This window comes from Eumetopias jubatus, unplaced genomic scaffold (assembly GCF_037043125.1).
Source record: "Eumetopias jubatus isolate StellerSeaLion01/CBP00866 unplaced genomic scaffold, mEumJub1_p1.0 scaffold_16, whole genome shotgun sequence".
Lineage (NCBI taxonomy): Eukaryota > Metazoa > Chordata > Mammalia > Carnivora > Otariidae > Eumetopias > Eumetopias jubatus.
The window spans coordinates 80,456,328-80,734,959 of NW_028274822.1; the positions used below are offsets into that span (position 1 = coordinate 80,456,328).

Here is a 278,632-nt window from a genome sequence, read left to right on the forward strand (position 1 = left end):
AAGATCCTAACTAGAATATCAGCTCCTTAAAAGCTGAGACAGGATCTGTTTGTCCATTGCTAGGTCTTTAGCACTCAAAACCATGCCTGGGATATAGTAGCTGCTCTATAATGAATCAATGAAATACTATGTAGCTATTAAATATTACATGGAGAAAATTTAAATCACATGAAGATATAACCTAGCAAGAGAAAACCAGAACACATCAATGTACAGTATAATGCCAATACTTTTTTTTAAGTACATATGCAGAGCTCTCTAGAGAGAGCCAGATTATGGGTTAGAATATACAGATATAAACCAAACCACTAATTTTCTACAGTGAATGTTAGCCTAGCCCGGATTCCCCCAGAAAGCAGAGCCTGAGACCTGGGCTTGCAGGTAGCTAGTGTATCAGGGATTATGGAGAACAGGAGTGGGGTACCAAGAGAGGAGTGAACAGGGTAGGAGGGAGAGCTAATCCAAAGACCATTTTGAGTTGGTCCATGCTGTGGGCAACTTACACTCCATCCCACAGAGACCTTCCAAGCAGCCTTGAAGACGACACCGAAGGATTGTCCTCCCAAGAGTTCAGAAATGGAAGAAAGGAGACTTTATTTGCTCACCCATCCTCCATTAGAGAAAGGTTAAGGAAAGAGTTTGTCCATCGTCTCCTCCTTCCAAGCTGAGTTTAGGGAAATGAGTTATCCACGTCCCACACCAGGGAAGCAGAGATGCCCTGGGGCAAAAAGCAAGACCTACTCCATGCAGCTAACAGGAAGGACTGTCCAGTTACCCATGCACAAAGCTAATTACTACAGCAATGGCGATGTAAAGGGGGGGTAGAGGATGGGATGTGGGGCGTAAGTCCAGTAAGTATTCCTTTTGTAAGAAAACAATGAGCAGTTTTCCTCAGAACATTTAGCTTACATTCTGCTTCATACTAGATATTTTCCAAATGGGATTCCAAGGCTCAGTTAAATTTATCTACTGGTGAGTCAAAAATCCAAATACGGCCCGATAGCTCTGCAGTTTATGGAACATCCAATATTTAAGACAAAACCATTTTTTTAAAACACCTAATTAAGATGTTAAAAAAAAAAAAACATTGTTTTCTCTGGTCCCTTTAAAAGGATTTTTACAGGGGCAATGCAGGCAGGCTAATGCGGCCATTTGTTACCCAGAGAAAGTGGAGGGGGGCAAAAAAAAAGGAAAAAGAAAAAAAAAATACCAAGAGGAAGGAAGATACTGTTCTCTTTTCAGTATTGCCGGCCATTCACTGACAATATTTATGTTGATTTTCTCTCTCCAATAGGAAATTCCTGAGCCTCCCATTTCCTCAAATGAAAAATTAAAAGAAATACCTTCAGCGACGTGGATGGAACTGGAGGGCGTTATGCTGAGTGAAATGTCAATCAGAGAAAGACATGTGTCACATGACCTCACTGATATGAGGAATTCTTCATCTCAAGAAACAAACTGAGGGTTGGAGTGGGGGGGGTGGGAAGGATGGGGTGGCTGGGTGATAGACATTGGGGAGGGTACGTGCTATGGTGAGCGCTGTGAATTGTGCAAGACTGTTGAATCACAGATCTGTACCTCTGAAACAAATAATGCAATATATGTTAAAAAAAAAAAGATAGCAGGAGGGGAAGAATGAAGGGGGGGAAATCGGAGGGGGGCGACAAACCATGAGAGACGATGGACTCTGAAAAACAAACTGAGGGTTCTAGAGGAGAGGGGGGTAGGGGGATGGGTTAGCCTGGTGATGGGTATTAAAGAGGGCACGTTCTGCGTGGAGCACTGGGTGTTATGCACAAACAATGAATCATGGAACATTACATCAAAAACTAATGATTTAATGTATGGTGATTAACATAATAAAAAAATTTAAAGAAAATACCTTCCCTTCAGAGTGACTGTAAGGCTGATAGAGGTTTATAAAGCTAGCGCCTGTAAGGCACACAGTAGGCATTCAGTAAATGCTGGCTAGGATCCATACTAATAAGTCTTGGCCTGCAGAGATTACATCCAAAATGTGCTCCATAAGTCTGGTGTTCCACGAGACCTACCTTTATTCTGTATCATGTGTTCCTTGCAAATTCAAGCCATTAAAATTCTTTGGTTACAAGTCTTGCTAGTTTAAGCAAGAAGCAATTGAACTCAGAATGGGTCACAAAGTTAAAACGAAAGATAACCAGATCCTCAGAATGCCCAGAATCAGATCAGATCCAGGGATTTCATTACAGGAAGTCATGAGCCATGTTTTGGGTGACGTCACCACCTGTCTTCCATCTTCTAAGGCTCAAATTCCCAGAGCAGAGCTTCTCAGTGTGGCCCCCTGGCCAGCATCACCTGGGAACCTGTTAGGAACGCAAATCCTCAGCCCAGACCACGGAGTCAAACTCTGGGGCTGCAACCCCAACAATGTGTGTTTTAACAATCCCTCTAGATGCTTCTGATACACAATCTAGTTTGAGAACCAGTACCCCCAGAGAATCATCAGGATGGCCTGGTTCCTTGAAGAGTGGGGGCTTATAATGGGCTCAGTTTCCAGGACTACATGAAAATGCGGAGGCAAAGTTCCCCAAAAGAGAAGAGGCAGGGAGAAATACTGGCACAAACTAAGACATCTACAAGGCTATCACAGGAGGGAGACTCTGGAAAGTCAGCCTTCAGGTAACCCATGCCATCAGAGTTTTCTACTGCCCACTGTGGGATGTGTTGTGTACCTCCCTCAAAACCCAAGTTCAGGTCTGCCAGAGCCCAGGATGCTGGAAGATGGCCACCATCTTCCCCTAAGTACCTCCTGTCTCATTTGCCCTCCTCAGGCTAGTCACTAGACTACCAAGGTGCAAGGACTTCCTTACCTCAGGGTCAGGTAAGTCTCAGAAAAGTAGAGAGGGCCGGGGACAAAAGCAGAGATTATTAGTTTGTTCTCAGGTACAAGAAGATGTACCAAGTTCCTAAGGCTGCCGTGACAAGGGGCTTAAAACAACACACAATTATTCTCTTACAGTTCTAGAGGCCAGCAGTCCAAAAGCAGTTTCGCTGGGCAGAAACCAAGGAGTCGGCAGAATTGTGTTTCCTCCAGAAGAGACTGTGTCGCTGCTTTTTCCAGGTTCATAGAGCTGTGTTCCCGGGCGTGTGGTTCTAGCCTTCACGTTCCAAGCCAGCAGCATAGAATTTTACTTCAGTCACTGACTACCTTCCATCCCTGGGTTCAAGTCTGCCTCTGCTTCCCTCTTATAAGGAAACCTGTGGTTACATAAGTCACACCTGGATAACCCAGGATCCTCTCCTCAAGAGCCTTAATTCAGACACATCTGCAAAAGCTTTTTCACCATTTAAAGTAACATTCACAGGTTTCAGGGATTAGGATCTGGCTATCTTTGGGGGCCATCATTCAGCCTACTGCAGAAAGCCTTCAGTGACCACAGACTCAAAAAAAGTCACCTATAGGTGACTCAGGAAACAAAATGAGGCACATGAGGGGCGCCTGGGTGGCTCAGTCGTTAAGCGTCTGCCTTTGGCTCAGGTCATGATCCCAGGGTCCTGGAATCAAGTCCTGCATCAGGCTCCCTGCTCCGTAGGGAGTCTGCTTCTCCCTCTCCCTCTGCTCGTGTGCTCTCTCTCTCCTCCGTCAAATAAATAATAAAATCTTAAAAAAAAAAAAAAATGAGGCACATGAGCCAGGTGTATACTATCCCAGGCTGGAGGGTGGATGACCATCTAGACAATACTCTGCTCCACCCACCTGCTGCATCTCAATCCAGATCATCTGAAAATAAATATCTTGATTTTTAATTATTAGCAACAAATTCCACCTTTTTAAAGACTACAGATTTTTGTTAAAAGTGTAACTTGCATTCGGTAGGCCTCAAACCCAGCAGTAGTTCATTCTTGAACAATCCATGAGGTAGGACAAAACTTCCTTCAGCTTACATTAAGATACCTCCTGAGCTCTTGTGAATGGGATGGGAGAATCATACCTCGTTTGGGATCATTAATGTGTGAGGAACACCAGGAGATTAACATCAAAAGTAATACAAGGAAATGATTATGATTTTAAAGTACATTGTTTAGACACATCAACAAAAACATCAGAATGATATGTAGCCATTTTGAATATCAACATGACCCTGATGTATCACTCTGGGTATTATTGCCCTTTACTGTTATTTTATGCCTTCATAATCGATAAAATATAAAAATCTGTGGGGGGAAAATAAAACCTTGGTCTTTAAAAAAAGAAAAGCTATCTGTAGCAAGAAACAATTTGCTTGTTCTTGAGAACTCCCCCATCAGTAATTTCTTTTCTAAAAAAATGCTACACACGGGGCGCCTGGGTGGCTCAGCTGTTAAGCATCTGCCTTTGGCTCGCATCATGATCCCAGGGTCCTGGGATGGAGCCCCACATTGGGCTCCCTGCTCAGCGAGGAGTCTGCTCCTCCCTCATCCTCTGCTGCTTCCGCCTGCTTGTGCTCTCTCGATCTCCCTCTGTCGGATAAATGAATAACATCTTTTAAAAAACCTTTTTTTTTTTAATAAAATAAAAAATGCTGCACAGACAGGATTCAATGTCAGCTGTCAGCTGCAGACTTAGTCGTTCAAAAGAAAGTTGTCCCATATGGACGCCACTCCCCTTCTCTCCCTCTCTCTCATCTCAATCTCCTCCTGCTTTTATTGAAGCCCCCTCCAATCGGCCCCTTTAATCTCCCCAGCCTGGTTCCAAAGCCCCTCCCTTTGAAACTTTACCTTCTCTCAGAGAAGAAGCAGCTTCTGTCCTTGGGTCCCTTTTATTTCATGTTGGTCCACAGGATGGGTGTTCTCACTCCAGCTCAGACTCTGAGACTCCAAGAGCCGATTTCCTCGCCTGTCCGTTTAAAAAGCAACACGCAATGAGAAGCACGAGTTTTTCCTGGAGCCGCCATTCTCTGGGTGCACATAGAGAGATTCTTCTTCTTTTTTTTTTTTTAATATTTTATTTGTAAGTAATCTCTATACCCAACATGGAGCTTGAACCCACAACCTCGAGACTAAGAGTCACATGCTCCACCGACTGAACCAGTCAGGGGCCCCAAGATATTATTGTTCTTAGCTTGACTTTGACCCTGACTCCTCCAAGAAGTTCCCTTATGTTATTATATTTTTTTTGAGATTTTATTTAGAGAGAGAGTATGTGTGCAAGTGGGGTGAGGGGCAGAGAGAGAGGGAGAAAATCTCCAGCGGACTCCGTGCTGATTGTAGATCCCAATGTGGGGCTTGATCCCATGACCCTAAGATCATTACCTAAGCCGAAATCAAGAGTCAGATGCTTAACTAAGCCACCCAGCTGCCCCTATTTTTTGTAAGCTTTATTTATTTCAGTACTCTCTACACCCAGTGTGGGGCTTGAACTCATAACCCCGAGATCAAGAGTCACATGCTCTTCCAACTGAGCCAGCCAGGCACCTCCCTAACATTTTTTTAAATTCCAAATAATTTCTCCCAACTTGTCTCTTTGCAACTCCAACCAAGTTTTTCCTATCTCAGCAAACTACACCACTGCCTGGATGCTTTAGCCAGGAACCCGGATTTCACATCCACAAATCCTGACAAGTCTACCTCCACAATATATCTTCAGTCCGTCTGCTTCTCTCCATCTCCCCCACCATCCTAGTCCAAGTAAGAGACATCAGATAAAATACAGGATGCCCAGTTAAATGGAAATATCAGAGAGACAATGAATTTTTTTCCTAAGTATGCCTGTGCAAAATCTGAATTTGAGATAAGCAAAGAATAACTTTTTATTATGAATATGTCCTGTGCAATATTTTGGGGGGCATACTTATATTAAAAATAATCCTTTGCTTATCTGAAATCAGAATTGAACTAGGTGACTGCATTTTTATTCACTAAATCTGGCAGCCCCAAGTCCAAGGCAATGACATTGCACCTGGACCACTGCAGTTACTCCTAACTGGTCTCCCCACTTCCATTCTTGCTCCTGGCAATGAATCACACAGCTACCAGAGGACTTCTGTAAAAGTGAATCAAATCAGGACACCCCATTTAAAAAACCTTGAGGTGCCTCCATGTTCTTGAAATAACAAGATCATTTTTGAAAACAGCTTTATTGAGATACTATTCACATACTATACATTTACCCATTTGACATGTACAATTCAATGGCTTTTAGAATATTCACAGGTGTTTATAACCAACACTACATTGTATTTTTTTAAGATTTTTATTTTTAAGTCACCTCTACACCCAACGTGGGGCTCAAACTCACAACCCAGAGATCAAGAGTCACATGCTCTTCCAACCGAGCCAGCCAGGTGCCCCCATTACTGTATTTTATAACATTTTCACCATCCCAGAGAGAAACCCCACTTGCTTTGGCCATAATCCCTAATCCTTTCCTAGATAAGCATAATTCCATTTTCTGTATCGATTTCTCTATTCTGGACATTTCATATAAATGGACTCATATGATATGAGGTCCTTTGTGACTGGCTTCTTTCACTCAGCATCATGTTTTGGATGTTCATCCATGTTGTAGCATCTATTAGCACTCTGTTCCTTTTTATAGTGGAATAATATTTCATTGCATGTATAGACCACATTTTGTTTATCCATTCATCCATTGATGGACATTTGGATTGTTTCCACCCTTTGGTGATTGTGAATATGCTGCTGTGAACACTCATTACAGGTTTTTGTGCAGACACATGTTTTCATTTCTCTGGGTTATACACTTGAACTGTTGGGTTAAACCATTTATTTTTATTTTTTAAGTTTTAATATATTTGTTCATTTTAAGAAATCTCTACACCCAATCTGGGGCTCAAATTCATGACTCCAATCAAGAGTCGCATACTCCTCTGACTGAGCCAGCCAGGAGCCCTTGTTGGGTTAAGTCATTTAAAATCATGTTTAATCATTTGAGAAACTGCCATATGGTTTTTTCCAAAGTGGCTGCACCACTTTACATCCCAGCTAGCAGTGCATGAGGGTTTGCTGTGTATCTTGCACCTTCCCATTCAAACCTGTCTGTGGTCTGAAGAAGGTAAACATTTTCTACCCCCAGGGTCTTTGCACATACTCTGTCTTCCCAAATACTCTTGCCACATCACTCCCCAATGAAGCTGACCCCCTTTACCCTTCAGCTCTTAGCTTAATTGTGACCTCCCTAAGTGCCTCGTCTAAGTAACACGTCCACACACAATTTTCTCTAGCTCTGAAATTGACCCTTCCTTAATGGGTAAATTGTTTGATTATATGCTTGTGTGTCTCTCCCATTAGAATGTAGGCTCCCTGACAGAGGGAACCATGTCTAGCATGTTCACAGGGGCTAGGGGCTGTGTTTTCAGCCCCTAGCACAGAGCCTGTTTCTTAGAATGTGCTCAGTAATTGTTGTTTTCAGCCCCTAGCACAGAGCCTGGTTCTTAGAATGTGCTCAGTAATTGTTGGTTCATTGACTGACTGACTGACTGAATGAATAAACAAATGGATCCATGAATGATGGAGCTAAGAGAGGGCAGAAGGTGTTTCTGAGGTTTGTGACAACACATAGTAGACGCTCAATAAATATTTGTTACTGATGAGGCTATAAGTAATACATATATGCACAACTACACACGTGCACGTGCACACACACACACACAGACACAGAGTAGCAGAGAGAAAGATAAAGATAAGTTCACTCCTATAAGAAGGACGTGAGAGATGTCATTTTAAGTCTCATAAATCTCAACCCAAGCGCTCATACGGGAGATAGGAGGAGTTGCCTGGTCCAATCTGCTAAAGAGTTTCCTCTCCTTTTTGTTTTAATAGAAAAATCACTCTGAGCACTTTGGAACTCTAATTACAGGTGACACACAAATGGAAAGAAAAATAGGAAATCAAACATTTGAGCCAATAAGTTACGATTTATATGGGCACTTAGCAGCAAAGTGCCCTAAGCCACTTAGGATTTCCTCAAAGCACTTTGCAGATGGACATCTCAGGAGCTGTCGTGGAGATGAAGTCAGGAATGTCTGTAATGTGCCTGAGTTCTTTGGAGATGTGTCACTGTTGTGAATCTTAATGTCTATCTTCACAAGATTTCTCCAAGGTCAATGCCATGTAAAACCTTCAGATTGCAATCTGACTCTAGCCTACCTCTGCAGCCTGATCTCCAGACGCTTTCCTCCTTCAATCTCTAAACTCTAATCATCTCAAACTCTTCAGCTTCCCCCTCCATGGTGCTCTCTCTTGCCAGAAATTTTCATCTCCTCTTGCCCAAAGCTGCCTAACTCCTGCCAGGTTTCGTTTGAAAGGACACTTGCTCCAAGAAACCTTCCTTTCCTTCTTCTCCAGACCGAGTTAGGTTCTATATTACTTACGCTTTTTAGGTTGACTTTCACTTCTGCCTGTAAGGAGCTTGGCAGGCTCCACTCTGTCCTAACAACAAGTAAAAAACTGAGCGGAAGAATCATCAACTGTTCTTGGATCTGTAGCAGAGGTGAGGACACAGAGAAAAGCACTGCCCCCAAGAGTGGAAACAGGTGCATACAGGGAGTCTCAGCTTACCAAAGCTGACTCACAAGTGGAAACCAATGCCAGGGTAGGAACTGACAAATTGCTGGAGGCTCGAGGCAGACAAGTCCGAGCGTTAAAAGCTCCAGAGGGACCTCGTCACAGAGGGGGCCAACACTTTTTGAAGTTTTTCCTCCAGGAGCTTGATCAAATTCTCACAATAAATATGGGGGAGGGGAGTCTTCTCTTCCAGCAGGGAGAGGAGAAAAGAGCCAATTTTTTTTTTAATTTTATTTATTTGACAGAGAGAGACACAGCGAGAGAGGGAACACAAGCAGGGGGAGTGGGAGAGGGAGAAGCAGGCTTCCTGCTAAAGGGACTCGATCCCAGGACTCTGGGATCGTAACCTGAGCCGAAGGCCAACGCTTAACGACTGAGCCACCCAGGCGCCCAAGAGCCATTTTGAAATACACTAGAGCACTCTGTTCTTCTTAACAAGACTTGCCCTCAGGAGAAACGAGTTAACCAGAGCCTGACCTGCCTTAGTATTATCAGAGCCTAACTGATCTGGGGGAAGGGAAATACTCAGATCCAATTAGCTTCAGCCTTCCACATGGGAGAAGGAATTCCAACCCATCTCAGCCATCCTGTCCCACCTAAGGGGAGAGAAAAAAAACTGAGAACCACATGAAATTCACATTAGAGAGGTACAGGCTCACCTAAAGACAGACCCAATCATAGGACTATGGAATGCTTCTACTTCCCCACACCTCACACCATATTACTAAAGATTTTTTACAACAGATCTTTAACCTGATACGGTATGTCAAGCTATCAAGAAGAAATTATAAAGCATACTAATTGGAAAACACACACACACACACACACACACACACACACAATTTGAAGAGATGGAACAAGCATCAGAACCAGATACAGCAGATATGTTGGAATCATCTGACCAGGCATTTAAAACAATGATGAATATGCTAAAAAGCTCTCATGCATAAAGTGGACAGCATGCAAGAACAGATGGGCAATGTAAGCAGAGAGATGAAACTCCTAAGAAAGAACCAAAGAGAAAAGCTAGAGCTCAAAAACTGTAACAGAAATGAAAAATGTCTTTGATGGGCTTATTAGTAGACTGGGCACAGCTAAGGAAAGAACCTCTGAGATTGGGGCTATCTCAACAGAAACCCCCAAAATGTAAAAGGAAAGAAAACAGAGACTGGAAAAGCACAGAAGAGAATATCCAAATACTGTGGGACAACTGCAAAATGTGTAACATATGCATAACGGGAACCCCAGGGAGGAATCAAAAGACTAAGGAACAGAAGAAATATTTGAAACGATCCCTGAGAATGGTCCCCCAAATTAACGTCTGGCACCAAATCACAGATCCCAGAAGCTCAGAGAATTCTAAGCAGGAAAAAATACCCCCAAATCTATCCCTAGAGGTATCACTGTCAAACTACAGAAAAGAAAAAAAAGAAAGAAAAATCCTGAAAAAAGCCAGAGGAAGGGAAAGTACCTTATGAGTATCATAGATAAAAATTACATCTGACTTCTCAGAAGCCATGCAAACAAGAAGGAAGCAGAGTGGAATATGGAGTGTATTGGGAGAAAAAAATCTGTCAACCTAGAATTCTGTACCCTACAAAATTATCCTTCCAAAGTGAAGGAGAAATAAAGACTTTCTCAGGCAAACAAAACTTATGAGATTTTGTGCCAGTAAACTTGCATTTCAAGAAATGTTAAAAGTTCTTTAGAGAGCAGGAAAATGATACAGGTCAGAAACTGAGAAAAAAGGAAGCACATCAAAGAAGGAGTAAGTGAAGGTAAAATAAAAACTTCTATTTTTCTTATTCTTTTTTTTTTTTTTAAGTAGGCTCCATGCCCAGCATGGAGCCCAGTGCAGAGCTTGAACTCATGACCCTAAGATCAAGACCTGAGCTGAGATCAAGAGTTGGATGCTTAACCAACTAAGCCACCTAGGTGCCCCATTTTTCTTGTTCTTTTTTTTTTAAGATTTTATTTATTTATTTGAGAGAGAGAGAGAGAGAGAGAGCATGTGGGGGGAGTGGCAGAGGGGGAGGGAGAGGGACAAGCAGACTCCATGCTGAGTGTGGAGCCCAATGTGGGGCTCAATCCCATGACCCCAAGACCATGACCTGAGCCAAAACCAAGAGTCAGACGCTTAACTGACTGAGCCACCTGGGTGCCCCTTTCTTATCCTTAATTGATCTAAGAGAAAACAGTTTGTTCAAAATGCTAACAGCAACATTGTGTCCAATTATGTATGCTTATGTATATATCTTATGTATATACGCCTATGTATGCTTATATATAAGTGAAATGAATGACAGCAATGATGGGAGGGAGGAATTAGGGTTAGTTTGTTATTATCAGGTACCCATACCATCCATGAAGTGTATACAGTTATTTGAAAGTGGGCTTGGGAAGTTGCAAATGTATACTGAAAACTCTAAGGTAAGCACTAAAAAAAGGTTTTATTTTATTTTTTTTAAAGATTTTATTTATTTATTTTGACAGAGAGAGAGACAGCAAGAGAGAGAACACAAGCGGGGTGGGGGTGGGAAAGGGAGAAGCAGGCTTCCCGCGGAGCAGGGAGCCCGATGTGGGGCTCAATCCCAGGACCCTAGGATCATGACCTGAGCCGAAGGCAGATGCTTAATGACTAAGCCACCCATGCACCCCTAAAAAAAGGTTTTAAGTAAGTGTAACTAACTGATATACTAAGAAAAGAGATAAAATGGAAACATACAAATCAACTAGTGAAAACCACAAAAGGCAGAAAGAGTGAAAGACAAAACTAGGAACAAAGAACAAGGGCAACCAATAGAAACTAGTAACAAATACAGTAGCTCTTAATCCAACTATATCAGTAATTGCTTTGAACATTAATGGTCCAAATGTACCAATTAAAAGACAGAAACTGGGGCACCTGGGTGGCTCAGTTGGTTAAGCGTCTGCCTTTGGCTCAGGTAATGATCCCAGGGTCCTGGGATCGAGCCCCGCATCAGGCTCTCTGCTCAGCAGGGAGCCTGCTTCTCCCTCTCCCTCTGCCTGCCGCTCTCCCTGCTTGTGCTTTCTCTCTGTCAAATAAATAAATAAATGAAATCTTAAAAAAAAAAAAGACAAATTGTCAGAGTGGATTAAAAAAACAAGACCCAATGATAGCTTATCTATAAGAAGCCCACTTTAAATAAAGAAACACATTTAGGTTAAAAGTAAATCTTTTTCTCCAAACATAAATGGAGAAAAATGTACCATGTTAGCACCATTATAAAGCAGGAGTATTTCAGACAGAGCAGACTTCAGTGCCAAAAAAGGTATCAGGGATACAGAGGGCATTACATAATGATAAAGGGATCAATTCTCCAAGACGGTAACAATCCTTAACTTGTATATGCCTTGTATTTGAAAGCCTCAACTATGTGGCAAAAATCAATAGAATTGTAAGGAGAAATAGATGAATCCACTATCATAGTTGGAGACTTCAATACCCCTCTATTAGAAATGGACAGATCCAGCAGGCATAAAATCAGTAAGGAGATAGCTGAACTCAACAACACCATCAATCAACCGGACGTAAATGACATTTATAGACAACTTCATCCAACAACAGCAGAATACACATCCTTCTTAACCTCACGTGGAACATACACCAAGAGAGACCACACTCTGGGCTATAAAACACACCTTTAAAATTTTTAAAGAATAGAAATCATACAATGTCTGTTTTCAGACTATAGTGGAATTAAAATTAAGTGTAATTAAAATGAAATCAATATCAGAAAGATAATTGGAAAATCCCCAAATAATGAAGATTAAACATAGTTCTAAATGACACATGAAGAAGTCTCAAGAAAAAATTTTAAAATATTTTGAGGTAAATAAAAACACAACTTATCAAAATTTGTGGGATGCAGGGAAAACAGTGCTTAGAGGAAAATTAATAGCATTAAATGCATATATTAGAAAGGAAGAAAGATATAAATCCACAATCTAAGCTTCCACCTTAGGAAACTAGAAAAAGAAGAGCAAATTAAATTCAGAGTAAGCAGAAGAAAAGAAATAATAAGAATTAGAACGGAAATCAATGAAATTGAAAACAGAATCAACAGACAAAATCAATGATAACAAAAGCTGATGCTTTGGAAAGATCAATAAAATTGATAAGCCTCTAGCCAGACAAACTAAGAAAAAAGAGAGGATATAAATTACTAATATGAAAAATGAAAGAGGGGATATCATTATAGATCTCATGGACATTTATTTTTTTTATTTTTTAAAAGGAGAAATCCTCTTTTAAGATTTTATTTATTTATTTGAGAAAGAGAGAGAAAGAAAGAGAGTACCAGAAGAGGGGAGAGGGAGAAGCAGGCTCCCCACTGAGCAGGGAGCCCTACATGGGGCTTGATCCCTGCGATCATGACCTGAGCCAAGGCAGACACCTAACTGACTGAGCCACCCAGGCACCCAGGTCTCATGGACATTTAAAGGAATACTATGAACAACTCTATGCCCACAAATTTGGTAATATATGAGATGGACCAAGTCCTTGATAGGTACTATCTGCCAAAACTCACACAAGAAGAAATAGATTATCTGAATAGGCCTGTGTCTATGAAAGAAATTGAATAAATAATTAATAAACTTTCAGAACAGAAAGCACTGGGTTCACTAGTAAATTCTACCATACCTTTGAGGAATAAATTATACCAATTCTCTCCAATCTATTTCAGGGGATAGAAGCAGAGGGAATTCTTTGTAACTCTTTCTATGAAGGCAGCATTACCCTAATGCCAAAACCAAAGTCATCACCAGAAAAGAAAAACCACAGACTAATGTCTCTCATGAACATAGAGAAAAAAGTCCTCAACAAAATGTTAGCAAATCAAATCCAACAATGTATAAAAAGAATTGTAACACCATGACTGTGATATTGTGATTTATTAGAAAAATGTATATTTTGTCATTCAGATGATCAAAATATATTTCTAATATATATATTTGGTTTTCCTCCATGGCTCCTGCCTCACAGCTCCCAAAACCCTTGGAATTTCCTAAGTGTTGAGAGTGATACTCAACATATTTTTGAAATACATGCATATTGAGTATTCCATAGTATGAATATATCACATTTCATTTACCCACTCTCCTTTTGTGGGATATTTATTTTTGCTTCCAAATTTTGCTTATTTCAAACAATGCAGCAATGAGCATCTTTGAGCACCACTAGGAGACTTTCTCTAGTACAGAAGATACCATCATTTCCTCCTCCTTCCTTGCCAATAAAGTCCTGATTTTGCTTGAATATTTTGTGCCCAGCCACAAGGAATAAATCATAATTTGTCAAAGGCAAAGTTGGCAAAATTTTTCTGTAAAGGCAAAACAATAAGTATTCTAGATTCACAAGTCATACAGTTTCTGTCACACGTGCTCAATTCCCATTAGAAGGTAAAACCAGACACAGATGATATATAAATGGATGAGTGTTTTCCAATAAAACTTTATTTACAAAAAAAAAGACATACAAATGGCAAATAAACATATGTAAAAATGGGCAACATCATTTGCCATTAGGCAAAAGCAAATTTAAACCACAATGAGGTATCACTACATACCTATCAGAATGGCTAAGATAAAAAATAGTGACAACACCAAATGCTGGAGAGGATGCAGAGAAACTGACATCACTCATCCACTGCTGGTGGGAATGTAAAATGGCACAGCCATTCCGGAAACAGTTTGGTAGGTTCTTAGAAAAGTAGACATACAACTATCATATGACCCAATAATTGCATTCCTGGGCATTTATCCCAGAAAAACTAAAACTTATGTTCACACAAGATACATGAATGTTCATAGCAGTTTTATTTCTCCTGCCCCAAACTGGAAACAATCCGGATGTTCTTTGATGAGTGAATGATTTAACCAATTATGGTCCATCCATACCATGTACTCAGTATCTTTACAGCAGTGATGGATACATGAACCTACACAGGTGATTAAATTGTACAGAACCTAACACAGGCACACATATACAAACACAAGTACAAGTGGGTAAATCTGAATAAGCTTGGCGGATTATATCAATGTCAATATCCTGGCTATGGTATTATCCTAGAGTTTTGCCATATATTACTATTGGGGGACACTGGGCAAAGTATAGAAGGGATCTCTCTGTATTATTTCTATAATTGCATGTGAATCTATAATTATTCAATACAAATTTCATTAAAAAACAACAACAACAACAGATGGGGCACCTGGGTGGCTCAGTTGGTTAAGTGGCTGACTCTTGATTTTGGCTCGGGTCATGATCTCAGTGTCCTGGGATTAAGCCCTGAGTCTGGCTCCTTTCTTAGCAGGGAGTCCGCTTCAGGATTCTCTCTCCGTCTGCCCTCCCACCCCCCCGGCTTGTGCGCACTCTCTCTCTAAAATAAATAAATATATATTTTTAAAAAATTACTAAAAACAAACAAACAAACAGATGGAAGGCTGAATTTGACCTGCAGGCCATAGTCTGCCAACCCCGGTCTAAGGCAATAGTGGTGAGGAAGAGACCTTCAGCTACCATATGTTCTTTCCTTTCCTTTTAGTAACAGAACTCTCATATATATTAGCAAGGCACATTGCTGCCTAGCTAAAAGACTACATTTCCCAGCATCCCATGTAGCTAGGTGTGGCCATGTGACTAAGTTATTCTGGCCAGTAAAATGTAGGTGAAGGTGTTAAATGGTAATTCTGGGAATGTAGAAGTGTGGTGGGAATTCAAGGGACCGTGTTGGATCATGAGACGGTGTGCTATGCCTCCAAAGGCTCTAGAGAGGAATCTTTCCTTGCTTCTCTCCTGGCTTCTGGTGGTTTCCAGCATTCCTTGGTGTTCCTTGGTTTGTGCCAGCATAACTCCAGTCTCTGCCTCCATCTTTATATAGCCATTTCCCCTCTATGTCTGTACAAATTTCCATCTTATAAGAAAACCAGTCATTGGATTAAGTTCCCCGCCTCCAATTCCATATGACCTCATTTTAACTTGTTTACATTTGCAAAGACCCTCTCTTCCATTAAGGTCAAATTCATAGCTTTCAGATGGAGATGAACTTGTGAGAACTTGTGAAGACACTATTCAGCCCAGTACACATGTGATATCTGGAGCTGTGGCAGCCATCTTGTTGCCATGAGATAAATAACCCTGAGGACTAAAATCAACATACTAAGGATGGAGGAGAAGAAGCATAGGCATAGCCTGATTCTTAATGAAAATTTGCACTACAAACCCAACCCTGAGCTTGCCCTTCTCTGGATCAGGGGTTGACACACTTTTTTCTATACAGGGCCAGATGGTAATATTTTAAACTTCGTGGGCCATATAATTTCTGCTGCAACTATTTAACTCTACTGTTGTAGCACAAAAGCAGCCAGAAATAATGCATAAATGAATGAGCATGACTGTGCTTCAGTAAAATTATTACAGAAACAGGCAGTGGGCCGACTGTCCCACATACCATAGTTTGCCAACCCCTGCTCTGGACTTGTCGTCAAGCAAATAATAAAAATCCTTGTGATTTAAGACCCTACTAGTTGGATTTTCTGTTATTCGTACCAAACACGTACTAACTGATATATCTAGGGCAGGGTTTCTCACACTCGGCACTACTGACCTTTGGGGACAGATAATTATTTGTTGTCTGAGAATCATAGAATGGTAAGCAGCATCCCTAGCCTCTACCCATTAGATGCTCGTAGCACCCTTCAGTTTTGATAACCAAAAAACGTCTCCAGACAGTGCCAAATGTCTCCTGGGGAGCAAAATTGTTCCTGGTTGAGAAGCACTCATCTAGAAATAGCTGGAAATGGAATCACCTGGTCATAGGGCGTGTGCATGCTCAGCGCTTCCAGGTTTGCCGAATTGTTCTCCAGCATTTACCCTCATTTACCCTCTCAACACTATAATTTCAAGTCTAGCGATTCACTTGTTTAAACTAAGCTCAGTTGCCTTCAATAAAGTGATGATTGCCTGAGCAAAGGACAATATGTCTGAATTTTCACAGCAGGAGTGCGGCTTTAATCAACCCTATCTCTTGTGACTCCAGTAATCAAGGCATTAGGTTTTATTTAAGAGAGGTTTATCCTTTACACTTAAACTATTGATGAGACTATAATTATGGGCTGGTTAATTTTTTTCTCCCCTGCTGTGGACATTCATCTGCTGTTCCCTCTTTACTTACAATACAAAGATCCTTAAGGGAGAGGTATCAAATGAATAATTAGGAGATCCCTGGAGAAGGGGTTACCCCATCTTTTCAGGTATCAGAGGGTGAGAAAAGATAAATGTGAGAGATGAGAGCTGTCCTGCTCTGGGTCTATTGCATGGAGGGAACTTTCCTGGGAATTACTGTGATGTAATTGAATATTGGACTCAACTGAAATCTGAATCCTCTTGTTTCCCCAGTGGGCTTGGGTCAGGGTCCCAGTTCTGTTTCTTAAGTGGATGCTTGATAATCCCAATAGAATAACAAGGACCATAACTAATACTTATTGAGTGCCAAACACTTTGCTGAACACTTGATAATTCTCTTTTAATTCTCACAGCAACTCAATGAGGTAGACACCACGATCATTATTTCTATTTTACAGATGGGAAAGTGGAGGCTCAGGTGAAAAATACGCCCAAAGCACCTAACTATTGCATGGTAGGGCTAGGGTTCAAACTCGATCTCTCTGGTTCTGAGTGTCAAACCACTCTGCTATAACTCTGACTTCAATTCAAGAACTCTGTTGTTCACCAAACCGACTCCTGGCATCAAATCCAGCCCTGGCATTAATACATGGCTTCAGGAAACACAGCTGTTTGGAGGAGGCAGCAGCTGTTCATTCATTTACCACTTCACCAAGCCACACAAATTAAAACACCATAAGGTAAGTCTCACTCAGTCTCAAACACCAGGATAGGTAATTATTGCTTTAATTAAAGAAAAAATATCCCTCCCCCTTCTGCTCAAAACATTTGAGTATTGATTTCTGTAGGAGGTAAGGGAATGATTTGGGGCAGGAAATTTTTGTATGTTCTTGATGATAATTCTATATTGTGTATGTTTGGAAAGAGAGAAAGACAAATCAGGATGCTTACCATTCATTCATTCATTCACTCATTTTTCAAATTTCTCTTTCATCGAATATTTACTGAACACCTGTTATGTGCTAAGCCCAGTTGTTCAGCACTGGGACACTATAGGAAACCTTCACGGATGAGAAAAATCTGTCTTATTTCTTTATGAGAGAGAGGCTTCACATTCTTGCATCTGGTAGGGAAAGTTTTCTCTGAATAAAAGTACCAGCTGGATTTCATGAACTATTTCTAAAATCTGTCCTCCCTTAAAGGTTTCCAAGAGGACATGGGAAGAGGAAGAAGGGAACGTGTCAACAGTCCTAGAACCCAGTGCTTCTCAAGAACGCAGGAAAAGGGACGCCTGGTTAAGCGTCTGCCTTCGGCTCAGGTCATGATCTCAGGGTCCTGGGATTGAGCCCCATGTCAGGCTCCCTGCTCAGCGGGGAGCCTGCTTCTCCCTCTTTTCCCCTGCTTATGCTCTCACTATCCCTCTCTCTCTCAAATAAATAAAGTCTAGTAAAAAAAAAAAAATCCAGAAAAAGGTACAAAGCACATACCCAGTAGTCAAAACGGCCATGTCTGGTAAGTATCTGCTTCTAACTTCCCTTTTAGGACATTCTCTCCCCCTGCATTGCCTCTCTATTCATCTGCTGCCATAACAAAGTGCCACAACACTGGGTGGCTTAAACAACAGAAATTTATTTTCTCAGTTAATAAAACTCTCAAGGAGTTGGCAGGGTTGGTTTCTCTTGAGGTGTCTCTTCTTCGCTTGCAAAAAGCTGCCTCCTTGCATGCCTGGTGTCTCTCCCTCTTTTCATGAGCCCACCAGTCATACTGGATTAGGGCCCCACCCTTATGACCTAATGTAACCTTAATTACCTCTTTATTTTATTTTTTTAAAGATTTTTATTTATTTATTTGACAGAGAGAGAGAGCAAGAGCAGGAACACAAGCAGGGGGAGTGGGGGAGGAAGAAGCAGGCTTCCCGCCGAGCAGGGAGCCTGATGGGGGGCTTGGTCCCAGGACCCTGGGATCATGACCTGAGCCGAAGGCAGACGCTTAACGACTGAGCCACCCAGGCGCCCCTTAATTACCTCTTTAAAGGCCTTGTCTCCTAATACAGTCATTATGAAGTCCTGGGGGTTAGGGCTTCCACATAGGAATTTTGGGGAGACACAGTTTATGTGGTCTCTTATGTGGAGAGAGGTAACAGCCTCTCTCCCTCTTCCCAAGCGCCCAGGGGTGACATAATGCTAATGAGCACAAGCCCTGGGGCCAAACAGCTATGTGACCTTGGATAAGTTCTTTAAATACTCTGCCTCCATTTGTTCATCCATAATATCGGACTAATAATAGTACCTGTCCTATTACATAAGGTTGTTAGGAGGGTTAACTGAGATAATATGTCTAAGGACTTAGAACAGTGCCCAGCATACAAAGTAAGCACTATACAAGCGTTTATTAAGTTGAACATTAAAAGTAAAAACTCATTTAACTGGAGTGTGAGGAGGGTGTTATGTTACTGTCCCAAAGAATTTGCTTTTTCTGGACAACACTAATGTCAGTGACAGAACGGCCAATTCACAACAGCGAAATCATATATAATTGAGGGTGCAGGCCCTCCAACATTCTCCAAAGCAGACCGTTTAGCGACTACATGATCTACTTTAAAACATTAATAACATTATTAAAATATTAAAAACATTTATTAAATTTTAACAATGGGCTGAACACTGTACTGAGGGCTTTACCAGTATGATCTTATTTAATTCTTGTAAGGTAGGTACTAGTTCCACTTTACAGATAAGGAAGTGGAGGTTCCAAAAAGTCTCATCTCAAGGCCAAGTTCCCCAGTTAGTGAATGGTGGGGATAGCGCCAAAAAACTCCAGTTAAGAGCAGATTAGGGACTGTCAGATGCAGAGTATGGGGGGGTAGGTCTTCTCTTTCCTCCAACTTCCCATCACCCTTCTCTTTTCCCTCTGCTGAGTGACACATCCCCACGGCCAAGGCTGCACTCCCTTTGCTACAGAAAACATCCAAGCGGCTGGGACCCAACCCAGCGCCACCTTGTGAGCCTAGCATTTCAAGGGGCAGGCTTCCAAACAGGGTAATAATCGTCCCATTAAAATTAATGTCCATGAAGTGAGCCGTTAAAAGCGTGCAGATTAAAAATGGGGGGAGGGAATTGTTCAATTTAAATCCAAAGGGCTTTTCAAAGAGACACTGTATCTTCATTCTTGGAACGCTACACCAGGCAATGGATCAGGTCCCCTCTGCAAAGACTAGGGGGGATTAAGGAGGTGCGTCCCAGGAGAATGAGGAAGTGGTTCTGGCCAAAAGCAAAGGGAACCAAGGTTTATCCAGGGCCCGCTGCATGCCAGGTGCTTGGCATACATTTCTCTCATTTAATTTCTGCCCCAATCCTGGGAGGGAGGTATTATTATTCCCAGATTACAGGGGGCAGTATAAAACCGTGGTTAAGCGTTTATAGTCTGCAGCATGCTGCCTTAATTTAGATCCAGTTTCCCTCTTCACTAACTCTGTGAACTTGGGCAAGAGGCCTTACTTCCCCGTGCCTCAGTTTCTTCATCTGTAAAACAGGATAGTAATAGCACCGCCCACCCCACCCCCCCAAGTGTTGGGGGATTTACTTAAGGCAGCCAGGCAGGGACCAGAGCCCAGTAACCTGCATAGAGGTCACTCAGAAGGTAAGTGATGACCCTTCCAAAGGATAGGAGAACAGGCTGGGTGAGGGCAGGGCCCACCAAGATCACACTGCAGAGCTGGGATCTGACACCTGACCATGCCAGGGGAGGCCAAGGGGAAATCTCTCCTAATGACAAATGCAAACCCAAACGATGTTCATAGTCTTGAGAATGTTTTCCAAGAGACCAAAGGACTCGGGCCTTGGCAGCCCTCTGCCCGGCGGAAGAAGACAAAGTTTCCTCATCAGGTCCCGGACAGCTGGCTTGGAGCCACCTCTGGCTCCTCCAGTTTTCTGAATCCCAAAGTTATCTGAATCCCGTTAAATTTAAGATCAGAGAAGGGTTATCTCCCCCCAAATCTTGAGTGCCCCTCACCCATCTGTATCTTCACTAAGCAGGGACAACTGCGGCCTTTGGAGTCTAAAGTCCCCCGAGCCCCTCCCCCTCGTTGGTCCCTCAGGGTCTCCACTGCGCATTAATCGGGATCGCCGCTAGAAACTGTAACCCGGCAGGAAAACAATATTCACAAGGAAGCAGACAAAAATAAGTTACCTTCCAGAAAGCCCCTTGCGAGGGTCTTTCGGGTGCGCGCCTCTGCGCCTCTCCGGGGCTAGGGACCGACCCCCTCTAACCCCCCCGCCCCGATCAAGCGTTCTAGAGGCTTTGGGGGCGCGTTAGGGTTTGACGGGGAAGCCCGAGCGGGGTGGGGGCGTGTGTCGGATGTATTCAGGTCCGAAGCCTATAGGTGCCGAGTCAGACCTGAAAGTGGGCAAGTTGGGTTGAATCTGGCTCTCTCAGGAGATTTTCAATCAACCCACCTCCCCCAAACAAAACAATAGCCTCGGAATATTTTTTGAATAACGCAGCCGAATTCGCTATCAGCTTCATCCAAAACGGCAAACAAGCCTGCTTCCCTCGCCAAATCGGAAGCGGAGCTGAATTCAGGAAAAGGAGAAGGAGAAGGCCTTCCCTCGCGCTCTCCGCCTCCGCGGGGGTCCCACGCGACCCTCCAAGCCCGGGACCTCGGCGGCGGGGGCCTGGTCGCGTCCCAGCGCGCCGCGCTCCTCCCCTCCCAAACGCGCGCCCTCTCGCTGCCGGCGCCGCTAGGGTTAAAAGTTACCTCTCGGTTTCTTCTGCCTGCAGCCCCCCCCCCGGGGGCCGGATGATGTAACCCCCCTCCCCGCGCCCTCCCCGCCCCCCTCCACCATGTGACACTTTAATTAATAATAGCGCCGTCAGCACAACAAACGCACAACACAAGGAGAAACTTGGTGTCCAGGGGAGGCCCCCGGCGGCTGGAGCGCGGCGGAGGCAGGCGCAGAGGCCGGAGGGAGCGGAGGCGAGGGGCGGCCCGAGCGCGGGGAGGGAGCGAGGCGAGCGGTCATGTGCCCGTGCCCCCTGCACCGCGGCCGCGGCCCCCCGGCCGTGTGCGCCTGCAGCGCGGGCCGCCTGGGTCTGCGCTCGTCCGCCGCACAGCTCACGGCCGCTCGGCTCAAGGCGCTCGGCGACGAGCTGCACCAGCGCACCATGTGGCGGCGCCGCGCGCGGAGCCGGAGGGCGCCGGCGCCCGGCGCGCTCCCCACCTACTGGCCCTGGCTGTGCGCGGCCGCGCAGGTGGCGGCGCTGGCGGCCTGGCTGCTCGGCAGGCGGAACTTGTAGGAACGCGGGGCTTCTTGGTGGGGCCGGAGCCGAGACCCAGCCGGAGAGAGCAACAGGTACGCGCGCGAGCGCCAGGGCGCGGTGGCTGGGGACTGGTCACGCCGGGCAGGCTGGGAGCGCCGGAGCGACCGACAAGTATGCTTTCTTCCCTTCCCATCTCTTTCTTCCCCTGCTCCCTCCTCTCGCCAGCCTCCTCCCCTCCAGTTGCCATCTCTCCTTCCAAGTGTCAGGTCCGCTGTTCCTGTCCTCTTCTTGGGGCATCTTACCACTCTCTCCAGTGGGATGGCTTTGGGCGGGGGGGGGGTACTTTAGCCTCCTCAATCCCCACCAGCGCCTCGAGTAAACACAGTTTACAAGCAGTGCAAGTAAAAAGTGTGTTTGCAGTGAGGACGTAGTTACACGGCCACGCCGAAGAATTTTAATCTATCTCGGGTTCAAGGCAAGTCCCCCGCCCTCTTCCAAGCCGGCTGCCGTCCTAAGTCGCCAGTCTCCGAACCCTCTTCTCCCTAAGTGGCACTTCCCTCGTTTCTGTTCCCCGTTCTCCCGGAGCGCCTCCAGGTTTCCGGTGGAGCTGTCTTTCCCCCTACGGCCCCGCGCACTTCGCAGTTTTCCTCCGCTTTGCCAACTTCTTCGCTCTTTCGGCAACGACGTGTCCCGTTTAAGGAGCTTGGCCTCCTCTTCACCCGGTTAGAGCTGAGATGGAGAAGAAGGTGCCCCCAAAGTGGGCTGGGATCGGAGGCTGTTAGGGAAACCCCAAGGGGAAGTCTTCATGAAAGAGCATTTATTGAGCTCCTTCTGGGTGCTAGGCCGTAAATGCTTAGGGAGGGAATGTTTGAAAGCTTGCGGTATGCCAGGCACGGCGTGCTGGTGGGCGTGGGGAGTGAGTATTGAGCGCCCACAGCGTTTGGTACCAGTGGGAGAAAGGTACTGAGCATTTTCTGTGCACTAGGCCCTTGGGGTTGGAGAATTATTGAGCACCAGCTGTGCGCCTAGGGGAGCAAACGTGTTAAGGGATTGTCTTCTTAGATCTGGAACAGAGCAGAGCTGCAGAGAATGGGGAAGGGGAGAAAATCAGCCTGAGCCCACCACAGGTGGATCTAGGGCTGGAAGGTGAAGGTCGAAGGTGCGAAAGCCAGCGGCCCCGGGATGCCACGACCCACAGATGCCGAGCGCTCGGCCTCGGCCGAGCCCTGCAGTGCGCCGACACCCTGAGAAGCTGGCGCGGCGCCCACGGGGAGAGGCGGCAGCCGGAGCGTGGGGGGTGGCAGCGCCCGGGGAGCTGCGGGGGTGCGCAGGGTGTGAGCCGGGAGCGCGGGCGACAGATGTCGCGTGGGCCGGCGCAGCCCGGGCGCTGGCGAAGAGAGGTGCGTGCTTCGGGGCGCTCTCTGCCCGGCTCCCGGAGGTCCCATCCGCTACTCCCCCTCCGGGGAGAGGGGCTGTCCTCGGCCGGAAGGGGCCGGGCTGGGGCTGCTGAATCCCAGGGGCAGCAACAACATTTTGGACGGGGCGGAGGGAGGGGTGGGCAGAAAAAGGGAGTCGAGCGAGGGACGCGAAGCCCAAAACCTGGAATTTAGGGAAAGGGGGAAAGAAAGTGGAAGGAGAGGGAAAGAAAAAGCGGGCGGCGAGACCAGGAAAGGAAGATGGGGGAGCTGGAGAATAAGAGAAACTGCTTGGAGAACAAGTTGCAAAAGACAGTGGGAATGTGAATTAGAAGCAGGATGCACGCGAGAGGAACCCAGTAGGAGGGCCAGGACTCGGCTTCCTGCGGTCTTGGGATCCAGGCGAGGCTGGGAGAGCGCTCTCTTCCCAGGACCGGGCGGTGCGGGATGCTGGGCGCCCGCCCCGGGGTGGGGGCGCACAGACCGGGCGTGCGTCAGGGCTGGGGGGGGGGGTGCTCCGGGGCGGCGGGGAGGAGGCTGCCGGCCGGGAGGGGGCGGGAGACCTCGGCTAGGTCTCGCGGGGAGGACCGAGGGCGCCCCTCCGCGCGCGGGGCGGCTGGAGGAGCGGGGAGATGGGGGAACCCACGCGGCAGGGGAGGGGTCCCGCAGCAGTTTCGCTGGTGTGGGTTCGGCGTAGGGTTTATGACCCCCTCCTCACTTGCCTCTGCCCCAGAGCTCCTGGCTGCTTCTCAACTCCAGGCCACCCCTGGGTTCTGCTTCCTCCTGCCGAGTCCCGCCTGGCGTCCCCTGCAGCCACACCCTCCAGAGTTCTCCTTCCTCGGGTGCCCTAACCCCGGAACGCCCGGCTCGACTTTTCTGCAGCGCCGCGCCTCGCTCCCACGGGGACACCGGTGGAATTGTGCACCACCCGATTCCTGCGCTCCTGTCTGGGGCTTCGCCGGCCTTGGGCTCCTAGCCTCCGTGCCTATCCCAGAAACTATCCCGGTGCCTGCAGCTCTGGCCTTGCGTGTGCGTTTGACTTAATTGGGGGAAACCCATCTTTTCCCCGCCTCTCCGGTAAGTTAGGGAGAAAGGAAAGAAAATCCACTGGAGAGAGACAGTTTGTTGAGTTCCGTGTGTGGTCCTCTCCACTTTTGCTACCCTAGAGGAGAAGTGGGAATGCTTGTAGGATACCTTAAGTATTTCGGGGAGGCCTGAGTCAGCCCTATAGAGCAGGCAGTTCTCTTAGGCGGCAAGGGTGAACTTGTTTTCAGACTCCCCTGTGAGCCAGCAATGCTTCTCTCAGAAGTCATCATTAAATAACACACACACACACACACACACACACACACACACACACACACACGAGACTCAGTTTTCCCCATATTTAAAATGGGGACAATAATAGTACTTCATGACAAAGTTGTCATGAAGGGTGAAATGAATTCTTCTTGTTGTCAAGAGGGTCAAATGAATTCACATCCAGAGAGTTCTAGAACAGTGCCAGACGCATAAGAAGTAGATATAAATGTGAGCTATTATCCGTATGATTGTGCATTTTATAGCTTCCTTCCCCAAAGCAGACAACATTCTGCCATTGTTAGGGGGCAATTCCCCACCATCCCTACATGCCCTCTTGTGGAATCAGGGCAAGCCTGGCCAGGGTAGTACAGTGGTAAAGAGCATGGGTTTAGGAATCAGATGGGACTGGATTTAAGTTCCAACCCAGTAACTTGCAGGAAGTGTGACTGTGGGTAAGAACCATAACCTTTCTGAGCCTAAACTGGAGCTGTACCTCTTCTAGGATTGTCGGAAGGCTGATAGGAGAGCTTCCATTTAAAGTGCCCAGTGCAGTGCCTGGCACTTAGCTCACTCATCAGAGGCTGTTGCCTAATGGGTAATGCCATTCTTATTATTTCAAAGGGGAAACTGAGGCAGAGAGGGTTCACTTGAGTCCCAGAGGACTGGTGGCAACATCAGAAATGGGAATGGAGTTTCTGTCTTTGAGCACACAGACCCCCCCCAGATGATTTGGGGGTGCAGGGGAGGAGAAGACACGGGACAGCAAGCAGAGGGGGCGATGAGCTGTGAATTCCTGCACTAGAGAGATTCCCTTTCTGCAAGAGCCTTAGGGGAGGCTCCTTGGAGGCTGAGAAGGCCAAGAGGAAGATGGGTGTGGTTTAAGCAATTGCTGCGCAGCAAAGATGCAGGAGGGGGAAAGAGGGAACCAGAGAGCGGGAGCCAGGGAACCGGAGAGAGGAAGAGAGGGAACCCAGGATGCTTTCTGGTGAGCACTGGCTAGCTGGGGTGGGGAGGGAGGGAGAACTGTGCCTTGGGAGAGGCAGGGAGGGAGAGAGAACACAGCCAGGGAATCTGGCTGGGAAAAGGGGCCACTGGTGGGCAGAATCTTGCCTTGGGGCTAAGAAGGAGAGGAAGAGAACTCCGCAGGCCCAGGAAGCCACATGGTCAGCAACAAGGAAGACAGCGGGCCAGCAGCAACCTGCTTTAATGAATTAATGCCGGCCTGGCCTGCCAGCCAGACATGCTAACTGGTTCTTAGCAGGTACTTTGGGGACTAAGTGGTTAAACCTGGAGGCGCATCCCTCCAGCCTCCCACCCAGCCTACTGCACCCCTGCCAGGATTACTTCCAGAGCCTGAAAGCTTCAACCGGGGGGAGGGAGCAATCCAAAAGGAAGGAGACAGCTGTTGGGGAGGTACCCCCCGGGAAGGGGCCAGATGTGCAGGACCTTGGCAGGCTGCCCACCACATGGTCCCTGTCTGGAGTCACCCACTTGCCTAGTGAGAAGCCAGGGCACAAGTGACTGAGCTATCAATGTAAAAACAGCTGCACCCAGGGATAATTAAATACACCCCCAGATGTGGGCTGGGTGGATTTGGCAACCTCTGGCTTTTGACAGGCGGCTTTTCAGACCTATCCTGGGGGGATGGGAGGGGGGAGTGGGGGCTTCCGTTTCCCCTCTGGTCATCACCAGTGTTATGTGTGATAGGATTTCATGGGAACAACGGGACGCCCCGCCGCACGTGACTTGCTTGTCACATAGTAGGTACGCAGTAACTATGTAATGAATAAATGCATTAGTCAGCAACTATACAAGACAGGTATTCCCAAATTCAGTTTCTTTCACTTATTCAGCTATTCATTATTGAGTACCCACTGGATGAAGGGCACTGTGGTCACAGGAAGGACCATGACATAGAAGGCCCTGCCCTTGTGGACATTTTAGTGGGAAAAGACTGATGATAAATTAATACAGATCGTTCTGGTTACTGTTGCTCTAGGACTAGTTACTCCAAAGCTTATCTGATTATGCTTATACGTTCTGTGGGTTAGGGATTCGGATATGGCATAGCAAGGGTGACCTGTCTCTGCTCCAGGCTGGGTGGGGGCCAGACTCATGGCGGGCATGGGGAGGAGGTAGTGGGGGATCTTCATTTCACCTCTGTGGCCTAGGCTTTTCCCCAGCATGGCAGCCTCATGGTGGTTAGACTCTGACCTGGTGACTCAGAGCCCCAAGAGCAATTTTGCTTTTCTGACCTGGCTTCAAAAGTCAGTTAGGTTAGAAGTAAGTCACAAGCCGGCACATATTCAAGGGGAGTGGAATTGGACACCGCCCCCCCCGGGGCAGTGGCAAGGTTCTAGAACAGCACGTGGGACAGGAGGTAACGTGGCCATTTTGGGATCACACCATCTAACACAGAGATAATTTCAGAAAGTGCCAAGGACTCAGAAGGTATTACAGGAAGGTAATGTAACAGAGAAACCAGGGGACTCCTCACCTGTAGTGGTTAGGGATGGTTGCTTTCAGGAGGAGCCAGGGAGCTGGTGACTTGAATGACGAGAAGGAGCAGGCCACGTGAAGAAGGCCTGCAAGGAAGGTGTTCTGGGTGAGACGATAGCAAGTCCAGTGGCCTGGGAGGTGAGACTTCGCTCGGTGTGTCTGAGGAGGAAAGAAACCCGAGCAGTGTGGCTAAAGCCACATGAACTTGGGAAGGAAGAAGTCTGAGACGTAGGGAGTGGCTAGATGAGGCCGTGGCAGGGAGGCCGAGTTTGGTTCCAAGTTCAATCGGAAGAAGGGGGTGAGAAAACCAAGCTCAGAGAGGCTTTCCTCAGTAATGAGATTCACAAGCGCAGATAGTGCATGAGCAGGTGCTTTGCAAGGGGAAAGGGAGAATTAGATGTGACACAGTAAAGAGGACTGACTCTGTTCCATTGCCATGCACTTGCATGATGCGTTGAGCACTGGCTACGAGCCAGGTGCTGGGAGGCAGGAATATAGGGATGAACAAGTCCCAGGTCCTGGCTCAGAGGCTCCTAGACTTTGGGAGCCGGAGAGCCTGGCTCTTACTCTCACCCCAGCCTCTCAGTGGAAATAAATGAGTTCACCTCCTGCCAGGGTCTGCCAGATCCTGATTCCTATACCAGTTCACAGATGCCCAGCCCTCAGTACCCTCAGAATGTTGTGGATACTGGCTGGATTTCATCATGTAAGAAATGTCACCATTCGACTCAGCCTGATCTCCCTGTCTCTTAGCCTGCCCGGCTATTGGGTGCGGGATCTCTGTTTTAACCCATGTCAGTGAGATGCATCCTTTTATTCCTGCTGGATGCCCAGGGAAGGAGAAATCTCCTTTACCCTCCCGTGTAGAGAAAATTGGCTGTCCCCACAAAGTGTTGCCATCATTGGACCTTTGCTCCGAAGACCACAGACTCGGGCAAGAAGGAATTAAATTGCTTTGGGAAACTTTATGTAACACCCCCCTTTTTAAAATAGCTTTTTCTTGGTTGCAAAAAATATTACAGGTTCTTTATTAAACATTTGGAAAGTGCTGAATAAACGACAATCTCTGTCGATTGTTTTTATCTTACTACTCACTGTTAACATTTTGATAGGCTTCTTTCCATTTTCAAAAATGCACCCAAGGGGACTTTAACAAATGGAATCACTCGCTCTAGATATTTATTCTCTGTAACCTGACTTCTCCATTATAGCAAAGACATTTCTCCACGCCTCGTAATATTTCCTACGACACACTTATTCTATCATAGAGCGTATCTACGACACACTCGCTATTTCATTATTTGACTGTTCCTCCATTTACCTTCCCAATCCACTACTGTTGGACATTGAGATTGTTTCCATCACGATGATGAGCTTCCTTGCGTATAACTCTTTGGGCACATCATGGATAATTTTCTGGGTTTTTTTTTAAAAATCTTTTATTTATTTATTGGGGGTCACGAGTGGGGGGGGTAGATGGAGAAGCAGGCTTCCCGCTGAGCAGGGAGCTGGATACGGGGCTCGATCCCAGTACCCTGGGATCATGACCTGAGCTGAAGGCAGACATTTAACCCAGGTGCCCCCCCATGGATGATTTTCTGAAAAGTGCCTCCAAGTGGAACTTTGCTATCAAAGGATAAACATTCTTTCGTTGTAACGGTTGTCTAAAGGGTATAAAATCTTGTAAAGGTTCAGAAGGCCTTTCTAGACAAACATTGCCATTCATTCCCATGTCTCAGTCATGTCACTGGCTTCTTGAGTTGGCTGTTATCATCCTCAGCTAAATCTGTGGAATGTTCTTTGTGGAACACACCTCTAACTATTGCTGCAGGGTCTGAGAATGCAGAGGACTCCTTGCATGCCCATCCCAATGTTGAGGAAGAGCTCCAGGTCAGAGCAATGTTACTAAGGGTTTGGAGAAGCTTCCCTGCCTGCCTGGCTCTGCCTATCACCATGGCACAGTCAGGTACCATGTACATCTGATCTTCTTCAGTCTAGCACATGGCATATAATAAATCCTGAAGGACGCTAACATACTGATGATGGGGAAACTTAGCTTTTGGTGGGGGGAGGTCTTCAGAGAGTGGGAATGTGTCACGGGCAATGGGATGGATTTAAGAAGAGGCACCACTTTCAAAGACGGCCCAGATTTAAAATGTTTTAGGTGGCACACCGTGGCGCCTAAGTCTTGACTTTGAAAATTTAACCACCGGTAGCTGTTTATTGTAGTCACCCAGATTTATGCGGAGGCAGGACAGCTTGGTGGAAAGCGACGTGAACTCTGGAGCAGGCTGCTTTTTGGGTCAGGTCCAGATCTGCCATCTACCAACTGTCCCTTTACCTTCTGGGCAGTATGGGGCACTTTACTGAGAGTCAGAAAATGGTTGAAAATGAGATTAACTGGGAGTGCGGGGTATGTGATAATCCTACTTGGGATAAAATTCAGTCTGTGGGCCTGTAATCGTAATATGGTGGGAACTCCTAGGGGACTTTTTTTTAAAGTCTTTTGTTTAGAGCAGTGCTGAGTTTTGCGTCCCCCACTCTGTGGCTCACCAGCAGCCTGCTTAGGCCCCTGTGCCAGGTCTGGGAGGATGTCTAGAATTGGACTTCCCAACCTGGGCAACACCGGCCTCCAGGTCCCGAGAGGGTGCCAGTCTTGTACACTTTGCCCATCACTGTATCCCAGCCCGGGCACGGTGGCTAGTGCAGAGAGGGCATCCGGTAACTCTCGAATGAATGAATGAATGAACGAGTGAGTGAGTGAGTGAATAGATAAATGAATGAATTTGGGGGAGACCTCAAGGAATTTGGGAACCCCCAAAATTACACATAAAATTGGTTGATTTCATACTCCTAAGTTTCTCCCTACTTGAGAGAGAAACCAAAGCTGTGATCCAATCCTCAAGAGATCTATGACCCAAAAGGTCACCATTCTAGAAATATAGCCAGAGCTCGACAGGACTTTAGAGACCACCTAATCCAACTCCCTCACTTTCCAGACAGGGAAACTGAGGCACAGAGATAGCTGCTGAGGGTTTAGATGAGGTGGCCTTCAATGCCATCTGACTCTGTCTAAGGGTGCCCCAGTGTCTGGGCAAGGGTTCCAACCTGGGGGTCTCCCGGCTGAACCTGGCCTGCAGTTGGGTTTTGTTCGACTCCCATGGCTTTTCCCCCCAGCACTGAAAAATCAGGCACTTTCTTGTAGAAGCTTGTATTTCCAGTTTTTCTTGAACAAATGGAAAGATCTGACGAGATGGAGTCTGTATCCCCGTGTGGTAGCAAAGGCTTGGATGAGGATCAGAAGGCCCTTTAGATGGGACACAGACTCTCCGCTTACCCGACCTCTTCTGGGCACACTTCACTGGGTCCATGCATACATTTAAATTTGCAACCCCTGCTTTAGGGGACCACTTTGTCAGACATCCCTTTATGCATACACACACCCACACACATACACTATTTTAAATAAGTGAGATCATCTGTTCATGTTGTTCTGTAATCTGCTTTTTCTCCACTAAAAATAGATTGCTGATCTCTTCCCATGTCAACAAAGAAAGGTTTCATCATCCTTTTTAATGGCTGCATGGTGTTCCATTGTTGGATGAACCGTGATTCACTTATTTGGTCACCTCTCCAGGGACATTTATGCTGTTTCTCATTTGCTGATAGTATGAACGAGGTGTATTCTGGTTTGGACAACTTTGCAAAGAAAAAAAAAGAAGTTCCTAGCAGTGAAGTTATTGGGTCAAAGAATACGCATGTTATAACATGGAGTACACCCGCCAAGACTACTTTAGAAAGGGTCTGCCCATTTGATTTGGTGTCAGTTCTCTGCTGCCTTGCTCTCTCCCAACCCTCAGCTCTACCCTTCTGGAAGTCCAGTTAGTGTGCATGCGAGGTCGACCTGCTATAATTTCATAGTGGTCAGAAGCTCTCAGTTCTCTGTTCTCTCCTCACAGACTTTCCATCATCAATAACCACTCCCTGAGGCACTGATGACCACTCACTGAGGCACTGATAACTATTCACTAATAGCTGGGTACTGGGTACAGGGGGCCACCATCCCTTCTAGTAGCTGCCAAATGGCCTTTTCTTCTCTCACATGCCTCAGATCTTTTTCTTTTCTTTTCTTTTTTAAAGATTTATTTATTGGGGCTTCTGGGTGGCTCAGTCAGTTAAGTGTCTGCCTTCAACTCAGGTCATGATCTCAGGGTCCTGGGATCTCGCCCCACATTAGGCTCCCTGCTCAGCAGGGAGTCTGCTTCTCCCTCTCCCTCTGTCCCTCCCCCCTGCTCATGCTCTTGCTCACTCTCTCTCTCTCAAATGAATGAATTAAAAAAAATCTTTAAGAAGATTTATTTATTTGAGAGAGAGAGCGAGCGAGAGCATGGGCGACACGGGGCTCAATCCCATGACCCTGAGCTCATGACCTGAGCTGAGACCAGCCGTCGGATGCCCCAAGAACTGACCCACCCAGGTGCCCCAGCCTTCTGCTTTTTTGATCCCCTTACTCACCTTCTTAGCACCCACCTTCCTAGGTGGGCAGCATGAACTATAAGAATGGAGATTGAAGACACAGACCAGAGCAGTGTTCCCTCTGGGAGGATTCTGCATGGAGACCTTCGTCCCCATGATTCTTAGGTGCTAGGACCGACTGCTGGTCCCATCTGAACTCCACGGTCAAAATCACCCTGAAACCAAAGATGGAGAGTGGGGAAGTTGCCACCACTATTCACTTGCTCACATATCCACTGTCACCCAGCAGGCTAAAACGAGCACCTACCCTATGCAGGGCATTGTGATGGGCTCTGGGGGCATAAGGAAGAGGGCGAGAGACACGGTGTCTGTAAATGGGAGGCTTAGAGCTGGAGTGAAGGGGGCTTTCCTTTTATTTCTATATCCTTCTCTGCTGTTTGAATTTGTAACTGAACACTTGCACAAATAGCAAGAGCAAAAAAGGTATTTTTAAAAATTAAATATTGAGACCTTTTAGGGGACCCAAGAGTCCTCATCTCAGACACAGGAAGAAGCGAGTGAGCCTCTGGCTTGATCTGCTGCTGCAGTGGGGCTCGCCATTCACAGCTTCCTACCTTTGCGCCCACAACAGGGTGATAGCACGGTGGCCCAGGGAGGCAGGACCCTGAGGTTCCACGTTCTCCCCTCTGCCCGCCTGCCCCCGCCACACTGTGGGTGCAAAGTGGAAATAGGGACATTTTTCTTAAAAGGCAAAGTTTCACGAATCTCTTCAGCTGTGAGCTTTGGTTGTGAGTCAGCATTTGAGAGAGTTTTTTTTATGAGCCAAGTTTGAGGAAAAACATCCCAGGGGCAGGACAGTGGCTCAGAGGGGGTGGTGGATTTTGTTTTTTAAAAAATACAGCTGACCCTTGAACAACATGGGTTTGAGCTGCATGGGTCCACCTATATGCAGATTTAAAAAGAAAGAAATACAGTACAGTACTGTCAATATATTTTCTCTTCCGTGCAATTTTCTTAATTACATTATCTTTTCTCTAGCTTACTTTGTTGTAAGAATACAGTACATAATACATATAACATACAAAATATGTGTTAATTTGACTGTTTATGCTATGAGCAAGGCTTCCCATCAACAGTAGGCTATTCATAGTTAAGTTTTGGGAGAGTCAAAATTTATACGGGGGGATTTTCGGTTGCGTGCGGCATCAGCGCTTCTAACCTCTACGTTGTGCAAGAGTTAACTGTAGTTGTATTTATTTGTTTGTTTGTTTGTTTATTTTAATTTTTTTTTGAGAGAGAGACAGCACAAGCAAGCAGGGGGTGAGCAGAGGGAGAGGGAGAATCTTAAGCAGGCTCCACACTCAGCACGGAGCCCAACACAGAGCTCCATCTCACGACCCTGAGATCACGACCTGAGCTGAAATCAAGAGTCAGAGGCTTAACCGAACGAGCCACCCAGGCGCCCCTGTGCTCTTACCCATTACACTATTTTGCACATCTGTACACCTCTTTATATGGATATATAGATAAAATCTGTATGTGTGTATAGACACACAGACACACACATACACATATTCATTAAAGGAGAAAAGATCTGGGATCATGCTATTTGGCCATCTGCTCTTTTCAGTTAAGAATCATAGCACACTTAGGGGCGCCTGGGTGGCTCAGTCGGTTAAACGTCCGACTCTTGGTTTTGGCTCAGGTCACGAGCTCGGGGTTGTGGGATCGAACCCTTCATCAGGCTCTCTGCTCAGCGTGGAGTCTGCTTCAGATTCTCTCTCCCTCCCTCGCTCTTTCGCTCTCTCTTCTTCAAATAAATAAATAGATAGGTAAATAAATAAAATCTTTAAAAAAAAAGAATCAGGGCGCCTGGGTGGCTCAGTTGGTTAGGCGACTGTCTTCGGCTCAGGTCATGATCCTGGAGTCCCGGGATCAAGTCCCGCATCGGGGTCCCTGCTCGGTGGGAAGCCTGCTTCTCCCTCTGACCCTCCCCCCTCTCATGTGCTCTCTCTCTCTCTCTCTCTCTCTCTCTCAATTAAATAAATAAAATCTTTAAAAAAAATCATAGCACACTTAGAGCTACCTCTTTCTAATACACAGGTAGCTTAATTTGTTAATCCAGTCTCCTACTGATGGACATACAGGATGTTTCCAAACTGCTGCTATTACAACTAAAGCTGGAGGGAACACACTTGAGCATATTTAGGTGACTACTTCTATGGGCAAGCTTGCTAGCCTCCTGTGTCCCGTTTAAGATCCCTAGAAGCGTATGCGCAAGCACCCTCTCCGACTGTGGGCTGTGGTCACATGGCCTCCACTGGCCGCACAGAGGCGTGCTTCTGATGTCCATCTGTCACTAGGGACACCACCCTGCAACCAAGACATAAACAGGCAAGGGCACTTGTCCATGTAGCTGCGCTGGGAAGCCCTTAGAAAGACTCGTTATGTGCTTAATGATTTGCAGGTAGGAAAAGTGAAAATCCTTTGCCGGTCCTGCCTAGTTTTGCAAGAACATGCCATTCCTCCCACGGATGGAGCTGATCCGTGCCGTTAAAATAGAGTTCTCTTACCTCTCCTGATATCATCATCATCTTCCCTTCATCACCAACAATCAACTGACGTAGCTACGCAGCCTCACTCCGCATAAGTTTGGGAGGCATCACGGTCCCGATTGAGCTGTATGGGTCACTGCCCTTGTGCTTTGCACTGGCCCTTTCCCCACTTGAATGATCCTTGCTTCTTCCAGTTACGGAAAAAAATATGAATGCATCTCTTAAAGGCCCGGTTCGAATCTTGGTTCTTCTCTGAAGCTTTCCTAGTGAGCGCGGCCACATCTCGACTTCTGGCCTGTCCGTACCCCTGTGGTTAATGGTCTTCCGCAGTTCTGGCCTCTGGCACGTCATGTCTCCCCGAGGGAGGCTGGAGGCACATTGAGGGCAGGCACTGGGGCCTTATCAATAGCACACAGAACAATGCTGGGCACAAAGTCAACATGCTCAGTAGCACGTAGATGTGGCTTCTTTCTCTCTCTCTCCATCCTTCCTTTTTTGTGCATGCTGACAGCAGCATAATCAGCTCGGGCTAGTGCTGCAGGGTTCCACTGACTTTTCGAACATCAGTGTGACTAGGAGCCAACAAGGTGAGTTTTTTAGGGGTTACAAAAGCTGATTTTTGTAAATGAAATGGAGTGTGTTTATCAGCTGAGTTGGTGGAGGACTGATTCAGTATCCCGTGAAAACACAGGGCGGCAACACAATTATGCAGAAGTCGTGCTCTGCTCTGCTCTCACAGGACAGAAGGGGAATGGGGGCTTAGGTGCTGACAGAGATCTTTTGCCTCTGCCGAGCAGGTGAGAGCAAAAGGCCCGAGGTCACTGATACAGATCCTGGCGAGTGTCAGCTAATGTAGATTGTGGGGTCCATGAGATTAGTACTCACTCCATTCGTGCATCATATGTATTGATTCAGGGGTGCAAGTAAGAGGCAGAGAGGACCCCCAAGCTGAGTAATCAGAAAAGAATTTAGCAAAGGCTCGGTGACAGAATGTGGACAGGGTTTAGGAAACCAAGGAGGAATAACACAGTACCACTGGGCTGGCCACAGAGGAGGGCCAGTCCACCCCGGCCGGAAGGGTTAAGGCGACTAGGGAGGAACCCGAGCCTGGAGGGGGGCCCGGAGGGCAACCAGAGAGTCGAGCCCAGCAGGCGCTGTGGCCAGTCTGTGGCCTGGCAGGACGCGAGCCGGGGGAATACGGACCCTGGTCTCGTACCCCATCAGCACCTTCCGTTGACTGGACCCAACAGGAAAACCTCCTGGCTCAGTTCATCCTGCACCATATCCCAGATTCTTTCCAACTCAGAAAGCGATCTCTCTCCCACTTTGTGCCCTACACCGCTTGATTTGTGCGGCTCACATGGCACATCACCCACCAGGTGGTGGTAGTCCTCTGCAAACTTCCAGCCGCTGCTCAGTCTCCAGCCTCATCCCTGGCCGGCCCCACCGCCCAGGCTTCGCTGGAGCCTCGTCCAGCTCCTTGGCCTGGTTGGCGTATTGCATCTCTGTTCTTTCCCTTGTCCCGCCTCCTTCCTTCCTCCCTGCCACTCCCCCATCCCCTTCCTCTGCTCCCTCTTCCTCCTCCTTCTGACACGATTCACCTGCCAGAAAACCCATCCTTTCGAAGTGCACAACTCAGTGTTTTCTTACTGTATTTCCAGAGTTGTGCCAGCCATCCCCACAGTTGATTTTAGAGCGTTTTCATTTACCCCACAGAAGCCCTGTGCCCATGAGCGGTGACTCCCTAACTCCTCCGCGCCCCCAGCCATGGACAACCACTGATCCACTTCTGTCTCTCAAGACTTGTCTCTTGTGGGCATGTCACCTATGTGGAGTCAAACACTATGTGATCTTTTGTGTCTGGCTTCTTTTATTTAGCAAAATGACTTCAGGGCTCATCCCGATTTTAGTGTGTCAGCCTCCTTTTCCTGGCTGAGTAATACTTTTATATGGCAATAACCCGTTTTATTGATCAGTCGATGACATTGGGGTCGTTTCCGATGTTTGGCTATTATGGATAATGCTGCTCTGAACACTGATGCACAGGTTTTTGTATGAATATATGGGTTTTTTTTTAAAGATTTTATTTATTTGAGAGAGAGCGAGAGAGAGCACAAGCGGTGGGGGGAGGGGGAGAGGGAGAGCTGACGTGGCACTTGATCCCAGGACCCTGAGATCATGACCTGGGCTGAAGGCAGATGTTTAACTGACTGAGCCACCCAGGCGCCCCTGAATATATGTTTTTTAAATAATGTTTTGAAAGATTTTATTTATTTATTTGAGAGAGACAGAGAGCATGAACAGGGGGAGGGGCAAAGGGAGAAGCAGACTCCCCGCTGAGCAAGGATTCCCCCATGTGGGGCTTCATCCCAGGACTCCAGGATCATGACCTGAGCCGAAGGCAGAAGATCAACCAACTGAGCCACCCAGGTGCCCTGAATATGTTTTTTTTACATAATGTTTTTGAAAGATTTTATTTATTTGAGAGAGAGACAGAGAGAGAGCACTAGTGGGAAGAAGGGCAGCGGGAGAGGGAGAAGCAGGCTCCCCGCGGAGCAGGGAGCCCGATGTGGGGCTCGATCCCAGGACCCCGAGATCATGACCTGAGCTGAAGGCAGACGCCCAACTGACCCGACTCAGTCCGCCACCCCTGTTTGAATATGTGTTTTCCGATTCTTGGGTGTATGTGCCGGTTTTTCTGCCCTTCCTGGAATGCCTCATCTTATCCTGGCTCATTCCCCAGCATCCCTCAGTCCTCCGCGGGAGTCTGCCTCTTTCTCTCAAGAGCTCTGATGCCCCCTTTCCCTCATGGGCTCCCGTGGTTCATGTTTATCCAGACTGCTCTTCACATGACAATGTCATTGATACCAAGTTCTCATCTCTTTCTGTTGGCTTCTGAGCCCCTTAAAGGGCAAGAGCTATGTCATTGGATTTGTAACACCTATAGCATGGTTCTTGTTATGTTCGGCAGTGAACGAATGAACGAGAGCAGAGACTGTCTTACAAGCCTGCCTTGGATATGGATCTGTGAAATGAATAGATGAAGGTCCTGTTCCTGATTTGGAGGAGCAAAGAGGCAGGGTGGTTCTACATTCTCTTTTTTAATCACAGAAGATGCTTACGTCTGAAAACAGAAATGGGGGTGTGTGAGTACCAGTGTTTGTTTAGGGAAGGCTGCTGTGTGGACAGGGCTTTGGCTGGGGTGGGGGTGGGGGTGGGCACTAAATCTAGCTTCTGGGGACCCTTTCCTCCAAACCGGAGCTCTGTATCTAGCAGCTCTCTCCCATCCCCCTCCACCTCCCGAACACGTTCGACATTCGGGGCTGGCTGTGCACAGGCTCAAGGCACTGACGTCATCCCCAGCAGCTGTCTGCACGTGCCTACTGACCGAAATACCAATCTTTATTTCTGCAGGTTGGTGAAAACCCTGTGTCCTTGGAGAAAGCTGGTTCCTGTTTTCCTGAGGGGGAGCCCAGAGCTTGAAAGGCCACAGTTGGCACTTCGAGAAGGAAGTGGAGAGGAGCCTGGAGCAACAGTAGCAACGCGGAAAAGGGACTGGGGAAGCCCTTTGCATATCCAGCTGCAGAAACAGACGCCCCAATGCTATTTACATACAGCTCTATATATAAAAAAAGAAAATATGAATATTACTACTCAGTGCATGTCTTGTCGAGGACACAGTCCCCTCCCTTTTCTGCACCTTCCCATGTGAACTTTGATACTTCCGTGTCTGGGGCACCGGAAGAGAGATGCCTACTGTGTACCTAGAAAATCTGCAAAGACTGGTGGGAATTAGCCCCAGAGTCGACCAACCACCTGGGGAGGGATGCTGGCGGAGTAAGCGGTGAAACTGCAAAAGGCAAAATAGAAGGGAAAAAAAAGCGAGGAGAAAGAGGGGCCAGCTCTGTAGGGGCAGTCTGGGATTTCTCCATTTCTAAGAGTCTTGATAAGTCCTAGTCTCTCTGTACCTGTGTAGGTAGATAGCCAGTCCCACTGTCACATCAAGACAAATGGGATTTTTTTTTTTCCTACCAGTCTGGTGTCTCTGGTGCTTCACTTAAATTTTGCTGGTGCTGTGTTCTTGCCGGTGCTGCCATGGCGTTCTGTTGCCAGACTGCAAGGCCAGGGGACAAGAGAGATTTCTATTTTGCTGTTTCAAATTCCCTTTTAAAGGGACAAGTTGCAAAAGTGCCACTTGAGAGTCTCTGCTCTTTCTCTATGGGGATGAAAAATCCAGAGGTGTTTCGGAGCAAACCTTGGGGTCTGGGAGGGGGGAAGGGAAGGGGGAGGGAATTGAGTGCTTGCTGGTTACTGAGGTGGAAAGCTGACCTCATATGTGACTTGTCCTCTAACCCCCCCCCCCCCCCCGCGAAAGTATCCTGGGAGTTCAGCGCACCGCCTCCCTCACTCCCCAAGGGGATTTCAGGGCTTAGGTTTTATGGATTAAAGAGCCAAGAAATGGCTACATTCTGGTCAAGGGTGATTTATAAGCAAGAGGCACTGGGGGAGGGAGCAGGTCATTTAAATGAAATGCACCAGCATCTCACTGACTGACAGAGGGTCTGATCCCCCCCCCTCAGGATGAGCTACTATTTTCAGAAGTTTCTAGAAGGGCTAAAAAAAAGATGTGTGCTGGACTGAGACTTGGCTGCAAAGACTCTTCAGGGAGCAATGATTATTTTTTGCTTTTATTTTTTAAAAAATGCAAAAAAAAAAAAACAACCCTCCCCAGGTATTATTCCTCTGTGCTGGGTCTCACAGTGCCGTGTGCAAAGCTGAGATGGTGGGGCGCCAGGCTATTGGGTCAGACTGTCATTCTGCAAGGCTGGATCTGCAGGTTACCACCCAGTCCCTATGGACAGGGGGTCCACTGGGCTGATTAGCAGACACCCTTGCCGTTCTAAGAAGCTAGCAGAGGGATCAGCCGTTGTTGAAGTTGACATGGGGCTGAATTATTCCCCACAGGCTTTGTTGAAAATTACCAGGTCCTTTAGAATGCAGGACCTTTTAGTGCTGTTGCAAGCTGGGAGCTGTCTTTCTTTTATCCATGCCTTATGTTTTCCTAAATAGACCTTTAAAGACAAATGTAACCCAAAGCTGCTGAAGGTGAGGGCAGTCCCCCACCCCCACCCCCAGACAGCTTGTTGATGGAGAACTTGCTTCCTTTCATTCCGGGGGCCCTCCCTACAGTTATGTTTGCAGGGGATGGGTGTGTAGGCAGGGTCTGCAGAGGGCAGCAGGTGATATCCCCACCAAGCCGCAAACTTAGAGAAGGCAAATTAATTCGAATGATAACGAAACACAGTCCCTGCCTCTGTATCGTCACTTTCTGAGCCAGACACTAGGGTCTTTCCAGCTCAGCCCATTTTCTGGGGAGGGGGTTTTCATTACTATAATGGTATGTGATCACAGCTCTCTGGTGCCTCAAGGCTGCACCTTCAACACTGCAGTGGGACCCGGCTGACCATCTAGACACAGGGAAGAGGAGGGAGGTCAGAGAATCCCTTTCTCAGCCCCGACTTGCCTACTAGCTTCTGACATTTCCACGGGAGGATCCAAACTCCAAATGCCGGGGTTGGCGTTTGGGGCAGTTTTGATTTCAATGAAGCCACACCGCTGAGAACTGGGCACCCTTGACCTCCTGATGGAGCTTTACAGCCAAGTCCCTTGTATATATTCTCTTGTATTAATAGAAACCGTGTATTTATCTAATCCCGGCTTTTTCTTGCACATCATTAATTTGAGTGCACTTCTCGACTGCCCCGATTTTTGACAAGGGGTTGTTTTTAATGCTTGTTTTTATATGAGATTTGACTTCTTGATGGACATTTGTATTAGGAAATTGAAGCATGATATATATGTATATATTGTCTCCACTGTCTCTGAGGCTGCATTACTTGGATTGCATGAGATAGTGGGGTGGTGTGGTGGTTTTTTTTTTTTTTTTAATATTTCCACAGTGTGCAAAGTGCTGGCACCATCCCTCCCTCTCTCCCCCGCTTTTCTCCGGCTGCCAAGGAGTCATTGATTTTGATTAGCTTCACTGCAGAGCGTCTGTGAAGAGAGGGAGAGGGAGGGAGGCTTTGAAATAAATTTTAAAAAAGACCTCATATCGGGTTTCAGCAGATAGCAGCAGAGTGTGTGTGTGTGTGTGTGTGTGTGTGTGTGCGCGCGCGCCCCCGCGCGCGCCCGCGCGCGTGCGCACATGTGCATGTCCGTGCAAAGCAGAGGGAGGCCTCTGAGATCATTGTTTAGGTAGCTTGCTGCATAATGAGGCAATGAGCAAACAGAAGGGCCTCCTTCCTGATGGTGCTGGTTGCTCTCAAAGGGTGGGGGTCCAGGAGCCACAGGGATTGGAGCCTCCTGGGATTTCAGCATTCCCATTCCAAATTAGACCCATTCCCTTCTGGAAGCTTCTCTCCCCATCCCCCATAAGCAAGTAAGATCTCTTTACCCCATTTGAAATTTGGGGTTCCATTTCACAATCTTTCTGGCACAGATGTAGCTGGAGTAACAGGTTTCTGGGGCGGGGTGGGGGAGGCCCCTTTCCCTCTCTGGCTGCTGTCCATGGTCCTGGGCCATGAGCATCTCCTAGAACCCAGTTCCCATTTTGTTTTCCTCTCTTTCTTTGGGCTACTGGAGACTTCTTTTCGACACTTGTTCCAGTGGTCTCATTTAAGAAATTCTTTTCTATTTTGATGAAAAAAAATGGTGATTTAAACAATATTGTCACAGAACAATGTGACTTTGGTTTCACAATTTATGTAGCTGATCTCGTACTATTATCATGTTTTTGAGAGTGACAAAATATCACTTCCCCTAGTTGGGAAATTGGGGGAGTCCACCTCTGATCCTGCACAAGTATCTTTTGGGGACACTGGTTTGCCCACTGTGGACTTTTTGAGTGTCCACCTGGTATCAGAAGCTGCAGTGATCAGAACGCAGGTATTTTTCTTCTATGTTGATACCAATTTCTTTTCTGAATCTTTCCTTAAGTCAGCCTGAGCCAATCAGAGAGTCAGAAGCTGCTTGGCGGCTGAGGGGGGACAGGCTAGACACCCTGGCCTAGTCCCATAGTGATGGAGGATGTTGATGTCAAAAGTGTCATTTTAAAGCTTAAACCAAAAGTTTTTAAAAAATATTAATTTATTCATTCAATACCTATTTATTGAGCACCTACAATGTGCCAGGTTGTAGAATCCCATCTGGGAAGAAACTTACATATGGAGCATGGAGGGGCAGCCCTGCTTGGAACCAGATGATGCTAATTGTCCCTTTCTGGTCTGGTTCACGGTCTTTAACAGATTTGTCAGGTCATCCTTGTGACCCCAAGCCTTGATGGCAGATTGTTCTCTAGTACTTATATTTACTGAGCACCACACTGTCATGAAGGCGATTCAAAAGCCTGTGATCTCAACTCTCTCCCAGCACGAAAAGACTGGTTCTTGCTGCTTCACATGGTAATGAAAGCCACCATCTACAGCGGGCTCACCAGCCCTGTGCTGAGTGTTTTACACGTTTCCCCTCCATTATTCCTCATACCCATTCTGGAATACAGTAGGTATTATTCCCATTTTACAGTTGGGGAAGCTGAGACTCAGAAGTTTTGCAACTTAGCCTAAGGCTACACACACAGAGTGAAGTGGCTGAGGCAAGATTTGAACTCAGGTCTGTGTGACCCACCCCCAAACTCGTGAGCTAACTGCCCTGCCACACTGGATTCCCTCCTGAGCTGCTCCAGGGCATTGCTAGTTCAAGGGCAAGCGCAGCCTGGGGCCCAGCAGGGAGCAAGGGAGCCTGACTTACATCCACTGTAAGGAGTGTTGCATTTGGGGACACTCCAGGACAGGCTGGATGGTTTAGTTGGGGATCCTATGTATTTGTTCCCTGCCGTTTGTGTCCTTAATTTCCACAAGGTCCCTGGGAGAAGCATCTACTTTGTAAACAGGGCCTGTTCAACTTACTTCCTAGGACATGGGAAGCTTTTCTTACCTCTTAACCTGCTCCCCCCCCACCTGAACCCTTAAGTCTTTTGCACTATAAGTGCCCAGGAGCCTATGTGTGTATGTGGCAGGGATGGTTGTGGGGGTGTTTGGAACCTCAGTGAGGCCTCTGGCTCAGCCAGAGAGGCAATAAGCTTGGGGACATTGTGTTCTGGGTTCTAACCTTGCTGGTTTGTTCTGCTCTTTTGTAAGAGGAATTTCATACCTTGGAGACGCTTTGTACATATTTGTAATGACTTTATTAAAAAACTGGTTGTGTGCTTCCAGCCAAAGGCCTTTGTGTTTTCATTTCCTTTTGAAAGGTTGGTCCCCAAAGATCATGGGAGGATCTGGCTGTGCACCCCAACCTTCCCTGGGACAGAAGGCCACACACTCAACTCCCTTCTCTGTCTTATTTCTGAGAACTCCCCAAGGGGAGGATTGGCCTGAATAGTACCCTTGGGTTGGCCAAGAGGTTGAGGGAACTTGCCTGACAGTTCAAGATCAGTACACAGAACCATCACTTATGCATGGTGCCATGCAGATAAGCCAATGGCCGTGCAGACCTAGGTCTCCAACCATGGGTACATGGGTCTCTCTTTCACCTACATTCACCTGGTCTAAGATGCTCTGAGAGATCAAGTAAGTTGGAGTCTTCCTAAGAATGGTGGGCTGAGGACAGGTTGTTTTTCTAGATAATAGATGCTTTCTTTTGCCTTGGGGACCCACCCCTTCCCCACTCTCAGTCCATGTGACTTAGAGGCATTGACCCTATCCTAACCCAGCTCTCTCCCCACTGCCAGGGTTCAACACCTGATGCAGGCCTGACCAGCAGGGCTTCAAGTCCCAAAGGCTAAAGGGACTGGTTTGGGGCCAAACTAACAAGTCTACCTCAGGACTCGTGCTGGAGCTTTGGGGAAGCAGAAGCTCTTTGCTGGGGTTGGTAAGCTGGTAGAACATGAGTATAGAGCTTTTGGAGGACCTCTTACTGCCACATGGGATGTGACCGCCTGGAAATGAAACTGTCTCAGAGGAAAACAGAATTGAGGGGTGGAAAGACAGGATTCTAATATCGCCAGAGCCCCTGAATCCAGCTATACTCGAGGCCCACATTGTTACATGAGCCAAATAAAGTCTTTCTCTTACTTAAGCCACGTTGAGTTGGTTTTCAAATAATTGCAACCAAAAAGTTCTGTCCAACAGTGTTTCTGTGACTGGTTTCATAACAATGTCCCGAGAAGCATGAGTTGTCACCTAATGCTATTAATTGACATTTTAAAATACCCATCATAATCTGGCACCCAGGCAAACCCGTCTTGAATCACTGGCATGTACATTCTGGGTCTGTCGTCTGGTTAACCACTGTGGTGGGCCCTGCGGGTCGCCTGCCCAGATCCCTTCTGAGCCCTTCTACTAGTTCTGCATCCCCATCCCGCTCCTTCGTGTGTTTTGTGGCACCTGGCACCATCAGAGACTCGGGGCCTCCTCAACCACCAACCCATATTCCAAGGATTCATAGTGTGTGAGTAAAAAAAACCCCAGGGTGGGACAAACTCTGAAATGCAGCTGATGTTCTAGAGCTCAGAGGGGCCATGCGGAGCCGGGACTTCTCTGAAAGTCACCCTCTGGTTTGGTTTCTTCTCGGAGCACTTCCTTAATAAAGCATGTGCAACTCAATGGATCAGCTTGGGGGGGAAACCAAGAGCAGACAACCACCCACTGCATGAAGTGCTTCTCAGCTTTTCTCCTCCAACAGTCCCACCCGGCTTCAAGAGGCAAACAGACTCAAGACCATGAACCCAAGTTTCATCGACAGATGATATTTATTGGCAGAAGGGAACTTAAGGGAACATTAAAAACGCCGAAGACAGCTCTGTTCAGCCCAGAGCAAAACTACTAAGAGATTCCAGGACTCACTTTACATGTCCTCTTTCCAACCCAAAGTCTTAGGCGCTTGGTGCCTCCAGGCATCTCTCACATTCTCCTCTTATGAAGGTAATGAGCCTGTTCCATCCAGGTCCAAAGCTTGCCTTTTTATTCTCACATTTATTATGCCCAAGATCTTTTACACTAAGAGGGCCATTTTGAAGAGTTTCAGGAACTTGAGACAGTGAATCATAAAATAAGAGCAGGATACTCCAACACAATATGCGATCCAATCCTGCTTATAACAAAGGAGTTGCAGAGCCAGGATGGGCAATGGAGAATGTTCTTCTTTCCCAGTGACAACCCTTGGCTGCTTTTACCCTCGTGGTGGGGAACCTATGCAGCCTAATGTTTGGGAGACTCTCCACTGGCCGCTGTTTCTCCTTGGGGCAGAAGTTCCTCCCATCCAAAAGAAAACCTCCAGATGGAACTTTCCCCCAGAGGGCAGGGAATGAATAAGTAAAATCCTGAATGAAATCATCCCACCTGCCCCCAAGTATCCCCCACTTGTGACACTGTTTATAACGCCAGAGGCATGGCTCATTATTTGAAGATTGTTAGAGATGTGTGGGTTTCTTTTCTCTCTTTTTTTGGTGGCATGAGTAAAACTGGCAAAACCACAGGTGCCTTCCCCACTACTCTACATTGTTAGTGTCCCTGGCTCCAGCAGATAATACACAAGGTTTCATCATCCTGGAGATGGCTGTGGGGAGGTGAAGTGACTTCCCAAAGTCATGCAGAGTTTGGAATCAGAATTCCGCTCTGTCACAAGCTAGCATGTTAATAAATCTTCTCCAGCTCCGATTTCTTGTGTCTCTTTGATGGCATCTGCAGGCAGGGTGATCTTTCTGATAAAAACCAGCCAAAGAAGCTCCTGTTGCTTCCCTTTGGTTCTTCCTCAAGGCAGGGGGACCAGAACAGCCGCATCCACCCGGCCCCATTTCCCTCCGCTTCCCCTTCCGACTTGATTATCCAGGCAAGTGGGATTGTAACATCGTAGCCATTGCCATAGTAACAGAGCTTGAAAGATGCCACGCTGCCCTGGAAGAGATGTCTTGCTGGGTACCAGGAAAGAGCCAGGGATGTCAGGCAAAGGAAAAGGCCCTGGCTTGATAGCACATGGGGGCAAACGTCCTGAAACTACTAGGGATGGGGTGGGCTTGTTATTACTGGCCGAGAGCAAGGTGGCAGCCAGTCTCCCACCATTTCTGCTGGGGCTTTGTTGTTAATCTGCTCACGAGCCACAAGACTGATTTCTGTGTAAAGCCACTGGCACCAGCCCATTGTGCAGGGGTTGACAGTGAGTGAACAGAGTGGGGAGAGGGTTAGGGGCAGGCAAGATTCCAGAAGCTTCTAAGTGATCACCTGTCCCATCTTGTCCCACATTCAAAGCAGGGAGGGTCTCACAGGTGGAGAAGCTGTTCTGTTATAGAGATCAGCAGCTCTGCTATAGAGATTACAGACACCCTGACTGCTACTGCATTCTATGCCACCACCCTGGCTTGTGGAAAAACCCGTAATGTGGATCGTTCATTTTGCTCTCAGGGCCACCAGGGGAGAAGGTGATGGCCACAGGCACTGTAGACAAGCTGAGACCCAAGTGAGGGACAGGAGAAGAGCAGAAGGAGGAGGACAGAAATGAAGACAGGTGTGGTGACCCAGTGATATCGGCATCGGGACCAAAGCTGGCCATTCCTGATACCCAAATGCGATTGAGCATCCCAGCCAGAACCCAGCAAAATTGCAATTTTAAAGACCAACTCTTTCCACGAATTGAGCCACAGCTCGATTTCCAGAGCCAGCGCTCCCTGTTGGCATCCTCAGTGGGGCCCAAACCAAATGTGCTATGCACCTGGGCCACGGATGGGCATCAGAATCACCTCTCGTGCGCCTAAAAAGCCATGTCTGCTGGGCCCCACGCCCGCAGTGTCTGAGCAGCGGGTGAGCATGGTGGTTGAGAGGGTGGGCTCTGAAGCCAGACAGAGGGTCCACCCCTGCTAGCTGGGTGACCCTGGGGAAGTTACCACATGGAGCTCTGTACCTCAGTTTCCTCCTCTGTAAAACAGAGGAAACAACAGGACCTCCACCCCAGGGCTGTTGAGAGGATTACAAGAGGTCATCCAAGCAGGATGCTTAGCTGGCACGATGGGCTTGGTACACTCAACTATTGCAAGGACAAGGTGGGGCCCGGCACTTGTATTTGGGAAATGCTCCACAGTGATTCTAACCTGCAGACCTGCACCGCCTGGGGAGAGGCAGTGATGTCCAGGCCCTTTCCGGGGCGCAGCATCAGGTCACCAAGAGTTAAAATAACACCAGGCAGGACCTGTCTATCACCGGTCCCTTCCCTTGGAGGGGGCAGGAGACCCACGCGGGAGGAGGCCAGATCTGAGTCAGGAGGCTTGTAGGGGAAGAACGGCCGCACCAGGGACGCACACACTGTGCCACAGAACGGAAGAGGAAGGTGAAGGTCGGGAGGAGAGGACAGGGGCCTGGCTTAGGGAAGGAGGTGGAGAAAGGCAGGAGGCACGATCGTAAATGATTGAGGCCTGTGTTCCAGGAAGTCCGCAGAGCCGGACCCAATCACGTGGGCCATCCATCGGCTCCCACAGTGTGCCTGGGAGCTGGGATTCCTCGTCCCTCAGCCCTAATACACCTGGAAGTGTGCCGAAGTGGCCCCGTCCTTCCAGCAGCGCAGGGTATCCACGGCAACTGAGCGGCAGAGCGGGCAGGTGCGCTCCCGGTCCAGCCAGAGGCAGAGGCACTCTTCGCAGAACACGTGCTGTAGGGACAGCAAGCAGGACGATTGGGGACACTGCAGCGAGTGTCTCCTATGTGCCGGCCTCAGTCCCAGGAGCTGGGGACACAGCAGTGAACAAAACAGACGGCCCCTGCCCTCGTGGAGCTTTCACTCTACTTGGGGAGATGACTGGCCCCATGAATCTCCAAAATGTAGAGTACATCAGTGATAAGTGCTGAGAAGAAAAGCCTGGGGGAAGGGGCTGGGGAGTGCTTGGGAGGGCTGCTGTGTTCAGCAAGGGGTACCAGAAGGACTTTCACTGAAATACTGACATTTGGGTGAAGACTGAGCCTTGAGGATCTCTGGGAAAGACTGCTACAGGCAGAGGGAATGGCTTGTGCAAAGGTCCTGAGGCAGGAGTATGTCTGCTGTGCAGCTGAGCCTGGGGCTGGAGGGTGGGAGGTGGGGGATGAGGTCAGAGAAGCTATGGAGGGATACAGATTGCATAGGGCTCTGTGAGCAACAGGAGGCCTTTGGCTTTTATTCAGAAAGAAGTGGGGAGCCTTGGTAGGGCTTTGAGCAGAGGAGTGACCTGAAGAGGATTTGCATTTTAAAAAGATGCCTTTAGTTGATGGGTTGAGCTCTGTTGAGAACAGAGCTCAGGAGTTAAGAGAAAGGCAGGGAGACTGGAAATATCAATGAGTTCTACTACTTTCTGGCCATATCACTTGGACAAGTGACTCAGCCTCCCAATGCCTCAGTTTCCTCATCTGTAAAATGGGAGACGGTCAGGAGGAAGTGGAGGGAATCCCCCCTTTTTCTAAGTAAGCTCAATGCCCAACGTGGGGCTTAAACTCAGGACCTCAAGATCAAGAGTCACATGCTCTACTGACTGAGTCAGCCAGGGGCCCCCAAAATGCTGCTAAGAGTACTCCACTCATAACAAGATTGCTTCACATTAAAAGTGCTTCGACATAACAGTCAAAGGCAGTGTACAATTCTCAGTTGGAGCCTGGATGGGGGGAAAACCCTAGCTGTGCAGGATATTTTGAAGACAGGTGGAGAAATCTGGATATATACCATATATTAGATAATATTTTACATCAATTTTAAATTTCCTGGGTGTGATGGTGGAATTGCAGTATGGGAGAGAACGTCCTTGTTCTTCAAAGGCGAACACTGTAATATTTTCGGATGAAGAATCAAAATGTCACCAACTTATTCTGAACCGGCAAGGGGGGAAGACAGTTACATCAAGAAAAGGCAAATGGAAAATGTTAATGATTAGTGAATCCAGATGACAGGTAAAAGGGTGTTCATTCTACTATCCTTTTGCTCTGTGGCTTTGAAATTTTTCAAAATAAAACCGATAATTTAAAATGGTAATATGAAAATCCCAATACAATGTTTCTTAAAAAGTTTGAAAAATTAAAAAGGCACTTAGAACAATGCCTGGTCAATAGTAAGTGTGTTGTCAATGTTGGCTATTATACAGTAGGAGTTATTATTACATTATATCTATTTATTGTTTATTATCTGTTCCTCCGTGCCAGGCTGTAAGCTTCTTGTAAACCCACTCCTAGCACGGTGTGCAGTAGGTGCCTAACTGTAAACAGTGTTCTAAAGGAGAACTCCATGATGCTCTATGCAACAGGGGACCAGTCTGATGCAGGGGGTAGTCCAGGAAGGCTTCCTGGAGGGGGGCACGCTCGTGTTAAGGCCTGAAGGATGTTCAGCAGTTGAATGGGTGAAGGGAGGGGATAGGACAGAGCATTCCAGGCAGACGGGAGCAGCTGTGCCAGGCTCCTGAGGTGGGAACAGCACTGAGGCACTCAAGGATGGCCAATGTGGCTACAGCAGGAGAGCATGGGGAGTGGGCGGCAGGAGGTGAGCAGGCCACACAGAACCTTGAAGGCTGTGCCTGGACTCTCACCGTGGTCTGGAGGGCAGGACCCAGTGGTCAGCAGGACCAGCAGCTTCTTGGACTCCCACCCAGGTCACTCAAGGCCCTGCATAATGGTGCCCTCTGTGACGTCCCCCACCCTCCATGCCTCACTGTTTCCTGCAAGTCTAAGTGCTGACTGTCCCTTCCCCTTCCAGGTTCCTCCTGGGGAGGGTGTCTCTCGCGGCATCACATGCACGCCTCTGGAATGATCCGTAAACTCATCTGTCTTGTTCACTGCATTAAGGGCTTCGGGAGGGCAGGGACCACCCTCCCAACACGGTTCTGAGCACGTGGCAGATGCTCAGGAAGTGTCTGCTCAACGAATGAATGAGACTTAACCTTGTTCCCCGGGAAAAGGAGGTAGTTACGGAGAAGAAAGCAACACAAGCCCTGATCACGGGAAACTCAATACCTGAGTCAGGTGAACGGGAAATGAGCCAGCTTTTCATTCCTTCCTTCAAAAAAACATTCCCTGAGGCTTTCGCACGTCTCACTCAGTGGTTCTCAAATGTTTTGGTCCCAAGACCCCTTTACAGTCTTAAAAAATCACTGATGATCTCAAAGAGCTTTTGTATATGTGGGTCAAATCTGCCTATATTTCCTGTATTAGAAATTGAAACCAAGACTACACAAGCACACGAAAATGAAACCAGGGGGTACCTGGGCCACACTTTGAGAACCACTCTTCTAACTGCTCATTTACCATTTGCCCTGTCATTTGGGTGGTAAACTTCATGAGGGCAGCGACTGCGGTTGTGTTCCCATAGCCCAGCCCCGAGCCTGCACAGAGTAGGGACTCTGTAGATGTAGCTGACAAAGGAATGCCTTCCTGGGTAGGTCAGGTGGGAGATTTTGGAGATACCAGCATGGTTAAGACCTGGCCTCTCCCTTCTGGCCAGAAGGGGCCCCTTGTGGGCTGGGAAGTGTAGGATCGGGTGGGTTTATGGTCAGTGGGGAAGGCAGGTGGCACCGGGTCATTAATGGTTCCCTGGCTGTGCATCCTGGAGCACGGAGGCGGGTGAGGAGCCCCTGGGGTCAGATGGGCCACCCTCCCCTCCCCCTGAATTCCATCCAGACTCCCCGAGTCTTGCTCAAAGATTCGGAGCAGGTGGGTAAAGTGAGGGCTAGGGACAAGAGCCCCCACAAGCACAGAAGCTAAACCCCCATGCGAGGGAGGAGGCTCTGGATGAGGGGCAGCTCCCAGCCCAGCATTTGGTGTTCGGTGTGAGCTGAGAAACAAGGAAGCAGCCAGGCCAGGTCTGGGCGGATTGTTCAGGTGAAGAGTACAGGTAATGATCATGGGCCCTCTCCCTCATTGAGCACAAATGCTGTGCTAGGCACCACTCACGTCCTTTACATCCAGTCTCACGACAGCTCCCAGACCAGCGAGACTCGGAGAGGGAGACCCACCAGTGCAAGGGCACACAGCTGCTAAGCAGTGAGGCTGGAATTCAACTTCAGGGACGCGGTAGGCTGACTTTGATTATGACTCCCAGCGATCTCCTCCTCCTGGGATTCAAATCCTGTGTGGCCCTTCCCCTCCCCCTGAGTGCGGCTATGCTTAGTGACTTGCTTCAAGCCAATGGAATACAGTAAAGAGGATGGGATGTCACTTCTGAGATTAGGTTACAGCAGATGGGGCCTTCCCTCTTGCTCACACTCTTTCTTGGGCTTCTCACATGTTCGTTCTGATGAAGTCAGTGTGACAAGGAAGCCGGGGTAGCTTTTGGCCACACCAGCCAGTGAGGAACAGAGGCCCTTGGTCCTACAGCCCACAAGGAACTGAATCCTGCCACCCACACATGACTGAGCTTGGAGGCAGATCCTTCCCCATGGTACCCTGGCTGGTGTCCTGACTGCAGCCTGGGAGAGACTCTGAAGCAGGGGACCCAGCTGTGCTGGGTTGCTGGACTGCTGACTCATGCAAACTATGAGATGATAAATGCTAGTTGCTTTCAGCCACGGAGTGTTGGGGTCATTTGTTAGGCAGCAATGGGTAACTGATACAAGAGGTGTCTGCCTCCATAGCAAATACTCTAACCCATCACATTCTATTTATACTGGTCACACATGGAGATGTTTATAGCACTCGATTGTGAAAATGACATTACTGAAAGTGGGGCTACTATCAGATAAGGGACACACACACACACACACACACACACACACACACACAGCCCTAACCACAGATCCTCTTGAATCACATACACCCAGCCAGCTTTGTCTAGATTTAGAATTAAACACTTACACTGAGTATTGGCATAACACGCTATGCTTTTCAGAACCCACGCACAGAATACACGTCATCTCATTCGACTGTATCGAAGAGCCTGCAAGCCGCTCAGGGCAAGCATTTTCGTTCCTGGGTGACAGAGGACATGGGGGGTCAGTGCCGTAAAGAAACATGTTGCTAGGAGTTGCAAAGTTAGTGCTGGGATGCTGTGGGTGCTCAGAAAGCACCTGACGCGTAAATGCATGGATGGAGGAGTCAGCAGAGGTGCTGAGTGTGATCCCAGCTCGGCTGTTCGTTTATTCCCTGGAGGTGATGCACACAGGCTGAGCTCCGCAGGGCACAGCATGCTCCTAGGAATTTCCGGGCAAAGGGCTCTAATCTTTTAATGCAGCCTTGAGGACATCTCAGAGCAAGAGGCCACATCCTGGGGGAAAGGTCCTGGCCTCTGGAATCCAGGGCTCTGGGTTGGAATCTGGTTTTGCTGCTGAGGAGCAGGGGGGCCTCAGGCAAGTCTGTCCTTTCTCCTTGCCAAGCCCACCTCTGTCTCTGTAATAGAGGGTCACTGTTTGCCCACAAGGTGTCTGGAAGGATGGAAACAGCACAAAATCAACAGGAGTCATCATTCTCCTGCCCTCTTTCCTTTACATTATCAATATTCAAAACAAAACAAACTCATAGTGACCAAGAGCCAATTGCACTCTGACTTTTCTCTTTGGAAAGAAATCTTTTAAATAAGCCAAGTTTCTGACTCTGTGTTCAAAGTGCCCTTTCCTTGATGCCCCATCGCCTGGCAGGAGGCATGCCAGAGATACGTGGGGAGTGACTAGCTGGGCAAATGCATCTGTCTGAGTGGAGAGCTCTCTAACCTCTGGGCACGCCCAGGGTCTGCCTGACCAGCTTCCATTGACAGTCTGTTTCCCAGGCTCAGATGGGGGGGGGCAGGGAGGGAGGTGGGTCATGTGCGTATGACACACTGTGCTTAATTTGATGTCCCTTTGAAGGAGAGATAGGACGTTCTTTTAGCCTGGTGGGCTCTTCATCTATCCACTCATTCATCTGTCTTGTTCATCTATCCAACCATCTATCCATCTACCCATTCATTCATCTACCCATCATTCCCCCCATCTACCCATTCATTCATCTACCCATCCATTCCCCCCATCTACCCATTCATTCATCTACCCATCCATTCTCCCCATGTACCCATTCATTCATCTGCCCAACCATTCCCCCATGTACCCATTCATTCATCTACCCAACCATTCCCCCCATCTACCCACCTACTCACCCACCCAGGTGTCCAACAATTTTTCCATTCATTCAGTCACCCACACACTATACCTCTATCCATGCACCTTGGTACTCATCTATCCACCTGTTCGCCTGGCTACCATCCATCTCCATCCCAACCATCCATCCATCCATCCATCCATCCATCCATCCGTTCGATATTTACTGGGTCAGTACGATTCTCATGCTAACAAGATAGACACAGTCAGTCACCACTCTCAAGTTTGCCAATGCTTTGGCAAAGAGGAGACAGACCTTACACAACCAGTTGCCTGATTAAGTAGATGACAACTGGGGTAACTGCTATGAAGGAAAAACACAAGGATCACTGAGGCCATACCGCTGGGAGCACCAGCTAGTCCCGGGAAGTGGAGTCAGGGAAGACGCTGAGGAAGAAACACTTGGCTCATTCATTCATTCAAAGGGCTCAGGAATGAACGAGGCCCTGTTGCCTCCGGAAGTTGTCTCTGGCAGTCCAGGCCCAGCTCCCGGCAGCAGAGCGAGCCTGGCTTGGCCAGGACTGTGGGCTCCGACCACCGCCGTATGTGGCCGGTGCTCCTAGATCTGGGACAACCCTCCCAGGAATTTGAATCCAGCTTTGGGAAGACGTTGTGACACCAGGAGAGGAATGGGAGAGAAGCAGACACACAAAGGCTGGGAGAGATTGCCAGAAAGGAAGAAGCAAGATTTTCACCTTGACATCATGTTCAAGTAATCGCTGCCACGGAGAAGGCTATATAGATGGCTCTGAACCATATAAAAAGATGCTCAAGTGTGCTCATAATTAGGGAAATGGAAATTCAAACTGCACCGAGATCACGTTTGTCACCTGTCAGGTTGGCCAGGCTCAGAAAAGGTTGGAACGCGCAGTGTGTTGGTAAGCGAGGGGAGCAAGAGGTCGGGTTGCACTCCGCACTGGGAGCGTAAACGGATATACGCTTTATGAAGGGCAATTTAGCAATATCTGTCAAAACTGGATACCCTCTGACCTTGTAATTCCACCACTAGGAATTTATCCTACCAAGAGCTTGCACATGTGTGAAATGGAATGCGTGCCAATAAGAGCCGATAGGGATTGAACCCTGACCACGTGCCAGGCATAGCACTAAATGCTTCACTGACATCAACTCATTTAGTTCACTCGATGGGCCCAGGTAGGTGCTGTAGATCTCCCCACTTCTGACCTCTCAGGACAGCCACCCTTGTAATTAGAGAAAATTATAAGCTACTAAATGCCCATCCATAGGGGAATGATAAAACCAACGGTGGTCCATCCCCAAAGGGGGACAACATGCAAAGAAGGGGCAAAGACGAAAGATGCAGAACACAGCTTGGGGAGAATATGCTACAACAGAGGTCTTTCTGAAAAATGACATGTGTACGTGTGTGTGTGTGTGTGTGTGTGTGTGTGTGTTTGTGTGTGTACATATAGTGTTTTAATTCTATAAAGCATCTCTCTGAAGATATAAAGGAAACCAGGGAGCTGGGGGGAGGGTAGGAGGCCAGTCACTGTTTTCCTCTCTGTATCTTTAAAAAAATAAACTTTTAATTTTGGAATAATTTTAGACTTACATAAATGTTGCAAAGCTAGTGCAGAGAATCCTCAGTTAGCCCCCTAAGTTTCAATTCCCCCAATATCATCAGCTTGTTTTACTTGCCTTACTTTTACATCAAAGCCAAAACCCCACTGAGTCATGACTAACTACCGAACCCCCAAAACTATCTGGATTACCTCAAACCAGTTTTCCTACTCATGTCCTTTCTCGGTTCCAGGCTCCAACCCAGGTCCCACGCTGCACAAACCCCCCATGACTCCCAACTCATGAGATCCTCAGTTCGAATTTTGAGTCATGCAAACATATTCTCAATTTAAAAATAAATAAGATGCAAAAAAAAAAAAGGAACTTCCTAGCATTCCCCCAAACAGCAAAAAAAAAAAAAAAAAAAAAAAAAAAAAATTTGCTGATGCCAAAAAAGGACCTCCCCTCCTGCCCTCTGACCCCCAGGAGTAGGGGGTGGTGGTTGCCGAACAGGGGAGCATCCGTGCTCCCATTCTTACCAGTGTTCAGGCTGTGCCTCCTGCAAAAAGCCTTCCCAGCCTGGAAGTCATCGCTCTCTGTCCTGGTCCCCCAGGATCCTGCATGAATCTCTCTTACACAGCACTTATGACTGCCTGCCTTGTTTCATAGTTATTTATGTATGTGTCTGTCTCCCCAAGGAGGCCGTGGGCTGCTAGAGCAGGGAACAGGGTCTGTGTGCCCTCTGTCTCCCCTCCCCGGTATCTGATAGGATGCTTTGCCTCATATACATCTGCTGAACTGACATCTTAGCCCCTGATGTCAGGAGGAGGAGTACGTTTAGGGAGCTAAAAGAGAGTAACCAGTACTTACTGCTATGGGTTGGTGGCCCACAATTAATAACGAAAACAAACGGTAATAGTAATTACAGTGATGATAAGAATTTTAACAAGAGCCATTTTTATGGATGACTAATTCCAATTTAGCTCTTTCATCGATGATCTCATTTAATCATAATCATAGCTCTATGAGGTAGGTATTATGATGTCCATTTTATACACGAGAAAAACCAAGGCTCAGGGAGAGGGAGTGATCCACCCTTGCAGGGTCCAGAGTGCTGCTGGGATTCCCACGCAGACTATTCTGACTACACCATACTGAATTTTTCATTTTTGACGCTTGACTGATAAATCCAGGGCTCAGAGAGGGGAAGGAACCTGCCCAGGACCACCCACCTAGGAAGAGGCAGAGCTGAGATCTGAACCCCAGGTCTGATCTGACTCCAGTCTTGACCACGCTGTTCCCAAAGACCCATCCCAGAGCCCCGAGGTTTGGTCAGGGGAGAGGCGCATGGGATTTCTGCTCGGGACACGGCCCCAGAGGTCCCCCAGCCTCCGTCCCCTGATGGCTCTGCCCAGCCCTGCTCACCTGGCACATGAGGATCAGAGGCTCCCGGAACTCAGCCTGGCAGATGGCACAGATATCGCCGGCTTCCGTGCACTGTTGCCCAGTGGCCCGGACGCCGTAATTCTGTTTGAGGGAGGGGAGAGAGATAAGGCCAGCTGTGGACCCTCACCGGAGCAATGCCCTCAGGAGTGCTGTGAGAGCCCTTTCCAGCACCTGGTTCTTTTGCCTTCAGTGGGCGCCATTTGAAATCTGCTCACCTGAGAGGTGCAGAGAAGCTTCAGAGCTTTCCTAACTCCGCCCACACGACCACAGATGTCGAATGACTGAAAAGAGAGGGGAGTGATGGCTGAAAAGTCTCCCAGGGTTGTTTAGGATCTCTCTCACCACTCCCGATCAACCCCCACCGATCCCTCGTCTTTGACGACGAATGTTTTTAGGACACTCTATCCCATTCGGAGCTCCTCATTCCCCTCAGTTTTGCTTCGCATTTGTCTTGCTGTCTTATGTCGATAGGCTCCCTTGCTAGCTGGCCCAGGATAGCAAATACATGACATACATCCTGCCTCTTCCCCGTGCCAAGCCCAGCACAGGCATTGCTAATTGATCACAGCACTCTGCTTCTGAGCCCAGCCAGCACCCCAGTGAGGTACTGCCAGTCGATCAGAATCAGCAGGCAAGAGAAGCCCCAGTGGTTTACAGGGCATGGATGGCCCGGCTAGTCCTGCTGGGAGAAAGGGAAGGGAAGAACACATTCCCCCAGGATTCTCTAGAGCCAGAAACAGAGAAGGGAGAAGAAAGAGGAGAATGTGTTTATGGTTAGGGGGGAAAACCCCGATTTGCACCCAGGAATGGAAACAAGTGTCAGGGGGCAGTGTCGTCTATGGGTAAGAGCTCTGGGCCCTGGAAGCAGGCTGCCCAGGTTTGACACCCGCTCTGTTGTCTTCAGCCCAGTGACGCTGGGCAAATTGCTTCTCTCTGAGCCCCCATCTCCTCGCCCATAAATACAGGAGTAATAATGGAAATATGTGAAGGGAGAGTATCTGGTGAGCTTTATGGGCAAGAAATTAGGGTGGATTTAACTGCAAAAAGGAATGAAGTATTGATATATGCCACCATGTGGATGAACTTTGGAAACATGATGCTAAGTGAAAGAAGCCGGCCACAGAAGACCACATAGTGGAGGATTCCATTTATGTGAAATGTCCACAATAGGCAAGTCCATAGAGACAGCAGACTGGTGGTTGCCAGTGGCTGGGGGAGGGTAGTGGGCGGGAATGGGGAGGGACGGCTTGATGGGTACAGGGTTTCTTTTTGGGGTGATGAAAATGTCTTAGAACTAGATGGTGGGGGTGGTACAGCCCTGTGTACCTGCTCAATGCAACGGAGCTGCACACCGTAAGATGGTTAGTGGTTCATTTTGTGTTGTGTGCATTTTACCTCCCTTAAAAAAAAAAAAAAAAAAAAAAAGGTTCCAAGCTCCCCATTTACCCCCAAGGCCCAGCAAATGAGTGGACCTTCCTCAGGCCAGCCCCCCAGCCCCCAGCCCACCTCACCTTGCAGAGGCTGTAGAGAACAATCAGGACCCCTCCTAGGAAGTAGCTGTTGGAGGAGTCATCTCCCATAATGTATTTATACCACAGCTGGATGGGGACAAGCGATCGGAACAGCTGGCTCAACTCCTCGATGACCAGATAGAACTTTCCCTGCAACCACACAGAGAGCATCAATTATTATTAGCTGTAAAGGACCCGAAGGACCCAGCCGGGGGTCCCCCAGCCTGGGCAGTAATGACGTTCCAGGTCACAGGCAGGCCATTAATCAGCTTTGGAAAGCACTCAGACCTGCTCCTAATGGGTTTGCGATATGGCCGGGGAGACGTGGCCCCTGCCCGCCGCCCTCACCCACTGCCCACCAGCGCCGAGGAGCAAAGCTCTGAGGATCACATTTCAGGGAGGGAGAAACTGGACACTTCTGTTGGAGGGTTGGAGTGTGGGTCACTCCTTGGTGCCTGTTGTGGCATTGGGGGCACCGTCCCTGGCCCCACACACAGATTGCTCTTGTCTCGAGGGCTGACCCAGGCGTCACGGGGGGCCGGCCTCTGGGGCATGGGCTGGATGGCCAACAGGAAGCAAGTAAGGGCAGGCCTAAAGGTGGAGGGGGATATGCGTTCTCCTTCCCACCTCCACCACCTACAGTCTGCAAGGAGGCAGGGGACATCTGGGCAAAGGAGATGCATTTGGGATTCAGATGGGGCTGGGTTTGAAGCTTGCATTGCTGCAAGCTCATGGGCCCCAGCTTCCTCATCTACAGAATGGGAACCACAACTCCTATCTTATAGGTTGCTCTGAAGATTCACAGAGAGCATCTAGCACTGTGCCTGGCATGGAGCAGTACTCAACCAATTCTATTTCCCTTCCTCCCTTTGCCCTTGGACAAGTCACTCCAGCTTTCTGTGGCCTGAGCTATAAAATGAGATGAAAATAACCCCACTCTGTTATGTCTGATAAATTTAAACATGTACCTACTTATGACCCAGCATCTCCACTTCTATGTATGGACCCCAGAGAAATGAAAATATGTCTGTTTATATGCAAATGATCATATAGCAATTCTATTCATAATACCTCCAAGCTGGAAACAGCCCAAAAGTCTATCAGTGGAAGAATGGATAAACAAATTGTTGTATATTTATACAATAGGATACCACTCGGCAATAAAAATGGACCAGATGACAGATATACACAACAACGTGGGTGAGTCTCACACGCATTATGTCCAATCGAAGGAGACGGTTATAAGAGAATATATATTGTACAAATCTCATTTATATGAAATCCTGGAATACGTTAACCTGTTGTGAGAGAAATCAGATCAGTGGTTGCCTGGGGTGAGGAGGACTGACTATAAGGGGCATCAAGGAATTTTGGGGAGTGATAGAGGTATTTTATAATGTGATTGGGATGGTAGTTACACAAATGTATATATCTGCCAAAACTCATTGAAATAGGGGCGCCTGGGTGGCTCAGTCGGTTAAGCGTCTGCCTTTGGCTCAGGTCATGATCCCAGGGTCCTGGGATTGAGACCCGCATCAGGCTCCTTGCTCAGCAGGGAGCCTGCTTCTCCCTCTGCCTCTGCCTGCCGTTCCCCCTGCTTGTGCTCTCTCTCTCTCTCTCTCTCTCTGACAAATGAATAAATAAAATCTTTAATAAAAAAACTCATTGAAATATACACTTCAAATCTGCATTTTTGGTATTTAAATTACACCTCAATAAAGCTGATTCAAACAAACAAACAAACAAACAGAGAGAGAAGCAACCATCCCTGCCTCAGGCACCGCATAGCCTTAAAAATGTGAATAGCATTTGCTCCAGCAATTCTATTTTTAGGAATTCATCCAAACAAAATAATCCAGGATATGTGCTGAGATGTGTAGGAATGGTCACTGCAGTATTCTCTGTAACAGTACAAACAGACACAAGTAAATAAATGTACAACAAGAGGGTCTGGTTATGGTGGAGATCTATAATGGAAAGCCGTACAGCCATTCAGACATTATTCTGAAAAACAGCAACTTGACTGTGAAGAAACCCAGCACATATCATGTTAACCAAGTGATCAAGGTTTACACCCCCAGCAGTAAGTTGTATGGACAGCCTGGACCCCCTGACGTGATGGACTGAGAGGAACATAGTTATCACCTCCGTGGTTATTCTGGTCAACAATGTATACAACCTGAACTGAGCCATGAACTAATAAGAGACACATCCAAATGGAGGGTCATTCTGCAAAAGAAATGTCCAGCACTCTTCAAAAGTGTCAAGGTCACAAAAGACAAAGTCAAGATCAAGGAACTGTCAGGTCGGAGAGGATTAAGGAGATATGACAGATGAAGGCAATGTGGGATCTTGGATTCGATAATCTCTGGACTATGAAAGAGACGTTAGTGGGACAACTGGCAAAATCTGGTAAGGTCCGTAGTTTTCGCTAATAGTAATGGCAATGATGTTAATTTCTTGGCTTTGTTAATTGTACTGTGGTCATACTAGATGTTAACATTAGGGGGACCTGGGGGGACGGTATGTGGCGCGACTCTGTACTATTTTTGCAACTTTTTTTTAAAGATTTTTTTAAAATTTATTTATTTGACAGAGAGAGACACAGTGAGAGAGGGAACACAAGCAGGGGGAGTGGGAGAGGGAGAAGCAGGCCTCCCGCGGAGCAGGGAGCCCGATGCGGGGCTCGATCCCAGGACCCTGGGATCATGACCTGAGCCGAAGGCAGACGCTTAACCAACTGAGCCACCCAGGCTCCCCTTGCAACTTTTCTTTAAATCTAAAATTTCAAAATGGAAAGGTAAAAAAACCATCCTGGTGAAGGATATCTATTGACTCAAGGAAATACTCAAATCATAGTTCTGAGTGGAAATGTGCCCCATAAACACAGAAATATTTATTTTTTTGTGTGTTTTCCTGCCTTTTCCATTATTTTCTCTCTCTTTTTTTTTTTTTTTGTACTGAGCATATATTTACATTCGAGGGGAAAAAAGGTTATAAAAACACGTTGCCTATCCATTGAATGGGTGATGACTGGGATGAGAATAGAGACTTCCTGTCTACCCTGCTATATTCCATCTTGATAGGCCTAGGAAGGGGGCCCCTTGAAGCAGATGTGCCCACATCTGCTAAGGACCAAGGAGGGGCATCCAGTTGTCCACTCACCCCAATGCCTGACCTTTGTGGCGATTTGGCTGCGCCCCTGTTGTAAGGGCCCTCTATCCCCTCCAGACTCCCACCAGTCCCTGACCTGGCCCCTGGACATATCCCCCAGAGGGGAATGCTGGTTCCCTCTGCAGCCTGTGGGAAGGTGGAGGTGACTGGGGAGCAGAGATGTGGGGGGATGGCCGCCATGCTTGTTTTATAAGCCAATGGTGTGGTGGGAGCAGGAACAATGGTATAGCAGCTCAGCAGATGGCTAAGGCTGCTCAAGCTCTGTCCATGTCCTGACAGCAGGCCCCGGGCTCTGCTGAATACCCATGTTGTGAGCTTCGTTTTCCTGCACCACCTCAGTCTCAGAGGCCCCATGCTCTCAACTGCCCTCACCCAGGGTCGCTCAACTATTGAATGTTCCATCTCATTCTGCGCCAATAGCCCAGTCTCTCCCAACGTCCAACCTAACTTGCTTTTGTCGCTCCTCCTTGAATTCAGTGAACCTCCGGAGAACGCTCCTTTCCTTTCTTCCTCACCTCCTTCTCTCTCATCCATGCATCCATCGATGTGTCCATCCTTCTTTCCCTCCTATTCATTGATGTCCCTCCCGCCACCTGCCATTACTGGACAGCCACTACTTACCAGACACAGCACGAGGCTCTGGTGATACTAACACGATTAAGACCTCGTCCCTGTTCTCAGGGAGCTCACTACCTAATGAGTAAGAGAGACACTAGACAAATTATTTTAATATAGTGTGGTACAACTTGGCTAGAGCTGAGCACTAGGGGGCCCCAGAGCTGAGGTATGGGGTGGGAGTGGAGCGGAGAAGTGATTAGGTAAATCCTTCTAAGACCTAAGAGAAGGTATCATCCAAGCTGATCTTGAAACGCTTGCTACTCAAAGTGTGGTCCCTGGACCATCTGCCTCAGCACTGTTGAGGAGCTTGTTAGAAACGCAGAATCTCACACCTCACCCTGGACCTGCGGAAACAGAACCTATAATTTAACCAGTTTCCCAGGTGATCTGGGTACATATTCAAGTTTGAGAAGCACTGTTTTAGTGGATAAGTGAGAAGCAGAATGATGAAGGAAATGTGGGGAGGATGAGGAAGAACAGGTGTTCTAGAAGCTCAAAAGTGACAGAATAGACAGTGGCCCCATGCCATCTTGGTAGGCAGCCTCCTACTCCGTCTGCCTGGCCTCAAGGTGGGGGAGGACATGACCACCTCATGAAAGGTCCTATGTCCCTGTGTCTCTGGAAACCCCTGTTGGCTGGCATCTGGCTAACTATGGGGACAGACCCTGCTGTCCCCTCTCAGGCAAATCTTTTTTTTTTTTTTAAAGATTTTATTTATTTATTTCAGAGAGAGAGCGAGCAAGCGAGAGAGCACAAGCAGGGGGAGCGGCAGAGGGAGAAGGAGAAGCAGGCTCCCCACTGAGCAGGGAGCCCAATGCCAGCTCGATCCCAGGACCCTGAGATCATGACCTGAGCCGAAGGCAGACGCTTAACCGACTGAGCCACCCAGGCGCCCTGTCTCTCAGGCAAATCTTGCCCAACCAGCCTGGCTTGGCTGTTAGGGGTGCAGCCTCAGGAGCCAGACAGCCTGGGGTCAGATCCTGTCAACCACCCCCTTCTTACCACTGCTTTTATTCAGCCTTGGTCACTGTCTTTGGATCCCCAATTGTCAGGTTCCATTAGCTGTGGGCGAGTTCCCTGGTCCAGGCCCCAAGCTTCCTACTTGCCCACAAGCGGGTCTAGATCAAGGGTTGGCAACGTTTTTTGGCAAAAGGCTAGATCGTGAATACTTTGGCTTTGTGGGTCATACAGTTTCTGTCACAACTATTCCCCTCTGCTTTTATAGCACAAAATCAGCTATAGGCAACAGGTAAACACACAGGCATGGCTAAAGTTCCCAGAAAACTTTATTTACAAAAACAGGTATCAGGGTATATTTGATTTGTGGCCTATGGCTTGCCAACCCCGGTCTAAAACGTCAGAACCTGGAGAAGTCAAACCATGGTGGGAACTCCAACACATCCCTAGAAGTACCAGCTTCTTGGCCCTTCCTTCAGTTTCTTCAGTATACAGACCAAGCTCTTCCTCTGCAGATGGAACACCGTCCCCTGCTCTCTGGAGAGTGAGCTAATACCTATTCACTGTCCAGGCATCAGCTAACTGTCACGTGCTCTGGAAAGACTTCCCCAAGTCCTTAGTTACATCCGGCGCTCCTGTCATACCCACTGAATCACTCCTTCAGAGCATTTCTCACAATAGCTACAGAATTATTTCAGTGTCTGTCTCCCCCACCAGACGGTGAGCCCTGTAAGCGCAAAGACGATTTGGATCCCGGTCGGTCATGTTGCCAGCATCTAGCAGAGAGGAGATGCTCGTCTCGTGACTGGGGACCTTTCTGAGGCTAGAGATTCCACCCTCATTCCTCACGTCAGCTTCTCAAGTTCGCTGATGGAGAAGGAGAGCTGGAAGAGGTAACTTCTCTTTAGAAGCTAGCAGCAATGTCACAGACAATGAAATAAAGGGAGTGTCTGCGTGGCACCATGCTAAAGGTAGCAATTAGCTGCTGGGGGGGGGGGCACTTGAAGAAGGAGATACAACCCCCAGGGAAAACTGGGCATATCCCAGTGAAACCATCTCTCTCTAATTAAGCTGCTTTGTAATTCCAGGTTTCTTAAGCATGTTATTTCTGACGACCACCAAATGGAATGTGTGGTTTCTCTGGGGTGTTGGGGAGCAAGGAGAAGCTATCAGATTGTGAGCCGTCTGTCCCCCACCCCCCCCCACAGGACTGGGGCACGCAGAGTTCTCCGCTGGGATTCTGATAAAGGGGGTGGGAGCGGCAGAGACGGGAAGGCGGGGTCCGTGCCGACTTCCTACTGCTAGGATAAAGGGGGGGGACGGGGACACGCAAAGTGAAATGGGAAACAAGGAAACAGCAGAGGGCTGACGCTGGGAGGGGGTGGTAAATGAAGGCGAATGGGCTGCTGAGAAGCAGGAGAAATGAACAGAGGAGGAGAATTTTTGAGAATGCACCTATGTGGGAAAGAGAATTTGAAGAACTCTGGGGGTGAGGAGGGAGGGGACAGACATCTTCGGATAGTGTTAGCAGCGTAATATATAAAGAACAGGTAGACAGGGATGAAAGATCTTTTACAATTCATAATATTTATGCAGCTTTGCCTGTTTATGGATCTCTTTCGTGCACACTTTCTCACGTAGAGCAGCAGGACAGCAGAGCAGGTAAGGGAATGGGTTTTGGGACTCCAAGGTCAGCTCTGTACCTACTAAATTGGTTGATTTTAGACAATAATTTAATGGCTCTGAGCCTCAGTTTCTTCATCTGTAAATGGGGTTGAACACACACACACACACATACACAGTGGTATGCTGCCAAACCAGGTTTCTGGAAAACAAACAAATAAGGCCCTGATTTGTGTGTTTGTCAATTTCTGTGGCATAAATACTCCCACAAGGCCCATTTCAAGCTGCCAAGAGTTTAACACCTGCTTGCAAGTTTCTTGAAAACTTAACCATCGGCTCTCGCAAGCCAGGGCAACCTGCCTCCAACACACCATGGGGATTGTGTGAGGATCAAATGAGCAAATGAACCTAAGACCCAGTTACCCAGGGAGGCCTCTGTATGTGACAGGAGCTAGCAAGGAATCTCAGGATCATCTGAGGAGATGGGCAATATTAATGCCAAATTCCTCTGGAAATGAGAAATGTCAGGTTCAAGAGAACTAAGGGACATCAGAATGAGACTGAAGAGCCCAGGCCCTGTGATACGTGGCAACCTCCACGGCCTTCCTCTTTGCTTGCCCTTCCTCTTCCAGCCACGGCTTGTGAGAAGCCCAACTACAAGGAGAGACCACGTGAAGAGGTCCTATAAAGAAGGAGAGGCTCTGGGGCGCCTGGGTGGCTCAGTTAGTTAAGCACCTACCTTTGGTTTGGGTCATGATTCCAGGGTCCAGGGATGGAGCCCTGCATCGGGCTCCCTGCTCAGCAGGGAGTCTGCTTCTCCCTCTGCCCCTCCCCTGCTCATGCTTGCGTGCTCTCTCTCTTCTCTCTCTCTGAAAGAGGTAGATAAAATATTTACAAGAAGGAGAGGCTCTGAGACTACAGGTAGGAGAAAGCAGCAAGGCACCCAGCCAACAGTGAGAATGCCGGTCTGGGATACAGGAGCCTGGGCACATCATTGCAGCTGCTGCAGCTGCTGCATCACACCTGTGAGTGAACAGGCCATCTCGGAGGGTCCGGCCCCAGCAGACACCACGTGGAGACCAGCTGTCCCTGGCGTGCCTTGACAGAACTCCCGACCCATGGAATCCTAAGTGATAATATCATGGTAGTTGCTTTGAGCCAAACAATACAAAACAAAACACAACCAAAAAAACCAAAAGCATTCATCTAAGCATACTTAGTGGGTGCTGTGGATTGAATCAAATCCCCCCCAAAATTCCTATGTAGAAGCCTAACCCCCATGGGATGGTATGAGGAGGTGGGGCCTTGGGAGGTGATTAGGTTATGAGGCTGGAGCCCTCAGGAATGGGATTGGTGCCCTTATGAGAAGAGACACGCTCGTTCCCTCTCTTTCTCTCTCTCTCCACCGCCCCCTCCCCCCCCCCCCATGTGGGGACACAACAAGAACATAGCCATCAGCAAGCCAGGAGGAGGGTTCTCACCAGGAACCAAATCAGCCTTGATTTTGGACTTCCAGCCTCCAGAGCTGTAAGAGATAAATGCGGTATTTTATTAGAGCAGGCTGAGTGGCCTGACACAGCTGTCAAGTAGCCGGCCTGGGTTTTGGATGCAGGTCTTCTGTTCTATTGACTGGACAGCTCTGCCACTTTCTAGCTGTATACCTCTGGCGAGGTACTTCCTTTCCGTGTGCTCAAACCCCTGAGATCATCTTGAATGTCCTCTCTCCGATAACCAATATCCAATCCATCTACGAATCCTACTGGAAACAGCTCTTTTGCCTCTGCTTGTCCTTCTGTACTCATCCTTCTGTGGTTTTTTTTCTTCACCCGGTATCTAAAATGAGCTTTTCAAAATATAAGGGAGATCAAATCAACCCTGAGCTTGTACCTGTGAAAATCTGTCTCACTCGGAGTGACATTTGAAACCCTTGCCACCTCTTCCAGATCCTGTAAGATCTGCCCCCTGCCCACACGTGTGATGGGACTGATGGGGGACAGCCAAGCGCAGTCCTACCTTAGGGCCTTTGCACTTGCTCTTCCCTCTCCCTGGAGCCCCCTCCTTCCTGAGATCTGTCATTTGGCTCCCTCACTTCCCTTGCATCTTGGCACAAATGTCACCTCATCGAGAAGGATCACAGAACGATGTACATAAAGCAACACCCCTGCGCTCCCTCCCCACCTCTCCCTGCCACTCTCCACCCTCTGTATTCTGCTTGCTTTTCTTTTCTTTTTTAAAAGATTTTATTTATTTATTTGAGAGAGAGAGAGTGAGAGAGACAGAGAGAGAGAGACAGAGAGAGAGAGAGCACGAGCGGGGTGAAGGGCAGAGGGAGAAGCAGACTCCCCGAGGAGCAGGGAGCCCGATGTGGGACTCGATCCCAGGACCCTAGGATCATGACCTGAGCCGAAGGCAGACGCCTAACTAACTGAGCCACACAGGCATCCCTCTTTTCTTTTTTAAAGATTTTATTTATTTATTTGAGGGAGAGACAGTGAGTGACAGAGAAAGAGCACAAGAGGGGGGAGGGGCAGAGGGAGAAGCAGACTCGCCACTGAGCGGGGAGCCCGATGTGGGGGACTTGATCCTGGGACTCTGGGATCATGATCTGAGCCGAAGGCAGTTGCTTCACCGACTGAGCTACCTGGGCGCCCCTGTATTCTGCTTTCATTTTCTTTATTACACTCGCCCTCTGACAGAGTCTATATTTATGAGAATGTTATCCTCTGAAATACAGGCTCTGTGTCTTTCTGGTACCACTGTTTCTGTCCACAGAAGCCAGAACGGTGCTTGGCATCAAACAGGATGCTCAATACACCGCCCCCCGCTGAATGAAGAAGTGGGCCTCGGTGTCCTCATCTATAAATTGGAGGTACTAATAACATCCCTCCAAGGGTTGTGATGTTCGTAACAACAAATATATACATTGAGGGCTTTTTACTTGCCAGGCGCTGTTCTAAGCACTTTGCCTTAATTCATTTAGTTCTTATGACAACCTAGGAGATAGGAGCTATCATTACCCCTATTTTATAGAAGAGTAATCTGGGGCACAGAGAGGTTAGGTCACTTGCTCAAGGTCACACAGCTGGTAGGTGGCAGAGAGAAAATTTGAACCCAGACAGGCTGGCTCCAGAGGCCAGTTTAAAAATCCTTCCTGGTCAGAAAAATAAGTCACATGTGGAAAGAGCTTAAAACAAGGTGTGATGGGTCACCATATAAAAATGTTGGCTATTATTATTGTTCTTGCGACTGCCTGTTAGCTAAAGGAAGCTCATTTTGGAGTAAAGAGCTAAAGGGAGATGTCACAGCCACTCTGGGAGGGTGCCGGCTGTCCCAGCCTGGCCAAGTTTCCTGGGTAAATCTGGGAAGGCAATGTTTGCCAGCACTTCTTAAAAGCTGGCTAAGGGCTGGTTAGCACTCCAGGACTGTGCCAAAAAGCCAGACACACTGCAATGAGGAGAAAGACAGCTGTGCCTCCTCCTAGGATATTCCTTGGAGAACACAAACCTGATTATTGAGGACCCCCCGCTTATAACACTCCATGGCTCCCCACTGCCCTGAAGACAAAGCCTAAACAGCTTACCCAGCCTTCTCCATGTGGCCCCGTCTACACTGGAGCCATATGGCCACCTCGCATGGGCATGAGGCTCCCGCTCACTTCTGCACAAGCTGGACTTTTCCTTCCCCATCTTACTTTGCCACTCCTTCCCTGAGCTTCCATGGATCACCTCCCCCAAATCTATTCTGCTTTGAGGGTGACCTTGTGACCCTGATTGTGCCTACTGTCTAGGATTCCCATGAGCTTCCAAGTAAATCAGTTTCTCAGAGTGTGGTCCGGGACCCTGAGGGGGTCCCCAGGACACTTCTGGGGGCTCTGTGAAGTCGAAACTATTTTCATACTAATACTAACACATTATTTGACATCTTTGCTCTCTACCAAGTGTACAACAGAGTTTTTCCCAAGGCTCATGACATGTGATTTGCAACAAATGAGAAAATGCAGTGATCTTCTCTTGAGCCAGGTGTTAAAGAAATCTATTTAAAAAAATAAAGAAAATGCCTTTCTTCTCAGTAATTAAAAAATAAATACAATTATGTTTCATTAAGATGTTATTAATGTTAATGTATAATTGGCTGATTATTTTTAATTAATTAGTATTATACAAAGGTCAGGTTTTTTTTAGAGTTTTATTTATTTAAGTAATTTCTACACCCCACATGGGGCTTGAACTCCTGACCCCAAGATCAAGAGTCACATGCTCCTCTGAGTCAGCCAGGTGCCCCCCAAAAGGTCAGAGTTTTCATTTCTATAACAGTGAATGTGGATAGCTGTAACTCATGTAAAGAGAAGCTCCTTGGATCCTCAATACTTTTGAAAAGTGTGAAGAGGACCTGAATCTAAAACATTTGAGAACCTCTGAGAAGCACCTGGCATGGAGTAAGTGGTCAGTAACTATTATGTGTGCTTCTTGGACTAGGCTGTGAGCTTCAGGAGTGCAGAGGATCATATCCCGCTCACCATCTTTCCCCTATGCCTAGTCAGGGTGGGTCCCTAGTTGCTGGCTATTACCCTATCCTGTCCTCACCTTCTTTTCAGTCCTACAGTCCTCAGCTTTGTAACTGGATGCACAACTATCTTGGACAAAGACTGTTTCTTCCAGGTTCCCTTGCATCTAGATGCCACTTTGGTCACTAAGATATAGGATAAGTGTCATGTGACAACTTCAGAGAACCTTTCACTTTATTCTTCCCCCTTTCCTCCATCCTGCTGTCTGGAACTTGGACATGATGGCTTGTGTTCTGGTTGCTATCTTGGACCATGAGGAGAAGTCCCACACCCTAGGATTACTGAAGCAGTGAGCTGGAAGGTGTCACATTACTAGGCTTGGGTTGCTCACCTTGGGTTTTGCATGGGAAAGAAATACACTCTTTTTACATTTAGGCCACTATTGTTTTGGGTTCTTTGCTGTTATTCGCTTATTCCAATTCTAACTAATCCTGAGGGCCTGGCATCCATTAGTGATCCACAAATGTTTGTTGAATGAATGAATGAATCAGTGAATGGGTGGGCTAAATGATCATGGTTCAAACAGCTAGGTTTTTCACAGGAGTGGCTCATAGAGAGCCCTAATGCTGAAGGTGCTAGAAACTGAGGGTCTGCGTATAAAGAGAGGGAGGAAGGGGTTGTCCAATGACTGCTAGTCGGAGCACATGTGGGACACACATGCAGTGCAGAAGGAAGGAAAGAAGGATTGTGACATTGGGTACAAGTCCCAGTTCTGCCTCTTCCAAGCTGGTAAGGCCCTGGAGTCTGAGCGAGTACAGTGGTGAAGAGCACGGATGCTAGAGTCTGATGACTGGGATTTGAATTTGGACCGTCTCTGACCAACTGACCTAGGGTAAGTCGCTTCATCCCTCCCTGCTTCAGTTTTCTCATTGGTAAAATGGGGATAAAGGTAACGCCTACCTCCTAGGGTGGCGGGGAGGATAAATGAGCTAATGCAAAGAAAGCGTTGAGTCCAGTGCGTGGCTCATGGAAGTACCATGGCCCCTGCTAGCAGTCTGGCAAGCATAAAATATCTTCCAGACAAAATGAATTAAGCCTCATCAAGCAGGATGGCGGTGGACTAGGAAGGCAGGATGGAAAAGAACTGATTTTCATATGTTAGCCACGTATAATGTGAAATGGTATTAAAAGTGCCAAGTTTGAAGTCAGGTAGCTGGGGGTGCATCCTTTGTAGCTGTGTGGCTTCGGGCAAGTACTTCTCCCTCTCTGGGCCTCGATGTTGTTTTGTGTGATGGCAGTATTGACCCAGCTCTGACACCCTGGACTTCTAAGCACTGTTACAAGAACTGCTGGTATAAGAGTCTGTACTACAGCATCACTTTCGGCTGTAAGTGACAGAAAGCCTACTTGAAGTAGGTTATAGAAAGATTGTGATGTACTGGGTCACGAAACTGTTGAAGGCAGGGGTGGCTCTGGTTCCAGTACAGCTGGGTCCAGGAGCGCAAACAATGTGGCCAAAGATCTCTATTTCTCTAGTTCTTTCCATCTCTCCTCTTTCCCATCTCTCGGTTCAGGCTGTCTCTGTTACTCTTGTGTGTAAGCTTCATTCAATCCCGCCAAGGCCAGGCCCTCTCCAGGTGGCAATCATGATGATGATTATAATTATTACTATTTCTTAGCTCTTATTATGTGCTAGGCACCACGCCGCGCACAACACTTTGCGGGAGGTGCTATTAATGCTCCCACTTTACAGATGAGGAAACCGAGGCACAGAGAGCATTAGGTAACCAGACCCATGTGATGTGGGTAAAGTGCTGGATTCACCTATATCTGGTGGGAAAGATGACTACTGCCAGCCCCAAGCCAACAGTCTTAACGCTTCAACTCCAACATGAAGAGAGAGACCTGTTTCTCCCTGGACCCATTCACCATATGAATGGCAAGCCTCCATTCTCGGAACCAAGCTTAGAGGCCAAAAGAGGCCGTCGGCTTCTATGATTGGTTGGGCCTGATCACATGGTCAGGGGTGGGCGGAGTGCCGTGACTGACAGCCTCATCAGAACCACAGTGAAAGGGCGACGGGGCTCCCCCAACAGAAAGAGGGTGTCAGGAAAAGGAGGCCGGAAAGCTAGCATAGGGCCACAGAGAGTCTTCCTTGCAAAGCCCCTCCTTTCCCGTGGGGGGAAATAAGCAGGACTTGGGTCCACCCCCGCAAACCCCCCCCCCACCCCGGGCCGCAGGGGCCCGGGGGTGGGGGGAGAGCAAAGGGCCCCTCATCCTCCCCTACGGTTTTCCCATATTTGCTTTGCTCGCTCTGGACTGCTCCTTAGCTTCTGATCGCGACCAGGACGGGTCACACTTCCTGCTCCAAAATGGGCTGGCTGGGCAGGCGTAAGGGGCTGAAAACAAAGACTTGTTTCCTTGGGAAGGCAGCCTGCAGGTCTGTTATGATTGCAGGCTGCACGGGGACCGCAAAGCCCTTCAGAACAAAATGAGGAACAGCGACCTCTGAGGTGCTGTGCCATCGGCCGAGGGGCAGGCGCTCCCAATCTGTCTTCTTCATCTTGAGAAGGCCGCGGGTGGGGACGAGCTTGGAAACACTTCAGAACAGCGTGGCGAGGAGTGGTAGGAGGAAGAAGTGTTGAGGGGACTGGGGACTGAAGGAAACCTAGAGGTCATGAAAGAGGGGAAAGGTGAAGAAAGTGATCTCCTTATTACCAAGCACTTACCATGGGCCCGGAATTGCACATCCACTGCTCCCCTGGTGGCTAGTTATGATCCGTTCCCGTTTCTCCGATGAGAAAACGCAACAGAGGCATGGGAGGAAGGAATAGATTGTGGGAGACCAAGTTACTGGAAGAATTACACGAGGGAAGAGAGAAGAAACCAGCAATTTTATCACAGTTGGGTGATAAAATTTCTCTTTGGAACACTTAGCATGCTGCCCCCAAGGCTCTCTACTCTAAGAACTCAAAGAGATGGACCTTGTTATCATGAGCCACAGTTAATAGGTGAGGAAACACGGGCTCAGAGAGGCAAAGGAGACTGTCCAAGTGCTAGACAGGGGTAGAGCCAGGGTTCAAATCCAGTCTGACTTCCCATCTGGTGCTCTGAGCCACTGTGATGCAGACCGGTGCATCTGCATCTCACAAAGTGAGATGTGGGGAGAGAGAAAAGATACAAGATGTGTGTGTGTTTGGGGGGGGAGAACTGAAGAGGGATGATGAACGTCACAATGATGGGTGCCCTTGGCAGGGGTACTGACCAGAAGGAGGAATGAAGGAAACTTCTGGGTGCTGGAAATGTTTTATACCTATGCTGCTCAATACAGTAGCCACTTGTCACATGTGGCTACTGAGCATTTTAAATGTGGCTAAATCCGAATTGAGATGTATTGAAAGTATAAAATACACAGGGTTTTCCAAGTCTTACAAAAAAGGTAAAAGAGCTCATTAAAATTTTTGTACTGATAACCTGTTGAAATAATACTTTGGACATACTGGGATAAATAAAATATATTATTAGAATGAATGTCACCTGCTCCTTCTTACTTGTTTAACGTGACTACTAGGAAATGTGAAGTTATCTATGTGACTTGCATCACATTCCTACTGAAGAGCGCTGAGATCTTGAAACATATGGACATACATATACATATTTTACATATAGATACATGCATATGCAAAAATTCATCGAGCCTCTACACTTATAATTAGATCATTTTACAGTATGTAAGTTGTACCTCAATACAAAAAAAAAAAGAAAAAAGCAAAGAGACGGTAGAGGCAGAATGGGTTGAGGCAGAGAGCGCGGCAGGTGGGGGGCGGGGCCGCCGGGGGCGGGGCCAGAGGCCGCTCGTTACCCGGCAACGGGCGCTGTTGGTGACGTCACCGGCCGGCGGCAAGCATTAATCCACCTCCCGGCGGCGCGGGCCCGCCGGGCCGCCTGCCTCCTCCTCCCGGGGGCCCGGATGAGATCACCGCGGCGGGCGGCCGGCTGTCCCCGCGCTCCCAACAAATCGACTCCTCGGCGAGCGCCGGCATCTCATGATCTCATGGCCCCCCGGGACGGCGCCGGCCGATGAGGTCACAGCCCCGCGCCCCTGGCCGCCCCGCTCTGCGCGCCGCCGGCTCCGGGTCGGGGCTTCCGTGCGCCTTGCGCCGGTACCGACTCCCGAGCCGGCTGCTCCGTGACCTCTGCGGACAAAGGAGGTCGCTGTTTGCGAAGGGCAAAGCTGCCGTTTTCATTCTTCCACGCGCCTTCGCCACCCCTAAGGTCACGTACCAACCAGCAGGGAGTGACCGCACCAGCTCCCCTGGCCTTGGGGTCGGGAGCGGTGCCAGGCGACTCGCCTGCGTGATTTCACAGCTGCCCAGTGAAGGAAGTTCTCTTCTGTGTTCTGTCTTGCGCGGGAACTGAGGCTCAGAGGGATAAGGAACCTGCCCCAAGTTTCCCCAGCTTAGGAACGCGCAGAGCAAGGACTTGAACTGAGATGGTGTGAATTAGCCCTTTGCCTCTCCCTTTCTCTGCACCTTTGTCCCAGTTCCTGCCCTGGTGGGGACGGTGTAATGGCCACGCTTGCTGGGTGCCCACGACGTACTTGGACACTTTATATTAAAGGTCACTATTCCACATGACAAACCCACCTGAGAAGTATTATAAGGGCTAGTTTGCTGATGGGAAGAGGAAGCTGACAGAGGTGAAATGACTGGCTGCAGAGCTGGGATGTGATTCAGTAGCACAGCCTTCGTATCACTCTTCACCACTTTCTCCAGAAAAAGGAAGACTTCCTGTTGACAGTGGACAATATACCTTCTCTCCTCTCTCCCACCCCCAGGGTCAGCCATCAAACGCACAGGAGCCAACGAGACCCTTAGAAAGCTTGACAACTCGCCAGCAGCAGGTTTTTCATCACTTACTAACTGCTCACTAACAGCTCCTCACCAGACCTTAGCAACATACATTGCCATGGCTGACAGGAAGGAAGGCAAATGACACAGAGCCCCTGTGTTGAGCCAGACATTGAGTCAGATGCTATTACCAAGGGCAGAGCTGTGAGTGGGTAATTTCCAGCTCCATTTTGCAGATGACAAAACCGAATTTACTTTAACCAAAGTCGGATGGCAAGGAAGTACAAGTTTCAGTCCAATACCATTTGTGCAGAGAAAGCCCTTCCCATTTCCCTAAATGGGTCTCCCATGAATTCTGTTTTATTTTCTGCCTGGTGCTTATCACATTTTGAAGTTTCACGTTTGCATGCTTATTTGTTTAATGGTGATCTCCCCAACCAAACAAAAGCAGGGACCCTGTTTCATTCACGGCATTCCTATATCTACACAGTGCCTGTCACACAGTAGTTACTTAATATTCCTGGCGTGAACTCAAAGAATTGGTGGCTCAAGCTGGTAGGCAGTGCTGATTTTCAAGCCCAGGTCTGTTTGAGGATAAAGCCTGGGCTTGTGTTCTTTCTAGGCAGTCCAAGGTTCTTGGTACAAGTACTTTACTCACTGTAAAGTTCCTCTGGTGCTTACTCAGAGCCTATTACAGTATTGACAAACTTGATGTTCAGGTCTCCCAACCAGCAGCATCCCTGCTTGGTAAGAGGAGAGAATAGAGGAGGAATTCATAGGAAATTAAGTATGGAAGGCAGTAGGGTTATACATAATAGCTCAGCAAGAAAGACAAAAAACCAGACGTACGGACAATGAGGGAAGGGTAACTGCAAGACTCTGTGGTTTCTTATGAGCAAAGGGAGGGAGGGAGATGGATGGAACCCAGGATGTGTGCACAGGGAGTTTCTAAGGTGCTTTTAATTTTCTAATTTTTTTTAAAGATTTTATTTATTTATTTGACAGAGAAAGACACAGCAAGAGAGGGAACACAAGCAGGGGGAGTGGGAGAGGGAGAAGCAGGCTTCCCATAGAGCAGGGAGCCCAATGCAGGGCTCAATCCCAGGACCCTGGGACCATGACCTGAGCCGAAGGAAGACGCTTAACGACTGAGCCACCCAGGCGCCCTAATTTTCTAATTTTTAAACATGATTATTTGTTATTATTTTTTGTACCTTGTATGTGTTATTTTTTTAAAAAGCCACAAGCAGAAAATTTGCCCACTCTTTAAACCAACTATAACAATCTCATGAGCCAGGAGCCAAATTAGTACCCTCAATTTGTAGATGGGGAAACTGAGGGTCAGTTTCAGAGAAGTTCATCATTTTGCCTAAGATCACAGAGCTAATAAGTGGTACATGTGGGATCTGAATCTAAGTCTGTCTGATGTCAGCGTGGATGCCCTTATTTATCCACCATCACATCCTGCCTCCTGATAACTGGACACTTGATATTAAAGACCAGAGCTGGTCAAAATGTGTCACCTTCTCCCTCACACCCCCAATTTCCTACAAAGGTCCTCTCTCTGCTCTTCTGGCTTCAATGCCCAGGATGAGGAGGAGGCCAGAAAGCATGCCAAAGGCTGGGATAGGTCTCTGGTGCTGTGGCCCCAGGGGCCAACTGACAGAGTCCTTGGGGCCTGGCTGTGGCCCCACAGGAGTCACCAGACTGGGAGGAGAGCTCTGCCCCTCAAGAGCAGCAGGCAAGCACCCAATTTCATTGGCTGTGGTTCCCTTGATTTAAGAGCTTCAGCCCCATGAACAGGAAGGGCTCAGGCCACGTGTCCCAGCAACGTGCCCATCAGGAGCCTCCTTACAAACAGGGCCTTGCTCCCTGGGACCCAAGAGAGGCCCAATTATAAGGTGTTGATGATTAAGCCTGAAATGGCCTGGGACCCTGTTAGCTGCAGAAAGGCGGTCTCTTCCCTTTGTCCCGGTCCCAGGTGGATGAATGTGCTTCTCTGTCCCCACGTCAGCTACAGTCTTAGGCACAAACACTCTGGGCTGCAACTGACCAAGGCTGTTGGCCTCCTAAAACACTGGGGGTCAGGTGGAAGGGAGACAGTCAGAGATAGGCAGAAGGTGCCTCCTTCCTGGTGGTCTAGAGCCCACGACTTGTTGACTTGGAACTAGATGGACATGGGCCCCAATTGCAGGTCTGTCCTTATGCTGGGAGGTGACTTTGCCCAAAGGTGACATCACCTCTCTAGGCCTCAGTTTCCTTATCTGCAAAGTATGTGTGTGTGTGTGTGTGGGGGGGGGGGTGACAGGCTTAATAGTGGCCCCCCAAAGATGTCCACATCTTAATCCATGGATCCTGTGATGGTATCTTGCAAGGCAAAAGGAATTTTGTGTCTGTGCAGATGTGATTAAGGATTTTGAGATGGGGAGATTATTCTGGATTATTTGGGGGTGGGGGACAATGTAATCACAAAGGTCCTTGTCAGAAGGAAGGAGGGTCAGAGTGAAGAGAGCAGAGGTTGGACAGATGTGCTTTGAAGCTAGAGGAAGGCTGTCAAAGCCAAGGAATGTGGGCAGCCTCTACAAGCTGGAAAAGGCAAAGAAACCGATTCTTCCCTAGAGCCTCCAAAAGGAACCTCCCTGCCGACACTTGGACTTTAGCCCCAGGAGACTGCTTTTGGATTTGTAACCTCTAGAACTGTAAGATAATAAATTTGTTGGGGCACCTGGGTGGCTCAGTCGGTTAAGCTTCTGCCTTCAGTTCAGGTCATGACCTCAGGGTCCTGGGACTGAGCCCCCTGCCGGGCTCTGGGCTCAGCGTGGAGTTTGCTTCTCCCTCTCCCTCCACACCCCCGCCCTCCCTGCAACTGCTACGGCCACACTCACTTGCTGTTCCTTGAGCTTGCCAAGCATGCTTCAACCCCAGGGCCTTTGCACATGCTATTTCCTCTTGCCTGGAATACTCTTCTCCAGATGTATGCATGGCACACTCCCTTGCTTCTTTCAAGTCTTTGCATGAATGTCAACTTCTCAGTGAGGTCTTTCCCGGCACCCAATTTAAAAGAGCAGCGCCCGCCACCACATTCCATTTTATTTTTCTCCACCTCACATACTGCTTATTTACCTCAGCATCTTGTTTATGTAAGGACCTTGAAAGCAGATATTGTATCTCATTCACTGCTGAGTCCCTAGAACCTAGTACAGGCCTGGCACAGAGTAGGTGGTCAAAAAAAAAAAATACTGTTTGAATGAATGAATAGATGGATGGAAAGAGAATAGGACCGTGCTTGGCATGGAGTATGCGCACTGTGATTGGCTTCTGCAAGGCCGCAATAACAACATCATCATCATTTCCTCCTAGAGAATGATTGGGAGGGAGGGGTGGAGTCACGCCCTCCAGGACCCCCTCTCCTCCGCCTACTTTGTTTCTTCACTAAATAACAAATGGTGGCCACTACTTACTGAGCCGCAGTGATTGGAATGCTTCATTCAAAGACATGATCTTGTTTCATCTTCATATTGGTATGATTACTACCCCTATTTTACAGATGACAAAACTGAGGCTTAGAGCCTCATCCAAGGTCCCAGGGCTCATAAGTGGAGCGGCTGAGATGGAAGCTGCTTGTCTGACTCCTAGCAGACCCTCTCCACCGAGGGCAGAGCCTGCTTCAGAGAAAAAGTGCTTTGGCCACACTCCCAGTGAATTACCTAGCTCAACCTCTGTGTTTTGAGTGCCTACCACGTACTATGCATGAGGCTAGGGATAAAATGAAACATATGAGAGACCTGGCTTCTGCTCTCACCAGGCATGGAGGTTTCTTTTGGGGGGTGGGGGAGAAGACAAGCCAGCAATCAGGGCATCATATGATGCGTGCAAGACCGAAGTAACCCAAGTACTGCAGGGGCACACGGGCGAGTCCCCACGTGTGGGCCCACGTGGGGCCAGGTGAGGTCCAGGCTTCCCAGGGGAGGTGAGACGTAAACACCGACGGGTGAGCAATCAGAGGTCAGCCAGATGGGGCTGGGGTCAGGAGGACGGGGTTCCCAGCAAGAGGGGACAGGCCCTGCAAGGGCCTGGAGGTGACAGAACAAGAGGGGGACGGAGGGAGGAGGGACCGAGAGAACTTCCAGACGGGCGAGTGACGGATGGGATGGGCAGGCCGCAAAGAGACAAGGGCCCGGCAGGCGGTGCAAAAGATTCCCTCTGAGCAGCTGCAGGATTTCGGACGAAGTGCTGAAGGCTGAGGATGATGGTTTCCTCCTCTTAAAAGAGGAACAGCCCCAGACACGGAAGGCTGGCTGCAGGGAACCCCTGCCTCACCCCGTGCAGGGACAAGGGTGTTTCAGGAATGCCAAGGCCCAGGGGCCGGCGGCAGGCCAGTCAAGGCCAAGCCCAGGCCCACGAGGGAACAGAGAGCGCGCTCCTATTCTCCTGCACCGCCTCGCTGCCCCTGCACGCCTCTGCTGTCACCACTCTGCAGGTGTTTATGGAGGGCCGTGATGTGCCGGCGGCCCGGAATGTGCACACAGCCGGGAAGCAGTCTCTGGGCTCCAGGGGTCCTCTCACTCTCTGCTCTGCCCTTGTGCCTTGGCGTGTGTCTCTCCCCTTACCTCTCCGTCAGCCCCCTGAAGGCAGGAAAGGTCGTGTCCTCACAGCCAAGAGTTAGCAGGTGCTGAAAACCCTCTGCTGAGCCTTCCTAATACACGACCTTGTATGCTCCTCACTGGGCTTCCCCTTGAGGCGGGTAATATTATCTACTAGTTCTATACACAGATGTGGCTACGGAAGCTTGAAGCTGTGACCTTGTCCTCAGTGAGTAAAGTCAAATTCAAACCCAGATGGCTCCAAGATCCTGTCCAGGGCTGGGCACAAACAGGTAACTAGGAAGTATAAGCCTTCCTTCCTTCTTTGGGCCATTCTGATCTTGGCACTTCTGGGCCCTGAGGAGAAGAGCCAGAGGTCTGCCAAGTGTTAGTGGGTTCTCAGCCTCTGGGCAACAGGACTGGTTTGTACCTCCAATCTCCAACTTGTAGTGGAGTCCTGACCCAGGAGGGTCATGAGGGAGAACACACAGAAAGAAAAACATATACACACATGGAGCATCTACTACATGTCAGAAATTGCTGAAGGCACATTCCACCTGTTTTATTTAAAATTTATTTCCTAGGGGCACCTGGGTGGCTCAGTTGGTTAAGTGTCTGCCTTTGGATCAGGTCATGATCCCTGGAATCATGCCCCACATCGGACTCCCTGCTCAGTGGGGAGCCTGCTTTTCCCTCTCCTGCTCCCCCTGCTTGTGCTGTGTCAAATAAATAAAATCTTTAAAAAAATAAAAAATAAAATATAATTTATTTTCTAGCTCACCTCACATCTCCCCTGAAGCCCTGAGAGGTAAGCAGCATTATCTCCTTTTTCACAGATGAGGAAACTGAGGCACAGAGCAGGCAGGCGACTGGCCGGAGGCACCACACATGGGAATGGTAGAACCAGGGTTCAAATTCGGATCCGCCTGCCTCCAGAGCTCAAGCACTTCCCAATGGATTCTGGGACCTTTTTTGGACAAGCTGAGGGTTGAGAAATGTAAGCAAGCGGTGGGCTCCCTTGGGCCAAATCTCAGTTCCAAGCCCCTTCTTTCTCCCCAGGGAAGGAGGAGCAGCTGGAGGGAAAGTGAGGCAGGACAGCCCCACCCACAACCTGTAGCCCACAGCACAACGCCAGGCCTTCCACCTGGAGGAAGGGCGTGAAGTGGACACCTCGGAGGCCACCTCAGGGAGCCTGGCTGCCTCCCTAATCATTTAGCTGGAGAAGAGCAAAATAATCACCACTTAGCCGGCTAATTAACCCCCACAGCAACCCAGAGTAGGGGTTGCCACCGCACACCCATAATGTCGCTTGGAAAGGCAAGGCAGGGACCTGGGCCTTGCCTTGTGTACTTACACCAGCCATTTGCACGCCCCCATCTGTTCATTTGAGAGTCACTGCACACCTCCCACGTGTCACTGGTTCTAAGCATGAGAGTGGGCAGACGTCCTCCCTGCCTTCCTGGCGCTTAGAGTCCGGTGGGGAGGAGAGGTTCAACAGTTACCGGGAAAAATGCACACGCCAAACTGTTTCCTACTTCCCTGCCACGGCTCTGGCTGTCCCCTCTCCCTGGCACGTCCTTTGGGCTTGGCTTTGCCTGGTTAACTCCCACCCCTCTTAAAAACTCAGTGCTGAGGTCACCCTATGTAGGGAGACTTTGCCGGGGGCTGGTTTGGGTGCGCCTTCTCTGTTTTCCAAGAGGGCCCTGTAGTCACTGCTTCCCTGGCTACTGACTCATCAGACTGGGAGGTCTGAGCTTGAGAGCCCTGGGGCTGTGATAGCCCCCCATACCTAGCACTAGGTCGATGTCCAAAACGTATCTGTAGAATGAATATAGGAGACGATCAATCATGTGACCTGGAACCAGTAACTTGTGGGCCTTGGTTTCCCTGTCTCTATGACAAGAAGGTCTTTCTGATTTCTAGTCTGTGAACAACAGGGCAGGGGTGTAACCCAACCTCTGAGGGGATGGAGGGGTCTCTGGAATGTCCAAATCGGGCATTAATCCTCATAATGGACCCCTACTAAAGTCACAAGCAGGCCAAAGCCTTGTGAATCCCTCCAGTGTCTGCCAAAGGGGCTGGCTGTATCCATCCAAGTTCTCTGTACCTGCAAGGAGCTGAAGCTGTCTCTGGCCCATCTCAGCAAAAAGGGACTTTCGGGGGCTTCTGGCTTCTCTCAGGCTTCAGAGGAGCCCTGGACCAGCTGGCCACCTCACGGCCCACGTGGAAGGACCTCTCCTCCTGACCGCCAACTTTCATATCCACAGAATCACCTGGGGCTCTGGTTAGGGCGCAGACTGCCCCAGGTGCTGCATGAAGGCACCCAACTTCTATGTTCCTCAGTTCCTGGGACAGGGCACCAGCTGAGCCCTGCTTGGACCAGGTGCCCGTGTAGGATTTTCAGCGACGGGCGGGGGGACAGGGGCACCACGAACAGCCACAGTCCTGGCCCCCATTCCTGTGCATCCACTTCTTCCCGGAGCGGGGTGGGCCTGGGGATGGGGCGGCTACACTAAGCGGGGCTGACTGCAGCTGGGGCAGAGCTGGGCGGGCTCTCTGCACAGTGACCATCTGAGCTGGTGAAAGGTATCATCTTTCAACCTGAAAAGTGATTTCCAGAGGCCCAGTGCAGGGTGCTGGGGGGGCAGTGCGGGGAGTGGAGAGGACAGGAGAGTTTAAATAGCAGCTGTGTTCCTAATTACCCCAGGAGGAGGCCTGGCCGCCCCTCCTCCGTGCTGAGTGTTTGCCATTAAAAACAAACAGTATCATTTGGTTCAATATAAAATGAATTAAAGGAAATTCAACTGTGGGGGCCATGTGGCAAGCCTTGTCCTCCATTGTCTGAAGCCGTTTTTCATCTTCCCCAGCGAGGAACAACAGCTTGGGGGGTGTGGAGCAGAGCAGGACTAGATAAATAAATAAATACCCCCCACCACCACCTTCAGGCACGAGGGGTTTGGGAAATCTCAGGTGCCTACCCTGTCCCTCCTGTGTCCCCTGGTGGCAGAATGTAGACTTTGAGAGTCTCCCAGGGAACAGAGTGAAGGAAAAATACAAAGCAAAACAAGAACAACAACAGAAAATGAGGTGCAGGCCCCTGAGACCGAGCAGGGGCAGGGTGGCAAAGGGAGGAGATTATGGACCAGAGGTGGCTAGAGATGGGGGGGGTGTGGTCTCTGGATTGCTGGGGAGCAATTCCCACCAGCCCTCAGCCTCACAGAATATTTGCTGTACCATCTACATTGGGGGAACTGAGTCAGGAGGGTGGGGGGTAGTGAGAGATGAGCAGAGAGGAATGTCTGATGCTTAAAGAGTGGGAGTTCTGGAATGAGACTGCCGAGTTCAGATCCCAGCCCTGCCACTTAACCAGCTGTGTGACTCTTGGCAAGTCACTTACCCTCTCTGTGCCTCAGGCTCCTCATCTGCAAATGGGGGATTAGAGGAGTATCAACTTCAGAGGGTTGTTGTGAGGATCAGTTCATTTTTATGGAACTTTTTTTTTCTGTTTGTTTGTTTGTTTATGGAGCTCTTAAAATAGTACTGGGCAAATGAGTGACTTAATATTATACATTATGATATTTGTTATATTCTGATTGTTGGTCCTTGGGGCATCTCCCTTGGCATCTGGGAGACCTCACCTCAAGTCGTAGCTCTGCCACAGACTTGCTGTGTGACCCTGAGTAACTGAACACACCTTGCTGAACCTCATCTGCAACCCAGGGATTCTCATGCCGGGACACAGACTGCTGGCGCCTCCCCATATCCATTCTCCTCCTCTTCCTTCAGAATCAGAAGCTGATTTTTTGTTTTGGTCCCTCGGCCCCCAGCTAAGAAGAAGATGCTCCCAGCTCCCCAGGCAGTGACCATAACTGAGATGTCAGCAAAAGTGAATGAGCGATTTCTGGGAAATCACCCACAGAGGGACAGGGACACTAATGACTACCGATGCAAAAATCCTAAGTAAAATAGTGGCACGCAGAATCCAGGTGCATTATCAGAGGAGACTACGTCAGGAGGAGGTGGGGTTCATTCCAACAATGCAGTGCTCAAGAGGAAACCTGGTAACGCAGTTTTTCACTGTAACAGATCTTAAGAGGAAAATCAAGTGATTTTTGATCAAGTTCAATGACCAGCTTTTATTTTAAAAATTTCAATAAATTGGACTAGATGGATACTTCCTTGATGGGATAAAACATTGGTCTCAGCCCCCAAATAGGCATCTCGTCCAATGGGGGACTGCGATGGTTAGTTTCATGCTTTGATTTAGGCTCTAGCATCCAGTTATGCAACCAGACACTAATCTAGGGTTGCTGCCAGAGGTACTGTGTAAATGTGATTAGCATCTACAATCAGCTGACTTTAAGTAAGTAATCTGGGTGGGCCCCATCCAATCAGCTGAGAGGCCACAGAGCTCTGCAGCTGCCAGAATGTTCCATTTTCTTTACAAGGAAGAACTGAAGTGAAAGCCTAGGCTTCATCTCATGTTCCGACATTGATTGGTCGGGACTGTCTGGGGTGCTGCATTGAGATGAACCTGGGTGAAGCAGGGCCATGTTCGATTAGTGATGCCTGACACAGGCCAGTACATGGGAGCTTTGACTGTCTGCTATCTCAGCCTTCAGCACTTCAGGGATGAATAGGCACCTGAGCTACAAACTTCAAGCAGAGCAAAGAAAGAACAAATCCTAGGAATGAGTGTGATCCTAAGAAGCCTTAGGATACAACTAAAAATTAGCCTGGCAATTTCAAATAGTCAAGTCCATCTAATGACATTTAGCCAAATTCACTTCTGTTGGTTTCCAGCAGAACCTCTCGCCATATTTCACCCCTTGGGGTCTTCTATTCTCCGAAGTGTCTGCTGTAGACTACTGAGTTCCCCCTTAGACATAGCTTTCTTACAAAGGCCAAACTACACGGAATTAGGAATGTAAATAGAGTCAAACTCCTGATCAGAGTTAGCTAACTTTTTCTTAAAGGGCCAGACTTTATTTTATTTTTTTTAAAAGATTTTATTTATTTATTCATGAGAGAGAGAGTGAGCGAGTGAGAGAGAGAGAGAGAGAGAGAGGCAGAGGGAGAAGCAGGCTCCCAAGGAGCAGGGAGCCCGATGTGGGACTCGATCCCAGGACCCTGGGATCACGACCTGAGCCAAAGGCAGACGCTTAACCATCTGACCCACCCAGGCGCCCCAAATGGCCAGACTTTAAATAGTTTAGGTTTTGCAGGTCATGCAGACTCTGCTTCCACTATTCAACTCTGCCTTTGTAGCATAAAAGGGGCCACAGACAACACTTCAATGCATAAGCATGACTATGTTCTAGTAAAACTTTACCAAAATAAGCATTGGGTCCACAGGTTGGTCCACAGGTTTGCCAATCCCCGAACTAGATTTTGCAGCATGTTGTGCTCCTCAGTAAAAAGGTTCCATGGTTAACAAATTGGGGAAATGTTAAAGTGAAATGAATCTCTGGACTGTAGGACTTCTCAGAGCCTTTACTATGTTAATGTGTAAGCAGGGCCGGAGGGTGAGAGGGTGGATAAAACTCAGAGCATTTCTCAAAGTTATCTGACCATGGAACACCTTTTTATAAAATGCCCATTAACATCTCCCTAAGGCCCCCGAATCACAGTTTAGTAAATGGTATTTTGTTCTATCTGCGTTTGGCTAGATTCTGACTTTCTTGCTCACTTTAAGCTGTAACCCGATAACTGCTAATGCTCTCTACCTCCTTTAAAATAGCAATAACTGGGGCACCTGGGTGGCTCAGTTGGTTAAGCGTCCAACTCTTGGTTTCGGCTCAGCTCCTGATCTCATGGGTGGTGAGATCAAGCCCTGTAGTGGGCTCCATGCTCAGTGCAGAGTCTGCTTGAGGTCCTCTCCCTCTGCCCCTCCCCCTACTCACGTGCACTCACTTTCACTCTCTCTAAAATAAAAAAATAAAATAAAGTAACAAGAATTAACTAACCAGCCAGCACTTGACCTGTGTTATTTTCATTAATTCTCACAACAGGGTTATGAGGTAACCTGATATTCCCATTCTAAAGATGGGGAACACTGAGGCTCAGTGAAGTGAACCAAGGTTCCAGAGGCAGAAGGGGCTGGAGGAAGAATCTGAACCTAAGTTTATTTTCAGATTCCACAGTGTCTCTAGGAAAAGACAATTTCTTGCTTGTCTCTCCTGCTCTAGAATCTTCTTGGCAATGCCAGAGATGGAAGTTTCTTTTAAGCATAAAATCATAGTAAACATTAGGTAATTCTAATATTGCTAACAATTAGCATCTTGGTTGCTGGCTTTCTGTTCTGTTCCAGTGAAGCCAGATGATGAAAGATGGATCAGTATCTTCAATTAACAGCTGCAGGCAGACAGAGCACCTGCTGGGCCCACACCCTGACCCTGCTTACCAGCCAGGTGACTTTCTTGGGTGACCTGACCCTTTGTTTCCTCACCTGTAAGATGGGAATAAGAACAGTGCCCTTCTCATAGTATTGTTTATAGGTCCAAATGAAGTGACACAAATAAAGCACTTCGCACAGCGTATACATAAACAAGAAGAAATGCTGGGAAATGTTCTTCTTGTTACGTCTCAAATGCTGGGTTTGGGTCTTAGCTTTGCTACCTCCAAGTACACTGACCCTTGACAACTTGCTTAGCTTCCCTAAACCTCAGTTTTGTTTTGTTTTTTTAAATTTTTATTTTTAAAGATTCAATTATTTTAGAGAGAGATGGAGCACATGAGCAGGGGGAGTGACAGAGGGAGAGGGAGAGAATCCCAAGCAGACTCCCCCTGAGAGCAGAGTCCAGGGCTCCATCTAACCACCCTGAGACCATGATCTGAGCTGAAATCAAGAGTCGGCTGCTTAATCGACTAAGCCACCCAGGCGGCCCCCTACACCTGTTTTATCTGTAAAATGGGTTTAGGCAAACCTGACCATCCCCTTCCTAGGGTTACCGTCTGTAAGGATTTGTTTGAAGAGGTGGGCTCTAACAGTGAATGGGACAGACAGGTATCTGCCCCTCAGAATTTATGGTTTGGAGGAGAAGACAACGGCCTGGATAATTACCAAGTAGTACCATATGTGCTGGGACGAGAAGCTGCGGGAAAATGAATGAGGGAAACTATCATTGTCTTTAGGGGATGGCCCGGGGGTAGTGGGGAGGGAGTAACATTTAGGTTGAGTCCTGGGGAACCACAGAATCAATGGGTGAAAGAGGACTAAGCAATTCACAACTGTCCAAGGTTGTGAATTAGAGGAATCTCTTTGAAAATCCTCAATAAATCTAAACCGTTTCCACAATACAAAAATCCAAGGGACCCTCCTCACCCCCCAAAAAAGCTAACTTTTATATATTGCATGCCACGAGATATGCAACCAAATCCTTACAACATCCTTTGAGGTAGCGTGTTGTGCATCCCCCCAAATTTCCCACCTTGACCCTCAGAACTGTACTAGGATGAGTTATCTCACCTGGAGTCTGTTATATTACCAGAGGAAAGGGATTTTGCAGATGTAATTAAGGTTACCAATCAGTTAATCAGTTAACTGTGAGTTTATCAAAAGGGAGACTATCTGGGTGGGTCTAATCCAATCACATGAGCCCTTTAAAGGGGGAGAAGTCCGGAAGATATAAGCAGGAGAAGGATTCCACATGCCATTTCTAGCTTGAAGAGGGAGGAGGCCACAGGAAAGGACAGACAGTGGTTTCTGGGAGCTCAGAGTGACCCCTGGCTGACACCCAGCAAAACGGGGTCTTCAGTCCTATGACCAGACAGAAATGAATTCTGCCAACAACCTGAATAAGCCTGGACGTAGATTCTCTTCCAGAACCTCCAGATAGGAGCCCAGTCTGACCAACACTTTGATTCTGACCTTGTGAGACCCTATACAGAGAACACGGTCAAGTCCATCCAGCTTCTGGACAGCTACAAAACTGTGAACTAATAAATGGGTATTTTTTCTTTTAAGCTGCTACATTGGTAGTAATTTGCTAGGCATGAATTGAAAACTAATAGCAGTAGGTCCTATTATGATTTCATCTTATAGATGAGGAAAGGAGAGCGGGCAGAGGCGAAGGTACAGGGTCACACAGCTGGTAAGTGACAGAGGGTTTCCCAAACAGGAATTGAATGCAGGCAGTCTGGCTTTTAACCATCAGGCTGTGTTCTCTCTATGTATTTGCCTGGAACAATCTCTAATGGAGTGAGTTGGAAGCTGCATGTAGAACATTACTGTTCGATTATATAAAGATGAGTAGGATGAAGATACGCATGTGCCTGAATATGGATCCGAGAGCCATGAAAAGATCCAGGGACGGTGATTACCTCCTCGGAGGCCAAACAGGTGCCTGGGGGCAAGGGAGGGAAGGAGATTTTTCACCATACGCTGTTTTTGGCATTTTTAACTTCTGAATCCTGTGACTCTGTAACCTCTTTAAAAAAAATCAAGTTTATGTGTTAATAAAAAAAAAAATCAAGCATCCTCAGCAAGAGGGAGGGGGAAAGGTGGGACACAGCATGAATGCAGAAGCACTCTCAAGAGAGGACGGAAGTGTAGGGAACCTGGCGCCCGGGTGTATCCGTTTCCTAGGGCTGCCACCGCCAAGTGGCACGGCCTGGGTGGCTCCAACAACGCACGTGTATTTTCTCCCAGTTCTGGAGGCCAGAAGTCTGAGCCCGAGCTGTCAGCAGGGGTTTCTTCTGAGGCCTCTCTCCTTGGCTCGCAGATGCCTGTCTTCTCCCCGGGTCCTCACACAGTTGTGTGTGTGTGTGTGTGTGTGTGTGTGTGTGTGTGTGTGTGTGTGTGTGTGTGTGTGTGTACAAATTTCCTCTTTTATAAGGACACCAGTCCTCACACAGTTGTGTGTGTGTGTGTGTGTGTGTGTGTGTGTGTGTGTGTGTGTACAAATTTCCTCTTTTATAAGGACACCAGTCGGATTATGAGCAACTCTATGCCCGCAAATTAGATAACCTGGAAGAAATGGGTGCATTGCTAGAGATGCATCAACTACCAAAACTGAACCAGGAAGAAAGAGAAAACCTGAACAGACCTATAGCCACTAAGGAAATTGAAGCAGTCATCAAAATTCTCCCAAGAAACAAAAGCCCAGGGCCAGATGGCTTCCCAGGGGAATTCTATCAGACATTTCAAGCAGAATTAATACCTATTCTCCTGAAACTGTTCCAAAAAATAGAAATGGAAGGAAAACTTCCAAACTCATTTTATGAGGCCAGCATTACCTTGATCCCAAAACCAGACAAAGACCCCATCAAAAAGGAGAATTACAGACCAATATCCTTGATGAACATGGATGCAAAAGTTCTCACCAAAATACTAGCCAATAGGATCCAACAGTACATTAAAAGGATTGTTCACCACGACCAAGTGGGATTTATCCCTGGGCTGCAAGGATGGTTCACCATCCGCAAATCAATCAATGTGACACAATACATTAACAAAAGAAAGAACAAGAACCATAGGATCCTCTCAATAGATGCAGAAAAAGCATTTGACAAAGTACAGCATCCTTCCTTGATCAAAACTCTTCAGAGTATAGGCTTAGAGGGTACATACCTCAATATCATAAAAGCCATCTATGAAAAACCTACAGTGAATATCATTCGCAATGGGGAAAAGCTGAGAGCTCTTCCCCTAAGGTCAGGAACGCGGCAGGGATGTCCACTCTCACCACTGCTATTCAACATAGTATTAGAAGTCCTAGCCACAGCAATCAGACAACAAAAAGAAATCAAAGGCATCCAAATCGGCAAAGAGGAAGTCAAACTCTCACGCTTTGCAGATGATATGATACGGTATGTGGAAAACCCAAAAGACTCCACCCCAAAACTGCTAGAACTCATACAGGAATTCAGTCAAGTAGCAGGATATAAAATCAATGCACAGAAATCAGTGGCATTCCTATACACCAACAACAAGACAGAAGAGAGACAAATCAAGGAGTCGGTCCCATTTACAATTGCACCCAAAACCATAAGATACCTAGGAATAAATTTAACCAAAGAGGCAAAGGATCTGTACTCAGAAAACTATAAAATACTCAGGAAAGAAATTGAAGAAGACACAAAGAAATGGAAAAACGTTCCATGCTCATGGATTGGGAGAACCAACATTGTGAAGATGTCAATGCTACCTAGAGCAATCTACACATTCAGTGCAATCCCCATCAAAATACCATCCACTTTTTTCAAAGAAATGGAACAAATAATCCTAAAATTTGTATGGAACCAGAAGAGACCCCGAATAGCCAGAGGAATCTTGAAAAAGAAAAGCAAAGCTGGCGGCATCACAATTCCAGACTTCCAGCTCTATTACAAAGCTGTCATCATCAAGACAGCATGGTACTGGCACAAAAACAGACACATAGATCAATGGAACAGAATCGAGAGCCCAGAAATGGACCCTCAACTCTATGGTCAACTCATCTTTGACAAAGCAGGAAAGAATGTCCAATGGCAAAAAGACAGTCTCTTCAACAAATGGTGTTGGGAAAATTGGACAGCCACCTGCAGAAGAATGAAACTGGACCATTTCCTTACACCACACACAAAAATAGACTCCAAATGGTTGAAAGACCTAAACGTGAGACAGGAGCCCATCAAAATCCTAAAGGAGAACACAGGTAGCAACCTCTTCGACCTCAGCCGCAGCAACTTCTTCCTAGAAACATCGCCAAAGGCAAGGGAAGCCAGGGCAAAAATGAACTCTTGGGATTTCATCAAGATAAAAAGCTTTTGCCCAGCAAAAGAAACAGTCCACAAAACCAAAAGACAACCGACAGAATGGGAGAAAATATTTGCAAATGACATATCAGATAAAGGGCTAGTATCCAAAATCTATAAAGAACTTATCAAACTCAACACCCAAAGAACAAATAATCCAATCAAGAAATGGGCAGAAGACATGAACAGACATTTTTCCAAAGAAGACATCCAAATGGCCAACAGGCACATGAAAAAGTGCTCCACATCGCTCGGCATCAGGGAAATCCAAATCAAAACCTCCATGAGATACCACCTCACACCCGTCAGAATGGCTAAAATTAACAAGTCAGGAAACGACAGATGTTGGCGGGGATTGGAGAAAGGGGAACGCTCCTACACTGTTGGTGGGAATGCAAGCTGGTGCAGCCACTCTGGAAAACAGTATGGAGGTTCCTCAAACAGTTGAAAATAGAGCTACCCTACGATCCAGCAATTGCACTACTGGGTATTTACCACAAAGATACAAATGTAGGGATCCGAAGGGGTACGTGCACCCCAATGTTTATAGCAGCAGTGTCCACAATAGCCAAACTGTGGAAAGAGCCAAGATGTCCATCGACAGATGAATGGATAAAGAAGATGTGGTATATATACACAATGGAATATTATGCAGCCATCAAAAGGAATGAGATCTTGCCATTTGCAATGACGTGGATGGAACTGGAGGGTGTTATGCTGAGTGAAATAAGTCAATCAGAGAAAGACATGTATCATATGACCTCACTGATATGAGGAATTCTTAACCTCAGGGAACAAACTGAGGGTTGCTGGAGTGCTGGGGGGTGGGAGGGATGGGGTGGCTGGGTGATAGACATTGGGGAGGGTATGTGCTACGGTGAGCGCTGTGAATTGTGCAAGACTGTTGAATCACAGATCTGTACTTCTGAAACAAATAATGCAACACATGTTAAGAAAAAAGAAAAAGAAGAAGATAGCAGGAGGGGAAGAATGAAGGGGAGTAAGTCAGAGGGGGAGACGAACCATGAGAGACGATGGACTCTGAAAAACAAACTGAGGGTTCTAGAGGGGAGGAGGGTAGGGGGATGGGTTAGCCTGGTGATGGGTATTAAAGAGGGCACATTCTGCATGGAGCACTGGGTGTTATGCACAAACAATGAATCATGGAACACTACATCAGAAACTAATGATGTAATATATGGTGATTAACATAACAATAAAAAAATAAAAAAAAATAAGGACACCAGTTGGATCAGGGCTCCACCTCGTGACTTCACTTCAACATAACTGCCTGCTTCAAGGATCTTTCTGCAAGCACAGTCACGTTCTGAGGTACCAGGGGTTAGGACTTCAGCATATGAAGTTGGGGGGTGGGGGGACACAATTCAGCCTATTACAGTAGGGAAGCTGACTCCGGGCCTTAAAACAAACATTTAACGTAGGGTTTCTCAACCCCGGCACTGCGGACACTTTGGACTGGATTGTTCTTGGTGGTGGGGGGCTGTCCTGTACACTGCAGGATGCTTGGCAGCATCCTGGCCTCTGTCTACCCACTAAAACCCAAGAGCAATCCCCTCAACCCTGTTGTGACAACCAACAATATCTCCAGGAAATTGCCAGAGGTCCCCCTCACAGCTGCGAACCACTGGTTTAACCCCTTCTAGCACCCCCTGTACAGTAATCTGGGGTAAATGCATCTGGCCCTGGGAGAAATTCTGCACTTTTATGTAAGAATGAGGTTGCATAAGAACCAGAGCCTAGGCCTAGGCCACCCAGGCCTGCCCTGGCATAGACAGATGTCTGCTCAGGAGGGCAGGGCAGAGAGGGGAGTGCTTGACCTCCAGAAGGGGAGGGAGACTCACTCGATGGGAAACCACTCTGAGAGCAAAAGGGCTGGGTTCAGGGCCCAGAAAATGGAGGGATTTTAATAGCACGAAAAGCCTCATGAATCCTCGCAGCTCTCACATCAGAGAAAACCGCCTTTCTTAGCTTTTGTCCGCCCTCCCTCTCCTCCCCCCTACTTGGAGGCGAGCCAATGAGGCTGACATCTCGTGGAGTCTCACCCAATAGGAAGTTCAGGTTAAGATGATTTTGGAATCGGGAAAGGCCTTCGTCTTTCCTAGTCTTACAGAAAAGACAGAAAGTTGGTCAAATGCTGGGTTCTTTGGAGAAAACAGCTGAGGGAAGCCTCTCCTTGTTTTCAGATGCGGCTGATCCTAGAAACTACCCGGCAAGCTAGGTACCTGGCCTCCTTACCTTCTGAGAACCTCAAGAGGCTGAGAACTTCAAGATGACCACTTTAGGGATGAGAAAGCTGAGGGCTCCTAAGAGTGAGGTCACTTGCTCAAGGTCGCCTAGGGAATATGTCAAGGAGCCAGGGTTTGAATGTGGTTTTGCTCGAGGCCAGTGTTTTCTGTTCCGTGGAGCTGCGTCCACTTACTAGAGCTGGGCAGCTCTAAGGCAAATGCCAGCTTTTATGTCTTCCCCATCTGAGAAATGGGCAGAATGGCAGCTGGCTGCTACCTGTACCATTGGGAGGTGGAATAAACCCTGTCCTCAGAATCTTCCAGAACGTGCTGTCCAATGAGCGTTCTACGATGATGGAAATGTTCCATGTCTGCACTGCCCTAAATGGCAGCCACTAGCCACGGCTGGCTACGGAGCACTGGCCAGGGCAATTGGGGAATTGAATTTTAAATTTACCTGATTTAAATTTAAATAGCCACATGTGGTGGTGCCCTGCTGGCTCAGTCTGTGGGGCTTGCAGCTCTTGATCTTGGGGTTTGTAAGTTTGAGCCCCGCATTGGGTGTAGAGATTCCTTAAAAACAAAATCTTTATAAAAAAAAAAAAATAGCCACATGTGGCTTGTGGCTGTCATACTGACCAGCGCAGCTCCAGAATTTTGGATGAAGAGTAATTCATTTTAATAAAGAGAAGGAGCAGTACGTACAAGCCAGATTTTTAGTTATTTCTAACTTAATAGGACTTAGAGTGTATGATATGCCTGTTTCTGGAACAAGATTTTCGCCCTTTTAACTAGGTCTAGATTAGGTTAATATAAAGTCAGGTTTCATAATATTACTTTTATATTCTCAGGGTCTAGGATTGCCCATGTCAGCCAACAGGCCCTGAATAATGCCAGGGGGATTGGGGAGGGAAAGAAGTGGCCAAGAACTCCATGTTCCCAAAGAAGGAAATAAAATGGGGGTGTGATAATGCAGGCTGAGGACAAGCACTTTCAACAGGGTGGCCAGGGAAGTGACACGGTCTCAGAGTAAGCGACACAGGAGCAAGACTTGAATGATGGGAAGGAGACAGCCATGAGGACACAGGGGCGAAAGCTGCCCCAGGCAGAGGGGACAGTAAGTGCAAAGGGCCTGAGAAGGAAGGCGCTGGGTGCATCGGGGAGACCTTGAGGCCACTGGCGGCTAGTCCAGAGGGAGCGAGGGAGATAGTCACAGATGACGAGGTCAGGTAGCTGGGTAAGGGCCAGAAGAGGCAAAGCTAAGATATATGGGTCATATAAGTTATCTGGATTTATGACGACAAGGGGCTGCTCTAGATATCCAGCCAGGGTCATGGTTTAGGGTTGAGGTTGCCGGCCAGTGGCTGCCATCCTTAACCCCATCCCCATCTCGGAGGGCCAATGAACGCGGCTCTCCTGGGAGGCCCAGGTGTGAGAAGCTTCCCAACAGGCCCCCCGGTGTCTGGAGGCACCTGGGGACGGGTGGCTCACCGAGCCTCACACATCAGGGACCACAGAGCCATCAAGCAAATCCAAATGCCAAAAGCCCTTCCAGTACCACGATTATCATATTAAAAACCAACCCACCCTCTCAGTGGATGGCATGGAGGCGCAGGACAGAGCATCTGTGCTGTGAGCCATTAGGGGTCCCTGACAGATGTGCTCTTTCCCCTCCTCCCCACCCCCAGCTGCAAATGAAGACCGTCCTTTTCTTCTGCCCAGACAAGGATTGATGAGGATTCGGAAGAGCACTCAGACAGGCAAGGAAAGGCTGTGAACCTTTTCCAAGCCTGCAATTTATCTTGAGGAGACTATTCACATCACTTTTTACAGGCTGGATTATGCTCTGACCTGGCACATTAATCTCACCGAATAAAATAATAATAATCAGAAAAAGGGAGCTGGACAGTTGCCAGGGAGGCATTAATAATTGTCGCCCACACTTCGGTGGCACAGGGAAAGGGTGTTGGGTCCCATCCCCACCCCCTGGCCCCCAGAAGTGCCTGTCTGAAGTATAAGGAAGTGAAGGAGCCATGGTCTGAACTTGGAATACTGCATAGATGGTGTATGGGGATGCTTCTCCTTAATCAACTCTGAGCAATTTCCCAAACCACCATCACCCCAGGGAGCTTACATAGGAGGGAATATGGCCCTAGTAACTCAGAGCAGGGGTTTGGGGGAGACTCCCCAAGTTCGAATCCCTGCTCAGCCACTTACAAGCTGTGTGGCCTTGGGCTACCTCCTTAACCTCTCACTTAGCTCGTTTTCTCCTCTGGAAAACATGGATAAAAACAATACCTGTTGGGAATGTAAAATGGTATAGCTGCTGTGGAAAAGAGTATGGCGGTTCCTCAAAAAGTCAAAGAATTATCCCATGACCCAGCAATTCCACCCCTAGGTATGTACCCAGAAAAAATGTGTTCAAACAGATACTTGTAAAAACAAAACAAAAAAACAAATTAAAACGAAAGATACTTGTACACAAATGGTTGAAAGAGCACTATTCACAATAGCCAAAAAGTGTCCATCAAACCCAAATGTACATCAACGGGGGAGTGGATAAACAAATGGTGATCTACCCATACAACAGAATATGATTCAGCCATAGAAGGAATGAGGTCCTGATACCTGTACAACGTGGATGAAGCCTGAAGACATTACGTATAGGGACAGAAGCCAGGCACGGGGTCACACAACAGATGATTCCACTTATATGAAACATCCAGAATAGGTAAATCCACAGAGATGGGAAGCAGATTAGTAGCAGTTGCCAGAGGCTGGGGGGCGTGTGAGGGGGGAGTGACTGAGTGAAGTAGGGAAGGCTCCATTTGGGATGACGAGGTCCTGGAACTAGACAGAGGTGACAGGTGCCCACAACTGTGAATATACGGAATGCCACTGAACTGTAGACTTGACAATGATTACTGGTTAATTTCATAGTCTGTGAATAGGACTTCGATAAAAAACACAAAAAACAACAGCACTTGCCTGGTAAGACAGATGTGGGAAGGAAATGCATGCCTGGCCCATTCAGAGCACTGACTCCACATAAGCTGGTCCTACTGCTATGTGTTAAGTATGAGGTCTGCAATCTTCGGCATGTGATTTAACCCCGTTTCTGCTCCGTGACAAGAGATATCAACATCTATCGTCCCAGGATGAAGACTGAGTGAGACTATGTCTTCCGTAGACTACAAAGTCCATGAGTACGGGGTTTTTGTCTACTTTGTTCATTTGTTCAAAAATCTTCCCATCTTATTTCTGTCCGGAGATAATCAACCAAAAGGCACAGGGCGGGGACCACGTGAAACTCCAGTTTCTCCTCCATGTCGCTCACCCATCTGTTTACAGAGCCCTACTCTGCGTGACACCGCCACGCTAGGTCTTACAAACTGGGGGACAAAACGGACGTTCTGTATGTGGGAAGACAGAAGTGAACCTAATAATCACACAAACAGGTAATCCCAAAGTGTCACAGTGCTATGAAGGAGCAGGTTCAGGGATCTAGAAGGGACTTTTGAGTAGAGGCCCCAAGGACAAGCATTTGGGGCCACCCCCTGGCCACAGCAGCCCAGGCTGGGGAGGAGCTCAGACTGAAGTCAGTGTAGATGCACCCGCAGCCCTTGCTCTTAAACTACGCAATTTGAGAAGTTGTTATACCCATACCCCTGTGAAAACATCACTGCAGTCAAGACAGTGAACATATCTCTCACCGCCAGGAATTGCAAGCCCTGATCTGCTTTCTGTCACCTTCCATTTTCTAGACTTTTTGTAAATGGAATCGTTATGGTTTCTTTCACTTAGGATAATTGTTAACTATTTTAAGATTCATTTATGTTGTCTGTATCAATTCAGTTGACGCTTGAATGACGTGGGCATTAGGAGCGCTGACCTTTATGCCGTCAAAAATCTGCATAGAACTTTTGACTCCCCGAAAACTTTACAAACAGCCTACTGTTGAACAGAAGGCTTGCCAGTAACATAAAGTCAATTAACACACATTTTGTATATGTATTCTACACTGCATTCTTACAACAAACTAAGCTAGAGAAAAGAAAATGTTAAGAAAATCATAAGGAGGGGGGGCACCTGGGTGGCTCAGTCGGTTAAGCGGCTGCCTTCAGCTCAGGTCATGATCCCAGGGTCCTGGGATCGAGGCCCACCTAGGGCTCTCGGCTCAGGGGGGAGCCTTCTTCTCCTTCTCCCTCCGCCTGCCACTCTCCTGCTTATGTGTTCCCTCTCTCTCTGTCAAATAAATAAATAAAATCTTAAAAATTTAAAAAAATCGTAAGGAAGAGAAAATACATTGACAATTCTGTGCTGTTATTTATTGGAAAAACATCATGTATAAGTGGACCCGGGCAGCTCAAACCTGTGTTGCTCAAGGGTCAACTATAGTTCATCCCTTTACATTGCTGAGTTGTATTCTGTTGCATGCAGATACCAAAATTTATAGCTCTGTTCACCTATTCATGGAAATTTGGGTGATTTCCAGTTTATGGATATTACAAATAAAGCTGTATGAACATTCACACAAGAGTCTTCACATGGACATGAGTTATCACTCCTCCTGGGTGGACGCCTGCGGGTGGGAGGACTGGATCCCATGGCTGGCATATGCTTCACCTTTTAAAAAACCGCCAAACTGGCTTCCAAAGTGGAAGATACCAGTTACATTCCCACCGGAAGCATGTGAGTTCTGCGTCTCCTGCAGCTCTGCCCACACAGGGTATGTGGTGTGGTCTGGCCTTTCCATGTTCGCCACCATCACCCACGTGTGTGGCATCTCACTGCGGTTTTCATTCCTAAAGATTAACAATGCTGAGCATTTTTTCAGGAATCTATTTGCTATCGGTAGATCTTCTTTGGCAAAGGGTGTTTAAATCTTTTGGCCGTTTATTAATGAAAAAAGAGTTTAATACATCTGCTCTTTACAAAGGTGTGGGCAGGGTTTAGGGAAGGCAACCAGGGATGGAGAAGCTTCCTCAGGCCGCGAGCTGTTATCCCCCTAGCTTGGATTACTCGTCATTACTCTCCCTTGACAGGAAGCTGTCTGTGGGGGGCTGCCCACGGTGGGACCTGTGAGTTTAGAACCATTTCCCACATCTGTGAAAGGGCATGGTAGTAATAACAGTACCTACTTCATGGAGTTGTGCAGATTCAGTGAGCTTATGCGTATAAAGCACTCAGAACAGCCCTGACCTGAAAGATGTCCCCATCCTGATCCCCCAATGCTGTGAATGTTCCCTTCCATGGCAAAGAGCACTGTGGATCTTGGGATGAGGAGATTATCCTGGATTCCCCGGGTGGGTTCAATGTCATCACAAGGGTCCTCATGAGATGGAGGCAGAAGTTCCAGGGTTAAAGAGGTGATGATAGAGGCAGAAGTCAGAGAGAGAACAGAGAGAAGGACTCAACCTGCCGTTACTGATTGAAGATGGAGGAAGAACACAGCCCTGCCAACACCGTGGCGTTGACCCAGTGAAACCCATTTTGGAATTCTGACCTCCAGAACCATAAGACAACACATTTATGTGGTAGTTTGTTACAGCTGCCATAGACTCATATACTAGAGGAAGGAATACCTCTCTCCTCTCTTCCCATTGGCTGAACCCAGCTGGAAGCCGGGGGCCGCAGGACCCCATTTGTATAGTTCACCCAGGTCAGCCTGGGTGGGAAAGGACACTGTGGACCGTGTCTCTGGAAGTGCCAGAGGAAGACATCCAGCACAAGTATTATCCCCATTTTACAGATGGGGAAACGGAGGCACGAGAGGGTAGGTAAGCCATCCAAGGTCACACAGCTAGGAAGGGGTATAGCTGGGACCTGAATGTCAACGTGCCCAATGCTAAAGCTGACATGTCTAACCATCGGGCCACGCTCCTTCCCAATGTCAAATCCCTGCTGCCGACCTGGTACTCGGCGTGAGCTCAGCGGGCGAAGGGTAATGGTGATAGTGGTCTCGGAGGGGCATGTGGGGAGGCATCTCAAGACTTCCTGAGATCTGTTGTTTCCCTTTGGTCTTTCTTCTCCGTGTCTCTTTCTTCTTCTTTTTTTTTTTTTTTAAAGATTTTATTTATTTGACAGAGAGAGACACAGCGAGAGAGGGAACACGAGCAGGGGGAGAGGGAGAGGGAGAAGCAGGCTTCCCGCGGAGCATGGAGCCCGATGTGCGGCTCGATCCCAGGACCCCGGGATCATGACCTGAGCTGAAGGCAGATGCCCAATGACTGAGCCACCCAGGCACCCCTCCGTGTCTCTTTTCTGTCCTTATGCCATTTTAGACTCCCTGGCACTGCCCCTGGGCATCAGACCTGTGCCTTCACCTAAGGAAACCACAGTAACCTAGGATTTGGGCTCAACTGAATAAATCACGTGGTGGGGGAGTGAAGGTGAGACGTGGGGGGTGGGGGACAAAATCGGACCCAGACCGCCCTGATGTGAAATAATAAAAAACTATCTCTACTGGTCTCTGCCTCCGGTCGCTGAACGTGAGTTCCTAAATCCCTTGGAATTTCCTGGAGTATCTTTGGTTCTAATGAGGTGACTCCTGGTGGGCTCCTGGATGGGGGCTGGTCACCAGAAAAACCAAGCCCTGATCAGAAGCTTAGGACTTTCAGCCCTATCCCCCTTATTCTGGAGAGGGGAGAGGGGCTGGAAATGCAGTTAATGATCGATCATGCCTATGTGATACAGCCTCCATAAAAATCCCAATAGTGCTGGGTTCTGAGAACTTTGGGGTTGGTGAACACGTCCACATGCGGGGAGGGTGCTGTACCCCAACTCCATGGGGACAGAAGCTCCTGTGCCCAGGACCCTTCCAGACCTCACCTTATGTGCCTCTTCACGTGGCTAATCCTCAGTATCCTTTATCATAGCCTTTACGATATGATAAGCAGGTAAATGAAGGTTAAGTGTTCCCCTGAGTTCTGTGAGCTATTCTAGCAAATGACTGAACCCAGCTGGTGTCGGAGCATTGCCTGATGTGTGGGAAGCCCACACATGTGGTGTCAGAAGTATTGAGTGTGTGAGTAAAGAAGCGACACAGCAGTGTTTTCCCGATGCACTTGGCCAATGGCTTTGGGCACTCAAGATGGATGGCCAGTTCCAACCTGCTTTCCTGCCAGCCAAGGCCTGTGATGAATTCTGGGCTGTCTGAAGTTGAAAAGATGGACTGCTCTTACAGAATGGAAAGCAGGAGTCTTCAGAAATTCTTGAGTGCATCTCCCTCTGTCCAGATTCCCTGCTTCGAGTGTTTTTGCAGAGGCACTGGCATTAATTAACCCCTAAAGATGATGTCTTTTCCCAACTCTGCTCAGTCCTCTGAATTACAACAGCTATCTACCCCAACACCTACCAGCAGGCCTTTCCTGCAGGCAAAGCACCCCTGCCACCACACCCCATCCTGTGTCCACGGCAGACATCCCTAATCGATCATGGAGTTTGTTTCTTCTGAGCCCCAGTACCCTTCCCTTTAAAAAACAATGCTCCTAAAGTCACAAAGAGTTGAAACCTATGAAAGCCACCCTTCCCTGGGAGAAGCAGGACTCAGGGCATGGCAACGTGCTTTTCTTCTTTCTCAGGTGACATTTAGATGAAAATTGCATGAAGGGCAGTCGCGAACAATGAAACTCAGAAGTGCCCTTGCGGAGTAGAGGATGGTGGTGATAACAAAGAACATGCTCAGACTCGGGGAACTGTAAGAGGTGGGTGACATATGGTGGCATCAGCTCTGCCCACACCTACTCTTAAGGTGCCCTGAATACCCTGCATGATCGGCGTGACTGGGGCTACCTGTGGCCACAGCCAGTGCCTACCTTGGACTTGACAGCCAGGATGATCTTGGGCAGGGCCAAGACAAGGCACTTGAGGGCAATGGTGACATACTTCAGCACAAAATCAGCGATGCCCACAATCCACAGCAGGTCGAAAAAGTCCAGCGTCTCCAGGTTGGGCTTCAGGAATATGAGGCTGGGGGAGAAGGGGAGATGGTTCAGAGAGTCCAGACGCTCACTTAGGATCCCTGGTCCTTCTGGGAGCCTTGTAAGGTATTACCTGTAGACAGAGCCCTGAACTGGGGATCAGACATCTGTGTCCTCTTTCTGAATCTGCTACTAACTTGCTGTGTGACTTCAGGTGGGTGTCTTAACCTCTCTGAGCCTCAGTTCCCCTGAGGGCTATGCAAGGAGATTGGCCAGGAGCCTCATTAGTTAAGGTGTCTTCCAGTTTTATGAGTCCACAATAGGCTTCCATAGAGGCAGCAAAAGGGAGGGAGGCAAGTAGGCTGGCCAACACTATATAGGGAGGAGGGAAACTGATGTGCAGACACCTCTGTTTACTGTATCTCATTGTCCTGCACAGTGAGCATTGCTTATTCCCACTTTATAACTGAAGCACTGAAGCTTGGAGAGGTGAAGTAAGTGGCCCAAGGTCACATGGCATGATAAGCATATGGGCATTAATATCAGAAAGACCTGAATTTGAATCCAGTTTTCTCCATTTATTGGACCCTGGGCAAATAGTGTTATCTCGTAAGCCTCAGGGTTTTCCTCTGCAAAATGGGAGTCATTCCCTCCTTCATAGTGTTATTGGTGGGATTCGACTGAGATAACAGACGTACTACAGACCCTGCCATGCAGCAGGGATAGTAACAGCAACCCTACGAGGCAGGCACTATTACGGCCCCATTTTGCAGATGAGGAAACAGAGGCACAGAAAGATAAAGTACATGCCTAAGGTCCTACAAATACTAAGGGGCAGAGGTGGATTCTGACCTGGGCATCCTGGCTGTACTTAGTGCTTTCCGTCTTTATCCCATAGCAGTGCTATTCGGAGTATGTAAACCCATTCCACCCATCTGTGACCAGGTAAGTTGACCTCACATTCAATTTTTGCACTTACCTTGTTAAACACAGACAACAAGCCATTCTTCAACTGGCATTGGTCCATGGACCACACTTTGAGTAGCACTGCTCTCTACCATCTCTGAGAGTAATGATGTTAGTCATAATAACATAATAGCTAGGATATCTTGGCTGTTTACATCATTGCTGGCCTATCCTACAGATTTTACATGTCTTAACTCATTTCATTTTCCCAAAGACTCTATGAAGCAGGTGCTATGATTCTTCCCATCTGAGCTGGAGAAACTAGAGCACCAGGGGGTATAGTCACCTGGCCATGGCTCTTGGTTGGAATGAGAGCCAGGATAGGAACCAGCATCCAAACTGTGCTGGTCCACTCGCTTTTCCTCCTGCTGATTCAAGGCTCTGAGCAAAGGTCATACCAAGTCCTTTCTGTCCCCCATAAAGCAAGGAACAGTGCACACAGCCCAGCGTGGATGCTTCCTGAATGCTTCTCACATATTCTGCTGGGCTGGCAGGAAGTAGCACAAACCGGGCTCTCTTCTGATAGCATCCAAGGAATGAACTGGTCTATTTTTTTACTTTTATTTTAAAAAATTTATTTCTATTTATAATAAAGATCCTCAAAGAGTTAAGAGTAGGGCAAAATCAATAAAGACAATCTATTTTGGCAACCTCTCCTGATACCTTCCGTGTCCTTTCACATGCTAGTCTTGTCTCTGGAGGATGCCTCGCCTCCAGGTTGGAGTGGCCATCCACATTATAACTCAGGGAGAGGCCGGCAGCTCTGAGCACCCTCTGCTTCGGCTCCCATCCTACCCTGGGACCCCGGGCTGCTTGGCTCTGCTTCTCTATTACGCTTCTGTGATGGCAATACAATGAAGATCTGACTTCCACTTTTATCTCAAAGACACCAGCTGGTGTTAGATTCACCTGTCTGGGTGGTAGTTCACCGTCTTAGGGTTGTTTTTTATTTTTTCCTTTTTTTGTTTTTGGAGGAGGTGCAGGGCCAAAGTGTTTTTGCAGATTGATTGCTAAGTCCACTTCCTTCTTCTCTCTTTTTTTTTAAGATTTTATTTATTTATTTTAGAGAGAGCACAAGCATGAGCATGCATGCATGGGGCGGGGGGAAGGGCAGACAGAGAAGAGAATCTTAAGCAGACTCCATGCCCAGCGCAGAGCCCGACATGGGGCTTGATTCCAGGACCCTGAGGTCATGATCTGAGCAGAAACCAAGAGTCGGACGCTTAACGAACAGCACTACCCAGGCGCCCAAGTCCACTTATTTCTAACGTTCACTATGAACTTTAATGGACTGATGTATTTTATCGTCAGTTTCACCCCTCTTGAGGCACCACCACCAACACCTACGGTAATTCATCATGAAAGAATAGTATCAATCATAATAGGATTATGACATATCAGTGTTTCAGTTTACCCAGTACTTTTCATGTATTATAACATCTGGCCTTCCAAATAATTAGCCTGTCAGGTGGATAAGGCAAGAATAACCTGGTCCTGGTTTCACAACGAGGAAACTGGCGTAAGGAGTTTCCATTATTTGCCAAAGGGCACAAAGCTGGTAAGTGGAAGGATGCTGGTCATCAGATTTCAAATCCTAGGAAGATTCAATCTCACTGTCAAAGACTGCCTACCAGGACTAAGACTCATTAGGAAAAGCTTCATGAAGCCGCAGTTGCCCCACCCGTGAAATGGGGGGAGCAATACCCTGCTGGGTCACCGGGAGAGTAATAGGAGATAGTGGCTACGGGGTTCACTTACAAACACACTCTAGACCACTGACATTATTATGGAAGGGGGCTCAACTCTGTTGCTTTTCTCCTAAGCTTCTCTCTCTCTTTCTGTGCTGCCAGTTTGACTCAGCCCTGGTTCAACGGGGGCACAGAGGTCTGAGCCTATGAATGTGATCATGCCCAGAGAATGGCATGAGCTGGAAATTCATCCAAGTTTCTGGGAAATGCTACCTCCTCCACCCTCCGTCCACCAGGACCTTGATATTCTGGGCCAGTGTGTGTGATGTGTCTTGATGCCTTAGAACTAACTCCCCAAATGGGCTTTTATGGAGTGGTCCCAAAAAGTGGAGAAACTGCCCATTCCTCAAGGTCCATTTTTAAAAGAGACATCCATGATTTGGAAGCTTGGCTGGAGTTTCAGCCTAGTCCTCCAGGCCCTCACCAGCCAACCCTCAATCACCTGCCCACTATGTGGTTACTGGCAAATGTAAATCACACATGTGGCTTGCGGTGTGTTTCTATTAGAGAACTCTTGCTCCAGCATGCATATATACAAGAGGGTGGAATCGAAAATTTACATGACACAGAGCCACTGCATCATTCTCAAGTGAAGCAGCTGTGTGTCCCAAGCCCAGCAAAGTACCCTCCGCTTTCCCACCAGGGGTCAGACCTCCCCCCTTGCTCACCTGTTGTACAGCTGTTGGGAACTGAATGTATAGAGCACATATAGGGTGTTCCCCGCCAGAAAGGCCAAGATCCACAAAATGACCAGCACCGACCTCTTCTCCTAGAGACAAAGCAAGAGACTTGTAGGGATGCTGCAATGCCAGAGGTGCACATTGCAAAACATTCCAGAATGTTCTCTGACAAGTGGCCACCTCTCCCTTTCTCAGAGGTTTGGAAGAAGCAGGGCTGAGGGTGACGGGAAGGGCACCGGCATCTTCCCACCCCACTGGGACCCAAGCGGTGGCCCCAGAGAAGGTGACAGAAATGTGGAACCTGGTATGTGAAAAAGCAGGAAGGCTCTACGGGTAGCAAGGATTCTGGAGCCAGGCGGCCTGGGTTCAAATCCTTGATCTGTAGCCGCAGGGCTGAGCAAGTTACTGAAACGCTCTGCGTTTCCCTCTCCTCATCTGTAAAATGGGTACATACTGTGACTCCATTACAGAGTTGTGAGAACTGATGTACATGCAGTCAATGTTGGTTCACATTTCCTGTAAGGACTGGACGCACAGAGCAGGGAAGCAGCTCTTGCTCAAGGCCATGTGTGTTAAGCCTCAGTGCCCTCATTTGAAAATGGGAGTTTTGCTAAGGATGAAGGAAAATTCATAAATGTAAACTCTCAGCCTGGTTTCGGCTCATGTTTCGGACTCACTAAATGGCAGGATCTAGGATCCAGATTTTCCAACACAGCAGTCGATTCAAATCCACAGCTTGACAAATTCTGCTCTCCCTTTTTCTAGCCTGGACCGCGGGGCCACTATCCTGGCCTGACCGTTCAACCCAGGGCCATGGTTATAGTGTTCAATTCAAGCTCACACACATGGCCAGCAAAGTCTTTCCCCAAACCATCCCTATTTCCTTCTCCAGCCTCATTTCTGCTTAGTCCCCAGGAAGCCAAGCTGGAAAACCTTCTTGGTTTCCTGTTTCCCAGCAGCTTCTCAGCCTGAGAGCCATCCCAAGGAATTTCTAGAGGAGGCGCGGGGCAGGGTGTGCTCCTGCCTATGTAGTCTGGGAGACACACACAGACCCCTGTGCTGCTGATTCCCAAAAGCTCATCTTTTCCTGGATCAGGGCAGCTGCATTGCTGGAATAAGATGAGGTCATAACCTTCTCAGTGTAACCTTGCCTGTGGTTTTGGTAAATACTCCACTGTCTCTAGACATAGCTCAGTGCCCTGTGCATGGTTACAGAGCACATTTCCATAGAGTAGACAAAATAAATGCATCTCCATCCACCCATTATTCCAGGAGTGGTCAAGGTTAATGACCCTAGAAACCACCTCCAACCAACCAACTGCTCTTATCACTGCGAATAATCTACTCAGCAGCCCTTCTTACTCCAATAAATAATGGATTCCAGTTTAATCCCCCTGTAAATCCAAACCAGAGGTGGAATACAGGGAGAAATAGCAATGCCCTGAGAAGCCAAACTCTGAAGGACAAAAGGGGAGAGTTCTCCAGCAGTAAGTTGATATTTCTAAACTTACTAAGGGTCATGCAGAATCTCTTTCACAGAAAATGTGTATGGACAGACAATACATCAGCTGTGTCTTCATAGGATTCAAGGATCCCTACCTAGAACACCTATCCACGGATATAGGCATCTTCTGACCCCTAAAATTTAAGCCAAGGCAATATTTAGATGTTCTGCATTTGAGAGCGAGCCCCCAAAAGTATCCACTATGGTGTTGATCAACCTGCTGTTCTAATAACAGCAGAAAGGAGTTTGCATAAAGAAGATGAGACCAAGGGTCAAGAAGAACCTCTGGTCCATGCCCAGCTCTGAATCTCAACGTGCTCATCTGTCAAATGGAGACTGAGCCGCCTTCTGTGCCTCACAGAGGCCCAGATGCTTTTAAGAAAGCCCCAGAGAACGATGGAGAGAAGGACCAGAGAGGATGGTGGTTGTTAGGCGATCACATGCACAGTGGAAGGCATAGGCTTATTAAAAGTAGCTCAATTAAATGCTTCCTATACGCCAGGCCCTGTGCTAAACGCCTCCTTAAGCACTGTCTCATCTGACCCCCTCTATGCGTGTATGAAGTTGGTACGAATGGTTCATTTTTCAGGGCAGCACTGGGGACTGAGATCACCAAGGTAACCTATCCCAGGGCCTGTGTGCAGGTGGCTGGAGGGGCTGTGTTCACCCCCCGTTGAAATCAAATACTTACCTGTGCAGAGCTTCACCGCCCGACACCACCACTTTCATGGACTGTGTGACCTCATACACAAGGCACTCAGTGTCTCTGAGCCACCGTTTCCTTATTGGGAAAATGAGCTAAGAATGATTCTGCCTCCCTCCAGGGCGGGTGGGACAAATCTGCAAGATGAACTGTGCCATCGACCCAGCTCTGTGCGTGGCGTGGTTAGCACCGCACGGAGGTTACACGGGAACTCAGGATGACGACGGTGAAGCTGGTGAACCAGCAGCGCCAGTGGGCTGGCCTCAACCGTGAGAGTGGCCGGGCAGATAAGGGTGCTGTGGGCATGTGGGGGAGACGCTGCAGTCGGGAGGGTGTGGGAGAAGGATGGCACATCCGGGGATCTCTGTCCAGGAGAGGCAGGCCTCCCAGAGACGTCCCCATCCTAATCCCTGTCACCTGTGGCTGTGTTAGCGGAATTTATTTATTTGTTTATTTTTAAAGATTTTATTTATTTATGCATGAGAGACAGAGAGAGAGAGAGAGAGGCAGAGGGAGAAGCAGGCTCCCCGCGGAGCAGGGAGCCCGATGCGGGGCTCGATCCCAGGACCCTGGGATCATGACCTGAGCCGAAGGCAGACGCTTAACCGACTGAGCCACCCGGGCGCCCCTATGTTAGCAGAATTTAGATGGCTACTCAGCTAACCTTGAGATGGGGAGACGCCTGGATTTTCTAGCTGGGCCTGATGTAATCGCAAGAGTCCCTAAAAACAGAAGAGGGCACGGAGGGGAGCATTCCCAAGGAGATGTGACTACAGACAGACAGGTGGGCATTGAGGCGCGGCATTGAGGGCTCAGAGGAGGTGGAAAAGGGGCCACGAGCCAAAGAATGTGGGTGACCTCTAGAACCTGGGAAAGGCAAGGCAAGGGGATCTCCTCTGAAGCCTCCCGAAAGAACAGTCGCATTAACAGCCGATCTTCACCTGGAGAGATCCACTTCAGACTCCTGATCCACAGAACTATCAGGGAGTAAATCTGTACTGTTTTAAGCCACTGAGTTTGTGGTCACGCACGACAGGCGCCTAGGAGACCAACTCGCCGGGTGACTCACCTTCAGAGAGACCTGTTCTCGCAGCGTGGAGTTGGCATAGGCAAAGGTGCTAGCCATCCCGATGCACACAGCAATGCCTGTGGGACAGAAGAGGTCCGCCACAGTCCTCTCAGGCTCCTTGGGCCTGGCCCGAGCTTACGAGGCACCATGAGCAACATTAAAAAGTCACTACCCTCTATTCCTTTACGCCAACCGAGCAGCAGGGGAAGTTTCTGCAGGACAAACGACAACCCCCACTGGATAGAGGACGACACAGGCTCAGAGAAGGTGAGTGACTTGTCCTAGGTCACACAGCTGGCCGAGCAGGATCGCATCCCAGGTCTGACTCGGAATCCCATACTCTTAAGCACTGGGCACCATGAAGGCCTCTACAACCCTGCCCTGGCCCTTGGGATGAAGGGGCCCCAACCCGGCAGGTGAAGCTCCAAGCTGCCACACCCGCGAACCCCCAGACTCACCGAGCTTGTGCTGGAAGCACACTTTGGCCAGGAGGATCAGGATGAAGGGCAGGCCTTTCTGGAGCCAGCAGACCACGGCCTTCAGCTCAGACAGGGCAGGGGCGGGTGTCCCCGGCTGCTCGTCACCCCCCTCGTCCGAGTGGGTGCGGTGGTCCCCACCCACGTGCTGCAGCAGTGAGCTCCCGCGGTGGCCGCTGTGGTGGAAGTGGTGGTGGGGCTGGCGGTGGTGGTAGGCGCCCCCCTCGCCCCGGCCCCCGCCCTCCTCCCTGGACGCAGGCATCTGGATGAACACGTCCCCGCCTCCGGCCGATGCCCCCAGCACCAGGCTGGACGGGAACGGGGTGGCGGGCAGGCTGCCCGCTGGGAGGCCGGGGAGACCAGAGAAGAGCGCAGGTGGGGAGGCCGACTCTGCCTTCAGACTCTCAAAGACACCGCCTTCATCCACGCTCGCCTCAGAGCTGAGCGCTTGGCTGCGATTTCTAGGCCAGGAGGGAAAAGAGAGCCCCACCAAGTCAGGGCTGGGAGAGAAAGACGGAGGATGGGGGGCAAATAACAGTACCAATATTGTTGCAGGCCGAATTGTTTTCCCCCCTCTCCCCATTCCTTTGTTGAAGCCCTAACCCCCGGACCTCAAAAAGTGACTGCACTTGAAGACGGGGTCTTTGCAGTGGGTGATTAAGTTAAAATGACGCCACTAGGGTGGGTCCTAATCCAATATGACTAGTGTCTTTATAAGAGGAGATTAGGACATGGACACACACAGAAGGCCAGTGAGGACACAGGGAAGGGAGGAGGCCATCCACAAACCAAGGAGAAAGGTTTCAGAAGAAACCGACCCTGCCCACACCTTGATCTTGGACTTCCAGCCTCCAGAATAGTAACCCAATAAACCGCTAACATTTAAGCCACCCAGCGTGCGGTATCTTGTCACAGAAGCCCTGGCAAACTGAGACAGATAGTACCAGCAATAGGGTCATAATCTTCATGGAAAATTTACCGTGTGCCAGATAGTTTTCTAAGTGCTTCCTGTTGATTAAATCATGATACCCTCCTATCAACCCTGTGAGTTAGGTACCAATATTACCCCCATCTTACAGATCAAGAAACTGAGCACACAGAAAGTAACACGTCCCGAGTCACATAGCCAGGAAGGGACAGGGCAGGAGAGATTCAACTAACTCCAGAGCCTGTTTTCTTCACTACTGAAAAGCCAGCACAGATTCTATGATTCTAGAATAACCTCAGGAACCCAGGGACCCCTGGCCCTGTAATTTTCAATGACTCCTAGTTTCCAAGAGGGCCCACCCTTGGTCACAGCTGGTATTTGGAGGTAATATCAAGTAATATCAAGAAGACTCAACAGAAGAGCCCACGTTCAAACCCCAGCTCCACGCTTCCTAGGGGCCTTGGCAATCCGGCACTCACTTTTCTCACCTGAAGATGGTAGAAACACCATTCATATATAGAATTCCTGTGGGATCGAATTTACAACAGCCTTTTCGGTGTACCCAGCACAGAGCAGGTGCTCAATACATGGGATCCCTCTGGAGAGACCTCCAGGGCCAACTGCCTTCTCTAGTTCCGAGCACAGCTTCCTGTACTGGCACCTGGCAAAGGATTCTGTGGCTCTCTGAGAGCCATTGCTGGAGGTGCAGAGAGCCCAGAGTTACCCCTTCAAGACTGGAGAGCCCTGAACCGGGGATACTCTGTCATGAGCACCATGCCCAGGAGGTCTGGAGGTCGTCTCTCTTGGGCTTGCCTTCTTTTCAAATGAGAGCATGATGTGGAAACTCATTCTGCCCAACAGAGACAAGTAGAGCTGGTTTGCTAGATGTGCAGGTGTCAGGGTGAGGAGCAAAGAGCCTCTCTCCCCTCGCTTGCCCCCAAGGCACCTCCCAGACCCCTGTGGTACTTAAAGTATGTCACGACCTTACTGAATGTGAGAGCTGAGTTCCAGTCATCCTCTGTGGACCCCACAACCCGGGGCATGCAGTAGGTACTCAGTAAACGTGTGCTAGCTTTCATCGAGGCACATCATCCTAGACTTTGTATAATCTACTGTCCATTTGGGAGACCAGGATGCATTTTAAAAAAACACATATTTGACTATTTCACTGTCCCACTAAAAGGGCTTCCCATTCTAAACTCCCTCCTGCAGGTTCAGATAACCACTATCCATAGGGATGAATATCATTCCCATTTTACGGATAAAGAAACTGAGGCTCAGAGAGACAAAACTGTCAGATGCCCTGGACGCTCTGGCTCCAAACTCCAATGTCACCATGTGCCTTGTTCTCACTGCCCAAGGGCTTCCTACTGCAGGGCCTTTGCAGAGACACCGGGATGTCTTCCCACCTCCTGCCCATCCCACCTGGGTCACCTATGCTCATCCATCAGATTGCAGGTAAAATCTCTCTTCCTTGGTGGTGTCCTTCCTACCTCCCAGACAATGACAGTGTCCTTGTTTCTTGTTTTCACTATACCCTAACCCACTGCATGGGAGTGATCCCAAGTGTCATTTCACTGCCTACCTCTGGCTCTCAACTGTGGCGGCACATTATAAGCACTCAGGGGAGCTTCTGAAAAATACAGGTGCCTAAGACCTAGTGTTAACCAACTGAATCAAAATCTTTGGTGGTGGGCCTTGACATCTCCAGTTCGTGAGAGCCCTCCAGGTGATTCTAATGTTCAGTCAGCACCGAGAACAGCACTTCAGGCTGGGCCCTGCTCCAAGAGGTCAAAGATCATGACTGTTTATTCCTACTGTCTCTCTCCTGCCCAGCACAATGCACCAGGCACACACAGCATGGTCAATAAATACTGTTTGAAAGAATGAATGAAAGAGCATACTAAAAGCTCTGAGAAGGCCTGCAACTGAAGAAAAAACTAATTTTGTTGAAACTTAAGTGTTTCCCAACCTTATTTGACCATGGGATTCCTTTATTCTGTGGAAAACCTATTACCATCTTAGAGGACACTTGTAAAACCCAGCAGGGGACATGCTGGCCTGGAGAAATCTCAGGGTTGGCTTCTCTAGCTCCATAAACTTGACCTGGGAGGAAATGATCACAAACCTGGTGCAAGGGAGGGAACTTGGAGATGGCTACCCACTCTCCCACCCCATGGCCTATCCCTGCTGGCTCCCCAAACCCAGGAGATGTATGGTCTTACTCCCTTGGGCTTGGGATAACAATAAAAATAATATTAATAACAACAACAACAACAGCAGACACCATGGCTATGACCCTCAGGGGGCCGTGAGCTTTTTCTGCACTTCAAGAAACTGAGCTCAGAAAGCAGGAGTTCTGGCAGGTGCCCACGCTGACCCACAGAGGGGCCAGCCTCTCTCCACCATTGGGCCCTAGAAAGCCCTCCTGGCCCCCTGAGCTCACCAGCATGGAGTTTACTGGGCTCAGGGGGCCTCTAGAACAACCAGGGGAAGACTCAACCCACCAAGGGGCTTTTTATAGCTTGCCTCCCTTCCCCGGGCCCCTCCTCAGTATCCAGCTGAGATTTCAGCCTAAATGGGAAAGAATATTCCTTGGAGGACTGAGACTGTGTTTCCGACTTAACCATTTCAGGGCTAGAATGTGAGGCAGCCCAGGAGGAGAAGTGGATCCACCCAGATAGGATGTAATCATAACGCGGTGCCACAAAGCATGGACTATAGGGGGGCAGGAGTGATGGGCTGGGGCCTGAATCTCAGCCTGCTGCTTCCTGGCTGTGTGACTTCAAGTAACTTACTTTCCTTCTCTGAGCTCATTTTCCTCAACTGTGAAAATAGTGGTAAAAATAGTCCCGACCTCATCAGGCTAATGTGAGGGTGGCGCAGGGTAAGCACACCATACACGGTGGCCATTATTTTCCCGCTGCGGTCTCTGCCCCCAAAGACCTCACAGTTCACTCAAGGGCAGACAGCGATTCCGTCTTCAGAGGCTAGAGAAGCTCCAAGAGGCATGCTTATTATATGCCAGATGCTGTTTGTGCATTTTCACGCTCATTCGCTCATTCATCAACAACCCTGAGTTTTATTATCTGGCTTTTATTGCGGGGTGGGGGGGGCGAGAAACTGAGATCCAGGGGTGGAGTCGCTCACCAAAGGCACCACAGGTGGGAAATGGCTAAGCTGGGATTTTGGCTAAGGGTCATCTGACTTAAGGCCAGTGCTCTTCCTTGTAGAACAGGCAGGGCTGATGCAAAACTCAGTCTTAATGGGACTGGTAGACACACTGTGACCTTGTCGTCAACCTTGGGCTCACAGGGGACCCGGCATGGGATGTGAAGGCAGAGCTCAGCTGCCTGCTCCTGGGATGTATGTGCAGCACAGGTGGAGAGTGTCACAACGTGAGAACACATCTCCATGGTGTGGACTCTCTTGGACTTCACTAGACAATAATGCTAGCTCATGAGTGTTTTCTGAGATTTTTTCTTTTTTTTTTTTTAAAGATTTTATTTATTTATTTGACAGAGAGAGAAAGAGAGAGCACAAGTAGGCAGAATGGCAGGCAGATGGAGAGGGAGAAACAGGCTCTCCGCTGAGCAGGGAGCTGGATGTGGGGCTCGATACCCAGACCCCAGGATCATGACCTGAGCCAAAGGCAGTCGCTTAACGGACTGAGCCACCCAGGCGCCCCTGAGATTTTTTTTCTATTTGTCTATTTGGCACCTGCTAATAAAAGCTGTGGCCTGTGCTTACTCCTTGCTTCTTTCTGCCTCCCAACTGACACTGGTGCTTCCCCCTGTGGCCCTTTCTGGGAAGGCATGCCCCACTCTCTTGGGAAATGTAAGGAACCAGAATCTTTTCCCAGGGCCGTTAGCCTCTCTATATCCTCACTCACTCACCTCTGTAAGTTAAAATCTGTGGGAACGATCATTGATGCAATGAGTCAAGTGGATCGCCTGTCCCACGGGCTTTGGGGATTACCCTAAAAGCAAGAGCAAGCTGCTGTATTGAGAAGTATATGCCATCACTGGGCAAAGCAGTTTCCAACTAGATCTCCTTTGCTTATCTCACAAGTAACCCCGAAAGGCAGGTATTATTCAATCGAGATTTGGATTGCCCCAGACCATCTGAAGCCCAGAGCCTCCAGACGGAACGAAACCAGAAGTCCTACCTACCTTTCAGGTGGACCGTTATCCGTGTTACTGCTGTGGCGTCTCTGCATTTTCCTTAAGACCTGAAAGTTAACACATGGCATGAGCTAGAGTTTCTCAACATTCCCATTGCAGGTCGGATTGCCAAAGCAACTGTAAACAGGTATTATTACTCCTACCTCACATCCCTAGAGTTCTCTGACATTCTGCAGACCCTGCTTGCATCCGTTAGGTCATCCAAGTCTTAATTCAACATTCAATCCCTGGGAGGAAAGTGTTATCACCCCATTTTGCAGATGAGGATGTTGAGACCCAGAAGCGGAGGAAGAAGTCCTTATGTGAGAGGCAGCACTGAAATGTGGAGCAAGGAGGTGCTGGAGGATGGGAGAACGAGACATAGCTTCGGAACTGATGCTGCTCCTAATGTGCTGTTAGGAGCACCCTTGGACAAATCAGCAACCTCTCTGTGGCCTCAGATTCCCCATCTGTTAAATTGGGGGGTTGGTGGTGTGGTGTGACTGAAACCCAAAGCTACCTTCCACCCCTCACATTAAATACGGTGATAATAAGGATGTGAATTCTCATGGAGACACATCACCTGGTTCACTGTGAGGAGCCACATGGACTTCAGAACTCCATGTCGATGACGCCTGAGGTGGGCCTTCAGGGCTCTGATGGGGTTGTGACCGCTAGAGTCCAGAGAAAGCAGGCCTCTCCCTCCACCTCCTCCAGAAGGATGCACAGGTCACCAGAGCTTACCAGACTCCAAACCCTGGAGGGAACAGAACATTTAAGGGAACAGTCTGTGGGATGGCTTGAACCTGAGAATGTCTTAGGGCATCACGGGTAGCTCTAAGCATATGGTTCTGTCTGCTCCCTATCTCTGGTTAGCCTCTCACTGATCCCTCTTTAGGACTCCTAAGGATGTTATATTAACAAATTTTATCCTGTTGTCAAACTGAGTCCTGATTGGGGAATACAGAAAATATGTGTGAGGCCCTCTAATGGCTTTCCATTGCAACCAGAATAGAATCCAAACTCTGTTCATGGCCTACAGGTTCTTCCTGATGCAGCTTCACCTGTTTCCAATCTCATTTCCCTCTACTCTTCCTTTAACCCCTCCCCACCAGCCACACTGGCCTTTGTTTCTCAAACAGGCTGGCCTGTCCCTGCCTCAGGGCCTTTGTACTTGCCGTTCTCTGTTCCTTCAATGCTTTTCCTTCTGTCTAGCTCCCTCAGGTCAAAGGTCACCTCCTCCCAGAAGCCTTCTCCTCTCATCCTCCTGACTCACCATATGTTGCCCTGTTTTATCTTCTTTAATAGAACTTATTCACTTATATGTTTGCTTATTTATGATCTGTCCCCCATTAGAATGCAAATGCCACAAAAGCAGGGATCCTATGTCTGGCTCACCCCTGTACCTCAGCATCCAGAACTGCCTAGCACAGACTTGCATTCAACAAATAAATACTCAAATGTTTATTCAATATTTATTATGGATTTCAGTTACCTTTTTGTATATCCCTTTCTCCCTCCCTGACTTTTCACCCTAGAAAAATAAAAGCCATAGACTTTCCATGAATAGGTTTAGCCTTTTTTTATTTTTTTTTTTGTATCAGGACCAAAGATGGTATCTTTTAGTCGAGGACATCATAATCAGTTGTTGAATGACCACCTTCTTCAAAGGACAGCATTGGTGTTACTAGGACCACTGATTAGAGACAGTTCACTGGCTAACCCTCTCTTCTCTTTTGGAAAATCAGCTAAGAAACAGGTCAGTAGCACTATCTTCACATATGAAGAAAAGCTCGTTATGTAAATATTTTTCAAGAACATGCAATGTCACCTTAATGGCCCCTCCCAGTGATTCCCCATCACTTGCAAATCCTTGGGGAAAATAAAATACAGCATCCCCAAAATACAAATCCCGAATTTGACACAGCCTCCTAAATCACATGCCCAAGATTCTACTTTCAGATGCTCATTTTCAGGGGGCTTCAGATGCACTCTTGGAAGCAGGCCGTACATAATTATTCCAATATTGAATTCTGGAATAAAATTTTGCACGTGGAACGCATCTGAATGACTGAATGAAACGCCTCTTAACCCTCTGCTCCATTCATTGTACTACATCCCTCTGAAGAATTACCCTGAGATTTTTCAGTGCATGCTTTGTTTTAAGTTGCGCCCCCAGGCCGTTACAGGAATGCACCGAAATGCACGCGAGAGCATCTCCTGCGTTCCACGCACTGGAAGCCCGCAGGTGCACTTGAGGAACAAAGCCTCGAGCATATCTCCTTCCTGCAACCAACGTTCAGCACAAAACGCCCTAGTTCTGCAAGGACAGGAAACGACATGGACTGTCCCCGGAGGAAAAAAACGCATTCTCTTTTTACCTGCCCAGACAATTCAGCAATCACAGCAGCATCATTCACGTCCTTCCAAGCCAATCACTCTCGAGGCCGGGGGAGCACGTGACTTCCGAGTGCTTCCGGCCTCTCGTGGGGTTCTCTCTTAGGCCGCATTGGCCCGGCGCTAAGACCCCGGCGCTGCTACTCCTGCTGTGCGCACGCGATTGCCCGCCCCTTTTCGAGATTCAGCCAATAGGAGGCCGCCGCTTCTCAGGGACCAATGGGGAGGAGCCGAGCGAGGCCGGTGGGCGACGCGAGCGGAGCGGAGGCGGGGCGTGGAGCGGGGTCACGTGGGGCGGCGCAGGGTGGCTGCCGGGAGCTGGCTGGGCCCGAGGCCGTGGGGCCGGCGGCCGACGCGAGGAATGGGGCTGCCGGCCGCGTAGGGGCCATGCCGCCCGGGCCCCGGGCCTTCCCTGCTCCGCGCCCCGGCCGCCGCGCCCCGCGTCCGCCCCGGCATGGTGAACCTAGCGGCCATGGTGTGGCGCCGGCTCCTCCGGAAGAGGTGGGTGCTCGCTCTGGTCTTCGGGCTGTCGCTCGTCTACTTCCTCAGCAGCACCTTCAAGCAGGTCAGTGGTTGCCCGCCGCCCTCCCGCCTTAGCTCTCCCGGCCGCCTGGCTTCCCCCTGGGGTGGGGGGAGCCACCCGTGCAGCTGCGCTGCCAGTGTGTCCGAGGGTCCGGTGCGCCGGACCGAGGACGGGCGAAGGGACCTGCTCGTTTCGTTGGCGCCGGGGCGGGAAGGCGCTGCTAGGCCAGGGGCACAGGTGGAACTGGAACCCAGGTCTGTGGGCCCCTGACTGTGGTTATTACCCTTACTGCTGTCTGTGTGCCTTCTTCCTGCCGGGTCCAGGGCTGAAAGGGGGCGTGTGTTTCTTGCTTCTTCCTCCCCGCAGTCCTGGGGGACGGGTGTCCCCAGATTGCAGCGGGGGAAACAGACTCGGAGAGGCGGAGGTGGTAAGTAGCCAAGCTGCGAGGCCAGCGCTGGCGTACCTGGCCTGCGTTTCCTTTGGGGGCTCAGTGGTCCACCTGGGAGACTCAGGGTACCATGAGGTACCCTTTCTGTGCATAACTTGTTTGGATGGAATTTCCTTCTCACCTCCCCATCCCCTTCGTTTTTCTTCTGTGTGATAATTTCTGGGAGAAAATGGCAGGGTGGTTTGGTGGGAAATGCGACCAAAGCATTGGACGTTTATGAGTCCAGTTTGAGCGTTTGGGTTTTTAGAACGGTTGAGAGCATACCTAGGAGTGTATCAGGTACAATACTGGTTTATGCTGTTCCTCTGATGTCTGATTGCTCTGATGCTCTCAAGGGTCAAGCTCGTAAATAAAATATATTAATGAATGTAAAATAAACTGTGTGGTCACCCTAGTTTAATAGAATCGGTGGGGGAGCTGCGTAAAGGGAGCATAGGGAACTGTATCCCACCTCTTACCTTAGGCAAACAGAGAGGGTGTAGTAGTGTTGTGAGCCTCTTTATTGACTGGGATGTGTTGGTGACATTCAAGAACTAAGTGCTTCTGGAACTTGTGTTTTCTGCAACCTCACAGCCACCTTGTGGTCACGTGCTTTTCCTTCTCTGTCTGGCAGACCTCTGAGTGTTACAGTGAGTCAGGACTCAAATCTCAACATTCTTCCCTACCTGACCCAGGTAATCTCTGGGACCATTGTTTAATTCCAGCTCTATGCTCTTAATACCCAAATTTGTTTGGGTATTTTCTGGATAGAAAATACTATCCAGAAAACTCCCCAATTCTTCTATGTGGTTGGTTACTTGCCATCTTTTGAATGTGTCATAGGCTTCTCATTCTTGGCCAAAACAGAACTCTTTTTTTTTTTTTTCTCCTAAAGATTTATTTATTTATTTGACAGAGAGAATGAGATAGAGAGAGCATGAGAGGGGGGAGGGTCAGAGGGAGAAGCAGACTCCCTGCTGAGCAGGGAGTCTGATGCGGGACTCCATCCCAGGACTCCAGGATCATGACCTGAGCCGAAGGCAGTCGCTTAACCAACTGAGCCACCCAGGCGCCCCAAAACAGAACTCTTGATTCTCCACCATCAACACTTCCTCTTCAGTCTTCCCAGGCTCACTAAGTGGCATTACTGTTCACCAGGTAGTCAAGCCACAGATACTTCCTTCTTTTTCTCACTCCCCACATCCAAAACATTGCCCCTGCCTCCACAGTGTATCCTAATTTTGTTTCTTTCTCCTGATTGTCACTGGTGCCACTCTAGGTCAAGCTACCGTGTCTGGACTGCTGCAGTAAGTAGCCCACCAGCAGGGCTTTGCTTCCTTTCTTTTCTTTTCTTTTTTTTTTCTTTAAGATTTATTTCATTTGAGAGGGGGAGAGAGAGAGGAGGAACAGAGGGAGAGAGAGAATCTGAAGCTGACTCCGTGCCGAGCATGGAGCCCAAGGCAGAGTTCGATCCCATGACCCTGAGATCATGACCTGAGCCGATACCAAGAGTCTGATGCTCAACCAGCTGAGCTACCCAGGTGCCCCAGGTCTCTGCTTCCTTTCTTATCCAACAGTCTCTTCTCTACCTATCAGTAATAGGGGTGATAATCTGGAAGAAAAAAAAAAATCACAGTTCTCCCCTAAGTATAATTTCTTTGGCTTTCTGTTGCACTCAGATAAAACTCCAGAATCCATTCCAGGATCATTGCATGGTGAGTCTTTTTTGTCCCTTCAGGCCAGGCTAACTGTTAACTGCCTCAGGCCACACTGGGTGATACAATCTAAATTAAGGTTCCTTGCCCATAGACCTGTTTCATTTTCTTTGTAGTAGGAATCACTAACTGAACATTTCTTGTTCATAAACTTGTTTATCTGTCTTTCCTCTCTCTCCCTTCTAGACGGTAATTTTCTTGAGAACAGGAACCTTGTCTGTATTATTCATAGAATCTCACCCCCTTGAATACTGCCAGGCACTTAATGGACACTCAAGTATGGTTTGAACAAACACGTGAGTCGTGAGTCTTTTTAATTGGGATGACTTTTCTTCTCCAGCTACTTTTTTATGTCAGATGCTGTCTACTCTGTGACCTTCCCTACGACCATCTTTTAAGTACTATCATGCACCTTGTGTATTTATTTTTAAATTACAGTGTGTCTTTTTTAGAAACCGGTGATCTATGATCATGAGGGTAGGGATGATTGTGATTCGCCTAAAACTGTTGGCAAATTTCTCTGGGTCTGATCCTTCACACAGCCCAGTAAACACTAAGAAACACTTCAGCTGTAACCTATCCCTGCCCATCAACTCCTGGCAGCCACTAGTTAGCTTCCTGTCTCTGTGGATTTGCTGTTTTGGGCATTTCATATAAAGGAATCCTACAACATCATGTACTCTTCTTCTTCGTTCAGTTCTTTGTAGCATATAGTAGTGCTTCATTTTTTTTTTTTTAAGATTTTATTCATTTATTTGAGAGAGGAAGTGTGTGTGTGTGTGTGTGTGTGTGTAAGAGAGCACAAGTGGTGGAGAGGGAGAAGCAGGCTGCCCATTGAGCAGGGAGCCCGATGCAGGGCTCAGTCCCAGGACCCTGGGATCATGACCTGAGCTGAAGGCAGACGCTTAACGACTGGGCCACCCAGGCGCCCTGTAGTAGTACTTCATTTTTATGTGTGGGTAATATTCCATTGTATCCAACTGCTGCATTTTGTTATCTTTTCATCAGTTGGTGGATGCTTGGCTTGTTTTCATTTTCTGGTTATTATAAAGTTGCTGTGAACATTGGTGTACAAGGTTTTATTTGGAAATACGTTTTCATTTCTCTTGGGTATGGTCCTAGGGGTGGAATTGATGGGTCACACGGTTTAACTTTTTGAGGAACTGCCAGACTGTTTTACAAAGTGCCTGCACCATTTGTAATGAACTTTTAAGAAACTACACTTGTCAAGTTTTGATGTAGTACCAAAGAAGATTATCCGTAATTATTTGAAAAAGCCATTAAAATATTCCTTCCATTTCCAAATACACATCTTTGTGAGGTAGATTTTCTTCACATGCTTCAACCGAAACAACGTATTGCAACAGATTAGCCGCAGAGGGAGATAGGAGAATCCTGCTGTCTTCCATTCAGACAGACTTTATCTGCAGAATTGTAAAAGCATTTTCTCACCAAGTTTATTTTTTTGTTTTGAAGAACGTTTTTTTCACAGACAAAAAAAAAAAAACCCTGTTAATATATAATAGGTTCGTTTTTATTTTTAGTTGAATAGATAATTTGAAGTAAATATTTTAAGAATTTATTTTTTAATTTTCCAGTATGATCCTCATAAACCCACATTGGAGATTCTCTGTATAAGGAAGATAAAGGGTCTTTGGGAGCCACAACTTGGAGCCCATTCTGGCTGATGCTGTGCTCTGTGCATTTGAGTTTGCCCCTCTTGCTCTGCTCCCTGCCGCAGTTCTGGTCGTCCGCCACCCCTGAGCTGTGCGACTTGAGGCCGGTTTGCCTCGTTTTGCCTGCCCTCAGTTTCTTTCTCTGTGAGACGGAGATGTGGTACGGAATATATGGGGCTGGGATGTGTGTGTTGGGATTGCATTGAGAAGAGGCGGTGAAAAGTTGTAAAGCTCAGTATGGTCATGGGACCATACTGCTTCTTGTGCTTCAGCAAATGAAACTCTGAACTCCTGGAACAGATGGAGCTGTTGGCCTGGAAGCGAGCTGTTCATCCTCTGTTGCTTTGAATTCCTCTTTTCTTTCATTTTCATGTTAATTACTGCTTTGGGGGATAGTTTAAATTGTAGAGATGGGAGTGCAGGAGAAATTAATGACAATGGTGGGGATGCCATTGGGAAAGAGGATTGGGTTCCAAGTGACTTGGGCACATTTACCCAACAAATGTTTAGTGAACCCCAGCTGTGCTCTAGGTGCGGTCTGCTAGGTGGTGGAATACAAGGGGTGGGGGCAAAGCAGATAAGGTCTCACTCCAAGGGCCCGTATTCTGCCAGGGAATTAAGGGGGCAGAAATGGCAAGTGACCAAAATCATTTCAGATGTTGATTTACCATAGGAAGGAAACAAAACAAGATGTGGCGACAGAGCAGCAAGGTGGACCTAATCCTGGGGGCATTCGAGCTGAGACGGAAGAAATCCCAGTCTTGGAGTCAGAGGGTCCTTCGAGGTCCTCTCATGTAAATAAATGTTCTCATGTTCAAGTGGAGCAGTTCTTGAAAGTCTTGGCATAACTCCTTGAAAGTATATTAATATCTTTAGCTTTCAAGGGGCGCCTGGGTGGCTCAGTCGTTGGGCGTCTGCCTTCGGCTCGGGTCATGATCCCAGGGTCCTGAGATCGAGTCCCACATCGGGCTCCCTGCTCGTCGGGAAGCCTGCTTCTCCCTCTCCCACTCCCCGTGCTTGTGTTCCCTCTCTCGCTGTCTCTGTCTGTTACAAAATAAATAAAAAAATCTTTAAAAAAAAAATAGCTTTCAAGTAACTATGTAAATTACAGTAGACTAAGCGTATAAGTTAGATACTTCTGAAGTGTAGCAAATCGTAAGAGAGTTGCTAATCGATTTTTGTTGTTTTTGTTACCGATCACCAAGGTATGTATATTTTTCAGAAAGTTTGTCAAGTACTGCCCCGGGGTAGAGGAGAACAGTGACCCCTAATTTCACCGACCATGGGACATTTATCTCATTTGACCCTTATGGTAACTCCTGAAAAATAGGGTGGTTATTGAAGTACTCCCTTTTAAAATCAGGCTAAGTAACATATATTAGTAATAAAAACATTAGGTCCTTATAATTTTTGAAGAAAGGTCTCCTGTTTTTTGCTTGTTTTTGTTTGTATGGCATGTGTACGTCTGTTGTGGTTGATTGCAGTGATTTCTGTGCACACTTCTTTATTGACTGCTCTGGGGGCACTTTGAGAATAGAGAGCCTGACTGCCTTTGTCTGTATATCCTTAATGCATTGTAAGGACTTGATACCTTTGTGGGGGGGAACACACATGCGTGCGCATACACACATATGCATGCACGTGTATATATAAAAAGCCTAGAATTGAGACAACGTAATAGGGTAGGTCAGTTTGGAAAGGGTTTAAAACTATGGAAGGAATCCCCTCAGTGCCCCTTCACTACACCATTGGCAAGACTGGACCGTCAGAAAAGCGAATATGTGCTAGTTCATTACATTTGCCACTATGTCTTGCACTATCCTTTGTACAATCTTTTTTGATTGTACAGCTCTTACCCAATCCTTTTGGCAGGGTCTTGGATATTCATGTTTGAAAACTTGAAAAAAAGTTCAAGTGCTAGAAGAATTGCCTTCCTGTTGACCGGGAGCATAGTTATGTGGAAGAGGTCCTTCCGGGATGCACTTGTCTGTGAACTCTTGTTTTCTTTTGGGAAGAATAACAGGATAGCTTGAGAGTAGTGTTAGGAGAACTTTTAACCTTGTTGTGAGATCCAGTGTACTTTGACCAGCCAGTCTTTATGGCTATTAATTTATCTAGGGCAGCATTTGAAGCTCAGTTTCGTTTGAACTTAGCTTGATTATGCACTTAACTGATACAGTCCCAGCAGAGCAGAGGAGTATGAATTTACAGGTAGTTAAGCAGTGTGCACCTAAGTGATTTTTCCCATATTCCCAAGGCTTCTGCACTTAGCCCCTCTTCTTGCACCAACCAAGGAATACAGCTGTTGTTTTTGTATAACCCATCCTGTTTCTACCAGTGCCAGTTCTTGCCTATAAATGAAACAAAAGGGAAGGGCAGAATAGAAAATAAAGTCATTAAGTATAACTGTTTTACACTTAATAAAGAACACACTCCAGTACTGGTGCAGTGGTGGTGAAATTGTTACGTAATTGTTACGTAAATGCTGGTAACACTACAAATGGCATATGTAACTTTGGGGAAGTTATTTGGCACTATATAGCAGGGACTATTTCTAATAATTATTACTATGAATCATTCAAGAGAATAAACAGACCTGTTTTTATTGCAGTGCTGTCTATGATAACAAAAACATGGGATGGGTCAAATGTTCTGTGGAGGGTGGTTTAATGAATTATGGCACATCAACATGATAGATTATTATACAGCCTTGAAAATGTTGTTATCAAGATAAGGTGGGTACTTATATGGTTTACCATCCAATTAGTGTCAAGAGCTGAATGCAGGGCATCCTAATTTGTAGTCTAAATGCTGGGGTCGAAGGTTAGAAGTTAATATATAAAAATTGATAAAGCTTTAATTAAGCAATGGGACTGTGGGCAATTTTTGTCTTTAATGTTGGTAATCATGCTTTTTTTTAAATAAAATTTTTATTTTGGGAGAATTACAGATTTAGAGAAAAGTTTCGAGGGTAGTACAGAGTTCGCGTAGATCCCTCAGTGTCTTCTCTTGTTAATGGTAATCATGTTTTTGTTATTTTAAATTAAAAATGAAAATATTCCAAAGATGACAAAAGATGTTGCTAATCCCCTCTATCCCTTCCATGTTAATAGTCTGTAGCATATCTTTCCATATTTTTATCTCAGTTCTTACAAACCTATATGTGTATGTTATAATTGTTATAATGTGTGATGTCACGTGCACATTCTTTTGTAACTTGCTTTTTTCACTTAATATATTGTAGACATCTAATGTCTAACACAGTGACTGTGTGTTAAAATCATTCAGGTGCTTTAACAATATTGATTCCCAGGTCCCATCCACAGAGATTTTTACTCAGTCTGAAGTTGGGCTCAGAAATCAGAATCTGTTTTAAAGTCCTAGGTAATTTAATGTGCAAGCCAGGTTTGAGAACTACTCGAGATAAATATGTATCATTCACATCTGGGATTTTTGTAATACCAATAGCTATACCAGTGTTGTTCAGTCATTTCTCTCTTGGGTTTCTAGGTTTGTCCTACCATATAAACAGTGCTGTAGTAAACATCCTGGTACATCCTTACACATTGGTACTTTCTATAGCAAAAGGTCAAAAGTGTGTTTGCTGTGTCAAAGTGGATATGTATATCTTAAATATTAGTAGATCTTCCCAAGTTGCTTTCCTAAAGAAATCTCAGTAACTATGAAGATCTGTTTCATTGTTGTAAAGTATATATCCTTTGCACTCAAACTTTAAGGTTAGTCCCTTTTGCTGGTGACACGTGACACGTCCTTCTTAATGGTAAAAGCCACAAAATCTATTAAAAAGGTAGAATGTTTAAAGTATATAAAAAGGCTTTGGGAGGGAGTCTTGTATAATTGTTTTGTTTTCCAACAGCAGGTTGAAGGATTCACAAGACAGCTGTTGCATGCTTGTCTTGTTTTGTGGTACTTAGGCACCTTCCCCTTAGTTCCTTTAATAGTATAGGAAAAGCAGTTTTGAAAGCTTGGCTGCAGCTTGGAGTCTAGGAGAAAAGGCATAAGTGCTTGCCTCTAGAGCAGCATGGCCTTTGCATGTGTAGGTAAAGGGCTGGCTGGAAGGATGTCTTATGAAAAGAAAGGTATGTTGTAAGAGTTAACATAATCACTGTCTTTTCATAGGAGAAATTTGCAAGTTGACATGCTTCTTTTTTCCCCTAAAACCAACCTCCCACTTCAGTATTCCCCCTAAGTTTACCACTGAAGTACTCATGATGGCAAATGAAAGGGACCTTGTGCTCCAGATAAGTCTAGGTATTGTCTGAAAGGACAATGGCGCAATTCCTTTGAAGTTTCCTCTTCTATTTTAAAGCTGTATTCAAATTTTACATTATATTTGGCAATGTGTTTGTTTCATTGTAAAAAAAAATTTTTTTTAAGGTTTTATTTATTTATTTGACAGAAGTGAGAGACAGTGAGAGAGGGAATACAAGGAGGGGGAGTGGGAGAGGGAGAAGCAGACTTCCCGCGGAGCAGGGAGCCCGATGCGGGGCTCGATCCCAGGACCCTGGGATCATGACCTGAGCTAAAGGCAGATGCTTAATGACAGAGCCACCCAGGTGCCCCTATTATAAAAAAATTTTTAAATGATTTACTATCAGAAAGAAAAATTTTAAAACTTTTTCCCCCGCCCAAGTTTTGCAATAAATTAACACTTTCATACACATTTACAACAGGCATGTAATCCAGAGGCCATTAATATAAGTATGCCAGTTTTGAAGCATAGCCTTAATTTATTATTTTCCTACAGGTTTATTTTGCATCTTATATTATGGCTTTGGCTCAGACTTGGCTTATGTGACGGATCCTGTCCTGCAAGCTTTCTTACATTGTTTCTGTCCTATTACATAGTTTCTATGAGAAGTTGGCGGGAAGGCAAGAAATGATACTTTAACCTTCCCATTGGTGGTCTCTTTATAGGAGGAAAGGGCAGTGAGAGATCGGAATCTCCTCCAGGTTCAAGACCACGACCAGCCCATTCCGTGGAAAGTGCAGTTTCACCTGGGGAACAGCAGTCGGCCTGGCAACCAGTGCCGGAACTCCATTCAAGGGAAGCACCTCATCACGGATGAGCTAGGTAGGGCTGGCTCCCCTCTGCAGCCAGTGAAGGGCTACGGTGTGAGTCTGTTGCTGTGGTTTTATACGGTGCCATTTCCAGCATTTCTCACATCTCTGTCTTTCATACCTTACTTGTCATTCTAGGTTCCCCTCACTGTCAAGAGAAGTTTGGTCTGATAATTCTGTCTCCAAAGCTCCTTGTGCCTGTAATGCACGGTTTCAGCATTTTGATCATGTGCCAGCCTCTAGGCTACTTCCTACCCATCTCTTCCTGGCCCCCGATGTTCAGATCTTGCCCATGTTGTCTTCTCCTCTTAGTGGTAAAGTCTACAGGGTAGCCAGTGTTCCTCCTTGGTGACCTGCATAATATCTACACGGTTCTGGCACTTAGGAAATGTGTTTGTTGACTGACTGACTAGGTGATCTCACATGAATGATAAACACATTCATTTTTCTTCTTGTTATATGTTGACTTATTTTTTTAAAGATTTTATTTATTTGAGAGAGAGAGCATAAGCAGAGGGAGGGGGAGAGTGAGAAGCAGACGCCTCACTGAGCAGAGAGCCCGATGTGGGGTTCGATCCCAGGACCTTGGGATCATGACCTGATCCGAAGGGAGATGCTTAACTGACTGAGCCACCCAGGTGCCCTATTTACTTATTTTAGAGAGAGAGCACATGTACATGCATGAGCAGAGGTAGAGGGAGAGAAGCAGACTCCCCACTGGGCTTGATCCCATGACCCTGAGATCATGACCTGAGCCAAAATCAAGAGTTGGACGCTTAACTGACTGAACCACCCAGGTGCCTGAATGATAAACACATTCAAAATGTGTTACTTACAGTGAAAATGGCAGCCTGTCTGTCTGGGAGCTTTCTCCCAGAGTTTTGTTGCCTCCTTTAGTCTGTAAGAAAGGTGATTCCTGTGCTGTTGAGGTGATTGGATTAGCTGATTGAGGTCTCACCACTTGAAGGCTGGCCCTGTCTTCCCGAAGAGGGACTCCCACTAATGCACAGTTGAGCTCTTAATTATGTGCTGGGCACGGGGCTAAAACCTCTCCTTGAGTATCTTGCTGGTTTGTGTAATGGTCTTACAGCGTAGGCATTGCTCTGGTCACTTTATAGGTGAAGGCAGGCACCAAGAGGCTAAAGAACTCGCCTACAATGGCAAGGATTCTTTTATAAACCATGATCAGGATACCATTATCACACCAAAAGAGTAACACTTTCCCTTAATGTCCACTATCCAAACAGTTTTCAGAGTTACTGGATAGTTTTGCAGATTGTTTTTACTTTTTTTAGTTGGTGATTTGCAAATAATCCGGTTGGTTTGTTTGCAGGAGCAGGAGTAAATTTTGCTCTATTTCAAAGAGTCTCAGCACGAATGGATTGTAAGTGTGGTAGTACTGGAATCGACACAGGGCAGCCTTGAATTAGAATATTCATCTATACACGGTGACTGAACAAAATGCGACATCCTGTCGTTGAAATGAAGCAAGAGTGCATTTATTGTCCTTTCCAAAAAAAAGTTTCCATTCCCAGCAAAAAAACAAAAACAGCTTTCCCCAAAAGATCTCAGAAGCATCAGATCAGATGAGATTACTTGGAATTGAGAGAAGGGATCAGAGGAAAAACGCCCACCTAAGGTAGAAGAACTGGAAAATTTTGCACAAGAATGTGCTTACAAGCCAGCAGCGATGCCGGTGTCAAACTCTGTCTTTAAGATTGTGTTGAAAAAGCAAATAATATTGCAAATAGCCTCTTGTCTTTTGTTTAAAGATTTTATTTATTTGACAGAGAGAGAGACAGCGAGAGAGAGGGAACACAAGCAGGGGAAGTGGGAGAGGGAGAAGCAGGCTTCCCGCTGAGCAGGGAGCCCGATGTGGGGCTCGATCCCAGGACCCTGGAACCATGACCTGAGCCGAAGGCAGACGCTTAACTGACTGAGCCACCCAGGGGCCCCTTGTTTTGCTTTTTAAACAAAGTTTGGCAAAGGAAATTTACTTCCATGAGATGAAATAGCTGGTCAGCGGGCAGACCTAGGGCCAGGACTGAACTTGGGAGTTCCGTCCTTTTTTTCTTAGAGACTGTTGTGTTTCTATGACACCCAGTGAGAAAACATGAAATCTTATGCTTTGACTTTAATAGTTAATAATTAGGTTACGAGTGATAGTCATTTTGTTTTGCTGTAGCTAACACAAGAATAATTTTCCTCTGATTAATTCAAGTGAGACAAAGACTCTCAGACTTCTTAAAAAGTTCCAAGAATCGATTAATAAAAATCGCAGATCCATAGTTTGTATTGTACCTCCATGACCGTGAGAAGAAACAATTTCATAAAGAAAACTTGCAGGAATTTATACTTTTTAGCAAGCAGATGGTACCACGAATATTGCCAGGGTAGCACTTATTAAATAAGGCAACCAATTAGAATGACAAATTTTTTCAAGGTTAGAAGTTAATATCCCAGTCAGTCGTGACGCACCCTGAGGTTGTGATCTTACTGGACTCCTTGTTGGAAACAACATTGGCATGAGTAGATTTACGATGCAGAAGAAGAAATCTTGAGCTCTCTTTCAATTGGAAATCAGAAAGCGTTGTGGTTTCAAGGCTAAATACTGGCAGTTAGCACTGGGGAGTGAAAGGTGGGGGAGGGGGAGCGAAACGTGGCCAGTGCGGCCCAGGCCTACTGTAGGCCTACAATTCGGAAGAGAGAAAGGGGCAGAAAGATAATTTCAACAAGTAGAGTTTAGACTACGTTATATTTTACGTCTTCCCTACAGAGAGGTGATAAGATTGCAGTGTAGTTATCATTTTTGACCAAATTTTGAAAAACATGCTGGGTTTTTGTTGGTTTATTTATAATCCTTGTGAAGAAAATGAGTAAGAATAGTTAACAAAGAATCCCAGAAACATATAGCATTTGAGGCGTCGTCTCTTAATTTAGAAGACAGAATGTAGTTAAAAACAACAACACAAAGCACCCAGTTCTTAGGTAACTGGGGTCTGGTTCTTTCCAGGCCCCAGTTTTCCAGGTGTTAAGTGAGGGCCCTCTGCGTCTCTTCTATTATTTTACTGGTGTCTCCTGCTTTTGCACAGACTTTGTTTTCCAGAGTAGTTTCTGAAAACGACCTTATACTTCACTAAGTCTCATTCTCTGAGGATTAAGGAGCTGGGGCATTTGGAATGGAATGATGCTGGCAACAACTGCTCTGCACCTGTGGGCCGGGGTAGGGACCTGTGGGCCCGTTTGTGCACCTGGGAGTTTCCCATGAGCCATGTGGTGTCCCTTGTGCACTTATTCTTACATTTTTCTGTCCCACTCCCAGAAGATTGTAGAGAAATGTCTGTTTAGCAGCTCTGAACAATAAATTAGTTTTTACAAGGAGAGTCTTTCCTTTAAGTTGAGTACAGGTTTGACTGGGTTGGAGGCAGTGTGTTTACAGATGATGGGAGTGGAGCAAATGAGGATTTTTCTCCTTTGGGTATTAGAGAGCTTGCATTCCTGGATTCTGAGGGGTAGTTGAATCCTGGCCTGTATACTTAAAACAGCTTAAATCAATTTATGAAGGTTCAGTGTGGCTACTTTTTGAAAAATCCTCCAAATCACTTAAAGAAATGCAAGCATTTAAAAGATACTGTAAAGATTGGGGGGTTGGTTGGTTGGTTTTTAAATCTAGCTGGCTCTCACTTTCAGGAATGAATGCCTTGGTTTGTTTCTATTTTTCTTTCATTTTTTGAAAACAATGCATTTTTCTTCAGTCACAGATGAAAGAGTGGCTTGCATTGGTTAGGCATGACTTGGCATGGGGATTAAATCAAACACGTGTCGGCAGACCAGAAGGCGATTTTAGGTAAATGAGAACATGTAGCCTGCTCCCCGCCCGGGAGCCCGCGGTGCCTGTCCACGGCGACCCGCAGAGAGCAAGCCCTGGCCGCGCTATGCCGGCCTCCTGGCCCTCTGGTGCTTGGCGTGCTCCACACGCCACGTCCTGGCTGTGCGTGTGCTGTGCGGGCAGTACTTGGATGGCTGCTTTGCGCTCGCCCTGGTAGAGAGGTGGGAGGCCTGCCGGCTTTCTCCTCAGGTGAGTCTCTGACTTCCAGGCTACATTTGTGAAAGGAAGGACTTGCTGGTGAACGGCTGCTGTAACGTCAACGTCCCCGGCACCAAGCAGTACCGCTGTGACGGCTGCTTGCCCCACGGCTGCTGCGGCGCCTACGAGTACTGCGTGTCCTGCTGCCTGCAGCCCAGCAAGGTACGGACGGCGGCTGCCGACTCCAGGCCCCTTCTCTGTGCCCTTACTGGATGCTGAGCATCGGAGTCTCTGTGCACGAGTCTCTGGAAGGGAGGGCTGAGATGGGGACTGTGTAGATGGCAGAAACTGCTGCTGTGAAGCAGTGCCCATGAGGAAGGGAGTCGTTCCCATTGATTGGGGTGGCTCATTTGCAGGAGGGGCCCCTGGGTCCCCCATCAGCGCTCTCGCGGATTGGGTATCAGGCTCTTGCTCATTTGAGCTTGCTCGCTCCCTCTCTCTACCCCCCTCTTCCACATCAGCAGTCTCTTAGTTTAGGAGAAATATCCAAGGTTACCTTGTGCTGCTGAGTCTGGAATTTATTATAGGTACTAACTTTTGTTTCCATAGCAACTTCTCCTGGAGCGCTTCCTCAACCGGGCAGCCGTGGCGTTCCAGAACCTCTTCATGGCCGTCGAAGATCACTTTGAATTGTGTCTGGCCAAGTGCAGGACCTCATCCCAGGTCAGAAAGCTGTGATGCCGCTAGCTGGGGGATGGGGGGGGTAGGAGTCAGGGTCGAGAATAAACTCAAAAATAGCAGTGGGGGCCTCTCGGTGGGGTAATAAGGGAGAAGGGATTTAAGCGGCGCGGTGTTGAGCTTTGTTTGGTGGAATGATAGTATTTAGAATGTCAACGTGAGATTTGTACATGCTAGGGAAGTAAAATATTTATATGAAATCAAGGTTTAATCAGCTTGCATCTCCCCTCTCTGATTGGCATGTCCGCACTTCCAAGTGGAAGCTTACAATTATTTCTGAGTCTGGGTGGAGTCCTGAATGTCCAGTTCCTGAGAGCATTTCTCTCCCCCGCGTCTCTGACTGAAATGTGACTACAGCTTTCCAGCAACCACTTGTTTGGAGGAAGTAGTCATTTGTTCTGGGACAGTTGTGGTTTATTTTAGGATTCAAGGGGATGGGGCAGGTGGGCATTTAAAAATACACGAATAAATCTGTGGGTGGTGAAGCTCCCAGTACTCACTAGCATGCTGTCTGTAAATGCTCTGTTCTTCGGGCGCTCGGCGCGCTGCCCCTCGCCCTACAGGCGTTCGCATGCCTGTGCCTTTGCATCACTGCACCCTCGCTCTCCGCTTTTGTGGTCGGGTGGTTGTCAGGGCTCTCGATGTAAGATCGCCAGCCATGTGTGGTGTCCGAGCTCGCTTCTCCTGGCTTCTGTTCGTTGTGTCTACGAGACTATACTGGTTTCGTCTGAGATAGCAGACTCGTTTGTCATTCTTTGTGACTCTTGTACCCTTTGCCAGGTTTCTGTAGACTGCCTTTTGATTTTATGCCGCTTTGTGAGTCTCTCGTCTGCTCTTAGAGCATTCAGGATCACTGGGTAAATATTTCAGGGATTATAATGAGCATTTGAAAACATGAAGAAATTCCTGATGGTCTTGTTTTCCTGGAAGAGCTTTCTACTTGAATGGGCTTTAAAGGAAATGTGGAGGAAGGCTGAACACATGACTCATTTTGATTCAGATTCTCTCTCATTCTGAGAAATTCTAGAAAAGGCGGAATATTTTCTTTCCTTAACTGATAAAACCCAGACCCTATTTCCAATCTTGAGGGAAGATGCTAACCTTTTTGACTTGATCTTTAAAAAGAGAGAGTTCCCAGTTGCCAGTTTGTCTTGATTGCGGTATCCCAAAAAATTTGCTGCGTGTCTATAAATTAGATTAATACTTATGATTTAGATGTTAATCATTGGTCTTGGGCTAATTAATGAACTCCAGACTAGCCAAAAACTCATGTTGCCTGTATGAAAACAAATTGGTGAAAAATTAGCCATCAGGGATGATTGTGTTAAATCCACTTTCCATTTATTTAGCCAAATGAGGCTTGTGTGGTATTGTGGGATTTGGCTCGTGTACCAGACCTTGAGGTACATAAAACTTCAGGAAAGCGCCTGGACGTGGCATCTCCTTTGTCTCTGCCAGGGTTCAGTACCAGGAACTGAATTTCCTTGGAGCACAGAAGTCAGGAGCAAAACACCTGCTGGATCTTAATCTAACTTAACATCATCTGTGAAAAAATAGTTGAGTTGCTAGGTTGTTTTAAAAAACAAACAAAACTCACTGTTGACGGAGGAAGAAACGTGCATGTGGTGATGTTCTGTCCATTTTCATGCTTTTCATTGGCCTTCTGTATTGAGCATGCACCTTTGTTTCAGAGCAGTGCCTGGATTCTTTTGGTGGCATTTGGAGATGGCCTCATGTAGGCTTCTGCAGGGAGTCCCTGCCCACAGTCCCGCTCTGGCCTCCACTGTCCCATAAGGGAGGTGTGTGAGACTCTGCTCTCTCTCATGGCACTCTTATCTTCCCTTTTGCCAACAGAGCGTGCAGCACGAGAACACCTATAGGGACCCCATAGCCAAGTACTGCTATGGAGAGAGCCCTCCCGAGCTCTTCCCCGCGTGATGGGCACAGAAGGCAGACCAGGCGCCACCGGAGAGCTTGTGGCCTGAAGCCACCCTCCAGCGTTCTCTAGTCCCCTTGGAAGAAGAGAGGCATCGCGCGGGAGCCTCGGCTTTGACCACTTCTTGTGTTGTAGTCTGTGGCCTCGCTCTCCACTGGGCTTTACCCTGTGAAACTGTTCTGTAAAGCAGCTTGGAAACACCAGCGGGTCACATTCAAGAACAAACTACAGGCGAGTTTGTGGAGGTGTTGGCGCTCTGGGGCACCTCTCCGGTGGCAGACTCATCGAACCCTTCCCTGTAAAGTTATTTATTGGATTTCTCTGGAGTAGTGGGAAAATGGTAATGTTTTATATAGGAAGATGCCTTGCCTTGATAGTTGAATATATTCAAGGAAATTGTTGTTGTTCTTGTTTTCTTGTATTCTTGAGTTTTATGAGTTAAGTCATCCCTTCACCCGGATAAAACATTTGGCCTTTCTGAATGTGCGTGTTCTCTCAAGGTAGTTATTTGGGTTTTGTTTTGACAGCACCTTCAGGAGTGGGCCCTGGACACTGTATCCTGACATCTAAAATTGTCAACAACTCAGAGCTACTCTTCCCCGTACCGGCTTCCCTGCAGGGGGCACCAGGCGCCCTCAGCTTTTCTCGTAGTATTTGAATATGCTTTCATACCTGCGTGTGAGCACTGTTTGAACCAGAAATTCCAACTCACTGTTCTGGAGGATTTTGTTCTCATTTCCCATGCCACTGTTGATATGATTGCAGTCTGCTCAGCCGTGGTACGCTGGGAGCCTCAGGAACGTCACCAGCAGCCTCCTCTCCTCTCCTGTCATGGAAAACTGGTGTTAAGGGGATTCCTAAGTGGAGATACATCTAGCAACTGGCTGTAAGCAGTCATCCTTCATCGTTTCCAGCTTCAGGACATGTAACAGGTTCAGACCTTCAGTTTCCTTATGATCTGCAAAGAAGAAGAAAACCCAAGTTTCTGTCAAGGTTCTGTGAGAGTTACCCATTCCCTCAGTGGGGCGAGTCCGTGAAGGCTTGGCGTGCTGGTTGCTGGTCCACGTGCTCGAGGTGCTCCCCACTGGCTTTCTAGTATGACACTGAATCTCGCAGGCTCAGCGTCGAGAGTATTTGGTCCTCCTGTCAAGACATCCTGGCCCTCAAATTGTATGGCTCTTTGCTCTAGTAAGGGAGACGTGGGCGCACAGCTCTTTCCTGGAGCGAGCCCCTCACTAGCCCCCAGGATTGGGCAGGGTCTTTTTCATTTTTTGATTGTTGAAGCTGTTGACCTTGGAGTGGGGCAGTAGTTTTATAATCCACTTTTGACATGTTTTTCAGAAGGGCTTTTTCTTTGGACCATGTTTGCCTTCCAGTATGTTTCTGCATTATGTAGCAATAATTCCCCTTAACTTTCTCCTGTTACTTCTTCAATTTCTTTTCCCAAAGTGGTTTGTCCCCCTCAATAAGCTTTCTCCAAGGGATAACTGGCAATTGTTTTTAATGTCCCCCCCCCCCAAAATCTATTTAGTTTGCATTGGACTTTTTGGATTCTATGTGCATTCACGGTGCTAAATCAAACTTTGTATGTGAAAGAAATGTGCATGTCTGGATGTTTTACCATCTCATTCTTTTTGGTAACTCAGTCTGGTGTATGTCTGTTTCATGTGGGTTGTCACTGGTGTCAGCCTCTCCTTGGAGCTCATTTGAACTTTTGAACGATGTAACAGATTTAATGTGAAAATGGCTTTATATCAAAGACTAATGCCTGTCTCTTTACTTCGTACTTGAATTACTGACGAGCACGTTCTGCACTTTTCAGGGCTTTCACAAACAGCTCACTTGTATTACCACCTTGTAGATGAGGTGGTAGTGAGAGGTAGAGTGACTTCCCAGGGCCCCCACTGAGATGTAACAACAGAACCAAAGCAAGAACTTCATCTCTGGCTTCAGGTCCACTGTCCTTCCCACCGCCTCTCACCAGCCCCGCTGCTGACCCAGCCGTCATCATCCCCCCAAGAACGTGGAGATTTCGGTTGTCCAGGCCAAAAGAGAGGAGAGGTGGCATCAGTAGCCAAATTGGGTTGATAATTCAAAGGTCATTTTCATTTGGCTCTGGAATATGTGTTTGTGGGTTTTTTTGTTTCTGTTTTTGTTTATTTACTTAAGTCAATTTAGAGGCGTGTTCACGTTTTGGAAACTCACAGTGCTGCAGACTACATAATGAAGCCACTGACGGACCTGGACCATCGCTCGGCCTCCCCACCCTTCCAACCCAGAACCCCTCCCTGCTCTGCACTCTCCGGGTTGTTTCTGGTTTCCTCAACTGAGCGTTTCTAGAATTAGGGACCTCATCTTGGTTTTGCGTGCCCAGAGTTTAGCAAAGTGTGTGACACATACTGGGCTTTTAGGGAAAGATCAAAGAAGGGACGAAAAAAAAAGGTTGACAAATACGGAGTTTTTGGGGCTAAAGGTAAGAGGGTAATTCAAAGTATTTCCACCAATTCTCAATCTTAATTTCCTTGCTCGTTGCTGGAGTGATAAAGATCTGTCCTAACAGGAAAGAAACAGCAGAGTATGCAAGAGGTACTGAGGCGGGCAGGTACACAGGAGGGGGGACCTGCCTCTTTTGGCCTGGGACTTGGGGTGGCCCTAGGCCCGGTGATGCAGGGCTGGCATGGAAGGGCAAGCTTGGCAGTGCTTGGAAAGTGGGGGATAGAATTTTAGAGCAGGGTTTTCAGCTGTCAGCATGCTCCTGAAAGCTGACCTGGGGCCTCTGGGAAGTGCCTCAGTTGGTGTGGCTACCAAGGAGCTGTGGGGACGGGTAGCAGTCTGCAAGATTCCAAGCAAAACTTTTCCCATCATTGACATTTGCAGATAAATTGTAAATATGCAGAGGTGTTGCTTATTTGGTCTTGGTTATTCCCTCGAAGGCAGCAGAGAATTCTGCTTCGCGGTGAGTAACTACAGTCTTCTCTTCTGCGTCCCAGGCATCCCGTGGCTTGTGAGGCGTCCTCAGGAGTGAAGCCCCGTGCTCAGCACCGAGTCCGCTGTCTGCAGCCCGGGGGTGGGGGTGTCGGGCAGTGACAACACGGGGGTCAGTGGACCCCTTACTCGGAAGGATGGCAAATACAGAACTCAGTATTATTTTTATGACTTTTTTAAAGAACTCACGCTAAAGATGAAAATTTTCAGATAATTCAGGAATATGTAAAGATGAAAGTAATAATAACCTAAAATCCCACAACCCAGAGATCAGCCCCCATATTTTTTCTCTTCCCTCATGACTTTCCAGGCAGAAAGGAGAGCACTTTTTCCTCTTGAAAACAATCCTGTAATGGACATCCTTCTAAGTTACATATAGGCCTATAATAATTTTAATGACCATATGGTATCAATTTCATGGATTACAATAATGTTATTAATCCCCTGCTGAGGACACTTTGCTTATTACCATTTTTTTTTTTTTGCTACTACAAACAATGCATTCGTGATACGCTTTTATATGCATGGTTGTATATTTATCTAATAACTGTTTCCACCAATTTTTTGCTCTCACCTAAAGAGTGTGGGAGTGTCTTTTTTGCCCTGCCCCTGAGAACCTGCACACCATCTTTGTCAACTCTGCTGATGGATCTCAGTGTTTTAATTTGTATTTATTTAATTGCTGCTGAGGTGAACTCTTCCATGTTCTGATTGGCCATTTATTTATCATCCAAATATCCCTGACCTTGGCCAACCTAGCTCCCTTTTTCTTGGCATTTTTGAATAAAAGGAAGCCCTGTGTTACCCCAAAGCAAGTAGCAACTTTTCTAGTTGACCTAGGGCATCAAAAGGGGCCAGTTTTGTCCTGAGAGGACCTTCAGCAATGTCTGGAGATGTTTTTGTCAAAACTGGGGGAGGGTGGTGCATCTAGTGGGCTGAGGCCAGGGATGCTGCTAAACATCCTTCTGTGCACAGGGTGGCCCCCACGACAGGATGACCTGGCTCCAGATGTCAGCAGGGCCTAGGTGGAGGCCCGAGCCTCGGGTCACATTTCCCCCCTTTGGTTGAACAGAAGAGCTGCCAGGAGCTGTGAGCTGACTTTATTATTTCCCTGCCCTTGCTTTCAGCCGCGCTGAGTGCTGCTGATTCAATTACCCTGGAATCCCTGGGGACCCGCTACTTCCTCGCAGGTCTCTCCCAGCTCAGTGCTGCCTCCAGGAATGACATTATTACTCTGCCACGCTGTCCTTAGCACACTAACGTGATCCCAGAGCAGACGCCCTCCTGGCTGCAGAATGACCTGGAAGTTTACCCACAGCCCCCTCCCTACCATGACAGATTTGCTCTCCTGGTCCACCCCCCGCCCCCAACAGCTCTTTGCATGGAGTTACTCTTGGGGAGAGGGAGATGGGAAATGCTGCTATCAAAAGGTGCCACAGAAGTATATAATAATAATTTTTATTTTTTTTAAGATTTTATTCATCTGACGGCACAAGCAGGTGGAGCGGCAGGCAGAGGGAGAGGGAGAAGCAGGCTCCCCACTGAGCAGGGAGCCCGATGTGGGACTTGATCCCAGGACCCTGGGATCATGACCTGAGCCGAAGGCTGATGCTTGACCGACTGAGCCACCCAGGCGTCCCTATAATAATAATTTTTTAAAAAAGGAGAGAAGCCAGTGGATTATGAGAGTTCTTTCCTACACGAGTGCTTTCCTGACTTCGGCTTGTCTCCCTGCGCTACCGTCCAGGCCCTTCTGTGTGGATTTGTCTCGCATAGGGTGTTACCAGGCTGTGGGTGCAGTTTTGGGTGCTGCTATCCCTGCTCTTGCTCAGTCACACATCTGCCGCCAGGTTCCTCGTGCAGTCTGCTTCCACAGACATGGAGAGAAACCGGGGCACAGGCAGTGTCCTAGGAGGGGGACAGCGCCTGGCCTGGTGGGATCACTTATCTTGTATGTACAACTCAGTTCACGTCTGATGGTGGATCTGAACTGCTGGGCATTCTAAAAATGAGAGGACAGCCTTTAATATGATAATAAACAAAACTGGCTGGTTACAGCCAAGAGACAAAGCAAGGAATTAAATATTTGAACAGGGGTCCAGTTTTCTTGTTTTTCAGAACTGCACTGCTGTGGACTCAGAGGGACCAGAACGTACAACTGCTAGAAATGCATTGTTTATAAGTGGGCACTTTCAAAGTTGTTGGTAGGATAAATAGTCCCTTGGTCTTTGGACTTACTTTATTTATTTTTATTTAAGTTCAATTAGCCAACATATATTTGGCTATAGTTGGCTAACCATTAGTTTCGTGTTCAGTAATTCATCAGTTGTGTATAACACCCAGTGCTCATCACATCATGTGCCCTCTTTAATGCTCATCACCCAGTCACCCCCTTCCCCCCCCCACCTCCGGACTTCTTTAATTCCTTCACTTTTTATGCAAGGTGGAGTAGGCTAGCTCTGGCCAGCTTGCATCCAGGTTTCACAAAGTCAGAAGTGGTGTTAGCTAAATGAGAAAAGGTAGTGTTGACTCTCAGTGAAATTCTAGATTTCAGGCTATGTTGGCCACACCTCCCTATTACTAAGGGTGTGTGTGTGTGTGTGTGTGAGAGAGCAGAACAACAGCAGTATGAGGTAGGTGAGGAGCCTCCTAATTAACAAGAGCACAGGCATGCGTGACTTTGAGTAAAGTCACCTCTTCTCGCTTTGGTCTCCTCGTTTGTCAAAGGAGGGTGCTTGCTAAGGTCTCTGGCAGATTTGGAAAGTCTGATCTCTGTGACCAGCCAGAGATGCTGGTGTGTGTTAAAGCGAGACTAGACCTTGTGCCTCCAAGCAGCGCAGTCCTGGGCTCTGACCCTCACAGGGTGAGCAGACACCAGCCATCGGAAGCCCTTTCCTCAAACCAGGGCTTTCCCTTTCTCTCTCGAAGATTTCAACTGGGGCTAACCATTTTCTGCCTCTTCCTGTTCAGATTTTAAATAGACACTGTATTCCTCTCTTCGGGGACCAACTTATCATGGATTGCTGCTCCACACCTGTGAAAGCAGCTGTTGTGTTTTCCATCATAAAAACAGCTGTCTTTTGGCAGGGATGCACAGGGCTGTGCTACGTAGTCTTACCTTAATATGCTACTAAATTATTCAGGTGTCCTTAACCTGAGACACCCCCAGCATCCTGGAATTCCTGAGAAGGGCTTCTGCAGTCACTCCCCAGGAAAAGGTTTTCCTTTCATTTCTTTTGTGATTACAAGGCAGAAGCCTTAAAATGTAGGAAACTGCGTTTTAAAATGTAGGAAATTACAAAGAAATTGTGCCAAATCAGTCAGACTCCTAGGCCCCAAAGAGAACCATATCAGTTTTGATGTGAATTTTGCCTATTATTTTGTACATCAACGTGTATTTTATGTTAGTATGCAAATCAAGTAGAGTCCTATAGATACTATTTTAAAATAAACAATCCCTGTTGGATTGATTTAACCCAATTATAGCTAACTAACTTATAGAGCAGGAAAGTGCACAATTTGCTCGTATCACCCGGCCTCTGAAATAAAGCCAGGTGAGAGGCGAAACCCCTTTCATAGTGGCATTTCTGCATCCCCTGTCCCTGTCCGATTTCCCCGTGGTGGGGAAAGCAGTCTTTCTGTTCTTCACAGATACATTCTAGGTAGTCCATCTTGGCCAGACTCAGCCTGCATGAAGCATGCTGGGGACAAAGCCTGTCACGGCCAACTTCTTTCTTTTTTTGTTGTTGCTAAGCCCCAGTGCGGGGCTCAAACTCATGACCCTGAGATCAAGACCTGAGCCGAGATCAAGAGTTGGACACTTACCTGACTGAGCCCCCAGGCGCCCCGGACTGCCGCTTTCTGGAGAGCTGAGAGGATGGGAGGGAGCCCGCTCCAGGTCTCCTAAGCATGTCATTCATACAGAAATGAAGGGGAAAGTATATTAAAGGTGTGGGAAGGACGCCTGGATCGTCTTACTGGATGTCTGGTGTGGAGGAAGGATGATCTGAGCTCAGGGCAGCCCACGTGCTCCCCGAAGCCGACTCTGACAAGTGTCTGGCAGCATGATGGTTTCTGAGGGCCTGAGGGACCTCCATTTTTAAAGATATTCTCATGTGCTCCGTGGGGCCCGCTGGCGGGCACTGTTTGGAGCTGGGATCTGCTGTGTTCTCTCTTCAGAGGCTCAGAAGCCTGGAGTCCCCCTCACGTGCTGAACTCCTGGGAGGTCTTTCACCTGGACAGCATTTCGTGGCATTCCTGTAGAAGCTCAGTGCCTGACATGCACACCCATCCTGTGCTTTGCCTGCGGCCTGCTCAGTGCCAACGTGGAAGCCCGAGATAAATAGTCTTGCAGCAGCTTAGCAGTCGACTGGGCTCATTTATTTGACACAAATAAGCTCATTGACCTGATTTAGCGCAGGGAGGAACTGTGGAGTTGAGTCAGAAGTGATCTCAAAGCCCTGTCTCTTGTCCGCAGCTTTCACAGACCCCCAAGGACAGCTGCCTAGTTAAACGGATGCTCAATGCTCGTGGGCGCCATTTCAAGGGCAGAGGGGGAGAGAGGATGGAGAGGTGGAAGGAAGAGGGGCGGAGGGGAGAGGAGAATGAGGTGGTGGTGGCACAGACACCAACAATTGCTCTCTGTGCCACTTGGTGGCACCAACTCCATAGGTTTTCTGTCTCCGCACACTCCTCGTCAAGCGACTGTAGGGCCCGTGCCCGCATGGACTCCCTCTCCTAAAACAATGAAGCTCTTTCTGTCGACGGAGAACCATCTGCCGCCGAGGACACATTGGGGCTCCTTCCGGGGTCCTGTCCATTTTATGCACAGGGCCCCGGGCAAGCAGCCTCTGGTCTGCCACTGGTGCCCATGCTACCCCGTTCGTGGAGGGGAGAAGGAGATGGGTCTCTTAATCATTCTTTCGCAGCCGCAGCCAGCACTTGGGAAGTGCTCAGAGTGTGCTGTTCTGCCCCCCCACCCCCATCTTCTGAGGCAGGTATTCTTTCTTGTCTCCATTTTGTAGAGGAAGTCTCTGAGGCACAGTTAAGTTTTGCTCGAAGCTACACCGTGAGATGCTGGAGCCACATGCCAACTTCAGATCTCTGGAAGGTGCATGCAGGCCCAGTGGGCAGCACGTGACCTTGGCACATTGTGATAACAGCAACCCTCTTCTAGTCATTTCTGGTGCTAAAGGCCTCTTATTTAATCCTAACAACTGCTCCTGTGCAGTAGGTAGGCAGGCCTGTTTACTCCCATTTTAAGGAAATGAACCCAAAGATTAAATACTGTGCATAGCGGCATGCTGTCCTGATTGTTTAAACCAAGATAGTGATTGAACCCAGATCTTTCTTGCTCTTGACTTGACGTAGACTTTCAGCCCCTGTGAAATAGTAAATGCTGCACTGGGTCTGAGCACTAAAGTGGGGGGCAGGTGCTGGGGGAGGACTGCTTTGCATTTGCTCTGAAATGTGCACTTTGGCCTCAGGATTGGATCATCCTTGATTTAAGCAAAAAACGTTTAACCTTTTCTCTGCTGGTCCTTGCAAGGAAGGGTGTTTGAAGACTGTATTGGAAGGAGAACGTACCCTTCCAGCACTAGTGAGAGGGCTGGGTCTTAATATCCACTGATCAGAGCCCTTGTATTGGGCTGAATTGTGTCCCCCCCCCATAATTCATACGCAGAAGTCCCTCAGAGGATCACATATATATTTGGAGAGAAAGCCTTCAAAGAGGTGATTAAGTGAAAATGCGGCCATTAAGGTGGGTTCTAATCTAATAGGACTGGTGTCCTTATAAAAAGAGAAAGAGACCAGTGGTGCAGGAACGTGGCCATCTGCCAGCCAAGGAGAGAGAGACTGTAGGAGAAACCAAGCCCTACCCACACCTTGCTCTCGGACTTCTGGCCTCCAGAGCCATGAGAGAATACATTTCTGTTGTTTGAGCCCCCCCTTCCCCGGCCCCGGCCCAGTCTGTGGTGCTTTGTTTCAGCGGCCCCGAGCTGCCGATCTAGCCCTTGAGGGAAGTGAGTGCTCCGTTAACAGGCAGAACCAAAGGGCAGCTTGGGGCAGGGGAAGACCCGGCTGCACTCTGGAGTTCTGGCTCTGCATGTCTCCTCCCTTCTGGGTCTAGATACCCCTCTGGGAGAAGGGGGCACACGGCATCATGCACAAGGATCCTTCCAGCCCTGGTGTTGTGGCATGCTAGTTGGTGGTCTCCAGGACCTGCAGAGTGTTGGCTGAAACCAACAGTGTTGAACCAGAGGGAGATTTTTGCCCCCTAGGGGACATTGCCAACTGTCTGGAGACCTTTCTGATACTCACAAGTGTGTATATGGAGGCACTCCTGACATGCAGTAGAGAGGCCAGGGAGGCTGGTGCCCAGCACAGCCCCCTCCACAAAGACTTAGCTGGCCCCCAGTGTCACCAGTGCCAGGAGAGAAAGCCTGGGTCAAACTTGTCACCCCTTGAATGGTGCTGACACCCGATTGCCAGTCCCAGCCATCCATCCTGCAGATATTTACTTAGCGCCTGCTGGGTGCTGGGGAGACCACAGAACTGCAAGATGGCCTTCTGACATGTAAAATTGAGTGGGTCCTGAGCCTCTGGTTTGCTGACTGTAGTACCTGAGCATCCTTAGGGATTGATTGACCCTTAGGATGAAGTGTCACTTTGGGTTTTTAAAGAAAATCTTTGATGCTTGAACCACGCAGGCACCATTTATTTATTCTTACTTCATTCTTCATTCACAGATCTACACTTGTATAACTTGTTTATTTTCTAAAAGGATTTGAGAAAATACGTGTTTATATACAATTCTGGTAAATAGAATAGAAAGTGGACATGCAGTTGAACAACACAGTTGATGAGTTTCCTGGCAGCAAGGGCAAAAACAGAAATCCCTCATGTTAATTCAAAGCATTAATGGCATAAAGGCAAAGCATTTCCTCAATGCAAAGTCTAAAACGAGATTTTTGTAGGGCTTTAGACAGAGGATACTGACTGATAGATATATTGAGTAGGAAGCATACCAAAACCAGGCATTTTTGGATGTTGGGTAGAATGATGAATTAGAAATGGTCTCTGCTTTCAGATAATATAGTCTATTGTGAGAGACGGGCAGTTAGGTCACTATCTGCCATTTGGGATCATAAATGTGAGGATAGAGGAAGTGCTGCTCTGTGGGTAAGGCGGGCAGGGCGGCCTTACAGAGTAAAATGCCGTGTTTATAAATACGTCCATTTCTTTCTAATTTTGGTAATTTTTTCTTTTTAGAGAGAGCATGAGCGGGGAGGGGAAGGGGGGGAGGGGATGGGCTGGGGGAGAGGGGAGAGAATCTTGCAATGGAGCCCAACCAGGGGTTCGATCTCACAACCCTGAAATCATGAGCTGAGCCAAAAACAAGAGTCAGACGGTTAACTATCTGAGTCACCCAGGCGCCCCAAATTTATGTGATTTTTTCTGATTATAAAGTAATACACTGCATTATAGAAAATTAGGGCAGTATAAAAGAGAATAAAAGCTTTCATAATTCTTCCATCTATAGGTAACCGCTATTCTTTGGTGTGTATCTGTTTTCATACACACACACTTAATATGTTTAACAAAAAAGGAAATTGGGATGCTATTATATTTTACTATCTTGTAGCCAAATGAATGGCACTTGAATGGGGCTTTGAAGTATGAGTTGGAGATGACCAAGTAGAGAAAGTGGTGTGCGTGCCAGGCTGACTGTGGGGTTAGGCAGCCAGGCTCCAGGGGGATGGGTGAAACCCCACATTTCATTTCACAACTCCAGGGGGCGTCATTCCCATGGTAACAAAGAATGTTGTCCCCCGCCCCTGGGTTGTCAACCCAGCAGCCTTGGGTTTGTTTTTTTTCACTTACCAGTGTAATGGGAGTGGTTTTCTTTGTTAATCTACTACTTCATTGTTTTTTTGTAACAATTTCATCAGGATATAATTTACTTACCATACAATTCACCCCTTTAAAATGTACAATTCAATGATTTAGTACATTCACAGAGTTATGCATCCATCACAATTAATTTTAGACATTTTTGTCACCCCAGAGAAACCCCATACCCCTTAGTAGTCACCCCCCATTCTTTATCCCTCCCAACCTCTGGCAACAATTTGCCTGCTTTCTGTCTATGGATTGACCCATTCTAGAGGTTCCACATAAACAGAATCATGCGTATGCGGTCTTTTGTAACTAGCTGCTTTTGCTCAGCATATTTCCAGAATTTACCCATGCTGTAGCATGTGTCAGCTTCATTCAGTAATTGTTATTGCTGGGATTTGACTTCTCCACATCCTCCCCAGCACTTGGTATTGTTCATCCTATTGTTTGTAGCTGTCCGGTGGTTATAAAATGGTACCCCACTGTGGTTCTGACTGGCGCACCCCTGACGGCCAGTGATTGTCATCTTTGGAGAGATGTCTGTGCTCATCCTCCCATCTTTAAACTGGGTTGTCTTTTTATTGTTGAGTTGGTAGCGTTCTTTATATAGTTTTGACGTTAATTCCCTTATCAGATACATGACTTGCAAATATTTGTCCTGTTCTGTGGCTTGTCATTTCACTTTCTTGATGGTGTTCTTTGAAGCATAAAAGTTTAACTTTTGTTGCTTGTGCTTTTGGTGTCATATCTAACACCAGTTGATTTTTAATGCATGATCATACTCCTTGGAATGGGTGTAACATAATGGGATGATAGTTTGATTCTCACCTGCATAAAGTCATGTGTTTTAAATGCCCCCTCCCCCCACTGATGTCTGTACTCTGGATGGCTGCAGTTAGACCACAGACCACATTTTGTCCCATCCTGTAACCTTTATAGACACTTCATTGCTCCATATGCTGTTTTTCTCCCCCACGAATGTGTCTGGCTGCACTCAGACCTCTGCAGAGTCGTTGGCAAGGAGCACAAGTCTCCAAGGAGCGCGGCCTCAGGTGTCCCCTGTCCTGAGGTCATTGCTAAAGGTTGCACTAAGGCACCCTTGCAGGACCACGTCGCCATCTGCTGGTAGAAATGGGCAAGTGAGATGCCGGAACCGGGAAGATGGCTCAACCACAGGTGGTCAAGGACCTCGGGCTAATTCTTTTCTCGATAGCCTACCTACTCCTGTTGCTTTGAAGGTCTTCCCGCCTTGGGAGGTAGTGTTTAAATATTAAATCCCTTACTTAAACGGAATCTGTTTTTCTGTTCTTGTTCCGTGGGCGTTGCCTGGTGCGTGGAAAACGTCAAATAGGAAGCAATACTGTTCCTCGGGTGAGGAGAGGGAGATGAATAGGAACCATTTTTGTACCATATGGGTAATGTTAATCTTTGTGTTCGTTGAGTCTCCGACGTTCCAGAATCCTCTCAGTGGTGTCGTGATACCTGCTTCTGCCAGCTCTCCCTGATCTGTTGCCCCCACTTTGCCGAGTAGAACAGTGAGGCCCTGTAAAGATAAAGAACTGACCTTTGTTTTCTAGAACAGCATGGGCGACAACCTCATTTTTTAAAATGAATGATAAAGGGGTGCCTGCGTGGCTCAGTTGGTTAAGTGTCCGACTCTTGATTTCGGCTCAGGTCATGATCTCAGGGCCATGAGATCGAGCACCACATCAGGCTCCACGCTGAGCATGGAGCCTGCTTGCCTGTTTAAGATTCTCTCTCCCTCTGCCCGCCCCCAAAATAAATAAATAAAAGATAAATAAATAAAATGAATTGTGCAACAGCCAGGGTGTGAAATCATTAGTACCTAGTATAACGTCGTATACTCTGTTTTACTAAGTGTTTATTGAATGAGTGGAATAAAAAAGTTTCCGCATCCCAACTCCTGACCATTTTTCACCACACCAAGCTGCTTCTGTCCTAAATGCTGCAGTTATTTCAATAAATATATATAATGGTGTTCACTGAGAGGACACATGTTTATCATTTGTCTTTCAGCCTTTAGTAAGGGGAGAATAAAAATGTGATTTGTAAAAAAAAGTGCAGAGAAACCGGTACGCACATATTCATATCAGCACTATTCACAACAGCCAAGAAGTGGCAACAACCCGAACAGTCGTCAGTAGATGAATGGATAAACAGAATACAGTCTAGCCCACACTGGAATACTATTCAGCCCCCAAAAGGAATGAAGCTCCCACACACACTACAACACGGATGAACCTCGAGAACATGATGCTAAGGGAAAGAAGCCAGCCACAAAAAGGACACATATTGTATGATTCCATTTATATGACATGCCCAGAGGAAGCCAATCTGTAGAGACAGAAGGCATGGTTAATGGTTGCCAGGGGCTGGAGGGAAGGGGGAAGATGAGGAGTGACTGCTAAGGGTTTTGGGGTTTCTTTGGGGTGATGAAAATACTCTCAAGTTGCTTGTGGGAATGGTTGCACGACTCTGAATACACTCAGAATACCACTTGAAATGGGTTTGCATTTGATAACATACTATATCCCAATAAAGCGTTTCAATAAAGCTGTTTTTAAAATGTGCACAATAAAGCTTAACACAGGGCTTAGCCTGAGGAGGTTAGGGGATTGTTTGTACTGGGGATCCTCACAGAGGAAGAGGAATCCAGTACAGAGAGCTGGGCTCACCAGGTAGACCCAGGCTCAAACCCCAGTCCTGCCCCTGTCTAGTAGCATCATTTTGTGCTAATACTTAGTCACTTTGAAGCTTGGTTTCCTTCTTTGCAAAAGAGACATGATAATACCCTCCTCACTTTTTTTGGGGGGGGGGTACGGATTATATTGATCATGTATATAAAGTTTCTTGCAAACACCATGTTCAACAAATACTAATTTCCATCCAACCCTGAGCTGCTATGATTCTGTGGTTTTCAGGCTCGTGAAACGGCATTCTACTAAGTCCTCTTGCCTTTGGAAGCTTCTAGTGGGCAGTGTAGCTGAGTATTTCAAAATGTGAAATGAGGGGTTTGGACTGAACTGAAAGCTCGGTTCATTGCAGGAATCCATGGTTTCCTCATTTAGGTGCCCTTTCTACGTTATGTGTCCACCAGAGTCCATTCTGTTCTACCCGGCAAGATCCTGATCCTGCAAAGGATGATCTGTGGGTTTGTGGGCCATGTGCCTCATCCTCTACCGTACTTTGAAATGATGGGGCACTTCTGCTCACTACAGGTTGTCCCCAACCCCGCCTTCACCAACTCATTCTGTAGGGGATCGATTTGCAGAGTGGTCTCCTAACAGGGGTGATGCTGCGAGTGTGGCAAGCTTCAGAATTTTTCCGACACCCTCTTGAAACAACTTTGTCCTGGATGAATAAGGACCCTTCAGGCTACTCCACATAAACGGTGTGTTGGATAGAGGCAAATGTGCCACCAAGGCAGGGAGAAAAACATAAGAGGGCATCTAGAAACGTCTCTGCCATCCCCAAAGCAACAAGTCACAGTGGTCCTGCCCCCAGACACCTCAGGACCCAGACGAAGTTGATTCTGGCGGTGATTACCGCGCTCCTTGCATTTAGAAGAGGCCTCCCCCAGTGGGCGATGCCTGATAGAGGGGAATGGATTCTCAGCATGGCATTTTCAAACTGGGTGGTCAGGACTGGGGAAGGAGAAAGGTTTAGGACAAATTGCAGAGGGAGGACTCATCCTGCTGTTCTTACAAAAATGAAATAAAAAGGGAGAGTCTACTGGGTTTTGACATTTCCAAATTCTCACTTCTACAATGGGGAGTAAATTCAGATTCCCTTTTTAAAAAAATAAAAAGCCTTCATTCGGGGTTTAATGCTAATAAGTATAATGAGGCTATGGGAGAGGCAGCTGCCAAGCTAAGAACCAGGAATGGGGAAGTGGGATTCAGACTCAGCCTCTACATCTCCTCTTCCACGTGATCCCTCAGACCATGATGCAGTGGCGTTAGGCCTGATGTGACTTAAAATGAAGGTAGTCTGCACTTTTTCTCGGGCTCTCACCCACCTTTTGCCGACAACATGCACATGTCACGGCTGAACACTGCCCTTGAGTCTGCTGTGGAAGTATGGAGAAGGTTTTCTTCCCCATGTGTGTTTGCTGGTTCTTGTGGGTTTTGTTTTTTTTTTTTTAAGATTTTATTTATTTATTTGACAGAGAGAGACACAGCGAGAGCAGGAACACAAGCAGGGGGAGTGGGAGAGGGATAAGCAGGCTTCCCGCTGAGCGGGGAGCCCGATGTGGGGCTTGATCCCAGGACCCTGGGATCATGACCTGAGCCGAAGGCAGACGCTTAACGACTGAGCCACCCAGGCGCCCAACCCTGGTTCTTGTGTTTTGGCCTAGAGTGCTGAGTCATGGAAATCTCGTCGATGGCATAGACACCTGGAGATGGATGGATGCCCCACCATGGTTGGAAGATTATGGTTTGGCAGATGTGAAGAGATGATGAAGTACAGTGGTCAGCAAACTTCTGTAAACAACCAGATAGTAAATATTTTCAGCTTTGAAGGTTGTATGGTCTCTGTCGTAACTGCTTAAACTCTGCTGTTGCAGCAGGTAGTATGTACACCGATGAGCGTGGCTATGTTACAATAAAACTTTATTTACAGAGACAGGTCGAGGGCCTGATTCAGCCTGTAGGCCAGAGGTGCCGACCTCTGGCTTAGTGGACCACCTTAATTGCTCCGACTCCTTTCTTAGTGTTGTCCCTTATTTTAGAGACAAGGTTCTAGAAAAGCTGGACTGTTTTCCTCAGTGCTCCCAGAAATGTTAAAATCATGAAAGGCCACCTTCAGAGAGAAGGACGTCGACTGAGTGGAAACAACAGGAATTTGGAGTTTTAAACCTACAGCAGATGCTGAGAAATGAAGATTCTACTGTCTTCCCATTGTCCCTCAACGGAAGGCTGGGTGTTTTAATTAGCTAATGTTGGCAAATTGCTTTGAAGAAAATTGTAAAATGTTTCGTGCTACAAGTGCCAAGAATCCTAATTAGCTTTCCTTAAAGATACCACCTGGAAGTGTGATATTTTGTTGCTCGAGGTCCAAGGCAGCAAGAATAACCTGCAGATCAAAAACCGGTTTTTAAGCAAACATAACTGAATATAAATGGATCTTTGCATCGACGTCACATTTTCTTCCTTCTGCCTAATCTGGTTCCTAGCAGCTGGGATATTAAACCCCGTAAATGGAGGGGTGTGTGTGTGTGTGTGTGTGTGTGTGTGTGTGTGTGTGTGTGTGTTTTCCAAGAGAGCTCGGTGGCGACGGGGACATGAAACACATTAACGCATCCATGTGTTGCTGCCAACGTTGCCTTTTGGATTTTTGGCTTGTGCCCCAGAGGTCCTGCCCTGGCATGTCAAGGTTACAGATGGGAGGTGGCTGGCAGTCACTCAGTCATAAAGCAGGGCTGGCTCTCAGGTACCCCAGTCCAGGAGAGATGTGTGCATGCTCTGCCGCTCTCAACAGCTGGGTAATGAATGTGCTTCCAACATCCCTGTTTCGTGTGGTGGCAGCGGCCACAGCAGCGGCATCTGATCTGTGTCACCATCAGAAGTAAGTGAGATATAGTTAATATGGACCTTAGCCACCGACGTGCATTGATTTGGAATCTCCAGGCTCTGATGAAGTCCCTGCTAAACTGGTCGGCCGGCCTGGGTGAGAGGAGGTGGCAGGGGGTGTGGGAGGGCGTTAGGGTTAGGGCAGGGGTCCTCAGCCTCAGCACTGTTGACTTTTGGGCCCAGATGAGTCTGTGAGCATGTGTTGTGGGGCAGGGGGCTGTCCGGTGCCTTGTAGGATGCTGACGTCTACCCACCAGATGCCAGTAGCAGCCTTTATTCCCAGTGGTGATGACCAAAAACTGTCTCCAGATGTGGCCTAATGTCCCCCAAGGGGACAGTCACTCCTCATTGAGAAGCATTGGGTTAAGGGGAGGGCTAGGAGTCCTCTATTTTTCAGGGAGACCCTTGGAGCAGAGACCCAATAGAAAGTGGGCCCCAGGCATCACTCCTAACTCTTCCCTGTGTCTCACACCCTCGTCTCATCCACTAGCAAACCCTGCCTTGACCCCGTGTTGTGAACTGACCGCTTCTTGCCATGCATCCTCTCCTGCTCTCGTTCAACCCCCACATCTCATCTAGACACACTGCATGTCTAACCTCCCAGTGGCCCCCTGCTCCCCGTTGCCCCCCACAGACCGTTCTCCACCCAGCGGCCAGAGGGAGCCATGGGAAGGGTCAGTGAGAGACCTCCCAGTCCCGCTGGGAAGCCCTGGCTCCATGGCACTTCTGTGGAAATCCTCCTCCTCCCTGGCGGTGTGCCCCACATGCGTACGCCTCTCCCACCTCTGCACCTGGCCTTCACTCCCCAGTCTCCGCTCAGATATCCCTCTCCAGAGGCCTGCCCTGACCCCAGCTTGAAGAGCCCACCTCTGTCTTCTCTGGCCCAGGGGTCCTCAGCGTCGGCACTAGTGACATTTGGGGCAGGACGACTCTTTATGGTGGGGGGCTCTGCTGAGCCTTATAGGATGCGGAGTGGCATCCCCCGGCTCTCCCCACCCACCCGATTGCAACAAGGAAAAATGTCTCCAGACATTGCCAGTGTCCCCTGAGGGGCAACATCGCCCTGGCTGAGAACCACTGCCCTCCTCCTTCTGTTTTATTTTTCGTCACAGGACTCTCTGATAGGACTTCCAGTCTGTTTGTCTTCTTCACGGGAAGTCAAGCTTTGTGAAGAAAGCAGACACTGAGATTTGTCCCCTGCTGTCCTTCCAGGGCACAGAATAGAGCTTGGTGCAGAGTAGGTGCTTAATAAATGTGTCAAATGCTATGAAATTCGTACTTCTAAACAATCAGTGGGGCAATGGGGTCATGGATTTGGGGCAGAACTGGGCCTACAGAGTGTGTTTTACTGGTCCTAGACATCGAAATTCTGCACCCTGGATGCCTGAAAAGTCCTTAAAGCACAGAGAAGCCTTCAGGAAAGCTAGGCTAGGGGTCTTGGGAAAGGGCAGCCCCAGGGCCCCTCCCCGAAGTGCTTACCAGGCAGGTGGGAGGCAAAGGCGGGACCCGCGGACCTGCGGGTGCCCAGGTGAGCTGGCGGAGCACACTTGGGGAGACACAAGGCTCTGTTAAGAGGGAACTGCCCCTGGCCTGCAAGCATTTGCAGACTGAAGGATTCGGGTGGTCTGGAGATCCAGAGAACATTCTAACGTCCATTTGCGGGTGCGTTGGGGATTTCCTTTGTGGCTGCAGGTAGTACCTAGAGCTGGATCGATGAAGATCGGGTCCCCCCTTCATTCCCCTCTCCCACATCACTAAGACATCTGAAGGGACAGCTGGGACATAGTGTGCTGAGCCCCAGGAACACAGGTGCGCCCCAGGGCTGGGGGCTGGGCCCACTTGCCCAGCCCGTTCTCTCCCCTCTGCACCATGCTGCCCTAGTAGCTCCTGGCGTTTGCATGTTACCTCCCCACCCTTGCTCCCCAGCCGAGCAAGGTGGAGTACTATAAAGTGTCATGATCCAGAGAAATCGGACTTTAGGGTCCTCCCCACGTTGTATGACTTTGGGCAGAGTGACTTTTCTAAAACTCAGTTTGCTGATCTGTACAATGGGGATAATACCTAGCTCTCTGGTTTGTCGTGAGGATTCGATAAGGTGAATGGCGCTCCTCACCGGGCCTGGCCAATGTCCGTGTCCGTGAGGGGTTGCCCTTATTATCCCCTCCTTATCCAGGTTTGCATTTGGCCTGTTCAGCCCCTGGCCCGGCTCACCTGCCTCCTCCCTTTTGCTCCTGCGGCGGCATCAGGCGTCCCAACTATCACCCCCTCTCCCTCCCTTCCCAGCATGCGCATCTCATCACTGTGATTACACCGTATTAGCCACCGTGATTGTTCCATGCCTTGGCACCTCATTACTGAAATAAAGTTAGCATTAATGGGAGTCCTGCAGCTAATCCCTCTGCTCACCTCTCCTGAAAATGCATTCCGGTGATTAGCAGGAGAGACACATGCATATATTCATTTTTAAAACTGTTCCCTCCTCCCCCTCTCCCTGCGTGTCTACTCAGAGTCACTGCAGAGATGGAGGCCAGGGGGCCTTTTAGCTGCCAACAGGCAGAGGAGGTGGTGAAATCGTCCTGAACTGGGGCAGGGCCGGGCTTTGGGAGCAGCCAACTTTCCCCCCTAGCAAAAGGAACATATCTGTTTCCTTTGGGTGGGTGCAGTTAAAAACAAAACCAACCCACAAAACAAAAGGCCAGGGAGTGAGGCAGAGCGGCAGTGGCCGGGGGCGGGGTGGGGGGGGGGAGGTGGTTTCCCAGCCTCGGCGCCTTCCAGCTCTGAGACCTTGGTAAAATTGCTTTAACCTTCCTGATGAGCAGTTTCCTCCACTGGTGAAGGATTATGTCGGATAAGCACCGCCGCCTCCAGTGCCTTGGCGGTTCACTCCCTTCCCCTGGACTAGGGAGCCAGAGGTCAGGTGTGTCCCCCGGGCTCCTCCCAGTACCCAGTGCTGGGACAGCCTGTTTCCTTTTCCACTCAGGAGCCGCCAGTGCCGTCGTCCCACGCCAGGCACCGTGAAGGCTAATTGCTCAGAGGTGTAGTGTCATTCATAAGGATTCAGGTGAAACACTCCACCGGCCCCCCTGGGGAGTCGGCACACCTGCAGACAATCAGATGATCCTTCCCCAGAGGGCTCAAGGGCCGGCTCCCAGGTCCACTTGGGTAACCAGCAGCACGCCTTCCGTGCGTCCCCTCTGTCCTGATGACACCGGGGGTTGGGGGGGGGCATGACCCTCGTGCAGCTACTTCTCGGCAGCCAAGAAAAGGGAGCAGAACAGCAGAGGGAGGTGTGGGGCCGTAATGAGATTCACAGGCGCCCTTACTCACCCTGCGTGTCAAGGAGACATTTTCAAAAAGGTTTGACACAGCATCCTCGCAGAGCCCTTTGCCAAAATGCAAGGTGGAGGCCCCTGGAGTACTTTAAGCCGGCTTCTGTTAACAGAGCAGTCCGTATGCATATTATAATCACACCGCTCCAATTCCCCGTTAAGCAGCTGTTCCCACAAAGAGGGACAATAGCCCAGCCCCACCCCTTTGAGAGCTGATTTCAGTCCTGTCTTTGCCGGTGCCAGTTCTTTGATCAGTTTTCACGTAGGATCGGAGGGCGTGTTACAAAGTGCTTTGGGCTGGCTGCCAACAGGCACCTCACTGGAGCATGACAACAGCCCGGCAGTGTCAGTGTCGGGAGCGAGACCGCGCGCACAGGATGCCTTTTAAAAAATAATTATATTTGAATTTTAAAGGCAGTCTTCATATATGTTCATAGAGTCATTTATATGGAAAACTATGCCGGTTCCTCTACCCTTTTAATATTTGATGTTACGTCAGCTTTCTCCACGGCTGGGATAAGCGTTCTGTGGCACCGTGGGGAGTTTTCGGACTCCTGAGTTAGGAAGGAGCCCGGAGAGGGCCAGTTCCTGTCATTTCTGTCTCCTTTCTCAGCCCCCCCCGCCCCCCCGCACCTCAGCCACATGCTCTGCTCTAAACTGACTGGAGGGGACTTGAGGGGGCAAAGGGGCAGAGGGGCAGAGGCGTCCAAAATTAATTCAGTGTAGTGGTGGTGGTGTGTTTTTATTTTAATTTTTATTTTTTATTGTGGTAAAGCGTACTTAACATAAAATTTACCATTTTAGCCATTTTTAGACATACAATGGCATTCAGCCCATTCACGACAATATGCAGCCATCACTACTCTCCATCTCCAGAACTTTTCATCTTCCCAAACTGACACCTGACCCCGTGAAACACTGACTACCTGCTGCGCCCTCCCCCGGCCCCCGGGCACTCACCCTTCCACTTTCTGCTTCTGTGGACTTGATGACTCCGGGTACCTCATACAGTTGGAATCATACAGTATTTGTCCTTCAGTGTGTGATTTCGTTCACTTGGCATAATGTCCTCAAGATTCATCCACGCTGGAACCTGTGTCAGAACATCCTTCCTTTGTAAGGCTGAATAGTATTCCATTGTGTGTACACCACCGACCTCTGGGTTGTCTGCTGTGCATTGAATCTTACAGGTTGCCCGTCAACCCTGTTAGGTGTTGACCTACCTGCAGACATCTAGTTTAGTTCTCACCAGTGCCATCTGATGGTTGAGGAAAGGAAGCCTGGCGAGATGAGGAACCTCACGTGGCCTAACGTACTGTTAATTAGTGGGATTAGTGAGACTGGGTTTTAGGGCTGTCTGACTCTAAAAAACAATTGCTTTCAAATGTTGGTGAGTTCCAGGATTGCTCAGGGAATCTGTTAAAACTGAAGATTCCCGGGTCCTGTCTTGAGGTGTTTTGGGTCAGAAGGTCTGGAGTGGGATTCAGGAATTTGTATCTTAACAAGCACCCTACTCTGAAGAGGTTATCCGAGAACCAGGGCTTGCTCGGTATGTTCTAAAACCTCAGGTTTTGACTACTATCCTATTCAGCCTCGTTCCTAAGGGAATTGGAGACAGCTTCCCCCCAAAACATTTCATGATAAGAGAAACGGGAGTTTTCCAGATAAAGGGGAGTTGGGAGAGACGTAAGCATGGATCCATAAAGGGTTCCTACACAGAACGTGTGTGAGGGCATGCAGTTTGGGCTGCATGTTCGGCTCTGAGCTTCTTAGCAGCCAAAGAAAAGAGTGAAATAGGATTAGCCACAGCTGGAGCCACCTCATAATAGAAAACATGGCACCAGAAGCACAGCTGTTGTGTGCATTTTGGTCTGAGGGCTCCTCACTGAGAAGACCCCGTGCAGCAATGGAGAGGAGCCACAGACACCCCTGAGTCCATACAATAAGGACCATCACGCGGCTATTGCTTGAGGGTGAGCCAAGGAGCGATACCAACAAGCAGTTCAGTAAAGACAGACCTGGAGGGGCACCTGGCTGGCTCATTCAGTGGAGCGTGCAACTCTTGATCTCGGAGTTGGGAGTTCGAGCCCCACATTGGGCATCGAGATTACTTAAACCCAACAGACATGGAGAAAATCCTGCCGTTTCAAGCCTGCTTTTCTGCGGGGGTGTAAGACAGTTCTGTGTGTTCTGAAACGGGTCCTCTGGCTCCTCATCAGCTTGCTGGCCAGCCTCAGCGGCTCCCTTCTGTCTGGTTCCTGTCCTGAGCCTGCGGGCCTCCCTGCCCGGAAGAGAGGAGCCCAGCGGGGGCCTCTGCCTTAATGACTAGGATGCTTGTCTTTAAAGTTTGCAAAGCCTTCGGCCTCCAACCAGTGGCCACTTTGGCCCTTCTTCCTTTGGCATGCAAGAAAAGCTGCTGTCTGGTTGAGTGAGTTCTGCTATAAATCAAAGTGTCACCACTTAGCCAGTAGAAGTGATTTAATTAATCCGCTGTGTTGTCCCCTGAGCATCACTCCACCTGACTGCTAATCAACTTCCATCAGCAGGAGGAAAATACAGGCCCCCTTTTTCTGAACCACATTGCATGAGATGAAGGAGGAGAAGGAGGGGGAGAAAAAGTTAATTGCAGCAGGGGAGCTCAAACTGTCGCAAGAAAAAAGTCTCTTGTCTGGTGTCTGCCTCTTTATATGCCGCTGTCCTTGTCTCGGGTGAGCTGCAGGAGAGGACCGCGCTTTAGTGCTATTAATATAGACATTATCTATTGTCCATATCTGTTTATCAGAAATAATATCTTGCCTGGAAACCCATGACAGATACTGCAAAGAGGAACCGTTCTTTTGTCGTGCACCCAGTATTTAGACCTTTAAAACACACACTGCACACAAAGCCTTCACTGATAATCAGATAAGACTGAAAGTTTATGTATCTATCTCTCGGGCATGGGAATGTTTTTTTGACAAATGACCACCCCAGTTTCTGTCACGTGCAGGCGACGTAAAGGCAAGCCCTTGCTCTGCAATGTAATTAGGCAGATCTCGTTAATGCCATCGTGCTTGGAAGGTGAAACAGGCTATGGTCATGAGAATTCCAAGCCTGGGATATTCGAGGGCTTCTTTAAGAGCCTCAGATTTCCTTGAAATCTCTTCATGAATGGTAGCTAGCATGGCTCCATTTTACAGATAGGAGAAAGTCAGGCAAACAAGGGTCAGGGAAATCTCCAGAAAGATGCAGTGTTCAGAGTGTTCCGAAGGTGGGATCCATCCCATGTTGGGGGGAGAGGAGTGTGCCCAAGATTCTGTTTTAAAGCATGGGCTTATCTGGAATTGGATTCCTTTCTGATTACTGAGCACTTATTCTATAAAAAGAAATTTATAGAAAGTCTCTTTAGCAGGATGAAGACCAGAAAATCTTTTATCTGATCCAAAAAATGACATCTTGCATCAATTATACATAAACTTTGGTTTTTCCCCACCAGAGAAAGCCGCCCCCCCCACCCGCCCCAAGCAAACATGGAGTGCCTGCCCTGCTTATGTGGGTGAGTCATCCTGTCTTTAAAGAGGAGTGGGGGCAGTGTGTGCTTGCCCAGAACACTGTGTTGCTGCACAGATGTGCTTGGGATCAGAGCTTCTGCTGCACTGAAGTGGATGGATGTATATTTTTAAAGGAAAGAGGGCCCTGAGATCTAATTCTGCTGACTCTGAGAACCCAGGGCATATAAGGACTTCCCTGGCACACCCACACGTGGCCTCTTTATGTGTGCTGCTGGGCCAGGGCCACCCCCAGAATTCTGCGTGGGCGACGGGGTGAATGACAGAGTGCCTCTCCATTATTATGAAGTTGAAATCTGATTCACACGGATATCTAGGGCAGCCTGAGAGGGAAAGAGCTGTCCAGAGACACGCGCGCGTGCGCGCGTGTGTGTGTGAGACACGCACGCGTGTGTGTGTGTGGGTATGTGTGGTCCGTCCAGCTCTCCCACCGCCTCCTTCCTCCTGCCTTTGGATGTGGCTTCTCTAGGAACAGCTTTCCTGTGGCCTGAGGAAGCTAGGAAGCTTTCCTCCTCGCACTGCCTGGGCAGAGGAGCGAGTGAGCAGGAGAAGAGTACTCCCTTCTTGCAGAGGGTGAAGCCCTGGCCTGCCTTCTGCTGGGGGTAGTGTTGAACGGGCTGGGGTTTGGGGCCCCCACAGAGCTGGCTGGAATTCTGACTGCCGCGGCCTGCATGTCTGTGTGTGTGTCCCGCTCTGGACTCAGTTTCCTCATCTGCAGAATGGGAACACCCGACTCGCAGCATGGATGTCGGGATGAAATGAGATCATAGATGCAAAAGCTGGAGCACAGCACTAGGCACATAGGGAGCTAAGTAAATGCAGCTTCCTTCTTGTCCAATGCTTTCCCTTTCCTCCTTCCTCCCCCCCACCCCCATTCTTCCACCGTTTGACAACAGAGACCTAGATCCAGCCATGCCTGCCTCCCTCCCCAACCCCCAGGCTCAGGGCCCTGGGACCCCTCCCTCCCCAGCCGCTGGGCCATTGCAGACACAGCGAAGCGAAGCACTGCTCCCGCGTGGATCTCTTTCAAGGGTTTCCCCCCACGGTCATCAAACCGCACTTCAGGCTGACGCCAGGCATGTGGGGGCCAGCCAGGGAGCCCTTTATCGTTGGTTTGTTTATTTTTATACACAATTTGGAAACATCTGTTCTGACATTTTCCGGGGTCGAAGACAGGAAGAGAACAAGGTTGATATTTCTCAGGTGCTGGTGTCTTCGTGCATCGGTAATTGGAAAGCAAAAGGGTTCCTGTTGCCTCTCCATTTCATCGTAAACATTTCATTTGAAAGAGAAGGCAGCGTTATTGTGCCCAGGGGTTACATTGTATGCAAACAGGTTCACATTAAAGGGAAGTCTCCTAAGTGAGAAATGGCATAGCATTATGAAACCCATGGCAAAGGTCTGTGTGACTTTCTTTTAGACAAAAGACCAGCCACTGGGAGCTGGGAGTCCACTGCAGCGCTCATCTCCTTCCTTGAATTGGAAACATATTTTCTTTTTCTCAGTTAAGCCCCTTCTCTACACGAACATGATAAAGTTCATGCCCAGAGGTTCACTGAGGGTAGGCGAGCAAGTGTATTGGTTCAGAACCATTTACTGAGCACCTACTCTGTCCAGATCTGCACTAAGTGATGATGAAGACACCACCCAAGCCCTCCTGTAGCATAATTATAATACAAAGTGGTGTGTGCCACCAGGGGCGAGTGAATTAAGACTCTGGGAATGCAAAGAGGGAGTGAGAAAAGCCTTCAGGAGATGTGTGCCAGGCAGAAAAGGAGGAAGGAGATTAAGGGCTGGAAGGAAGAGCTTCTACCTAAACCAAAAGAGGTGACATAAAAGTTGCTGGAACCATCAAACAGCATCATTGGATAACTATATGCCATATTATGTGCAGCACAGTATGCTCACTGCTCTAACGTACATCATCTTACTGATTCCTCCAGCGTCCTGCAAAGACTCAGTGGTATCATCCTTGCTCTTCAGGTGGTGTTGGGAGAGATTGCATTGCTTGGCCAAGGTCAAGGCTAACGAGTGGCGAACTGAGATTTCCCACCAGGTCTGCCTGTCTCCTCCCCATCCCCCACACGTTCCCCCAGCGGCACACTGCTTGGTATGACCCCGACGTACAGGATGAAGCTGCAGAGGGTGAGGGGACGGACTGCAAAGGACTTTGCATGCGGTGTTACGGAGTTTGGACCTTTTTCCTGTAGGCAGTGGGAAACTAGCAGAGGTTTTTAAGTGGATATTGATTCCATTACGGATGGGAGATGGATCGGAGAAATACCCAGCGCCGGACTGCAGCCCAGAACCACGGCTGCTTATCCGATTCAAGTGCTGCCCACCCCTCTTCTGGCCCAGCAGCTGGTGGCTGCTCGAGTCTCGCACGGGAGCTGGGAAGGAAGCCTTTTTCTTTTCCTTGTCTTTTTTAGCTCAGATAAGCTTTTTCTGTTTTTGCTATAAAGCTCACGTAGGCATATAAGCGTAAAAAAAAATTAAGTGGCATGAAAAAAGGAATGAAAGTAGAAGTCTTCTAACTCCTCACTCCCAGATGTAACCACTGTAACCATTTCTTGTACAGCTTTCCTGAAATTTTGTGTTTTTTATGTCTATATAAAATGGTTCAACATTTGGAAGGGCTTTTCTCTCTCCCACTGCTGCCCCCAGCCTGTCTGTGTTGCAAAGTCACCATTTCCTTGTGTTTAGGCAGAGATAGTTGATGCACATGCAGACGGATACTGGAACGTGTTATTTCCCTTTTTCCTTGAAGAACAAAAGCATGCTATCAACACCGTTCCACTTCTTGCTCTTTTACGTCATGAAAATTTTTAAAAGCCCAATGTTTAGATAGTGGTTACCAGGTATGACTTCTTCTAAGTGCTTTCTGGGCTTTGTTCCGTTGGATGTTATGACAGGGACACTGTTACGGTCTCCATTCTCTGGGGAGGAAACTGAGGCACAAAGAGATTGAGTAACTTACTGAAGGTCATTCAGTTAGTGAGTTATCCCTGACCTTGGGCTGGAACTGGAATAAGGCAGGAGAGGAGATGCCACCGGTAGTCAGAGCTAGTCTGATGATGTTCTGGGTATTGCTTGGTTTTGTTTGTTTGTTGTTTTGTTTTGTTTGCACTCACTGGACATCTTTCCAGATCAGCACATAGAGACTTCTTTCTTCTTTCATGTGGCTGGAGAATACTTAATTTTAGTTGCTTCATCATTTGCCTATTGGTGGTTATTTGGTTGTGTCTTATCTTCTACAAATGCTACTGCAGGTGAAGCATCCTCATATGTACATTGTGGAGTGCTTGAGCAAACGTCTCTGTAGAATAAATGATTAGAAGTGGACTTGCTAGTCCGCGGGTATGCATCCTTTAACATTTCACTAGATACTGCTAAATTGGACTCCAAATCACTGCACCAGTTTGCCCTCCCCAAGAATGCATGAAAGTGCTGATCCCACATCCTCACCCATCCTGGGCATCATCAACCTGTTTAATCTTTGCCAATCTGACTGCTGAAAAACTGGCTCGTTTTAATTCACATGCATTATAAGCGCATTTTTTTCATGTGTTTATTGGCCACTTATATTTCTTTTATGAACTGGTTTTTGTGTCCTTTGTACATTTTGTGTTTTGGCTTTGTGTTTTTTATAGAGACACATAAGAGCTCTTTGAATACTAAAGAAATGTGTTACAAATATTTTTTAGGTTTATTGTTTGCATTTGTAATTTTTGCACCATATAGGAGATTTTAATTTCTGTGTAGTTAGATATATTAATCTTTTCTTTATGGCTTTGGGTTTTGTGTTTTGCGTTTTCCTCTCCATGATTATATATATATTTAATGACCAATTTTTTTTCTCCCTAGCCTGTTACGGCTTTAATTTTTAAATTGAACATTAATCTGTTTAGAATTTATTTTTGTGTAAGGAGTGATAGAGGGGTCCAGCTTAAATTTTTGGCTTTGAGGGGAACCTGTTTAGACTCTTTGGTGCCCAGGCTTCACGGGGCTGGGGCAGCCACTTAGCAGGAGGCTGGGCACTGGTAGGGAGTGCTCTCAAAGGGAGGGCCAGGGCTGCAGCTGACTAGGGCCTTGGCTGCCAGGGGCTGCCAGGACCCAGAGCAGCCAGCCTGGGGCACCTGGAGACATGGGGGTGAGCCAAGCACAGAGTCCCTATCACTAGAGGGAGAGAGGCATATTTGACTTGTCTCCATATTGCAGTGCTTCTCCTGGGCCCCAGCAGCTTGCTAACTGGCCTGTTGTACGGAATGAACTCTTTCTGCCCCCCACTGTGCTGCTGCTTGGGTGCATGTGACTCTGGGACCTTGAGCTCATTCCTTCACCTTTCTGAGCCACACCGTCCCCATCTGTGATCACAATACCTACCTCCATGAGCTGTTTCAAGAGGTTTCTAGAATAAATGGAAAGGTGGGTGCTCTGCAGGTGGAAAGTTGAAACTATCAGCCCACCTCTTTACTACTATTATTATGTCTTAGATGTGTCCAGCCTATAATGAATTTAAGTTGTAAGAATTACAGTTGATTTCCTTGTGGGACACAGTTTTGTTTTTTGTTTTTGTTTTTATTTTTAACTTGTAGTGAGAAAAGGAAGCTTTCTAAACATTTTTTTCTGGGTAGGTTCTTGTATCCCCCTAAAATGTTCTCTGCTATCCTCAGATCTTGGACACTTGGAAAAATAAAAGATGGGCTTGGAATGGGAAGGTCTCTGTTGGGTAGCATCAGGTGCCTACGTAAAACAGACTGGGGAATTCACTTCTGGCTCATTTGGAATAAAGTCCTGGGCACTCAGGCTTTATTTGATCCTGGGTGAGACTTGGGTCTCTTTCATGCCTCAGTTTCTCCCACTAGGTTACAGAAGAGACCTTACATCAAAGACAAATCAGTCTAGAATGGCATGTAAACTAGTGATTGAGAGGATGGTTTCCAGAATCTGACCACCTGACTTCAGATCCCAGCTCCGCCATTTACTGGGTGACTTTGGGCAACTTACATACCTTGCTTGTCACTTCGTGGGGTAGGTGAAAACCTAAGGACCTAAGTACCTGAGTACCTAGGAGCTTAGAACAGAGCCAGGTACACAGCAAGTGCTTAATAAAAGTACCTGTTATCATCTTCAAAGATTTCATTGGAATTGACAGCCTATCATATATTGAGGCGTCTTTGGGCAATAGTCCCATAGTAGGTGCTGTAGGGACCAGGGTGGGGGGCGTGGCGGTTGGCTATTAAAGAAGTTACAAGGATGGTCCTCACAGAAATGAAGATCCACTCTGAGAGGAGAGAGGCTGCAAACGCACGTGGGAAGATTGTAGGCCAAGTACTGCAAACACCAGCACCTGTAGGGAGAGGATAGACCGGCATCATTCAGGAGAGATGCACAATATGTCTGTGAGTAGTAGGTATATGGTTGTGCATATTAAAACATAAAGAATACTTTCTTCTCCACAAAGAAATATGCTTTCTCCATTTGTCCCGAAACTTGCTCAGCTAGATTTTCTCACATTTGGTAGAGGCCTGGCTACAGAGAACTGGTTCTCTATCATTGAAAAAACACCAGATGTGAATGATAACTGACCGCCAAGCCTTAGAACCAGGGGGATGAGAGGGGGCCGTGGGGTCTTGGCAACTGGGAGAGGGTGGCCCCATCTCAAAGGGCAACTACTCATGGGGCTCGAGCTCCTACATCCTCAAGATTTTTATCCTTTTTGATTTTTCAAAAGTTTTTATTATTATTAAAGATTTTTATCCTTTTTTTTTTTTTTAATGCTGACTAAAATAATGGGAAGATAATATGCTGGCCCATCACAGCATGCCTGTGGGAATGGATTTGACCTCTAGGTCCCAGGTTTAAAACCTCTGCATGTGGCCTGTCCCATTAGGGTGCATATATGCAAATTAACACACACTGCAGAGTTGTCACATGAAAAAGACTGCCTAGCTCCGCATTTCCTTTGTCCAAATCGTTAAAGTATTGTCTCTTCATGAAGTCCCCTGTTCCAACCCATAGGCTACCACGATCCCTCCACATAAAACTGCCTTTTTGGAAAAGATAAGATTGAAAGTAAAGTATATTTTCATACACTCTAATGTCCAAAGAAAGATACACAGGGTTTGAAGTCATGGGCGAATCAGTACAGTTGCAATTTTAGATGTTACCTGATTGCGTGCACCCATGTTCCCACCAGCACTATTCACAATAGCCCAAAGGTGGAAACTACCCAAACGTCCACCCATGATGAATGGATAAGCAAATTGTGGCGTGTCCGTACAACAGAATATTTAGCAATGAGAATGATGTGGCACTGAGCAATGCTCCAACATGGATGGACCTTGAACATATTATGCTAAGTGAGAGCAGCCAGCTCCAAAAGACCACATTGTGTGGTTCTATTTATATGAAATATATAGAAGAAGCAAAGCCATAGAGACAGGAGATTAGCGGTTTCCAGGGGATGGAGGAAAAGGGAACTTGGGTTTAACTGCTATTGGTATGGGGTTTCTTTTAGGGGAGACAAAAATAGTTCTAAAATAAGATTGTGGTGATGGTTGCACAACCCTGTGAATATACCAAAAACCATTGAATTCTATGGCATGTGAAGAATAGCTCAAGAAGCCATTTAAAGAAAAAGATTATATGATTCATTCTTTTGGTGACCTTTGCCACATACAGGGACAGTGTCACTGTTATCCTCAAATACAAAGGACGGCGATAATAATTATGACCTATGAAAAGCATTGGCAGTTGGTTGCCATAGGCAAATATAACTGCAGTTCAGATATTGGGTCACTGGAGACCATTATTATGTTATTTACTAATATTGTGTTCCAAATCCATATCGAGCACTATAAACAGTCAGGTTAATTTTAGGTCTGTGAGGACAGGGGAATTTTAAGAATGCCGGTGCCTCTTCCCATAATCTGCCCAGTTCCTGTGAGGGGAAGCCGGGGCCGCTGTGCCACCAGGCTCGAGTCACATGTGAACCCAGAGGATCTTGGCATGCAGCCACTGGTCCATCCTGTTTGCTACCAGTTGGGGGCTGTGTGTGTTTGTGTGTGGGGGGGGTAAGTTTTCTCTTTGGCTGTCCATCAGGCCTCGCCTTCACCCTTTTCACCCTCCAACCCCATCCCTCCCAGAGCACTGCAACCCAGCCGTGGGGGTGAACTGAAAGCTTCCGCCATCTCTCTGAGTGCAAGTGAAGGAGGGCAGCCAGGGAGCAAGACAAGCCCCGCTCCTGACAACAGGAGCTTCCTCTTAGTGGCCTCCCGTTGTCCTCTCGCTCGCTGGCTGTTCGAGTTTTCCCTCCGTGGAGGGTGTCCTGTGGAGAAAGGCACCGATCCCCATCCCTCTTGCCAGCTTCCCTCCCTGGGAGCATAGAGTCAAAATCATTGCCACCCCTCCCCGCCCCCCAGCACCTTGCCCAGCACTTCAGACGGCACTTGGCCCGTTCCCCGAGTTCATATGTTTTTGTTCCCCCTTCTCTGAACTCTGAGGTCAGCGCCCCTTCCTACAGCTTACTGCCCACTCCGTTGTTTCACTCCGGACTGTCACTTAGCACGCTTCCTGCCTGAGTAGGACAAGACCTTCTAATGAAAGTCCCTCTTCACTCCGGGGGCCCTTGACCATTAATGGCCTCTGGAAGCAGATATTGTCTGACTTCCGGGAGTCTGAAGTGCTTGACCTGCACATAATTACAAAATGACCTACCAGACAAGGAAATGTTTGTTTATGCCCCGTCCCTGCCGCTCCTCCCACGCTGCTCCCCAAGGGGAGAAGTTTGGCACTGTCGCTTCCCCCATGTCCACTGCGAGTCTTCCCTCTCGCTTCCCATCCTGTCCCCTCCCCCCGGACCTGCAAGCCAGCCCAGTGGTTAAGAGCACATGCAGTGAATGTTCTTGCTTAGAACATGGCCGAGCCATGCAGGTGGACTGCCTCCACTCAGCCACACCTGCAGTGGTATCTACTGAGCAAGTGTGACGAGCCAGGCGCTGTGTTACAATGCTGGCTGGAGACCTATCTGATGCGATCCTTGCTCTCATGGAGCTTGTAGTTTAGAGGACACGTACTTAATGACAACTGCGGCAAGTGCTTTGATGGAAGAGTTCGGGGCACAAGGAAAGCATTTGATGGGGAGACCTGGCTAGTGCTGCTGGGAGGTTGAGAGGACTAGGGGCCAGTTATTCATTGCCTCGGTGGGCCCTTTTCTCATTAAAAAAATTACCTTTTACAACTGCGTTAGTATATAAGTCCAGGTTAGATTCATCATTACATAGTCATTATTATAGTCACTTCTTCTGATTTTCAAAGAAATTGAACATTTTATTTCATGGCTCCGAAAGGTTATTGTGGACCCTAACACACAGTACCTGCTGTGTGTAATGGAGAAATTGGCCCTGGAAAAGGCATCCCTAAAGAGGAGACAACTGAGTTGAGATCTGAAAAATAAAAAGGAGTTATTTCAGTGAAGTTATTTCAATGAAGTCTAGACAACGGACATAACACATGCAAAGGCCCTGTGGTAGAAGGAACTAATACTTAAAGAGCATCAGTGAGGTGTAGTTCAGAGAACAAGGAGATGCATGGATAAAGTGAAGCTAGAGAGAAAGCCAGACCATATGGGCCACGAAGAATCATAACCTTTACTCCAGAGCAGTGGGAAATCATTGGTAGGTTTCAAGTAGTGGGTGTCAAATGACTCCTGAGGATATCAATAGGAACAGAGTTGCATTCTATAGGACTGGGTTTCCAAAGCCTCCTGGAAGAAGCCTCCCAATGCTTGCAAGTAAAGGACACACTCTCCAGCCAGCCTGCTGTCCCCAACCCCCACACGAATGCAAATAATAATCACACAGCCCAGAATCACACAGCTCAAAGGGAACATTTGGCCTCAGTCTGCAACCCCAAGACCCACAGATTCCGGGAAGAAACTAATAAAACATCAACCTTGAATTTCACCCCGACTCCACCCTCTTTCCTCTACAAGTGTACGTACCCCCGAGCTGCACTCATGGTTCACATCATTGTTGGCTGCTGTTTAATTTGAGGGGTGAGGAAGTGATGGGGGGGCCAGAAAGCTATTTTAGGGAGCCTCAGTTCCTAAAGCATGCTGAGGAATTCATCCTTCCGAATGCCTGCGGTCACACCTGACTCCTGGGGCAGATTCTTTCCTTTTGGCACAGCGGAACTTGGCAGGGGCTACGGCATCTTCTAATTTGTTGTCCTGTTTGGCTTGTTTAACCCCACCCCACCCTTGTTCCTGTTTTGTTCGGTTTCCTTCCTCTCTTATGATGGGATTATTCTGCTTATCGTGGGAGAAAAAGGTGCAGTGTTTCAATCTGTCACGGTGGTTGGGTCCCCAAGGTAGCACATGTTGTGACAACGGGCATAGGAGGAGGTGACCAGTCTTTTCTGTCCCCTTTCTACACTCCGTACACCTGGGTCTGGGTGCCATTTTCATTTTCTGACAAAATCCATTAGCCTTGTTGGGAGATAGTTGATAATTAGTGGATCAACTAGATATAAACTCCTGTAGGCTCTGGCCCATGTCCTGTGTTTATTTGCTCTGTATCCCCACAGCACCCGGGATAAAATAGCATTGGAGGGTCATGTATTGGTTGATTGGACAAATCCAATATTCCATAGGTGAAATATTTCTTGGTTCCCATCCTCCCTCTGCTGCCTCAGGCCCTCGCCATCTGTTTCTTGGGCCTTTGTAATAATTTCTCATTTCACCTTCCCACCAATTTCCTAGACTTTTCAAACATTTGAGCCTATAACTTCCACTGTTTTGACTTAAGTCAGTTTGGTGGGGCTTCTAACATTCAGATTTTCCTGGCCTACATGAGGTTGAAGGTGCAGCCCATTCTCCCCCATCTTCGTATCATCAATATCCTTAACAAGGCCTGGCTCTTAATATACATTTAACAGTGTGTGTTGAGTGAAAGAATGAGTGAAAGAATGAAAAGGGAGAACCTCCGTACCTCTGCCAGCCTCCAGCTCTCTCTAACCCCTGCCGGGATGAATTCACGCCAAATTCTTCTGGCTCATCATTTACCTGGAGTTACTGCAAAATCTTCCTCAAAGGAGGGATCCAGGAGAGTTGTAACATTAAATGAGTCTGAGGAATGATATATACTCTTTCCATGTTTTGAGAGTGACCATGTACTTTGGCATTTAAAAGACATCCTGTGTTTAGAAACCTCTTTAGTTCTCTTTAATATGGAATTTCCCGAACTCATCTGACCATGGAACCCTGTTTCTCAGGGGATCTTCCAGAACTAGCCTTCCAGGCCTTGCGAGCTTAATATGTACGCCTTGTATCCTTATTTATAAAATATAATAGCATGCTGCCTGGTGCCTCAGTAGAGGCACCTAGCCTCTGAAGGTCTGTGTAGATCATCTCTAAGAACAAATGGTCAGTCCACAAAAACATGCATCAGTAGTGCAGACATGCACAGAAGTGGATATCTCTTTGAAGTCCTGATTTCAGTTTCTTTGGATATATACCCAGAAGTAGGATTGCTGGATCATATGGTAGCTCTGTTTTTAATTTTGTGAGGAATCCCCACACTGGCTTTTCATTTTCATAATGGCTGCACCATTTTACATTCCCACCAACAGTGTGCGAGGGTTCTGCATTCTTGCCAACACCTGTTCTTTTCTGTTCTTCTGATAACGCCATCCTAATGGGTGTGAGATGACACCTCACTGTAGTTTTGATTTGCATTTCTCTTATGATTAGTGATGTTGGGCATGTTTTGATATGCTTTTTGGCCATCTGTATGTCTTTTTCGGAGAATTTTCTATTCAAGTCTTTTCCCCATTTTGAAATCTGGTTATTTGGGTTATTTGGTTGTTGAGCTGTAGGAGTTCCTTGTATATTCTGGATATTAACCCCTTACCAGATACATGATTTGCAAATATTTTCTCCCATTCTGTAGGTTGGCTTTTCACTTTCTCAATTGTTTCCCTTGATACACCGAAGTTTTTAAGTTTGATGTAGTCCCACTTACCTATTTTTGCTTTTGTTGCTTTGGTGTCATATCCAGGAAATCACTAACAAATCCAATGTCTGGAAGCTTTTCCCTTGTGTTTTCTTCCAGGAGTTTTCTAGTTTTGGGGCTTACATTTAGGTCTTTAATCCATGCTAAGTTAATTTTTGTATATGGTGTGAGGTAGGGGTTCAACTTCATTCTTTTGCATGTAGCTGTCCAGTTTCTCCAGCATCACTTGTTGAAGAGACTGTCCTTACCCCATTCTGTAGGTAATTACTGATTTTTATACCAAAGCTGAAATACACAAGGGTAGCAGTGGTAGTAGTTAGAGGGCATCTGTCAGCATTATCTGGGCCCTAGTGATGTCTTTCAACTAACTCTCCTCCCCAGATCTGGTTTGTTTGGGAATAGGAAACATGGGGACTGGCCAGGTGAATGTTGGAAAAGCTCCTACGTGATCTAATATGTACTCCTCTTATTCTGGTTAAAAACCTAGAACCAACAGAGAAAAGAAATCATCTAATTGGTTAGAATGGTCACTCTGCAATGTAGAGACACCTTGCCCACAGGTGTCTTCTTTCCAAATATTGGACTCTGTTCTTACTGGGTTTTCTTAAAGCAGGGCACACCTGTGAGCCGTCGGAGGTTTGCAGATCCAGCTGCCCAGGTCCTGATGAGGAGGTGTCGGCTGCCCCATACCTGGACAGGCAGGGAAGCATCCCGAAATTCTGCCTACAGTCCACACACACATCTAGATGGCCATCTCGGGGGAGAGGGGAGGAGGAGCAGCTAGAGGGAGGTGGGGAAGGAAGGACAGACAGCCCTTCGGCGTGGAAGGCGGCAAGCACAGATGTTTGCGGCGGCAAATGGCAAACTGCAGCAGAGCCGTCCGCAGCAGCCCTGGCCAGCGAGGGGAAGGGAGAGGGAGAGGAAGGCTGGCCAGGCTTCTCTGGAGCTGCAGTCTTGAACAGGAGCAGCCGCCTCTGTGTACGTGGTGTGCACATCTGCCCCTCCCTTCCCAAGTATTGATCCAGCAGCAACGGTATATAGGCCTCTTGGAGAGCCAGGTCTAGCTGCAGGCTTACGAGTGCTCTTAAACAATTGTTGCCTTGGGATTGTGCTGCCGCATTTCTGAATACCCACTCGACCTGCGCCTGCCAGGCTTTCACTGTGGCCACTAAGTGGAGGGAAGCAGCCCAGGGCATCCAGCATTTCCTCTTGGAAAAGACTACTCCGCAGGCTGCTTAGCCCTTCAGAACCGCAAACCAAGGCCCCTATCAGATCAGGTGGACGAAGAAAGAGGCCCAGAAATGCGGCCTGAGCAGCCTGGGTGTAATGGAGGTTCTTTTCTTACTGTCAGTGAAGGCATTACTCCCTGGCAGGCAAAAGAGTGGTGGAGTGAGGGGTGGAGGGGCAGGGAGTTGGGGGGGGGGTGCGGCTGGAGCAAGGGGAGGGCAGACACCACCACCACCCTCATGTGCTCATGGCCGGGCATCTCTTTTCCCATGAGCTCTGCCGTACCTCGGAATCCTCCTCAGCCCGACCCTTTGGGAGGCTACCCCCGGCTGGTTGGGGTGGACCCTGGAGAGGGAGAGCTGCTTTATAGAGTGCCAGTCCTGGCGCTGCCTCAGTGGCCTGTGTCTCTGGAGGGGTCCCATTGCCCTTGGCGTCTTAGTTGTCCCAGCTGGAAGAAACAGAAAAGCCACTCCACACTGGGCTGAACCTTGAAGAGGTGGGTTGGGAAGCCACAGGGGCACCCAGGGGCTGGAGCCCAAGTCTAATGTTCACTGCTCCCGAGTTCTTTCCCAGCCTTAGTGTGGAACCTGGGAACTGGGGGGAGTCATCTACACTACGTTGAAAGGGAAGGTGCAGGGTGGGTGGACGGGCATGCACCCAATGTCACGAGTGACCAGAGAATCAGAGCAGTGACAATAAAAGCCAGCCCCTGATTTGAGCACTCAACAGTGTTAAATCCTTCAGCCCTCCCCACCGCCCTATGACATAACTGCTAGAATCCTTCCTCTTGGACACGACGAAGCAGACTCAGCCAGGCTGAGTAACTCGTCCGCACAGCTGCCCTACTACTACTACCACACTGTTACTGGTGCTGTTGCTGCTACAGGACCAGGATCAGAGCCCCAGCATCCTGGGTTCAAAGTCCATGCCTCTAACTACTGTGTCTTGCTACAAGACAAACAGGAAAACAAACCCATTTTTTTTTTTATCCGCCAGACTGACAGTGGGTTTGATACTGTCGAGCCCTGGTGAGGCTGCACCTAATTGCCCCCAGAAGCTGGGGGCATTTTCCTCTTGTCTGTGTTTGTTTTGTAGTGCAGAGTACAGTTCCATGGTGCTTGGGCTCATTAACTCATTGAAGAGAGAAGAGTGAAGAGGGTCAGGGAAGAGAACCAAACATAAAGACAGACAGAGGGTTCTCAGAAGCCAGAACCGCCTCGAACATGACCTCTGGGCTCCCAAAACCCAGCCGGCTTCAGGCCTTTGGGGAGCTTGTTCTTTTTTCCAGCACGCAGGACTCGCGTGTTCCAGGCGCTGTGTCGGGCTCTTTGCCCTTTCCACGCAAGCCCAGGGTGTGCCCTAACGCGCCGTCCCCACTGCCGTCCCCAGTCTGGGTGCCTCTGTGGCACTGAGGTCATGGCCGCAGCCAGGGAGGAGCCGGTTCACCCATCGGCTCTGATCTGTGATGGGCTGTTCCCCCAGAGCAGCTGCTGCAACAACATTTACTTTGTACAGCGGCCAAGAGAGAGGGAGAGAGGGAGAGCAAGAGCGAGCGAGCACGAGCCTACCCCATTCCAAACCGTTTCTGACAAAATCTGGCACTCCTGGTTCTAATCAAAATGCTGAACTTTGGAACAAATTAACATTCCACAGCCCTCGCAGGGAAGGAGAAATTCAGCCGAGACACACTTCAGTTCACAACCACAACAAAAATAGCTTCTCCCGGGGAAGACACACTCTGCTAACAAGGTCACTTTTGTTTTGCTTCCCCTGCCATCTGGCTGAGTGGCACCAGGGGCTGGGTTTGGTACCGGCTCATTCTGCCGAGAGTGGCTGGGAGCCGGGTGGCACTGCAGACGGCTTCTCAGCCTCCTGGCAAAGGGAGCCGGCACAAAGTTACCTTCAGACGTCCCCCAGCAAGCACGCAGATGGAGCCCCGCTTTCACCCAGCCCGACTCTGCTCTGAGCTCCGAGTGTGCAGAAGGTGTGACACCAGCAGACAGCAACAAGCAGGTGGGAATCCGAGGAGAGCGAAAAACACGACAGGATGGGAAAGCTATCTTCGTCTCGAAAAACATTCCAGAACCCGATGTAATGCTCGCTCCGGAGAGTTGGAAGTCTCAGTTCCAGAAGGCGAACAAAGAAGCATGATTTTGTTTTTGGTTTTGGTTCTTTCTTTCTTTCTTTTTCTTTCTTTCTTTCTTTCTTTGTTTCTGTCTCTCTCTCTCTCTCTTTCTTTCTTTCTTTTTCTTTTTTTCCTCTTTCCTTGTACTTCCAAGACTCCACCTCTTTCAGTTCTCCATCGGGGGTGTTGCATAACCTTCCTTGACTCAGTTTCCTCATCTGTAGGGTGGAAATCCCCTACATAAACCCCGGGCAGTGGTTAGGAGTGTGGGAAGAGGTGGTGACGGTAATTGCCTGGGGGGGGCAGTGCTGGCTGGGGCTCTCAGAGAACTGGGGTGCACTCAGGCCTTTGTGACCCAGGAGGACGCTCATGGGGTGGGCCGAGTAAGACCCCTCAACAGTGCTCTGCAGAATTTCACACGACGTAAACAGTCTGCCCACAGTGACTCTGTAAGGTGTTGACCTGGCACCTGAGCACAGCATTCAGATGACAAAGACACTGCTGCTTCTACTCTACCAGTGATTTCCAGTCTTTTAAACTAGGAGATTGTGAATCTGCACAAGGGGTTCATGACCCGCTGAAGCCACGTACCTCCTAGGAGGAGGCCAGGGGTCCCCGTTCATTAGTAAAGTATACCTGCTGGGAAAACCAACCAACAAACAAAGCTTCTAGTTAGTAAAACAGAGAAGGAATCCTTAAAATGACCAAAAACCTCCCTACTCTTAAACCAAGGAAAATAAGTTCATTAGGGCATCTTCTTCAGACATCCCCCCCCCCCGCCCCAAAGAAAGATACATAAGGCAACTTCGCTTTCCAGGTGAGTTGAATCCGGGGTGGGAGGTGCGGTGAGGATGGTGAAGGGCCCTGGGTCACCACAGTGTGTCGCCGCTACTCCCGGGGAGTCGAGCAAGGGGAACCCAGGGTCCCACTGTTGCACAGAGTTCCTGGACCAGAACTGAGCTCTGACATCTGACAAAGGATTAAAAGTTTGGGAAGAGCACTGAAGCCATTTGCAAGTGTTCATTGGCATTAGGAGTGAGCCCCTCCTGTGCTGCTGGTACACAAGGGGTTGGTCATCACCCCCACTCCAGTTGCACGGGGAAGCCTTTGCACATCAGGGACAGGCTGCTGCTCCCCTCCGGCTCAGGACCCGTTCATCTGCTCCCTTCTTTTAGCCTGCCTCTGCCCTCCTGCCTTGGTGGCCCCCCAGATTTCGGGTGAACTTTGTTTACTCAGAGGTTCCCCGGAAACCTCCTGCTCTTTCACGTCTGTGGAACTTATTGAGTATTAATTTTATGCCAGGCAGTATGCTCGGCTCTTGAGATAAAGCAAAGAAGAAAAGAGATGAGGCTCTTGCCCTCAGAGGGCTTTTGGCCTAGTGGGGAGCTAGACATTTAACTCAAACAGTGGGATGGGGTGGAATTGGGCCAGAGACTGACTTTCTAGATCAAGGAATACAGGCCACTGGAACATCTTGAAACACAAAAGAACTCCGGTGCCTCCAGAATTTTCTACCCCAAAGACACATACCAATATCTTATCTCGAAGCTAAGTTTAAAAAGGCACTTAACATGACTTTGAGGAAATGAGAGTGTTCTAAATCAAAGACTGCATGAGGGAGTTGCTGATGGAGATTGGGGCCGGTGGCCAAAGCCTCTACAAGGCCCTCCTGGACCCTGCCCCTGGGAGGACTTGGACCCCACCACAAAGGAAAGGTAGGGACCTCGTGCACTTGGAGGTTACGGGTCAGGGGAGAGCGAGCAGCACGCCATGAGAGGGGGCAGGAGAGGCCCAATCCAGAGAACAGAATTTCTGAAGCAGAACTCATGGATGTCACCCATAGTGGGATTATCTCAGGGACTTGTTGCCAATGCAGAAGCCTGGGTCCATCTCAGACTTCCAGAATCAGCATCTCTGGACCAGGAGCTTGGAATCTGCCTTATGGCAAGCACCCAGGGGAATATTTTATGCAAGGGGCTTCACAGTCAAGCTTTCCGGATTTTATCCTGAATGCAAGGGAGACCGTTGAAGGTCTTGGAAAAAGAAACGATGCAGTCCATTTTAAAAACATTGCCCTGCCTCTTGGGTGGCAGCTGAGTGGAGTGGGACATGCGGGGAGGTGGACAGATCATGTGCATGACCAGGCCTGAAGTCTGTCTACTTTGCCTCCCCTCATCCTTTTGCTTCCTTGCCAGTAGCCCTGGATAGACTGGCTCCTGACTTTGGTAACCAGTCCCGGGCACTGGCCACATTCTCCCTGGTCATCTAGGTCCTCGTGCCGTGGCTGCCTGGACCCCAGCGTGGCGGGCGGATTGACCCTGGCCCTCGGATTGTCCACTGCTCCTTTAACGTGTCACACAGTTGCTCACTGTCGCCGTAGCAGTGGGTTGCCCAGGGCAGACTCTCGCCTCACCTGTCCAGGATGGTTTAGATAGCATCAGGCCCAAGAATGGGGAGGCCCTTTCAGTGATTCTCCTGGTTCTCTCTGGCCCTGTGAATCTGTAACATGAGCTTAAGTGGTAGGGAATCAGTCAGTGAAACTGTCACCTCTCAATAGGTCACACTCCTCACACCAATCCAGGTGACCCCACCAGGGCTCCTGGTTTGAAGACAGACTGATGAGGCTCCAAGGATCTCAACTCATCCCAGTCGGAGGCTGTGCCAAGTGGCTCTTGATTCAGGCTGATGCTTACCAAAACCAGCCTTCTTCTCTCAGGTAAATGACACATTTTTCACTCTCACTGCGTTTTCAAAGAGAGGCTGACAGAGGGAACGTTGTGAATCACAATCAGAGTTTCCTGCCGCAGAGCACACGAGATGAGAATTGATCTCAAACCTTTTACTGTCATCATTTACTGAGTGCTGGAAAGACATACACATAAGTCAGCAGAGAAAAAACTCAGAATCCCGGTCTCTGGCTGCCTGTCAGCAAAACGCCCAGATAATGTCGCCTGCTGAAACAGAGAGCAGGATCAAGCCGCAACCCAGCCAAGCCTCCTTAGGCTTGAGAAATACCACGGAGATCTTTACCTCTGCCTTCCTTATTCCTTTAATCAATGTTATTGAGGTATAATTTACCCACAAGAAACAATATCCATTTCTAGTGTACTGATCGATGTTTTGACAAATGTCTACACCCAGATAACCATCACCTCAATCAGAGCGTAGACTGTTTCTGCCTCCGGAATCCCTCCCAGCTTCTCTGAGGTCAGTCCCCCTTTCACCTCTGGCCTCAGGCAACCACTGATGTACTTTGTGTCCCTGTAGTTTTACAATTTTTATGATTTCATATAATAGACTCAGACAGTATGTCCTCTTGTGTCTGGCTGCTTGCACTCATTTTTGAGATTCAGCCACATCGCTGTAAATATCAGTAGCTTGTTTCCTTTTATTGTGCATAGTTCCCCACAATTTGTTTATCTTTTCACCTGTTGTTGGACATTTGGGCTGGGTCCAGGTTTTGGATATTATGAATAAAGCTATTCTTGTAAACACTTGTAAAGTCTTTGTGTGGATATAATGGTTTCATTTCTCTGGGGCAAATACTTAAAAGCAGCTGTTTTGTATGGTAGGTATATATTTACTTTCTAAGGAACTGCCAGGCCTTTTCCCAAAGTAGATGCACCATATTTACCTTCCCACCAGCAGTGGTAAAAGTTCTAGTGGCCCTCACATCCTAGCCAACACTTGGTAGGGCCAGTCTTTTAATTTGTTTACTAATTTTTTAAAGACTTTATTTATTTATTTGAGAGAGAGAGGGAGAGAGAAAGAGCACAAGCAGGGGGAGGGGCAGAGGGAGAGGGAGACAAGCAGACTCCACACTGTGTGGGGAGCCCAGCGGTGGGGCTGGATCCCAGGACCCTGAGATCATGAGCTGAACCGAAATCAAGAGTTGGGAGGCTTAACTGACTGAGCCAGCCAGGAGTCCCAGGTTGTTGTTGTTTAAAGATTCTATCCATTTATTTGACAGAGAGAGACACAGCGAGAGAGGGAACACAAGCAGGGGGAGTGGGAGAGGGAGAAGCAGGCTTCCCGCGGAGCAGGGAGCCCGATGCGGGGCTTGATCCCAGGACTCTGGGATCATGACCCGAGCCGAAGGCAGACGCTTAACGACTGAGCCACCCAGGTGCCCCCAGGTTGTTTTATGAGTAAGTTGTAAGGGTTTTTTTTTATAGATTCTGGCTACAAGTCCTTTGTCAAATATGTGTATTTTCTTTCAGTCTGTTGCTTTTTTTTCCTCCCATTTTCTTAACTATGTCTTTAACACAACAAAATTTTTACTTTTGATAAATTCTGATTTATCAGTTTTTTATGGTCTGTGTTTCTTGTGTCTTACCTTAGAAATCTTTGCCTACTCCAAGTTCGTGAAGATTTTCTTCTGTGTTTTATTACTATGTTATATTTTTAGCTTTTACATTTATGTCTATGATCTATTTCTGGTTAATCTTCGTATATGTTATGTAGTAAGGTTTGATGTTTATTTTTGCCATATAGGAATTTGTCCCATCGTCATTTGTTGCAAAACTTTTTTGTCCTTACCAAATTACATTGGTACCTTTGTCAAAAATCCATCAGCCATATACCTGTGGGTATATCTCTGAACTCTCTGTGCTGTTCCATTGATCTGTATCTAGCTTTTCAATCAATGCCCCATGATCAGGTAAGTCCTCCAGCTTTGTTCTTCTCTTTAAAAAATTGCTTTGTCTATTTTAGAGCATTTGCTTTTCCACATACATTTTAGGATGAGCTTGTTTCTCTGTAGATACTCTCTTGGAATTTCGGTTGGGGTCATGTTGAATCTATTGACCTATTTGGGGAGAATCAACAACATAATAATTTGATTCTTCCCATCCATGAACATGGTACATTGTCCCATTTATTTTAGTCTTTTAAAATTTCTTTCAGCAGTATTTTGTAGTTTTCATTATCTAGGTTTTATACACACTTTGAAAAACTTATTTCATGTTTTTTTGGTATTGTAAATGGAATTGTATTTTTTATTTGCTTCCAGTAGTTCATCGCCTCCTACCTGCTTCTGCTCTTCGTCGTTCTTCTTTTTCAGTTATTGCTTCCTTCCTGGTTGTAAGCTGACATTAAAGTCTTAACTACATCTTCTTATCAGTGACACTACTCATAGCCAGGGTTTAAAAATATCTTAGTTGATGGTTTGGTCAAAAATTGGCATTGGTGCTATCCTACATATTGCCTCTTATTTCAGAATTTATGGTTACTCTGGGCATAATTCTCACCTCATGAAACCATCTTCTATCACTTTCCTCTTCTTTCACAGATCCCACAATCACACCTCCTCCACAGAGCCTTCAAGAAAGATGTGACAGGTTGTCTGATATCTTTTCAACATTGAATCTTTCTGTACTCACCACTGCATTGATTGAAACAATTATCCAATTGATTGTTCAAAATGAAGGGACTTTACGTTATTTAACTCTTGTATGCCTATATTCATTTCCTAGGGCTGCTGTAACAAGGTACCACAAACTGGATGGCTTGAAACAACAGAAGTTTATTTCCTCACAGTTCTGGAGGCTAGCGATCTAAAATCAAGGTGTTGGCAGGGCCATGTTCCCTCTGACACCTGTAGGGAGAATCCTTCCTTGCTCATCCCGCTTCTGGTGGTTCTTAGCAATTTTTGGCATTCCTTGGCTTGTAACCTCATACCTCAATTTCTGCTTTCATAATCATGTGGCATTCACATGTTGTGTGTCTGTGTTTCTTCTCTTCTTGTCAAGACACCAGTCATATTGGATTAAGGGCCCACATACTCCAGTATGACCTCATCTTAACTAACTACATCTGCGGTGACCCTCTTTCCAAATAAGGAGATCTCCAGTATTGGAGATTAGGACTTCAACATATCTTTGGGGGGCGGGGGGAAGCACAATTCAAAACATAACAACGTCTTAGCTCTTTCTTTGTCTCAAATATTCTTCCTCATTTTTTTCCTTTTAAAGAGTTACCTGGAGGATCCAGTTCAAAATTCACCTTCTCAGTTATTTTTCCTGAATATCCCAGAAGAAATGAATTGCTTCTTTTCCTGTCTTTATAGAATCTTTTTATTTCTTTTAGGCGGTCTGTCACACTGTGTACAACCTGAGAGCAGAAGTCATTTTATTCATCTGGGAATAAAGCTGAGAGTCCCAGAATCCCATATAAACTCTCTCTATGGTATAACCATTCCCACCATGGGTGTTTTCAGGCACATATTCAAACAATCTCTAATCTGTAGACTTGTAGATTAATGAAAAAGATGAGGCAGCTTTGGGAATTCTGTGTTATTTAATTTTCTATTTTAAGCATTTTTATCATTAGGAAATACTCTGGATAACATTTGGGGGTCCTATCTAAATCTCTTCTTATGTAAAATTACTTTTTCTGGTTGGCTGTCTTATGTTTAAAATATAAGATAAAAATAGTCTTTTAATGTAAATATGGTATCACTGAGTTTCTCAGCCTTGGCACTATTGATATTCTGGGCTAGATTATTCTTTGTTGTAGGGGGGCTGTCCTGTGTATTGTAGGATGTCGAGCAGCATCCCGATTTCTATCCAATAGATGCCAGAGGCAACTGTGACAAGCAAAAGTGTCACATTGCCAAGTGTCCCCTGGGGGACAGAGTCACCCCCACAATCACGGTGGAGAGCCACCATAGACTCTCCTAAGGCAATTGAAAAATCTTAATGTAAAAGTTGTAAAAATGCAAATTTCTCTTTAGTTCGCTTTCTTGTTAACACTCTCCTTGGCTTGTGAGGCCGCTCTGTACCAGGACCACTGGCTCAGTGAGTAGATTGCACGGCTCGGCTTTTCCTTGCTCCTGCCTTGGTACATCTGGAGCCTGTGGGTGGCCTCATTCATGCAGAGGGAAAAATTAATGCCCCTGCTTATCATAAAGACTCAAGGACTCAACAAGGGAGAGAAACCAAGCCAGCGCTCAGGCATGCAGAGCCGTGTTAACTTCATTCTTGACGCCCCAGAATCTTCCAAAGCCCTTGCTGAGTTCTTCCCAGAGTCATTGAACTAGAAGGAATAAGATTGTGGTTTTAGAAGAAAGACCAAAAACCAGGGGTGGAAATCATCCGGAGGAAATTTAAAAACAGTATGTGGAAGGGAGGGCTGGGGAGAGCTGAGGCCGTGGCCGGGAGCTCTCCAGAACCAGAGCTACTTCCTGCCGTGGCTTCCAAATGTGGTCAGAGGGGAAGCCGCCCTCATGGGGCTGGCAGACCAGGCCCGGACCCTTGTCAGTGTGAGTTCAGGCCTGTGGCTAGAGGAAGGTGGAAGGCAGGACCGACTGTTTGGAAGTGGCCGTGAATCTGCCTACTTTCCACACAAACACTTACCTTAAAGTTTCAGCTTGAGAGCTGCTGTAGGTAGGAGGGGAGGAGGGGGTGCAGTTCAAAGGTCCCCCTCTTTTGATTGTCTCCATGGAATTGGGAGCAAGTCGCATCAGAGTGGAGACCCTGCCTTGGGCTTTGGGGTCCGCTCTGTGATGTAAACCCTTCTGGTTGTTGTACCAATAATGTGCTGAACCAGGAAGCTGTTCCTCTCATCCTTTTTAGAAAATGAGGTAAATGTCACATAATATAAAGTTAACCATTTTAGAGTATATAATGCACTTGTATTTACTGTACTTACAGTGTTACGTAACATCACCTAATCAATCTTAGAACATTTTCACCACCCCCGGAGAAACCCCGTACCCGCTGTGCGGTCACTCCCCATTCTCCCCTCCCCCAGCTCCTGGCAACCAGAGTCTCTATGGATTTGCTTATTTTGGACATTTCATATAAATGGAATGATGCTATATGTGACTTTTTGTGCCTGGCTTTTTTATGCTTGGTGTATGTTTCGGAGGGTCATCTATGTTGGTAGCAGGTATCCATACTTTGTTCCTTTTTATGACTGAATAATATTCTGTTGTAGAGAGATGACATTTGGGTTACTTCTTCTGCCTTTTGGCTATCTTGAAGAATGCTTCTAACAACATTTGTATTTCTCATACTTAAAAAAATTGTAGAACATACATGTATAAAAATATGCCATCATAACCATTTAAAAGTGTATAATTCAGTGGCAATAATTCCATCCATAATGGTGTGCCACCATCACCACAGCCTGCTTCCACATCTTTTCCATCACCCCCAAAGAAAATCCCATACCCATTAAGCAACAAGTCCCTAAGCCCCTGACCCTAGCCTCTGGTCATCTCTAATGTACTCTCTGACTATGAAATTGGCCTATGCGGGAGAATTCATGCAAGTGCAATCATACCGTATATGTTCATGGGTCTGGCTTCTTTCACTGAGCATCACATCTTCAGGGTCCCTCCAGGTTGAGGCAGGTGTCAGTCCTTCATTCCTTCTTATGTTTGGATAATATCCCATTGTAAGGAGGCATCCCATTTTGTTTATGCATTTATCTATCGATGGACATGTGGGTTGCTTCCAGCTTTGGGCTGTTGCGCCCAGAACTGCTGTGAACGTTCATGTCTCTTACAGGTGGTTGAGGAGTGTCTGTAGCCTTCAGCATAATGTCCTAACTCCTCAGCATGACACTCCTCATGAGGGCTTCTGTTCCCCCATCCCTGGGGCATAACCGCCTTATGGCCTGGCCACGCAGAACGCCTTATAATTGCTGGAATTAGACCCCCTATCCTTCCACCCCGGTGTCTTTGCCTAGGTACATCCTCAGCTTCGAACACTTTTTTCTGTCCCTTCTCTGCCTGCCTACCTCTTACGTGTCCTTTAAGACTAGGATGAAGTGTCACCGTTGCCAGGCAGACTTCCCTAGCATGGCACCATGCTTTTTGACCCAGCCACTGGTTGGCTTAGGCAGCGTAGCAAGGTAGGGGGTGCAGGTAGAACGAGAGAAAAGGAAGGCGCCCGGGAGCCCAGGCGCTGGTGAGCTGGTGGGGCCAGGCAGCATTGTGAGTGGCGTCAGGATGCCAGGGACAGTATTACTTAGGGGTGCTTTCTGGCTTAGCAGGACAGGTGCTCCGAATGCGTTCCAGGGCTTCCTATTGTGTTCCTGAAGCTCTTTCTGCCTCTCTCTGTCACAGCCCTTATCACATCTCTGTGTCATGGTCCATTAATCCGACTGTCTCCTCCAGTCGACACAGAGCTCCTAGAGAGGGGGACCCTGGATGACCATCTTCGTATCCCCAGCACCCAGCCAGTAAGATGAACCCCAGTGAGCAAGGAGGCTGGATTCTAGGAGGTTTGAAATGAAACACCGTTCTTATTAGTATCACTCATTAAATCACTAGGATTCATTTACATTAAAATACATTCTGGATTTACCTTCTGGTAAATTACCAAGAAATGGTAATTCTGGATTACCAAGAAATGAAAATTCCTGCAAAATAGGTACACTTCTTGAGGAAACCAGGCCTAGTCTTATTTACCGAGTCATTAGACTCTTTTTTTATAAAATCTTTTTTTTTTAAGATTTTATTTATTTAGTTGACAGAGAGACACAGCAAGAGAGGGAACACAAGCAGGGTGAGTGGGGGAAGAAGCAGGCTTCCCACAGAGCAGGGAGCCTGATGTGGCGCTCGATCCCAGGACTCTGGGATCATGACCTGGGCCAAAGGCAGACGCTTAACGACTGAGCCACCCAGGCGCCCCTAGACTCTTGGGGAAAAAAAAAAATCTCTATTGAGACATAACTTACCCATGTAAAGTATGCAGGTCAGTGGTTTTTAGAATATTCATGAAGTTGTGCCACCATCACCAAAAGAGCCAAATATCTATTAGCAGTCACTTCCTGTTCTTGTCCCCCACCTGGTCCTGCCCCTGACAGCCACTAGTCTGCTTTCTTACACTGAGTCTTAAATACTCTGAGCACTAGACACCCTCCCTCCCCTCCGCATGTCAGGTTTGAACATCTGTGTTAGTGAGAAGGTTTTTCCAGGCAGAGAAGGAGCGAGAGGGGGGGATGGCAGAGGAAGGAAGGAAGGAAGGGAGGGAGGGAGAGATGGACCCGGTGGGGCAAAGAGGCAGCAGTTAAATATGAAATTGGGATCGCCTGGCACAGAAGATTCTTAGAAGAAAAGAAAGTAGGAGATGCAGAGAAGTAAAGAGCAGGCCCAAACATTCCTTTGGGAAAGTTTGCTGGGTTCTTTTCTGTCAAAAGAAACACTGATGTCATGGAAATGAGGTAGCTGGGAACACTGTCGGGGGAATGTTCCCGTTGGTTACATGAACTGCTGACAAGCAGCGGCAGGAATCTTGCTGGGTGATAGGCCTCCTGTCGTCCCCTGACGTTCTAAAGGGAAGTCAGGAACGCTGTCCCTTTGGCCATCGCCCGTTGCTACGTGAGGCGAGTGAGTGGTCTGTCTGCCTGTCGGATTCCAAGTCCCCTAATTTAATAGGCTCTTCAGCGTGCACAGGTGTCCGCTAGGTAAAAATAATGTATTTAAATGCAGATTTCTGTCTTTTTCCACTATGTTCAATTTAAAAAAAAAAGGAAAAGAAAAAAGCAAGTCCATTTGGAGGACTTTTTTCCCTCTTGTGGATGAAGCAGAGTAGTAAGATTTGTGCAGTAGGCAGAATAATGACACCCCAAAATGTCACACCCTAATCGACGGAACCTGTGGATATGTTGATGGGATTATCCAGGTGGGCTCAATGTCATCACAAACATCCTCATAAGAGGAGGGCAGGAGGATTGGAGAAGATGTGACCACAGAAGTGAGGCTGGAGTGACAGAAGACCAAGAGCCAAGGAATATGGGGGGCTTCTAGAAGCCGGAAAAGACAAGGAAGTAGATTCTCCCCTAGAGCCTCCAGAAGGAGCGCAGCCCTGCCCACCCGCCCATTGTCGGCTTTTGACCTCCACAACTGTGAGATAATAAATTTGTGTTGTTTTAGGCCAACCTGTTTGTGGTCATCTGCTACAGTAGCCCTAGGAAACTCATCCAGATTTCCCCCTAAAGTCTGAGTTTTACTCTGAGACGGTGGCTTTTCCCCGTTGTAAAAATAGCTCGCAGTTACTGAGTGGTAATGATGTGCCGGGACCTCTACCAGACCTGGGGCAGACATCACCTCATGTAATTCTCCTGGCGGTTGGAGTCGAGAGGCACTATCACCACCCTCAGTGTGTGTGTGTGTGTGTGTGTGTGTGTGTGTGTGTGTGTGTGTGTGTGTGTGTGTGGTATGTTTGTGTGCATGTGTGGTGCGTACGTGTGGGTCCTGTCCACATTACTTTCTCTCCTCTGTGAGGATCAGATCTCCCTCTGCCTTCCTCTTCTCCATACACATGATCATATTTAGGGCCTGCCCGGATAATCCAGGATGATCTTCCCATCTCAAGATTTTTAACATAATCACATTTTTTTACCGATGTAAGGTAATAGGCAGAGATTGCACGAATTAGGAAGTAGATACGTCTGTTCAGAGGACCGTCTTTCAGCAGGCCATGAGGGGGTAGGCACCCTATCTACCTTTCCCTCCCACGTCAAGCCTAAGAGCCAGCTCTCATATCTGCACTTTCATAGGTGAGGAAGCAGGGGCTCAGAGAAGTTTACTACCTTGCCTGTGTTTCTCACACAGCTGCTAGGTGGGACGGGCTCTTTCCACTACCCCCCAAGAATGTTCGTGGAGAAATACGGGGTGTTGTGCCCTACCACCATATATGATTTCAGAGAGCTCTCTTAGCTTCTTGGATACTTCAGTGTTTTCATCTGCAAAATGAGAATCATAATACACCCTTCCTGATCTAGGTCTGAAGAAATTAGACAATTTTTGTGAACATTCTTTGAAAAGTACTGTGTTATATAGATGCAGAGAGTTATTATTATCTGGAGCAGGTTCATAAAAAAGTCTTCATGTATGAGAAAAGAGATGACTTGGCTGAGCATTGTGAAGGAAATGCCAAAATATTTATAGAAATCATCACCCTGGCTTGGAGTGCTGAGTCTTCACTTAAGATAGTGAATCAAGTTCTGATGTAGAGACATTTAAAAATCTTCCCTGTTTGAAGAATTATACCTGGAAGCCACTTCCCAAAGGAGGGTGGCAAGAGAGGCTGAATTCTCTCCAGTTGAGAGGGGGAAGGAAGGTGAGCTGTACGCTTGACGACACTTACACTTCTCTCCACGCTTCTGGGTGCGCATAACCGGGATGTTAGAATTTGATTGCAATCACACCATGTGCTGTTTTTGTCTGTTACATTTCTGCGGTTTCTGTCACCAGGGTAATAGAGAAAGGATGGTGGGAGAAGAGAATGAGCGGGTAGGGGCGGGGGAGGTTGCATGGGTAAGCAGTAAAATGACACCAGGAAGAAAAAAGTCAGGCTCTCATGAAGAACGTTTAGTAAGAACCTAGATGTCTTGATCAAAATTGATTTTTGATCTTTCAGAAAGACCTCCACTCTGCATTCATGCTGTATTCATCATTCTAGATCCCACAGGGAAAACATGTCCACTCAGAATAGACCACATCCAGTGCCATGGCAGACATCACCAGTCAATCATAGCAACCCTGAGCTCCAGGCAGCCCCTCCCCGTCCGTGCACCCCATCTATCACCTCTGCTCTCAATGATAAGCCTAGGACACAAATTTTACTGCTTTCATTAACGTACTTCAGAAGACTTCCTGACCTGCTGTGTACCCAAGCTCAAAACTCTACCCATTTGCTATTTTAGTAATTCCTGGTTTCTTGGCGACCCAACGGTCCCAGCGACTGACCGCTCATTGTGTGCCAAGTACTCCACATTTAATCCTCACGAATGTTAGTTTTCTCAGTAACTGAAGCTCATCTGAACAGGACACCCATCAGAGGAAGGGTTCTGTGGCTTGCAGAGCGTTGGAAGACACTGCTCTGGAGACGAGCGAGACATTGCACCAGTGTATATTGTTAGATGGTTGGGGAATGCAAAAGAAGTTATTTACCCTCAAAAAACTTATACTCATGGTGTGGCAGGATGAGCACACATGATCCAGTGAAGGAAGAAAACCAAACCACATGTGTGCGTCTGAACCTTTTTACAAGAAAAAGCTGGGGGGTGGAATAAAACACAGTGAATGGATGTATTTGAAAAAAAAAATTGTGAGCTCTTTGTCACTTCTGTTTTTATTTTTAAAATTTTTTATTGAAACCTCACTCACGTAACATAAAATGCATCCTTTTAAAGTGTACATTTCATTAGTTTTTAGGATTTCTGCTATGTTTTGCAAACATTACCACCATCTAATCCCAGAACATTTCCGTCACCCCAGAAGTAGCCCCATACCTATTAGCCATTAGTCTCTATTTCCCCCTTCCCCAACACCTGGCAACCACTGATCTGTTTTCTGCCTCCATGGATTTGCCTATTTGGGACATTTCATATAAATGGATTCATTTATACGAATGAATTATATGGCCTTTGGCATCTGGCTTCTTTCACTTGGCATAGTGTTTGCAAGGTTCATCCACACTGTAGCATGTGTCAGCACTTCTCACCTTTTTACGGTTGAATAATATTCCATTGTGTGGGTTTGTCACATTTTATTTACTCATTCACCCACTGATGGATGTTTGGGTTGTTTCCGTTTTCTGGCTCTTACGAATAATGCTGCTAAGAGCATTCATGTCCAAGCTTTCGTGTTTTAAATTCTCTTGGATATATATGTAGGAATAAAATTACTGGGTCATATGGTAACTCTATGTTTAACCTTTTAAGGACCCAACAGACCGTTTCCAAAGTGGCTGCACCATTTTACATTCCCATCAACAGTGTATAAGGATTTCAATTTCCCTACATCCTCACCAACCCTTGATACTGTCCTTTACTTTAATAGCCATCCTAATGGGTATGAAGTGAACTCTCATTGTGATTTTGACTCACATTTCCGCCCCTTCTGTTTTTCATCTTAATTCTGATGGTCAACCATCAACTGAGATGAAAAGCATGACTTATTAGTAAGCATGACTTACTAGTTCACGGTTCTTTAGGTTGGAGGACCAGCACAGTGGAGCTGGGTTCTCTGCTCAGGGTATCACCAGGCTGAAATTGAAGTGTCCTCTGAGTTGTCATCTGGATGCTGTGGGTGAAATTCTGTTTCCAAGATCATTCTTGTTGGTGGTAGAAATCAGTGTCTTCAAGTGGCTATTAGAACCGAGGGGAGCACTCTCAGCTCCAGGAGGCTGCCCACATTCCTGGCCCCAAGGCCCCCCTCCATCTTCAAGCCAGCAGTGACATATCGAATCTTATTCTTTGAATTGCTGACTTTTCTGTCTCTGATGTGTGGATGCAATGTCACAGGGCTCATGTGATTAGGTGAGGCCCATCTGGATAATCTCTGTCTCTTCAGGTCATCTGATTTGGGACCTTAATTCCTCCTGCAGAATCTTTTCTTAGCAGTACCTAGATTTATGTTTGATTGTGTACCTGGGAAAGGTGTGTGGGCTGCAAGAGCCAGGACTCTCAGATGGGTGGGGGACATCTTAGAATTCTGCTTCTCGTAAGGCTTTTGACACAAACATTAGAATATGTCTTTTGCTGAGATGGATTCAAAATGTTTTAATGCACCAGCCATGCACAAAGTTCCAGCTTTATGGCTAACGTTGGCCAACAACTGTTGAAAGCACGACAGTATTCTGCAAATTCATTGACACTGTTCATATTGACTCTTGTCACTGATCATTGAATTGACGGCTCCTGTTGGTTTCAGGAGCTCTTAGCCCGTGGACCAGGACCTTGCTGAACCTTGACAAAGTGATAAATTGTACTTTTATGTTCTCGTTTGATTCTGTGGTTCTTTTGAAAGGAATACCCTTCTGATGTGCCCAATAAAATCCTCTTTGATGTGCCAAATATGGACAATTGAACTTTTAAGGAATTTGAAGCACAGAAAGTGAGCGTCTGCCCATATTGACGCAAGCATAGTCTTTTGTTTGTTCCTTATGGTGGACGTTAGGTTTAGGAAATGCCCCTTATTCTTGGCAATGTCCTTTTCCTCCTCAGTGTAATTGTCTGGCTCTCATGTTCTGAAACAGGAATAAATTGCCCCTTGTTATATTAAGTAGAATAAACTAAAGTGAGCACATGTGAAAGCAGAAATGACTTGAAAGAGAAAGCCAGTGGGAGCTAGTTCCCATTGAGAGGTCAAGTCAGAAGCGACTAGAAATTTCTCTTTCTTTTAATATTTTTGAAATGCAGTAGGTTTCAACTGGTCTAAAAACTAGTATTTCCAGTGTGTGTTATTGGGACACTAGTTTCATGAGATGAATCATGAGTGTTAAGTGGAAATGGGTCCTGTGGTCAATCGAATAGATTTGCCATTAAGTGTATGAAAATGTCCTGGGGAGAGATGCAGCGTGTTGTGATTTCCAAACCTGCAGGTTGAATTGAATGCTCATTTGGTTTAGGAAATATTTATGAGATTCAAGCTTTACGAAACACACTTTGGGAAGATCTGTGTGGAACAAATTCTTTGACTTGGGAAAGTAGACATATGTCTGGTGGCATGTTTGTTTTTTTTTTTTTTTTTCTTTTAAAGATTTATTTACCTGAGGGAGTGAGCGAGCAGGGGGAGGGACACAGGGAGAGGGAGAGAAATCCTCAAACAGATTCCCTGCTGAGCATGGAGCCCAACGTGGGGCTCCATCTCCTGACCCTGAGATCATGACCTGAACTGAAACCAAGAGTTGATGCTTAACCGACTGAGCCACCCGGGCTCCGCCTCTGGTGGCATATTTGTTGCACAAATCCAGAAGAGGACACATCTCCATTTGGGTCATAAGTACAGGTACATGGGTAAGAGATGCACCTATTTTGGTCATAGGGATGGATAGTAATTTTTCTGCCTCCAATAAAGTTCCCGGTGGGATTATCTCCTAATCCCTTCATAGCCTATTAATACCATTCCCAGTTTAGCCTTAGAAGTAGCCTCAGACACTTCAGCAACAATTGCACATCTAGTGACTCGAGAAGAGAAGGAAATTAATGCTTATTGATTATCCCTGATAGGGATGGGTGCTCTGTGTGTTTTATCCTATTTAAACTTCATTATAACCTTGCTGAAGCAAGTCTTAGCTCATAAATGAGGACACTGAAACTCAGAGAGGTTAAGCAGTTTGCCTAAGGTCACACAGGTTGTTAATAGCAGAGGGCATTTGGATCCAGGATCGTGGTCATCTGACTCCAAAGCCCCTCCTCTTCTCAGTACACCTCCTACTTCTCTGCCTTTGTTGCTCATCTATTTTAATTTATGCTATAAGTGAGTAGTTTACAAAAAGTTGGGTGTAGGTCAAATATATCCAATTGAGCTGTTTGCTCTCTCTGATTAGCACTGTGATTTCAGCCACACTTTATCTTCAGCCGACGGTGGTTTTGGATACTTGAGTTCTCAGTTTCCCTGTCCCTTCCCTACTCTCTCTCAAGTGATGAACCATCTGGAAAACAAACTTTTACCATGCACCAGGGAAAACGAACTCTGACTTCTGATTTTATTTTCCATCTTTCTATGCTTTGTAAAGGGAAACATATCTTTTCATTTATTTGAACAGATGTGGGGAGCTTTAGAGCCACGTTGATTCGGGCTGAAATCATTTGACCTTTGGCAACAGACTTCATTTCGAGGCCGTTTCTTCCATCTGTAAAATGGGAATGAGAATTCTGTCTCAGAGGCTAGTTGAGGACGAAATCAGGTCGTGAAATTGGGCATGAATTCAAAGCACTTACTTTGATTAAGTAAATTTGAATTTGAGTGCTTAGTAATTGTGAACTTCTCTTCCTCCTTAATAATTGGAACTTGACATTAGTGATAAAGATGAAAAACAGGAAAAAGAAATACCAAGACACCTTTTAGGGGCTCTGAAAATAGATTCAAAGAAACGAGCACCTGTCCTCCCCTTCACTTACTGGTCTAGCTACTACTCCTTCATTTATGGCCAGTCAGTACCAATTCAGAGTATACTTGAAAATTCGAGTAAACATGAACATATATTCATATTAACCAAAGAACAAATATTTGTGCAACTCCCTTGGCCTTCCATGTTTACTTTCGTTCTGAGAAACGTAGTTAGCAGAAGTGATATCAAACAAACAAAAAAACCCTATTCCCATCACCCAGGGAAAGTTATGTCCCAGCTTGCCACCCTGGGCCTTTAGCTACTCCCTGTCCTAAATCGGGAAAGACAGTAGTGTTTAAACATGAGGTGTTCTTTCTTAAACATATGTCATTTGAAAATGCTCTTATCTTGCTGTCCGCAGAGCTGTCCAGCACAGTGCCTTGCCTGTGGTAGGATCATTTTGTTGAATTGATGAGTATTTACGGAAACATGCTAAACTCTCATCTCCCCATTTTTAACTCCCATCAAGACGAACAGGTTTTGTTTTGTGTCTGGAAATAGTTCGGCTCCTGGAAAATATTTTCCCAAGGAGCATGGTGGACGATGAAATAGCCTGGATTTTGCTCAAAATAAAAGCTATGCCAATATTTGTTACCCAGACTCATCAGCTCTGACCTTCAGCTGTTTGAGACAGACTTTCTTGGCTTGGCAGATACAGCAACGGGGAGTCTCACTTCGCCTGAAATCTTAAGTTGACTCTAGACTCTAGACCCTTACACACACACACACACACACACACATACACACACACACACACACACACAGTTGTCCCGTTCAGAACCATCAGCTGTCCAGTTCACTCACAGCTCCTTCTATAGGGCAAATAAAGAGGGCTGAAACAATCTGGAAAGCTCACTGCCTCTCCAACCCTCTTAATTGATCCCATTGTGTGCACACTTCATGACCCATTACCCTCTGCCCCTCAGGGTTGCTCCACAGTATCTCCTAATCACTGACCAGGGCCGGCTTCACTTGGAACATGCTGGAGCGGCAGGGCTGTCCAATCTTGCACTCTGCTGCTTTTACGAGCCCTTTGGTATTCATCTTCTGGATCGTAGAGATTAACCCCATTTACAGTAAATTCCACCCAGAGCCCTGACGAAGCCAGTCTGGCCACTGAACAGCACAGGCTCGGAGGGAGCACTTTGCGTGAAGCCCATTGAGAAGAGGACAGGCGGGCCTCCCTCTAATAACTCAGAGTGGCAGATCAGAACAAATTGTTCTCAGGTTTTCATATTTGGGGGAGGCAGTGGGTGGGGCTGGGTGGAGAGGAGAGGTTGCTGGCTGTACTGAGGTAGTCTCCCTTTCTGCTAACCGGGGATTTAAAAAGAGTGTCTTAAGAAAATTGTTGCAAAAAAGGACCCTACACAGAAACACGCAAGGAGGATGTCGCTATTTCTGTTAGCTGTTTGGGTTAGGACAATGAGCGATTTTTAAAAATAGGGGGTCGGGAGGCAGAGTGGTAGGATTTGAAGAAATAGAGAAGGCTATCCGAGGCTTTTGTGGATAACCGGGGTCGCTCGAGCCTGGGACAGGTGCAGTGGTGGGCATATGCCCTCCTCCCTCCAGGCTGGACAGGAATCCGAATACCCAATCCCAGGCTTCTGCCGCATCTCTGGCTTTTCCCTGTTGAACACAGTTCTAGTTCCTGTTTCACTTGTTTGGAATCACTTATGTTATTCTTTTTACTTGCAATAAATATGCCTACATAAAATTTACTGTCTTAACCTATTTAAGTGTACAGTTCAGAGGTCAGAGGCAGTAAGTGCATTCACATTGTCATGACACCATCACCACCATCCACCTCCAGAACCCTTTCCATCTTGCAGAACTGAAACCCCTCACCCATTAAACACGAACCCCCTCTCCTCCTTCACCCACTCCTGGTCACTAACCTCCATTCTACTTTTCATCTCTATGATTTTGACTACTCTGCGTACTGCCCATGAGTGGAATCCTATAGTGTTTGCCCTTTTGTGTTTGGCTTATTTCACTCAACATGTCTTCAAGATTCATCCGTGTTGTAGCAGGTGTCAGAATTCCCTTCCTTGTAACGGCCAAATAATATTCCACTGTATGTTTGTACTTCCTTTTGTTATCCATTCACCTGTCGATGGACACTTGGGTTGCTTCCACCTTTTGGTGATTGTAAGTAATGCTGCTGTGAACATGGGTTAGTCTGGATTTTTAATTAAAATTCTAGTGCTCATCTATTTCCTTTGAGCTCTTCCTCAAAGAATGATCTGGTGGACCCAACTCAGATGTCCCAAGCTGGAGACTTGGAGGTTGGATGTGAAGTTGGGAAGTCTCTTTGTCAGACTTTAGACACGAAACAAGTGCATCCTTCCCTTTATAAGAAGAGGCTATGTTGTGGTGACCATATGTCCCTATTTGACCAGGATGGTCTTGGTTTACACCTGCCATCCCAGGGTAATTATTAATGTCACACCCTATCACTCTTGGAAGGATCCTGGTTTGGATAAGAAATTATATGGGCACCTTGTTTATGGAGAAAGTTGTAAACGGGTGTCATCTGAGGAGAAGATGAAACTGGAGAATAAGGTGGTTACATCCTGGAGAGACTTTTGGAAGATGATGTTAGGGTACAAATGTGTAGCTTTGGGGTCTGAGGAGAACCAAGGGATTAGTAGCAGAGTCAGGCTCGAGTGTCCCCAGTATGCTGAATTAACAGCTTTCCGTGTGCCGGTCATTCTAAGACAGGGGTTGCCAGCTGGTGGAGCTTTTGCCCCCCGGTGGGCACGTGGCAATGTCTGGGGACAGGTTTGGTTGTCACAGCTCAGTTGGGGGGGTGTGCTCCTGGCATCTAGTGGGTAGAGACCAGGGACACTGCTGAATGTCCTGCCTGCACAGGACAGCCCTCCTATGACAAAGAATTACCTGCCCTAAACGTCAATAGAGCCGTGATTGAAAAACCCAGTTTAAGGGGTGCAAGGAAGAAGAGAGGAAAGAGAGGCGAAGGGAGGAATGAGGGTGGAGAGAAAGAAACCACAGTAGACGCACGCCACAGGTAGCTGCAGGCAGAACTGCAGCCCCGGAGTCAAGCAATGACCTTGACATTTCCTCTCTCCATTGAGCCTGCTCGCCTTTCCAAACCACGTAGTCCCTTTCCGCCTCTGCTCAGTGGGGCTAGCACCAGCCTCCTGTGCCGGATGTAGTGGCTGAGAGAGACTTCCTGCAGTGCTTCTAGAAGTGGGACTGCATAGGTGCGTAGGTCCTGCCCTTCCCAGCCTGGCTGAGGGGTGGGAGGTCAGAGGGCAGGGAGGAAGCATGGCCATGCCTCTAGGGCAGTTCCGAAGTGCGTTTTTGCCTAGCACCAGCATCTCTTGCACAACACGTACTCCCGAGAGAGCCGCTTCAGATCATCAGTTGACATTCCCAGAACACCCAAATAATGCATGACTTTTTCAAGTCCTGTTTTCTGCATTTTAAGGCGTTCTGGGTTGGTGACAGAATGCACAGAAGAGCTGGCCCCTGTCCCCTTGGGTCCTGTCGTAATTTGATCTCTTTTAATATGCGTGCACATCATAACATCAGATGATGTCATTGTCTTGCTTGCAAGTGCTCACCTGTCTGGTCTGAGCTCAATTTGCAAATGCTCCCGACCATCTCTCCATAAATATTCATTCACGATGAGGTCAGATGATGAATGCAGCAAAGGATCATTAACACAAACCACAGCCTTTTCCCCTCTGAAGGGATCCTGTGCCTCCCAATAGGAGCGAGGAAGGCACAGGATCACCTTTCAAGAGTTTAAAGAAATCAGACTGAGTTTCAATGAAATCAGATGTGCAAGATGTTAATTACAGGGGAAAATACCTGCCTGGTGAAGAATGTGCTGTTTCTTTAGGGCCTTGCTACTCTCATGTACTCTATCACGGTAATTCCCCTAAGTGCAGTGGGACTGCTGAATAATCTTTATGCCAATAAAAATATTTGCAAGCCACTTTTTTTTTTTTTAATTTAGTAAGCCCACCTAAAAGGCTGGCTTACATGCTGATGAATTGGAAAATCAAAAACGACCCCAGAATTCACCTTCCAGCAGGGGAAGGGTATGGTGTAAACACCGAGACTTGTTTTCATTCATCCCCAGGTCACACACGAACAACCTCTGCTGCTGGGGTTCGCCTGCCCTGGCGTAGGTCTTGGGTTCTGGGGAGGGGGCAGGGTGGGCTGCCTCAGTTACAGACAAAATAGATGACTAGCCTGGTGCCAATTAACCTCCCTTTAATTGATAATTAATTTTAAAACCTATTTACTCCCCCTGGAACAGCTGAGGCTTTAAAGAGCCCACTGTGAAAACAAATGGAGAATCAAGTCATCTCTCAGGAAATGAAGGGGGCCTCTCGGGCACTGGGAGAGACCAGGCCCCTTGGACGAGCCCATTTTACTAAAGGGTTCTGAACGCCCATGAACGTGACAGATCAAAGTCCTAGGGTGGCAACAGCTGCCTCTTAGGTTTGCTGTCTCTTTACGTCCCTGGTGGAGTAACCAACTATCACCACGTGCCCCGGACCGAGGGTTTCCCGGGACATGGGATTTTCAGAGCTACAGAGGGGAGGGCCTCATGCCCCACCTGGGCCCTGAACCCCCTGGTTTCATTCCTAGCTTTCCCTGGGTCCTTTAGTCTGCAGGCATCTGCCCAAGCCCCCCAACTCTATTCAGCGATGCTCTGAGTGTCCCCCATCCCACCTTTCAGCTTTGGGGCTTCATAGAGCTCACCCAGTGGCAAGATTGCCACATCGATGGATGCCCAGTTTAGTTATTAAACCCCTTCCTTTGGTTACTTGTTCAAAAACAGGTTTATTATTTTTTTCTGATTATACAAGCAACTGGAACGTGCTCCCCAACAAAGATACCAACAAACTCAGAAAATGCAAAAGAATATAAAGGGGATATAAATATCCAGAGACCATAAATACAAAGAGCAAAGCAGAGATGGCTTTGAATTGTGGCTTTTGTGGAAACAACCATCCATATTTTTGTGCAGATGCTTTCTTAATCTTCAAAACCGTGAAGTAGCAAGTCTTCCGGCCAGTGTCCTATGTCATTCATTCCTTCGTCAATGGTCTGGAGGGAGTGTGACTGTGGTCTCCACCATATCGCCACATGATGGTTCTAGATACCCAGAAGAGACCCAGACACGGAAGGTCTACTATTCAGAATGTAATCTGATGATGTTTTGGTATTTTCTACCATTGCTAATGAAAAATGCACCTGGGTTTGTTCAGCATTCAGTCCAAAAAATGTTTGGGGTGAGGGGTGGCGCTAAGAGAATCCTTAGCTGAATTTCTGCATTTGACCGTGTGCAGGGTGAGACGCGAGGCGCCTCCAAGGGCTGTCCGTAGCCAAAGGACTATGGACCAGCCCAGTCCCTTCTGCAGGGTTTAAATTGGTGAGCTCAAGCTTCTCTCCCCCTGGGGATCTCCGAGTTCCACAGGAGGTTCTGTGATTCAGCACACAGTAAAAGATCCGTGACTCAGAGTTTGAAACCCCAGTTCCCTTGTGAGACATGAATGTACTAATATTTACCAGTATCTGCCTGGGGGATTGGTAAAATACCCAAGTGCTCCATGAGTGCAAATTCTCATTGTGTACAGCAGCCCCAGCCAGCTTCTGCCCAACTAAGTAATAGAGTCCGAGGACTCAAAGGAACCTCTGGAGATCACCCTGCTTCTGGAAATGCTGGACTTATATAGTGCTTGTCACTCATTGCCTGCCTCCCTCCCTCCCTTTGCTTCCTCCCTCCCTCCCTCTTTCCCTCCTTCCCTCCCTCCCTTCACTTTCTTCCTCCCTCCCTCCGTTCCTTCGAGGCAACTCTACTTGAAACCATGGATTCTCAAGCTAGACTATCTGGGTACAGCTCCACACTCTCATTGATTAGCTGTGTGCCCTTGGGCAGATTACTTAAGCTTTATGTGCCCGATTTTCTCATCTGTAAAATAGGGAGAATAGGGCGATATAGCACTTAAAACAGTTCTAGCACATTAATCGCTCAATAAATACTAACTCTCAGTATAATTCATTCATTCAGCTAGGCTCTACTGAATTATTACAGTGGATCAGGCATTGTGCTGGATCTGGGGAGACGGGGAAACATGATCTCTGCCCGGAGTGTAGAATCTAGCAAAGGAGATGGTCAGTAAAGATACCCAAGTAAACAGGTGAAACAAGCACAGGTTGGGGTACGTCCTCTGGAGGAGATAAACAGTGTGGTGAGATGGAGCCTGATAAGGGGCCATGCTTTGGGCTGCAGGGTGGCCCAGGCAAGCCTTCCCAAACAGGTGACATGGAAGCTGTGATCTAGGGGTCGGGCGTGTGTAGGGCTGGAGGGGAAAGCTTGCCAAGCAGAGGGAATAACTGGAGCACCGTCCGGGGGTGGGAAGAACGTGTATTAGAGCCGAGCGTAGAGAGCTGACCAGGGTCCCCGCTGCACAGGGCCTCATAGAGGAGGCAAGTGGTGCACTGTGACTTCAGTTTTTAAGGGAGCTTTGGACCGCCGACGGGAGAACAGATTGAAGAGGCTGTATTAGTCAGTTCTTGGGGTAAACAACGGAATCTGCTCTGGCTAGCTTAGGCAGAAGAGGGATTGATTTATTCAAGGATATGAAGTCACTTGCAAAGTTATTAGAGAACCAGACTTGGAATTTTGCTTCCAAAACAGTGCCTGCAAAGGTGCCTGGTGCCCAGCCCTCCGAACTGCCACTGAACAGAGCCTGGGAGCGTAGCTGCCTCCCACCACTCCTGCCCCAGCGAAAGCAGCAGACCTCCTAGACTCTACATGTGGGGGAATGACTGACGCACGGGATCCTGGGCCCGCAGAGAGCCTGGGAATTTGCATCTAGACCTCTAAAACATCGAGGAGGTAGGCTCGAATGATGGAAATGCTTTATTCCAAGAAGGCAGCCAAGAATATGTCATGTTCTGAGACCGGGGATAGCAGGCAACCACACGTGGAACCAGTTGGGAAGCCGTTCCAATCCCGTGGGCAAGAGCGGATGGAGTCTGGACTAGCGGTGCTGTGGAAACACAGAGGGAGCCGCAGGTAGGCTTGAGGTGTGATCCGGTGGTAGAGGCTGTGGCTATAGGACTCGCCAGGGGCTTGCATGTGGGGGGAGCAGGAGACGAGAATCAGGATGACCGCTGAGTTGTTACCTTCCAGCCTGTAGACACTGCGAGCCTATTTTTTTCTAAGAAAAAAGGAAGATATTTCATCCAGCAACAGGATGGAATTTTGAAATTAAACAATTCCTGGGAAACTGAGGCTATGTAGGATCTACCTACCCGTTCCCTAGCTTATCAGTCATCAGAAATTCCTCTGCCTGGACTTTCTGTAGAGATCTTAATTACTCCCAGGTCCACAGGGAATGAGGAACTGAAAAAGCCTGACAAACAGGAGCCATTTCAATTCCCTGTCTCCCGTCACCCCCCCATCCTTCCCTCTAAATGGGTTATTTTGAGTTTCCGCTCCTCTCTGACAGAAGTGCTAACAGGCTGTGAAATGGCTGAGAGGCAGAGGCTGAGGGAGGTGGCAGGAGAGGCCCCATCCTTCCCGGGCAGTACCGAGCTCTTCCTGGGGATGGTGGGTGGATTTAGTGAGGGAGATGCAGAGCCATCAACCCAAGGGCTTCTGGGTCTGTCTTTGGCTCATATAGAAACACAGTCTAAAAAATAACTTGATTCTATCCACCATGAGCCATCAACGTCTGCTTTGCTGCCTTGGAAGTTGGAGTCAGGCAAAGACGGGAACCCAAGTTAGAAGCAGAGAAAGGGCCAGAAACCCCCAGTCTCTGTGGTTTATGTATGGATGACTTCTCCTCCCAGGTGTCTGCATTATTTAAAATGGACCAGGCAGCGTTTTTCCAGAGTAATGGGGCCCCACGTTTGTTCTAGAAACATCTTTCTTGAGGCATCTGGGTGGCTCAGTCCATTGAGCCTCTGACTTTGGCTCAGGTCGTGGTCCCAGTGTCCGGGATGGAGTCCCCGCATCGGGCTCCCTGCTCAGGGGGAGCCTGCTCCTCCCTCTCCCTCTGTGCACTCGCTCGCTCTCTCTCAAGTAAGTAAAATCTTAAAAAAAAAAAACAAAAAAACAACGACAACCCAGAAACACTTTTCTTATCACTCCTTAATTCACACCACGGAGATCAGTGCCTCCACCACTGCCACTGGGGTTGGCCTTGCTTTGGTGTTGGCTTCTCACTGTTCCCACACGTATACCGTGGTTTCATCACCTGTCGCCTTGGCTGAGAGTTCCCTCCTTTGTATGTTTCTCATGAAAGTGGCCACCCTCCAGGCCCCTGGGAGGCCTGGAGGGTGGTGGTGGTGTAGTTGGCCGTTCTGCAGCTCACACTTGTCTGCTGCCTCACTTTGCTGGCTTGAGGCAGGGGCCAGGCCTTGCAACTCCTCCATCCCCTCCTGGGCCCTCCTTTAGCAACATCCCCTCCTGGGCCAGGTGTATGTCCTCAGCTCTGTGATGAAGGGTCCTGCTTCCTCAGGATACCCATACCACTAATGATACCCATACCACTAATACCAGAGGCGATGAGCGCGGCCATGGTTCTCAGACCATCCTCATGCTGTTCCAGCATATTCTTAACCAACTGAGCCACCCAGGCGCCCTCTCTGTTCCAGCATATTCTTGACCTCCCCCACTTTACCTCTGTTTTTATCTCTGGCTCCTAGGGCTGAGATCGAAATCCTTGGGCTTTCCCACCTAATAGGAATGCCTTTGTTATTTCATGTGCGTCTTGGATCATACCTGAGTTTAGGCTAAGCAAGGAGATGACTCAGGATGGGAGGGCTGGTCAACTAGAAAGATCAACTACATGGTGAGCACGTTGGAACTTTGAACCAGCCTGACCTCTGCGGGAGGGTGTGAGGCTGAGGCTGAGTTGAATTACATGGCTGATGATTCAGTTGATCACGCCCATGCAATGAAATCCCAATTAAAACTCTGCACACCGAAACCCGGTGGACCTTCCTAGCTGGTGAACACATTGATGTGCTGGGATTTACACTGAAGGCAGAACACACTGATGATGCCCTGATCCCACGGGGAGAGAGCATCAAGCTCCATGGTCAGGACCATATGTGTCTCTCTCTTTGTCTGTTCCCGATCTGTGTCCTTTGCAGCATAAACTGCGATTCATAGATATAGCACTTTCCTGAGCTTCATGGGTCATTCTAGTGAGTTACTGAATCTAAATGTGTTGTGGGAATCCTCTTGGTTATGTACCAGTTGGTGAGATACACAGGTGGCTTGCGGACCCCCCTTGTGGCTGGCATCTGAAGTAGGTGGCAATCTTATTGGGGACTATGCCCTTAAGGCTGTGGGGTCAGACGCTAACTCCAGGTGGTTGGTGTCGGAGGTGAATCGCAGTACAGCAGTTGAAATCAGATTAACATCCTTCTTAGCTTCCCTCACGCCTGCCGTGAGGACTTTAAGCTCCAGCATCAGAGACAGCCGCCGCTAACCAGCTCTCACAATCGTGTAAGGTCAGATTTCCATGCAGGAGTGTATGGATGATGGCCCAGCCTCTCTGACGGAACTCTGACTGATACACATGCCACGTCCACTGGCACTCACCTGCCTTCTCTACCCGGGGCATTCTTCACTCTCCACCCAAGCCCTCTGCTCATTTATTACACACCTGCCATTTCCCAGTTACCTGGGTGTCACAGAGGGAAGGACGCTGTTCAGTCACACAAACACCAGACGGATGACTATTGCAGTGGTGCTGCAGAGCAAGGACAAAGCCCAGGCAAATCTGGGCCGCCTTGAAGGAATCAAGCATTTCTTTGGCTTTGGAAGCACATGAGAGATTTCTGTGGACTAGAACTGGGGAGGTCTTAGTGGGAACCTTTCCTTCCGGAGAATTTTTCTGACACTCGCTGTCCAACATATCCAGTCCTGGGCTTGTGTTTGCTTTTCCTCCTGGTTTCACTTCCCCTTGCCTTTAGGGATCTTTCTCGGCTATATGCTGCTGTATGGATCATAGCAGCTGCCGTATGTATAGGGGCGGCTCTGTGCCAGGGGGTTGCCGTGCATCATCTCTTAATGCTTGCAGACCACACGTTGGTATTATTGTTATTTTTTTTTATCAAGATAAATGTCCTTTTAAGCCCCATCCCCTATTTCACCCATCTCCCGACCCATTTCCCCTGGTAACCATCTGTTCTCTATAGTTAGAGTCTGGTTTTTAATACGTTGGTATTAGCTCCACTTTTTGGATGGGAAGACTGAGATTTATAAAGCCACACAAGCTTTGGGCGCAGGGCCGTACAAATGAGTGGCAGTGGCAGAGCAGGGATCCGAGCTCAGACCTCTCTGGCTCTAAAGCCCATCCTGTGCCCTCACCTCTCATGTAAACTTCAACACAGGGGAGATACCTCTGCGTCCCTGGCGCATGGCACCTGGTCTGGCCAGAACCGCTGTCTCTTGCATTTGTTGAATTCACCTCCTGCCTCACCGTTCCTGCCTCCTTATCTGGCCCCTTTTTGTTCAGGGGACAGGGAGGCAGAGGGGAGAAAGGTTTCCTTTGCTTGCCCCCGCCTCGGGCAGATCCCCAGGTATTTTTAGCAGCCTGGGAAGACTGGGAGTAAAACGGGCTCAGGTTTTGAACTTGCCTTGTCAGCCCTGTCTCCTGAGTCCCCCCGGCAGAAGGTTTACGGTCGACTCTCAGCCGCTTTGCTGATGCAGCCAGTAATGTTTATAACCACAGTCAAGCACTCCGAGAGCCGTAGCACTGATTCTCGCCCATCTCTACCCTGTAACAGAAGATTTTTCAATCGAGTAGTTTTGTCTCATGCACAACATTAGTTTTAAAATAGCTCTAGCCCAGCTCTGAGGATTGCACGGGGATTTGTACTTGAAGTCATGGAAATACATTTATTTTACCTTCCTCTTACTCCCTCTTTGAAGGATTTTAATACATCACGCAGGAGTATTTCTCACATGTCAGGAAAAAGACCGGCTCTGCGGTGAAGACAAAGAACCCTGTGTATTGCGTTTGTTGCCAGAGAAGAGCTCCGTGTGGGCTCACCCTGTGGGCTTCTCAGGGTCCTGTAATTAGGGAATCCCCCAGTGCTTGACCCTGGGGGCATCAGCTGGAAGTCTCCTGCAGCAGTGGTGGTGACCTGCCTGTAATTTAAATGCTGGATGTGGATGCGGGGTGCCGCGCGGGGTGTAGGTTTGCAGGTATCTGTGCGAGTCTCGGGCTCGGAGCTGGGTCGCGTCGGTGCGGGTGTCACGTGAGACAACGAGGCCAGGAGAGCGTGGAGGTCCTCCCCTCTGGAGAGCGACCACGGGCCAGCCGGTCGCCACAGCGTATACGACCAAGCGTGAGCGGGCCCCCATACTCGGCACCCGCGCCCTCCAGATCGCGATGTGTGCCCCGTGATGGTGGAGCTGGAGGGGGAGACAAATCCCTTGCTCATCGCCATGAAAGAGCTCAAGGCCCTGGGGTGCCTGGGTGGCTCAGTCGTTGGGCATCTGCCTTCGGCTCAGGTCATGATTCCAGGCCCTGGGATCGAGCCCTGCATCGGGCTCCCTGCTCCGCGGGAAGCCTGCTTCTCCCTCTCCCACTCCCCCTGCTTGTGTTCCTTCTCTCTCTCTCTGTGTCTCTCTCTGTCAAATAAATAAATAAAATTAAAAAAAAAAAAAGAGCTCAAGGCCCGAAAGATCCCCATCATCACTTGCCGGTACCTGCCAGACGGGAGCTATGAAGACTGGGGGGTAGACGAGCTCATCATCACTGACTGAGCTGGACTCATCTTCCTGATTGTACCACATCCTAGTTTCTATTTTCACATTCTTTATACATGTAAATAATAAACTGTTCAACTTTTCAGCCCCCCCAAAATATAAATAAATAAATACATATATACATACATACATACATACCTACTGGATGTGGGGTCGGCCTAGGGCAGGTGCATGGGAGAGGCATCACCCGGCCAGTTTCTCTGTAGCAGGAAAGACGAGGTGTGCCTTGGTTTGACTCGGGCCCTCCGGACAGCGTGGAAACACAGCCTGAGCCTATGCATCGCAGGCCTGCCGACCTGCACATACCACTGAATAACCCCAGACAGAATCACCGTGCTCCTGTTTCTGTAGCCTGAAGTCCTGGGAAAGCAGTTGCTGACCAGAGGGCTGTATTCGCTTCCTGCGGCTGCTTAGCCAACTAGCTAAGTGGCTTAAGGCAACGCAACTGTACTCTCCCACCGTTCTGGAGGGCGGAAATCCAAAATCAGGGCATTGGCAGGTCAGATTCCTTCTGCGGGCTCTGGAAGAATCTGTTTCCTTGCCCTTTTGCAGCTTCTGGTGGCCACTTGTATTCCTTGGCTTGGGGCCCCTTGCTCCGCGTTCGAAGGATGTCGCTCTGGTCTCTGCTCTGTCAGCACGTTGTTTCCTTGGGTCTGATCTCCCGCCTCCCTCTTGTAAGGACCCCTGTGATGACCTCAGAGCCACCTGGATAACCCGGAATAACATCCTCACGTCAGGCTTCTTAGCTTAATCGCATCTGCTGTCCTTTTTGCCACATAAGGTGACATTCTGACATGATTAGGATGTGGGGCCCGTTTTTCAGCCTACCTCACAGCGTAAATTGCCGTCCACAGGGACTTTACCTCCCCCCCGCCACCAATATAAGGGAATACCCGCTTCCCGTACCTTACCAATACAGCTTTGTCAAAATGATCTTGGCAAATCTGATGATGCGAGAAATCACACTCAGTGTGGTTTGAATTCGCGTGCTTCTTATGAATGAGATAGAGAATATGTTTATATGTTCAAGAGCCATCTGTATTTCATTTTTGGTATACTGTATTGTCACATACTTTGCCTGCTTTTGGGGGAGGTGGTATATGGGGAGGTGTTGGCCTTTTCAGCTCTTTGGGTTGGATTACAAAGAGGTGGAAGCCCAGAGACCTTAAATGGCTAGCTCACGGCCACGGGCGGGTAGACGGCGGGGCCAGAACTGAAACCATCCTTGATTTTCAACTTCATCTGTGTTAGTCTTATCAGCTGCAGCTAGGGGTAGAAAGTTCTCTGTCGAACCACACATTAGGAATAACAAGCAAACCACTTATATAAGGCTGCGCTTTAGCCGTTTTCAAGAACTTTCATTTTTGTTATTTCATTTTTACCTTCCTAGGTATCCCTATCGCATTTTACATACGGGGAAACTGAAGCTCAGGGGGACTTAGGAGACTGGCTGCAGTCCTATGACTAATGAGCGCAAACCTTTAGTCTCTGTGCCATCAGCCATTTGTGGGTTAAGTCTTTCATACACCACCTTAAAATCTTTTGCACCCTATTTGTGCACCACTATACAATGATTTATTTACTATAATTTTTAAATTGAGTCTCCCTCTAAAAATTTCACCCTATTCTAATCAGCCACAGTCATAAAAATCACAAGTTTGATGCATCTCTTCTATTTATTCCCGATTCCACACATTGAAAAATTTTTGTGTATGCACTAAATTCTCTCCTTGTTTCCCTTAAGTGGTATAAGTAACTGCACATTTTGGACACATTGCATTAAGTTTGTAAGACCTGATAGGAAATGATGGGCCCTCATGATGGCTGCTCTTTATTAAGCACTTGCTAAATGCCAGATGCTTCATTTAGCCCTTATAGCAACCTTAAGAGACTAGGTTTTCCCAGTTCCTGGAACAGGAGATGGAGGCTCAGAGAGGTTGGTTGACTTACCCAAGGTCACACAGCCATCCAGTGGCAGAGCTGGGATTTGAGCTCAGGTCTTTCTGGCTCAGAGGCTCATGCATTTACCCCAGACCTGCATTGCCCCAGGTACCCGGGCCTGGGCACTCATCTGTTGTTTGCAAAATCAGGCACCAGTGGGTGATTGCTGGTCAGGAGGTGGGCGCTCTGTGAGGTGGGCAAATACAATAAACCCATTTACGAGCCAGGAAAGCAGAGAAGTTACATGATTCCCTAAAGTCACCCAGTAAGTAAGCCAGCTGCATAGCCAGGAATAATAAAATAATATTATTTCAGGAGACTCAAGCTCAGTGAACCTAAGGGCTTCCCAGGGCCCTGTGGTACTCTGGCCGTCAGAAGGTGTTTCCCGGGCTGTGACCCTACAAAGGCAATGCTTCCCACCACAGCAGAGGTCTAGGTGCACCCCTTAGACAGTGTGGGAGTTATTTAGACTGTCAGTGCAAGCTCAGACCACCTCGAGCACTTTCTCTCCATTATTCTCTGTGGATCATAGCTTGATTATTTTTTTCCATCAAGGGTATGGCACTGCATATTTTGTCTTGGTAGAAATAATACAGATTTTGCCTAATGGAACGCTTCCAGGGTTATGGGAAGAGGAATGGATTAGCATTCAAAAAGCACTTTTGAATCCCAGACAGGCTGAAGTGGAGGGCAAGTCTATTGTTATTCACCTAACAATAGTAATTGATTGGAGGTGGGGGGTTCCTTGATAACCTTTGGATTTTGCTATGAAAAACCGGTGGAACAAAAGGTTGCTCTTTCCCATGGGCATAAAGACAATGCAGTCCCTCTGACCTCCACTTCAGCCTTTCCGCTGGTATTCTACGCTCCCTGATTCCATGATTCCGGCCGCCAATGTGACCTCCGCGACTGACGGAAGTAGATTCCTTCAGCCTTCCCCATAGTCTGTCAGAACAATGCTGTAGGACAGAGACACAGCTAAAACCTCGTGTCTACACGAGAACCTGCTCATGGGTGTTTATAGCAGCTTTATTCATAACTGTTAAAGCTTGGAAGCAACTGAGATAGCCTTCAGTAGGGGAATGGATAAATAAACCGTGGTCCATCCACACACTGGAATAGTATTCAGCGCTCAAAGGAAATGAGCTATCAAGCCACGAAAAGACACGGAAAAAGCCTAAGTGCAAAATGACTAAGTGAAAGAGGCCAATCTAAAAAAGCTCTTTGCTGCAGGATTCCAACTCTAGGACATTCTGGAAAAAAACCAAAACTATGCAGAGAGTAAACAGCAGATCAGCGGGGGCCAGGGGATGAACGGGCAGAGCACAGAGGACTCGAAGAGTAAGGGCAGTGAAACCTATTCATATGATACCATCATGATGGTACATGTCATTATGCATTTGTCCAGACCTGTAGAGTGTACATCAACCACCAAGAATGAGCCCAAATGTTAATGATGGACTTTGGGTAATGACGATGTGTCAGTGTAGGCTCATGATTGTAACAAAGGCACCATCTGGTGAGGGATGTTGATCGTGAGGGAGGCTCTGTATGTTGGAGAGAAGGGAGTATTACCTGAGAACTCTCTGTACCTTCTGTTCAACATGGCTGCGAACCTAAGTCTGATCTAAAAACTAAAGTCCAGGGGCTTAGTCAGTTAAGCGTCTGTCTTTGGCTCAGGTCATGATCCTGGGGTCCCAGGATTGAGCCCCGTGTTGGGCTCCCTGCTCAGCAGGGAGTCTGCTTCCCCCTCTCCCTGTGCCTCCCCCCAGCCCTGCTCCTGCGCTCTCACTCAGTCCCTCTCGCTCTCTCAAATAAATAAATAAAATCTTAAAAACAAAACAAAACAAAAACTTGGAGGGTGGGCTCCTGGAGACGCCTGTCAGGGAAACTGAGGGCAGAATTGGGCGTGCAGCTGGGATCTGACCCCTGGTCTCCTGACCATGAAGTCATTGTTCTTTCTGCCAGGCCTTACCTGCCAAGGAAAATGTCAGTACCAACCCATCCCTGACCGGGTCACTGATGCCCAGAACGGAAGCCCGCCAACTCTGACGTCTGCAGCCCCCTCCCCGGAAACTCCTCCTCAAGCACTCTTGCTGTTAAAGCAGGTTGGTGGCCACCATCTCTTCAATGCGGCAGTGCCTGTAGGTTGAATAATAGTTGGAATCTCGGGGGTTCATTGGCTGGACATTAAGGGATGTTTATGTTGTGCCTTGAGCAATGGAAGGCTTTATTCACTCCAGAATCTGGTCCAGAGAGGTCTGAAAAGCTCAATTATTCGGCAGAGCGTGATGGAAAAATAAAACCCTCAGTAGATGTGTTTAAGGTCATCCTTTGGCTTATGTGAATGTGGGGAGGCAGCATTCCCGACTCACTCATTGGCCTTAGCTGTTGCTTGAGAGACTCCAGTCTGAACCTTATCCAACAAAACAAATGTCCATATAACTAACTTTATCTTAGTAAAAACCTTCATACCAAGAAAACGGTTTGCCTCTTATATCTTTGAATTCGTGAAATTGCAAGTTCATGCAGTTGGATGACAACAGAGGAGCCGACTTCCGATTCGCACGGGGTGTTTACTCTGCTCCTAGAAGCCCCCGGAGGAGTTCTGGCCCCTTTGCTGTTTCCTCTGACCAGCAGCTGATTCCTTTGATAACCCGTCTTGTGTCCTGTCCAAAATAAATGATGGGAGTGATGCAGGCTCCAGTAGCATGGAGAGACCGTCTGCTGGTGCCATCTGATTCCTCAGCAGGCAGAGCTGCACAATCCTGGGATGCAGCGGCCACCAAGGCGGATTTGTGGGCTGCCGGTGGGGGCTGCCACCTTGCCCTTCACCCAGGAAAACAGCCTGCAAAGGGGGAGCACTTTGCACAGTCTCAGGTTCCAGTTCCTGGAACTCATGCCAGGAAATTCTGATCCTACAGGAAGCTGCCTATGTGATGGATTGCCACCAACTTGCTGTGTGACCTTGGGCAAGGCACTTCCCCTCTCAGAGCCTTACTTTCCTCATATTTAAGTGGAAAGAGTATCATAATAATTAATGAGTATACCCTAGACATTCTCCTAGTACCCTCCAAAAGGACCTCGGTGGTTGGCATTATCCTTTTTTTGCAGATAAGGAATTATAACTGAGAGAGGGAAGTCATTTGCCCATAGTTGCTAGTGAGCTAGTGACTGACTCAGCCAGAATTTGGGCTCAACCCGTCTGACTCTGGAGTCTAAGCTATTAACGTCCCACAATATAATAGCAAACACCATCTTCACGTTCTCTCTGAATCTCAGAGCAACCATATAAGGTCGGCCCATCATTGCCCACATTTTATAGATGAGCAAAGGTCTTGTAACATCTTTTCCACCTGTGAAAAATCTATTATTTTTAAGTTCAGGAGAACGGTGACAGAAACATCCAAGTAGGAAGGTCAGGGCTCAGACTTCCTTTTGGCCGAGAGAAAGAGCCTGAGCACATGAAGGGTAGGCGGAAAGAGAGAAGGTGATGCTGCAGAATCCAAACTCCTGAGCCAGGTCTGCAAAGCCCTTTCTCAGGGGCCTCTATAGCTTCTCCCGCATCATGCTGGCCTTTCATTGCTGCAACCCTGGGAGGCAGGTGCTGGTAACCATCCACTTTGTATGAAGGAGAGCCCAGGGGACAAACAGGGTGCCCCAGGTCACAGATCTCTTAAGTGGAGCCCCTGGGACTTGAACCGAGGCCTGTCTGATTCCAAAGAGCTAACTGAGCCCTTCACCATCCCTCTGCCTCCTGGCACTGACCCCTCCCAATTCCACAAATGCCCCGTGCACTTTTCCGACACCCTCTCGTTGTGTGGGCTCCTCTGTCCAGAACGCCCGTTCTCCCCCTGTCTGTTGGTCACATTCCTTCAGAGTCCACTGATCAGGGCCAGCTCAGGGGTCACATCCTCTGAAAAGTCTTTCCTGACACCCCAGGCAGACGCCACACCTGTCCATCTGTGTCCCCCGGAGCTGGGTCCTGGAAGTGAGTGTCGGATGACAATGACGGTGATAACAGGAAGCATTGCTGTGATGAAGATGCAGCCTTTCCTGGTCCTTACGTGTGCCAGGCACACTGCTCAGCATTCACACACACCTCATTTGACACGTCCCCATCACCCCTGTTTTTTTGATGAGGAAGCAGGCTCAGCGAAGTTGAGGACCTTTCCAGTGGCTGCTCATCTGGCATGGGCCTGAGCCTGGGCTGTTGTCAGCAGGAGGTGTGATGACAGAAACAAGAGGTCCAAGTGATTCTGGGAAGGGGCCACAGGCCAAGGAATGCGGGCAGCCTCTAGAAGTGGAAAAAGTCAAAGAAACCGATACTCGCCTCCCCTTGAAGTCTCCAGAAGGAACCAGCCCTGCTGACCTCTTGATTTTAGACTTCTGGCCTCCAGAACAGTAGGATAATAGATTTGTGTTGTTTTAAGCCACTAGGTTTGTGGTCCTTAATGGCGGCAAGAGGAAACTCATCCAGGCCGAAGTGCTTTTTGAGAGAGGGGCTGACATTGTGTGGTCTGCACCTTAGCCAGAGCCTGGCCTCCAGGAGAGCCCAGTACATGTCTGTTCAGTGAAGACACGCAGGCTTTGTGCTCATCCATTTGATGTACAGGGCCATCAAAGATGCCAGCCCCCACTTCTAGAAATGCTGGCTTTCAATCCCACATCTCCAGCACCCCAGCCTGGCCTCTCTGTCTAGCTCTCCAGGAGAACAGGCATGTCACTCCCTCTCCCCCTACGTGTCCTGCTCAGATGAATGGTTCTTTTCTGTCTCTACAAGAGATTATTGTTCCCAGTTTTTTGTGCATCTCTATGGAAACATTCCTTAAAAATACTATACATCAACTTGGATTTTCCACCAGCAACATTTTTGGAACATCTGTCTGTGACCAGGGACTCGGTTCACATTGAGGGAGGAGGTACTTCTCTTCCGTCCACTCATCAGTGACAGATAAGGCAATGGAAAAGCAGCCTCTGGGTGGCAGGAAGCCTGAGCTCTGGCCCAGGCCTGCCCTTAACTTTCCCTGTGACCTTGGACAAGTCACTTCACCCCACATCCGTGGCCTTGATCTTTACTTCCTTACTTGGAGAGTGAGTGTGTTGAACTGAATAATCATGGATACTCCTGTCTGCCTAAAATGTATGCTTCTCCACACCCTCTCAGTCAGAAATGATACTGTTCCACCTACCAACTGGTCTTGTTTACCACTGTCCCTTTGCACGGTGTCCAAGGATTACAGAGCTATCTACATTTTTCTGAATATAGGATAATGTAGCAATATTTTCTTCCCATTTGAAACTCCTCTGCTAAGCACTTCACGTGCATTATCTCATTTAATCATTGCTGCCTCGGGCTAGGTATTTTTTTCTGTGTTTTACATATGAGTAAACTTAGGCTCAGAGAAGTCAAGCAACTTCCCCAAGGTCACACAGGTCATGATTGGCCGGGCTGGCATTTGAGTTGTCTGTTTTCAGAGCCAGTGACGCCCTTAACCACTAGATCCGACACCACCAGGAATGTGGGAGAGACCCGGATGGCATTTGAAGAATGTTTGAATGAATGAGTCTGAAAATCATGCCCAAGAGTAAAATAGTTACCACACTTCCCTGTTGGGGGCTGATGGTGCATCTTAGAGCAGTCAGCCCCCAACTGAGAGCACCTATAGGTGGTTGGTTTATGGCATGTCCTGCCTTGGAGTCATAGCCGTGGAAGAATGACAAGTTCTGGAGCACGGGTTTGGATTATCCAGTCGAAGCCAGAAATTGCAGGGGGAAGATGCCCCAGATGAATGCATTTTGTGGCTTTTGGCTCAACTATCAGCATTTATAGCCTGTATTCCCCATTTGTAAGCTCCTTCTGAACTTGTGTTCTGAACCACAGTCTTGGGATGGTTATCTATACGGAGACGACCTCACATCAGCCCCGCTTACTCTGGAGCAGCCCCGGAAAGAGTTTGAAGCTAGCCAGCAGCTTCCAGCAGCTTCTCACCTCTCGGCCAGCCGCACCTCTTGGCAGCCTGTCTTCTGCGTAAGAACTCCAGGTAGGCACTGTCAGATGCTGCAATGGAAATGACCATCGTTTCCTGTATCCATTTCCCCTTCCGTGGGAAGGAAGCAAAGAGAAGTCCTGAGCTTCTCCCCCAGTACGTCCCAGAAAGTCTGGAGGACTAATTCTGTTTAGCAGAACACCAGTCCCTTCTAGAGCTGCCATGGTTTGTGGTCTGGGTCGTTTCCAGAAGGGCACAGAGAAAGGCATCTTTATTTTTATTTTATTTTATTTTTTTAATTTTTATTTAGTTTTTTTTATTATGTTATGTTAATCACCATACATTACATCATTAGTTTTTGATGTAGTATTCCATGATTCATTGTTTGCGTATAACATCCAGTGCTCCATGCAGAACGTGCCCTCTTTAATACCCATCACCAGGCTAACCCATTCTCCCACCCCCCTCCCCTCTAGAACCCTCAGTTTGTTTTTCAGAGTCCATCGTCTCTCATGGTTCGTCTCCCCCTCCGATTTCCCCCCATTCATTCTTCCCCTCCTGTTATCTTCTTCTTCTTCTTCTTCTTTTTAACATATAGTGTATTATTTGCTTCAGAAGTACAGATCTGTGATTCATCAGTCTTGCACAATTCACAGCACTCACCATAGCACATACCCTCCCCAATGTCTATCACCCAGCCACCCCATCCCTCCCACCCACCACCACTCCAGCAACCCTCAGTTTGTTTCCTGAGATTAAGAATTCCTCATATCAGTGAGGTCATATGATACATGTCTTTCTCTGATTGACTTATTTCACTCAGCATAACACCCTCCAGTTCCATCCACGTCATTGCAAATGGCAAGATTTCATTCTTTTTGATGGCTGCATAATATTCCATTGTGTGTGTATATATATATATATATACACACACCACATCTTCTTTATCCATTCATCTGTTGATGGACATCTTGGCTTGAGAAAGGCATCTTTAGAGGCTCTAGTAGCCTTTTGGAATAGATTCATCCTTCCAGCCTGTTTTGGGAGCTCACTGTGTACATGCTAATCACTTAGAGCAGGAGTTCTCAGGGGGGGTGGTTTTGCCCCCAGGTACCCTTGGCGATGTCTGGAGACATTTTTGGTTGTCACATTGGGTGGGTGAAGGGGCGTGCTACTGTGATCTGGTGGGGAGAGCCCAGGGATGCCGCTCCACATCCTACAAGGCTCAGGACAGCCCCCCACCACAAAGAGTCGTCCTGCCCCAAATGTCACTAGTGCCGAGGCTGAGGACCCCTGGACCAGAGAAGACAGAGGTAGGCTCTTCAAGCTGGGGTCAGGGCAAGCCTCTGGAGAGGGACATCTGAGCGGAGACTGGGGAGTGAAGGCCAGGTGCAGAGGTGGGAGAGGCGTACGCATGTGGGGCACACCGCCAGGGAGGAGGAGGATTTCCACAGAAGTGCCATGGAGCCAGGGCTTCCCAGCGGGACTGGGAGGTCTCTCACTGACGCTTCCCATGGCTCCCTCTGGCCACTGGGTGGAGAACGGTCTGTGGGGGGCAACGGGGAGCAGGGTGCTGGGGGTGGGGGAGGCTGCATGTGTCTAGATGAGATGTGGGAAGGGCAGCCCGAGTTAGAGCATTATATCACGTGTACCCATTACACACCTGGAACTCTGCCAGTGCTTGTGTGTTCCTTGGAGTTGGAGGGGCTTAGTAGGAAACACATGGTTCAGGTTTTTAGGAACTTGCAGTACTATCAGAAGATGAGCACAGGACAAGTTATGTGTAAGAGTTTGATGACTGGTATTGGCGGTAAGTGTTGTAGCTGCCTACAGCCATTTCTGTATGGTTTTGGGGGTTCCACTCAGTCAAAGAGCACTTCTTAGCCTTCTATCCAATAAATACCATGTAGCACCTATGATGTACCAAGTCCAAGGAGTCCCATAGATCACCTCCTGACACTTACCAGCTGTGTGACCTTGGACTGTATGTTTCTTCACCTCCCTGAGTGACAGGTACATCATCTGAATACTGGAGAGAGGTAATATTGGTATTGACCTCACAGCATTGTTGGGAGTGGGATAAGTCACTTGGCACCATGCCTGGTGACCAGCAAAGTCCCAGTGAATGGTGCCGGTGATGAGATGCTGTTCTGTGGCCCAGGAGCCCACAGCCAGAGCAGAGGGCACTAGAGAGCACTCTGTTTAACGTCACCATGTTATTATTAAATTGCGTCTTAGCTCATCCCTCCTGGAATGGATGTCCAAGACATACTGTTAAATGCAAAAGCATACTGCAAGAGTGCATACAAATCATAGTCCCATTTTTGCAAGGGAAGGAGTTCTATGTATTACGTATTAGCATGTAGTAAGAGTAGGTGATGAGCAATGTACATAAATATGCATATATTAGAAGACTGTCTGGAACGATACCACCCAAGCAGTTAACAGGAGTGCGATACCTCTGCAGAGTGGGATTGGGGCATGGAGGTAACTTGGGGTGTGTGGCAAAGACCATCCCGCTCACTTCCGTTTCCTCATCTCCATGTGGGTTACACCAGGGCTAAGCATGGGTCTGGCCACTGGAGTGATCATGCCTGTGTCCCTTCTGGGCAGAGGTTATTTAAAAGCAGGTGGCAGTCTTCTCCTCTGCCTCCCCTTGCTGCAGTGACTCTGGGGTGAGGGGGAGTCACCATCGTCTTACGTGAGACTTTGTGTAAGTGAGACATGAACTTGTCATGGGCTCAGACGTCAGGTCTTATTTGTTACTGCAGCAGAGCACAGCTACTCAGACTAGTTCACACTGGAAGCAACATAGGCTTCTGAGCAGTTGGGTTCTTCTAAAATAAGCATGCTTTTGTTTATTTACTTACTTATTTATTTAAAAGATTTGTTTATTTTGGCGCAAGAGCCCGGGAAGGGGCAGAGAGGAAAAGAGAATCTCAAGCAGACTTCCCAGTGAGCGCAGAGCCCGAAGCCGGGCTCAGTCTCAGGACCCTGAGATCACGACCTGAGTCAACACCAAGAGTGGAACAATCAACTGACTGCGCCACCCAGGTGCCCCTATCTATTTATTTTTTTAAGATAGAAAGTTTACTAAAGATTAAACTTTTCTCAGGAAAGTCTACATACTGTATAACCCCAACTGGGGAAAGGAAAAACTGTAGAGACAGTAAAAAGATCAGTGGTGGCCAGCAGTTGGGTTGGAGGAAAGATGAGCAGGTAGAGCACAGAGGATTTTTAGGTCAGTGAAACTATTCTATATGATATGGTGGATCATGGTAGATACACATCATTATAATTTGTCCAAATGCATAGAATGTACAACATCAAGAATGAACCCGAAATTGGTAAGCTTTGGACTTTGGGTGAAAATGACATGTCTGTGTAGGGTCGTCGGTTGTAACAAATGCCCCACTCCAGTGAGCGATGTTGACCGTGAAGGAGGCTGTGTGTGGGCAGAGGGCACAGGGCATATGGGAACGCTGTACTTTCCACTCAGTTTTCCTGTGAACCTAAAACTACTCTAAAAAGAAAAATATGAAGTCTATTTTCTTTTTAAATTAAACTTTTGCTGTGGAATGGACCATTCATTCCTAAGACTTCAGAAACATAAAAACACAGATTATTATACTCAGGGAATTAACCAATTGTGGAAAGTGTGGGTGTTCAGTGCCATTATCTGCGTACTTGAGTATAAATAAGGTCAGTTGGGGCCCTCCCGGTAGTCTGGGTGCTCTGGGACTCCATGGGTTTTGAAAGGAAAGGGGGAGAAAACCCCTTCCAGAGGATAGCACCAAAAACCACAAGTCTGCAAAATCAAAGGCAAGTTTATTTTTGTGAAGCTGGGCCTGTATGAGCTGTGAGCTGCCTCTTCCTTTTAGTATCCTTGTTCAGAAGGAGACCAACAGCCCAGCCAGTATCTATAAATAAACAGCCCGTGATGATCTGTCCCTCCTGGTTGCAGTTGCCCCAACCAAGGGACGTGGCCCGTTCCCGGATCCAAGCCCCCCTGACCACGCTGAAGTCTCGGCAACATTCGAGTCTCCAAACAGAGGTTTTCATGGTTGCCGTGTGAGAATCCTCAAAGGCGTTTTCAGCTCCAGTCCCCGGCCACAATTTACGGAGAGACTCAGTCAACCGTTGGTGAGGCGAAGTGGGAGGAGAAAAGGCCGAAGGAGGAAGGCGTTTCTTAGTGCCCAGGGGACCCAGATGAGAAGCTGTCTTTAAGCGGCTTGACTTTTTAAAAAATCACTTCCATACTGACACACACTTGGCCGTGGAAGAACGTCTTGAGATGAGAGGCCCCAGGCCCCTCTACCATTTCCTCACTTCCACAGAGTCCAGTGCCTGGCACTGCCTGGCTTCTGCCTCTTCCACTCCTGAGAGACTGGCCTCCGAGGCCAGTGGCGGTGTCCTTCATCCTCACGTTCCTGACTCTCGTTCCTGTGACCTCTGCCTGCTCCGTGGCTCGGACTGCATCTTCCTCCTGTTCTCTTACCTGCTGGCCACCCCCGTCCCCTGCCCCTGTGAGTTTCTTCTGCCGCTTGCAGCAAGTGTGGCCCTTAGCGCAGGCCTGTCCCCAGCCCTCTTCCTTAGTGGTCCTCTCTTGTCGTCTCAGGGCCTGTCCTTGTGCCTTCATAGGGGTGGCCTGCAGCAGGGCCGGCTTCACAGGCCCGGGACCCTCAGGAGGCCCCCCTGATTGGTTTCATGTTTGACTGTCCCTGTCATGGAATTCTTAATAAGTTTTGACCAAGGGAGGTCTCATTTTCATTTTGCAGGGAGCCCTGCAGATCACGTAGCCGGGTCCTGCCTGCAGGAACGTTGGACCTTAGTACTTCCACAAAAAGTACATGGGCAGGGACTTACTTTCTCCGTCACTCTTTTCGGGTTCTTAGGTGAATCCTGGGGAAAGCAGTCAGCCTGTTGCCTGGCAGGCCCGGAGCAGGCATTCAACACGTGCCCGTGAGGGTTATTAGGGCTTCTTGCCTCTCTTCCTCCCTTGAGCTGGTTCCCTCTGGCTCATCTCAGTCAAAGGGATTACCAGTCATTCAAAAGTCTAATCTGCTCCCTGTTGGCTCCTCCCATTTCCACTCCCTGCATCCATCAGCTCCTTTTTATTCTGCGTCTGCAATGTTTATCAAACCTTTCTTCTCCTTCCCTCTCCCCTGCCACTGTGGAGATTCAGCTTACAAGAGTGTCCTAATTAATCTCCTCACCACTTGATCCAGCCGAGGAGAGTAAGTCAAGCTGGCCCAACAGGAATGTGTGCAAATCCCTGGCCGCCCTTGAAGATGCAGCACGGTCCTTTGAAAGTGGGTGGGGAAAAGAAGAGCCACCATCCACGCCTGCTTCTGTGCCCGGCTCTGGGCACACGGTCTTGCACGTCATCATCCCAGGGACCCTATTAGGTAGATGTGGTTACCACGCATTTTACAGAGGAGACTCCAGGGCTCAGAGAGACGGAGGTGTGGACGCCTCCCAGATCTCTGGGGTGTGAAAAATACTTACTCTCCAGTGAAAGGACATCAGGGGGAAAACTAGGGAAGTCGGAAGAGGACCTGTATTTTAGTTACTGGTCACGTACCAAGGTTGGTTTCCTGGTTTTGATCACCGTACAATCGTGACGTAAGCCACTGGCGTTAGAGAACGCCGAGGGAAGGCTATAGGGAGAGCCCTGTACTGGTCCTGCCCCCTTTGCTGTAAGCTAAAATTATCGCAAAATAAAAAGCGTTTCAAAAAAAGAAACTGCCTGCCCTTTCCACTCTAGGCTCTACCCGTCCATGAACTTTTTGATCTTATCGTCCACCTCTCGCTACTGTCCCCCCCTCCAGACACACACACACACACGCACCCGCACACACGTACGCTCACACACATTCCCCACGAGGTCTTTGCATGGGGAATATTGCCCCAGATTGCCACACCCATCAGCTGCTCCAGCTCTGCCTGTGACCTACCCCGAAGCGTCAGTAGGAATCGCGAAAGGAGACAGGAGCAGCGTGCCCGGGAATTGCACGAGAGCTGTGTTCGGCTACCCGCCCCTCCCTTTTGGCGACAAAAATGCAGCAGTGTTACTTGCAACTTATACATTGCAAACGCCTCTCCTACCCCTCCCCATCCCCTGTATGGCCTCCTCCCCTCTCTCTCTGAGTTGGCGTGTAACCTTGATGATCCAGCCAAATGAGTTATTTGAGATGGAAACGTTAATTTATTTGAGCAGATGGGTGTCAGCGCTGCTCTGTAAAAAGGTGGCGGAATGCCGTATTGGCCCGGAGTACTACAGATGAAGTCCTGCCTGCTTCGCTGAATCACCGAGTGTGAACGGAATCATATGTTAGCAGCACTAAGGGAAAGGCCTGTTTAAGCCGAGCCCTTCCAGAAAACAAATCATTACCCCCCAGTCTTTGGTTTAAATCTGGATTTTCACATCTCTTGATGTGCCGAGGGTCTTGAAAAACCTGAAACTCATTATTTCTCAAAGTGTGGTCAGTGACCGCCCACATCAGAGTCACCCAGGGGCTTCATTAAAAACGCAGATCCGTGGGACTGCCCCCTCCCCCCCCCGCCCCCGCCCAACCTACAGACTCCCATTCTCAGGGGTGCTGGCTCTGGGCTCCTGCAGTTTTAACAAGCTCCCTGGGTGACTGTCGTGCGCCCAGAATTTGGACCCCTGTTGCTGAAATGGTGCCGTCAAACTGCCCCGGGAAACGTTCAAAACAAAACACAACAAGAAACCTGGGGATTTGAGGTGTTTTGTGTGTGTGTGTGTGTGTGTGTGTGTGTGTGTGTGTTGGTGTTATTGTTGTTGTTGTTTGACCTGTTTTGTTTCTTTCTTGTTTTCTCTACCCTTTCAGATTTTTGTGCAAAAAAAAAAAAAGTATTACTTTTGTGGTCAGAAAGAAATAAAGGGAATACGCAGCACAAAGAGATTATTTGTGCACTAGAAGCAAAAGACGGTTTGGAAATTTCAGGAATTTCCAAGACAAGGGACCTCCCTGTCCTTGGCGCTGAACTTTAAGCCTGGCTTCTCCTCGGACGCCCTCTCTCCTGCCTGCCTCCCCCCTCCCTGGCCACAGCCTTCTCTAAGTGTTACATCCAATTTTCTCTTGAATACATGTAGTGAGGAAACTCAATGACTTCCCAGGGGACCCTACTTATGGGGAGGCAGCGCAACAAGAAGATTTATGGAACGTCTGTAAAATATGTGTGTAGAAACTCAAGACATTTTGATCACTACCAAGGAGAAAAATGGACAGTTTCTTACCAGTTGGTTTCAGGAGCATTTTTTATGGGTTTTTAAAATTAATTAATTTTTCCCCCTTTGTTAGGAATTCTTGGCACAGACGCAAGCCCCGGAGAAGGGAAACATTGCCCACGGGCTGTATGTCCAAACTGTCAGGTTCTCAATCCCAAATCTCTGGGGGCCAGGCCAGACTTCACTCGCTTCCCATGGAGTGGGGAAAGGCCTGTCAATGTCGGCAAGAAGCGGGGTGGGGGGGCTCTTATTAGCAGCCTTGCTCCCACTGCTCTAACAGGCTCCGCACACAGCCTCTTTCCCAGGCCAGCTACACACCCAGAGCCATTTTAGGGATGGGAAAGAGCCTGGAACGTTCACCATGCCACACCAGAGCCTGTCCACCTCTAGCACCCTTGCCGTGATGTCAGGACCATCCCTTCGGCATCTGGTTTTTCTCAGCCTCACAGGTTCTATTCCTGCCCCTGGGGACTTCGCAGCCCAAGACAATGAACCGAACAGAATTTCCTGGCTGGGGGGGGGGGGGAGCGGGCACACGGGGTTGGGGGGGGCGGTTTGGGCCCCCGCATCCTGCTTCTGTCACCAGCTTGTCCTTGGTTCTCTCCTAGCCACAGCCTCTTCCCTCATGAAAGAAAAATCCAGAGAGTCTGCTTTAGCGGAGTGTGATGAAGATGAGAGAAAATATGTAAACAAACGCTCCCGCCCCCACCCCTACCCCCCAGGGGACATATGGAGACATTTTCAGTTGTCACACGGGGGTGGGGGGTGCTGCTTGCTACTGGCAGCAAGGTCAAGGATGCTGCTCAGCACCCTCCCAAACACGGGACAGCTCTCCATCATCAAGAATTATCTGGCCCAAATGTCAGTGGTGTCAAGATTGAGAAACCCTAATAAATATAAAGGGCCTGGCAAACAGTTGATGATTAAAATGGTGACAGTGGAAAAGGGTGCAGAGAAAGGAGTGCAGTTAAGTGTATTCAATAAACCGTACTATTATTAGTAGATCCAAGATAATTGGGAGTTGCTTCCTGGCATGCCTCGAAGGATTCTCACGCTACAAACAAGCTCAGCTAGACAGTGTCATGATTGATTAGTGATGTCTGCCATGGGCATGGCAGGGGGAAGTGGCAGCGGGAGTGCAGTGTATTTTCTGACCCTGGACACTGTGATGTCGAGCATCTGTTTCTGCTCTGACATCCTGTGATTCTATTGCTATGATTCTGTGAGTCTCTCTATAAACTTCTGTAGTCAGCATTATTTACAGAATATTTGAGCAGCCCAGGCTCCTGCAGGCTTGCTTGGCAGGGCAGGCTGGTGAGCTGAGAGCCAGGAAGACAGAACCGGCTCTGTGCAAGGCAAAACAGATCGTTGCTGACAGCATGTGATGTGGGTGACGTGGCAACTCCCCGCTTACCCCCTAAAATAGTCCCCATCTCTCTCGGGCTAAGAATTTTTACTATTAGTCACTGCATCAGATTAAAATATTGTCTCCAGGAGGGCTTTGTTTAAATGCAGATAGGGCCGAGAAGAGATAAGCATGCAGTCCATGCTGATGCGTTAACTTGCGAAACTCATTGTTGCTCGGCAGAATAGAACCAAGAAGGAATGGGGCAGGAGAGAGGTTAGGTTATTTTTGAGAGCAGGTGAGGAGGTTTGGGAAAGTATAACTTAACAGGGCAGGACTCAGAACCACTGCCCTGCACGGCTCCAGGAGGTTCTGTGTACTCTGAGTTAGGGCGACCACCTCATCTGGGGACTTTCTTAGCATTAAAATGAAGATCTGATGTTCCAGGGACTCCCTCTGTCTCGGGCACACCAGGGTGGTTGGTCACTTAACTCTAGGCCACGTGGCATGGGGGGAACTGTATAGCCCTTGCTGGGATTTGTCCCTCATGTGGCTGCCCGAATTATCTTTCTGGACATGTTCCTCTCTTGCTTATGAAACCTCTGTGGCTCTCCAGGGCCCACCGAATGAGGTCTCCTTATGGTGTTCAAGCTTGCTTGCTTGAACCTTGCTTCCTGATGTTACCGGATCCTCCGCTCTCCTGCCAGGCGTCAGTCACATCAACCAGTTGCCATCCTGGAGACCCACTGAGTGTTATTCTCTCTCCCTAGGTTAGAGAAGGAGCTTTCCTAGAGGGGGGACCCATTTCTTGGAGGGCATGCAACTTGTGTCAGTAGCAGAAGAGTTAATTAGCCCAGCCTTTGTATTGTAAAATTTATCTGACTCCCCCAGTGAGTTGGGGCTTGGCATAAGGCTACCACTTTGTGTCAGGAGGGACCCCACTTGTCCCAGAGAACCCCAAGAACCCCTGGAGGAAAAGAGCAAAGCCACCAGATACGGAAACTACCCTAAATGAGAATAGACTCCTTCCTTCCTGTTGGACATAGATTACTTGGCAGGTCCCCTCCTTCTGTCTGATCAATAGATAGATAAGACAGGTGTTATGCCCGTCTGACAGATGGAAAAACTGAGGTCCTAGGCAGAGGGCCCTAAACACAATAAAGAAAGGTTGCTGGACAAGGAGGGGCAGGCGCAGTGGTGTTTAATGTCTCATGGCACATCAGTGACTAGATGGTAACTAATCCAAGACTCCTGACCCATGTTCTCTGGTGTTTCCATTCATTCATTCCTCAGATATTTATTGAATGCTTATTATGTGTCAGGCAGAGTGTTCATCTCATAATAATGATGATATTATAGCTAGACTGTGGGGGACTTTACTAAATTCTGTATGCACCCTCATTTTAGTGCTCATGGCAACTATTACTGTCTCCAGGGACAGGTGAGCAACTGAGACAGAAGAGGAAGAAGCAGCTCTCTCAAGGTCGCTCAGCTCATCAGTGGGGGCTTTGCTGAGGCTCGTCCTGGGTGCTGGTGTGGTCTGCCTTGGTGGAGCTCTCACTCTTGTAAGGAGAGAAATGGGCCCATTTTTCTGAGGCCCGCCCTTTGCCTCCAAGATTCGCCAAGCTGCTCCTGCCCAATGAACGACATTCCAGTTAGGAGAGAAAGAAGACAATGTTGCCAAAGCATCTTCTCTGAGCCAGGGGCGTCATTTATGTTTTCCATACCACCTGGCAAAGGAGCTGTAGTTGGGCCAGAAGAAATCGAGGCTCGTGGGGTTGGCATAGTTGGCCAAAGCTGCCACAGCTGGTTTGCGCGGAGTGGAGATCCAGCCTTGGACGGTGATGTCGCATGACTTGCTTTTGCTGCCAGGCAGCTACGGCTGTCCCAGAGGACGGGCGATGGGGAGAGAGTTTGCCGTGGGTCTTCAGGCTACACAAAAACCCCAGGAGCTGTTGTCTTGCGGCTTGGTACGTGATCTTAAGCACAGACTTAAGATCTTAAGATTGGGACAGGAGCCAGAAAGCCACTCTCCCACCCATCGTAAGTCCGGGAACGCGGGGAGAGGACCCAGGATTGGCCCCAGCGGAGCCCCGCTGCCCACGATGGGCAGCAGGTGGCGCTGTGGCCCCGATTTAGCAAGGGCAGCGGGAAGGTGGGAAGGAGGGGGGAATCCAGAAAGAAAAACTAGTGGAAAACAAGGATTTAAAAGAAGAACAATTTGTTCCAAAACATTTGCCTTGTAACGGGGTCATCTATAAATTCTAGGATTTCCTGTTTGCTGCTGGGCAGGCTGGCCGGCAGGCAGGCCGCTCTCCTCTCTGCCGTCTGGAAGAATCATTTCAGCCCCACTCAGGAGCTCAGGCCGCCCCTGGCCCAGACTGGCTCTGAAATTTCCCGGCTTTTGTGCCCGTGAGCAGGATCCCGTGACAGCAGGTCTCCTTGAGCTGTGCTCCAGTTTCTGCTGGGTGGGAGGAGAAGATCGTGGTCTTTTTCAAAGGAGAGACTATATTTGCGATCTCCTTGTGCTGCTGGGCTTGTTTTGAGGCAGGAAGGGAGAGAAAAGAATAAAATGAATGAGACAGAGGTGGGCCGCCCATTTTCTTCCCTCGTAGTTACGATTTTCTGTGTGTGTGGTGAGAAGACTCAAGATCTACCCTCTTAGCGAATATCAAGTACACAATGCAGGATTGTTAACTACCGTCACTGTGCTGTCCGTTAGATGCCTCGAACTTACTCAGCTTCTCACGGGAAGTTGGTAGTCTTTGACGGACGCATCCCCATGTCTCGGACCCTGCCCGCTGCTCGTGACCGCCATTCTACCCTCTGCTTCTGCAAGACTGACTTTTTTAAAATTCCACGTATACGTGACACTCTGCAGTATTTGTGTTTCTGTGTCTGGCTGATGTCACTTTCGCAGAATGGTCTCCAGGTTCGTGTTGTTGCAAATGGCAGGATTTCCTTCTTTTTTTTATGGTTGAACAACATTCCATTGTGTATATATACCACATCTTCTTTGTCCATTCATCTGTCAGTGGACACTTAAGTTGTTTCCAGGTCTTTGCTATTGTGAATAAAGCTTCAGTGATCATGGAGGTGCAGGTATCTCTTTGACATAGTGATTTCATTTCCTTTGGGTATACACCCAGAAGTGGGATTGCTACATCATACAGTGGTTGCATTTTTAAGTTTTCTGAGGAAGGAAGTGGCCCCTTTAAAAAGAAGAGAGCTGTTCTAGTTAATATGGGGATGGAAACATCATTGGAAGAGACAAAACTCTTGTTAGCAGCCCAGTAGAACTTGAACCAAGTCCAAAGCCCAAAGCATCGATGGATAAATGGCTAGAGAACAGGCACCCATCCATCCATCCATCCATCCATCCATCCACCTACCCACCCACCCACCCATCTATTCATCCATCCATCCATCTATATATCCACCCACCCACCCACCCATCCATCCATGCATCCATCCACCTATCTATCCATCCATCCATCCATCCATGCATCCATCCACCTATCCATCCATCCATCCATCCATCCATCCATCCGTCCATCCATCCACCCATCCATTTATCCAGTATTCACTCATTCATTCAGCAGACAATTATCGAGTACCTACAATATGCTTGTACCTTGTCTTGTTTTAGTCTGAGGCTAAACCTAGACCAGCTCTGTAGTCTCCTTCTTGAGCCAGTGGCATGTGGAGGGCATGCGAGTACCATCTGGAGATGGGATCCAGAAGGTGCGCTCAAGATTCCTGGACAACAGCTGTTGGGACCTTTAACGAGGATTGCAACATATTTGGCCAGGGCGAGGGGTACAGTCTGTGGCTGAAAACAGAGTTTTTCTCTGAATAAGTCAAACGAGCCTGTCTGGGATCAACTCCACGAGGGCTGGACAATCTGGTCCCAGCAAATTAAAACAACATGGGCACTAGCCAGCTACATTTTTGAAAACAGTATTTTTGTTGTTTTAATCAAGGACGCCACCCCTGTCCCCTGCCCTCGACAACAGGCTCTGAATGGAAATGGGGCAGAATTTATAAGAAAATAAAACAGTTCTTGGTCATTCCAACACACGCTCATTTTCCTTCTCACGAGCTTCACAATTGAAACGCCTTTCTGTACCTCATTTTACCCTCCTGTCCGCAGGCTTGGCAGGGTTGATGAGCCTGTGCCAAGATAGTGTCTTAAGTGACGCAAGAGCAAAGAAGCTCTTTCCATGTGTGTAGCTGAAGCCAAACTGTTGTATTCTCCTCCCAGGTGGGGAGTACCTCTTAGGCAGTGTCTTGGTCCCCGCAGGGACTGTGGACAGCCGGGGGACGGGGGGCAGCATGAGCCCCCAGGCTGAGTCTGCGTATTAACTGTGCCTTTATTTTCTGTATTCTGATGCTTTGATGTCTTGAGACCCGGCCGCCCTATAGGGACTGCCCCAGCCAGAGTTAGCAGGTCCTAGAGCTAGTGAACACCTTGCCGGGAAATGTGACTTTCAAATGCAGACCAGCCAATCCAGAGCTCAGATCTCCAACCATCGCCTTTTGCGGGGCTCTCACACCCCAGGCCACTCACCACCTGTCCTAACCACCCCAGGGCACACAAGGAGGGGCAGCCCCTATGCCCAAGATCTCACTGAAATTATTCAAACGAACCCATCCTAAGCTTGCTTACCCTCCCTCACCCCTTCCTGTAAAAACCACAATAAAGCTTCTTACCCATATCCCGCCCCTGCTGCCTGTGCCTTCCCACTGACCCGAGAGCTTCCTTATGTGACCCTGCATGGTGGGCGGTGCCCCCTGTTTCTAGAGCCCCATGAGGATAATAAACTTCTTCCTGCCCGACCGTCACTTCCCTGTCCGATTAAGACAAATCTAGGTGAACTCAAGACAGTCTCAGCGGCTGTAGCAGGTCCCTGGGCTCGCTTACCTGCAGCCTCCTCTTCCATAATGGAGACAGCCCGTGGTGGTGGGGAGTAGGTAGGTGACAAAGTGATTTCCCAGCCTCAAGTAGCACCTCTTCCCAGTCCCTCCTTATGCCACGTTCATGTTCTCTTTTCTTTATAACACTTATTTGCATTGGAAGTGACTCATTTCTGTCTTTGCCCGCCTCCCCCTACTAGAATGAAAGCTTTTGTTCATTGCGGAACACCCAGTGCCTAGAACAGTGCCTGGCACACAGCCCGTGCTCATGTAACGGTACGGAATGAAGGCGAATGTGCCCCGCACTTAGATAGGCACGTGTTCTTCTTGTTGCTTTCCTTCCTCCTCCATCGTTTGGGACCCTTTGGTGTGAGCTGGTGTGTGGATGTGGGCCACTTTACAGGGTGGAAGCCACTTAATGAGATTCTTGTCCCTTCTACTGGCCCAGAAAGCTTTGTACTCGTGTGGAGGCTCTCACCCAAGACACTCAGAGCACTTGATAAACATGAATGACGGAAATGGGGCACTTTGTTTGCGGCGGGTGGGGTGTGATTCTCTGAAGCAAGATGGTTCCCAGTGAAGCCAAACCTGTTCTGGAAGAGAGTGGAAAGTTTAAGCACAGAGACCTCAGGGGCCATTGGGCCAGTTGCCCAGTGACGTCCCGCCAGCGGCTCAGGTCAGCAGAGAGATTCCTGGAAGGCGGCCCCTCCTAGGAGCCCCTCCCTCCCCTCACAGCCCGATGCCCTGGAGCTGATATTGTTTTGCTCCTTTGGCAGAACTTCCTGAATCAAGTTAAGAGGATTCTCCGGCTGCCAGAAGCCTCCTCGCATGGATTTATTGAGTCCCCACTGAGCAGAGGCTCTGAGGCCATGAGTTGTATCATGCTCATACCCATGCATTCAACAGATCCCATTGAGCATCCAATCTGGGTCAAGCGCTCTGGATACAAGGTTGAGGAGACCAGTGAGGGAAGACTGACTTATGAAGGAAGCACTTGGCTGAGCACACAGAGCCCAGAGAAAAGGTTTGGGTCAGGATGGGCTTCTTGGAGGAGTACTGCTTCTGTTGATAGGCAGCACTGTTTCTTTTGTGGCTTACAGAACCCCAACTAAAACAGGCTTAAGCCATAAAGAGAATACATTGGCTTACGGAGTGCACAAATCTGGGAGTCCCTGGCTTCAGGCACAACTGGATCAGGGTGCTGAATTAAGAACTTCGTCTCTTGGTGCTATTTCTCTCTCTGTGTTGACCTTACTTCCTTCAAATGGGGCCAGATTTTCCCCCAGAATTTCTTCTTGGTGGAGAAGATAGGAATTGGAAGCTTTCAGTTCACATTCTTCTGTTTGTATGTTTACTTAACCATTGTTTACTGAGTGGTGAACAAGACAGTGTCCTACAGATTTATCCTACAAACTTAGGTGCCAAAGACACATGTACAAGAATCTTCATTTCAACACTATTTACACTGACCAAAGCCTGGAAACAACTTAAGTGGCCACCGACAAGGAATTGGTTCAGTAAGTTATGCAGTGGAAGACTGGACAACCCTTCAAAAGAATGAACTAGATCTCTATCCATAGTCCTCACTCAGGGCCACTCTATCCCCCAGAGGACATTTGGCAGATGTCTGGAGACATCTTCAGTTGTCACAGTTGACCCGGCTGGGGGGCGGGGGGAGGGCGCAGCACGAATAGTATCTAATAGTATCTTGTGGATAAAGGCCAGGGATGCTGCCGAAGACCCCCCAGGGCCCAGCACAGAACCCCCTCCCAACAAAGAATTATGCAGCCTGAAATGTCAATAGTGCCAAGATTGAGGAATCCTGATCTGTATCTGCTGATGCAGAGATTTTTAAGATACGTTATTTTTTTTTAAGATACGTTATATTTTTAAGATACGTTAAGTTAAAAAAAAAAGCATTGTGGAAAACAATACATACAGTAGATGGCCATTTATGCAAAGCAAGGAGCCTATCTATCTCAGTGCTTATACATACATACATACATTATCTCTGGGGGAATAAATAAGAGAGTGGGGGCCTGCGTCTTGTGAAGGCCTGGGGGAGAGGTGTGGAAGAGAGATTTATTTTCACTATACAGCTTTTGTACTGTTTGAATATTTTTAGACCACATATATATATTCTTTAAAAAATACACACACACACACACACACACATACACACACACACAGAGTCTGAAAGTTTGACCAGACCCACCCACATTCCCTGCCTTCCAGGTCTTCTCCCTCTGGGATGAGTAGGTTAAGAACATCCCCCTGAGTCACAGTTGGAACATCTCTTAGAGACATTCAAATCTTAGGAGTCATCAGAGAGGCTTCGGAGGTGCTGGATGAGATGCATCTGGACGGGTCTTTCCAGGAAGACCGCCTGGAGTCTTTAATGCAAGCGCGTGCATGGTAGGTCTCAGAGGGAATACGGTAAACAGAAATAGCAGATGTCCTCGACTCCTTTGTTCATTTCCCAGGGCCGCCATAACAAAGTACCACAAACCGGTTTGCTTCAAACAACTGAAATCTATTCTGTCTCGCAGCTCTGGAGGCTAAAGGTCCACGATCAGGGTCCGGGTCGGCCGGGCCTTGCTCCCTCTGAAGGCTCTAGGGAAGAATCCTTCCTTGCCTCTTCCAGCTTCTGGAAGTCTCCAGCCATCTTAGGCATTCCTTGGCTTGCAGCTGCCTCCCTCCCATCCTGCCCACAGTCCCACGCGACCTTGTCCCTGTCTGTCTTTGCATGCCACATTCTTCTTACAAGGACACCAGCCATGTTGGATGAAAGGCCCACTCCGCTCCAGCATGACCTCATCCTAATTGAGCTCATTGAGATTATTCTATTTCCAAATCAGGAAACATTCTGAGGTTTTGGGAAGACTTCAGTGTATCTTTTGGGGGAGGACACAATACCACTCATAACAACTCCTAAGCACACACACATATATAAATGGTTTTTTCCATTTCAATTAAAAAAAAAGACAACTACTATTCTACTGATTATACTTCAAGAAATGTGGATCTCGGGGCACCTGGGTGGTTAAGTCGGTTAACTGTCTGCCTTTGGCTCAGGTCATGATCCCAGGATCCTAGGATTGAGTCCCACCTCGGGCTCCCCGTGAGCGGGGAGCCTGCTTCTCCCTCTCCCTCTGCCTGCCGCTCCCCCTGCTTGTGCTCTTTCTCTCTCTCTGTCAAATAAATAAATAAAATTTTAAAAAGGAAAGAAATGTGGATCTCATATAATTTCTTCACTTTATAATTGAAGTGTCTGAGGCCCAGAGAGGGACAGTCATTAGCCCAAGATCACATAGCAGATTAGAGGTGGGGCGGAAACTAAAATCTAGGTCGGCTCTCTTCTGGAGGACAGAGTCCCTAAGTCATGTTTGTCCTTGATAGGAGCTGCTCTTTGTATATGAGGCCATGGCTGACTGGCTGGTGATCAACAGGGCATCCATCAGCTCATCCATCCACCCACTGGTCCCGCCCATTACCTCCCAACATGCAAGCTCAGCTACCTGGCAGAGCATTCCTGTCCCTACAGACACATAAGGTCTTATTTCTGAATGTTCCCAGGTGTGTTCTTGGGGACTTGAGGTTGTATGTGACAGAAACCACTGCAGACCAATTAAAGTCAAAAGAGGAATCTGTTGGCTCATGTATCGGGGGAGGCACAGCTGGATCCAGGAGCTCAGATGGTGCCCTACTCCATCTCGCTCCTCTGCTCTCCGTCCTGCTTCCCTGTGTGTTGGCGTCATCCTGAAACACACTCGCGTTGAGGTGGGAAGCATGGGGCCTAGCCGCTCCAAGCTCATCGGCATTCAAAGGAGAGCCAGCCTTTTCCCTAAGCTTGGCCAACGTCCCAAGGATGGCTTGCTGGCCACATCACAGAACCCATGCCTAGAGCCAGGAGGATTTGGTTCTGGGCTTGGCCAGACTTGGAGCAGTGGGTGGGGTCTGCTCCACCTGGACCATGCCAACTGAAAATGGGAGAGCACTGTTTCCCCCAACAGGTACTGGTCAAGTGAAGTATATGAGTCCACTGCAGTGGGTTAGCTCTGCTCCCCCTTTGCTGACTGCTCACCCACTCTGCAGTTACATACAGTGGTGACGGGGTGAGGAGACTGATGGGCTCTGGACAACCCCTCCCCACTGAAAAGGGCCATTTTGAACCATGGACTGTTGGGCTTCCTCTGGGTGATCCTTCCTTCCCACCCCTGCCCACAACCAGACTGCATAGTCCTTCTGGGACCCTGGCTTATTCCCCTTTCAAAGGCAGCATCTAGCATAGGAGGCAAAGAGGAGGCTCTTAGTAAATGTCCATTGCACTGGAATCTCTCCTAAGGCCAAGGATGTGGTAGGTGCTCCATACAATTTTGCTGAAAGAACGAGTGAGTGATTGGATGGATGGATGGATGGATGGATGGATGGATGGATGGGTGCATGCATGCACACATACATGCATGTTTGTATGTATGGATGAATGGATGGATAGATGCATGGAGAGGTGAGTGGCTAGGTGCATGAATGGGTGGGTAGATGAACAGATGGAACAATAGATTGATGGGTTGATGGATGATGGGTAGATGCATGGGTGGATGGATGGGTAGATGAGTTGATGGATGGAGGTACGGGTGGAGGGGTGAGTTGACAGATGCTATCCTGATCCCTGCTCAGTCACAGTCTCCTATGCAAAGAGCCATTTCTATCAAGGGCAAACATAGCTCACTGATTCTTTCATTGTCTGGCTATCTGATTTCTGTCACACAGCCTACTGACTTGCTTTTACAATACAGGGAGTTAATGCTCACTTGCCTAGTGACTTCCATTCTGATTCTGCTGTTTATCATTGGAGACAGTGACAAACCATGCTATGGAGGATAAGGGGCCAGGTGTCTGTTCAGAAAAAGAAGGAAATGGTTAAGAAGTAGGAGCTGTGTGTCCCTCTCTCTCTTCTTGCAGACATACTTTATCCACACAGTGGTGAAGACGCCAGGGGTAACCTTCAAGTCACATCCTTCCCGCTCTGTGGATAGAGGCAGCTCTCTGACCCTGGCTTTCACAAGCCAGCAGAACCCAAGAGACCTGGGGACGATGCTCTGGAAGCAGCCATATCATGACTTTCCTGAACGTGCTGCTCTTGGAGACTCAAGCTCATAGCCTGCCTCCAATTCAGACGGGAGCTGGTCCCACCAGGGAGAGCATTGCATTCCCCTCCTCAGGAGCTCTGGCTTCCTTATTCCCTTAGCTGTTGTCCTCATGCCTCCCGGGAAAGGGGCCCACTCAGCAGTCAGTGTCAGAAGGAAACAACTCCTGGGAAATAGTCCCAAGGGCCCACCTGGGCTGGCAGGCAGTGCTTATTGATAGCTGGGCAGCCCTCTGGGAGTCCAGCGTGCTGGTCAGAGAGCGCTCACGCCGCGCCCTGCAGACCTTAGGCTTCAGCTCTTACGAGGTTCAGTTAAATAGTTGGCTGGATGCTGAGAAGGCTCATTCCCACTGCCTCTGCCATGCTCTCCATGGGGTGCCGTACACAAACAGCCATGAGCGCGCATTCAGCTCTTGCTACGTACCAGGCACCCTCCTACCCTTAGGAGACAGCTATTAATATCCCCACTTCACGGAAGAGAAAACAAGGCTCAGATGGTGAGGTCAGTGCTCACTCACGCTCCTGCAGCCAGTGCGTGGCTGAGCCAAGATTCAAACCCTGGGCTCCCTGCAAATTCACAGCTGCCTCCGTGGACTTCACGGCTGTTCACTGCTGATCCATTTTGGAGTTAAATCAGTGGAAAACCTCACTTAGCATTTTATTTTCTCTATCAGCAATTCGTGAACTGTGCTAGCCTATGAGGGAGGAAAAATGGCCTATGGAAACAAAGATTGATGCTAAAAACTGGAAATGAGTCAGTGTTAGCACTTCTGTGCCCTTTCTGTTTTGGCTGCTGGAATTGAGAAAAAAGTACGGGCCCCAGGAGATGTGATTTAAGGATCCCTGAATGTTCCCATCACCTAACAGCGCCTCTGTTTCCCAAGATTTCACCTAGAGACTTTCATTTCTTTGGGTCTGAAATCCTTAAAAAAAAAAGAAAAGAAAAGAAAGAAAGAAAGACTCTAATTAAAATGACAATAACTCTGAGAGCAGTCATAATAATCTTTGAGCCTATGCATCAGCTAAAAGCTTAAGCAAAGGAGCAGAGAGTAAGGACTTAGGAAAGGGGCACCCGGTGCACAAAGGTGGCCAGGAAGCAGGTATGGGCCCACTTTGCCTCTGTCACAGTTCCACCCAAGGCCAGATGGAAAGGGAGAAAATCAGGTCTGCTATTTATTGGTGCATTGTAAATTACTCTGATGCTTAGAAACCTAAAGCAACAATGAACATTTATTCTCTCACACAGTTTCTGTGGGTCAGGAATCTGAGCATGACGAAACTAGGTGGTTCTGACTCTGGAACTCTCAGGAGGGTGCAGTTGAGATGTTGGCTGGGCTGCGGTCTCATCTGAAGGCTTAGCTGGGTTGGCTGGGGCTGGAAGATCTGCTCAGAGGTGACACTCACATGGCTTTTGGCAAGATGACGCTGGCCAGTGGCTGGAGGCCTCCATCCATCAGCACATGGACCTGCCCGTAGGGCTACTCAAGTATCCTCAAAACACAGAGGCTGACTCTCTTTAGAGCTAATGAACCCAGAGACAGAGCAAACACACACAAAGGGGCTGCAATGTCTTTTATGACCTTGCCCTAGCAGGTCATACTCCTCCATTTCTGCAGCATTCTCCAGGTGACCCCGTTCCACGGGAGAGCGTCCCCCAAAAAGGTGTGAATGCCAGGTGGTGAGATTCTTGGGTGTCATCTTGGACACTGACTTGGGGTTACCACAGTCATTGTCTTTATTTTACAAGTTATAATATGGAAGCATGAAGAGGTCATCTGAATGTATCCTGGGTTTTTCACGAGGCAGGGATCATGTCTGATTATTCACTACAATATTCCTGGAAGCACCTGGGACAGTGCCCAGCATTTAGTGGGTGCTCAGGAAGCACTTGCTGAATGAGATAAGTGAATGGATGGATACTTGCTTCAGAAAAAAAAGTGGCTCTTGAAACTCAGTCCGTTTTACTTACGACTCCGCTCCATTAGAGGTCTATAGAGGACAGGGATCGAGGGATGGGATTTTGCATTGCTAGACTTCTCCTATCACTGACTTTTTGTGCACATGTGTATCATTGTAGCTTACTGTTCAATGAGTCACCTGTTACTTTAAGACTGGAATCGTCTAGTATGTTGTTGAGGGAAGGGGTGTGCAGAAACTGAATAGGGAGGAGTCCCCCCTTCTTTGGATGATAAAAGGGTCACTTTAATTGAAATAGAGTTATAACTGGTTGCCAGATTTATAACTGGTTACCAGATTGAAGCATAAGGTCAAAACCTCAGAGCAGCGAGATTATATATATAGGCAGCATGTATATAAATGTATAATTTATGCAATATTTTTCCTATTCACGCTCTCTACTTAAGCTATCCATTAAAGCCCATCACATTAATTTAATTGAAAAATTCTGGGGGAATTGTATTAGCTTTTTTCCCATTAAATTAACATTACAGCCTTTAAATAGATGTCCTGGATGCCCATTGTTGCTAACAAAATTATTATGCAAATTGAAATCTGCCCTTTCTGGATTTGGCCACCAGTGTCCCACCCTCCTCTTTTTTCTGTGACCTCTTTAATTTAATTGCCCTTTCCCTGAGTTCCCAGGCCACAGATGTGGGACAGAACCCCCTGGCCCAAACGAGAGGCTCTGTGCGGGGCTGCGAAGCCTGGTCCATGGCCCTTGTGAAAACACTCTTATGCCAAGAAAGAAAAAAGGGTGGGGGGGAGGTCCCCACCCCCCCGCCCCAGGCCTCTTGGTGGCCAAGAGCATGCTTCGTGTCAAAGAGCATAGGTGTTTGAGTCAGATGGGCTGGGTTTGAAATGGGATTCTGCCCCTTAGTGATTCTGAGATCTGTGAGCAAATTTCCTAACCTCTGTAAGACCTAGAAAACTACTCCTCTCTCTTGGGGAGGTTGAAGGGGAACCTGAAACAATGGATATTCATCAAGGTCGCTTTGGCCACTTATTCACAAACTCCCTCTGTTCATCCATTTGTTGAGGATATAATTCAGAGCCCTGCTCTGTGCCAGCCCCTGGGGGAGGTGCAGGGGAGATGCCGGGGACCAGATGACCCAGGTCTGCGATAGCCTATAGCTGGTAGGTGGGGTGGGGCTGGGGAATAAATAAGTAGACAGGTAAATACTATGTGGATAGAGGTAGGTGTTATTGCCATTATTGGCCTATCAAGCAAGTGTTTAAAAAGCGAAAAGGGCAGTCCTGTTAATTAACCAGCCACCCTGCTCTGCCTGCTCTGCTGAAGCTTCCAGAAAGCAGAATGAGCCCTCAGGCTGGATCAGAGAGGCCTGCTTAGACCCAGGGCCCAGTTGGGAGGAGTCTTTTCTCCAGCCTGAGCTGCTAGATGGCCAGATCCCAAAGCTGAGTGACCGGGACTGCAGAGCAAAAAGATCTCCTTGTGAAATCAGCCTTATTTTCTCTTGTGGATGGGATAAGGGTTCCCCCAGCCCCACTCTGTGTCTTTTCTTTCTGACCGAGGCTCGTGAAGTAATCCCCAGGTAATCTCTGGGTGAACACCAAGACTCCACCACTCTTCACGCGTTTCCAAGGGGGACTTCTTCTCCCATCGTTCCCATCTGTTTAATCTCCAAGAGTCTTCCCTTTTTATGAATGTGCTTTTCCATTTGCATAGACACTGAGTAGATTAAAATGAGTCTTGAAAAAGGAAGGCCAAAGCCTTTGGGGGTTGAAGATGCACGCCTAAAAGAAGCACGGCCACAAGTTATAATCCTCCTGGTGACACTAGTGCTAAATGAGAGCCTGGAAAGATGGGTAGCTTTCTTCCTGCTCTCCAGTTACCCACTGCATGGCAAGTGAGCCCTAACCACAGTGGCTTAAAGCAACAGGTGCTAATTCTCCTTCACAGTTTCTGTAAGCCAGGGATTCAGAAGCAACTTGGCTGGGCAGTTCTAGTTCAGGTATCTCATGTGGCTTGGGTAGAGGTCATCTGGAAGGCTACTTCATGCTCATTGGGATTAGGAAGACGTGTACAGCTGAGGGCTGGAACAGCTGGGCTCTTTGGGTGTACATTCTATCTCAGCCTGGTCTCTGCACAAACAGGGTGGCTTCAGAGCAGCCAGACTTCTAACGTGGTGGTCAAGGCACCAGAGCAGGTGTCCTGAGACAGAGAGCAAGCCAGGTGGAGGCCACATCACTTTCCATGACCTTTCCTTGGAGGTCCTGCTGTCATTTCTGTCGAAAATTCTGTTGCTCAGAGCAGTCATGGGGTCCAGCCCAAGTTGAAAGGAAGGGGAAGTAGACTCCACCTCTTGATGGCAAATGGCAAGGTTCTAGAAGACCATGAGGGACTGAAAACATTGCACTGGGTAATGCCTACTCCTCAACCCTCCTGGTTGAGACTATTACAGTGGTTATAGACTCAAATGTGCAAAGGAAAGCAATAAAGCTTCTAGAAGATAGCATGGAATATCTTCATGACTTTAGGATAGGCACTGTGACATGGTAATAAATATATATTGGTCTCTGCGTCCGGTTCCTGACACAAAGCTCCTAAATCCCTTATGATTTCCTGAGTGATGGGTATGGTAGGATCATCTTACACAGAGCTCTTAAAGCCCTTGGAACTTCCTGGGTGATAGGAGCATCTTTTGTTCTAAGGAGGCCAACTCTTGGTGGGCTCCTGAATAGCTTCAGGATGGGGGCTCGTCACCAGAAAGATTAAGCCAGGATTAGAGGTTTAGAACTTTCGGCCCCACCCCCTATCCTCTGGGGAGAAGGGTGGGGCCAACAACTGAGTTAAAAGTCAATCCTGCCTATATGATAAAGCCTCCATAAAAATCCCTAGACTGTGGGCTTGGAGAGCTTCTGGGGTGGTGAACACGTCCATGTTCTGGAGAGTGACTCCATGGGGACCGAATCTCCTGTGCTTGAGACCCTTCCAGATCTCACCCTCTGTACCTCTTCGTCTGATTGTTCATCTATATTCTTTATAAGAAAGTTGGTAACGATAAGTAAATGTTTCTCTGAATTTTGTGAGCTGTTCTAGCAAATTATCAAACCAGAGGTTGGGGCTGGTGGTGGTGTTGTGGCAACTCCTGACTTTGTAGCCAAGTCAGACAGCATGTGGGTACCCTGGGTACCCATTACTTGTGACAGGCATCTGAAGGGGTGCTGTCTGGTGGGACTGAGCCCTTAACTTGGATCTGATTTTAACTGTGTGTAGTTAGTGTCAGAAGTAGATACCCAGTTGGTGTCCCAAAAGTTGGAGAAATGATTGGAAGGGGGGGCACACATTTGGTGTCAGAAGTGTTATGGGTAGAGAAACAGTTTTTCTTTAGCAAATATTTCTGAAACAGGATACACACACACACAACCAGAAAGAAAATAATTGACCAATTGGACTTCATTAGAACTTCTGTTCATCAAAAGATTCCATTAAGACAATGAAAATGCAAACCACAGAGTGGGAGAAGATACTTGGAATAAAGATACCAACAGAGGACTCATATTCAGACTATTGAAAGAACTCCAATAAATCAATAAGGAAAAGACAAACAACCCAATTTGTTTTTAATGGGCAAAATGCATGAATAAGCTTTTCACAAAAGAGAAATCCAAATGGCCAAAAGAGCATCAACATCATTAGTGATTAAGGGAATGCAGTACAAACCACAATGAGAATTTTCATATATGAAAAACTTTTGGGTGGACACCTAAGATTTTTGAACTTTACTGTGTATGAATTTTACACAGACACATACAACAATGGCTAAAATGACAAAGAAACCTGTGAACACCAATGTGTTGACAATGCTTGGAGTAGCTGGAACTCTCATATCCTGAAATAGGAGTGCAGATGACTACAAACACTTTGGAAAATTATTTAGCAGTGTTTACTAAAGCTGAATATAGTATGTATACCCTATGAATATGCTCAATAGCAGTGTGTAAATGTGTGCACCAAAAGACATGGCTGAGGATATTCATAGCAATATTATTTGTGAGAGCCATCTTAGCTCGTTCAGACTGCTATAACGGAGGACCACAGACTGATCGGCTTATAAATGACAGGAATTTCTTTCTCACGGTTCCAGGGGCTGGGAAGTCCAAGATCAGGGTGCTGCTAGATTTGGTGTCTGGTGAGGACCCGCTTCCTGGTTCATAGATGACCATCTTCTTGCTTGTCCTCCCTGGTGGAAGGGACAGGGATCTCTCTAGGGAGTCTTTTATAAGGGCACTAATCCCATTCATAAGGGCTCCACCGTCATGACCTCATCACCTCCCAAGGGCCCCACCTCCTAATACCATCACACCGATTAGGTTTGTTTGAACGTTAAGTTGTAGAGGGACACAAACATGCAGTCTGTAGCAAGCCCCAAACTGGAAACAACCCAAATATTATCAATCGTAGAACAGATACAGAAAGTGTGGGCATATTCTTACAATGTTGCAATTGCAACACTATATAGGGAACATACATAGCAATGACTTTGGACAAACCCACACAATCACCTGAGGAGATCTCACTCATATGTCATTGAATGAAAGACAGAGCTACATGATTCCATTTACATTAGATTTACAGCCAAGCAAAACAAATTGTGAGGATAAAAGCAAAATTAGTGGCTGTCTTTGGTGACGGGGGATGGGGATAACCGGGAGGGACACAAGGAACACTTTTGGAGACCTGGTAAATTTCTACATCTTAATCTGGGTGGTGATTATGAGCTTGTGTTCACTTCGTAAAAATTCACCAGACTTGTATACTTTTATAATACACACATTCATACTTCGAAGAAAAAGTTTCCCTTTATTTTTTTAATTTTTATTTATTTATTTTTAAAGACTTTATTTATTTGAGAGAGAGAGCGGCAAAGGGAGAAGGAGAAGCAGGCTCCCCGCGGAGCAGGGAGCCCAACGCGGGGCTGGATCCCAGGACCCTGGGACCATGACCTGACCCGAAGGCAGACGCTTAACGACTGAGCCACCTGGGCGCCCCTATAAATAAAGTTTTATTGGGACACTGCCACATTCATATACATATTGTCTATGGCTGTTGATGTGCTAAAATGACAGAGCTGAGTAGTGTGACAGGATGGCCCACAAACCCTAACATATGCACTGTTTTTCTTTTACAGAAAAACTGCTGACCCCTGTTCTATAACATACTACTTTGGGACCTCGTTTAATCTTTCCGTGTATATTAGAGAAGAGTCAGGATTGTTTCTCAAGAAAGATGTTGGCTGTATTAAAAGCCTTGCCTTCAAGCCCACCCTCATGCATAGTTGGGGTGCCTTATATTAGCCAGACACCCGCTTGGGTTCAGTGCTTTACGATCCCATCCACACCAGGAGGCCAGCCCCACCCTGCCTTCCAGCGATTCTCAAAGTAATTTGATTTGCTTTGAATTTTCTTTCCTAATTCTGCATCTTAAAATTCTAATCATTTGAATTATGAAAGTAATATATGTCTTTTATAACAATTCAAACAACAAAGAAGCATCTAAAATAAAATTAACAGTCTCCCTGCCCCTCTCCAATCCAGCTCCCTTGATGAGTCGCTATTAACAATTTGGTATAAATGTTTCCGCACTGTTTGCTTTATTTATAAAAACATATAAAAACCTACTTAGAGGGTGTGACTTTTTTGGGGTCTTTTTATTTTTTTTAATGAAAATAGGATCACACTTGCTTTTTATTCTATCTAGCAAAGTATTGCAGGCATAGCTCTCTGTCAATGTCTATAATTTTATTTTATAATTTTTAACAGCTACACTGTATTCCTTAGTGTAAATATATCCTGATTTCTTCAACCTTTGTCCTATTAATGTACATTCAGCTTGTTGCCAGGTGGTTTTTTTTTTTAACTATTACAAGCGATGCTGCAATAAACTTCTTCATATATTTATGTCTTTATATACTGGCATTTTCATTTCTGGTGGATATATTCCCCGAAGTGAGAGTGCCGGGCCACAGTTTAAATTTTCAAAAATACCAACAGTTGATTTTCCACGACGCTATAATAATTTACAGCCTCTCCCCCGATGGTGTTCGAGAGAACTGGATTCCTCACACCCTTGCCAGCTCTGGATGCTACACATATTTTCCATTTTTGCCAATCTGATGGGTAAAAAATAGTATCTCATTGTTCTCATTTGCATTTCCCTGACAAGTGAGCCTGAGCATCTTTTCATATGTTTATTGGCCATTTGCATTTCTGCTTCTGTGAATTCTGTAGCCTTGGCCCATGCTTCTCCTGGGTGATTGGTCTTTTTCTTATTAATTCGTAGGGTCATTTTATAAATTAAGAATATTAACTCTTTGTTAATTATAGGGCTGCAGAGATTTTCTTTGTTTATGGTATGTTTTTCCTCTGCTCTGCTCTTGATTAAAAAAAAAAATTAAATCTCTCTCCCCCAGGTTCTTGCTAAGAATATAACTACAACTCTTTTTGCTGCTTAATTCTTATCAGAATCTCAGCTGTGAGAAGTAATATATGTGGTGCTTTGTTTAAAGCATTGGTTCTCAAACATTTTCTAATTTTAAGTAACAGACACTCTCCCCCCACCCCAGCCTTTTTTTCCCCCAACACATGATTAGGGAGATAAAAGAGAAACTGCCATGATGAACTTGGGTTTGGGGGCTCAGCGATTAGCATGCAGAGGGCCTGTCGCTTCGCTCTTGCAGCCCCTGCCACACTGTGAGAACCACTGGTGCTCCCTGGAACCTAGTTTGAGAATCATTGATCTGAAGGCTCTGCAGCCCCTCCATCTATTTAATCAGTTCTGTACAGTGTGTTCCATAGAATATTAAGTAGGATATTAACAAGTGCTTTGTGAAGAAAAGACTCTGGGATTGTTCTATGGCCTGCCAAAATGAGGCATGCTTTCCCTTTCTGAACTAGATCACACTTTGATTCTTTTGAGATGGAAATGCTAGCGTACCAAGAGACAGGAACTGGACAAAGGGTGACACACACCCTTTATTTCTCTTCATACGCAACGCCAAAACAAATAGACAGTTATTGCCCTTGCTGCTCCCGGCCATCTGCTGAAGGTGCAACTCTAGTTTTCTGACTGGTCTGAGTGAGTACTGCTCACTCAGCCATCAGGGTTATGGAGAACCCAGGGGACCAGCAAGGGACAGGTGGGTGCTGACCTTTTTTCATTTTCCCAGGGGCAGAAGTTGTGGGCTCTTGGTGACATTCAGGCACCCCTGTCTTCTGCCTGACTTGGAATTTGGAAGGACAAATTTCTCCCTAATCTTTTTTTTTTTTTTTGAGTCATACCTATAACAAAGAACAAGTCAAAAGGACTTTAAACAAAGGTGCTTTAAGCAGGAAATTTGCAGATACTACCCTTTTTCCTTCCTAGACCCTTTCAAGAAAAGACAAAGGAAAGAGTTATTGGCATAACTTGTTTAAGAATAACAATCTGGTAATCCCGTATGCTCTTAAGAGAAGAAAAACTATGTAGTAGGAGCCGTGAACCTACTAGGTCCCATTTGAAGACTGTGCCTAGGTTCTTGCACAACAGTGGTCAAAGAAGCTTGAGAAATGCTGGGTTTCTTTACTGCAGGACTTCTCAGAGCCTTTATAAAGCCAGTGTTCACTGTGAAGTTCCAAGAGGAAGGCATGGGTGAGTTTCCTACCTTTTCTTGACCACAGAACCCCTTGTGGGCAGAACCTCTCCAGGAATGGTATTCCATTGTCTACCCTTTAGACAAAGGCTGGACCAGATAGTCTTACATTTTGCCATTGGTAAAACCAGACTCTCAGAGAATTGCACCCTTTTCTTTGGCCACTTACAGATTTGCTTGTGTTGAACTTCCCTTAACCTGCATTGAGGGACATTTATATGGAATTTATTGCATAAACTTGCTCTAATTTTTACTGCAAGGAGGTTGTAATTTTATGTAGCCTATTACTAGTAAAAGCTGGGTTTTCCTAAGCAATCGGTTTGTTTACATCTAACACCATGAATTTAGTAACTGTTTATAGTTCCCTCTTTGCTCTTACCACCAGGATGCTCAAGGCAGATTTCTGGGCCATGGCAAATAATGGTGTCGAAATCCACGCTATATATTTTGAGTACCGATCTTATCCTTTAGTTTGACATATCCTTCTACCTTTTTATTTTCACTTAGTCCCCATTTCCTTGTTTTAAGGTTTTTATTTTGTTATATTGATATATGTAAATAAACTTTCAATCCTATTTTTGAAATAGAAGTGGGGTGTAATAATAAAAGAAGTACATACCTATGTATATATTCCAACATTTTTAACATTCTAACATATCTAAGCATATACATATATATTTTTTTAAGTTTTTATTTTAATCACCTGGGGCTCATCACAGCAAGTGCCCTCCTTAATCCCATCACCTATTTAACTCATCCCCCCGCTCAACCCCCCCCCCCCGGGAAGATGTTCTCTATAGTTCAGAGTTTGGTTTGTCTCTCTCTCTCTCTCTCTCTTTTTTTCCTCTTTGCTGGTTTGTTTTGTTTCTTAAATTCCACATATGAGTGAAATCATATGGTATTTGTCTTTCTCTGACTGACTTGTTTTGCTTAGCATTATACTCTCTAGATCATCCGCATCAGTGCAAATGGCAAGATTTCACTCTTTTTTATGGCTAAGTAATATTCCATTGTGTGTATGTACCAGATCTTTATCCATTCATCAGTCAGTGGACACTTGGGCTGCTTCCATAATTTGGCTATTGTAGAGAATGCTGTTATAAACATAGGGATGCATGTATCCCTTTGAATTAGTATTTTTGTATTCTTTGGGTAAATACCCAGTAGTGTGAGTGCTGGATCATAGGGTAGTTCTAGTTTTAACTTTTTGAGGAACCTCCGTACTGTTTTCCAGGGTAGCTGCACCAGTTTGCATTCCCACCAACAGTGCACCAGGGTTCTCCTTTCTCCACATCCTCACCAACACCTGGTGTTTCTAAAGTTGTTGGTTTTAGCCATTCTGACAGGTGTGAGGTGGGATCTCATTACAGCTTTGATTTGCATTTCCCTGCTGCCGAGTGATGTTGAGCATCTTTTCATGTGTCTGTTGGCCATCTGGATGTCTTCTTTGGAGAAATGTCAGTTCATGTCTTCTGCCCATTTTTTAATTAGATTATTTGTTTTTAAGGGTGTTGAGTTTTATTCTAACTTGCATATATTAAACGCCTACTATGTGCAAGCTCCTACTAGGGCCCTGGGGAAATAGAGATGAAACAAGCTGTGGTCCTTGTCCCTGGAGGACTCAGTGTTGCCGTGAAACAGATGTAATTACCACACCCAGGTGGGCATGCGTAAGCACCACAATGTTGTGTGTTAAGTAGTAACGGACTATGTTCAAAGCGCGTGCCTGGGAGACTGAGGAGAGTGACCAACTGAGACAGGCAGAGCTGCCCAAGGACCCCCAGCTTTGGGGGTCAGCTCCCAGCTGCCCAGGTCTTTCCAGGGTCCACCTCCAGCCAGGTGAGCGAGCGAGTTTTCTGATGATTCCCAGCAAACTGAGTAGAGCGGGGCGGGCTCCTCCAAGACTTGCCCGAATGAGAGACGTGTGACCAAACGATCTATGGCGGTTTTGAACTAAAATGAAAAGGTGCTGTGGGAACCCAGTGAGGGAGCCAATGACCTCATGGGGGAGAGGGAGAGAGAAGGGCAAGAAAGAGATCATCAGGCTGAAGCTATGCATGAGGTCCCAGGCATTTGCTCTCCATTTGAAAAGATGTGCAAGCTTGTGCACATGAGCCTGTACCTTTTCTGAGAAGAGGGTCAGTTGCTCTCATCAGATTCTCAGAAGAGTTCACGGCCCACAAAACCTTAAGATCCATCGCTTTGAAAGGGTGAGTAGACCATTGCCAGGACAGCAAAGGGCGGGAAAATGCTCAAAATGCTCACGGAGGTACTAGAGTCGGTAGGGTAGAGGAGACCAGGGGTTCACATCCACTCACTTCATCATTTTTTCCTTCAGCAGATAATTTGTTGAACACCCACTATGGCTCAGGCATTGTGAACACGATCGTTGGTCCCTTTACAGACCTCACAGGCTCTAGCCACTGCCGCAGACGGCTGTCTTCATCCCGTCTCTCCCACTGGCCTGGAAGACGGGCCCCAAAGTCCACCCTTCTTCTTCCAAGCATTTTGAGTTTTATCTCCTTCTCCCCCTGCAGCCCTTACAGTAAGATCTGTCAACAAGGCACGGGTCCCTAAGACCCCTCTAGGAAGTAATTTTACAAATTTGTCTCAGCTTTTTCTCGATGAACATGAAAGTACCACGATTCTTTTTTGTTTGTTTGTTTTTAAAGCTTTGTTAAACTTGTCAGAAAGAGAGCCCAGGTAGGGGGAGCAGCGGGCAGAGAGAGAGGGAGCCCAACTCGGGGCTCGATCCCAGGACCCCGGGATCATGACCTGAGCCGAAGGCAGACGCTTAACCGACTGAGCCGCCCAGGCGCCCCTCGTGATTTCTTTCTTGGGAACAAAAAAGCTCCATAAGGAATGAAAAGACTTCTTTCTAAGTTGAACCAGAAAAGGGCCGTGGCTGAAACACAAAGCTGGAGAGTCTAGCCACGTGATGGGAGGTGCTTTCACTTCACTGTGATTTCAGTTTAAGTCTTGATTATGTACAAATGGCATCTTCAGCACCCGAGTCTCCAAAAACCTGGGCGTCTTTGAAGACTTGTTTTCCTTTTTCTCTTCCCCCCTCCCTCTCTCTCTTCACGTCATCCTCACGGCACACCAGGAGGGTTTTACCGTGTAGCCACGAACGTGATTCTCGGTTTTATCACTGACTCACGGTTTCATGTATTGTACCTCAGATATCCTATCTCTGAAATGGGTATGATTATACAGGAAAGTAATGTTGGTGGAAACTTTAAGGACCTCGGGTGATGAGTTTTGTAGAAGTTGCACGCATGCACACACACGGTATCTGATTAGCCTCCAGGCAGAGTGGGGATAGCAGAATTTCCTCAGAACAATCTAAGCAGAGAACATCTGGTTCCCTTACCTGTTGGTGCATTTGTCTGTGTGTTCCGTTGGATTAAACTGTTGATAAACTAGCCTGCAGCTACCTCGTACTCACTCTTAAAACTCCAGGCATTGTCTCTCAGGCAGCTCCCAGCTGCGGGTGGTTGTAAGTACAGAAGGGGAATGGACACGTTTCGTTTCTTGCTCTATTCCCAGGACACAGGTTGACACTTGCCTTTCACCCTCAAGTGAGTTTATTCACTGGAAGTCTTCCTTGAATACTGGCAGACTCAGAGAATCTCTTCCCAGTGATTCCTAAGCCAGTGTTCCTGGCCTGATGCAAACTTCGTATTGTCTTTGTATTGTCTATTCGTTGTCCATAAAGTGGAATTGGCATGTGGAAAGTGTTTCTGTGTTGCAGGGGAAGGCAGGGATGTCGGGGAAAGAAGACAGCTCTGCAGTTTAATGGTTAAATAGCAAAAAAGAAAAAAAAACAACCCACAAGGCTCTGAGTTTAAAAGCCAGTCCTACTTAAAAGATTTTGCTCTTTACTAAACGTTGTGTAATGTGCCTGTTGTTTTTGCCTGCCTAGCGGCCATTCTCCTTACTTCTGGAAAGAACAACCCAGTTTTGTTCTGGTGATCTATGCTCCCTCATTGGATATCATTTTGTTAGTATCATTAAACATAGTGTCTTGACCTCCTCTGGCCAAGAGGGAAGCTCATGATGGTGGCTATGCCAGGCATATTCTCCCAGAAATTTGAATATTGAAGATCTCCACAGGGTTGGAGCTCATTCATCCAGTGTCTGCCCTAAAGAGACTGTCTGTTAGCTCCCCTGGGTCTCCAGAACTTCTCTGGGCTCTGTCCCTTCTGAGAACTATTTGGCTATTACTTCTATTCTGTGAATCCCCCAAGCCCTTCCAAAGCATTTCCTTCCTTCCTTCCTTCCTTCCTTCCTTTCCTTCCTTCCTTCCTTCCCTCCCTCCCTCCTTTCCTCCCTCCCTTCCTCCCCCCTTCTTCCCCCCCCTTTTTTTTGCTTAAGTTAGTTAGAGTCAGCTTCTGCCTCCAGCCATAATGAAATAACTAGTACCAGACTTGTTTTCCATCTGTACACAACTAGAAAGCTAAAGAAAATACATGAAACAACAGTTTTCAGACATTGAGCAACAGGCAGTGCAGAAGTGTGAGCCCTGAAAAAAGTGAGATGAATGAAGTGAGCCCTGTGATCACCTTGGCTTTCTGCCTAGAAGTAGGTTTTATTTATTTATTTATTTATTTATCTATCTATCTATTTATTTATTTATTTAAAGTTTTTATTTATTTATTTGACAGAGAGATACAAAGCGAGAGAAGGAACACAAGCAGGGGGAGTGGGAGAGGGAGAAGCAGGCTTCCTGCTGAGCAGGGAGCCCGATGTGGGGCTCAATCCCAGGACCCTGGGATCATGACCTGAGCCGAAGGCAGTTGCTTAACGACTGAGCCACCCAGGTGCCCCTAGAAGTACGTTTTAGATTGCAGCACAGGGAGGGGAATCCCAAGTAGAGCATGGAAGTTTCTCTGAGTTGAGGACATACAGATTATCATATGCGGAGGTTGAAGAGGCTGTAATTTGTGAGGCCAAGTCCTAGAGAAGAAGGTGCTGCACAGATTAACAGGACCAGAAATCTGTATCGGGAGCCCCTTGGGTTGAATACGAAGTTGCCCAGGCATTGAATGGAATGCTAGAAGGATGGCAAAGAACAACCCTACTGGAGGAATAAACTGAATAATTCCCAGAGTTCTCACAGGACTGGGGGACATTCAAGTTTTAGCAAACCAGAATGGAAGTAAGCTATGGAACATTGAAGGCATTCTTTAGAGGCTACAGTGAGGTCACACCATAGTAGTAGGGCTAAACTTGCCTTAGAAGAAAGGCTCCATGGGGCACCTGGGTGGCTCAGTCAGTTGAACGTCTGACTCTTGATTTTGGCTAAAGTCATGATCTCAGGGTCCTGGGATTGAGCCCTGCACTGGGCTCTGTGCTCAGCAGGGAGTCTGCTTGGGATTCTCTCTCTCTCTCTGCTTCTGCCCCTCCCCACTCTCTAAAATAAAATAAATAAATCTTTAAAAAAAAAAGAGAGAAGAAGAAAGCCTCCACTAGGTCCACTTCAGCAAAGCTTTTTAAGAAGCTTCAGAAAAATAAAACTGACCAGTAAGTAACTTAACTGCCTGCCAAATGAATTCCAAAAGAAAATGACAAAAATCTCAACATTCAACTGCATAATATCAATAATGTCTAGAATCCAACATAAAATTACCACACACCTAAAGAAGCAAGAAAATGTGACCCATTACCAGGAGAAATACCAGTCAGTATAAACTGACCCAAAATGACAAAGATGATGTAATTAACAGACACGGACTTTGAAACAGCTATTACAAATATGTTCAAAGATTTAAAGGAAAGCATGAACATAAGAAGTAGAAGTTTTTTTTTAAAGAACTAAATGAAACTTCCAGAAGGAGGAAAAATACAATCTCTAAAACGAAACTTCACTGGATAGGTTTAACAGCATATTAAAGATTGCAGAAGAAAAAAAATAGTGCACATGATGACATAATAACACAAGCTTATGCAGCACAAGGAGAAAAAAGACTAAGGGGGAAAAAAAGGACCCAATCCGGCAACCTCTGCAACAATATTAGATGGTCAGCCCTACATGTAGTCAGAGCTCCAGCAGGAAAGGAGGGCAGAACAAAATACTTGAAATGATAATGGCAGAAGATGTTCCAAAAACTGATAAAAACTATAAAGCTACACAACAAATTGTAGGCAGGATAAACACAAAGAAAATAACATCAAAGCAATTAAAACTAGCAATGAAAAGAAAATCCTGAAAACAGCCAAGATGAAAAGAACTATTACATTCAATAAACAAAAATAAGAAATATCACTGATTTCCCCCCCTTAAAAACAATGCAAGCCATAAAATAAAGACAATGGAATGACGTCCTTAATATGTTGAATTAAATGACAAAAACCTGTCAACAAAGAGTCTATATTCACTGAAAATTATCCTTAGAAAATGAAGGTGAAATAAAAATGTTTTTTCAGACAAACAAAAGGAGGTAGAATTTGTCACCAGCAGACTTGCACCATAAGAAATATTATAAGTTCTTTTTCAGGCTGAAGAAAAATGATACCAGGTAGAAACTCAGATCAACACAAGGAATGACGAATACCAGGAAATTTAAATATGTGAGTAAACATAAGAGAATTTGTATTTTTGTTTTTAATTTTAAGTTATCCAGACTCAGCCTGCCTTTCAGAATCTAGAATCAAGATCCAAAGAATTATATGGATTTTCAGAAATTATCTTGCCTCTGTAGCAAGTATGCAAAACACTAATGTCTATTAGTTATGGACAGAAAACCTGTGGTTAATTGTCATAGTAATCTTTATGTATATAAATATATATTTAATATTTATTTATTTATATATTTATTTAAATATCTATTAAAAACATTAAAAATATACCAACTTGTCTATTTTTTTTCATTTTTTATTGTTATGTTAATCACCATACATTACATCATTAGTTTTTGAGGTAGTGTTCCATGATTCATTGTTTGTGCATAACACCCAGTGCTCCACGCAGAATGTGCCCTCCTTAATACCCATCACCAGGCTAACCCATCCCCCCACCCCCTCCCCTCTAGAACCCTCAGTTTGTTTTTCGCAGTCCATCGTCTCTCATGGTTCGTCTCCCCCTCCGACTTACTCCACTTCATTCTTCCCCTCCTGCGATCTTCTTCTTTTTTTTTCTTAACATATATTGCATTATTTGTTTCAGAACTACAGATCTGTGATTCAACAGTCTTGCACAATTCAAAGCGCTCACCATAGCACATACCCTCCCCAATGACTATCACCCAGCCACCCCATCCCTCCCACCCCCCAGCACTCCAGCAACCCTCAGTTTGTTTTCTGAGATTAAGAATTCCTCATATCAGTGAGGTCATATGATACATGTCTTTCTCTGATTGACTTATTTCACTCAGCATAACACCCTCCAGTTCCATCCACGTCATTGCAAATGGCAAGATCTCATTCCTTTTGATGGCTGCATAATATTCCATTGTGTATATATACCACCTCTTCTTTATCCATTCATCTGTCGATAGACATCTTGGCTCTTTCCACAGTTTGGCTATTGTGGACATTGCTGCTATAAACATCGGGGTGAACGTACCCCTTTGGATCCCTACATTTGTATCTTTGGGGTAAATACCCAGTAGTGCAATTGCTGGATCGTATGGTAGCTCTATTTTCAACTGTTTGAGGAACCTCCATACTGTTTTCCAGAGGGGTTGCACCAGCTTGCATTCCCACCAACAGTGTAGGAGGGTTCCCCTTTCTCCACATCCCCGCCAACATCTGTCGTTTCCTGACTTGTTAATTTTAGCCATTCTGGCTGGTGTGAGGTGGTATCTCATCGAGGTTTTGATTTGGATTTCCCTGATGCCGAGCGATGTGGAGCACTTTTTCATGTGTCTGTTGGCCATTTGGATGTCTTCTTTGGAAAAATGTCTGTTCATGTCTTCTGCCCATTTCTTGATTGGATTATTTGTTCTTTGGGTGTTGAGTTTGATAAGTTCTTTATAGATTTTGGATACTAGCCCTTTATCTGATATGTCATTTGCAAATATCTTCTCCCATTCTGTCGGTTGTCTTTTGGTTTTGTGGACTGTTTCTTTTGCTGGGCAAAAGCTTTTTATCTTGATGAAATCCCAAGAGTTCATTTTTGCCCTTGCTTCCCTTGCCTTTGGCGATGTTTCTAGGAAGACGTTGCTGTGGCTGAGGTCGAAGAGGTTGCTACCTGTGTTCTCCTTTAGGATTTTGATGGACTCCTGTCTCACGTTTAGGTCTTTCAACCATTTGGAGTCTATTTTTGTGTGTGGTATAAGGAAATGGTCCAGTTTCATTCTTCTGCATGTGGCTGTCCAATTTTCCCAATACCATTTATTGAAGAGACTGTCTTTTTGCCATTGGACATTCTTTCCTGCTTTGTCAAAGATGAGTTGACCATAGAGTTGAGGGTCCATTTCTGGGCTCTCGATTCTGTTCCATTGATCTATGTGTCTGTTTTTGTGCCAGTACCATACTGTCTTGATGATGACAGCTTTGTAATAGAGCTGGAAGTCCGGAATTGTGATGCCGCCAGCTTTGCTTTTCTTTTTCAATATTCCTCTGGCTATTCGGGGTCTCTTCTGGTTCCATACAAATTTTAGGATTATTTGTTCCATTTCTTTGAAAAAAGTGGATGCTATTTCGATGGGGATTGCATTGAATGTGTAGATTGCTCCAGGTAGCACTGACATCTTCACAATGTTGGTTCTCCCAATCCATGAACATGGAACGTTTTTCCATTTCTTTGTGTCTTCTTCACTTTCTTTCATGAGTATTTTATAGTTTTCTGAGTACAGATCCTTTGCCTCTTTGGTTAAATTTGTTCCTAGGTATCCAACTCATCTATTTTGTAGATGAGCCACACAAGGAAGGCTTTGAGATTTTTGTGACTTTCTCAAGGCATGACACAAAAGCCTTGGTGCACTAACTACAGCATCTCTTGCCTTTCCATGGCTAAGGGGATCCCGTCACAGCCCTGCCACTTACTAGCAGTGTGATTTGAGCAAGTGACTAAATGTCTCCAAGCCTCAGTTTCTTCTCATAAGATGGACATAATAAAATGCCTACCTCCTTGAGTTGCTGAGATTATCACATGAGATACTATGGGAGTCAGGATGCCTTTGTTCATAAGATGCCAACTCAAATTATCTTACATGTGAAGAATATTTATTGTCTCATGGAACTGGGAAGTTTGGATGTCTGGATGAGTTCAGGCACTCCTGGATCCAGGGTCTCAATGTCATCAAGAATCTCTGTCTCTCATCTCAGCTTTCTTTGGCTCTGGTATCATCCTCAGGTAGGCTCACCCAAGGTAGTGGCAGAGATAACCTCCAGTAGCTCCAGGCTCATTTCCCACTTACATAGCAGAGCCAAAGGAAAGCAGTTTTCTTTCCCAGTAGTCTTAGCGACTATTTACTCCCCTGCCCACCTGTGAACTAATCTGTGACTCTGATTGGTTGGTTCTGGGTTGTATGTCCTCTTCTGGAACAAGACCATGGAATAAGGGTGGTTTCCTAAAGGTAAAGTGGGATGCTGTTTTCAAAAGATGGTGTCGCAGATGCTGAGCTACCAAAACCAACAGATGTTTATGACACTTCTATAAAGCACTGGACAGTAAGAGCTATCAAATACAGCCTTACCCAAGTATGGATTTGTATGTACTAACTTGATCCTTACAGCCCGTTGGGGGGGAGGGGGGCGGAGCTCCCGTAAGCCCCATCCTCATGGAAGACCCAGCTTTACGATGGTTTCCCAGTCCTGGCTCCCAGGCTTTCATGACCCAAATGGTGTCTCCTGTCCCCAGGCCCCCCCCTGGAGAGGTGGCACCACACCGTCAGCTCTGGGCTTGCTTTCCTTCTTTGTTTTTGGCCTCTGCCAGTTGCCCCCAGTTTCCCTAGAGTCTTTGTTATGCATTAACAACAATTATCCTTTTAAAAAAAAAAGATTTATTTGAGAGAGAGAGAGAGCATGAACGGGAGGGGCAGAGGGAGAAGGAGGGAGAGAGAGAATCCCAAGTGGACTCCCCACTGAGCTCAGAGCCTGATGCAGGGCTTGATCTCAGGGTGGTGAGATCACGACCTGAGCCAAAATCAAGAGTCAGGCACCCAACTGACTGAGCCCAGGTGCCCCAATAATTATTCTTTTCAGCATCTCTGTTTCATAGCAGGGTGGTTTTCAGGTCATCTCCCCATTGTACAGAGGCAGAAACTGAGGCCTAGAGAGCTTAAAAGCCTTACCCCACACCACACAGCTAGTAAGTGGCAGAACTGGCGTTCAACCCCAGAGCCTGTTTTCCAACGAGCAATGTGAATGGTGGCTGGTGAACGAGGTCCCACGCCTGGTGTGCCGCAGAGTCTTATCCAGACCAGGGATCCCAGCAATCCTGCCTGGTCCCTGGAGTCCTCAAGTAACTTCCTGATAATCACGAAGCCCAGAGGAAAGGGAAGCTCAGTGTCCATGTAAGACACCTCGAAAGCGAGATGCTGTTAATGCTAACATTAATTTATGCTAACATTAATTTCTCAATAATTAATTTCCTATGGCTGCCATAACAAATCCTTGGTGTTCCTCGACCCGCAGCTGCATATAACGCCCCTCTCTGCCTCCGTCTTCACCCGGCCTGGCCCTCTGTATGTCTCTGTGTGTTCTCCTCTGTCTAATGTCCTTCTGCCTGGCTCTTACAAGGACACCTGTCATTGGATTTAGGGCCCACCCAGGTAATCCGGGATGATCTCCTCTTGAGATCCTTCAGTTAATTGCATCTACAAAGACCCCTTTTCCAGGTGTATCACATTCACCCACTCCAGGGGTTAGGATGCGATCACCTCTCTTTTGGGAGGGGGCACTATTCAACCCACTGAAGTGGAAAAGCAGCCCGACTCTTCTCGGGCCCTGAGCCTCGGGCCTGGGTGAGGGGGCGAGCTGCAGCGGGGTCTCGGCGGTGCCTCTTTTATTGTTTCATATTCTTCTCTTTTGTTTTGAGGTTTTCTGCCCTCTTTTCTGGAAGGTGCACGATGTTCGGCTCTGTGGTTATTTTCGCCTAACAGCTGTGTTTCCGGTGAGCAGCTGGGGGATGCTTCTGACTCAGCAAAACGGGAGCAGTAACCGCCAAGAAGCCGTTCGAGCGAGGCTCGAAATAAAGCAGCAGTTTCTTCCCGTCCCGTCCTCCTTTCACTTCCCCACCCGTGGGCACCTTTTGAAAGTCTCGCCAAGCGCTTGTCAAAAACCACTTGGAGCCCCGACGCAAGGCCTGGCTGAAGGTGGCCCTGAGCTCGGGCTCTCTCGGAAAACAGAGAGATCCCGGAAAGGACGGGGCCAAAGCAGCCCGGCTTTGTGCTGGGACACCCCGCCCCCCGATGCCCCCCCCGCTCCCCCCCCCCCCCCCCCCCCGCGCAGCCGGTACCTTACAACGTTGCCACAGGTCTGAGCAGTGAAAGCAGAGGCGGGCTGGGGGGGGGGGGGTCTACAAGTTTTGCCTTCAGCAGACCAGGGGCTCTGCGTTCTGCAGCTCAGTCCGTTTCTCAAGGGGGTGATTTCACCCCCGGGGTCTGGGAGGCCGCTGCTGACTAGCCCCACGCTGCAGAGAGAGGCGCTGCGGGTGCTGCCCGTGAAGCAGGAAGGGAAGGGCCCGGAAAGGAACCCGCGGCCCGGAGAGGCCCGCTCTGGGCGTGCTGGGGCCTGCAAGAGGCTCCCGGGAGAGCCGGACAGCCGCGCTCGGAGCCCCGCTGCTGCGGTTCCGAGAAGCAAGCGAACCCCGTAAATTGAGCTCCGTCTTACGCGTCCTCCACAGCTGCGTACTGACCCAACAGAAAGAGGCCCCCGCGTCAACCCTGGCTGCTCGGCTTTTGGGCCTGGGGAGGTCGGCCACCTCAGCCTGTGCCCGGGACTGTTCTCGGAGGTCACTGGCCCAGCCGCCTGGGGCGCTCGAGGAGACACTGCACCCAAGGAGCTCGAGCGCCGGCCGTGAGCTGCTTTTCTGCCATCTTGAAACAAAATGGCACACGGGCAAGTGTCCACGGGGCCTCGGCTCCCGGAACCTCTGATGTGTTCCTCTGGAAGCCAGAGCGCAGCGGGCCTGAGGGATGCGTGGCTGCTCGGGGGCCAGCCTCTAGTTCCCAGAGCCATTTGTTTAATAGCACCATTTGTGGAAATAAAGAACTCGCTGACTGGCTTTGCGAGTTAAGAGACCGGAACAAAGAGCTGAGGAGGTTTCCTGCAGCTCACCAGGGAACAGGGCTTTCTGGGGGAAGGGCGGGCCAGCGGTAGACTTCGGGGTCACCCAGGTCTGGGTTCAAGTCCTAGCTCCACCCCCTAAGGCCGGGATGCCTCCGGGCACGATGGGCTGTTAATGTACCTGGAAGTGAGGTGCTGGCCACGCCGCTGAGCCTCTCTGAGCCTCTGCAATAATGCCATAAGGTCATGAGGATCAAAGGACATTGTGTACTGAACCCGCCACGAGGGCAGAGAGTCACTGTTTCACCCGGCAGGCCTGTTCCCATCCCTCTCTCCCTCTCGCCTGATCTTCTTCAATAAGATTTGGGGATCGCTTTACCCTCAAACTCTTCAGATGCATAGGTAGCTCAGGCAGACAGGAGAGTCCCACACGTCTCTGGCCACAGTGATTAGTTCCTGGATGGGCAAGGGACCCAACCACGCTGGGACAGCCAGAGTCAAGTTCAGGGATGTCGAGGAAACTATTAGAGTGGAGAAAATTTTTCTGCTGGGATCTAAGTGGTCAAGTTTTAGACATGATGTTGCGGGTGGCTCTCTTGATATACAGGAGGGAGGGATCTGCCTGAGAATGAAGCCAACAAAGAGGAAAACAAATATGGAGTGATCGTCCTGACCATTTGAGCCCTTTGATCCAACCATGCCTGAAGCTGTCACCCCTTGAACTTCCCCGTTGCATGAGCCGATGCATTCCCTTTTTGGTTTAAGCTTGTCTGAGTTAGGTTTCTATCTCTTGCAACCAGACAAGTCCCAAATCACTGATAGGTCAATAAGTATCTTTTTGGATCTGAATTTACCTGTGGCCTAATCCAGAACCAGGAGGCAGGCAGATGACTGCTCAGCGCCACCTCCAGTAGTGAGAGTCTGTGAAGAGTCTCTATTCTGGCACACTGATTTCCTTCGGGCCCCTTTTGCAGACAGGGAAGCAAAATAGTGAGATGGAAAAAAAAGTGGGGGGGGGGGAGATTTAAAGTAAAACAAATTGGACTCAAATCTCTGTTGCTTCTTAGCTCTGAGGCCTTGAGCAAGTAACAGATTCCCTGTAATCCTGTTTCTTCATCTGTGCAATGGCGTAGTAATACCACCTTGGAGTCCCAGCATATATGGGTACTCGATCCTAAAGCCAAGGCATGAAAATGCATAAAAATCCCTTATACTTCCTTTCCCCAAAGGAATGGCATCACCATCAGTCTCCAAAAGTTGTGATGGCACACTTTTTCCCCTCGCTGCACTGATCCCACTCCTGCAGTTGAACACCAGGTGAGGCGAGACTCTTGGGCCTTGGAACCCTATTATATAAAAAAATATGCGTGTTAAACCTAGAGCAATGCTTCTCAGCCCTCTAGAGGCCTCCAACATCTTTCACTGCGCAGCCCCCCATGATGAGTGACAATCCCGCCAGACTGTCAACAGCACTGAGGCTGAGAAACCCCACTCTGGAGTCACGCATGGTGCCGAGAAAGCTACTCATTCTAGGAGAGGCTCCCCGGCTTGGAGACGGCCAGAACACAGATCCCTATGTCCCATTTCTGTGCTTCCTGGGTGGCAAGTCCCCTAGAGATGTGACAGGTGGCATTGTCCACACCCTTTCAATGAATGCATTTCTTCCCTTTCTTTTTGGCCAACTGCGTATTGTTGAGTTTGTGTAACTTAAATGCATGGAGGATACACTAGCTCTGCTTCCGCCTCATGGAGTCACTGTGAGCACCGGAGAAGGTCCTGGATGGAACATGCTTCGCTTGTCGTCTTTATTATTTCCACACATAGCACAAATCTTGTGCATAGTAAATGCTCCACATGGCTTTGCTGAATCATCTTAAATTTACAGTGAGGACTTGGACTCAGGTCCCTGCGAGAGAGGAGGTGATAGGTCCCAAGGAATCTTGACACACGGTTATTGTCTGACCTTCCAGCTCAGACGAGACCTCCTACCACCACCTGCTTCCTAGCTGTCATCCCCTTTGCTTCTCACAGCCCTTGGCCCCAACCACATGGAGCACGGGATCAGATGCTTGAACACCACACTCTGGCTGCTGGCCTCAGCTCCTGCACTTGACCCTGATCCATCATTTTACCTCTTGGAGACTCGGTGTCCTTCCAGTAAAACAGGGATCCTAACCCGTACCTCTGTGTGAGGTTGTCCGTGGGGGCTCATGCTGACAGTAAGCCCCGCCCCGGACTTAGACTCAGGCACCCCAGGCCTCAGGGTCAGCCTGTGGGCGTGTTTCATTTGGCCCACTTTTGTTTTTTTCTTGAATATTTGAGTTAATTTTCCCAGTTTGGTTTTGTTTTTTGTTTTTTGTTTGTTTAACTGAAGTACAATTCACATAATATAAACTTAACCATTTTAAAGTGGACAGTTCATTGGCATTTAGTACATTCACGGTCTTGTGCAACTGCCACCTCTGTCGAGTTCCAGAACATTCTCATCACCCCAGAAGGAAGCCCTGGACCCGTTATTCACTCATCCCAGCTCTCTTCCCCGCCCCCCAGCCCCTCATAACCACTAATCTGCTTTCTGTCTCTGGATTGGTCTACTATGGACATGTCTTATAAACGAAATCACAGCATGTGACCCAGTTTCTTTCACTTAGCATAATGTTTTCGAGGTTCATCCGCATTGTAGCAGGTGTCAGTACATCGTTCCTTGCTACGGCTGACTAATACTCCCTTGTGTGGATAGACCACATTTGGCTTATCCATTTATCAGTTGCTGGCCATTTGCATTTGTTTCCGTCTTTCGACTTTGTGAATAGTGCTGCCGTGACCTTGCGTGTGGCCGTGTTCTTTTTGAGCCCCTACTCTCAGCTCTTGGGGGCACAGATCTAGGGGTGGAATTGCTGAGTTATATGGCGATTCCGTGTCTTTTCGAGGAAGCTTCCGCCTTTCCCAACATATGCTGAGCCATTTTACAGTCCCACCAGCAATGCACAGCGTTTCCTGTTCCTCCACAGCCTCGCCAGCGCTGGTTACTTTCTGTTTCATGCATTTTACCATAGCCATCCTGGTGGGTGTGACTTGGTCCCTCCTTCTAGTTAAATTAGATCGTAACAGGTAAAACGAAAAGATTTCAGATTAACGGCTTCTCTTAGAAAGGGAAGATCTGTCAGCACTGGGACCGCAGTTGGGCGGGAGCAGGTGTTGTCTAAAGCTAAGTGGCAGCTACCCATGTGGCTGGGCCGCCCCTTCTGGGTCCTCCCCAGGCCCCATCCCTTCCTGTCGTTTCCCCAGCTTGAAGTCAGCTGCCACTTCTCATTGGCTTCACTGCTGTTTTTCTTAAAGAAGAGACCGTGCCCTGCCTGCATCAAAAGAGAGGAAGAGAGAGAGACTGGCAAAGTCCTGGGTTTTTGAAATATAGGAAGATCCGTAATTCTTGGTGGAAGTGTTTGATATGTTATGTGCCTGCCTGGGTCATTTACTCCTCTCTGCCACCTGGTCCCAGCAGGTGTCTGAGTGAGACACACACACACACACACACACACACACACACACACACACACACGGGCCAGCACGGTCTCCTCTCCTTCCTTAGGGGTGGCAGGGAGGGCAGAGTGATGGCATAGGGACTGTGCTGCTGGCCCCAGGCTGACACATCCAGGCCGACTGGGCTTTCCTTGGGACTTGTACACACACTCTCCTTCCTTCTGGAACTTTCTGTCCTGCTCTTGCCCGGCACAACTCCAGGTCCTGTCCAGGACTTAGTGGAAGCGTCTTTTTCTCTGCCAAGACTTTGCTGATGTTCCAGAGTAGATTGAGTGTCCCTGCTGTGCATGCTTGCAGGACCCCAGCCCCCTCGGAGCCCTCAGCACAATTGTCACTTACAAATCCCTTCCAGGATTTCTCTCTTCTTTGTAAAGATTGGACCTGACGCACGCATTCGTGGGATCACGCTGCCAGTTTATGCCACACGTTCAGCTTCTCTTCAAGGGCCCCCCGTGCCTTCCCGTATTCGTTTTTGCCTTCATCCACTGTCACCACTTCCCACTGCCTCCCACAGGCAACAACTCCAGTGTCTTCAAAATAAATCCTTCTAACCCACTTTCCAATGCTTATGAAACATACATAATGTTGTTCTCTGGGTAAATATTTCAGATTTATGTCAGTGGTATTGTGTCATAAATCTTAGTGTAGTTTCTACTTTTTTTCATTTCACACACTGTTTTTAAGATCTATCCATGGTGATATATGCAAATCCAGTGTATGATTTCTGCCTCCTGTGTGTTTGTCCATCAACTGCATGTATCACGTTTGGTTTATCCATTTCCACAGTCATGGACAGGCAGGTCGCCTCTGGCTTCTTGCTGTGACAAACCTCATCGCCACCGATGTCCTCACGCATGGTCTCCTTATCATCCTATGCAGGAGTGTCTCGGGATACACATCTGGGTGAGGCGTGGCTGTTTAATGGATTGTTACAGGTTGAGTTGAATCCCCCAAAAAGATACATTGAAGTCCCAACTCACAGTACTTCAGAATGTGAACTTGTTTGGAAACAAGAGTCTTGCAGGTATAATTAGGTAGGATGAGGTCATCCTGGAGTAGGTGGACCCTTCATCCAATATAACTAGTGTCTTTCTAATAAGAGGGAAAGTGATGTGAAGACAGAGACACACAGGGAGAACACCATGGGGCAGTGGAGGCGGGGATTGGAGTGGTGCAGCTGTGAGCCAAGGAAACCAAGGGTTGATGGCCACCATCAAGCTAGGATGAGGCAAAGAAGGGTCTACCCAGAGTCTCAGAGAGACATGGCCCCGTTGACATGTGTTTTAGGTCTGCATCTGTGAACTTCTCTGAACATTTGGAACTGAGAATTTTCTCTTGATGATGAATACTGATAATTTGGATCACTCTCATATACATACATACTACATCCATCCATCCATCCATTATCTATCCATTCATCCATCATTCATCCTTCTGTCTTTCCAACTATCCATCATCCATCCATCCATTATCTATACACCCACACACTCTACATCCATTTAGCCCTTTCTCCTTCATCCATCCCTCAGTCCATTCATCCATCATTATCCATCGTCCATCCATCCACTCATTCTACAGATTTTTACTGGGTGCCTTCTTGGTGCTGGAATCACAGTAATGAACAAGACAAATAGGTCTTTGTCCTCTTGGAACTTGTCATTAGTGGGGAAGGCAGACACTGAACTAACATTTAGTTACATGTGTGATCAGCTCTGTAAAGGAAAAACACAGTGCCTGCGAGAACATAGAATGGGGGTACTTGACAAAGCCTGGGCGCCATGGAAGGCTTCACTGCCAAGGTGACATTACTAGCCGAGGCCTGAGGGATCGGTGGGGATTGGCCGCAGGAAACATGTGCAGGAAGAGCCTCCCACACAGGGGAGAACAGGTGTGCCTAGTCTGAGGTTGGAAAGTACTTGGTGCTTGTAAAGATGTAAAAGAAAGTCAGCAGAGCTGCTGTGGAGGGAGGGCTGGAGAATGCAGAGATGGGGCTTAATAATTGTGTCAGAGCCAATATCTCCTGAGTGTCCCCGGGGGACCTGTGCAGTGGCGGTAAAACACCACACTAGATCAGGAGGAGGAATTAGTTCCAGCCCATCAATGTGGCTCACTTCGAGCCTTCGCTCAGTTTGCTGACTAAGAAATGGGCACACTCCATAAAGAAGGAAGCAAGAATACAGTAGCCCTGAAATGCCTCAAGGCTCCTCAGGAAAACAAAACAAAACAATTGTATAAATCCATCCATTTTTGCTGTTTTTAAGAAAAAATCCCACAAGTTAGCAATGCATGTAGTAAAAACAAAAGAAAAGCCTCTCCTTTGCATTTACCTGGTTCCAGTCTTTCTGGGGGACTAAAAGTTGTAGAGCCTTGTCTCATTTATCCTAGAGCATAACTATGAAGTAATAAAAAATGTAGATCACTACAGATGAGGCGATACAGAAGCTGAGAGGCAAAGTCACCTCCCAAGGTCACGCCACAAGGCTGGGGGAGAAGACAGGCTTCTTGCCTCTTGGTCCACTGCCAGACACATTACAGCCAGACCAGGGCTTTTCTCCGTAATTGGGAATACCACTGAGAGCTAATTTCTCCCCACTAGATCCACAGAGTGGAGAAGAACACTTGACCTAGAGTCTTGTTAGGGGGGCGCTCTGTCATGCAGACTGTGAAAACAATCAGCTGGCCATTATATTTCCATTTCTCTCGGACTGCTCCTGTCCACAGAGAAAGAGAGGGAGCCCCAATCAGGACTAGAGGAGCTGGCCTGCAGCACATCCACTCAGGGCTGTCAATAATCGGGTTTTACGGATGCCCAGATTCAGAGGTGATAGCTTAGTGCCTCTCCATCGATTTAACTATCATTTCAGCTCCATAGCTCACAGCTAGAAACCAGCCTACATAAAACCTCACATTATGATGCTTCTCTTCTTCTTTAGGACACTGCATTCCATTAGGAAAACCAAACCATTAGAGGAGGGTTTGATGGATGAGGCTGGCGCTATCATCTCACTGAACAATTACAGGGCTGTCCTATTAGAGGGGGACACCCCGGTACACATGTAGGATTTGGTAGATGAGATGTCCGGAACATGGGGAGGGGCTGGGAAGACGGAGGGTAGACCAGCAAGCCCAGGCCCACGGCTCTTCAGTGGGCATCCAGCAGCCCTTAGGGGATTACACTTCAGAGAGACCTTTCTTCCAACCTAATTTCAGAGTCTAAACAATGAAGGTTAATTACTGAACGAGTATTTATTAAGTGCCTCCTCCATCTAGATCCTGGGTTAGACAGTGGGAATATATAAAGGCTTTAAGCTAGTGTTCTGGTCTGAATGTTTATGTCCCCCCACTCCCTCACCCCCGAATTCATATGTTGAAATCCTGATGCCCAAGGTGATGGTTTTAGGAGGCGGGGCCTTTGGGAGGTGATTAGGTCACTAAGCTGGAGCCCCCATAAATGGGATTAGTGCTCTTATAAAAGAGGCCCCAGAGAGCTCCCTCATTCCTTCCACCACATAAGGACACAGCGAGAAGGTACCATGTGTGAACAAGGAGAGGGCCCTCGTCCAACCATGCTGACACCTCGATCTTGGACTTCTTTCCTCCAGGACTGTGAGAAACAAATTTCTGTTGTTTTTAAGCTACCCAGTCTGTGATCTTTTGTTTTAACAGTCTGAACGTTCTAAGACAGCTATAATCTGTGCTCTGAAGGGAAGTTTGATCTACTTAAGAAGGCAAATAGGTAGATATAGATGATAGATCATGGAGAGATAGATGATAAAGGATAGGTAGAAAGATTAGATGGATGGATGGATGGATGGATGGATGGATGGATGGATGGATGGGTAGATAGTTAACAGTAGTCATAGCAGCCTGTGCTTATTTCTAACTAAATGATACCAGAAGTTAAGTGCTCTAGGGCACATTTGGGAAATTGGTGGCCATTTCCCTTCCCTCATGAAAAACGTTCCTAATTGCTCATGGTATCTGCTATGGATTGAATTGTATCCCCCCCTCAAAATATGCTGAAGTCCTAACCCCAGGCACCATGAAGGTAGTCTTTGTAGATGTAATCAAGTGAAGATGAAGTCATTACGGTGGGCCCTAATCCTATGACTGGTGTCCTTATAAGCAGAGGGAGATTTGGACACAGACACACACACACACACACATACACACCCAGAGGAGAATGCTGTTCAGAGACCCAGACACAGAGGGAAGAGAGCCACCAGGAGACAGGGGCAGAAACTGCAGCGAGCAGCCACAAGCCAGGAGATGCTGGGGGCCACCAGAAGCCAGAAGAGGCGAGGAGGGTCCCCTCCTAGAGGCTTTGGAGGAAGCATGGTCCTGCCTACAACTTAATTTCAGGCATCTAGCCTCCAGACTATGAGAGGATAAATTTCTGTTGCTTCAAGCCACCCAGATGGTGGGACTTTGCTACAGTGGCCCCAGGAAACAACACAGCCTCAAATCAGTTCTCAGTATCCTCCTCACCATGGTGCTCCAGGTAATCCCTGCCAGTTTGATTCAAGTTGGTACTGAAGATGAAGCCTATTTGCTGCTTCTGCTCTAGGAGTTCAGAGGATGGTCAAGCAAGCCTCCTTGATGAGGTGGGATGGGCGAGGCTTTGGATGATACGTAGAACATAGACAGGGGAGTTGGGATGTTTAGTATGGCCGTATTTTGAGACAGGCCAGTGTTTATCTACTTCCATTTGCCATCCATGGACATCTTAGCTAATCCAGGACATTGGCGAGGTCACCTGAGGGCAGATTTGTAGACATCTGCTTTGCAGACACTCAACAGAGCACACACATGGCGTGCACAAGCGCACACACACACACACACACACACACACACAGTATATCTATTCTAGGCATGCTCATTAGCAGCTAACTTTAATCATCCTTCACGCTTGCATCTCAAATACCAAATACTTTGGTGTGTGCTGTCTATGAACACACACCAAAAATAGTTCTGGGTAGATAAACACATGAGCCAAGAGGCTGGCTGATTGCAATTTGAGTCGAGTGAAGTCACTGCCTCCCGGATCCCTTCAGTGCAGCCAAAGCTGGAATCTTAACACAGGATATCAATAAATAACTAACCTGAACCACCCCCAGCCAGGGATGCATGCAGCTGACCACCCTCTATGGGAAGGTCAAGATGCTCTGTCCCAAGATGTGTCTGCCTGAGGGTTCCAGCCTGTAGCTGAAACTCACTGCTTCATGCACCCCATCCCTCCCACCCCTAGGGTGCAGGAGCTCTTGCAGTTAGGTATTCTATGGCTGCAAACTTGCATCATTGAAAGAGTTGACGAGCATCAGTGAGAAAGAGAAGTCAGCAGTGACTTTCTGGCACCTGCTTCTCTTTCCTTCCGGGTTCCCGAGTACTTGCTGCTGGCTGCCGACTTGATTTATTCAGCATGACAAGGAAAATTAAATTACAGGAGCATCCAACCCTCTCCCCGCCCACTGCCCACAAGAGGAAGAACCCAGTGTCATTTCATAGTGGGTTGAATGGTGGCCACCCAAAAAGGATACATTCACATCCTGATCCCTTGGAACCTGTGAATATGACGCTACTTAGGAGAAGTGTCTTTGCAGATGTAATTAAGTTCAGGGTCTTGAAATGAGAACATCTTGGAATATCTGGGTGGGCCCTAAATCCAAGACAAAAGCTCCCATGAGACACACAGAGGAGATACACACAGGGGAAGGCCATGTGAAGACAGAGACAGGTTGGAAGGATGCACCCACAAATCCAGGGATACTAACCGCCACCAGGAGCTGGAAGAGGCAAAGGACAAAGTCTCCCCTAGCGCTCTGGGGGGAGCACAGCCCTACCAACACCTTGACTTCGGACTTCTGGCCTCCAGAGATGCGAGAGAATAAATCCCTGTTGTTTTAAGTCACCGAGTTTGTGGCAATTTGTTTTGGCAGCCCTGGAACACTAGTAGACATTTCTTCTTGCATTAATGGGGAAGGGGGACAAATTTAAAAAATATATTGGAGAAGCCAATAGGATTTAAGTAAGAAGTTGCCTTTATTGAGCACTTACCACGTGCCAGGTTCCTGCTCCAGTTAGAAGGTGACAAAAATTTGAACCCAGCAAGAAGAGCCCCAGAGCTTTCGCTTTTAACCAGCTACCTTGTACTTCTAGGATAGGGTAGAAGCTGTATTTGGAAAGGGACATGGGAAGGGAATGAGAAAAGTTAGGAAAATTTGGGGGAATTTGAGAGAGATTTGGGGGCCAGCTGCCATAGAGGCTGAGATATAAGTTCATAAGTTTTGTTTTACATTATAAACAGAACTTTTTTTTTTTTTTGGTGTTCCTTGAGAAATTTGGCAAAGATTTAAATTGCTCTCCAGTTAAATTTTTTTTTTTCTAATTTTGGCACGAGACTGTGCTGAGACTTGCACATATGGTACCTGTGTTTTATACGGGTTTCATTTCCACCCAGTTGCCGTTCATTCATTGAGCTCCATTTGGCTTATGTGCCACCATCTGTGCTCAGTGCTGGGCAGACCTGCAGAGGAGTGAGAACCACACCCTGCCCTGGGGGGCTCAGCTTGTCCTGGTCCAGCAGACAAAGATCCTTGAGTTTGGACATTGTTCTGTGAGCAGTGGGGGTTTGTCTGCAGGGGGGAGACAAAGCTGAGAGAGAGCAAGAACTGGTTCTGTGTTCCCTAGGCTGCTGAGCCTTCTGGATCTCTGAACCCCCAGCCCCAAACTTTGGTGGGCTGTTGGCTAAGGGGATAAACTGATCTTTATTATCTACTGAGGATTAAAAAGCTACCTCATTCAGACAGCTCAATTGGATTAAAAAATATTTTCTTAAAAAAAAAAATGTTTTCTGGGGCCCTGGGTGGCTTAGTTGGTTAAGCATCTGCCTTGGACTCAGGTCATGATCACAGGGTCCTTGTGATCGAGCCCCGAATTATGCTCTCTGCTCAGGGGGATGTCTGCTTCTCCCTCTGCCCCTCCACCCTACTTGTGCTTTCTCTCTTTCTCTCTCTCTAATAAATAAAATCTTTAAAAAAATGTTTTCTTTAGGGCTTTTTTTTTGGCAGGGGAGTGGGTGTCAAGGGAATGGGAAGTGGTGTGTAGCATGGTTGATGGTGGCCCCTAGTGAACCCAGTTGTAGGGTTAGTCCTCGCTTTCAGAGAATATTTGCCTTGACACTATGGGCAAAACCAGATTCTATTCAGTTTTGAGACTATGGCGGGGGGGTCATCTCTGATGTGTTAGGGCAGCTCTATAGTTAGTGCAACTCTCGGGAGGAACACACATTCCTTTGGTCAGAAATGACCTGTGAAGACCCTTGGAGGGACATTAAATTGGATGCAGCCATGTTTTTTCCATCAGTCCAGCAGAGTGAGGTTGTGGACAGTGTTGGGGAAGGTTGTCGTTTGTTCCATTGAGCGCCAGATGAAAACGCTGGTCGGCTTTTAGAGGCTATATTACATGAAAACAGTAGATATTTAAGCACTGGACTCATGCTGGGGGCCAAGAGGCACTCAGGAGCCGAGGCTTACCGAACGGGCCCCAGTTCCAAGCTGGGAAAAGAATGGCAGGTAAAAGCTGCCTGGTGCTTATGTTCATTTATCCTGTCTTTTCTCTCATTATTATGTTATTATTGTTATTTTTACTATTCTGCTGAGTGCCTGTAGTTGAATTTACATAACATAATTGCATACATTATAGGACTACACTCTAATGGAAATTTTTCTTGAAACCACTTGCTTTTCAGTATGAGAGTTACACCCTCCTGGCTGCTGAAACAGGGCTTTAGGGAAATCAGAGCATTTTCATCTCTGATCCTTTCTGAGAATAAAATTTGGCCAGCTGAGTTGTCCGTGTGGGTCTGCCGAGGGATTGCATCTTCTGGCCAAGTTGGGTCTTGTCCACAGTGATCTGGCAGCCAGTTTTCTGGATAAATCACAAAATTGTTCCTGACTTGGTGTATTTACTCAAAACTCATCTTCTATGGCTATGCATGCACAACAGTTGTGGATAGGTTTTGTATCTTACATTATTTTATATAATATAATCTAGTATTTCCCAGAGTGTGCTCTGGGGAACACCAGGGTGGAAGGATGTTCTGGAGAAAAATCATTTCCTGGACTGAACAGGATTTGGAGACCACCAGCTTTTGGATGTGCATTCACACATCCACTGAGATGAAAGTAAACACATCTGGGTAACTTGGTTTAATGCACCCTGGCCAAATTTGGTTGTCCATGGAATCATCTTCTTTGGTGCACTTTAGGAACCAGAAGCATAAGGAAGCCTTAGGAAGGTACCAGGGAGAGGCCATGTCCACGCCAGATTTCTCAGGCCCCAGGGCAAAGCTGAGCTGGAGGGTTGTGGAATGTTTTAAACTGGTCTGACCTGGACTGGCCTGATGAGTACTGGAAACTTGCCAGAAAGCTGTAGGCTCTGCCATGATGCTACTAAGGGCAGGGAAAGGGAGATTTGTAAGAATGTGGCTGGTTTCTGCCTTTGGAGGAAAATTAAACCCTTTCATGTTTGTACCCACTGGGCTCAATAAGCCCGCCACAGAGACCATCAGGCACATCTATTTAGAGATTTCTGTAGTGGGTCGAATAGAGTTTCTCCCAAATCCATGTCTACTTGGAGTCTCGGCATATGACTTTATTAGGAAGTAGGGTCTTTGCAGGGGTAAGTAAGGTAAGGATTAAGGTAATCATGCTGGATTAGGGTGGGCCCTGAATCCAATGACAAAGCTTTCTTAGATGGAAAAGGACACACAGGGACACACAGGGAGAGGCCATGTGAACACAGGCAGAGACTGGAGCGAAGTAGCGCCAAGCCAAGGAACACTTGGCGTCACCAGAGCTGGAAGAGGCAAGGAAGGGTCCTCCCCCAGAGGGAGGGAGAGTAGCCCTGCTGACACCTTCATTTCAGGCTTCCGGGCTCCAGATCTGGGCGAGGACACATTTGTTCAGCCACCAGTGTGGGTCGACCCTGATGCTAGTGTCACGGTCGCATGGGGCGGGATTCCCCACATGGGCCGAAGCTGTAAATCATGCACATCCCTGTCGATGAAGGTATAAAGGGCGCACGTGAATTTGCGAGGCGCTAATTCTTATAACCAGCGGTGGGCAGTTAGTAGCAGGCAGCGTGCCAACGTCGAGGGCTCAGACGCAGCCTGGAAAGGGAGAGAGATTGCGGAGAAAGGGGCGGTTTGGGGCACACTGGGGGATGACAGGGTAGAGGGAGGGCAGAAAAGCCCTTACCCGAGAGAGGCGAGTCACCTAGAAAAGATATGAAGTCGGGGAGCCTTGTCTTGGCAGACCTGAGAAGGAGCTGCTCCACGAAGAGACAGCAGCAAGGAGGAATGCAGGGAGGGAGCCCCCAGGCCACGTTTGCTGCCACTTGCCAGGTCCCCTCTGCCCAGGGACAGCCTTGACATTCCAGTGGGCTCCTGGTCACTTCTCATATTGTCCTCTAATTTTCCCAGAAAGGCTTTAGCTGTGTGACCTTCAACTACCAGCACCACCTCTCTCTGCCTATTTTCTGACCAACAAGACAGGGGGGTAATAATATTTGCCTCGTAGAATGTCAAAGGCACTACCTGACGTAATGCAGGCCTGGCTCCTGGCATGTAGCAAACGCTTGCTCTGTTAGATACCAGTACTGTTGCTGCCACTGTGTTTAGGACCGCGTTCCTACCTATAGCTTGCACAGACTGAGCGCTTACTGTGTGCCGTGATCTTCATTCTCGTGACAACCTCAGGAGAAAGCATTCGTCAGTATTACCATTTTACCGAGGAAGAAACAGAGACTGGGGGGAAGACAGGAGCCTTTACCCAGAATCACACGGATGGCAAAGCCAGGTTTCAAGTTCGAGGACCTGACCCCATCCAGTCCCGGCTCAGATTCATCATGGCTGTATCTGATAGTGCACAGGATGATCCTTGGTACTCAGCAGGTGAAATTTGTACTCCTAATATGTATGTATCTACTTGGCTGTCTAGTAGAGAAATAGAGGTTTCCTACTTACAGTCATTTCCTTTTAAAATTAACTTACTAAGTCCTCACTTTGGCAGGACATATATGAAAACTGGAACGCTGCAGAGATGAGCGTGGCCCCTGCCTGAGGATTAACACCCAAATTTGTGCAACTTTCCAGATTTCCACCTGTTATGTCACTCACATCTCAAAAGAATAAATAAATAAAATACACTTATTTATCAGCGCCATTCACAATAGCCAAAACATAGAAACAGCTCAAATGCCCATCGAACAGATGAATGGAGAAACAAAACGTGGACTATCCATACAATGGACTATTACTCATCCATAAAAAGCAACAAAGTATTGATACGCGCTCCAACATGGATGAACCTAGGAAATACCATGCTGAGTGAAAGGAACCAATCTCAAAAGGCCACACACTGTATAATTCCATTTATGGGAAATGTCCAGAAGAGGCAGACCCGTAAAGACAGAGAGTAGATTAGTGCTTGTCAGGGACTGGGGGAACTGGGAATGGGGACCACCTGCTTCGTGGGTGTGGGGTTTTATTTTGGGGGGGATGAAAGTGTTTGGGGACCAGATAGGGGTAGTGGCTTTTACAACACTGCAGAGGTACTAAATACCCCTGAATTGTTCCCCTCGAAGTGGTTTCTTTTATGTTCTGTCATTTTTATGTGAATAATTAAAAAATTAAATTTAGAGAAGGAAATTAGTTTACTTAAAAAAATTAATTTACTTAAAGAAGACTGTGAAGTACATCATAGCACAGGGGGTGTGCAGATGTGGGGAGAATCATGCAGGCGGTACTTGGAAATGATGGCGCTGTATTATGCCATTAAGAGCGCAAGGCATCTCCTTAAGGGCCGAGTCTGGCAGAGTCTGCATCTTACCCTCCTTTGTTTTTTTTTCGCCTGCAGCCAGCTCAGTGCTTAAGAAATACTTGTTGAGTTCAGCTCAGCCCGGCTCAGCCCGGCTTAGTTAATTGAGTTAAGGCGAGCTGAGTAGTACTGAATGCACCAGCTGGCTGGCCTGGAGGAGATCCAAGTTGAAGATGTTACGAATCACACTAATTCAATAAGCTGCTGCAAGGTAGTCTAAGTAATGAGACCGCGTGCCTTTCCGTACCTGACTTACCCATGTTCTGCTCGCACCTGATGCGCCGTGCCCACTCCATGATGTCATAGTTGTCTTCCTGGAATCCCCTGGGTGTGTTTGCTGAAGACACCTGGCAGTGTGGGAGAAAAGGAAAAACACAGTGCTCCTCAGACCCGGCTGGAGGCACATGGGTGGTGGAAGGAAGGGCCCAAATGAAGAAAGCAGAGAACTTTCTGTCTGTCTGTCCGTCTCTGTGTGGGTGCAGTGACAATGTACATCTTCCTTGTCCAAAGCAGTGATCACGCGCCTAGTATAGCAATATAAGAGCTCATGCACTTGACTCTGATTGCCTGAGTTTGAAGCCAGCTGAGGATCTTCAAGAAACTAATTCATCTCTCTGTACCTCTGTCTCCTCACCTGTAAAATGAGGGTGATCATAGTACCTACTGTCACAGGGTTATGAGAGGATTTAATGAAATGATACCTGGCAAGCACTTAGCACACAGTTCTGGGAACAACATACACGCTCTGAAAGCTTAGTTGTGATGATTAGCAGTGGCCAGCACTGCAGAAAGGTGTGTTTGAAATACATGGCCGGGCCAGTGTGCAGAGACCAGCTCTGCAGACATGAGAGCACAGAGCAGAACAGTTAGTTGTTTGTAAACATCCTAACCAGAAGCACATGGCTTACTCATGTAGGTTCTTCTGGAACGGTGAGGTAAGCTCCCAGAATGAGGAGGGAGTAGCAGGAATCTGGCTGTGGTTCTCCCTTCTGGCAGGATCCTACCTACAAAGTGTCCCCAGCGGCTGCCCGCACCCAGAGACTAGAAAAAAAGCTGCAAAAAGCTTCACTCTTTTTGCTCCGCTCTGGGAAACTGCTCTGTTAGTGTTAAGATCTGCATCCTTGGCTAATAAATCAGTCCTGTACGGCAGGGGTGCGTGTGGTGGTCTCCGCTCCTGGATCTCTAACCCACCTGCAGGGCTGCGTGCACCTGGAAAGGGCAGGAGGTGGGCATCCAGAGGTGTGATTTCTCAGATTCACTGTGCACTGCGCTGCTGCGTGGTCTTGGTCAAGCTCCTGCCTCTTTCTGAGCTATTGTTCCTCATTTATGAATGAGTGAGAGGGCAAGGGTTGCAGAAAAATCACTGATTTCAAGCCTTTAAAAGTACGAGGAGCTATTTCTTTAAATGAAAGCGTCCAAGGGAACTGAATGTACCAACAAACACAAGAATTGCTGCATTGTTGAAAGAGAGGCCAAGGGAGGGGTCCTATAGGCACAGCCTCTGAGTTCTGGCACCCATTCTCCTTGCTCTCCTCTGCTGTCTTCCTCCCTCCCCTAGCACATTCTGAAACCTGCCGACTAGAAGGAATTCGTGTGACAAGATTAGGCTAGAGCATTAGGGGGTCCCCGAGGTGGTCTCCAGCAGCATGGAGAAGGTAGAGGGCAGATCTGCATGCAGGTCTGCCTGCCCCTTACTGCCAGTGTGACATGGGAGTACAGGACATCAGGTCTTTCTGCCCACCCAGCATTCATTCCTCCTTCTGGTAAGAGCACCTCAGTATTCTTGGGGGACCCACTCTTACTCCTTGCTTGTGGTTTGGCTATGCTTTGGCAGTGAGCACATGACTGGGGCCTGGGCAATCAGATTATTCTGTACCCCTTGCCATAGTCATTGGTTTAGCAATGGGCAGCTGAACCGAACCTGTCAGACCCCCGCCCCCCTAGACATAACCCTGGGACTTTTACAGGAGCAACCAGGAGAAAGCTGGGATTTGACTCCAGGAAGATGTAAAACAGGTGGAGAGAGCCAATCTAAAAATGAAACCCACACAGGGAAGAGCAGAGCCAAAGAGATGAAGAGAGGCAAATTCCTAAAGACTTAATTGAGGGCCTAGATCCAGCCGTGCCTGAAGCTAATCCAGCTCTTGCTTCTCAGTTAAATAATCCAATATATTTTTGATCTGGCTGAAGTCCATTTAAGATAGGAGCTTGTCACTTTGCAACTGAAACCTCCTGACCAATAGACACAGGCAACTTATTTATCCCGGTAAGTTTTAGTGTTCTCATCTACTAAGTGTCTCTAAAAAGCTCTAAACCTCACCTTTAAGCGGATCTATAAACACATATATCACACAGCAGGACATGAGCAATAGTGGGCAGTCTTGAATATGTCTTAGTTCTAAGAAAAGCAAAGCAAGTCCACTTTATTCTCTCAAGGAGGCTGGGGGAGCAAGAGACAAATAAATGTCCATTACAAATAGGAATGGAGAAAACAGGAGAAGGCCACAAATTAACCAGAAAATGCCATGGGGAATGCATGAGGCCCAGATTTTGGATTTTTCAGTTAGATGGGAGTGGTCGGCAGAGGGCTAAGATTCCCGAAGTTCTGGAAGCAGGGCTGAGCCTGAGGGAAACCCCTAGTCACATAAGCCCCCAGGCTCTTGAGGCTAAGGAAAATCTCGGGGAACCGTTGCGATGAATTTGTCTTAGCGCGGAAGGGTCAGAGGACTGAGCTCTGCTGCTGTGGGTGCGCTCCTGACAGTCCATTGCAGTTCACAGCCAACTTTGTGCACGTGGCCAAATATTCCCTGGACAGACAGACCGGCCCTTTGTGGCTCAGGAGAGCTGTTCCTGGGGAATGCCACCTCAGAACACCCTTGTGGTCTGCTCAAGAACCCTTGAAATTGAAAGCCCCGAGCTTCCCTTGTCACAGCCGTGGCACATAAATACCACCGGGGGGGATTTCCCACGGAATTTTTTGCAGCCACTCAAATGTTTCATTTCCCATTGTTTGCCAGCCCCTCTTGGAGCCTCAACTGTCAAAGCAGCAGCAGACCCAGGCTGCTTTTCCCCCAGGATCCCCTCGTGCTTGCTTTTGCTTCCCCTCCATGTTGGGAAGCTGGCATTGGTCGGATATTGTGGGCTCGGCCAGGGAATAAGGTCTGTTAGTCAACTAGTGAAGCAAGTCAGCAGAGGGAATACCCGGCCTTCCCCAGCCCACCCTGCAAGGGAGGCAGAGCTCTGTGCCATCCCCCGGGGTATTGTTATAATCAGGGCGACTAATAATCATATTTATAGAAAGAAGTCCCTTCCACAAATCCAAAGCACTTGACCAAAATATATGACGCAGCTGTTAATTTTTCACTTTTTAAATATGAGCCCGAAACGTTTTTTCCCCCTGACTCAGCGTGTTTCAATGGAATTCTGAGTTGTAGTCCATACATCAGTGTGTAGAAAAGATCATCTTTATTGACTGACTGCAAAGCATCTGTTTTAGGCAGGCACCTTGCTAGGCATTCTGGGGACTCGAATACGAATGAGTTGTAGCCGCCTGTCCGTAAGGAGCCCATCATTGAGGGAAGCATAGAGACTTCAAGGCAACATGGGATGCGAGGATGGTGGGGAGTTTGTTCAGGGGATTTGGGTCTGAGGGGAGCCGGAAGGATGCACATGTGCTCAGTCACCAGTTGCCACTGTCTGAATATATGTAGTAGGCATCACCCTGGGCACCCAAACAAGGCCGGGCATGTGTGGAATAGCCTGATTCCGTGAGATCAGGAATGGTGAGGATGCCTGTAAACATCCCTTCACCAGGGCCCGCCCCCTTCACAACAGAGGTTGCCCCTGTGATGAATTCATTTAAGTAGCCATTCGTCCATCCATCCATCCATCCATCCATCCATCCATCCATCCATCCATTAAAGCCACAAATATGAATGGATTTCTTTAGGATGTGCCAAATCGGACTAGTCTGAGGACAGCCATTAAGTGAATACATAAGATAATAAAGAAATATACGATATAGGAACAATCGAATACACCTATGAGAATCTGCCTGCCCCCCATTACTGATCTCCTACTTTATGCCAAATGCTGCACAGGCTACAAATGTGGGTCAACACTTTGTGCAGCAAAACCCCGAAGACCAACTGGAACTCCCGATGCAAAGAGGTGACAAGGGCCTGCTCCAGTTTGCATGGGACTGCCTACACCTATGGACACTCTGGGATCCTGCCAGCAAGACGCGGGCAGGCAGTTTAGGGGCTACTCTCTTCACTTTGCAAGGCAGGAATGCAAGGCTCAGAGAGGTGTGCCTGAGGTCACACAGCCGGATAGACCAGGATTGCTGTGCCTACTTTTACAATGACAGCAACAGAAGTAGAGTGAAATGGCCATTTTATTTTCCCCAAATCCCACTATGTGTCCTTGCAGAGGAACAAAAGTGCAAAATTCCACCTGGAAGGGAAACTTGAGATCTCGAGACAGCCAAGTCTCAGGAAGTAGAGAGTGGGAGATTTTAACACAGGACATGAATTCCAAGGCCTCTCTCTTCTAATGGGACCTCCCCTCCCTGCCTCCCAGGGGGCGGGTCTTAGGCTGGCCAGAGTGTGATGTGAAGTCTGACCAGGACTTAATCTATCCACACCTCTGATAACCCAGACATCACGGTACTCCTGTGAAGAGGGTATTAAGACTCCCATTTTCCAGATGAGGAGGTTGAATCCCAGACCACACTCAACTAGGCAGGAGCAGAAGCAGAATTCCAACTCTGGTCCATGAGATCTGAGCCCCGGAACCTGTGGAGCATCCGCGGAGCGTCCGACACCCAGAGCTGCCTCCCCCAGGGGGCCTAGGAGTCCTCGCAGGAGGACGCAGGTGGAGCAGGCCTGGAGGAGCAAGGGGCCCAGGGCAGGGGCTGAGGCTGCTGTGTTGCCCGCCCGCTTTTTAACATGGTGGCATCCCTGACAGACACCCTTGTCTTTTTCCTGTGCTGGCCATCGTAACGCAATAAATAAAACCTTAGCGTAACGTGACCTGAGCCAGGCAGTAAATGATGGCACTGTCAGTTGTACGCGACTGTTGAAACAAACACAGACTGCAATCATCGCGCTGTACGGGGAGAAAGACATTTGGCAAATGAGATTCCATTTTCACATTGGTTTGTGCTGAGCATATAAATTTCCTGCGGGCCGGCCAGCGTTGGGGATGTGTAATTGATTGCCTGCATTATAATAAACAAGCCGTGACAGGTGATCATTCATCATATTCCGCTGAACGTTCCAGCACACCAGCAAACGGAGGAAGAGAGGGCACGCGCGAGCGAGGGGAGAGGAGAGGGGAGGAGAGGAGAGGAGAGGAGAGAGGAGAGGAGAGGAGAAGAGAGGAGGAGCCTGGGCGAGGGGTGGGGGTCGGAAAGACCGAGTCTTCCCGACAGACTGAAAGCCAGGGAAGGGGCGGGGGAGAGCATCCGCAGAGCCGGCTCGGGGAAAGTGAAAGCAATTACTATAATTCTTTTGATTATCTAATTTGTTCTTTCTGGTCTTCGTTGTAGGACCCTGCCCCCACCCCACTCCAACATAGGAGGTCCCCCTCGGGGACTCGGGAAGACACAGAGAATGCTCCTCCCAAGATTGAGGGGAGGGAGGGGAAAGGCGAGGTGGGGGAGGGGCCGCGTCTAGTTGTAACGCAGTAGATACATTCGGGGAAACCTCGGGAGGGGGGGGGTGTGTGCGCGCGCGAGCGGGTGCCGGACTCAGCTTCGCTGCTGCGCTGTGATACCTCCAATCAGAGGGCTAGGAACCAGCCTCCTTAAATAAAAAATTTTAAAGGGTGTTTGAAAAACACGCACGCACACACAAGCGAAAAGTTCCTTTTATTAGAGAGAAGGACAGAATCCAAGTTGGCATGGGATCTGTTTCCAGAAGCCTGTGCTGTGGTGCTCCCTCACCTCCCCCTCGTCCCCCGCCCCAGCCTCTCTCTATGCCCTTGGCCCGGGGTTGGGGGTCGAAGAGGAGCCGTTGGGAAGCAACCCCCTCTCCAGGCGCGTCAACGTGTACAGACACGAGGCGGAAGCACACTGGCCTATGAAGGACAGAAAGACAAATGAAGAACTCTGGAGCCGGGCATGCATTAAATAAGTACTTAGGTTATTGCAAAGGCCCAGGCCCTCAACTAGGGGGTGAGTGAAGAGCGGGGACGGAGGGGGGTGGAATGGTCTCCCCAGTTCTCAACCAGCCAATTTCCAGCCTTCCCGTCCCCGCCCATCAAATGCCCTCTCATTCCCACCCGGGTACCAAAAGCTTCGCGCAGGTGGGAGCCTCCAACCCCCGGGAGCTGGGAGTTGAAGGGAGCCTGGCCCGCGCGCTAACATCGGGGGCGGGGTCCGGGTGGGGCGGGGCCGGGGGCGGGGCCTCTCTGAAAGGGGCGGGGCAAGTGCAGAAGAAGGACGGTAACGTTTGGGGGGGTCTTTGCTTCCTAGAGCCCTCTGCCTTTTTATCATAGCCTTAATAAGTGTAATCTGTTACCTCTGGGGTTATTATAAAATCACCAATTTTGGAGAATCTCTTCAAGGGACTTGCCTGCTAAAACTGACCTCAGCCCCAGCAGCTTGTGCTGCTTCCCTGGGTGATCGGTGTTCTTTGAAAGATTAGCAGCTCATTTGGGTCTCCCAAGAATTCCAGGAGATACCTAGGGCAGGTGCTGTTGTCCCGATATGCTTATCCCTTCCCATCTCGGCATAGCAACCTCTAAATTAGGTAGGTCTTAGGGTCCTGATTTTACCGGGGAAAAGACTGAGGCACAAAGAAATGAAGTTACGTACTCCAGGTCCGTCAACAAAAAGAATAAAGAATCGAATCCAAGGGTCTTCTTCCAGCATGCTTTCCAGCATCCTTTTGAGGACCCATATTTTCTTCTTCCAAGCCCCATAAATAAGTGCACAAATGTATATGAGGGGGCCAGAGTTCAGTCTGTTTGGGATGGTTGTGCGCCCAAGCCCTCACCAACCCTCTTTTTTATCTGCTATATATCCCTCAGCTCTGCCCACTTTTCTCCACCAGCACTGTGCCCCTTGGTCCAAGCCATCTCTCTCCTGGACCACTGCTCCTAGCTCCTCACTGGACTCCCTCCTCACATTGTTGCCCACTCCCATTCCTTCCCCACCTGCAGCCAGGCTGGTGTGTGGGTTGTTGTCAGTGTGAAAACATTATCCAACCACTTCACCAGCTGGCTGGCCCTCCCTCCCTAGCTCCACATTATTATTATTATTATTGTTAGATACAAGTAATGGAAAATTTACCTTTTAACCATTTTGAAGTAACTCAGTGAGATTAAATAGATTCACACTGTTTTACAACCCTCATAACTATCTAATTCAGAACTTTTTGACCATCACCCCAGTTGAAACCCCTTACCCATTAGGGGTCACTCCCCATTCTGCCTCTCCCCACCCCCCCCACCCTGCACCTCCTCCGCACCCCAAGCAGCCACCAGTCTGCTTTCTGTCTCTATGGATTTATTTATTCTGGACACTTCATATAAATAGGACCCTACAATATATGGTCTTTTATGACTTTGTCCTTCCCTTAGCATCATGTTCTCAGTGTTCATCCATGTGGTAGTGTGTGTGTCAGAACTTCCTTCTTTTTTGTGGTCAAATAATATTCCACTGTATGGATCTATCATCTTTTGCGTATCCATTGATGAACATTAGGCTTGTTTCCAGCTTTTGGCTATTATGAATACTGCCTCTCTGAAACGTGTGTATGAGTTTTCATTTGTACATCTGCTTTAATTTCAGGGGGTATATACTCAGGAACGGAATTGCTGGCTCTGATGGTAATTCTGTGTTTAATCTGTTGAATCAATGCCAGACTGTTTTCCATTTTCCACACAACTGCGCCATCTTACATGTCCACTAGCGGAGCACTAGAGTTCCAGGTTTTCCAATTCCTTGCCAACACTTGCTATTTTCCTTTTTTTTTTTTTCTCCTTCCGGCCATCCCAGTGGCTGTGCCTAGCTCCATCTTTCAGGTCTCTCCCCCTCACTGTTATCCTCTAGCCTCTAGCCTGTCATATCCTCAGAGGTGCCACTCTCTCTCTCTCTCTCTCTCTCTCTCAAGGGGGGCCTTGGTATGTGCGGTGACTTCCCCCTTTCCTCCTCTCCAAGGCTAGAGCAGACCCCCGTCTGAGGATGCATCTCACTCCCGTAGCCTTGCACTCATTATCTCCCATTCAGTAATTTTACATTTCCTTCTATGTGTACCAGTTAATGTCCGTCTTTTCAACTTGACTACAACCTCCGCCCGACCCGGGCAGGGACAACTCTGCTTTTGCCATCCACTGCAACCCTAGCACTTAGCACCATCCCCGGGAGATTCTAGGTTGCTCAATAAATACTTGGTGAATGGAAGGATGAACAAGGAATGAGATCTGAGTTTGGGTCCTATGTCCTTGTGAATTTCTCTTTTCTTTTTTTCACCGTCCAGTGGAGTTAGCAGGTCTCAGTAAGTCAGGAACTGGAAAACCTCCCTTGACCATAAGGCATCTGGACACTGATGGGGTTCTGGCCACAGAAATAGTACTCAGAGCCTTCAGAGCCATCGTGATTCTGGCCGGGGATTCTGAGTCTTGCTTGGGAATGATGTCCGTCCTGCCCTGTAGGGCTGCTGAAGGTTTAGGAACTTGAAATGTATTTGCTTGGTGTAAACATGACCTCAGCATGACAAGGTGATCCCTGCTTTTGCTAAGCCATTAATTTTTATGTAATAACAAGGACCACAACAAACTGCATTTCCCCTCACACTCTGAGTTGTTCTTAAGGTCAGATCTGTGGGATCGTACGAGACAAAAAAACCTTATAAACCAGAATGTAGTGGTGAGTTCTCTGTGTTTACAGCTCCGCTCCTCGACAAAGAGCTGGAAATTGAGGATTAAAAATTCATACAGCTACTTTCTTTCCAAGGAACTCCAAATGCTTCCGATGTTCTTTATCCTGTGAAGTCATTAGTGGTCGGACAACACCATGCCCATCTTGAAGACAGAGAAACAGAGGCCCAGAGACCTGAAGAGGCTTGCGAGGGTCCCCCTGATCAGGAGGCAGCAGGCTCAGGCAGAGAGGCCCCTCCCACCCATTCTTCTAGTCCACATCCTCTCCATTAGCTTGATTAGGACAATTGATTTATTCATTCTTAGTGGTTGGGGGGGGAACCCAACATGCCATTTGTGTGATATAAATATCTCTGGAAAAAGCTAAAAAACATTGTGTCATACATATTTTCTTAATACCACAGTCAATCACATATGCCCAAGTGCATAGTTCCATCACCCGAGGAGGGGGTGGGGGGCAGTGGGGTGGAGGAGACTCAGGAGAGACTTAGCTCCGGAATCCTCAGTCCCAGCTAAAGATACCCTGCAGTTTTTTTTTTTCTTTAGTATATTGCCTTTAGAAAACCAGTCATCGAGGTCTCAGAAGCTTGGTGTTGGGCCAGAACGTTAGTAGGCAGGAAAGCAAGGGTGCCAGGGTACCTGTTAAACTGGCCTATTTCCAAAGAAGAAGATGGGGATTGTCACTTTCTCACTCAGCGTGCTCCTTGGACTCACCGAAGGATTTGGATCTCAATGTGGTTCCTCTTCTCCCACCCCCACCCCCATCATCAAAAGGCCTTTAATCCCAGTGATTCTATTGTTAGGAATTTAGCTCAAGGACATAATTAAAGACATGTAAAATGGCTCAGTGACCGGACGGCCGTCACAACAGGTAGACGACGGTGAAAGATCAGAAGCAACTCCCATAGTCAACCATAGGCAATCAATAAATAAGGTCTGTGGTTCATCCCCTAAAACCCTGCTCAGATTTAAAAAGAAAAAAAAAAAAGACAAAAGAAGTAAGCCCAGGTGTTCACAAGCCTTTGTCTTTGGATGTGGAATTACGGCTAATTTTTTCTTTCCTGTAATAAGTTCTTATTTGGGGGTGATCTATTCAAAATCACTTTAAATTTCATTGACCATAATGGAGACTTTACGAAATCACTGCGATTTAGAAGTCAGAAATGGAACAGGAAGGGCACATAAGTAAAGGCCTGGACACAGATCAGGGTCAAGGAGGAAAGCAGCCTGCCTGGACTGGGGGATTCCAAGTGCTGAGTGCTGAGAAATACGGTGGATTTGTGGATAGTGGACAGACTGTTTATCTTTTGAAAGCCAAGGAGAGGAAAGCATATGCATATGACAGGCAATTGGGAGCCACTCTAGATTCTTGAACACAAAAAGACACTGGAAGTTCCAATCAGGCAAAGAAGAGACGGTCCAAGAAGTGAATATGCTGGGAGTGAATCTGGTGGTCTCCTAATTCGGTTATGGAAGGGTCTGATTTCACTGGATCTGGGGCTAAAGGGTTTTGGAGAATCACAGAACTCTAGATATGAAAGAAGTCTTGAGCTTGGTTTCATTTTACAGACAGGACAACAATAGGCCAAAAAGTTAGACAGATTGTTCCCAGACCCCTACAGAAAGATGGCAGCCGAGTTGGGACCAGCAACCCGGGATCCTTATTCCTAGTGCCAGTCCCAGCCCACTTCGCTGCTGCCTGGGATCCCATTTCTGAGATGTTAACCGCATGTGCAGCCTTCTAGGAAAACTGAAGATCTTGGCTTACTTTTTGGAGTCCCACCTAAAACACTGTCTTTTCATTCATCTGTTCATCCGGCAGCTAGTAGAACACAGACAAGCCCAGTGCTAGTGGGGGGGCCGAGAGGAGATGACGATTGCATCTAGTAGGTGCTCAATAAATATTTGTGGAAGGGGATAAGGACAGGAGAGAAGGAGGGAAGAATAGTTCCTACCCTCAGATCACTCAAGATCTAATTCGGGAAACAGACACAACCTTGCATGGGGGTTGAAAGCCATGCTTGCACGCTCAGGCAAAATGTGTAACAGAACCAAACTCAAAAAAGTCGACTCCCAACTTCTTTTATACAAGTATTTAATTCAGCTGATATTTAGAGAGAGTTCCTGCAATGAGCCAGATCAGGAGATTAAAATTTCTGTTATTTCCCCCACGGGAGAAATGAACAGGGAACAGGAGGAGGGATCTGTGGAAGGAGAAAACCCAAGGAGCACGCAGAAAGGATTGATAGTGTGAGTTTCTTTGGACAATCTTGACTTCTTTTTCAAACTCCAGCCACTTGGTTTGATGTTCCTTTTGCACTCAGGTTCTGGGGTCCACGGCTTTGGTCTGATGGGGGGAGGGCTAAGCATAAGCCACCACCAGACCCTCCCACCGGCCCCACCCTTCTCCATCGCCCATTTCCAGTTATTCAGGCTTCTCAGGCTATTTCAACCTCACGTTGCCAAGCAAACATAAATCAAGAGGCCACAGCTCCGGGGCTCTTTGAGAAACACGGAGGGACTCTGCAGAGCCTTTCCAAAGGGGCATATGGGGGAGGAAACGGAACAAGACATAAGGAGAAAGTTATATGTGGTTCCTTTAATCACCGGGTGGAAGAAGAGAGGAGAATGTTCAAACAGAGCCCCGAAAGGCTTGCCGAGAAGTCAGCTTTAAGCTGCTCTGTTCCAGCAACTGCTGTTGGCATCACTGGGGTTTGTCTTGGCCCAAACCTGTCCTGGGAAACAAGAGAAGCTCACGCTCTTGGAATTCACTCCCTTAACGATTCACTCAGCAACTCAGCTTTGGTGGACAATAAAAAAAAGAAAAGGAAAGCCATCAAGCCGGTGGTTAAATGTGCACTGCCAAGTTCATCAGCTTGGGCTGGGCTGGGCAGTGGGGAGGAAGAGAGAAACCTTCCGTGGCTCCCACGGGGAGGTTCTCCCAGCTGTACACGGCCACGTCCTGGAGTGGGTTCCCAAGTGGGATGCAGAAGCAGCCATCTGGACAGGTCTGATTCAAACGCCGTCTGCGGTACTTCACATTGCTTCACCAGAGAAGCAATGAAGGGACAAGGTCGCGCTCAGACAGCTCTTTTATTGAGTGGTTTCCACGCACAGGCACTGTACCCACACTCTCCATCCCTTATCTCATTGGGTCCTCTCAACGACCCCGCCAGGGTGCAATCTTCAGCCCCGTTGTGCAGCTGAGAGCTCTTGAGTCCTGACCTGTTAGGAATGAACAGGGGCATCTGCATGTGAATCTGATCTCCAGTGCCCCCCAGGGCCATGCTCGGGACCATTGTGCCCTCCTGCCTTTATTTCTGGCTTGATCAGCGTCAACACTGAACCCTCCCCAATAACATGGGAAACCCAGACAGTCCCGCACTCAATTGGAAAGAGATAGGACAGCGACCGTGGGAGGCGTCCTTCCCAGCTGAGTTACTGTGGCCCTCGCACCAGCGCTGGGTGCTTCTGGACAGCAGCACCCCGTGGGGGAAATGCCCCTGGTTCATAAGGGTCCTACGTCTGGCATGGTCAGCTCCTTGTAGGTGCATAGCTAGAATCCAGGGGTCCATGCATCTAGCTGGGGGAAAAATACCATTTTTACCTTCAGTAACCTCTCATAGAAAGGCAGTATTTTCTTCCCTTGGGAACGCAGGTGACAACCCATGGTAGTGTCATCAGTTCCTGTGACTTCAGCCCTCACGCAAATGCAGAGCCTTCCCTATCACTCACAGTTGTTGCAAAATATCATCTGTGCTCCTCAAAACTTAGAAACTGCAGAAACAGATAGACCAGTGGTGAGATCTTGTTACTCCGGACATAATAAAGAAGCTCATATATTACTGCTTCACACAGTTGGCTTTCCATGTTTTGATACCTGTATTACAGTATAATTGATTTCCTTTGCAATCCTATGTGCTTTATTTTATGCACTGAAAGGCAGAGTTTTGAAAAGGGATCCATAGGCTTCACCAAACTGCCCAAGGAGTCCTGGGAAGCTGAAGTGAGGCTCCCGCTCTTAAAGAGTGTGCAGCCTAACAGGGAAAGAGACAAATACACACATCAATATGTAAGATGCAATCTTAAGTGTAAAAGAAGAGTAAACTTTTTGAGGTCAAGGACTGCATTTTTTTTTACCCATATCCATAACACCCAAAATAGTGCTGATAGTCTATAGTGATAGGTAATCAAGAAGTGGTGCCAAAGGGGCGCCTGGGTGGCTCAGTTGGTTAAGCGACTGTCTTCAGCTCAGGTCATGATCCCAGGGTCCTGGGATTGAGCCCCGCATCGAGCTCCCTTCTCGGCAGGAAGACTGCTTCTCCCTTTCCCACTCCCCCTGCTTGTGTTCCCTCTCTTGCTGTGTCTCTCTCTGTCAAATAAATAAATAAAATCTTAAAAAAAAAAAAAAGGAAGTAGTGCCAAATGCATGAGCTCAACCATCTCAACCTACACTGCTAGCCACTTAGAAGCTGAGTGATCTCGGATGAGTGACAATTGCCTTTCTGGGCCTCAATTTCCTCATCTGGAAAATGGGTTTAACAAAACCTTTCCCCGGACATTGTTGACACAATCAAATGAGATGTAAGGTGTGCGTGCACCTAGTGTAGTCCTGGGTTACGTGCATGGCAAAGGTCAGTTCAGTTTGGCAGCAGCCCCTGTGCCCCTAAACCTCTCTTCTTGGAAAGATCAACCCTGAGAAACCTACCCTGTAGGCTCCACCCCTGGTTAGAGGTGAGTCACCCTGGGAGAGTCTGCATCTGAAGAAACCAGAAGAGAGTCTGAGAAATCAGGGGAGGTGGGTCTGTCTGCCCCTTTTGGTGTTTCTCTCAGTGCCCCGATGCCCCACATCACCTCCGTAGGGAGAACACTGCCTCGCCCTTCATTGTCCCCGGGCGGCAGGATAGAGTGGGTGGAGGAAGGATGGGGTGCTCAGGTCCCTCGGCTGCTCGCCTCCCTGACCATCCCCCCGCCGCATGCCTGGGGGGTATGATCCGTGATTGGAGGGTGCCTGCCTTATCTTGCGAGCGATTGCTTCACCACTCTCCAGCTCCCACATTTGCCTGGAAGATGCCTGTGTCTGTGAGGGCTGGTAAGAACCTGGAACAGCCTTTGAAGGTATCCAGCCAACTGAATTTAATTAAACTGCAATTCCAGAAGCCGGCAGCATTTTCCTAAGAAAGCAATACAACTTCCAAAAGTCCCCTGCCACCCTTGTGTTGCCCATTGCCTATTCTTCAGGTTTTGTCACCAAACTGTCCATAGGGTGGTTTCCTTAGACGATGGATCCGATTGGCAAGACTTTTTTTTTTTTTTTTTTTAAGCTAGCATCACTCTCTTAAGCTGGGAGCATCATGACCTGCCCCTTACACTGTATTTCTTCTTGCTTCCCAAAGCTGATGTAATAGGACCTTTATCTTTTTTCAGCTTGGTTTTTCTCGGATGGCCCCAGAGGCCTCCATCTTGGCAAGTCATGATCCCACCAGCTCAAGATGAGGGCAGTGTCACACTCCACTCTGGAGCCAAATGGTGGTTGTATTACTGCACTAACTAGGGTAAAGTGGTGGCTAAGGAATACTCCTGCTTCCAAACATACTTTTCAGTTATTCATTCTTCAGTAATTGAGCCCTTATTATATGCCAGGGGCTGAGGATATAAAGACAACATGGCTGCCACCTTCATAGAGATTTAGATGGTCAAAGGAGCCATAGATAATAAGTACATAAGCAAATAAAGACATGAAAACAGCTACAGATTGTTATAAGTTCTAAGAAGAAAGAAACAGATGGCTGGAGAATCATGAAGGGATATTCTTAGATAAAGTCAAAGAAGAGCTCTCTGAGAAAGTGACATTCAAGCTAAGACCTAAAGGATGAGACTGAGCCAGCCATGGGAAGAGCCAGGGCAGAAAGATTCCAAGGCAGGAGGAACAGCAAGTGCAAAGGCCCTGGGGTGGGAAAGCTTGGCAAGAGCTAGAACCTGACAGAAGATCAGGGTTGGTAGAGTGTAACGCAATCAGGAAGCAAGTAGCAAGAGGTGAGGAGAGGGAGAAAGGCAAGACACAGGCCCTGCTGGAGCATGGAGACCATTGCAGAGAGTTTGGGTTTTACTCAAGGGGGCAAGAGAGGGAGCTGTAATTTACGTGGGAGGTGCTCCACATGTGAATTTGTTGGATGAATAGGTGACTTAGAAATATTCTCCCATTTGAAAGCTTAGCCATCAAAGTCTTCGGCAATTACATCCCTGTCTAAATCCCCCCGGGACTCATTAGCTCTATCACTCGGTTGGCCCTTTTGCATATATGCCTATAAATGAGCTCTAAAGAAATGGTTTCAGAAGACTCAGGCTTGGGTTGGCCAAGGCAGCCGCCTCACCCAGCTCCAAAGGGAAACCACTCTCCTTGTGTTCTCTGTAAAGGACATTCCTTGAAGTACAACACAGAATTAGATAAGGTAGAGTCCCCTCGAGTTGTGCAGGAGGGGGTTCCTGGTCCCAGCTCTGACACTCATGAGCTGCAGGACCTGAAGCATGTTGCATGCTCTCTCTGGGTCTTTGGTTTGTGGTCTAAGGAAGTGGGCAATGCTGCACCTACCTTCCAGGGTTGTTGAGCCCTTTCAAACTAAGGAAGTGAAAGCACCATATTTGAAGGTAGAAAAGAAGTGTCTCTGACCGGGATCCTGGCGTGGGCTGCAGGGATCAGTGGACCCGGGAAGTTGCATACAAAGTATGTATTGTGTGTGCATGCCTGCATACACAGGAAAGTGCATTGTTCAAAGGAGGGGATCCAAAAGCCTCTCCTGGGTTTCTCAGAGACCCATGAACCACCAACGGTTAAAAAGCATCCTCTGCGTGGTAGTTGGAACTGCTATTGGCCCTTGAAGTGGCTCCCTTGCTCTGAGAGCTGGTTAAACATCTGCTTGGTGGTGGTGTCTTATTTCCTCCCCTGAATCTGTAAGCCATTTGGTGGCTGTCTGCATTGACCCTTCCCTCCCCATCTTCCAGTCTTGCTGACCCCTGGCTTCCCACAGACACACCCAGCAGGGATCCAGCAGCCCTGGGCCAAGCCCTTCCCCACTGTGCACACCAGGAGGCCTCTAGGTTCCTGCTGCACCAACGGCCAGGACTGGGCGAAACGAGCTAAGTCAGGGTGTGCTATTCGTAGAGCCTGCGATTGCCTCCCTCCTCCCAGATAGTGAGATGCCTTAGCCCAGATGTGCAGCTTCTGCAGGCTACCCCCAAGGATCCGGTAGCTAATGGATCCGGGGATTTGTGGCACCATCTTAGGCCCGTGAGGAGGATGTCGTTTGCGGGAAGAGAAGGGGAGAGTTTTTAACTTCCACCCACCTACCAAGGGTTGACCCTCGGGTGGTTCGTCTATGTCTGCGCGACACACACATCCAGCATAGCGCCCAGTCACTGAACAAAAGCAATAAATAAATAATGGTCATTTCCAGCCCATACACCCACCATGCTCTCCGGGGATCTTAAGGCAGTATACTCACCTCTCATCTAGCCCATTCCCAACTAGTTCCCCCAACCTCTTCCTGGCTAGTCAGGATACCTTGTGTTGATGTTGCCTGTTCCTTCTCAAGGTCTCCAAACACTTGGCTGTAATTATCCCCTCATCCTCATTTCTGAGTTAGATTTAAAAGGCGGGGGTGGTTCTACCCACCCCTACTCCCCCTGACACAAGGACTTTCCACCCCCACCCCCTTACCCATCCCTGAATTCAATCAGTCCTAAGACTCTTGAAATCTTTCTCATCTGGAGGCAAAGCAGGTCTTTCTAACGCTGCTAATGTCCCCAACAGCCCCTCAGTTCCTGGGTTTGGGGAAAATCCCCTTGTTAGGAAGCTCCCCACAGGGAGGAAGAGGTCCCTGGACCGTGCGCAGCCAGACCCTGAGAACTTGTTGCCACCCGGGGCCACAGTGAGTTCAAATGCAGCCCTTCCAACACCCCACCTTAAATGAGTTAGGGATTCTGGGTGGGTTTGCATCTGCATGGCAGGCTTTGACTCATCGCCTTCCTTGGCTTCCAGAACAAAGCACACCATGGTGAGTGGTTCCACAGTAGAAGAAAGATGGCCCCGGGGAAAACCAAGAGGTTTGCTCCTGGCTTTAATTTGCTGAATAACCCAACGAGAGAGTGAGTTGGGAGTTTCCAGGTCTCAGCTGCTTCGTCAATTAGATGGGTTTAACATTAGACCCTCTAGGTGCCTCATTAGGAGGTCGGCAGCACAAAGCTAAATAACAGGTGTGAAAGTGCTTTGAAAAGCATCCATTTGAGACTCTGGGACAGAGGCAGCCTATTCTCTGAGGATCGCCTGCAGAATTTCAGAGCCAGAGGGTTACCCAGGCGTCATCGGCCTGTCATTTTTCAGAATGAGTGACTGCGGTAGGCTGAAAAATGCCCCCTCCCCCCAACCAGATAACTCCATGAAATCTCTGGAACCTGTAAATGTGATCTTACTTGGGAAGAGAGTCTTTGCCGCAGTGATTAAGTTAAGGATCTTGAGATGAGATCATCCTGGATCACCCAAGTAGGCCCTAAAAGAGACCCCACCTATCTTTATCAATTAGCCAGGCAGAGAGCAGACACAGGCAGAAGAGAAGCCGTGTGGCCACAGAGGCAGATATCAGAGGGATGCAGCTACCAGAAGCTGGAAGAGTCGAGGGAGGATCCTCCCCTGGAACCTTTAGCTCGAACGTGGGCCTGTGAACACCTTGATTTCGGACCTCTGGGCTCCTTAAAACATTTTGTTGTTTTAAGCCACCCAAGCTGGTGGAAATTTGTTACAACCACCCCCGGAAGCTAATACATGAGGCATGCGAACTCCCACCCCATATGGATGGTACAGCCAGGCATCCTGGCTCTGCGTCCAGCGTGTAGCCTGTCACATGCCGCCTCGACTATTCGAGAGGTGAGGAAGGGGAGCCATATGCTACCCAGAGAGCCATCTCCGACGCTGGAACTCACAACATATCCCAGAGACCCAGCCGGCTGCCTAGCTGTGTCCTCTGCCAAAAGAGGACTAGGTCTTAGCTACGGAGTAGCTGCCTGGAGTTGCAGAACTGTTTCCTCCGGGCCACGAGGGGGTTCCCGTGCTCTGGGACTCCCAGCTTAGCGCAGCGCAGGTGCCCACAGTGCAAGCCGCTGATCCTCAGTGTGTCCCAGGGACAGTGGTTTGGTTCAGTTCCTGCCTGGAGCCTAGCAAGGAAGGCCGTCACCACTAGGGAGTCGACTCCAAAGGGCCCATGAGAATAATCTCATGTTCCAGGAACTCCAAAGACTGATTTCTGATCCAGAGCAGATTTTCTCAGAGCTGTCAGAAAGGAGCACCTTCTGACTTCTGGTCCCCCAGTGAGCCAGTTGCCGATGAGAGAATGTCCTGCTGACGTTCTGGCATCTTCTGGTCCCACTTCCCAGTGTTGCATAGAGGAAGGGCAGGGGGAGCAGCTACACTTGGACCCGGCACGATCGGGGAGCACAGCAGGCTTTGGGAAGGAGTCAGTCTTACCTTCTAGGAGTCTGAGCTGAGCGCTGACACCTCACAGTCGGGCCCGCATTAGGGCCCTCCTTCTGCTGATGGGAACACGGGATTCTCTGCAGGTGTGCCTGCCGTGTGCCATCCTGGACACACACAGAAACATGAGGGGGTCTATCTACCCCCCGGGGTTCTCAACTTAGGCACAGCTGACACCTGGGGCCAGCCGATTCTTTGTTGTTGGGCGTCTACCCCGTGCATTGTTGGCGTTCGGCAGCATCCTTGGCCAAGAGCACCCTCCACTCTGTGTGGCAAACCGAAGTGTCTCCAGACATTGCCCACAAGTGTCTGGAAGGGCAGAATCGCCCCCAGTTGGGCCCCGCTGGTCTATGCGCACCTGGTTTCCCTTCACCGCTGGTCTACGTGCACCTGGTTTCCCTTCACCAGGTGACAGAAGCTCTCTCATGCACAGTCACCCCCGTGATACTTCTAAGTTCACTGTCCTTCACCACCACTGCTGCTGTGTCCCCTCTGTTGGATGGGAAGTAATCATAGCGACGACAATTTATCGCATGCTTATTTTAAACCGGTCGCCTCATCTAAATGTTCGGTGGCAACTCTATAAAATGATTCCGTTATAATGTGTTCAGGTTATAAGTAATCAGGAGTAATGGGCGACAAGATGAGGAGACCGAGGCAGAGAAAATCAGTGAACTGGGTCAAGGTCACAGAGTCAGGATTCAAATGCAGGCAGCCTCGCGCTTAAGCTCCGTTCAACACTACTACTTCTGTAATACAGAATTTTTGGATATACTTTAGAATTCTTAAAGATTTAAGTTCTCATTTACACCCCTGGTCCTGAGAGGATAGGTAATATGATTATTAAAGTTGTGATATTATGATCATCCCCATTTTTCAGATGAAGAACCTGAGGCTTGCCTAAGGCTGTGTGGTACCTGATTGGACCTCAAGGCCAAGAGAATGAGAGAGCTTTGCTCCATGTGTCTCAGCTGTTGAACCTCAGCCACGCCCCAGAAACTTCATGCCCAAGGAGCAAGGGAGGTGAGTGAGGATGGACAGGTCTGCCAGGCCACTCCTCCAGATGTTGAAAGTAGCCTCAGAGTTGCCACTTACTTTCAGGACACTGGAAGGCCAGGGTGGTGTGTGCATGTGTGCGTGTGTGCGTGTGTGTCAAAGGTCAAGGTCAAAGAAAGGTCAAAAGCCAAGGCCAGGCTTCAGACCTCACTGTATGTGGCCCTGTTGAAAGTCCAGAGTCTGGAGCTGGCAGGTGAGAAGGCAGGGCCAGGGCCAGGCTTTCGGGTAGGGGAGGCTCCAGAGGGACCCGAGGGTGCCAACTCAAATGCCTGCAGGAGTCAGGCAACCAAGTTCATGAGCGAAGCAGCCTTCACTAATACTGGGACGGCCTTCACACACTTCCCAAAGAGTTTCTATAATTCTTGCCGCACCAAGGGCATTTTCATGGTGAAAGGGCTTCTGGCCCATGGTGACGTCAGGAAATTGGCTGCAGGTGCTGTAGAAGGAGTGCGTTCCTACCCTCCTTCTTCAGCTTTCTCGACGAGGCCAGGGGGCCAAACATGAAAGCTTCTAGTCGTTGCATTTGGTTTTTGAGAGTTGAAGCAGGACAAGCCCCTTCCAGGGGGGCTGGGTGTACGCAGGAAGGAACACCCGGTCAACGGCATCGATTGCTGTTATACAGGGATGAGGATCTTGGGCCCGTGAAAGGACAAAAGTTCCCAGTGGTTCCAGAAACCAAAGATGGGAAGGACTGTCTTGCATCGCTTAACCATTGATTCATTCTGTAAATATTCTTGCAAACCCACTATGTGCACCCTTTAGGGGCTGTGGTGGGGAACAAGTCAAAAGTGGTCTCTGCCCCTCTGGCACTTTCAGTCAACTGAGCACCTACTATGTGCCAGGCACCTTACAAAAATGATGTCAAATAATCCTCACTACCCCCACTTGTTCGGGGCTTATGCTGGCCCAGAGATAGTCAAGTTCAAGCGTATTCTTTCAACTAATAGTAGCAGCAACAGGAATTGATCTCTTGCCGCTGCGTGCCAAGCCCATGCTGGGTGCTTTGTGAGCATTATTGGAATTAACCCTTCAGCAGCCTTTCTAGGCTAACACTGTTAGTGCCCCTGTCATCCCAATAAGGACACAGAGGCACAGAGAGGTTGTGATCTGCCACCCCACCAGTCCATAAGTGGCAAAAGAGGGGTCTGTATTTGCCCAGATTCTAGAGCAGACGCTTTGAATTACGCTGCGCGCTAATTAATTCTCAAAACTTGCTTATAAACAGTCATCCTTGGGCCCATCTCGCAGGT

At 47.8% G+C, this 278,632-nt stretch overlaps 3 protein-coding genes, 1 long non-coding RNA gene and 1 other non-coding gene across 12 annotated transcripts; 4 read left to right on the forward strand and 1 right to left on the reverse strand.

The window, feature by feature from the left end:
- The first annotated feature begins 21,712 nt into the window (after positions 1 to 21,712).
- Positions 21,713 to 21,988, forward strand: HRK (harakiri, BCL2 interacting protein). The gene has a single exon (XM_028116487.1). It carries the CDS (start codon positions 21,713 to 21,715, stop codon positions 21,986 to 21,988), a length of 276 nt encoding a protein of 91 aa, XP_027972288.1.
- Positions 21,989 to 43,985: 21,997 nt separating this feature from the next.
- Positions 43,986 to 112,710, reverse strand: RNFT2 (ring finger protein, transmembrane 2). 2 transcript variants are annotated; one of them, XM_088019287.1, is made up of 11 exons: positions 112,625 to 112,710; positions 110,827 to 111,000; positions 110,253 to 110,311; positions 105,135 to 105,328; positions 104,677 to 104,753; positions 101,389 to 101,489; positions 97,902 to 98,055; positions 56,793 to 56,942; positions 55,497 to 55,562; positions 55,261 to 55,362; positions 43,986 to 46,889 (listed from the first exon to the last, which is right to left on the reverse strand). In XM_088019287.1, the coding sequence occupies exons 2-11, from the start codon at positions 110,848 to 110,850 to the stop codon at positions 46,755 to 46,757; spliced, it is 1,062 nt and encodes a 353-aa protein (XP_087875413.1). In that variant the 5' UTR covers positions 110,851 to 111,000; positions 112,625 to 112,710; the 3' UTR covers positions 43,986 to 46,754. The 2 variants fall into 2 exon arrangements, with proteins under 2 accessions (XP_087875413.1, XP_027972437.2); XM_028116636.2 differs by lacking the exons at positions 110,253 to 110,311; positions 110,827 to 111,000; positions 112,625 to 112,710 and having other exon boundaries at positions 105,135 to 105,414.
- Positions 112,711 to 112,929: 219 nt separating this feature from the next.
- Positions 112,930 to 242,356, forward strand: SPRING1 (SREBF pathway regulator in golgi 1). Of its 7 annotated transcripts, none has more exons than XR_015766932.1 (7): positions 112,930 to 113,141; positions 121,920 to 122,076; positions 126,161 to 126,312; positions 126,700 to 126,813; positions 199,031 to 199,170; positions 202,947 to 203,106; positions 242,311 to 242,356. XR_015766932.1 is itself a non-coding variant. In XM_028116544.2 (5 exons), exons 1-5 carry the CDS (start codon positions 113,028 to 113,030, stop codon positions 128,764 to 128,766), a joined length of 621 nt encoding a protein of 206 aa, XP_027972345.1. In that variant the 5' UTR covers positions 112,930 to 113,027; the 3' UTR covers positions 128,767 to 130,529. The 7 variants fall into 7 exon arrangements, 4 of the variants coding, with proteins under 4 accessions (XP_027972345.1, XP_027972347.1, XP_027972348.1 ...); XR_003611316.2 differs by lacking the exon at positions 242,311 to 242,356 and adding an exon at positions 207,017 to 207,234; XR_015766931.1 differs by lacking the exons at positions 199,031 to 199,170; positions 202,947 to 203,106; positions 242,311 to 242,356 and adding exons at positions 128,683 to 128,995; positions 129,292 to 130,529.
- On the forward strand, positions 114,481 to 115,975 carry LOC148162327 (uncharacterized). The gene is made up of 3 exons (XR_015766933.1): positions 114,481 to 115,140; positions 115,270 to 115,305; positions 115,492 to 115,975. It is a non-coding gene; the product is annotated as an uncharacterized LOC148162327 (long non-coding RNA).
- Positions 242,357 to 257,094: 14,738 nt separating the features above from the next.
- On the forward strand, positions 257,095 to 257,199 carry LOC114219231 (U6 spliceosomal RNA). Its single transcript, XR_003611349.1, has one exon. It is a non-coding gene; the product is annotated as a U6 spliceosomal RNA (small nuclear RNA).
- Positions 257,200 to 278,632: the final 21,433 nt, after the last annotated feature.

Excerpts from the sequence above, each read along its gene's own strand:
- SPRING1 (XM_028116544.2), top strand. The coding sequence starts at position 113,028 with ATGCCGCCCGGGCCCCGGGCCTTCCCTGCTCCGCGCCCCGGCCGCCGC. Across the intron at positions 113,142-121,919 it reads CGCCGGCTCCTCCGGAAGAG|GAGGAAAGGGCAGTGAGAGA; the intron begins GTGGGTGCTCGC and ends GTCTCTTTATAG. Across the intron at positions 126,313-126,699 it reads GCTGCCTGCAGCCCAGCAAG|CAACTTCTCCTGGAGCGCTT; the intron begins GTACGGACGGCG and ends TTGTTTCCATAG.
- HRK (XM_028116487.1), top strand. The coding sequence starts at position 21,713 with ATGTGCCCGTGCCCCCTGCACCGCGGCCGCGGCCCCCCGGCCGTGTGC.
- RNFT2 (XM_028116636.2), bottom strand. The coding sequence starts at position 105,414 with ATGCCTGCGTCCAGGGAGGAGGGCGGGGGCCGGGGCGAGGGGGGCGCC. Across the intron at positions 55,563-56,792 it reads TTCTCTACAGCCTCTGCAAG|TCATTCGACATCTGTGGTCG; the intron begins GTGAGGTGGGCT and ends CTCTCTTTTCAG. Across the intron at positions 55,363-55,496 it reads AGCTTCTCTGCACCTCTCAG|AATTACGGCGTCCGGGCCAC; the intron begins GTGAGCAGATTT and ends TCCCTCAAACAG.